Source organism: Drosophila eugracilis, unplaced genomic scaffold, assembly GCF_018153835.1.
Source record: "Drosophila eugracilis isolate 14026-0451.02 unplaced genomic scaffold, ASM1815383v1 contig_2154, whole genome shotgun sequence".
Lineage (NCBI taxonomy): Eukaryota > Metazoa > Arthropoda > Insecta > Diptera > Drosophilidae > Drosophila > Drosophila eugracilis.
In genome coordinates this window covers 2,119,197-2,378,849 of record NW_024573038.1, presented here as the reverse complement: position 1 = coordinate 2,378,849, position 259,653 = coordinate 2,119,197, and the positions used below count along the sequence as shown (strand labels likewise).

The 259,653-nt window shown below is 39.5% G+C and overlaps 28 protein-coding genes across 37 annotated transcripts; 12 read left to right on the top strand and 16 right to left on the bottom strand.

Moving 5' to 3' along the window:
* Positions 1-6,680: 6,680 nt before the first annotated feature.
* Positions 6,681-8,575, top strand: LOC108108583 (UPF0489 protein C5orf22 homolog). Its single transcript, XM_017216678.2, has 2 exons — positions 6,681-7,363; positions 7,465-8,575. Exons 1-2 carry the CDS (start codon positions 6,826-6,828, stop codon positions 8,364-8,366), a joined length of 1,440 nt encoding a protein of 479 aa, XP_017072167.1. The 5' UTR covers positions 6,681-6,825; the 3' UTR covers positions 8,367-8,575.
* Positions 8,576-8,723: 148 nt separating this feature from the next.
* LOC108108587 (protein canopy 4) lies at positions 8,724-9,909 on the bottom strand. The gene has a single exon (XM_017216682.1). The coding sequence runs from the start codon at positions 9,847-9,849 to the stop codon at positions 9,184-9,186; it is 666 nt and encodes a 221-aa protein (XP_017072171.1). The 5' UTR covers positions 9,850-9,909; the 3' UTR covers positions 8,724-9,183.
* A 229-nt stretch (positions 9,910-10,138) lies between these two features.
* LOC108108584 (ATP-dependent (S)-NAD(P)H-hydrate dehydratase) lies at positions 10,139-11,423 on the bottom strand. Its single transcript, XM_017216679.2, has 2 exons — positions 11,052-11,423; positions 10,139-10,994 (listed from the first exon to the last, which is right to left on the bottom strand). Exons 1-2 carry the CDS (start codon positions 11,376-11,378, stop codon positions 10,419-10,421), a joined length of 903 nt encoding a protein of 300 aa, XP_017072168.2. The 5' UTR covers positions 11,379-11,423; the 3' UTR covers positions 10,139-10,418.
* A 189-nt stretch (positions 11,424-11,612) lies between these two features.
* On the top strand, positions 11,613-12,746 carry LOC108108585. The gene is made up of 2 exons (XM_017216680.1): positions 11,613-11,869; positions 11,926-12,746. Exons 1-2 carry the CDS (start codon positions 11,822-11,824, stop codon positions 12,682-12,684), a joined length of 807 nt encoding a protein of 268 aa, XP_017072169.1. The 5' UTR covers positions 11,613-11,821; the 3' UTR covers positions 12,685-12,746.
* LOC108108586 (protein Gemin2) lies at positions 12,744-14,136 on the bottom strand. The gene is made up of 2 exons (XM_017216681.1): positions 13,764-14,136; positions 12,744-13,711 (listed from the first exon to the last, which is right to left on the bottom strand). The coding sequence occupies exons 1-2, from the start codon at positions 13,974-13,976 to the stop codon at positions 13,190-13,192; spliced, it is 735 nt and encodes a 244-aa protein (XP_017072170.1). The 5' UTR covers positions 13,977-14,136; the 3' UTR covers positions 12,744-13,189.
* A 6,100-nt stretch (positions 14,137-20,236) lies between these two features.
* LOC108108609 lies at positions 20,237-50,376 on the bottom strand. Its single transcript, XM_017216707.2, has 5 exons — positions 49,307-50,376; positions 46,819-47,188; positions 27,869-27,974; positions 25,474-25,770; positions 20,237-23,550 (listed from the first exon to the last, which is right to left on the bottom strand). The coding sequence occupies exons 3-5, from the start codon at positions 27,872-27,874 to the stop codon at positions 22,429-22,431; spliced, it is 1,425 nt and encodes a 474-aa protein (XP_017072196.1). The 5' UTR covers positions 27,875-27,974; positions 46,819-47,188; positions 49,307-50,376; the 3' UTR covers positions 20,237-22,428.
* LOC108108400 (accessory gland protein Acp76A) lies at positions 38,123-39,216 on the bottom strand. Its single transcript, XM_017216453.1, has 2 exons — positions 38,346-39,216; positions 38,123-38,241 (listed from the first exon to the last, which is right to left on the bottom strand). Exons 1-2 carry the CDS (start codon positions 39,214-39,216, stop codon positions 38,123-38,125), a joined length of 990 nt encoding a protein of 329 aa, XP_017071942.1.
* A 3,062-nt stretch (positions 50,377-53,438) lies between the features above and the next one.
* LOC108108510 (acanthoscurrin-2-like) lies at positions 53,439-55,478 on the bottom strand. The gene has a single exon (XM_017216578.2). The coding sequence runs from the start codon at positions 55,476-55,478 to the stop codon at positions 55,170-55,172; it is 309 nt and encodes a 102-aa protein (XP_017072067.1). The 3' UTR covers positions 53,439-55,169.
* Positions 55,479-55,505: 27 nt separating this feature from the next.
* On the bottom strand, positions 55,506-149,119 carry LOC108108508 (frizzled-2). Its single transcript, XM_017216576.2, has 7 exons — positions 148,556-149,119; positions 145,783-146,063; positions 123,456-123,500; positions 112,166-112,191; positions 97,996-98,043; positions 72,302-72,374; positions 55,506-57,783 (listed from the first exon to the last, which is right to left on the bottom strand). The coding sequence occupies exon 7, from the start codon at positions 57,594-57,596 to the stop codon at positions 55,506-55,508; it is 2,091 nt and encodes a 696-aa protein (XP_017072065.1). The 5' UTR covers positions 57,597-57,783; positions 72,302-72,374; positions 97,996-98,043; positions 112,166-112,191; positions 123,456-123,500; positions 145,783-146,063; positions 148,556-149,119.
* Positions 149,120-149,724: 605 nt separating this feature from the next.
* LOC108108509 lies at positions 149,725-150,582 on the top strand. The gene is made up of 3 exons (XM_017216577.1): positions 149,725-149,981; positions 150,043-150,372; positions 150,427-150,582. Exons 1-3 carry the CDS (start codon positions 149,907-149,909, stop codon positions 150,580-150,582), a joined length of 561 nt encoding a protein of 186 aa, XP_017072066.1. The 5' UTR covers positions 149,725-149,906.
* A 20,053-nt stretch (positions 150,583-170,635) lies between these two features.
* On the bottom strand, positions 170,636-171,472 carry LOC108108555 (39S ribosomal protein L21, mitochondrial). The gene is made up of 2 exons (XM_017216636.2): positions 171,295-171,472; positions 170,636-171,217 (listed from the first exon to the last, which is right to left on the bottom strand). The coding sequence occupies exons 1-2, from the start codon at positions 171,362-171,364 to the stop codon at positions 170,685-170,687; spliced, it is 603 nt and encodes a 200-aa protein (XP_017072125.1). The 5' UTR covers positions 171,365-171,472; the 3' UTR covers positions 170,636-170,684.
* A 248-nt stretch (positions 171,473-171,720) lies between these two features.
* On the top strand, positions 171,721-173,498 carry LOC108108554 (ruvB-like helicase 2). The gene is made up of 2 exons (XM_017216635.2): positions 171,721-171,835; positions 171,893-173,498. Exon 2 carries the CDS (start codon positions 171,902-171,904, stop codon positions 173,345-173,347), a length of 1,446 nt encoding a protein of 481 aa, XP_017072124.1. The 5' UTR covers positions 171,721-171,835; positions 171,893-171,901; the 3' UTR covers positions 173,348-173,498.
* Positions 173,499-173,759: 261 nt separating this feature from the next.
* Positions 173,760-177,285, bottom strand: LOC108108552 (lysophospholipid acyltransferase 5). Of its 2 annotated transcripts, none has more exons than XM_017216634.2 (4): positions 177,205-177,285; positions 176,678-176,793; positions 174,987-176,017; positions 173,760-174,701 (listed from the first exon to the last, which is right to left on the bottom strand). In XM_017216634.2, the coding sequence occupies exons 2-4, from the start codon at positions 176,784-176,786 to the stop codon at positions 174,348-174,350; spliced, it is 1,494 nt and encodes a 497-aa protein (XP_017072123.1). In that variant the 5' UTR covers positions 176,787-176,793; positions 177,205-177,285; the 3' UTR covers positions 173,760-174,347. The 2 variants fall into 2 exon arrangements, with proteins under 2 accessions (XP_017072123.1, XP_017072122.1); XM_017216633.2 differs by lacking the exon at positions 177,205-177,285 and adding an exon at positions 177,093-177,201.
* A 301-nt stretch (positions 177,286-177,586) lies between these two features.
* LOC108108557 (BET1 homolog) lies at positions 177,587-178,341 on the top strand. Its single transcript, XM_017216638.1, has 2 exons — positions 177,587-177,782; positions 177,870-178,341. Exon 2 carries the CDS (start codon positions 177,907-177,909, stop codon positions 178,258-178,260), a length of 354 nt encoding a protein of 117 aa, XP_017072127.1. The 5' UTR covers positions 177,587-177,782; positions 177,870-177,906; the 3' UTR covers positions 178,261-178,341.
* A 403-nt stretch (positions 178,342-178,744) lies between these two features.
* On the bottom strand, positions 178,745-180,534 carry LOC108108556 (protein max). Its single transcript, XM_017216637.2, has 5 exons — positions 180,339-180,534; positions 180,198-180,263; positions 179,640-179,747; positions 179,308-179,431; positions 178,745-179,242 (listed from the first exon to the last, which is right to left on the bottom strand). Exons 1-5 carry the CDS (start codon positions 180,381-180,383, stop codon positions 179,097-179,099), a joined length of 489 nt encoding a protein of 162 aa, XP_017072126.1. The 5' UTR covers positions 180,384-180,534; the 3' UTR covers positions 178,745-179,096.
* Positions 180,535-180,768: 234 nt separating this feature from the next.
* On the top strand, positions 180,769-181,302 carry LOC108108618 (SOSS complex subunit C homolog). Its single transcript, XM_017216716.2, has 2 exons — positions 180,769-180,988; positions 181,045-181,302. The coding sequence occupies exons 1-2, from the start codon at positions 180,863-180,865 to the stop codon at positions 181,300-181,302; spliced, it is 384 nt and encodes a 127-aa protein (XP_017072205.1). The 5' UTR covers positions 180,769-180,862.
* An 11-nt stretch (positions 181,303-181,313) lies between these two features.
* Positions 181,314-183,167, top strand: LOC108108616 (rRNA N6-adenosine-methyltransferase METTL5). Its single transcript, XM_017216715.2, has 2 exons — positions 181,314-181,801; positions 182,916-183,167. The coding sequence occupies exons 1-2, from the start codon at positions 181,314-181,316 to the stop codon at positions 183,067-183,069; spliced, it is 642 nt and encodes a 213-aa protein (XP_017072204.1). The 3' UTR covers positions 183,070-183,167.
* On the top strand, positions 182,225-182,503 carry LOC108108619. The gene has a single exon (XM_017216717.1). It carries the CDS (start codon positions 182,225-182,227, stop codon positions 182,501-182,503), a length of 279 nt encoding a protein of 92 aa, XP_017072206.1.
* On the bottom strand, positions 183,089-185,332 carry LOC108108615 (putative aldehyde dehydrogenase family 7 member A1 homolog). Its single transcript, XM_017216714.1, has 2 exons — positions 185,248-185,332; positions 183,089-184,783 (listed from the first exon to the last, which is right to left on the bottom strand). The coding sequence occupies exon 2, from the start codon at positions 184,780-184,782 to the stop codon at positions 183,160-183,162; it is 1,623 nt and encodes a 540-aa protein (XP_017072203.1). The 5' UTR covers position 184,783; positions 185,248-185,332; the 3' UTR covers positions 183,089-183,159.
* Positions 185,333-185,775: 443 nt separating this feature from the next.
* On the top strand, positions 185,776-189,894 carry LOC108108464. Its single transcript, XM_017216519.1, has 7 exons — positions 185,776-185,911; positions 185,969-186,072; positions 187,153-187,234; positions 187,295-188,056; positions 188,130-188,541; positions 188,599-189,063; positions 189,170-189,894. Exons 1-7 carry the CDS (start codon positions 185,837-185,839, stop codon positions 189,892-189,894), a joined length of 2,625 nt encoding a protein of 874 aa, XP_017072008.1. The 5' UTR covers positions 185,776-185,836.
* Positions 189,895-191,145: 1,251 nt separating this feature from the next.
* On the top strand, positions 191,146-195,846 carry LOC108108470. Its single transcript, XM_017216528.2, has 5 exons — positions 191,146-192,419; positions 194,854-194,914; positions 194,964-195,038; positions 195,307-195,555; positions 195,620-195,846. The coding sequence occupies exons 1-5, from the start codon at positions 192,293-192,295 to the stop codon at positions 195,744-195,746; spliced, it is 639 nt and encodes a 212-aa protein (XP_017072017.1). The 5' UTR covers positions 191,146-192,292; the 3' UTR covers positions 195,747-195,846.
* A 2,240-nt stretch (positions 195,847-198,086) lies between these two features.
* Positions 198,087-208,449, bottom strand: LOC108108580 (glycogen-binding subunit 76A). 2 transcript variants are annotated; one of them, XM_017216672.1, is made up of 3 exons: positions 207,386-208,449; positions 200,795-201,014; positions 198,087-200,704 (listed from the first exon to the last, which is right to left on the bottom strand). In XM_017216672.1, exons 2-3 carry the CDS (start codon positions 200,960-200,962, stop codon positions 198,842-198,844), a joined length of 2,031 nt encoding a protein of 676 aa, XP_017072161.1. In that variant the 5' UTR covers positions 200,963-201,014; positions 207,386-208,449; the 3' UTR covers positions 198,087-198,841. The 2 variants fall into 2 exon arrangements, with proteins under 2 accessions (XP_017072161.1, XP_017072162.1); XM_017216673.1 differs by lacking the exon at positions 207,386-208,449 and adding an exon at positions 204,041-204,198.
* Positions 208,450-211,887: 3,438 nt separating this feature from the next.
* On the top strand, positions 211,888-216,987 carry LOC108108524 (deoxynucleoside triphosphate triphosphohydrolase SAMHD1 homolog). Its single transcript, XM_017216596.1, has 5 exons — positions 211,888-212,217; positions 215,214-215,380; positions 215,441-215,609; positions 215,666-216,363; positions 216,426-216,987. The coding sequence occupies exons 1-5, from the start codon at positions 212,068-212,070 to the stop codon at positions 216,490-216,492; spliced, it is 1,251 nt and encodes a 416-aa protein (XP_017072085.1). The 5' UTR covers positions 211,888-212,067; the 3' UTR covers positions 216,493-216,987.
* LOC108108530 lies at positions 214,108-215,139 on the top strand. The gene is made up of 3 exons (XM_017216601.2): positions 214,108-214,463; positions 214,518-214,726; positions 214,815-215,139. The coding sequence occupies exons 2-3, from the start codon at positions 214,707-214,709 to the stop codon at positions 215,002-215,004; spliced, it is 210 nt and encodes a 69-aa protein (XP_017072090.1). The 5' UTR covers positions 214,108-214,463; positions 214,518-214,706; the 3' UTR covers positions 215,005-215,139.
* LOC108108526 (heparan sulfate 2-O-sulfotransferase pipe-like) lies at positions 216,773-218,965 on the bottom strand. The gene is made up of 4 exons (XM_017216598.1): positions 218,791-218,965; positions 218,147-218,706; positions 217,885-218,039; positions 216,773-217,301 (listed from the first exon to the last, which is right to left on the bottom strand). The coding sequence occupies exons 2-4, from the start codon at positions 218,704-218,706 to the stop codon at positions 217,090-217,092; spliced, it is 927 nt and encodes a 308-aa protein (XP_017072087.1). The 5' UTR covers positions 218,791-218,965; the 3' UTR covers positions 216,773-217,089.
* LOC108108528 (heparan sulfate 2-O-sulfotransferase pipe-like) lies at positions 218,954-220,217 on the bottom strand. The gene is made up of 4 exons (XM_017216599.1): positions 220,134-220,217; positions 219,476-220,072; positions 219,265-219,419; positions 218,954-219,180 (listed from the first exon to the last, which is right to left on the bottom strand). Exons 2-4 carry the CDS (start codon positions 220,015-220,017, stop codon positions 219,005-219,007), a joined length of 873 nt encoding a protein of 290 aa, XP_017072088.1. The 5' UTR covers positions 220,018-220,072; positions 220,134-220,217; the 3' UTR covers positions 218,954-219,004.
* Positions 220,218-220,434: 217 nt separating this feature from the next.
* Positions 220,435-257,607, bottom strand: LOC108108525 (heparan sulfate 2-O-sulfotransferase pipe). 8 transcript variants are annotated; one of them, XM_041818350.1, is made up of 7 exons: positions 257,332-257,606; positions 237,457-237,623; positions 231,728-231,786; positions 227,297-227,614; positions 226,996-227,240; positions 226,782-226,936; positions 226,529-226,722 (listed from the first exon to the last, which is right to left on the bottom strand). In XM_041818350.1, the coding sequence occupies exons 1-7, from the start codon at positions 257,418-257,420 to the stop codon at positions 226,544-226,546; spliced, it is 1,212 nt and encodes a 403-aa protein (XP_041674284.1). In that variant the 5' UTR covers positions 257,421-257,606; the 3' UTR covers positions 226,529-226,543. The 8 variants fall into 8 exon arrangements, with proteins under 8 accessions (XP_041674288.1, XP_041674285.1, XP_041674287.1 ...); XM_041818351.1 differs by lacking the exons at positions 226,529-226,722; positions 226,782-226,936; positions 226,996-227,240; positions 227,297-227,614 and adding exons at positions 221,051-221,349; positions 221,408-221,562; positions 221,637-222,196; XM_041818349.1 differs by lacking the exons at positions 226,529-226,722; positions 226,782-226,936; positions 226,996-227,240; positions 227,297-227,614 and adding exons at positions 223,823-224,097; positions 224,246-224,400; positions 224,458-225,017.
* LOC108108529 (heparan sulfate 2-O-sulfotransferase pipe-like) lies at positions 222,213-222,858 on the bottom strand. The gene is made up of 2 exons (XM_017216600.1): positions 222,670-222,858; positions 222,213-222,604 (listed from the first exon to the last, which is right to left on the bottom strand). The coding sequence occupies exons 1-2, from the start codon at positions 222,794-222,796 to the stop codon at positions 222,414-222,416; spliced, it is 318 nt and encodes a 105-aa protein (XP_017072089.1). The 5' UTR covers positions 222,797-222,858; the 3' UTR covers positions 222,213-222,413.
* Positions 257,608-259,653: the final 2,046 nt, after the last annotated feature.

Here is a 259,653-nt window from a genome sequence, read left to right as displayed (position 1 = left end):
TATTGATCCTGATCAAGAATATATATACTTTATAGGGTCGCAAAAGCTTCCTTCTATCTGTTACATACTTTTCAACGAATCTAGTATACCCTTTTACTCTACGAGTAACGGGTATAAAAATAAATTAAAATTTATATTATTATACAGATATACAGTATACATTGTTATTCATGAAAACAAAACAAAATTTTTTAAAAAGATAACTTTGAAAATATGGACAACGTTCTTACGGACATACGGACCACGGGAATGATATACGGACTTGGCTAGATCAACTCAGCTAGTTATTCTCATTAAGACGCGGAAACTATTCCTTATACCCACTAAATAATTTTCAACAACTACTTCCCTACTAGTAACGTATATGATAATATGAATTACACTAAATAAACTATTTAAGATAAATAATTAAACCTAAATAAATTTAAAAAAACATTGCCTTCAAAAAGCAGTTTAGAGTGGCTTTAAATAGCCATAATAATCGCTAAAAACCCAGAACTGTTCCAGACGTACAAAAAAGAAGAAAGAATGACGAGGAGGCCAACAGATGTGAAACAATCATTTGGCTTTGGGCGCCCACGCGAGCAAAAGTTGCGATTGATATGAGGCAAACTGCGACCTGACCAACTGACTGACTATTCAGCGAATTGAAATTCGAATGACGTTGGTTGTACTCACTTTGGGATTGGGATTGGTATTGGTACCATTCAGGCCCTCTGACTCACTTTAGTTTGGCCATTTCACTCAGCTCACGGTGGCTTAAACAGCAGCCTGTGCCACGTGCTTCTTCAGAAGGGCAACAAGAAATAAGACAAAATATAGGACGAGAGGAAAAAAGGAGCAGCACCTACGCGAAAATCAAAATCCTTTTGACGTCATTCGCCGGCGGCTCAATGAATTTTCTGCATTTTATTTTTGAAATAAATTATGATTATAAAGTAAATAAAGATTCTCGGAGGCATTTGTTTATTTAAACTAAATTTTAATTTTGTGACCCTTAATATATTAAAAACAGACGACTACATTAATAGAGGAACATTAATGTAGTCGTCTGTTTTTAATGGGTAAATAATAAGGCTAACTTAAAATAACTTTAAACGCGTCTTTAAAATAAGTATAAAAATTGCTTTATCGTTGGTAATTGAAAAGATTTAAATGCTAATTATATAGTCTTTAGTATGATACTTACTATAAAATATATTCAGCTTAAATATTTTAAATCGATATTTGGTTTTTGGTATAGTTTTTGAAACTAACCTTGCACTTACCCTTTATATTTTTTGTTAGCAAGAGCCTTAGATTGTGTTAAATTTATAAAAGCAATCCCCTAGCACATTTAAGCTTTCGTTTCATATCTTTTACAAGTTCTTAAACCCCTCTCGTTTTGATTTTTTTCGATGTTGACATTACGCGATTGTATTTTTAAACTAGAGCGTTCGAGCGTAGAAATTCCTGCCAGATCCGGTGCTTCTTTTGCGCCATCATTATAGCCGCCATCGTCGTCGCTGTCATCGCCAGTTCATCCTTCTTCAATTGAAATGGCGGAGGGGCTAACGAAGGTTAATGCGACGCAGTGTTTGACCTCCAGGGTCAAGCCGAAGGCAAATTAATTGCGAGAATTGGGTGAGACAGCTAGAGAAAGCGCGGTGCCGCTGTAATTGATACAAAAACAAAAATGAAAAGCCAAATTGCAGCCAATTGATTCAATCAAATGTCGAGTTAAAGGGCCGATGCTCTCAAACTTGCCACTTCCGTTTTATTATAGGGGATGGGGATATCCCCAGAGCACAAACACTTATACCATTCCATCCAAATTTTTTTAGAATTTTTCTGGGTGAGCAATGAGCTGGCAGGCTCGTTAATTATGTTGACCCAAGTAATTTGTAAATCAAATATGGAGCTCTGCAAGAGGGCCTTCTTCCTATTACATCATTATTCACAGAAAAAAAAAAGTTTTAATAAAATGTATTAACGAAACTTTTCTTTAACACATTTTACATATTAATATAATTAAATGTATAATACTTAAAATGTTTAAGATGTAATTATTTAAATTGTATATTTCTTCATTTAAAATAAGGAAAAATCCAAATTGAATTGGACGAAAGAAGTAGAAAATTTAAAGAAAAAGCTCGTTCAAAAGGCTTAAGAGTAAAAAATTGATAGGTACATTAGAACTATTAAAACAAAAGCTTAAAAAGTGCAAAAGAAAAGTTAATATAACCAGATTTAAAGGCAAGCCCCATTGATTATGATAACTAGCTACTCCGTAGTACAGATTTTACGCGACAACGTGGAACTGGCCATTACGGGTGATGCCATTGAGGGTGTTGCGGCCCACGCAGAAACTTGGCCTCCAAAAAAAAAATGGTTATAAAAGAAGAGTGTCGCTGTATGTACAGGGGCCACCCACAAATGTCTATATACAGTTATATTTTTGATAACGCTCGACAGCGGAAATATTGCACGCCAACGCCCGAGCAGCGCAGTCGGCGCTTTTCCAGACCACCAGGCCGCCATTCATTTCCACCAGCTGCAAAAAGCAAAAAAGCGAAAAAATACAGACGGAGATACAAGCCAGCAGATACAGATACAAAGCCACACAGATACACAGTAACACACACTATGGCAGCATTTTACGCATTCCAATCAGCCATGTGGGCGTCCGATTCCCCCTGCAAAAAGTCAAACACCGAACAAAAAGATATATATATACATATATAAGAAATAAAATCTTATGAATGAAAAGCTTCTCGGAAGCGTGGGCGGACTGCTGGGCCAGCTTTTTGCGGGCTGAAAGCTCGACAGGCACCTCTTCTCACCGCGTCTCAATAGCAATCGCATTATGGCAAGCGTCCGAGCTTCGGATACACACGGAATATTGATTGGACGCAAAGCAAAGTCTCCAAATGTGAAGTAACCTTGAAATGTGGGTGGCTGGTGGCCAGAAGATGGTCTATGAGAGGGTAGTGAGGGGGAGGCAGGTCGGATTGTGTGGATTGCGGATTGTAAAGAGCTTGTGTGTGGGCTGAGCCTATAAAGTGCTGTTTAATTAATGAACTGCCCATCGAAAAATTGCTTTAAAGAACTTGAAAATTCAAATCTTTACTTTCAGATTTGACTATGTTATTACAATTTTAAAGTCAAATTTAAAATAGTAATAACAGTGTCAAATCCTTGACTTTAAGATACCTATTATAAACTTTCTTATTTTACATTGTGTTGCATACCTAAAAGGCGTTTTTAGCTTACAGTTGCTGTCAAAATATTAGCATTTGCGAAGAATTCATTTTTATTTGTAAAGAAATTTGTATTATGTGTTTCGTAATGCTAAACATGTGGCAACAATCGAAACTTTACTTGTTTTGTTTTATTGACATTGGGTCCTTAATTATATAAATAAGGTTAATGATTAATATTTTCAGTTAAGTAAAAACCCGGTTAGTTCTGAGGAATTGCCTCTTCAGTTTTCGTTTGACTCTTATTCTGGGTTTCGCATTGTTGGCGGAAGCGGTTTCCAGTTTCCTAGCTATGCTATAAAGATGCGTGTTGAGACTCGTCGTGCATTCCTTAGGTATGTCCTGTAGCTTATCACCAAGTTTGGGCACCTTAAGATCGCGCTATGATAAGTAACTATTTCATACGGATTACGTTTCATTTCAATCAATTCAAATATTAAAACATTCATTTCATATTCTACCCTTAAAAGAATTAAAAGATTTGTCTAAGTCGAGCGACATTAGAAAATTACTTTTGTCGCGTTCGACATGTCACGTACTGACACCGCGCCTGAAATTTTATGAAGCGGATTGCCTATTAATCATTTTATCCGATACTCACACGGAAATAAAACCATATATCCAGATATCTTAAAATTAATAATAATATAATATATATTTTAAATTGAATCATCAGATTTTAATATAATATTTATCTGTGTATACATTATTTTATTTACACATAACATTACATGTAAGGCATAAAGTGCTTTATTTTAATTCTAAAAAATCAATAAAGAATTGCAATTAATGATAAAACAAGAGGAAACGCTATAGTCGAGTGCCGCGACCATAAGATACCCGTTACCGTTTTACAAAATTTTAAAATATTATTTTGCTAGTGGAAATTCACAAGGCGCCACCTATTGTCAGAGGAAGTATGTTGAGTATGCTTATAGTGACGTCACTGCCCATGTGAGGCCTTATAAGTTAATTTCTTTATAAGTAGCGAAATAATGTTCCGATTTGAAAAATCTTTGGTAAATCGATAGGTATTAACAGAAATAAGTTACACAAGGTCAAACGAAGGCATTCATAATAATATTATAGACGCCACAGTTTTCCGCGGTTTGTGGGCGTCAGAGTAGGCGTGGCCGGATGCAACTTCGTGGAAAGTTGCAAAGGCATCTCCTAAATACGTGATCCTAAACAAAATTATGTAGCTCTTATAGTTTTTGAGATTTTTGCATTTTTGGTTGTTCAGGTTTTGTGGGCGTTAGAGTGGGCATGGCTTGATCGGAAAAAAACAATTCGCATTCGGAGCGTAATAGAAACCTACATGCCTAATCCGAACTTTCTATCTCTTATAGTTACCGAGATATCAGCTTTTCTAGAAAATCCGAAAACCGTCTTTTGAGCCTTGTGGGCGTATGGGTGGGTGTGGCTGGATAGCAGTACCACTATAAGATGCGCTGCCATCTAAAGATTATACTTTTTGAATTTCAACTTTCTAACTGCAATAGTTCCTGAGATTTCAGCAATTTTAGTTTTTTGCGATTTGTGGGCGTTAGAGTGGGCGTGGCAGGATGCTGTAATAAACTTGCGCTGTCCCGGGACCTCAAGAATCTTCGTGCTTAATCTCAACTTTGTATCTGCTATAGTTCCTGAGATCTCAGCGTTCATACGGACGGACGGACGGACGGACGGACGGACGGACGGACAGACGGACATGGCTCAATCGACTTCGCTATTGATCCTGATCAAGAATATATATACTTTATAGGGTCGCAAAAGCTTCCTTCTATCTGTTACATACTTTTCAACGAATCTAGTATACCCTTTTACTCTACGAGTAACGGGTATAAAGAGCACCTTTTAGCCTTTAATAAAAACTATTTCTCAAAAAATGACATAAGTTTAGGTATAACAAGAGGAAACGCTATAGTCGAGTGCCGCGACTATAAGATACCCGTTACTGTTTTACACAATTTTAAAATATTAATTTTGCTAGTGGAAATTCACAAGGCGCCACCTATTGTCAGAGGAAGTATGTTGAGTATGCTTATAGTGACGTCACTGCCCATGTGGAGCCTTATAACCTTAATTTCTTCATAAATAGCGAAATAATGTTCCGATTTGAAAAATCTTTTGTAAATCGATGGATATTAACAGAAATAAGTTACACAAGGTCAAACGAAGGCATTCATAATAATATTATAGACGCCACAGTTTTCCGCGGTTTGTGGGCGTTAGAGTGGGCGTGGCTGGGTGCAACTTCGTGGCAAGTTGCAGAGGCATCTCCTAAATACGTGTTCCAAAGCAAAATTGTGTAGCTTTTATAGTTTTCGAGATTTTTGCATTTTTGGTTTTTCGGGTTTTGTGGGCGTTAGAGTGGGCGTGGCGTGATCGGAAAAAAACAATTCGCATTGGGAGCATTATAGAAACATACATACTTGATCCGAACTTTCTATCTCTTATAGTTACCGAGATATCAGCTTTTCTAGAAAATCCGATAACCGTCTTTTGAGCCTTGTGGGCGTATGGGTGGGTGTGGCCGGATAGTAGTAGCACTATAAAATGCGCTGTCATCTAAAGATTATACTTTCTGAATTTCATCTTTCTATCTACAATAGTTCCTGAGATTTCAGCAATTTTAGTTTTTTGCGATTTGTGGGCGTTAGAGTGGGCGTGGCAGGATGCTGTAATAAACTTGCGCTGTCCCGGGACCTCAAGAATCTTCATGCTTAATCTCAGCTTTGTATCTGCTATAGTTCCTGAGATCTCAGCGTTCATACGGACGGATGGACGGACGGACAGACGGACGGACGGACGGACGGACGGACAGACGGACATGGCTCAATCGACTTCGCTATTGATCCTGATCAAGAATATATATACTTTATAGGGTCGCAAAAGCTTCCTTCTATCTGTTACATAATTTTCAACGAATCTAGTATACCCTTTTACTCTACGAGTAACGGGTATAATTACTCTACGAGTAACGGGTATAAAAACCTTCTTTCTCATTTTCTAAGACATTTCGTTTTCATTTATTTAAAACTTTTGTTAATAAATAAAATATGAATTTAATTTCGTAAATACAAAAATTATAAAATGTTTCGAGATATATGATTTTTATGATTTTAACCACTAAATTCAATACAGATAAAAAAACTTTCAAAATTTCAAGAGAAAAACCAAATTAATTTCTAATTAAGAGGTAGTGTTACAAGATAGTTACGGGTAGTTAGATATATGCAGAGGATGCTTCTCAATGGAAGGTTTCATTATTTTAAGACTGCCGTTTTTTGTAGTACAAACCATTTGTTTTGTGAGGCTTAAAATCTAAAAAGTTCTAAGTCTTTATTTTTATGACGTACAGATTTTTAGCAAAGTTTACAACCAACGTTGAAACTTATAGATGGCGTTTGTTGGAAAATATTTAATACCAACACTCTAGCCTCACCTGGTCACACTGTTGAACAGCTGTTAGTGGTCAAAGACCCCCAAAAAATTAAATACAAAAGAAATAAAGTCTGCCTACTGTGAAAGTAATCCAAAAGTGTGATTAAAACCAAAGCGGATACAACAAGTAATCCCTGAGGAAATGGAATCGGATACGCTGGACAAGGAGTGTGCAGCGGCGGCCCTAAAGAAACTATCGCAAAGTGAAAGTCCCGAAAGTGCGAAGAAATGGGTGCCGAATGTTGTTGCGGAGGGGGAGGTAGAAGAGGCGCCGCCAACAAAGAGACAAAAGACTGCAGACGAAAAGGAGGATGACAAGAAGGAAGACGAAGAGAGCGAGGACAGCGAAGAATCTGATGATGAAGCGGATGACGATGACGAAGAAATTCCGCAACTAGTTCCCGCCCTGGGAATTCCACAGAGTAACAGGAAAACCAGTCCGAGATTCTTCCAGCGCATCCCCGTATTTATCGTCGACTATCACAACGATGTTATGGAGTTCATCTACCGCTGCTTGGCTACCCGTCATCTTCCCCTGGAGAACAACACTCTCGTCCACTTCGATTCTCATCCGGATCTAGTCATACCCCGTCACATAGCCGCCAGTTCGACGTACGAAAAGGAAACCATGCTCAACGAACTCAGCATCGAAAACTGGATCATGCCCACTTTATTTGCAGGTGAGAAATCCCTGAAAGAACTAGGAATATTCATAAAAAATCTTGTTCTTTAAATATTCAATTTAGAATATCAAAATAACTTATTATAATTTTCCATTAAGGACATTTCAATCGTGTAGTCTGGCTGAAGAATTCGTGGTGCCAGCAGTTGCCCACTGGCAGGCACGACTTCAAGGTCGGTCAAAAGGATGATCGGATTGGTGTGGACTGTCCGCTGGACTACTTCATAGCAGATGGCAACTACTGTGCTACCGAGGATCTCCAGGACTCTAAGAGCGTGGAGCTGCAGGTACACGATGCAGACGACGAAAGCCTCAATCCCAATGATTTCCTGACGGAGAAGGATGGCAAGGGATTTGTTCTCGATATAGATCTCGATTTCTTTAGCACCTCCAATCCGTTCTTAGAAATCTACAAGGATGCTGATTGTTACAATCAGTTAAAGGAGATCTTCCATTTCGAAAGCGTAGAAATGGTGAAAAAGTCGGGTACTGCTACTGTAGCAGATTATATGGCTACGGCAGACAAGCGACAGACGCAGTTGGATGCTCTAAAGACTATTTTCTGGCATTTGGAGGAGGAGCGGAATTTCGAGGGACTGGAGAAACCAGATGAAAGCGTGGTTACTCCCGAGGTTTATGAGAAGATTTTAAGACTGGCTGAGCTGCTGCAGGAAAAATACCCCGACGATGAAATTGACTGGCATTTGATCTTCGATTCGGGCACTACAACCGACAACAATGGCTTGCCCCATCACATCAGCACCGCTGAGGAATTGGAGACGTACTTTGCGAACTTCAAGAGATTTATAGAACGCCTACCAGTTCCTCCCGTAGCCATTACGATGGCTCATTCCGCTCAGGATGATTATTGCCCCCAAGATCAGGTGGCATTTATTGAGGAACGCGTTTTGCGGCTGCTAAGAGAAGTCTTTGGCGATAGACTGCATGAGAAAGCCATTCTCCACTATATGGACGATCCTTGGGATGTGATGAAGCTCTAAGCTTATTAATATCTAGGGGGCTCTTGCACCCGCCATCTCGAATTGGTTTTTGACTTTACAAGTAAAACAAACCTCGTTTTGGGTGCAAAAACCCCACGATTAGAAGATCCCTGTAGTAGAACTAGAACTCAAAGATGGAAAATCCAATTACCATTATAACAATATTTTTTACTTTTAAATATACGCAACGCATAAGTATTTTAATTTGATTTACACTTTTCATCAGCATTTTTATTTAAAGGGATAATTAATTTGTTTTGAAAATATGAACGTTTAAGCGTAAAAAATTAAAACTTCTGCCAAAGATGCTTAAATGGGAGAATCCCGTATAAACTGCTTAAAGAAAACAATTCACAATAAGAATTATGCCAAAATGTATTTGAAAGTTAATACTAAGTTGTTGCTACAATTTCACAGGCAATTGTTGACAAGCTGCCAAAGGTTCCTTAGAAATGCTATAAGTCTCATTTGTAAATTGGGTTGAGTGTAAACACCTGGCGATGGTGCTGGGGTTACAATAGGCCACCTTATTGAGGGCAGTCAACTTTTAATTGTCGACCCCAATTCTTGGCCGAAATCAATAAGCCAATGGCCCCAAGCGAAACTTTCAGTAACATTTAGTGGCTCAGTCGATGTGGAAGTTTTACAGATACAATTGAGAGACATCGTGAGTTTACTTAAACTAATTAAACACTTTTTGCTTTGTTCTATAGTTAATCAAATCTGATACTATTTTCCATTTCTAAAAAAATATCTTGAACTTCTCCTTTTTTACGAAATGGAATCAAATATCTTGAATATATTTTAGGTTTTTGATTCACAGCTCTTCCTTATCGCCTTTAGATTTTTCGTTTTTGGGTTTTTTGGTTTTTGGAGGGGCAAGTTCCTCCTTCAGACACTCCCTTTCAGCCTTTTTCTTGAGGACGTGGTCTTCGCAGAGGTGTTTCTTTAGTGATTTCTTATCCTGGTGCTTGAAATACCAATCGCTGATAATTTCCTCGTACTCCTCCAGCAAATTTTCGCACTGTGTCTTCATTTGGGTGACCTCTACTGGGGGTTTATCCCACAGCTCATAGGGTATTCCCAGATCAACCTTAACACCCTTATCGACGAGACCATGAAGGGTTTGGAAAGTCTGAGACATTCCTTTGGCAAATCTCGTACTGTCAGATCGTTCCTTATGTAGATTGTACTCCAGGATTCGCTCGCAAACGTTCTCTAGAGATTCCAGTAGTCGCAGTTCACTCCTTCGGTATTCAGTGCGTTTCTTGGGCTTCACATCATCCACTGAGTATCCAATTTCTATAACATCGTGTGACTTGCCGGTCTCTCCAAGCCTTGCCTCCAATTCGGCAGCCAGGATTTTGCATGCTTCACAGCGATTTGCATATCGAACTCCCTGTTCCTCTTCAGGAGAATTCCCTCTGGCCAATTGGAGTAGGACTACGAGTCCCAGAATGACAGGATATTTTCTGAGGTGCATTGCAACTGTTTGCTAATTTCGAAAACAATAATAAACCTGACGTGGAAATGCCGCTTCAGATAAGAAGCAGTGCTCTAAAATACCCACATATAGACAGTTCTGCCAACTTAGCTACTTAACTGCCAAATCTGTGCAAAAAAATGTGTGATATTTGAAATTTTTATTGTTTACCCATTTTATTCTTTCTTCTTTTTATTTGAATATTTCTTATTGGTGTGTTTAACAGATGTCTTTTTAATCGAAAGCTAAATTTTTTTTAAGTCAAGCTACAAAAATCAATCTATTTTGCTTATTTATTAGAAAGTTTATTGTTCATAAATGCTTTCAATAATTAAAGAAACGAAACAGATGTTCTTACGTGGTGCTAAAAAAGTTTAGGTATTATAATAATATTGCCCAAGTTCTAAAGGAAATATTTGACTTTAACCGAAACCGATATGTTTTAAGGCCCTGATATTCATTCACACCAAATTAGTGACATCTTTATATCAAGGTAACGTTCACTCTTGCTGTTTTAAATGTGCAATTTTTGGCTTAGTAAAGTCTCATTTCCGGACGTCAGTTCTAAATTATTGAGGGTCGCTATTTTCAAATTCAGTCTGAAATACTATCGGTATTTCGTTAACCATGTCACTAGCTAGTAAGCTACGGCCAAACTTTTGAAATGCAGCCGAGTTCAATCTTTTTACAAAAAAACTAGAGGCACCTGCAGCAATAAGTGCAGGATTCGGTTGACCTGACTGTAAGGTCCAAAAAAAGAAGGTTGCTAGTGATCCCGAAAGCAAGTCTCCTTGACCGCCGCATCTTCGACCGGATCCTCCGCTAGGCAATAGGTGAACCTCGTTGCTTGGAGGAATATGAACCTTATCATTGGCTCCCTTTTCGAGAACTACAACTCCATCCCCTAGAAGAGACATTTTCTGGCGGGCAGCATTGACATCCTCCCCAAAAAGTCTCCGGAATTCCATTGCATTTGGCGTTAGTATGACATTACGCTGTCCACAGATCAATTCAATGTTATCGTTAAGTAGAAACAATCCATCGGCGTCTATTACAACTGGTTTCTGAGCATCCATACAAATTTTCAGTACATTTGATGCGGTTTTCAAGATACTCGGTTCCCTACCCAATCCAGGTCCAATGACCTTAAAATAGCACACATTTAGAATGTGATTAAATGCAATACATAAGTAAATACCCACAACTACGTGAAGTCGATCCAACCAGGGCGTTATTTTTTCTGCAGCGTCTGCACAATCCAGTACAGGATGAACTATTAGATCGGGACTGTAGGACTTGATAATTGAGGATGCATTCGAATGACAGAACACATGCGCCAAATCAGCTCCCACTCTTATCGCTGAGATTGCCGCGAAGTAGGGGGCACCGGTATATTCCAAGGATCCGCCGATTACGCCGATGCGTCCGTACTGTCCTTTGTACTTGGAATTAGTCAGTTTTGGCACGCATGACTTAAACAATGCCAACAGCTTTGGCAAGTGTACAGGTATCTCCGTAATTGCTGACATTCTTCAAGCTTTAGTTGGCTCTGTTGTTCTATTTATTATTATTAATATTAGAGATGAGCCATTTCCTCAATTTAGCTATCATTTAAATAGTTCATTCACACGATAAATAGCCGACTGGCTTTTTTTTCATTTACTTGTCTACTTGACTTTGATCATTGTTTTATCTTATGGAATTACCACAAATAACAATTCACTAATTTTCAATTAAAGATATATCTAAATGCTTATTAATAACTTAATATAGCTACATCACTTTCTTGACATTATCAATATGACATCCTTCCTTTATCGATAAGTAATCGACTTTAAATTTCACTTTTAACCGCTGCCCCGGCAACCGGTAGCTCCAAAACAAAGAACCATGCGCTTTAGCCCCCAATCCTCAACACCTGCTCCCCAAGCTCTGGCAGTTAAGAATACTTTCACTTGAAATCAGCCAAGAAATGTCTCACAAGAGATTCTATGTGAAGTTAGATCTGCAACTCCATGCGGTTGGTCGTGGAATCGGAAATATTACCTATAATTTCAAGGCTATTTTCACTTTCAGCTTACTTGTCCAGGCGTCTGGCTTTGTTCTCACGGGTTTTTGGAGGCCACTATCAAGACCTTGGGCTACTACTTTCGAACTGGAGCCATGGAACCGCGTTTCCCAATGCTGTGCCACGATCAATTCACAATGGAAGGATATTTCAAGAGCGTGGGTTGCCTGGAGGATATGCACGAGTTACTGAGAGCTGAACAGTTGGAGATAACCGTCTGGCAGAATGGTCGAAGGTTGGCTTACTTCGTGGGAAATCTCTCGGACGTGATGCAGCCCACTTTTCCCCGCTTGAGCTGTGCCCACAGCTCCAATGTCCAGCTGCTGATGAAGGCGACGCCCGCTTTCCCAGGAATCCTGGCGCCAAAAGTGGAGCTCTCTGCCCAATTGACCACACAGGATCGGAGAAAAGGCTGCAGTTGCAATAGTTTCAAAGAGCATGTTCCTCCGGTCAATCGCCATGTGGAAAGCCGATGTCTGAGCCATTTTGACCATCCCCGAAAGCAGCAAACAGTGTGTCATGGCAGAAAATCCAATTGTTGTCCAAATGCAGGTTACGCTGCTTGGAGAGGCACATCACCAGAACAACAGAAACAACAGGAGCGTCGTCTGTCCACTTGTTCCAGCACAACCCAAATGAGCAGTCTTAGCCAGAGTTCCTCCCTGACGCAGTACAGCCATTTGTCCAGCTGTAGTAGCGCTTTGGATGACCACCACAACAGTTGTGAGATATGTCAGGCATATAAGCGAATGTTTTCAGCTTTTTAAATAAATTATAAAATATTAAATATTGTAATGTTTCATTCAGATTACAGGAATTTAGTTGCTGAGGAAAAATAAACTTTTATACTTTTGAATTTAAAATGGATTTTAAAATTTAAATTGAGACAATTTCCTACATTATATCGATATTTAAAGTATCTTTTTCGGCAAAAATAAAATAAATTATAAAATATTAAATATTGTAATGCTTCATTCAGATTAGAGGAATATATATTATTATGCAGTAAAATAAAAATAACATAAATAAGCTTTAGTTGCTGAGGAAAATTAAACTTTTGAATTTATCATGGATTTTCAAAACTTAAATTGAGACAATTTCCTTTACATTATATCGATATTTAAAGTATCTTTTTCGACAAAAATAAAAATGTTTTCAAGTATTTAAAAGGCAATTACAAAAGGTTAAATCCAAAACAGCTTCTTGGCTTATTAAGTTAACAATAGTCACCTTTCGCTTAGTTTACATATTTCTTAACAATAATTTAATACCTTAAATATAATCCTTAAAATCACTTTGTGCAAAGACCTGAATAATGAGGGTTAGTAATAAATTGTAAGGTGCTGCTCGCTGCACTTCCTCCACCTTCAATGCATTCCTCAAATGGATGCAGGATCGGGCAATATATCGGAGGGTGCTGAACACATGGGGTTCCAGGGGAAGATGAAGGCAAACCAGGGTGGCATATAGCCAGCGGGCTAGCCAGACATCTTGAAGGAGGTCCACCGGTGAATCGGGATCCTTCAGCCATTTGCTGAGCATTTCCAGTAGATGTTCCAAGTCACTTTGGGTCAAATGGAGAAGGGTGCTTAAGAGAGGCTGTTCATTTCGGCAGAATTGTTGCCATTTCTCCTGATCCGAGGTTAAAGGCGGTTCGGCGGACTGATCGTAGTTATGGTTGGCTAACTCTCTGCGAAGTACCAAAACCTGGGAGCGGGCTGCTTGGAAGGATTTAACCTGTTCATCTCGCCACTCAGGTGTGGGCAGCAAGCACTTAAACGGCGGCAATGCGGGCTGGAAAAGCAACAGGTTAATATCGGCTATATAAAATGTACGACCCATTTACATTGTCTAACATCTCAAAGGTGTTCCCTGTGTTATCTTTAATTTTAGGTGATCTTTTGGTGACTACAGCTGGACAGCGTTTCCTCTCGTATAGCATGTGCATTAAGTACTCCTCCCCGGATTCTGGCGGCTTCTTGGGATCGAAATTGCTATCAGGTTCGCGTATCTCAAGTGCCTGGAGCTGGAAAGTCTGTTCCTCGGGTTCCTGTTCCATGTTTTTACTGTATTTATCGGAATTGTTATTAAAATTTTAGTAGTAAAGACGAAGCCGCCAAGCAGTGTGACCGCTTGTGTTGTGATCAGAAAATACCAACTATCGTAATCTGTCGAGCTGAGAATCTTAGGGTTGTCAATGTGTTAACGTTTAATAACGGTTATTTTAAATTTGAAATTTATTTAAAAGGTGGAAAATTATTGTTTTTTGTCTGCTAGATGCCTTGTTTTTCAAAGGTAAGTAAACTCGTAATTCGAATTTACATTTAAAATATTAGTTCTGAGTTATTAGTATGAATTTTAATAATTTATTGCTTTTATTTACTTAATTAGGATAAAATCAGGTCAACAAGATGTGTATTTTTTCGTTGGAGTTTTAACAAAAAACTGGAAAGGTTTAAAATGTTAGTTATATAAGTTAGTCCCTTAAAGTTCACTAGCAACTGCACAACATTAATTGATTAAACGTTTACTGTAATTTTCTGTTTCTAAATTCTTAACATTTTCACTGTCCTCTAATAAATAAATTAAAACTCTTGGAGATTAATGGTGTTTTCAATTATATTATTTCAATTATAATATAATAGAATTGTTCTGATTCATATATAAATATAAAAAATATATTTTTTTTATTTCTTTTCCTTTTTTTAAGCGTTTTAAACCTAATGGTAAGGTTTCTATCATTTATATATTAAGTTAAATTCCATTTATTACTCAATAAACAACGTTTTAATTTGAGTGGTGGTGTTTATTATTATCAGGTGGTATAGGTGTTTATTGATGAAAATTTTGGATGTCCAGTAAAAATTTACTTTAATAAAAAACATAAAAACTCGTGGAAATATGCCGAAACAAAGGACTTGGTAAGCTTCTTAGGATAAATTACCTTTTTTACGCGTTCTTTTCGTAAAACATTTTAAATTTAATCACTTCAACAAGCGGAAAATTTGTTTTCCCTCGAAGCGAAAAGGACATTCTTATATAAGCCGTATGCACGTATATTTTTAATCAACGGCATTCCAAGACAAAGCGATCTTGGCCATATAACAAAGCCCGATTGTATGCCGTACTTACCCAGGGTAGCCCGTTGTCCTTCTAAGCATCCCAGGACCTCGGCAATAATAGGACTATAAAAAACGCATTTCATAATTGTCTTACGAGAGTGGGCGGACGAGACAGGCGGGCCCGGCGATTCAGGCCCGATTTCCAGGTTAAGCTTCAGTTTCAGGCTCAGGTGTGTGAGTGTGCGGCTTTTGTGCGAGCTCCTTTGGGGCCGTAAAATAGCCCGTAAGGTGGAGCAGGTTGAGCTCAATTAGCTGTCAGTCGCAGGACGAGCTTGGACCCGGGGAAGTCTCTTCTCATTTGCTCACTTCGGCATTGAATTTGCAAATAGTTGTGACCGGCAAAGTGCCTACTGTACTGCCGGTTTAAGTGCATGAATTAAATTTAAAATTCATTAAAATAAAGCACATTAGCCAAGGGCGCAAAGCTGGAGAAATTGAAAAAATGACTGAGGGAGACATATGTTGTCGAATTGAAATTGCAGACATTACGGCTGCTGTTTGTGTGTTTTTCGGCTACAGTGAAAAAATAATATGGCTTTTATCTTCAATAATTTGATATCATTAAACAAATAATCTTTAAGTAATAAAAACAAAAAAAAACTAACTTATTTGCTATTTTCTGTGATTTTGAACCTACGGTACTTTTAATTAAATATTGTTAACTTCTTTATTAGATATTATAAATCAAAATTAAATGTTTAAACCTTTTCTGGAAATTCTATTAATCAATTAAATATGTTTTTAAATATAACAAAACAATTTAAAGTTATTGATCTTTATAGGAAAATGTAAGAGTATTTTCTCAATATTATTTCTTCTTTAAACGGTCTTATACCGGTAAGTTTTTCTTTCGCTGCATGTTTTATTAAGGAAATCATAAAAGAATTGTTAAGAAGCAACAAAAACTGAGGAAAATAATGTAAAGAGCCAGCAACATGCGTCGACATCCAGACACTGTGTCGCTGTTCTTTCCCCTCTCCCCCGTACCAACACGTTTTTGACGATTTTTCCAATTGTGCTCGAGTCAGGGGAAAACCCACTGCACGCGCTTTTCTTTCGGTTCCTTCCTTGTCCTTTTCGTTTCTGCTGCACTGGAGTTTCAAGTTTCCGGCTTGGCTCGTAAAAAAAATGTATCCGCATTTGTTTTCCTTTCCCTTTGCAGTCAGCAAAACTAATTTCCATGGTTGCAAGTCCCTTAGTTTTCCCTCCCAAGCCTTGGGCCTACGTTAGCATAAAATATGTTACCACAAAAAAAAGAAATATATATATACATATCTGAACTGTTTATCTGCTTGTTTCGAGTGTGTGTGCGACAGTTTTCCAGCTCGGGCTCTACGACTTTTCCTGTCGGCTGTTTTTCTTTTCCTCTTGAAAGTTATTTGCCCGCAACAAAATTTGTGCTGCATGCGCGCCTTTTAACCTTTTTCTTGTGTATCTTTAATCATTTTTAATTGAAATGCAAAAGGTCTGCGCAAGGCTTCGGCACAGAAGGTCTTATCTGGTTACATAACACCATTTTCCTCCTGCCCCAAATGGCTGGCTTTCCCATCCACAAAACTGCCTCCATCATCCAATTTGGCGGATCATCATTTGCAAAATTTGTAGGCAAATTACTTTCATCGTGTGCGTAATTTAAAATTTAAATCTAATTTAGATTGACCTTTTGCAAGGGCTAAGGAAGCGCCTTTGAGTTTGTTTTCAATAACTTAAAGGTGAAGAAATTGGAAAAGAAAACATGTTGGTTCAGGTCGGTTCAGGTTCATGTTGTATTTATTTAAATAAATTATATTTTTGTGCCATTTTTAAAAAGAACACTTACCAAAGTGCACTTATTTACTGGCAGTTTTGTATAATTTTACCTAAAATATTGCCTTAAAATTGTCTTATTGTCCTGAAATATTGCCAAGAATTGAATAACCCATTAATTTAATGGACAAATACAGAAGTGGACCATTGGGGAAAAGATTATAAATGTGAATTCTTTCAGGAAAATATTTGGTTATACATAATAAAGCGTTATGAGCATTGATATAAAGAAAGCAAAGGGTACGTTAAGCATAATATTTAACGAAACGTATATGCAAAGTGTACTTTTTGCTGATATTTATTTTAAAATAAGCTTTAAATATAGTAATATTTACACAAAAATTTATTTAAGAATAAATTATGATATTTCAATTACCATTTTATTTAAAAATTAAAAACATTTTCGAAATCGAAATTAATTCACATACTTGACTTGTAAAATACAAATGTAAACCCTGTGAATCGGTTGAAGCATTCAAGAATCGTAAATTGATAACCCGGATACAAACAAATTTATGCACATATAATTTCCTTCTCTGATTGCATGCATTTATTCCTGGTTGAAAGTCGAGGTCCAATCTTTCAACTTCCTACTGCCCAAAACTTCTCTGGTCCATTCGCCTCTCCGCCCCACCACTCAAAAAAGAGGCCGAATATATTGCTCTTGTGCAGCGTTTAGCAGGCCGACAAAATTTTCAATTTCTACCCAAGGTCCCCGAAACAAGGACACACCCATAGTCAGAGTCAAGGACTCGACAGATGCTGCAGCTGCAGCTGCAACTCGTATTTGCAACAAGTTGAAACACAAAAGCTGTGGAAAAAATATAATAAAACAGGTGCATTTGCGGTGGCTCTCAAGGCGGCGGCTCGTGTGTGCTTAACCCTCTCTCTCCTTCCTGCACCACCAAATTCGAATCCACCTCGTCGACCATCTACAACCCACCACCCACCTGCTAACTGTTGCCTACCACTTTTCAAATCATCCACATCCGCATGAGCATCCGATGCTCTGGCAGCCTTGAGAGCTAAAAATATACGGCCCAGGCGTATCAAAAGGTACAAATACAACGCAGACAGGCAGCAGCTATACACTGATAAAAAAGATGTTAGATAACCAGCAAGAATAGACTTTATACTTACACTATAATTATGTAAATTCCTAATACAAATATTAAATAAAATGTAATTAATCAAAAATATTTGAATGAAAAAGAAAAAAGGCTTATACCTCTATAATATTTTAAAATAATAATATTAGAGGTTCTAATTAGAGGTTCCTATACTATTTCACTTTAAATTAGAAACTCATTTTATTTTATTGACAAATTTACATTCTAAAAACTCATTACAAATTATGTTGGCTTGGCTTTGTTGTAATATTAAGGGGCTTATGTAATAAATAACTAATAATATTAATAATTAATAATAAAATTTTTAGTACTTTTAAACTTTTTCTCTCTGTGCATCCAAGCAATAGCTGTTGAAATATTTTTAATGCAGCCAAAGGCAAAGGCTGGAAATTGAAAGTCATCAAATAGGAGCGTTTCGAATGCAGTGAATCGTTTAAAATTTCATTTCAATTATTTGGCCAATTGTTACGCTTTCGTTCCCCACTGGTCACACACTGCGTATACACAATATACCAGTGATATACACACATACGTATAGAGAAAGAGAGATGTGTATGTTCTGGCCAGCAGCAATCGAAGGCCCTGAAAATTGTATTTACCACTGTATGGATTCGTCCACAGCAACTTTTTTCACTGATTTTTGGAGCTTTTATTTTTGTTTCTCTGCGGTTTGCGTGCTTAATTATGCAGCAGACCCCTTACACACCCGAATCACCCAAAAACACCCAGAACACCATATGTGTGTATATGTGGCAATGGACTCTTCCGGTCCCAGTTCCTTTAATCCGGCCGAGCTTTCGTCAAATGTTCTGGCCTAGTTCTGGCAATCTGTGCCAAATGTCCTTTGCCTTGCCGTTCAGCCAGTATTTCCATTCCATTTCGTCTGGCCGTCGAGTTTGCTTTGCCTTTTATGAAGAAATTAGTTGGCAACAGACGCACACACACGCAGAGAAGTGTGAGCGTTACATATGTATATGCCTGCCATGGCAAATCAAATTGGGTTTGCTTAATTATTTAGATTAGCAACTTGCCGAAAAAGACAACCAACGACAGCCCGATTTATCACAAAGCCCGAAGAACTTTGCGAATTTCCCGAATTCCAACTGTGATTGCTTGGCCAAATGGGAAACTGGAGATTGCTCGGAACAATTTTCAACTGGGAAAAGTTCCCAAAACAACTTATTTCCTGCCATTTGTAAAATTCTTGCCGCTCATCAATCTGCATTAAATCGATTGCGTAAATATGCAACGAAGCCATCTCACTGACAATTCAATTATTACGGGTTCGTACATTAAATTTGATTTTAATTTTTTTCCATGATTTTTAATAAATGTTAACTGAAAATTTTTTAAAATATTTTAATAAACTTTATTTTTTACTGAATGTTGCAATATTAATGGCAACTAATTGTTGTCCATTTTCCTATGACTAAGGTGTACTATTTTTTACTCTTTTTCTCGAACGAATGGCCGCTTTTTCAAAAATCAAATTTGTTTTTTTCTTTTTTAATTGAAGCTTAAAATTTAAACATAGAAATCCAATTATGCAATGACCAGCCATTCTTTATGATATTCATCAATTATTTGGTGCAATTAAAAGCTTCTTATTATTCACCTTTAATTGAGTGCAATTAAAGGCTTTGATTGCTTCAATTAAAATTTATTTAAATCAAAAATGATTTGATTTATTTGATGCCAAGGAATTAATCTTGTGGATTTTCCCTATTTAGTTATGGATTAAAACAATCGATACTTGCCAATAGTCGAAACGCAATTGCTTTTTGGGAATTTGGTAAGATTAGTAGTAATGTCATTTAAAGTATAGAATAAATAAATACATTACTTTATTATATTATATAATAACTTTAAATGGGTCGCACGGAAAGGACATTTCGGCAAGCGTTCTAAATAAATAAATTTAATAAATAATAATAATGGATGTTTAGTACAATATTTCCTGCAGAAGCCCAAAGCTTATTCTAAGTAGTTTATGAGAGATGGAAATGTGTTTTTTGTACCTTTCAACTTACAGTGATTTCAAACTTCTCCTGGTGAAAATCGAAGCTCTTCATAAATCATCATCATCTTCATTAGCTTCGTTTCTCCTGTGCCACGTCACTCTCAATTAGTTATTGGCCAATCCCGGAAGCCAGAGAAATATCGAGACATAAATGCGATAGTGAAAATGTCGAATTTTCAGTTTAATGTTCACCAGCAGCACTGAGAAAATCACAAAGGAAAAAGAAACACAGATGGAAAGGTTTATTTGAAAATTTCTTTCCTTTTATTGTTGCACGTTTCAACTTACTTCAGTTACGGTTACAGTTTTCCATTTTCCATTTTCATTTTTCATTTACTTCTCATTTCTGTTTGTGTGACATTTAATATGGATTTTTTTCATTTAACCATAGTTGGTTGCACACACCAATCGTAACGAAAAAAGAGAAGGTCGTAAAACTATGCATAAATATTGATGAATGCCATCGACAAATGTTGAAATTATGTATGCAAAAAAGAGAGAAGAAGGAGTAACTTATACTTATGCAACAGAATGTTTATACTTTAGCCAGCTTTAATATTAATATCAATTATTTAACATTACATTTAGCATATATTTTTTTACTCTATATAAAATGTTTCTTATATTTTTGTTGCACATTTTTAGGTTTGCTTTTTTTTCTCTTTGGTTAGGCCAAGCTCATAGAGGAAATAGGAAAAAAGCTCTGAGAGTTAAAGAGGTTTTCGTTCAAAAGGTTTTTTAGTTCGATTTTGTTTTGTTTTTTGTTCGTTTTAGGAAAGTAAGGCAGCAATTTATGAAGAATTTGTTAGTCGGGACTTTGTTCATCGATCTTGTTGTTGTTGTTTCAACTATTTTCACTAGAGGAAAGTAAGGCAGCAAGTTAAGAGTAGAGAGTTCGTTTTGGTATTTCAGCAAGTGCTTTGTCACATTTAAGCCGCTTAGGTATACATTTATAAACACCCATATACATGTATACATATACATATCTATTTGCTTGTATAACTATATATATAGCTACCATAAATATGTTTATTTAATATGCCTGGATTTCCATATACTATATATCATATCTTTCCGCCGTCTTCTAGCCGTCCGTCAACTCAGTACAAATGTTTCATGTTTGTAGGTTTCTTAATCGTCTGCCAATATTCCTGATCCTTAAAACTAATGCCAATTATTCAACACTAAATCGGAGGAGAAACGTGGAACAGATGGCCTAAGCTTTGCTTTGCAATAAGAAAGATATTTTTTGGATATTTTTAAATGTCTCAAAAACCAAATTAAATAGTTTTAGAGATAGAAGTAGAAGTAAGTTAAGAAACAAGAATATTATTTTTGAATATTAAACAAACTTAAAAAAAAACATATTACAAGATTGCAAAACCTATTTTCTCTCTTCACATATCCTCCTAATCTCCTCCGCCAATTATAGTTCCCCTTCAAAAACACTTTATCTACAGGTAAGTTTATTGGACTACTGCAGCGCATGTTTTTGAATTTTCGTTTTAGTTTCCCAAGCAGCTGCCAATTTCTAAATTCGTTTTTAAGAAGAGAACAAAAGTAAGCAGTATATTAATGTAATGTGTAATTTTTAAAAATTAGTTAGGCACTTCAACTGCAAACAATGAAACTGTAGTCTGAGTTTTATCCAAAAATCTTTGCTAAATAGGAGCCTAGGAAATGCGAGCAGCGATCTTTATAAAAAAATATTATTATTCATAAGTATATATTATAAATTTGATGAAACTCTGGCAAGCCTCTTGAAGCTGTTTTTACTAAATGTTTAAGCCTTTAATTTGTTATTCCATTAACTTACATATTGGTTACACTTTCGTGTATCTGTGTTGGTTTTCATTTGTGGAAAATTTGCTTTCATTGATAGTTTATCACAAAAATTTCACAGGTCAGCAGCATTTTACTAAGCTTGGATAAAATCGATAGAAATTTTTAAGTTAGTTTTAACTCAGAATTATGAGATAATGTTATTTAATTTTTATATTTGCATTAAGAAAGAATTTATTATTAACCAAATGTTTGCCAAAATCGAATTTATAACTCTAAAAATCAAGTTTAGTTTTTAATCTTTTTTTTTTTCATATTTAATGCTGCAAAGTTATGTAATCTTTGATTTTCTGCATCAATACTTCAACTTAACGTGTTTCTATGACCAAAAAATAAAGAAAATAATACCGAAATCCTTTAGAATAGTAAAATTTCTGCTGACCAGTTTTTCAATGCCTGTTCTAACGTTCTTCTTAAGGATCACTCGAAGTCGGCCTGACGCAGACCCAATTTGCTCCTGAACCCCGACATATGCTTCCCCAGACTGCGGCCCGCCGATGAGATGATGGAGGACGATGGTGAACCCTCATCCGCTCCGTAGTTGGCCTGATATGTGACTGGGAGCTCTGGCGACGGGGCCAGGAGCAAACCTCACGTCCTCACAAACTTGTAGACGATGAGGAATACCATGAAGGACAGGGCCACCAGAACGACAGCGGTGACAACCTTGGCGCAGGTATTTAGACCGGACTCATGGGGATTAAGTGGCCGTGAACTCGTATGCGTGGCCGATCTCCTTCTCTTGGTGGCCAGACCCCGAGCCAGGGCCGGAAAAGCCAGTGACTGGGTGAAGGTGAGCTTGTGTATGGACTCACTGAGACTATAGGGACCCACGGAACCTCGGGCAGCGGCCCTCAAGAGCACGTACTCCAGGTCCAGGGCATCGAACAGGGAGTAGCGAGCGGTCATCGTCGAGGACCTGCGTCTGCCATCGTGCCGGGAGTCCCGTTCCCGATCGGATTGCGGCTGCAGCCAGGGATCGGAGACGCGCTGCTGGACGCCCGCCGCGCCCACAGCGTAGGCGGAGCCGGAGGAGGAGCCACAGGTGGTGTTCGCACCCGGACCACCGGCACCGCCCAGGCTGACCGCGGCCACGGATGTCAGCGACGACGTCGTCGATGAGGAGGCCGAGCACAGCCGCAGATTGGTGGCCAGTCCATTATCGTGGAACTCGTTCGCGTCCTCGATGGAGGTCTGGTCGGGCGAGGTCTGTGCCCTTTCCAGGGCAGCGGCATGCTTCATCCGTAGGGCGAACAGTCTAGCATGGTCAGGATGCAGCAGGGCACTCGATTTCCTCCGCCCATTGCCACTTGGCACCACGCAAATGCTGTTCCGCATGCCTCGCCGCCCCAGAGACAAATTGGGGGATCCCTGGGTGGGCGTGCTGGTGGGCGACACATGGCAGGACCCTCCGCCCGTCTGTCCCAGCGGCAAATTGTGAACTCCCGGCGGAGCTATGAAGGCGTTCGGCGAGGGCGAGGCCTGCACCGAATCTATGCCAGAGTCCCCGGCGTGCAGGGTATCACAGTACAGAGAACTCCGCCGGTCCGTGGACAAACTGAGGTGGTTGGTGCTCCGCCTGGCATTCAGACTCAGATTGGTGCTCCCGATACTGCCACTTCCACTGGCCACGGCTACCGGACTGCTGACACTGGTCTCCACGATGGCCGGGAACACAAAGGACTGGCCATCTGCCTCCCCGCGCGGCGAATCCTGCAAGAGTCCAGATCACATATAAGATATGTTACATTTGCATCCGCGAGGATATCATTTTAGGGGGTATTATTAAGGGATTCGAAGGGTTTTTAAGCCGGTTCTCAGGTGCAGTGTGGGATTCGCTGCTTCTCAGTGGGAGGTGGTTTATTCTCAGTGGTGACTTGGTTAGTTAGGTGGTTCAAAAACTTATTTCGAGGGGGTGGATTGGGGGATTGCAGTATTTTATACAGGGGAAGGTGTAGTGTCGGGGGGTTTACTTACACGAGGTGATTTGGGGTTAGTTTATGAAAGGGCTGATCGACAAGTAAAGGTTAATTTTCCGTAAAATATATTGATTTCAAAATTTCTTTTCTTAATAATCTGTATTTAAAATTAAATCTTTATTAAATATCTACTCTATCTTAACAAGCGTTTGATTCACCTCAATTCTGAAAATATCAAAAGCTTTTCTACATCATGTAGTTGATAGCAATATGAATATTAATTGAATTCTTTAATGGCCACCATTTCGTTATAAATTCCAATCAGTAATTGGATAGTTAAGCCAGAACATATACCAATACAAAAAGTAAACTGAAAGTGAATGAAATTGGCAGCTCTACAGCCAATTTTAACCAAATTCCCTGGGCACTTGTCGACCAACCCCTTACCAAAAATAGTGCATGAAAAATAATACTTTTTTAGCGAAAAATTCCCAATAGAAATACATGAATAACGAGTTCTAGGTAAAAAAGACGTGTAGAATACACAAAATAACCTCAACAAGATGGGTACTGTGGTCAGATTTATACAGTTAGTAGTCAAAAACGATTATCGCTCGTTGGAGGCTTTTTTTAAATTGTTAATCGAGGCATGCAAAAAGTCTAGTTAGGAGTTACGAGTAGCATATATTAGATAAAGAGAGAGAGAGTAGAGAAAAGAAGTGGAGCAGACTAGAGAGGCTGGAAAAAGAGGAACTGGATGAAACCATACCCGCTGACCCTCGGGGCCGCTGTTACGTCGCAACTGAACGAAGCCCTCCTGGCGCAGGAGCGGCTACCACAACAGACCAGCAATCAAAACCGAACCAGAACCAGAACCGAACCAGAACCAGAACCAGAACCAGAACCAAAGCCAAAGCCAAAACCAATCCAAAACCATAACCAAAACCATAACCGAACCAAACACGCAACGCACACACAGAAGGGTATGTATGTATTTGAGGCGGGTGGTGGTGTTTGGTGGTGTTGGTGGAGTTTGGTGGTGTTGGAGGGATTTGGTGGAGTTTGATGGTGTTGGTATAGTGGGAAGAAATAGAGAGTCGGAGAAACAAATTAACGCAAAAAACGCACAACTGGCCACAGCATAAAAACAACTCGCATACGAGTGGTTCCAAAAAAGAAAAAAAAAACATAAAACTAAAAAGCCCCAATTTTCGAAACTTTTGCGGTTGCTTTTTTCCCAGAACACTCATATTTGACTACATTTTCCTTTTAACTTAAATTTGCTGGTATACACAGGGGGAAATAACACGTCCCAAGATAAGGTGATATACATTTTAATGTAAGTTATTTTATAGCTTTCAACCATAAAATGGGCGGATTGCTTAATATATTGGATCTTTAATATTTTGTATTGAATACCTTTAAATTTCAGTTCTATATATTTATATTTGTAAAATCTTTAAGAGTATTGTTGATTCTTAAACAGTGACAGAAGGAAAGCGGTTTTGCAAAATCGAAGGAAGTTATTATTTTATATCGCATATAAATATTTCGCTGCATACTTTACGGCGGCAAAAGTAATGCACGTGATTTCAGAACTATAAAAACGTACTAAAATATTTTCAGTGTTATTTCTCGAATTTAATGATTTTGGAACGTGTTCTTCCCCCTTCTGTGCATTAGAAAACCAAACAAAAATGGGGAGACAAGTGCCTACCTGGCTGGGCCACACCTGCAAAAGTGGCAGCGAGCAGGAGGGCTTGTTGCCGGACGGCCCAATTGTCGTTGGCCCCGCTCCGGATGCATTGGCTCCGCCCGCTGAGGACGAGGTGGCCGATCCCTGCGACAGGCTAGTGTAGTGCAGGTGGTTAAATCTTTGGGCATCGCTACTGCCGCCGGCACTGGACGCCTTCGTCCTCGTTGGACTCTCATAGCCGGTGGAGTCCTCCGAGGAAGTCGTCTTGGGGGAGCGCCAGAATCGCTTCAGGCGCAACTCGCGCCTTTTTTCTTGTTTCTGGAAAAAGCAAACGCAGATTGATTAATTGACTTTTTTACCCAGCCGCTTGTATAAGTGTTCATTAGTGATGTTTGTATATGTGTTTGTATGGCTGCAAAAATCAACCCACTTTTGATGCACAAAAAATGTACTCGTACACTTATGTACACTTTAGGTGAGGTAGTTTTTTTATAAATTTCATATTTGCTTTCTGTTCAATGCGATTTTTATTTCGTCACTGAGAGCTTCACCATGATAAATGATAAATGGCATGGATTTATTGTGTCGGAAATGTTATAAAAAAAAATGGTATAACCAAAAATGAATTTAAATAAATGCGTTAAATTAAAATGAATTAACAATTTATTCAGCAAATATAAAATACATCTGCACAAGCTCCTGCTGTCTAGTTTGTATTCTATTCATTTTTGTATTCTCTCTGTGATGTGTTTTTTATTTTCCCTTCTGTTAATTATTCACTCCCATGGCTTTCCTGTTCTTTCCTGTGTTTTGTTTTGAGAGGAAATAGCTTACCCATGTTATTAAACAAATAAATGGGTTCCGCATAACAATTACTTGAAAGTCATTAATTGGCTGGGTTCATGAAGTGAATTTGATGGTGTTCATCAGTGTCATTTAAAAGGCTGAAAACAGCGGGAAATCAAAAGTTTTTAACAAAAAATGTCAGTCAAGTTTTTAATTGGAAACTTTTCTGCTTTTCAGTGAATTGATTTCGGGGGAAATGATACAATAATTAAAGAAAATGGGAATGGTTAAATAATAATATTCTTTAATAGCATGAATACTAATTCTCTATTAGCTTAATAATTATTGAATGATTTTTGCTCTCCCATAAACCACGCAAAAATGTTCTATTTCTAAACAAGCTCAACTTTCGTTGGCCAACAAAAATTTGAATAATTTAATAACTCAAATATTAGCAGCTCTGGTTGTTTGTGCAGCGCGTTTACGTTTTAAAGTCCAAATAATTTAGAAACTCTGGAGGTAATTTAAAATTAATTGACCGCAACAAGTGCACGCTTGATGGAGTAATTTAATTACGCAGTTTGGGGAAGAGCAATTGCCTTTGACATTTTCGTGCGGTGCCAATAAATATTTGCTTTTGCGAGATGCAACATCTCTTTATGCCCCAACCATGTGGACCATCAGGACTCGACCTTGGGCGCTGTTTGGCGAAATTCGCGCATTATTTTTTTCAATTTAAACCGGGCCACTTGCCGCTTGTTTGAGTTCCTCATTTCGCACTTTGTATGCATGTCAGCGGACGCGTGTGTCTGTATTATAAAAGGCTTGACTGTTGTTTCCCGTTAACAAATGGCAACTGCCACTGCCGTGCAACAACGGCAACGCAGAGCCGGCTGAGACGTGACTTGGCCACCGCCATGTTGCATTTGGCGATAAGCCGCACTCGCTAGAAGCCATTGTTTGCCATTGTTTGTTTGTTTGTCGTTGTACACCATTCGGTGTTCGCTATTCGCTTTTTTGGCGTTCAGCGCTCGGTGTTGTTGACTTTCAGATTGCACCATATTGCCATGATGTGCGGTTAGAGTGGCCCTGTGTTTTTAACTCTTTTAAATCAAAAAAATACACAAACTACACACAACGACGGTCTTATAAGAGCGCATGCCAAAAAGCGAAGTCTATGTATGCAACAATTTCTATGAGATTGCGTTTACCTTGAATTTATTTGGCTGCCTATTCATCTTAACCTTAATAATGATGCCTAAGTTCTAATCTTAACATATTTGAGAGATATAAAAGCATATCTTGAGCATATCAGATTGATATAATAAAAGAACATAATTCTAACTGATTTTTCAGGAAAATCATTCATATGCCGGATAGATCTGAATAGTGGAAACCATCAAAATGAATGAAAAGCAATAAAAATGGCAGAAATACTGTACTGTAAATAAACCATTTAAATTGAAAAACTAAAATATTCTTCTAATTGTAATATATTTTAATTTTAAACTGTTTAATGGAAAATAAACTATATTTATATTAAAATAATAATTTGAAAAATATAAGAATTTCCCCTTCAGAAATATACCCAAGTCCACCCTAAAGTTTCGATATGTGTTCTTATTTTTACCTGCATATTTTTTTAATATCAAATCCGTTTTATGTGTTTGGTGTTTCATCCCCAGTCCGTTGTGGCGCAAGACGAAAATCGATGGAAAACTGCACAGGCATAAATTCTGCAAAAGAGGAAAAGAAATCGAGAATCGAGTCAGAGAAAAGGATAAATCAAGCAGTCGAGCAGCAGCAAATGCAGCCTTCTGTTCACCCCAGAGACCCCATGCGAGCGCAGCCAGATGTCCTGGCTTTCAATTCATTTTCGCCAAAGGAGACGGATCGAATTCATGCCGGAAACATGTTTCAATTGCTTTACCTCGTGGCACAAACAAACAGGGAATTTTAAAATGCTGCTTTTCAATTCGATTTGAGTTTGTTGCAAGGAAACGTCATAGCAGGAAACTGTCGCACATTAACACGCCGGCAAGGACAAAGGCGATGGCGCTGGCTATGGCGACGACGCCATTAGTGTTTGACAAGGACATTTCACACACACACACACACATCAATGCTATAGGGTAACCGCAATATGAAGAACCGACCTCCTCGCCATGCCAGCATTCATGGCGGTCAAGTTGAAGGATATACTGTTGGTGCCACGATGGATGAATGCTTTTGCGACGCCTGCGAGCATAAATCAGTCGCCCGGACATGGACACGGACTCGGATCCGGGCCCGGAGACCCTCTTTGCCCCAGCTGCACTGGACTCGCCAATAATTAGTTTGAGCAATTCAATTCGTTACTTTGAATTAAGTTTGCCTTGCGGATCGCATCACATGCTAATGGCTGTTGTTGACAATCTTAAGTGCTGGTAAATGTCCCCGGAGTGCGATAATTTAGTGTTTACGGCTTTATCCGAATGCCAGTATAATTTATAATGCCACTGATATATTTGTGGATGGTAAATTGCCGGGAACCTTGATTTATTTTTACTATTTGCTTTTTATCGCCTGTGGGATTAAGTGCAAATTTTACATGCAAAACTGCGATTAATGTTTTTAGGAATTGCATTTACAGCTGACATTTTTAGTTTTTATATTACCAATTAAAATTGAAGCCATTGAAGAAGTAATATTATGGCATTAATATCTTTAAAGGGGATAATAGGTGTGGAATACTTTTCTGTTGCATAACGATTTACCAACTTCTTAATAACTTACCCATTTATTGAGCTTTCCCCACCTTCCCTTTACCCAGATTAAACCATCAAACTCTTGTGTTTGAAAATTGTCGTAAACTTTTCTTATTTCCTCTATAATTTCGTTGATTGCCTCAAGGATGGGACAAGTTTTGTGTGCCTATCCAATGACCATTCTCGACCGCTTTTTAGTTCCCACAGCCACAACAATCTGACCGCACACAAACATATAATATATATGTAGACATATAGAACAGGGACACCTGGCCGATTCCCAGCCCCACACCTTCCGGATTGCTTGTTGCACATATCCAACGTTGGGGCAAGGACAACACGTGGGTTACCTCAACTTAACGACATTCACGTTTATTTTTTGTTCTGCCGACTTGAACTCGAACTCAGTTGGAAAAAGTTTGCCATGTGGTGGTGGTGGTGTTGGTGTCCTTCGACCTGAAGGAACTGCTCTACCCTCCCTCCTCGCACACCTTGTCAATCGATGTCAACACACGAGTCCGACGGTCTCATTGCCATTGTCAAGGCCCCGGACAGTCCGGTTCTACTATATGGCCATAGCTTTAGCCATAGCCTTGTCTGCGATTTCGAATCGCCATTGCATATCAAGTAATTCCCAGACATAAATCGTCCACGGACGGCTGGCTGGCTGGCTCACTTTCCTGCATAAATATTTCAAGGGGTCTGACGGCGTGAAATATCACTTCACGATAGACGAAAAAAGCTCTGGGAAATTACTTCATATTTGGGATTTTTGCGAAAAAGATAGAGGACGTGGAAATACTGCTTAGGGGAATATCTTGAAATTTACTATTTATATTTACTATTATATTAAGTTTTTAATTATTGAGAAGCTGAGTCTGTTAATGCCTAACTAAATAAATGCTTCAAGTTTTCTTATAACTTTTATACCTGAGTATAAAAAATTTAAAGACGGTTTAAAATAATGAAAAGTTTTTTGTGAAAGGCTTATGCTTTATTCGTAAGCACTTTGGAAAATGATTTCCTAAAGAGTTTAAGTAAGGCCATTATATATTTATTAGTTGTATTTTCATACCATTTTAGGACATCTCAACATTGTTAAGATTCTCTTTGTACACAAAATTCTTCGAAAGATTCCTCAGAATTACTACATAGCCCGCAGGTTTTTCCAGAGGCTCATGCTCATCTCAAATTTCAATAACATCTGGCCTCCGGTTAGCCTCGCGCTGGCTAGTTTTCATATTGCCGTTTTTTAAGCCGCCCTGTCCACAGATGATAATGTCCTTATCCATTTGCTGTCAAGCGTCCTTGGAGCGTGTCATGGCATAAAGTAGGAATCTTCGAGGGGCAGAGAGGAGAGAAAGGACAAGACATTGGCAGTGCGGAGCAGAGTTTACTCCTCCATCACGACAGCAATTATACAAATGGCAGTTACCCCAAGTTGTGCCCCCTTTTTCTCACACCCATAGAGGGATCAACTATTTCTCACCCACTCGCTTAACTCGCTTTTTGTGTCGAGCGTGACCAAAATTTTTAAATTGAAATAAATTTGCCTGCTTGTGTTTCGGCAGTGTCCTTGTTGTCCTTGCTGGCTCTCTCCTCTCATATCTATATAGTATCGTTATCGTGTTTGCTTAACGTGTTTTCCTTGCCTCGTTTTTGTACAATTCCACAATTTTCATTTTTATTTTCCTTACCACAACTGTTACTGTTACTTTTGCTGTTGCATAGTTGGCCCTTTTTTCTGGTATTTGAATTATAAACAAATTTGGTTTCCCGAGGCCAGTTTCATGCACGGTCTAATGTCAGGGGTCAGGGTTAGTCCTAGACACGTCTGTGTGCGAGAGTAAGGACACGGTCGCTTTATCGCCCGCTTCCTGACAAATATTGACAGCTCAGCCAAAGACAGACGTTGGCACTAGCCGGCTAAATCATATTTAATTAGCAGCAATTTGGGCAATTGTTATAAATGTCGAAGTGTGTGGCCACTGGCCAGCACAGTGGGCCAGTTTAAGAGAATATCAGGCAAACTTAAAAAGTGTTTTTGCATTTTAAAAGAAGTCTTAAATTCCTTACATATACTTCCAAACTAAACAAATTATTTAGGCTTATAATCTTATTTTCAGTCAACTGGAACTTATCAAAACACTTATGGAACTCATTTCAATATAAAAAATATATAAACTTTTCAAAAGTACTTAAATTCTAGCTTGAAATAGAATTAGAATTCTTAATGAATAATAAAAACAACAACAATAAAAACAATTTATGGTTCCCATACTCCCAAGTTTCTAAAATAAGACGAATTTTTCTTAGTTTCTGTGGTAAATGAGAACATTTAAGCATATAAAGCCATTTACCCCTAACAAATATAGAGTCACCCTAGTGTCTAGTTGGCCTAGATGAGGAAATTCCTCTATCACAAAGGCAGCTTTAACGGCAGTACTAAAAGAAAATCCAGACAAAAGCAATTTAAATTTTATTACACACCATTTAGTCAAAGTGCCAGGACTCGGTGAGTGAGTAAGTGTGTGGTGGAAATTATTTATGTAGCCCGTGCGACCAACAATGTGTTTTTTGTCCAGGGTCCGGAGTCCGGAGACCGGAGGCCGGAGTCAGGTCCTTTTTCTTCGTTTTTTCGGTTGCGGCACTAAACTTTCATGTGTAAAATATGGTTGCATACTTTGCCGGGCAAACAGAGCCGTTTACCTCTCGAAGGAAAGTTTTCTGGGTTTTTTCTACGTGGGAGTCGTTCAACTCTCATTGAAGTCGACTTCTCATTGTTTTTGGCACACGCGGGCATTTGACTTAAAGCCAGCTGGCCCCTGAACGGATTCCCAGTTAGGTATTTCAGAAAGGGGTTCAGGTCCATGTCCAATGTTTGTCAACGTGTCCGTTGACCCAGGCAAATGGCTGCAAAATGCTGGGTATGGGATTAAGAAACTTGTTTGAGGTACTTATTAGCTGCTAAGGACCGCCCTTACCCTCATTTATTAGGCTTCTTTATGGGGCCAGTTAACCCGAACCCAAATTCATTTGGCTTACGCGCAGCTTTTCACTTGGCCTTTGACAAATGATTTGGGTTAAAAGAGTACAAGTCGGTCCCTAACTCGGTCGAGATTTGCCAGAGGATCTTGACAAACGCAGATAAACTGATTAGATTAATTATCTTTCGTTACATGAAAATTAATTTCAATTAAATGTACTTGGCTGCTTATTGATTGTTAAGAGTATTCACATCGAGCTCTTTTCATTTGTGTTGGAATAATTATTTGATTGCTAATTAAAAATCATTGTCGCATCCAAAAAATGTACCTTTTTTGCAGCATTAATAATACACAATTAGGACTCATATGCCTTATTAACAAAATCAACCTAATAAATAAATAATTATCAATTTATACAATTAAATTTGCAAAAGCTTTTTTAATCAGACAAACAATTTTGCAAATGTTTTGTAAGCCAAACTGTAGGTACTGTTTTATATACATTATTAAATTTGCACAAATTAATGAATTCTGTAATTATTAATTGGATGACATTTACATTTCCTGTCAGTTATATCAAAAAAAGGCAGGCATTAAAAATATTTGTGCTTACTTAGGCCTAAATATGCAAATAAAATCATGACATGACATATCCTTAAGTGAACTTAGTTACAGTTTCATACAATATCCTTCAACTTTAAATTAAATTCTCTTCCACAAATAAACAAACTGAAAGTTAAATATTTATTTATTCTTTTCGTTTGAATAAGTTTAAGCACTCTCTGTTTATTGAATCTTTATTTGTGAAAGTGAATTAGTGGCGTGTTCATTGATTTCTTTCAGCCTTACATTTCTCAGCATCGCTTGAAAATTTCCACAATTTTCCAAACTTATTCTCAGACTGCCTTGAATTTTCCTGGACCCTTACCTGCCCGCTCCCCGCATAATGGAAGCCAATGGATGAAAAATTTTTCCACTCAATTGAGCAGCAACTCAACTGGCAGCTCGACTGAGTTTCATTTCTTCCCCATTTTCCATTCAGCTTCCTTGGCAGCTTTTCCTTTTGACTTTCTGCCTCTTGGCGCCTGCTTTATGCAAAAGCAATTAACTTAACTTTTATTTTCCACCTTCTCAGGTATTCTCTCTCCTCTCTCAGTGCGGAATTTGCATAAAATCGCGAAGCCAGCGAAACGTGAAAGGGATGTCCAATGGCTGGCCCACTCCTTCCGGCCTTGTTGTTATTTGATTTCGCTTATGGTGTGTTTGCCGTATTAACAGTTTAGCACATTTTACGGTCGAAACGTGACATTTTGCTGCCTATGAACAATCTGTTTCTAGAGCACTGTATCTGCATCTGAAAGCCGTTGCTAGCTTCTGGTGTCCGTCGGGGATTTCCCGTCCTTTGTTGTCCGCTTTTTTTTTTGTCGCATTCCACTTTCGAAAATCCACTCCATTTTTAGGATAACAGCTGTTGTTTTATACTACCTTTCCCGTTCCAGGGGCATTTCTCAGTTTCTGGGGTATTGGTCAAGGGGACAAGAATTTTCCGAATTGACTGACATCGAAATGCTCTTGTCTAAAACACTCGGACAGGCGAGGCAAGGCTGAGATGCTATCATTGTTTACATTTCTGAGCTCCTTGAAGTTGATTTTGAATCCACTTGACTTGGCCAGGATAATAATCTGGTTATTAGTCGATAAACTGTCGGGTAATTAACTGTCATGTAGTATATATTTAGCTCTTTAAATTGAAATTTTGTTTGGTCATAAATTTGAGTTGTTGTTTTAGGAGAATTAAACTCTACTTTTAAAGTTTCGCAAGTCTAGTTGACAATTTGTGGTTACTTTCAATCGAAAAATAAGTTCAATAAAATATGATTAATGTTTTAAATTCTACCTGATACCAATCAGGGTGAAAATTGTTAGGCAAATGAAAGCTCCTTTTTGGAAAGAAATTTTAATGATGAGGATAAGATATAGATAGATAAAGGATATATTTGTAGCACTGAAAGCCCTGCCATTTGGTATTTTTCGATTTATAAATGCTACTTCCTAGAATATAATATTTCCTTTAACACCTACTACTTTTCATTACTTATCTTAACCTGGAGTACTCAATGAAAATTGAAAGAAGACTGTAAAGTTAGCATAGTCAGAGCATCAAAAGTTCGCTGGGGCTTAATAATTTTCGGTTTCGAGCCAGGTACAAGTACTCGTCCTGGTTTGTATTTGTGCACGTGCACTCGTCGTTGTGGCTGTATGGGTGTCATTGTCTACGTGGCAAAACTTCCGCCGTGGTTTTGGCTGCTGCGATGGTTTTGGGCGCTTCGGTGGCTGCGGCAACCGGAAGCGCCAAACACTTTCCGGTCACGCAGTTACAAGGTTTACCCTGCACCCCTCTCTTCCTCACTCTGTGACCAGAAAAAAAAACACAAAGTCTCGAGCAGTCACTTAAGCTTAAGTGTTGTTGTGCGCCAACCATTTTGTGGCCACAACAATAACAATAGAGCCAACAATGAGGGCAACTCAATTTCTATGCGTAGCACAACGCGACTTTTGCAGGGCGAAACTTTGCCAAAGAGCAGCCACAAATTGTCGGGGAAACAAAAGTTACTAGACCGCTTCTAGTTTTGCATTTGAAATGTGCCAAATAAGTTTTTAATTGAAAAGAACTAGCAGTCGAAGTCGATGGCCGTAAAAATGGGGAGCACGCGTTAAGTAAACGCACTGTGGCACGCACACAAAATTAATTGTTGAGTTTTAAAACATTAGAAACTACTTGAGTGGTTTGCCAGGATGATAGATATTACAAATTACAATGTTTTTTTGTAATGGAATGGGCTGTTTAATAAACTGCGGCTTTTAGTACCTTAAAGTTCATGTTTATTGCCAGATCTCTTTTAGATATTAAGCTTTGCTTAGTTTGAGTATAAGTTTTGATATAACTTGGATTCTTATTCATTTGTTGCTTCTAAGGCATGATTAAGATATATTAAAATGTCTTACGAATTAAGGAAATTGTACTATTCAGATTTGGTGTTCATAGAATTTCATTTACTATTTCCAAATTTGAAAGGATCTTTTTTTAGTATTTTGAAATGTTAATTCCACGAAATATAATTACCTCTTTGAGCTTACAAATCTCTTTAATCTGTACACAGACAGAAAACATAATTTAAATACAATTAATTTAACGAAAAATATATCCCAAATTGGCTTAAGGTCAAAGGGCGTGAAAACGGAGTTATCCGGCATAACATGTGCATTTACTATAATCCTCGAGTCACGGCACGTGGGCAGCGGCTCCTGATTCCCCTGATTTACGCACACAAATCATTATCGATTATTATCGAAGTCATGTGTATAACGAGCGTATTCGATTTAATGCCCAGTCCATTAGTTAAGCAGCCAACCTGACCCTTCCTTTGTGTCCCGGTGCCCGGTGTTAATAAGCCAAAAGTCAATGTGTTAAATGAGCTGTGGGTCGATCTGCCGGCGAGGGGAAATGAGGGTCTGTGAACTAGACGACGGTTCGGAGTCGTGTGAAAATTCAATAAAAAAAATGGGCGAAAACAAAGGATAACTTTTGCAGTCCAGGTGAGAGTCAACAGTTGGGCGAGGGTGGATTGAAGAGTTGAAGTTCAGTTGGAGAATTGAGTCAAGAGATTGTTGTAATAATTTTTAAGTAGGTGAGTGGTTCTTTGGAGTCTAGTCTAGACTCCCTAAGTCTTAACATATTCGATATCTTTACATATGGAATATCATAATGAATATATATTTAATGGCCATAAGAACAGATTACCGATCGAAGTGTGTTTTACTAGCTATATCATGTAAAAAAAATTAACTTAATGCTAATGCGTAGATAAAGATTTTCTGTGACTTTCTTCGAGACACGTGAAAGTTTGCCATTTCGAATTCGCTTGTCGGTTATCGTTTTTATGCCCTTTCCTGTCATGTCTCTACGACAAACAATGGGCTAAAATGTGATTTTAGTTTATGTCATTTTGACACGCTAATACACTTCCTCCTTCGCCCTTTTTAGCCATTCGAACGAAGAGCTGGCAGTTATAGTCTAACCCATTGTTACCCAAATCCATTTGCCATATTGCCAGCTGCCTGAAGAGCTGCCTGAATAACTTGCACTCGAGTGCACTTTGCCTTCATCATGATTATTCTCATTCTCATCTTCGTCCCCATTCCCATCGACGTCGATGTTTGGCATTCAATTCAATTAAGTGAGTTTAACTTTTGTGCAAAGGAGGGTCTAAGGAAAAGCCAAGGATAAAGTTGAAGCACGAGAACAAAGCCGGCGATTCTAGTCGTTGTCTGCCTTATAATTGTTTCCATTTGTTCTCATCAAACTTTTCCGATTCGTGGGTTATTTGACTTTTCTCACGACTTTTTCTTTTGAAGGCGAACCCCCACACAATTATTTAGGTGTGAGTTTTCTTAGCCATAGTTACTTGGAACTTGTTTCTTGCGGTTTTATAAGTTTTTTAACATGAATCAATAATATCAAGTTGTACATTATTTATTTAAGGGGCAGTAAGTTGAAAATGTCAAAAAAAAAAAACGGGATTTTAAAATATTCGAAATAAACCTTATTAGTTACCATTTTTAAATTAAAGAGTACCAACAAACTTGATGTAGTTTTATGAAACTTCATATATAGTTTCAAAATTCCCCAAATAGCATTACAAACTAATCAATCTCTTTCGTAACTGCCCTCAAATAAATACTTATAATAGTTCAGTCAAACTTAAAAGTTAAATTTGATCAGTATTCCTGGTTCCTAGCTGACCTTCCTAGCTTTCAACCCAATCCAAATTGATCCACCTTTTTGCTCCCACCATCTGTGGTCCTTGGCTCTGGAAAATTTCATTTGTGCATTCTGGTGATGCCGATGTCGATGTCGCTGCACTCTGTTGCATTTTATAAGCTCTACGTGGCAGCAATCACCCCGAGGAAACACCACTTACTCCTGCCGGGGCAGCAGTCCTGCTGGCGATGTGGAACGTAGGCGCCATCGGTTTTTATTTTAACCAATAAAAGTACTTGGTGCATGCAAGTTTGTTGTGATTGTGCGGCCAGCGGAGCGTATGAGCAATGTCATGTTGTGTAAGAACTTACACGACCCGTAAATTAGGGCACTTTTTCTAGGTTAATTGCTCTCCACGGACATTCGGATTGTTAGCTACTGGATATCAGTTATTTATTAATATGCTTGGTAATGGGAAACAGTTGTGACTAAGTCTTAAAGTCTATCCTTTATCAATATTTTATATGCAATATTCCATACATTTTAACAGAATGAATGCACTCTGAAACCCACATCTTCTTTTACCATTAAATTTTTCAATATAAAGCAGAATATTTCTTCGTCTTCAAAGTGAAAATATAGAGAACGGATTTGAAATTCTCGGTCAATTAGTTGGCAATGTCTTGCAAAGCTTCGGTTGGTTAAACAAGGGTTTAAATAATTCATTGCAACATTCGATAGCTGCATTCATTCGACGTTAAAACCTGTGGCAGCTAACCCGAAATCAAAGCCGTGCTTGGCAGCTCCGGAGACCTCCTGCCAGTTTTCACATCCTTAATTCCGTGCATTTGGAATCCGGCAGAGCAGCCCTGGCTCTTAGAGAGCTGTCGTCAATGTCTTTGTGGCACAGCTGGGTTGTGGGAAATCAGCGTCGGTTTCCGTTGCCCCAGTCTTATAATTTATGCAGTTGCAGTATGCAAGGAGGGTCGCCACTCGGCTGCCATGATGCAATTGTCAGCATTTGGCTTCGTTGGCACCGCAATCGCAATTGCGAGTAATTGTGGAATGCCACGGGGCACCAAAAACACACACACACACAGCAACGAAAAAACAAAAAAAAAAAAGGAAAACGAAAAAAGGGGAACAGGAGCTGGAAACCCACGTTGATGCTGATGTTTTGTGGCCTCAATTTGCTTAAACAGGCAATTAATATGCGCGGCAACGTTGTAAACAATGCCATCGGGGAATTGTGGGATAGCCCCTCGCCAACCTGCCACACTAATGGCCGGAATAAACACAGTTTTGTGCGGTTCTTGTTTGGATTAATTCAAGTTAATTTAATTTACAATTCAGCTGACATTTCACTGGAAATTCCAGCAACTGCACTTTCAAACCGAATCCATTCGCCCAACCATGTAAATGGTGTTTTCATCCTTGATAACGAACACAAATGGCCGGTTGACATTCACCACCCTTTGGTCATTGTCGGCCCCGACTTCCGATTGCACTGTAATTAAAGTTATTAAATTACTCTTAATCGTGAGATGTTTATCAAATTGGTTTCTGCATATCAAACTAAGCTCTCTTTTGGATTTCTGAGAACTAACTTACTTAACACCCGATTTGGCTTGACTTCCAGATTATTGTATTGCTTAAAGTAAGCAGCATTCTCATTCCTGTCGTGGTGGGTAACGTTAATAAAGACGTGGTTGATGCCCAATGAGTGGAGGGCCAAATTAAAGTCGACCGTTTCTTGGACGCTAAATATGGGTAAAAACAAATGCGTTTTCTCCGCTTTTCGCAGTGGGACTTGCAAATATTTATCCAGATTGTAAAGTATTCTCTGGGTGCCCAATCGTCTGGGAATTAGGACCAGCATTCCGATATCGGTCTTTGAAAATGGTATCATGACACCGCGAACTTCGTCTTCGTTGAAAAACTCAAGGGGCGCCACGGTGTACATCATTTGGACCTTATAGACATAGGGTCTTCTATTATGCATCGGGATACTGAAGGACATAGTCGTCTGCGATTTGATTCGATGCTTGAATGTGCACGATAGAGAGTTTCCCTGCACTGCCACTAGCTGTGTGACTTCGGTTAAATTATCCTTGACAAATAGGTGACTACGAGTACCTTTATCAATGGTTTGATTTAACCACTTCTCAATCTCATCCCCTGACGTGCTGCCTTCTGAGAACGGTATGTTCTCCACTTCAACCCCAAGACCTCCACTAATGCTTCTCATGTGTTCCGATTCGTTGTAATACGGTGATAAATAAATTCGATTTGCCATCACAAAGTCTTGTTGAATCGCCTTGGTGCGGGCTCTTTCGAAAAAGGATAATATCTTGTCAGTCCGACGGCCAACTAACTGAAGAGCTTTGCCCAGTTCGGGATCCCTGTGCTTATCCTTGCCCATATAAAGAAGGGTAATTGCCTGGTGGATAGCAAATGGGGAGATCACAAAGTTCTTCGACATGTGCCTACTGCTTATGTGCTTTATCAGATTCAGTTCGAATTTAATTCCATAAAAAGGTTTTGTCAGCAGCAACAAGAAAATGCAACTTAGAAATCGTTTCACCATTTCTACGGTATGGCAGTAACTAATAGGTTCTTAGTCTTAGATTGGTTTTACAGAGGCGAAATAAATCGATTAGGTACACTTAATAAGTTGATATTCATAAAATGTGGGAATGAAGCAAAGAGTCTAGACGAATTAATACCCCTTAATACCACTTTATTATAGCATCAGATTATGAAAATTCCTTTGCAATTTACACAACCTTTGTAAATAGTTTATTTATCTTAGCTTCTGACTAGCAGATATTGCTAATTTGTTCTACCATTAATAGAAAATTCCAAATATTTTAAAGGAATTTTTTGAATAATTTCACGCTGGATCTAAGCCACATTTGAAAGAGTAATATTTTTTCATGGTTATTAAAATGTTAAGGAATTTGCATTAAAGCGGACTTTAGCGGAATGTTTAACAACCTACAGTGTCTTTTCTTGTGCAGAAAGAGCACAAGTTAAGCTTACTAGTATGGTAGCTATTATTTATAATTAATACCTTTAAACTAAAACTCAGATAATATAAACCTATTCAGTTTCGATAAATGCTAATATATACCATGCAATATTACAGATTTCCCCAGGATTTTGCTAACTTGCTTGGCATTTTCTCCAATTAAATGGGGTAACTCAGGCAAGTTTCATAATTATGTTAACACCATCTCCACGCCGACGCCTCAGCACTTCCGTTTCCATTCCATCTCGACGGGTTAACCGACTGCAATTTTAAATCCGGGCTAAGCTCGGTTCAGCTCGTGGCATAAAACGTTTGAGCGCTCATTGCATTTTAATGGCATTTTAAAGCGCTGATGTTCCAGTACAGCGAGCAGCTGAGAAAGTTGCATTGCCAGTGGCTGTGGAGTCGATTTAGATATGCAGCCATACAACGCCCACATGGAGCTTCAGACACTGAGAGAAAATGAACTTAAATTCGACATAGTAAAGTTCAAATATTATATTTACCTTTTTAAGTGAACTTGGAAAGAAACTATTTTCTACTCATCCAAGTTATCTTTCCTCCAACTTTAATAATGTTAATCAGTTCAATTATTAATCTTGTTTTCCCAAATAGAATTTCGATAAAAAGCAGAATATAAATTAAATAAGTGTTTACAATGTACTCGTAATGTTCTAAGAGCTGGGCAATCAATTTATCAAAAAGCAACATTTTATTTTCGAATTTCCGAATTTTCTCCCTGCGCCAAGTCGTTTTCCTAAGCGTTTGCCACTTTATTGTGCCATCGTCTGTTTATCTCCGTCGCTACCATTGGCTGTGGGGTTTCCTTGGGCTGCTCACCTAGCTGGAAGCTCTGTGAAGGCAGCAGGGATCCTGACAAGAAGCGGCGGAGGAGCGGAGGTGCTAAGGATCCAGGAGACCCGGTCGAGACACAGGCACTGGCACTGGCTTTGGTGCTCTGTGTGTGGCATGTCAGTGAGCACTTACACTAATTTCCAGTTATTTGCATGCAAAATTACCCGGCACCGGCAGAAGCAAAGGCAATGGGAATGGCAACGGCACCACAGGAGCAGCAACGCCAGCTACCACTAACACTAACACCAACATCAACACCAACACCAACGCAAATGCAAACAAGCCTAACCGACGACGGTAGCTGCTCCTTGCCCTTTCTGCACTGGGAGAAATTCGCCTAAGACATAAAGAGGAAAATTCAAGGAAACTTTTCTATTAGTGAAGTAAAAGCAGGGGCAACGCTGCGCATGAGTAACACAGGTTATAAGAGCTTTTGCCGTGCACAAAAACGAACACAATATTTTCAGTGTACATCTCGTCCATCAGCCAATTAAAAGGAGAAAATTATGTTAATTTCGAGGGGCCTCGACTGCACTGTCATTTATCATTTGGCCCCGATTTGCCGTTATGGCTCGGACCTCCACCTTCCCCATGCCCGGCGCTAGCTCATTAAACCTCCTAGCCAGAATGGAGCACCAAAATCCACCTCCGAGCCTCTACCACTGACTTAATGCCCGTGATTGGCATTTGCCACTACGCCTACGCCTGATGGCAATTTTTATTCATTCGCCTTGCAGCAGGAGCCAGAAAATATTGTGTGGGCGTGGGCACTTGTGCCAGCTCTCACACATGCATCACCCGCCCACTCAGAGGCACACACGGAAACACCCACACAGTGAAAGTCAGTCCTCAGCGAGGACATCAATAATTTATATAGGAATTTGATAAATTATTTCGTACGACAGTCCGCTGCTGCCGCAACTAAATAAGTTAATTTGTCATAGGCAAGCCGAACAAAAAATTGTTCAGACATGTAAATGGTCTCGATGGGGTTTTGGCTTAGCTTTCGGTTGAGCTCTGATAGGGAATACATAATAAATTTGTTATTAATGGTCTAGACATGTGTGCGCAGGATAAACTACTTTAGTGCGTTCTTCATACAAAGGGATAATAGTCAGCAAAGTGTGAAGGTTTTTATTCGGATCGAAATTGAAATATGTTCTGCAATTTTCTCATGTTCTTTTTGGAATTTTTTAATATGCCATTAAACTAAAAACTATAGTTAGATGACCTTTTAATTTCTATATATTTATATAACATTAATAAAGACTTTTAAAGCTTTTCCCACCGTTGCTTTGAGCCAGCCACCGCAGTTCCCAGGCACTTTTCAATGCCATCCGATTTTCTTGGCAAAGGTTAAACTTTCCGGACTTCTACCACTTAATCTCATGGCCCGGTTCGATTGCAAGTTAAACAACTCAATTTGCCCCGGAGAAGCTATCGAGTATGGACAGGCGATTGCACAAGCTATAGCAAACCCGTTGCCAAACAAAGGATATGGATACTAACACCAACACACCCACCCACACACACGCACTTGTTAGAGAGGGGACAATCAATGCGATTTCCTGTGCCAAGATAGAACCCAACAATAACAGCAAAAACAACGGCGACAAACTGGAAAACAACAATTTAATTAAAAATTTATAAGCGTGTCGTTGTCTTGGCAAACAAGCAGCCAAACAAAGCAACAAACTGTTGCTGCGACACCCACACGAAGGCAAACAGCACCAACACAAACGAACAGAAAAAAAGGATAGGATGAGTGAGGGGATTGCGGAAGTGGGACACTCGAGCGCCCACTGGCGGTGGAAAACGACGGCACACATGAACAAACCGGAAATGGCCTGCTGCCATTGTTCTTGCCGCCATTTTCCACCTTTCCCTCTCTGCCTGCCACCCTGCCATTTCAACTCGGCTCATTTGCTTTCGAGTTGCTGGCTTTGTTTAGACTTCTGTCGGCTAATTACTGGAACTGGAACTGGAGCTCCACTCGCAGCACCCATTGAGCTTAATTAGCACGAAAAAGTTTCTCCCAGCCGCAGCGACATAATTGAAATGTTTACCTTTTGTTTCCCACTTGTTTTTCCCCGGCTGCTGTTTGCTTTGCTTTGCTACAAAAAACTTTTCCTGCTCCCCATTCATTTCAATTAATTTGCAATTTTGTTAGATCATAATTCTACGCATATTCCATGAGAAGTAAGAAGTATAAGAAGGAGCCTTCTAACTTCCGTTCCTCCTTGGGCTTTGTTGCGGTTATCCTTTATGCTCATTATAAACGCGGGGAATTACCTTAAGCCAGTCGACGTCGGCTGTGTGTGTGTGCGAGAGCATTGTTCTGGCTGCGTAATTTATGGCCAAAGCCCTAGCCATAATAATCTCAGCTAGAAGAACGCTCCTGAGTCGGGACTATTTATAAATGGAGCTACTTCGGGCGACCTTCATAAATAACAAAGATAATATACGACTTCGAAAGGTGGCGGTGGTGCGGTGATTGATGGTAAACGCATACTTAAGACAACTACCAATTTCCTGATTAAGAGATAACAGCAGAGGCCTATTCCGAGTGGAAATTCAAAGAATTTCATTGCTTTTAAATATTGTAGTCAACAATCTTAGCCAATATTTGTAGTCTTGTTAAAGGCACATTAATAAGCAGGTCTTTCCTTCAATTAAATTTTCATTTTTTTTAATACAAATTCCTGTAAAATATTCATAGATAATAACATTTTAAGAATTTATTTTTGCTAATAAATACTTTATACCATATTAATATAATATTCTTTTCACCTAATATAATAATATTAATATTCAAATTCTTCCACACGATTTCCCCAGCACTTCTTTCACCTTAAGAATCCTTGCCCTCTTAAAGCTTACAAAATCAGTTTGGTAAAGAGCCAAAAAAAATTCTTCTCCTTTCGTTTTCCCTCTCCCCAGAGTTCATTTTGCTCAACATGCGCCACTTATTTATCTCCTCTCCCACTTTATCACTTACCCATAATTTTCTCTGTGGCGTTATGGGTAGCATATTTTTCGGCGCCCGCTGTGGGGCAGAAAATTGCGAGGTTTACATTTCAATATCAGGGGCGTCTGTAAGACTCTTAAAAGCTTTGCCAATTGTTGAATATTTTACAGTTTTTTATTAGCTTTGTGTGTTTACCGATTGTCGCAAAAGGTTATTCTGCTTTTGGCTCTGGCTCTGGTTGTTTGTGTACTATGTAGCATGTACTATATACCCGTATATAGTCGTATATCTGTACATATATCCGGCATGTTTCGCACGGGCGCATTAAATGTGCCGCCGCTTGCTCGCCTTTTTCGCTGATGTTTTTTTCTCTTGTGATTATTTCTCATTAACAGGAACGCAGAAGCTTATAATATTTTTGTGTGTGTGTTTTTTTTCTGCTTTCTGGCCCCGTTTTAATGGACACGGACCGTTGATTTTAACGTCTCGTGCCAGTTGGCGTTGTTGTTTTTGCTTGGCCAGGCTGCTTTCTTCCTTTTTTCACAAATTAGTCGCACGAACATTTTGCCGCTTTGCTGCCGCTGCTCTGGAAAATTGTTTGCAACATGCAAAGCGGCGGCCACAAAATAGGCCGACAGAAAGCCCCATAGCCAAATCCTCAGACCCTCGGCAGACCTCGATGCTTTCGAGTGAAAACAAATATGCAAGCGGGTCGCACTGGAGATGGCAGCGTGCCTAAAAATGAAGGCTCCCCAAACTATCTAAACACTGGGAAAAGGTTTGGAATATGTTAGTGATTAAATACGTAAAGTGAGGAGGAGGAGGTGAGTTTTCATACTTTTCAGTTTAGCATAGTTAGGACGCTTAGTTATCTATTAAGAAGGGACATAAGGTGAAGTTCTTTTTGAATAATTTCTGATATATAAATATTTATTTAATTATAATTTTTCCCTCAGTGCATGTGGATTATGTGGCTTTCTGTATCACGTAGCCATCTCCTGCCGAGCAGAAGGACCAGAAAGCAGGGACCAGGAATGCTCCTGTCAGCATTCTTCGGTGTCGTTCCAGCCAGACTGACAAATACACAAAGAGACATGCCACACTCGGGGCCTCTTTCCCCATATCCATCTATATCCCCCTTCCACTGCCACCTTCCCACTTTTCCAAGTCCTTCGTCCTTCGCCGTGCATGCCACTCTTATTTTTTGTTGCCTCGCTGCGGCTGCTTTCACGAAATGAATATGGATTTCCTTTTAATTACAACTCCCTGGCCCGCACAAAGCCTTTTCCACATTCTTTTCCGCGACTCTGGCTATTTATTCCTGCAGCTATTTTTGGCCAAAAGTTGCATAGCTTCGACGTGTTTCGGTATCAGATTTCCCCGTGTCTACTGCCAATCAGAGCGACAACAATGGAATCCCATCTTCTCGGGATGTTTACGTCGGCCTTATGGATTTAAATGCCACAATGCCGCATCGGATTTATGGTTGGCAGAATTTGAATGTCTATTCAAATGAAAGCTGTTGAATGCTAATATTTATTTCTGGCCTCTTATCGAGGCGCCTTTTTGTATGGAAATGGGGCTTTAGTATTTATGTAAATATCGTTTTATGGAAAGGCGATTACATTGTTGCAGCGACAGGTTTTTACTTTGTTACATAAATTGTTGGTATTGAAAGAAGATTACAGAAGTTAAATACACAGGTTTCACTTTGACTTATTCAGTAAACTATTTGGGATTTATAGGATCTTTTATTACTCAAAAAATTCAATCAAAATCCAATGTGATTTATTTCTCAAAGCTTAAAGGATTTTACTCATAAGTAACGCCAAGTTTAACAAAGGTAAGACATAGAAATCCTTTACAAACTAACTACTTAAAAAGTTGTTACTGAAAACATTCAAAGGTTACTAAACTTTATTATAATTTGCTTACGACAACCATAACACTCAAACCAAATGTCAAATAGCAAAAGCTCAAAGTTAAGCGCCCATTGAAATCACTTCAAAGCGCTTAAGCGGCAAAATTCCAGCTAAATTCACCTGCCCACTCCAGCTAACTCCATTAAGCTCATCAAAGAACATTCCTGGCTAATCCTCCATTTAGTTAATGGTTGTTTACCGGTGATACAGATTATTATTTCATTATCCGGGGGCGCACAGCTCGGTTATATTAAGAGAGTTCCATGTTCGAGCAGATTTTGTACGGTCGAAACGGAATCCTTAGCAAGCACATAATTTCATATAGAATATGGTGCCTGAAAGGTATATACATATGCAATATTCGCACACACATGTTACCTGTACGTGTGGGCTTGTAAAAAACAAAAGCAATGGCCGTTGGCTTCGACATGTTCATCTTTTGCTCGGATGAGCTGCCTCCGCCTCTCCGGGCTGTTTAAATATGTATTGCTCTGCATATTTTATAAACTCCACGTGCTTTTTCAGACAACACTTACTCACTGACACCCTCCTTCTCCTCCGCTCACGAAGCCCCGCCCACGGGCACAAACTCGCAATTCGCGTTTGCTAACTCGATAATATTGATTGGTTAAGAGGAGTCGAGGTTGAACAGCAGGATGACTGCTAACTCGTCCGAAACAGGAAAAGTCGAGTACTATTTAAAAATCTAACATTTGTGAGGAAACTTTTTGTATTCGTAGGTTGTTTAATATTACCTATTTACTAATATTAGCTTTATTTTGCTTTTATAGTTAAAAGTTGTTGTTGTTGAGCTGCAATTTATGCCTTGTGCTTATCTCCACGTACTAAAAACTGATTTACAAAATGGATATCTTTAAATATTCAAAGTTGACAAATAAGTTAAAATGTCTTTATAATAATGGTATGGTTTCGTCCAAGAACAATGTAAGTGTTTGAAAAATACACTTTGAAAATCATTTATCTACCCCAGCCTTTCCACCATGTTTGTTACGGGAGATTCCGATTATTAAGACAATTATTAGATTTAGATTTTATCAGTTTAAAGAAACTAACTCAATGGGAAAACGATTTTTAAATTATTAAGTTTGAATGTCTATATTTAATTATAAATTTACACCATATTCCCAGAATATCTTCTTCTAAATTTAAATCGATTTTATATACAGTGTCTTAGGAGAAACGAAAGAAGAAAATCAAATAGAGGCCTTCATAGCAATAACGTCTCAGAGGCTATAATATTCGGCTACGAAATCGAATACAACGTTACAGAGGTCAGTCATCACTTACCATTTCGCAGGCTCCACCGTTGCCAGCTTCAGCTCCGTGGTCCTTGCCATCGCGATAATCCTTTGTTGGCTGCTTCGGGGGCGTTTTAAAACGCGCGCGTTTTTTGCCGTTCCGGCAGCGCGTTTTTTTTTATTTTCACCTGCTTTGTGTGTTATTTTTTGTGTGTGGTTGTGGACTTGACAAATTGTTATGGCCGTTGTTTGCTTGTTAGTTGTCGGTTGCTTGTTTATTTTTACACTTTTCCGAGCAGAACACTTCGGGGATGCTGATAAATGGGCCTTCGGTTGATCATTTCACATGTGCATTAGATGCTCCATTTTTGTATATGACCGCGACACATTGCCGAGGATTATGTGATTTCTTCCGTTCACTGTATAAATATTTAATACTTCAATTTCCGAGCGCAGCGCAAATGAGACCAAATGAGAACGGAAAATGGGTTGCAGAGTGTTAACAGTTTTCCCCGCTTGGCCATTTAAGGCGACTTCCACAGCAGATCCATTCGCATTATCAGCTTTTGGCCTAACCCTATAACGCTTCTCCGCCCCTTTGCTCCTCTGCATCCACCTACCACGCCCCTCTGGCTGCAGAGTGTCTCAAGTGCGCCATTAGGCGTTTGTTAATGGCCTTTTACCGTTTTGCTGCTCATCTACAAGCGCCATGCAACGAGACACTCAGAAAAAGGGGGACATTTACATACTAAACTGATTAGCAGCCTTTGAATCAGTTTAAGGCTGTTTTCTTAAATGCCAATGTCTTCGAATGTCACTTTTGTCATCTCTTAACTTCGTTATTATTTGATCCGTACATTTTTAAAGTCTTTATGATTTTCTTAAAAACTATTTGCACCTTTCTTGGACAAAGTAGATCAACTTTTAAATTGTATTCCTTGAAGGCTGATACTGTTGTAGAGAAACCTAATTCTTTAAGTTAAAACTTTCGTTAGAGAGGTTTAAAATGGTTCTTACTAAAGTTACTTGAAAAACGCCTTTTAGGTTTGAAAATAGTTTTTAAAAAACTTAAATCTACCTTCGTTAACATGTCTTTCCATGCCATGTTCGATCAGGATATAAAACTATGACGATTTCCGAGTAAAGGAACTGATTCTTATTTCAAAGCAGAATATTTGGAATAATTTATCTACTCTACCACTCTACTTCCTACTGAGTAATTTATTTTTTTAAATATCTGAGATAGAAGACTTCAGAAACTATTAACCCCATTTTCAGTTTCATTAGACTTTCTACATTGCAATCTATTTCTTTCTGTGTGCAGCAACAAACGCGTTGTAAACTCATTTAATATGCTTAATGACGTCATGTGTGCGCTGTTTTTAAGTAGCCTCCCCCTTTTCGCATGTGTGTGTCTATGTGTGTTGGCCCCACCCTGCATGCGACAATTCTCAGTTGGCTCCTCTGTGTTTTTGTTATTGTCACTGCCGATGTTGCTGCTTTTTGTTTTTTTTTGCTTTTTGTTCTTTGTTGTTTTGTTTTAGGGGCACTCCTCTTTTGTTGATTTTCAGCCTTCATTGTTGCGTTGGTCATTTGAAATGCAGATGGCCTTGGACGGCTTAGCCCCTGGCTCCACTTTGAATGCTCTGCCCAAAATAGTCTCGCTAAACTCTTAACAAAACTGCGAATAGTTGTGTGAATGGCAGCACACAGCCTTGGGGGAAATCTCACTAACTTTGCCATAGAATTTCCGAGTCAAAGGAGCCCAGAGTCAAACGGTCCTCATTGTTCCTGTTTAACTTTTTGGCCCATGACCTCGAATCAATGCTGATTTGGCAGTTTTCTTCCAGCCTTCTCCTCGCATGTTCATAAAACTGCGGGAGACGGAAGTCTTTAACTGCACGAGCTTCTTTTTTGGGGAAATATAATATTTATATTTTGGACATTCTTTTTTATGCAACTTGAGTTTTATATTCTTCTGAATTTTGGCCATGATTAAACTACTGTTTCTTAGTGTTTTAAAATCTTACAGAGTTCTCCGGATGAGTTCAAATATTATTTATGTAACGAAGTTGCAATTTAAAAGCACTTTCAAAAGTAAAAAAGGTTTTACTAAGGTCTAAAGAAAATGAGGGCCAAAGTTTCCGGACATTTATAAGAAAGCATTTTTAAATCTTTCAAACTAAAATCATAAAAATTTTGTAAATTTCCAGAATGAGCATTATGGTTTCTTAAATTAAGCTGTTAAAATTTTCTGATATATTTTTCAACTTTTTGCATTAAGGAAAAAGAAAGTTGTAAAGAAGTTAAGGGAAATTCTTAAGCAAATTATTGAAAAGAGTTCAAAGAATCTGCTTTAACAACCCTTTTAATTTGACTATTTTATTATGTTAACTTGCTAGTTGACCAAAACCTTGCCAACCTATGACCCTAACAAAACGGCTGACTCTGCATGGATGATGAGTTAATGTCCTTAGCTAATTAAATGCCACAGACGCTCCTTTGGGAAGTGCATGGCACCGAAGTTGTTTACTGACCTAAGACCTTTAAACACTTTATATTCTGCTGGTCATGTAGCCGTCTTGGCCTGCCATTTAAAGTCAGCTGGCTGACACAATCTAATGTTGGCTTTGCATGTTTCCAGGCTAACTAAATGGTGGTAACAAGTCTCGGCCTGGCAGCTGACTTAGCCTGGCTAGGTTCGACTGTTTTCCCCGAATTTAGTTCACTCCCTTTTTTCGCTGTTTTAAAAGTGGTTTCTTGTGGGTTTTGTTTAATTTTGATCGTCGTCGTGTTATTCAAATATGCAGACACTCACACACACACACTAGAACTGAAATGGCAAAGAAATTTCCACTCCTCGAACTTGGGGAGCAACTCCCCACCAAACTTGTTTCTGTTATTTCTCCTTTTTTATTTCTTTTCTTTTTTTTTGGTTGGTAAAGAGAACTTCTGGCCGAAACCGAATTGAATCGATGTCTCAACTGTCGGGAGCGAACAATTCTGGGGGAGACGTCCGTTCGGGAACAGCTTGAGCAACAAACTGTTGGCCAAAAGGATTTTTTGGTTTCTGGAGTCGGCCAAAGCTCGTGGAGCTCGTGTTTGGGGCACGCTGTTGCTATTGGCAGTGAAAGCTTTCCCCGTGTTTCCTCCCCTCCAGCCTTCCGGATCCTTTCAAACGTTTTCCATGTGCGGCAGGACACGTGCGGAGCTTTTTAGCACGTGAGCCGTGTGTGTTTTTTATGCCTGGACAATGGCTGTGTGGCATTTTCGAAAAACCTTTCTCAACAAGTGGAAAGCTTTCAATTTGCCATTAATTAGCGCCCGTATACTAATTGAATTTTCATGGCCACGACAACGGACTGCGGACAACGGACAGCGGGCACTAATTTCACTTTTTGGCAACTTTCGAAAAGTTCTCAACTGCGCTCGCTTTCAACCTGTTGACCAGCTTATGGGAGGCATGCCTAGTGGGTGGCTCATGCAACGTCCTTCCACAGTTTTCGCAGGGACCTTGCCTTGCTCTTGAAAACGGCAACTAGCAAGCAGCAGGCGGCTGAAATATTTATGCACCTAAGGTCATCACAGCTATTTGGCTGCACTCCGCTCAGCTGGCACTAAAAATAAGTCGGTAAGTAGATATAAGTATAATTCGTGTAAGCACTCCCTCTCTATCGCACATATATATATTTTGCAAGTTTTCGTCTGGCAAGGCAGCCGAAATTTTCAAAACTCGTGCCCTAATACTTTGGCAAGGCCCTTGGCGCTACGGCCTTTTGCGGAGTGTCCGACAACAATGGGAAGTCTATAATTGAAAAATAATTGCAATAATTGGATAGTGGTCATATTTTTTGGCAATGGTGATGAATGGCTTAAAAACTCCGGAGAAATTATACTAAGTAGTAGTTGAGTTAAGAAGCAATTCCATAAAACTTCTTTTTATATCTTTTTAAAAACTATTAGGTAACTTCAACATTGAAAATAATAATAAATCTTTAAAATTTAGCTGTTTATAACTTTAATCAAACTCATTTGTTTCCTTATTTATCAGTTTGCTTAATACATCCTGTTAACTTTAAACTATAACGATGAATAACTTTGTTATTGTTGGAAGCGCAAATATTTGAGCTTTACAGCTTTTCTAACATCCTTAAGGAGCTTTAAAACCCAGTGTTTTAAAAAGGCGAATGTTAACGAGTACTATAAGCCTTTGGGTACTATTTAAGCTTTACATCGTTAAGTTTTTTAAAAATACCAAAACACTAAAACTAAGCCTCTTTTGTGGAATATAGAACATGGATATATGCATATATGTAAGTACTCATACACATGAGTTGAAATAATCTTGAAAAGAAAATAATAAGTTACATAAACTCAATTTATATATAAATGGATGGAATTAATGATGAATAAAATTTTAAACAATGAAAATGAGCTGAGAGCAGAAGCAAAGACTGTCAATTGAATGTATTTAACAAGCTAAGCCAAAATTAATGAAAAACGTAATGTAGATTAGAGAGCACTGTTGCTGGAATAATATAAATACAAATTAATATATTAAGTTATATTATTGGTAGAAGAAGACAATGCGTCTTAGAAGGAGCTCAAGCAGTCGAACTAAGTTGAAAATCAATCGAGATTTAAGTTAGTCGCCAGAGGTTGAAAACATCTTATATGGAGCTCAAGCAGTCGAACTAAGTTGAAGAGGGATCGAGATTGAAGGTAGTCGCCAGAGGTTGAACTTGAAAGCAGTTCATTGAGAGACGGGCAACGGTTGCAGCTAAAATCGCATTTAAGCAGTTCCCGAAACCAGGGATGCACAACAAAAACCAAGGAAAGCAGTGCTCTAAAGAAACGATGTGGATGGTATTATGTGGAATTCAAATATTATACATGTATTTACTTAGTTACTTCATGTAGACTAAACGTTAATTGCGACATCTAGCGGATAAAGTTAACGAACAGTTCCCTGGTTTCACCACGTGGGGCGATACTGTTTTCAAATCGCTACACTTAGTTATAGGCACATTCCACTGACAAATTTACATAAGTTTTAAGATTCCTTGCAACAAGATTTTTATAAATTCAAATGTTCTGGTCCTTCCTTGCTTAGTTTTTCTTAAATGAAATTTTATTACAATTAAAATACAGAACAGACTTACACATTATCTGGTAATCAGTACTTTACAGTTCTAAAATCATTTTATTTCCCATATAACATAAATTTAAATCGCCAATAGAAAGCCTTTCTAAATGTTTTCACTTTAAAGTGAACAAAGCTCAGCTCGGCATCGGAGGCCTTTGCCGATTGGGAATCCATTGACCTGTCCTTGATTGACCATTAGGACAATCAATTGATCCTGCGCCCATTCCCATAAAAACAAAGTGGACATCTTACGTTGTTAAATTTTATTTTAAATGGTTTTTCTCTTTCAATTACAAATGTATTTAATATTATTGTTGCTGCTGCTGCTTTTCGTATATTTTGTTGTTGTTGTTAACGCGTTTGATTCTTGACTTGTGTTGCTGTTGTTATTGTATGTATATTTTTATGGGTGCATAAAAATGGTTTCACAATCAACAACATTACTTCGATTTCGTTTTCGTTTTGATTTATGTTTTTAAAATGCATTTTGTTTGTAAATAAAATAATGTCTGCATCTGCATGAACTTCATGTTAAAGTATTCTCTTGCCAGCTTCTCAGCTTCATATAAATATGTAGTGTATATATAATTTGGTTTTTATTTTTTGGTTTTATTTTATTATTAAATTACATTTCACAAAATACAATTCACAACTACACTTGACGTCAAGTTTCTGGTTTCCGTGTAACTTCAACTAATCCCTCAATCACCCATCAATCGTCTAACCCTCAATCGTCCATTCTTTCAATCCTGACCTCTATCATCGATCTATAATCCACTCCGTTATGAAATATTTTCGTTTTTAAAATTAAAAAATCGTATACATTCGCAAATTGCAATCAATTTCGGTTCGTCAATTTAGTAAATAAGTTTTCAAGTTTTCAATCACAAAAAATCAACGGAAAATGTTTAGAGTCGAGAATTATGTATTTTTACATACGAGTATTACCATTTGAAGTGCCATTTGGTTTTCCCATTTACGTATATTCGTTACACTCTTTAGCCTTTAATATTTGTTTTGTTTTTGTTTTTGCTTTTGTTTTTTATAGATAAAAGCGTTAGCTATTTACGCCTTGAACTAAAGTTGGAGAAATGCAAAAGTCCTTTGTGGGGGATCCAACTTTCTCTTAGAGAACTAAACTAAACGCTACTAGCTAGCAATATTTCTTTAAGCTTATTAACAACATCAAATAGTACGCGTAAGTGTTTGTATTGGATTTTGTTTCTTTGCGTTCAATATGTATAATATGTTTATTAAACATTGTACGTCGTGTAGAGAAATTTGCTAATTAATGATTACTCTTTTTTTGGTTTTGTTTTCTGCTTCGGCTTGCTTAACTTGGAGAGCTTCGTTTTAATGATACGTATAAGTGTTCGAGGGATTCTCTTGTAAATGCTTTAAATCAATAAAAATCAAGATAAAAGAATAAACAAAAAGCAACTTAAGTGGGAAACGTACTTACTTGGCATGCATAAGGAAATCATGTTATGTAGAAACAATAAGAAATCAACTCAAAAGTGAAATATTTTGTATATGGTTTTTATTACAGCTTTTGCATGTTTCTCGTTTTGTGTATAGAAATAGTTATAGTTGCTAAAAACATTACACACATAGTTGTTGCTATATCATATAATTTATAATGTAAAGTTCATCCCCTCGTTCTTGTTTTGTTTCGTATGTGAAATGGTTTGAAATGCTAACAGTTAAATTGTTGCTTTTACCATGTAATATAAATATTAAATTTAAATACAATAGTTTTTAATGCTTGATAGATATTTCGTTTTGCTTTACTTTGCCGTTTTCCTTTTCTTTTTTGTTTTTGTTTTTGTTTTTGTTTACAACTAGGGTTACATTTAATTTAATACTCTTATATAAACGTTTTAGCTTTATACAATTTTTGTTTTTGCTTGTTTTATAAATGCAAAAAAATGACCTGCGTCGGCTGCAAAAGTTGGCAATTTTTCTTTACTCATTTATTTTTTTATTTTTATTTAAGGTGAAGGGGGATTAGGGGTTTTGGTAGTATCTTTCCTTTTTTTGGGTTTTGTAAAAATTAAATTCAATTTTTGAGCTTAAATGCAGAGTTGCTTTTGATGCTGAAATGCAAGTTACTATATTTAGATCTTAGTTTCAGGGAACAAAAAGACGTTTACAAACTAGGCGCGATTTGAAAATATGTACAAAACTTAGTGTTGGATAATGCCTTAGGTTATGTTAAATAATTTACAAATGGTATCTGGCAACACTGACTGCCTGTTCTTTGATAATGCGACAACCCTAAAATCGCAACTAACTTTCTATGGGCATTCGAAGTGTTTCATTTCTCTTTTTTTGTATTTCATTTTTCTTTATGCGTTCGTAATGTTTAATGTTTACGTTTACGTTTAGGTTAAGGTTAATAGTGTAGTTAGTTTGATTAAAAGTTAGTTGTAATTTCGAAATATGGCTCGTGGCTCTGACTTGGCAGTGTGGGCAGATTCCGCTCGCTGTTCAGCCCCCGGTTGCTCTACGTGGCGGTTACTTAAATGGTTTGCGTTTCTCAGTCTATTTCGTTGAGGAAAGTGTTCGTGGAGGGGAGTAACAACAGAAAAGATGGCGTTATGAATATTTAGATAGGAAAGTAGTTAATGACAGGTGGAACCAACGCGCTTCAACTGGATTCGATCGTATATTTTGTATTTATTCTGGGTATTACCCCTATCGCCACGCCTTAGCTCATCTGTGCTCATCTGCTTTCGAAGACAAAGGTTTCTTTGGACTAGAATCTTGTATGCAGATTGGTTGTTTTTACCACACCTATAATGATTACTTTTGACCTTGTTTCAGTTTCCAATTTATAAGAAATTTTATCGGAATAGGAAATCGAAGGAAGTCTTATATTAAACAAAGAAGTTCAAAGAGGATTGCCAAAGAACGGAAAGGAAACGGTATGAAAATTGGTAACTTCGTGATTTCCTTTTCCTCAAAATTTAATCAAAATTGGAAACAGAAACACGGCCTCCTGTTGCGCTTTCCACTCAACAAACAAACTACGGCTACTCGAATTAATATGGCATTTCTTCAAAACCTTTGCTAAGGGGGGGGGGCGGGCCCAGACAGCGGGAGCGAGCGAGATGGGGATGGAGTGTGCAAGTGAGAGCCTAAGAGTGCGAGTGAGACAGAGGCCGGGCGTGCGAGTCGACCAACTTGAGCGGCTACAGCTGGCTAAAACTGCTGGTCGAGACCCAGTGAGCGGTGTCCGGGCGTACCATTAACTATATGGGACCATAGTCGCTGAGCGCCTGGCCCGGATGCTGAGCACCCGGACCGCCAGGCAGCGTGACCACCACGGACACGGCCCGGGAGTCGATCACGGAGCCCGGAGCGGTGTTCTGACCGCCAACTCCGTTGTTCCCATTGCCGTAAACATTGCCAGGATTACCGCCGCCAACTCCGCCGCCGGAGGCTCCATGCATCAGGGTGCCGGGGAGAGGGCCCATGCCGACCGTGCTGCTGCTCATCGCGGTGCCGTGGCCCAGGGTGCCACCGCCTATGGTGCTACCTCCGCCCCCGCCGCCGCCCATGGTCGATGCTCCCCCCGACTCTCCATGTCATACGTGGCTGGCCGCCGGCTGCTTGAGAACATGGTGGTGCAGGTGGTGGTGGCTGGTGGAGGCCACCGAGGCTCCGCCCGCCTGGGTGTATGGCGTGGCCAGCAGGGAGCCCGCCGCCGAGCCCACAGGCATGCCCATTCCAGATCCGGCATATGGATGCGGAATCGGTGGCCGTTGCTTGATCAGCGCCTGGTTAGCGCCTGTGCGGTCCGGCGCACCAAAGAGTCTCCGCCAGAAGCGACGCCAGCTCTCCAGGGTTTTTCCGGACCAGATCCAAACGCCCGAGGTAATGCCCACGGCCAGGGCCATGAAGTACTTGAGCATCAGCACCGAGTAGAGCGGCTTCTTGCCGGGACCCTTCACCTGGGCACATGGGCAAGCCAGGGCCTTGATCCAATCCTCGAAGTAGGCTGCTTCGTACAGATAGCATCCGATAACTATGGTGGCCGGGACTGTGTAAAGCACTGAGAAGATGCCAATCCTGATCATTAGTTTCTCCAGCTTGTCCGCCTTCACTCCAGCTCCTACTCCGCCCTGCTGCTTGATCACCGACCGGATCCGGAAGAGGGAAACAAAACCGGCCATCAGGAAGGTGGTTCCGATGACCAGGTAAACGAAGAGCGGGGCCAGGACGAAGGTCTTCAAGTGATCCGGGTTCAGGTTGCCCACATAGCAGATGCCCAGAATGGGATCTCCGTCCACTGCCGAGAGCAGGAGGACGGCCACGGACTGGACAGTGGGTATCAACCAGGCGGCGAGGTGAAAGTACTGAGAATGCTTGGTGATGGCCTCGTTGCCCCACTTCAGACCAGCAGCCAGGAACCAGGTGAAGCTGAGGATCACCCACCAGATGGACGAGGCCATGCCGAAGAAGTAGGTGAGGAGGAAGACCAGGGTGCAAGAGTGCGGACCGGTGGAGCTCTCCCTTAAGAGCAGGCCATCGCAGGCGATCTCCTCGTTCTGCAGGAAGTTGCGGGACAAGTAACCGACGGCCACCATGAAGTAGCAGGCGGAGAGGAAGACGATGGGCCGCTCCGGGTACTTAAACCTTTCGGTGTCGATGATGAATGTCGTTAGGGTCATGAGAGTGCTGCAGAAGCACAGTCCCGACCATAGGGCGATCCAGAGGCCGGCGAAGTCCTTTTCGTCGTTGCTGAAGAAGGGGCCCTTGCACGGAATGCCGCAGTTTGGTACGCCGGCGATCCTTTGGACAGTGAGGTTCATGTACCAGTGGTGCGGATGATGCATCATGGGCATTTGCGACTGCTGCTGCAGCAGCTGCTCCTTCCCCAGGAAGATGAGTGGGGAGCGGCACGAGCAGCTGCACTCTTTTCCGCTTGCCTTTTCTCCTTGGGGATTTTGACAGTTTTTTGAATTGCGTCCGCGGCACTTCGCCTGGGTGGTTGATCCGCCACTGCCACCGCTACCACTGCCGCCCGAGCCACTGCCTCCCTGCTTCCGCTTGCCTCCGGATCCGGATCCACTGCCAGATCCGCTCGATCCGCCAGAGCTGCCGCCACTGCCTGCCTCGGTGTAGGAAGGTTGTTCCATGCAAAGGTTATCGGGGTCACCATGCAGCGGAAGGTGCTCGCAGGCCATCCTCTCCGGCCACTCGAAGCTGTACTGCTGCATTATGGGAGCACATCCTGAACGGGCTCTCTCGCAGACACTGCGGCAGACGGGCAGCGGCTTATGGTAGTCCTCCAGACAAATGGGCGTGTACATGCTGCACAGGAAGAACTTGAGATCCGGTGAGCACTTGATCTCCACCAGTGGCCAAAACTGATGCACTTCCAGGCCCGCCTCGTCCTGGGTTTCGTGATTCATTTCGTTAGGGAAAGATGTCATGTTGTAGCCAATACCCCGGCACATGGGTATGGTGATCTCTTCGCATCGTAGATTTGGGTCTTTGGGTATGGCTGGGACTCCGTAACCCGGCGCTGGACTCGCGTCGATGCCGTGTCCACCCATATTCATGCCCATTCCACCCATGCCATGATCTACGCTGTGCTGTGGTCCATCCGCTCGGCAGGATGTCAGGGAGAGGATGAGTCCCAGGATCAGGACCTTCAGTCGATTGTGTCTCATTTTGTGCGTCTTAGCTTAGTTCGGTTGTGTGACTTGGAACCACTCGGGGTCTTTCTTAGCTGACCTTCTCTGCGCTTGCACCTCACTCCACGGGGAGGCGCCTCGAGAGCCGGAAAAGCGGATAGCGTTTCCTTCCAGACACAGCTCAGCGTCAAATCCTCAACGCTCGACAAACGGCGTGGTCTAACTGTAATGAAATTGAGAAACACATCAAGTTAGTTTAAGATTGAAAGTAGTTTAGAAATAAGCTAACTGATAATCTAAAAAAGATTTATACTTTCAACAAGGCATGCTTATCATATCACTTTAATTTGTGACTCTAATGATAAGGAATTCAGATCCTGTCAATGATTGTCTTTCCCCAGCATATGCTGAGCTATTTTTAGCTTTTAACGATCCGACTGCCTAAATTCAACTGATTTTCCACTCTCTAAACTTCCCAACGGACGTCACATGGAGGAAAAGAGATGGCCATAGTGGTCATAATGGATCGCTGATGAGGCGGCGACAAGTTGCAACTGCTCTTTCCTGTTTCTGATTCGCTCCCTGGAGAACTTTCGCGCTTCATTTGTTTCAATTGAGCGCGGCGACACTTGGACGACATGTCCATGTCACATGTCAAGCACTCGAGCACTTCACATCCACCACCACCCCGGTTTTCCGATCTCCCACACTGCCCCCCATCCCCGTCGAGTGTCAACCCTTCCGCCAATATTTGCTGACGCTTCAGGGCTGTCCCTTCTGTACCGATGATTGTGATTCTGATTCCGATTCGGGAACTGCTGCTGACCAAGAGGCGCATCAATCAAAATCAGTGAGTTTTATTAAATTTGACGGCGTCTGCTGGCTGCAGTGCAGATAGAAAAAATGTGATATAAACGTTTGGAAAAACCAATTAAGAGAGAGAAGAGCTTAGACTTGTGTAGCTGGAATGAAACTAGCTTTCCTTGGAAGGGCAACTATCCCTATACAAGTTTCTGTTTCTTAGTAAGCTTAGCTTCCTCAAATAAATCTCTAAATCGCTATAAAAGAAAATCCCATATTCGCTCAGTGTGTGCTTGATGAAAGTGTTTGCTTTGGTTTCCCATCCGAAGAAGGGTGTGAAACGCTGATGGATTGGATGTGATGAGGCAGAAATTAATTCAAGACAATTGCTCACTTGAGGAGCAGTCAAAATGGAGGCTGCAAAGCCACCCATCAAGTCAAGTTTCCACTCAACGGCGACGGGATAATAAATATTATATGGGTGACACCTCTTCTTTATGTTTTTTGGTTGGAGGGAATGGGAATGGGAATGGGGATAACTATGGCTTGGCAGCTGGCGATATCGATATCGATATCCAGCCAGTGGTTTGTGGTCAAGTCAAGCAGTAGCAGCTGCTCCAAAAGCCAAGAAACCCGGAGATACCAAAAATTGACAGCTGGACAGACTGAAGTGAAGGGCAATTTACTCGCCAGCAGCTTCTGTGCGCTCAAAGTCACGAAATTTATCTACGAGATACAGTTTTAGTTTAGTTTTTAGCAAGTGTCAAGTGACATACATATTTGCGGCTTTTGTGGCCAGCTTCAGTTTCAGTTTGGGATCCCAGCTGCGTGTGGTCCAGAGGAAAGTAGCAGCTTTAAAGCTTTTCAGCCAGCCCTTGGCTCTCAGCTCATAGCTCTTAGCTGTTAGCTCTTGGAAAAACTGTCAACAACAGCTGCAAATAAAACATGGTCCTCGGCCTCCTCAACTTCCCCAAACACTTTTCACTCCCCAATTCCTTTGTTAAGCGCTGAAAGTCCTTTCATTGTTTTTCTGAATGAATGACATTTTAATTAATAACATTTGTGTGCGTTAGTCGGCGTCCATCATTCCCATTTTCCCGTCCGATACAACCCCGAAAATAAGTTGCAGAGTGCGGCTCTCACTGAAACATTTTTCGTGTTAAAATGTTTGCCGAGCACTTCAAAATAATTAAGTAAATACGCCACGGAAAATGTTTCTAGGACAGCGAGTGGGCGGGGCAAAAGCCCAAGTGTTGTGATTACAACTCGAGGGTAGCGCCAAAAATAAACGTTGAAATCCAATATCGAAATGTGGGCACCGGGCAATCGGATCGTGAGAAACAATGCCAGGCGTGAGTCGGCTATCGATTACAGTGGATACATTCTATAATGTATATCTGCGAATATGTAGATGGAGGCGTCTATCGGTTGCGGTGATGCTTACGCAATGTTCTCCTACTCAAATGACTAAGTCAGCTAATGGAAAATGAACAAAACCCAGATGAGTTTGTCGTACATCAAGGCTAAAGAGTGGTTAAAGGTTACCTAACGCTTTTGAAATGCGTTATTTGTTAGGGAAAATCGTTTTCATATAAGTTAATCCATTGGATAGTTCTTAAAGTTCAAACTCTTTCTTAAAACTACATCTGTGTTACAACCAAACAAGCTTCGAACAGCCATTCGAATTACCTCTGTAAGTCCCTTTAATTTCCAAGCCTCACCCCACGAATTAACATTTTCCCAATGCCAGTTGACACCAAGCTTTTCTCGCAACCGAGAGTGAAAATTAGCCGTAAGCCGAAACAATGCGACAATCACCGAACGGAAAGAGGGAAAAGTCTAATTGGTTTGTCCGACGCAGGAAAATCATATTGAAATGCAGCGAACGTGACTAAAATGGCAGACCCGACTCTGAAGCCGAATGGAAATGGGAAGGAGTAAAGAGGAGAAAAGAAAATGCGTACATGTGTTTCGATATGGAAAAGCCACGTTCACAACGGCTTCCACATTTGGCCAGTGGTGAGTGTGGTGGCCCGAAAGCAGCGCAACTTGCTCTGGTTATTAAAGCCTCAAGTGGTCAACAATGGGATGGGGATGGGGGATGGACGATGGAGTGTACAAGGTACAAGGGAGATCTTGGACTCCTTCTGGGTCCGACCCTGTATTCTGATTGCCGGCAAAACAACTACCACTAATAGGTGGATGTGTTCATGGGAAATGGCCTGGAAATAATAGCAAACGTGCTTCTCTCGAGTGGAGCATGAACGGGGAAAAAGTATAAGTAAGCAGAATGCATAAATATTATTTTTAATAGAGAAAAATGTCTCAAGTGGCGGTGACGAATGGATCACATCTCCGAGATTCTCTCAGTCTCAGCTTATACGGTTCTCAGATTCTCCGCTTCTCCGCTTCTCAGCCTCTCCGAGTGGTAGCCAAATGTTTGTATTTGGCCGATCGACTGGGCCATGTTTGCTTAATGATTTGTCGTTTCTCCCTCAGCGTATTTAGTGCAGACTCATATTGTTTATTTAATTGTTAACAAGCGTGCGGCTCAGACGCTACAAGCTCGTTAAGAGTAACAAATTATTACTCGCCCCGAATGCCTGGCTTTTTGCCAATCATTCCGTTTGAAGAATTTATACAAAATCACGCTGCCAGCCAGTCTCAACGATGTTTGTCCAAGCTCTCTAGTTCCCCGCCAACTGGCTAACAGATCTGGCTCTGACTTTCCTGGCCATGTTTGCCAAAGACTTCAGAATGCAGAGAAGTTGGGGGAAAAACTCTGTGAGCGGAGAGATCCACCGATCCGATCGGTGAATGGCTGCGCTTCACTGCACTAAAGAGGTCGTCGGGGCGGAAGCTGTTACCAAAGTTGGTAGCCCGGCAGGCAAGGCAGCAACATGAGCAAAACAGCTAAAGAAAAATCAACTAAGACCACGACGACAACGACAACGCCAACGACCACGACAACCTGACTGTTTTAATTAAACAAACAAGCCAAAGACGAAGACGACACCAACGAGCAAATAAGTAGCAAGTGTTGCCGGCTACTCGCAGTACAGTCGACACCCAAGGCAAACAAACCGCGCAAGGTGTGGGTTTCCAAGAAGGTGGGAATCTCAAGTCGTCTCGGGTCTCGAAGGAATGATCTCATTTGCAATATTCCAAGAATCTAAGAAGCTGCGTTGTATAACCATTCATGGCTGATTAGAGATGAATGTCTGGCACGTAAAAGAACTTTTATTTCGGATTAATAACATCTTTGGTAGGGAATCACAAACACAAAGCTATAAACTTTTTAACAGCCAACAAAGCTCACAAGTACAGTTTACACAGAGGAACAAAAGCCGCGGTGGAGGAAGTAAGTCCTGCATTGAACTCAAGATAATGATGATGAGCAATTAACCAAACAATGACCGAAAGCCAGCATCGTTGCCAGGAAAAAGAGAATGCTAATCGATAGCTTATCGCCCCGATGGAGGCCAACCAATCAATCAAAGGCAAAAAACCAGCACCAAAGAAGAGGTCTCTTCATACAAAACGGCTCAAAATCGCTGCTTGGAAAAATGTGAAAAAAAGCGAGAGAGGGAGGAAGGGTGCATAAGAAGCGGAATGTGGAAAAGCCAAAAAAGGAAAAATTGCCAACCACAAAGCACTTAAACTTTCTGAGGGGAGGCATTTCCTCTTTTTCGGGGAAGCCCCTCTGCGATCTGCCCTCCGCAGGTGCACTGGCACAAAGAAGCGTTGAAGCAGCAGCAACAAACTCGAAGGGCTCCCAGGTGCAACAGTCAACCATCCTACACCCACCCACCATAACCACCCATCACCCATGCTGTGGCCTTGGCCAAAGCAAACCGCGAAAATCAATTGAAAAACTCACCGTGAAAAGCGGTGGGGGAAAACAGAAACAGGAGCAGGAGCAACTGTTTGCCTTGTTGGCGGCGGCATCAAAAAGCGCGTAGCGGCGCAAAATGAAAACAGTTTGTCGACACGGTAGGGTCAGAGAGAGAGAGAGAGAGAGAGAGAGAGAGTGGGAGACAGGTAGCCGGCGGCAGAAAGGGACGGCGAATGGGAAAAGTTTTTATTTCCAACCGAAAGGGGGTTTTCCATTTCCACAACCACACTCAAAGTCAATGCAGACAAGTTCCATGACCTTACAAACGCAGCGAGTTCAAATGGGGAAAACGGCAAAAAGGACTGCGGGAGAAAATGGGGGGAAAACAGGGGAGGGGAGGGCGCTTTAGGGGGTCTCCTGTGAGCTTTTCCCTGAGGAGCTTTGTCAACGTAATAAACACAAAACTGGCTCAAGATTTTTGCGCGTCCGCCCATTAAAATCATTGACATTTAAACGTGTTTTTTTTCCACTGCTTCTTCTTTTTCTAGCCAGCCTGCTTTTGCTGTCACACTTTTGCAACATTTTTTTAAAAGGGGTTTTGGAGCACTCTTCCCAACGGTTTCGCCCTTTGATGTTCGTCCGCTTTTGTTGCTTTGTGAAAGTTTTAGCAGAATGCAAATTGTTTGTGCATGTGGCCCATCATTAAATGCTTTTTTGCATAGCCCATAGTTGTTTTTAGTCCCTGCTTAACCACTGTGAGTCCTCTGACTTTACAATTAAGTTTTAATTAAGTGGACGCCAGCCTGGCTCTGCTGATTAAGCATCTATCTCAGTTTCCACTGGTCTCTCCCCCATTTTGTCCCTGGAGGGACTCCTTTATTGCACTTTGGTAAATGCATAAATAACAGATCCTCGGAGATCGGCCAAATCCGGCGGGCACTTCACGCAAAACGATTTGCAAATGTCAAACGGTTTCTGTCGCTGGTTATTTTTGGTAACCACCCTGCACCCTTAAGGAATTTTAGAGGGAAAGGGAAGGTTTCCCCTGGGGGGTTGATTTTGTCGTTTAGGGTTTTCTATTATTGAATATTTCTTGCCCCTGTTTTTGTTTTTTTCCCTGACGTTGTCCTTGTTTTGTGCATAAACTCTTGCTGCGGACTAAATGACACCGCAGAATGCGAGTGGAACAGCAAAAAGGACAAAGCCAGAGGGGTGGCAATGCACAGAGAAAAATGTTTTTGATTTTCAAAGATTTATTATGTTTTTCTGGGAATATTAATGAATACATTCCCTTTTTTTATTTGAATGATATTTTATCCCTTTAGATCCCTTTAAGAATCTCAAACCAAACACAAAATCCATCTTAAAATATAAACTTTCTTCCAAACTTTCTTTTCTCTGTGCAAAATAACAGAGTTCAGGGCGAAACAAAAACATGGAAATAAAATTAAATTTCCGATTTCCACCTCCTCTCCTTCGCCTGGCAAATTTTGCTAATAACAAGACAAAAGTGCAGCTGCATTGGCAGAGGGGGAGGGTGCTTTCGGGGGGTGTGAACTGTCGGCTGGCTGACTAAATACAAAAGAGTGTCAAGTGTCTTCCCTGGCAAAAAGGCAGAAAAAAAAAAGGAAAACGAAATGCATGTGTGGGTGGTTGTCCTGTTGGCAGATTTTATTTTCCATTTCAAATTTTGCAGCATGAGCAAGCGTTTTTATTTTGACAGTTGTTGCCACTCCCCCTTAGCATACATTTTTGGGGCGGTGGGAGGGGAAGAAGAAAAACAATTAAAAACGAATTGCCTTGCACTCCCGTTTCCATTTCCTCGGCGACAATGGAAACACAACACTCCACCGCCGCCCATCAAAAGGGAATTTTGTGGGGTACAAATTAAATATCCCAAGGAGTACGAAAAAAATATATGTACAACTTTTGTTGCTTCAGGATGTGGCACATTTATAAAATAACCATTTTTCCTGGGTGGAAAGAAGAGCGAAGCGGTTTTATGATGCAACTTTAACGCATCATAAAACAGCGGTGTAAGAGGAACTATAAAAATGTTCATGGCTTTTCCACCAAACGAGGTGTTACCAAGATATATTGAGTGCCGAGCCGAGTAATGATAATGAGTTTTGGGGAAAATGCGGAATAAGGAAATCATTGTCCAGTTTTATGGCACTCCAAGGGTCTTTCATCCATACATTTAATATTTATTTCGGCGTATAAATTGTATAAAATAAAATTGAATTGTCCATTTCCAATTAGCCTTTTTTTACGCTATTCAAATTCATTTTATTACTATTTGCTTTGGCACATAAAAACCAGTTAGCTTTTCCCTGGCTTCAAGTTTCTTCTTTTCCATTTTCAATTTTCCATTTAACGGTCTTCCATTGCCAAAGACATTTGTTTTATTGCCATTTGCTGGCTTTTTAAACTTTCCAAACAGAAAATACTGTTATTGCCATTTATCAGCGATTTACATTTATGGTCATATTTGATAATCGACCGTTTTATGGCTAATACCGATGACGGCATTTTTACACCCCGATTTGGCAATAAAACTAATTGAATCATAAATGCAGTTTGGCTACTAAAAAATGAAATATGCTGATATTCGTTGATGGAAAACTAATTGAAACAGCCCAGGAAGACGGGGCTAGAATAGGTGGTTTTAACGACCGCCGCCGCCGCCTTGTCTGTGGCTAGCATTCCAGTGGCTGCCTCTTTTTTATATGGCAATTAAAGGGAACCGCAGTAAAAAATAACCAACTGCCGGCGACATTGACACACAAAAACAAGACAGAACCAAAAAAAAAACAAGCGAGAAAAACTATTACGGTAAGAGTTTTCCCGGCTGTTGTGACACATGCAATAAAAACGATTTTTATGGTCATTTGAAAGCGTCAAGAGGGCAAAGGGAAGGTCCCCGAAAGTACATATACATTCTGGCATGAATGATGCATGTTATGTCTGAAGTTTTAGGTTGACAATTTAGCATGTCTCTGGTTGTATTCCTCATCCGGCGGACCAACTTCCTCCGCCCCCTACATTTCGGCGTACAAACATTTTTAGTGCCCTTTGTCGTCAACTAACAACCTCGTGTCATCTCCCTTGCTCACGTCCTGCCTGCTCACTCGCTCACCCGCACACACATGCACACACACATGAGTATTAATTAATGTCAGTGTGGAAATTAAGTGAAATATATCTGCAACATGCTCCCGGAAAATGCGAGGATGTTCCGTAGTAGCGTTGCTTGTTGTGTGACAAAATGCCGCTGACATGGATAATTAATGGTGAGCTACGAGGTGGGGAGTGGAGGCTACATAGGTGAGGAGCAGGGCCGCATCTCCCCCCCTCTCTCTGTGTGTGTGTGTTTGTGTGTGTGACCTCCACCTGCGAAAGGTGCTTAATTGCTGAGCTGGGGTCAGAGCTGGATGCCACAGCAACACTTTTAATTAAGCACTAAACTTACTTTTCTGCTAATAAGAGTTACCCCAGCAGGCAGGAAAATGTGAGCTGATATGAGATCTGATATGCTGACCTTAAAATTCCGTTTCTTAACTTTTCTAACTTTTACCGTTAGTAAGCTAAGCGATACTATATCGCCAAACAAACATAGAATCTGCTTGGAAAAACATAGATTGACCATAATTTATGATTTGTTTGGTTTGACCGAATTTTTGCAATTAATTCGCAGACATTTATTTTATTTATTTACGAGTCGCCAACGCGTTTTGGCCACATTCTTGATTGCCGGCAATTAATTTATGCAATTTAATGCAATGCAAACAGCGCTCGGCTCATAAATTGCCATTTTTAGAGTGCCTCGCCAGGGCGAAAGGATTTTTATTTATTTGTTTTAGCCAGCAAGTAGTTTTTGACTTTGAAAATGCTGTTTGCTGTTTGCTTTTTGCTCTATGTGGTGTGTGTATAGTGTGCGAGTGTATAGTGTGTGTGTGTGTGGGCAATTTGACGTCTCGATGTCTGGTTTCTATTTCAATGCTATAAATTTGTCGCCGCTCTCACTCTGTTTTCATGGTTCCCTGCGCTGCTCTTTCGATATTACGCATACGCCTCGGGGGCCCCGCTATCCTGGTGTTCCTGGTGGGTGGCTCTTCCTCTGCCCGGCATTGATTTTCATGTTTGTTTGTCGCTGCTCCCGCTCTCTTTCACCCTCTCCCTAGACTTCTTTTTGGCTTGCTTTGTATTATATGTATATGTTTTTCCCCATTTTTTTCGTATTTTCCTCTCGTATTTAATGGCATTTCTAGCTTGGTTTATTTTGCTGGCATGCGTGCGCGACCCGACGCCAAGCGATAAACACGCGGCAGCCACCGTCGCCGGTTTGCCCGTCTCCCGCTTTTCCCATTTTTCCATTTTTCCATTTCACCATTTTCCGATTTTCCCGCTATTCCCTTCTCCATTTCGCTATGTGTCTCTGGCATGCGTTTAAGTTTTCAGTTAATGGCTTTTAATGGCATTGCTGCTGCTGCGCTTGTTTTGCTTGGCTTTCTTGTAAGAATGTTAAATAAATAACAAAATCAATTAGTTGCGTAAATTTCGATTGGAAACAGACCAGAAATGAGCTCAATAAATAGATGAAAGATTCCCCTGGAATGCCATCGAAAAGTATTCAATTCCCCTTTGGCTAAACCCAAAAATGTTTCTCTTTCATTCCAATGGAGAAATTTGTGTGTAAAACATATCGATATGGTTAATAAAAATGGCATAATAAATAATATTAAACACGTCGATTTATCTTGCACACATTTGTCGGGACAAGGAATATCATTTAGGAATGTGATTAATTTACCACCTTAAGCATAGGCCGCAGACATTCTATAAATACCGACCACAAATATTGGTTTCCTCCTCCTACTCCTCCTCCTAAGAAAAACACACATATTTCCAAATATTTTCCAACTAATTTAGCACCCTCTTCAAGTCATAAAGTTGCAGTCCAATTCAGATTCGAATGGAAATGCATAAACGAATGCGAGACCACAAATTACCAAATTCAATCTACGTATCCATGGGATATATACTCGGATATATATATATATATATATATTGCTGATGTAAATTTGAAATGCGAGGCACATGTCCCAGGCAGCCGTCTTTCCCCCTTGGCTCTTGGTCTTCGGATTTGTGCCTTCGGCTAGGGGAATTTCAATGAGCCATCTCGCATCTCTGCTCTGGGTCTTGTTTATAATTTATGGCGCTGTGGCTAATGGCCAAATTGCCCATAACAATAATTTGCATGCAAGCGCTTCCAACTTTGACTAATTTCTTTTGGCCAGTCCCACGGAAGTCTTATCGATACACGCCGTCTGCTTCTCGGCCCCGTCATATATCACTCAATATCAAAATCAATATCAATATCGGTCGAAGCAAGAATATATATATATAGAGAGAGAGAGAGCGAGCGGAAAAATCGAAAAACAATTTACAACAATTGCTTAATTGAAACGCCAGGGCCACTGTAGAATTTAAATTTATGAAAGCATCAGACCCCAAATCGAACCAAAATCATAAATAAATCGCGGGCTTATCAGCGTTTTTTGTTTGTGGCACTTTGCTGGCATTTCAAAGGGAAAACGCCGCCGCTTCACTAAAAAACTGGGAAAGTGGACAGCACATGACTCTTGATACCGATCCGAATTTCGATTCCCCTCCCCCCAACTGACAGATGAACTTTGTACTCTCCCCATATCAACTGCTGAGTCTTGACAGCTTTCAGATTTTGTTCACTCAAAAATTTAGAAATATTTCTAGAGTCAGTTAGGTCAAGTTTCCTCCGATAAGCGGGTTTTAGTATTCCACATTGATTTTTCCTGTCGAGTGCCATATAAAGAACAGGCAAGGTAGGGAAAATAAATCTCAATCTCAATCTTTTCTGCTTGCATAATTTGTATTTCTGATTGACAGACAAACTATATGGTACCAAACTAATGTAAAAACAGATTCTTGCACTGAGGAAAAGATATTATATCAAAGATAATCAAAAAGGTTTTATTCCTTTTCGATCTTTCACTGTCCAACCACTCTTTCTCCTTCAAAATCATATAAAGTTCTTACTGCTATGGCTCGATTTCTAGATTTCTATCATTTTCTTCCTGTGCAGCCTCTAGGTAGAAACTTAGTTTCCCCCATTAGCATTTTCATGCCACATATGGCCTGCAAATGTAGGAACAACAGCCAGTCAACTCAACTCAACCAAACTCCAGTGCGATTCCGACTCAAAGGCAGACAATAGGCCTGCGGGACATGCGACAGGGACGATGTGTGTTTTCGAACTTCCCCCGATGTTTTATACGACTTTTTCGTAGGCGTAACATGTGTGGCATAAACAAAGATACAAAACGGACGGAAAGTATCAACCGATATTCGTGCATATATATAGGAACGTATATAGCAGTATGCAAAAGGCTGAGGAAGGCGTGAAACTGTTGATAGTCTATTGCAGTTTTTCCTTCGTTCTGTTTGTGTTATTCTTTTTTATGGCCAGGCAATAAAAATATTTACGATGCCAAAGCGCCAAATATGTAGGGAAATTGTTCGAACTGTCGGTGGGGTGGGGTGGGCTAGAACCAGAGGGTTAATAAAATGTTGCACTTGTAACAAGAAATTGAAGTTGCAAAGTGGTTACAGTTGGCCCGGGCAATTTGTTGCCATTTTATTTTAAACGCAGATGGAAAGCGATTTTGCGAGAGATAAAACAGGAAAACTGATTTGCAATTTAGAAATAAAAAAGTTTTGTGTAACTTTAAAGGGAAGCTTTGTAAAGTTTTCTAATTTTCTGATTTAAAATTAAGTTTCTTTGAGACAAATTAAAGCCAAATCTCTGGCTAGCTTTGATTTCCCTCCGGTCGCAGGCCAAGGAAATGAAATGAGCTGAGCAGCACAAAAAATGTAAATGAGCAGAGTGGAAAAAGAAAAGTTTCGGGGGGGAAACTCGGTGGCGAGGAAGTGGGAACCAATGAACTCTTGGCATGCTGCAGATGCAACTGCATTCTGAATTCTCCATTCTCCATTCTGCAGTCGCTTTCAAAATAGCCCGGCCCACACGAAATTCCCCCGTTTTTTTCCGCCCAACTCCCACCGTAAAGTGCAGGCGGCTGGGTGCAATCAACGCACTTGTTCCTGTTTTTCTTTATTTCTCGGGGAAATGCTGCTGCTTCTGCTGCTGCTGCTGTTGATTCCCTGTTATTGTTGTAAACTATTTATGCATTTCGAAGTTTATTTGAAACACGAACAGCAACACAGGAATTCCCTGCACGGCATTTCAAATGCTGTTCGAGATTCCTATTCCTATTCCTCTTCCAATTCCAATAGCAATTCCTATCCCCATCGCCGGACTTCGACTTCGAGTTCTGTGGATCTTCGTTCAGCTTCTGCTGTTTGTTGATTTTATGAACTGTTTTTCTTGCTTCACTTACTCTCAGTCGGGTGCCCTCCGGCCACATATGGTCACCTTAATTTTCCACAAGCAGAAGGTAGAGAGAGGAGGTGGGGCTTTGTGCACCGAATAATTTATGCCTTTTTCCCTGGGCTCTTGGTTTATTTTTTCAAGCGCATTTCAACAGCCAAAGCAATCAGCGCGTGTTTTTCGGGCAGGAAACAGCACGAAGGGATGTCGGATGAGATGATGTGCCACTCCAGGCCGCTCCACCCTCATCCACTCAACGGGTGGTTCCACTGTGCGTGATCCGCCTTAGGTGGATATCCACTGTTGTTTACACTGACGCCATTGCCGACGTGCCACAAAAGTTCACATCAATCGAATCGAATCGAATCGAATCAGGGGCAATTGGACTAACAGACCGACCGACCGAAAGGTGCAAACTGATTTGGGCAAATGATTCGGTTTAACCCGAGATCTAGTTGCCTTCAACAAATTCAGTTTGCCTTGTTGTATTTACATTTATCTAGCCTATTCTGGAGTTTTTACAAGGACAACAAATTAGAAATTTTACATAAAACTTATGAACTTATTTTAGGATGCCTTGTTAATCTTGTTAAGCTGAGAAATATATTTTTCTTACTTACTATACTCCATCCATACTTTCTTCCCATACTTCTATAGTTGAAATCATCAATAAAAGTTGGCTAACTATATTAAATGAATGTTCAACTATTCATCTTTAATGCAGATTCTAAAAATAGTTTTTCAAAAATTTCTGTAGGCGAATTCTAGCTAATGATAGCTCACTTTTTGCTACTTATTTTCATATCAACCAATTTACCTATCTATCTTTCTTAACTAGTTAAATATATTTAATTGTTTGTTAGAGAGACATGCCAGTTAGCCCCCTAATCCCTTGATTTCTATTACAAATTACCCCTCTATCACCCAACACTTCTACAACTCATAATCATTCCCATAATTTTCCAAGCAATAAATATCATAACAATTTGTGTATCCAATCTCTAACCCAATCGAAGCCCATCTCCAATGAGATCCCTCTCCGCTGCCTTGGCATTTCTAATGAACTCTGCCCATAGGCCATGTCAGAATGTACACACATTTTAGCCACGACGAGCGAGCTGGCATCGAGAATATGAAAATATCTTTAGAACATTGATTGACTGCTCGACATGATCGACGTGATCAGGGCGAGGGAGTGGTCGAGGGAGTGTGGGGAAATCACTAGAAAATAGGGGGATTATGTACGTATATATAGCCGTCTACAATTATAATTCAATTAACCGAATAATCCCATCTTGCCCCAGCGCAGTCGAGCGCCACATGCTGCGCTGGGAGAGGAGCCGTTGCATGTTCGGCATATTAAATTAGTTATTTGTAATCTTAAACAAGCGCGTTGTAAACAAAAAAACAAAAAAATAAAAAGACTGTAGAGAACGGATTGAGAATGATGATGTGTCATTGCAGTATGTTTGCCCATCTGGCTGGATCGATGTTTGTATTTATGGAAATATTCTCATGTTTTAATTACGAGAACATTTCGAAATGTCTCGCATAACAAATGAGCCTCGAACAAACGAAAATAAAACAACAAAGTCTGGAGAGAGACAGAAAAAAACGCATAGCATATCAACACAAAAAGCTTCGACAGTTGGCCAGACAAGTTGAGACGGCGAAAGAGACGGCTGCAGAGCAGGCGAAAGAGACGACACCGTCAGATGCTAACTAGACTGAAAGGCTTGCCAGGATATTTTGCATTAAAGGCAAGCCAAAGGAAATATGAGAGAATGATGGATAGGCAAAGCAGCAGAAGATGAAGAAGATGATGATGGGTGACGAGGACGTAGAGATGGAGTCGGGCTGAAGAACTTGGCAACTCAACTGCCGGCAAAAGCAGAAAGAAGTCAACAGCTCGTTAACGTTAAAGTGGCAAAAGATATGCCCGAAGATTCAGTTCTCTCTTTCCCGGTCTCTCGGCCATATTCCCATATTCTTCGCTCAAAAGGGTAAGCCAACAATGGGGCAACAAGTCGCGTCTGAAGATGCATCGCCCACGGCAGCCGAAACCAGAAAACCAGGCTCAAACCAAAAGTGTAGTCGTACAGAGAGGAAAATGACTTTAAAAACTTGTGGTTATCTTCATCTCATTTAAGAATCGTTTTTAAAATTCATTTCATTTTCTTACACTATTTTTCTCTCTCTGCACCAGGAGTTGGCTCGTTTTGAAGAGCAAAATTGGCGTTGAAAAGTAACTGCCGACAACCGCAGACGGAGAGGATGTTTATGATGTTGGATGCTGACTACCAGGAGGTTCCTGCTCCTTGGCTTCTAGGCTCCTTTGGTCAATTGCACTGGCCGGGTCACAAAAAGAGGGCCCTGGCATTTTTCTCTCCATTGTGCGGCAAACTAAGCGCAATGAAGTAGCCAAGGGGCAAAGTGTTTGGCGCGGGTAAAGGTCAAGTTTTCTGGCCTCTTATTTATATTTACGTCTAGCTGATGTCTTGTTGTATGCAAAATGGTAGAGAAAACTAAATTATAGTCCTAGGCCAGTCTATAAACTCTAAGTCTGGCTAATAAAATAAAGGGAAATGTCGATTGAGAAGAAGAATCTTTCGAATCTATCCCTTAGTTTGTTATTTACTAACTTTAAAATCACTTTCTAATTTGAACTCAACTTACCATTTTTTCCATTCCGTTGGGTTAGCTGCTTTCTGGTTGATTCGCTGCTGCTGCCTCATACAATTCCGCCCAGCTGTAATGAGATGCAAAAAGAGTTGCGATAAGTTATCTGATAACCGATGGTTTAAGGTGCAGCTATAAAAACTTAAACTAAGCGACTTCCATAAAACGAGATCCCCGAGCGTAGATTTCGAGCATCCAGCAATCTTGTTAATCGTAAAGGCGGTCGTAAAAAGCGTTTATAAATCTTGTATAATTAGAAAATATTAAAGGCCAAATAACTTAATTATGCAATAAGCATAAAAGTGGATTTATGCTGGAAAAAAGGTTTTTGGCGACATAATTTACGGGCTGTCCGAGGGAAACAGAAAAAAGAGTTGCCACAATTTGCGGCCTGAGTTATGTTCTGGGTGCCGCGGCAAATATGTTAATATTTGGACAATAAATTTGTGGGCGGCTAAAGAACAATTGCAGTTGTCTCTGCGGCAGCACTTCAAAAGCCGAGGGAAACCACGAAAGGAAAACAGAGGAAAAGTAGCAGCTCCCAGAAAGCAAACAGGAAAAGCCGGCGGAGAAAAGGGGGCAAAAGCGTGGGTGGGGTGGCAGATGAAAATGGCCGGGGAGTTTTATCCCTGGGCCTAGCCGAAAGTGGACTACTTTAATCACGCCACGGGATTAAGGGGCCAGACATTCGCCGGATGATGAAGAAGTTGCGTGTGTGCCAATGGAAGAGCCAGCCACTCGCTTACAATTTAATTAACTTTTTTCACTCCTCCTCCCGGACTTTTCTTTTCCCGCTTTTCCCCGCTCTTTTTGTCTTTTTGTCTTCTTATTTTTTATTAAAGAACGCGCCTTGTTGTTGTTTGCTTTAACGGCACTCTTTGTACATATATTTATTTGTGTATATATATATAATGCAAGTTTAATCAGCCAGCGACAAATAAAAGGCCGCAGAAGAGGTTGCCCCTGTATCTCTGTATCTATATCTGTATCTATAGCTGTTCTTGTATCTGTATCTGAAGCTGAATATGGAACTGGAACTGGAACCGTAGGTGTGGGAGTGCCGCCAAAGATTTGCCTAACCAAACCGAGCCAAGAAAACCCAGAAGATAAGTCGCGGAGGAGCAACAATGCCGAGCATTTGTGAGTCTACTATTTGCCGCCTTTGATTTACACCCGTGGCCCCACCTCCACCCACACCCACCTCACAATTTGCCAGGTGTAATCTCTGCTGTAACCAATTGCAGATAAAGTTAAGCAAACGACAACAAAATGACAATTTTTTAATTATGAACGTCTGCCTCCGGCTTCTGCCTTCTTTGTTCTCCTTGGCCAATTGAGATAGGCCCGGAGATCATGGCGAAATACGGCTAGAAGATGATAAGTTTCATCTGCCATTGGGATCTTTGGTTGCCTAAGGTATAACCAACTTTCGAAATGGGTTATTTCGTAATTGAAAGTTGAGCTCTGATGAAGTAAATTATCTACTATTTCGTTGACGAGTTGATGTACTAACTTTTTGGTAATCTAAAATACATTTTCCCTGTCAAATCTTTGTTCTTGGGAAATAGTTTTTGATTCCTCTAAAAGTTTCCTTGTTTTCAGTTACTTTAGACACCACAAAGAACTCATGACCATAACTCACTTGTTTCTAACATTTATGACACTTTCCGAAAACTAAACTTGATGCGCAGTTTGTTATTTTTAGAACTCTTTGGTAAGCCATCTTGTCATTATAAATCTTTGGCCTAAGAAATCTGAGAAATAATACTTTATTCAATTTCAAAGCCCGAACAAATCAAATTCCTAGAAAAGCTCAATTTGAATGTGAATTCAAAGTTATAAATCTGCGACACACAAATAAATTTCCATAAAAATCTCTGAGATTCGAGCAACAACAAAAACACAACAACCTGCTGAGACAAAATGGAGAATCTCTCAGAGACTCGAGATTCGTTTGATTCGCTTTTCTGTTTCTGACTAATTAACTGGGAAAGATTCTGAGCGGAGGAATTGGAATTTGTAGGCCAATTAATTAGGCGCATAATTTATGGCAAAATATATACCTTCTTTCTCTCTCTTTCTCTTTGTCGAATGTCAACTTGATGATCAATAAAAACCAAAGGGGCAGTCACTGGGAGGGGCGGAGCGTATCAGTTTCGAAAATGTTTAATTTATGACATCGCAAAAAAGCAGAAAACAAATTTATGAGCGAGCATTTAAATGCCCAACACGATGCCGGGCCATCACAATGAATATGTATTGTATGGAGTATCGTTTTTTGAAAATTGAAATTCCAATGAATCTCAAGGAGCAGCACCCCTTCTCAGTTCTCGAATCTCTCCTCTTGGAGGAAAACAAATATCGCCATCGTCATCGCCGTCGCCGTCGCAGGAAACAACAGTCAGTCGCAGGCGCAGACCTTAAACAAACAGAAATTAATTATGTTTCGATGCGAGAGCCCAAAAAGATACTCAAAGTACAGAGAAAGAAAATGTGAGTAATAAGGAGTCCTTTTAAAGCAAATTTACTAAATGTTTTTCTCAAGTATAGGAACCAGAACTGTTTGAGTAAAACTTTGAATTCAAACATTTGTTAACTTCATAGTTTCCAGTGTACTTCAAGAGAGGTGAAGCCAAAGGAAGATACACAGATACAAGAGAACCTGATGCTGCCTGCTGAAAATAAAATGATTTCGTTCAGAGTTTTCTGTTTATAAGAAAAATATGTTTTTGTTTGTTTTAACGCGAGCCGAGCGCTTCCTTTGGGACTGGGAGAGAGAAACATGTGCGTAGATGCAACCCAGAGATGCGTATCTTTTGGATACATGCAACAGCAGCAACTTCTATTTTCGGTGCTATTTCAATTAATTTGCTGCCTCTAAACAAAGTTGCCACGGCCACAGATAGAGAGAGAGAGAGAGCGGAAAGAAGGGGAAAATTTATGAGTAATATTGCATGCTCGATTACAGTCTCAGATTTTTCCCTGCCTTTTAATTAGGCTGACATTTATTTCGTGCCGTACGGACGGACGGATGGACTTCTTGGTCGTCGTCTGTCTGCGGTTTTTTAGGGTTAACAGCGCGTAGATTGATATCTTCAAGTTCATTAGAGTTGCAAGTCGCTTTAATTGGAAATATGCACAGCGGGCTGAGGCAACTGCTCCGCTCGTCGTGCAACACTTGGGTGAGAATTAATGATGCCTGCCCAGCTCGCCCTTCCTTCCTTCCATTTCCATTTCCATCCATCCTCGGATCTCGATCTGAATTCTGTTTAAACTTGGGCATTTCTTACTCTCAACTCAACTTGGGGCCGCTTCTGCTGCTTCTGCCTCTGCTCCTTTCTTTCTTTCTTCTCTTTTTTTGTGGTTTGTAGTCCCCTTCTGCCTTGCAGCCTCCTCGAACTGGCTCTGTTTATCTTTGGGCTTTTGTTAACTGATTTCAAGGGAAGCTCCGGCCACAGCCGCCCTCCTACAGGGTCGATTTAATTAACTGCTTTCTATATAAGGCATATTAAATAAGTTTCATTTGGCTTGTTTTCGTTTGATTCTTTGCCGGGGAAAGGGTTATCAAAAGGATGTGATGCTGCTCCTGGGTAACTTTCTAAGAAGACCAGAAAATCTTATTCAATCTAAAGAGTCCGCTTGGTTTGTGTTAATTAACTTGTGACTCATTTCGATTGGAATGCATTTTAGCAAGATTTGTGATATAAAATATATAAAAAATATACAAAAATATAGAAAACTTAAAACATACATTTCTAACCATCTTGGTAGAGCCCTTGTTAACCTTTTTTATGACCTCTGAAGATAATTTCCATTTCAAATTTCCACTTGTTGAGGCTTCTGCCCTGCCAACACCTACACCCGCCCGCATGCCTTGTTAATTTTCATTTTAAACGAAAATTTTCATTTCAGAACTGTGTTTCTCGGTTGTTCGTGTTGTTGGTGGACTATTTGTTCCTTGGGATTGGGGCGAGAGACGACTGTCGACTGTTTCGAATAACAAACAAAATTAACACCTAGTCGCTACATTTCCAGCTAAAACCCACACACATGGCAGCTGGGAAATGTCCCCCCGCTAGCCCACATCCCCCTCCCCGACATAAGTCAGGGCTCTAACAAGGTGTCGTCTTGCTAAATGAATTAGACTCAAAGCGAAACTGATGCCCCTCGAAGGAAAAAATGCCATCAATTTTTGTTTCTGTTTCTGTTTCTGTTTCTAATTCTCCCACACGAGTGAGTGTGTGGATTTATAACCGACACTTTTAGTTTTGTTCGAATAAAATGCAAATTGCTTTAACCAGGCGCTAGCTCAATATTTGCATTGTCAATTAGCATATGAAATAACTCCCCCGAACGACATGAAATTGGTGACTTGGGAAACATGTTTTTTATCGTTTATCGTTTTCATGTGGGCTCTCTCTGTGTTTGCCCAAACCCGAAATAAATTCTAGCTAAAATTGCCCAATGTACGGTGTCGATTTTGTTTGTACATATTTTCGGTTGTCTGTGCTAAAGTAAAGTTGGAAATTGTAGGTAGGAAGGTATCTATGAGCTCGGGCTCATGTGTATCTGTGCGTACGAGTGTCTGTGCAGTCCGCCTTGTGTTCTTCTATTACCGTAATTTTCTACTTGATTTCTGACGCTCATAAATCATCATCAGTTCTCCCTCAGATAGCGTTGTCGTCGTCGCTGTAGTTTGCCTTTGTCATTTCTCATTGTTATTGTTGCTTAGGTAGTCGTCGATTTTAGATTTTAGAGTGTGTTGCTTTTGCTTTTGCTGTTGATTTATATGGAATTTATCAACCCAACAACAGCAACTCTGCCAAGCACATTTAGCGACACAGTTAGCAGCCAGAAATTCAAACACCCATAGAAAAACTGAAAACCGAAACTCAAGCAACAAGTTTCAAGTTTTTGTTTGATGTATCTGCCAGATAGGAAAGGTGAAAAATTGATAGCTTGCTCGCCTGTCTAACCAAACTATGCATAATAAATGTTTTTCGTAAACAATCGGCGGATAAAAAACGCAAACAAAAAGAAAACGAAAACGAGAAACAATAAATTTATTGAAAAATTATAAAAGATAAATTGATCAGGAGTCTGAAGCGATTTTTTGTGCCTTTTTGGGTTGCCTTAAAAGTTGGCACACGGAAAGCTTAAAGATATGCAAAGATAAACAAATAAATAAATAAATAAGTAAACTGCCATTAAAAGCCAATTTCGGCTTGATTGTTGGCCAAAGACAAATAGTTTGTTGGCATGCTAAAATAATAATACTAAAAAAAAGTGCAAGATCTTAAGACACCGAAAGCTGATCTTCTTTTGTCTTTCCAGTTTTCTGTGAGTTTTTTGGGGATTTTTGGTGATTTTCGGGCGATTTTTCATTTAAAAACAAATAATCGTTTTTCGGTTAGAGAGGCGTTTGTGTTGGCTAATTGCCGGGCCAATTCCAACGAGCCATGAGCAGTTTTCTGTGCCGAGTGTGTGACCCATGGGTTCAGCTCATAAATAATCAAAACCTAATAGCCGGCAAACAAAATATTCAAAACAAACACCACCAAAAAACCAAACTAAAGAAAAAACCCAAAACGGGGCCCAAAGAAAGCGCCGAAGAAGCCAACCGAATAAAAGAGAAAGAAAAAATTATGATCCATGGCAATCATGTCAAATTGATTTCGGTTTTCCTCCGCTAACCACAATGGGCAGGGGCCAAAACCCCGGGAAAAGAGAGAGCCTCAAGCCTAATGATATGACTGAATGGGGAAAATTGAAGGAGCTGCAAAATAAATCAAACAAAACGAGGCGAAACCAAAATAACAGGGCACTTAAGAAAATATTTCTGACTTGCAGATTGATTTTAGATTTGTTTTTCAAAAGTAAAAGTCTGAAATAACTATTTTCTCTTTAAATTTGTATTTTCTTTAGTAATTTAAATATATTTCTAAACCAGTTAGAGCCCAACTTTTCTCTCTGTGCAACGAAACAAGGAAGAAGGCAACACATTCTGGCCCGCAGTTTGATGAATTGCAGCACGGGTCTCGAGCTGACTTGGCCAGTTTGATGGACGACTCGAGACCTGCTTCTGGCCCGTTTCGAACCATGTCAAGTCCCGTCTTCAACCCTGCCTCGAAAATTAATCAATATGCTGGCTGGTGTTATTTAAACAAGCCGTGTGTACCGAGAGAAAATTAGGGCCACAAACAGTGCAACCCGAGAGGGAAATGCTTTTATAATTACGAGGGTCGTTGCTCAGGTTGTCCGTAAATTATCGGTTTGCCCTTCAGGGGGCGTGGACAGGGCCTCAACATGATTAGGCTCTGTGGCAGAGAGGATACCAGAGCAATGAGACAATTGTGGGTTTTATAATTATAACAAGATCGGTAAATGATCATGGAAGTCGATGATGCCCCCGGACAAATTGCCATCGGAGGTGGAACAGGCAAAAGGTGGAACTGAAAAGCCACATGTGGCAGATGATGATTGCGGTCTCGATAAATTGGGAATGATATGACAATATTGTGGGACTATTGTTGACTTCTATACTGTAATTATCTCCATCCATTTGATGGCCTTTCAGTGACATATGCTTGGAGTGTAATTATTTAGATTTGATACATCTTATTAGCTGCTTTATTAGCCTGAAATCATCTTACGAGCTAAGCACTTGTTGCTCTGCCTGCCACCACCATAAATCCCAGAACATTCCTAAGCAGTTTCCATGTCAATTGCCACTCTCTTAGCCATAAACCTTTCGAAGCATCCGACATTAGTATGCACATTAGCGCCTAAGCTGACAGCTCCATCGTGGATGATCAGCAAAAAGCGGTTACCAGGATGCGAAACTGACAAGCCCGTCCCGAGTGACAAGTCAACTGACGTCTCCCTGCTGAATTGAGTATGTGAGTGACTGACTGACTAACTGACTCACTGGCCGAGTGTCAATTCGCTTGTCAATAAATTTTCGCAGCAGCCAGTTGCTAAAAAAACGCGAGATAATCCCCTCCCTATCACAATTAAGCCGAAGGAGATACCCCGAAAAAAATCATAAAAAATTCCATCAAGCACCAAGAAAATGAAAAGACTTTGACAAGTGGAAAGAGTCAACCAGAAATTTATAGCCAAGCCCAATGGAGGAGACAAAAAGCGACGAGCAACAAAAACCAAACAAAACATAATTTATGGCCGACGGATCGGCGGGACCAGCGGGCACAGGTAGCCCAGGACCGTTTGTAAAATGATCACCTGTTTGAGAGACAGAGAACAGCGGAGGAGAGAGGATGCAGAGAACCAGGCAGCCAGACAGGCCAGAAAGCTGCGGGAGGTCACTGGGCACAGTGGTCAAGGATTTACAGAAAGAAGGAGTTGCTTAGATTCTGGGAAACTAAAGGCTAAGCGGAAATAAGTCTTAGAAGTCAAAAATTAAAAGTATTTTCCATTCCCATATACAAATGACTTGGACTTTTTTCAAGAAATAGTTGAAAATCTATCAAAAGATGGATTTATACTCCGATATCGTGGCTAAATATTATTATATTGTATACGAATTAATGAGGATTGTTAACTCAAACTAATTCTTTAAATCTTTCTTAATTTTTCCAAACAATTAAACAGGATGCTAGCACCACTGTGCCCAGTCAACAGGCAACACTCGCCAGTTGCAACCAGCAGAGATGAGCAAACAGCAAGGCCTGGCATTTGAGTGTCGCCCCAGCAGGCGGCCGAAAGTCGTTTGCTGTGTGACAAAGCGCAATTTTTCGAATTGCGAAAGTGCGGGCCAGTTTCGGAGGAGAAACCGTCGGAGGATCGGGAATTGGGCACAGGGAGCACCACATGATGTCCCTGTGTCTCTATCTCTGTCCCTGTCTCTGTATGTAAATTGATATTTTTAGCCGGGTCTACCAAGACTGTGGCAACACCTTTGCCTTTCGGCAAGAGAGGGTCTAACCTTGGGAGCGTCTGGGCTGTTAACTGAGAAATTAATGAAATCATTTCTTGTCCCAACGATCCGAGTCCTCAGCCTTTTTAGCTTCATGCGAAAACCAATGGCCGAGCTATAAAAATGAAATAAAATATTTAACGACACATTGGAAACCTGCAGACGAAGGTGTCGCGTTACGCATAATTTATGACCGCAGATGAACATAATTTTCCACACAGACCAGCACACAAAAAATGTCTTAAAAAAAGAGAGAAAAAGAAAGAGGAAAACTATCTAGGGGATCTCTGGGATCTCGAACACGAAACGATCGACATGCAATGGCTTATCTTGATCACAGATTAAGCCGAGGACCAGAGACAACCTCCAACTTTTTCCAGGTAGACCCCGCCAGCACCTGCAATCTGCGCTCTCCCTCTATCTATCACTCTCTCTTTTTTTTTTTTTTACTGATTTTCCAGCTCTATCGATTACTTGGTAGTATTTCTGGTAGTCGCTGCTTCGGCAGCCGAAACTTTGACAACAAATAATGAAATAATGTAGACACACACACACGCTAGCATTCCACTCCCCAAACCCCCCTTTCCCCACTGCGAGAGAGATAAGATTCCGTGGTTCGTGGTTCTCCATTCATTTGACGGCAATATTGATTCGAATGAAATAAACGAAAATTGTCGAAAAAAATGAACGGGGAAAAGAACGTAACAGCCGCAATTTTTGTTGTTGAGTAAACAAAAAGCCAGTCGAACAGAAATCGGGCAGAGATAAGGCGCCTGCCCGCCTGGCTGATCGAATAAAACGGTAAAAGTAACCAAGTGTAACTGTTGTTGGGGTTAAATATTCATTCAATGGGCTTTTGACCCTACGGATTTGTATTATTTTCAAAGGGATCAGCACCAAAGTTCCCACAAAGATTTAGGGAAGCTCTAAGTCTGCCCAATTTGAGAAATGCCTTTGTTATAGGATCTTGATAGTTGGATTAGAAATGAATAAGAGGGGAAATTGTTTAATACTTTAAATCTTTAGTTTGTTGTAAAAACCGAATAAAGTTTTAATACATTCAGCTGAGTATTGGTACTATTTATAGAGTTTATTGGGTTTAATCGATTAACTTAACTTAACAACTAAAAACACTTTAAAACTTCTTTAGCAGTATCTTTATTTTAATTTTCAAAGGCATTAACCCAAAAGTTCCCATCCAGATCGGATAAGCTTATTTTCCACTCAATCAAGCTTTGGGAAAAATTAATTTTCTCAAAGTGATTCCCATTTGCTCGCATTGCGCATTTCCCCCAGACATTTGCCCCCTTTTTGGGATCGTTTCTCCCCTGAGACACCGACTGACTGGCATATCCCATTAAACGGATCTCCCGCAACTGATCTTTGACTCGCAGTGTAATGGAAATCCTCGAGTTTTTCCCCCATTCGCTGATGATATTTACCTGGGGAGCTGGTCCAAGTTGTGCTGTTAATCCCAAAAAACTCTTTGGTGGTAATTAAAAACCGCCGTGCGTCTGTCAAAGTTAATCCAATTTCACGTCTGCTTACAGCAAACACTCACACAGCGCACGGACACCTGGAGATGCAGGCACACACGGATATAAAGTATCTGGCGGCTACACAGATATATATATATATAAATTCTTATAGAAACTTTTTGCCGCTGCAAGTAATTTGTACTTTATTTTCGGACAGATTTTTTAATTAAAATCTCATGTAGCGCCAAATGTTGTCGCTATCTCTCAGGTTTTTTCGGTGTAGGATGGTTGTTTTTTTTATAGATATATTTGTCACGCTGAGCCCCGAAAATCTAATTTCAGTTGACGCTTGTCGATCACCGATCACAGATCGGAATAGCAACAATAACAACAGCAACGTCGACGAATCTTGTTTCTTTATAACAATTTTCAACACACATTCTCACATGGCACGGCCACAATTTGTATTTTCATAACTCGTTTTCTGTATTTTCTGTCGCTTTTTCGAGGACGCCACTCGGTGGCAAATTAACGAAACTTCTCTTTATTCACGCTTGCCATTGGCCATTGTCATTGCTCTCGATTTACGCACAAAAGAAAGCTATTTGTCGATATATTTATGTATTTTCTTCATTGATTAATTGCCGTTTCAAAGGTGCAATTGGTGTCCGCGAGTCTTATTTTTGTATTGTTTTCAATTTTCGAGCGATAATCACCCGACCGCTGAACCGAACACTCCGATCGTCGAAAGAGAACTGAGGCTACGAGTCCGCTGGTCGCTGAGTATCGTGAGAGTAATGTGGGGGAGGGCGACTCGAAACAGAGAGAGAGAGCGAGAGAGGACAATTGAGGGTGAGCGAGTTTGGAAGAGGCAGAGAACTCTTTCGTATAGCATGCGATAAATGCAGCTAAATAAATGTTTTGTTTACCGTTTGCTTTCCTTTTGTTTGCCTTGCCCTGCATTTCGTTGCTTTTTGCATAAGTTAAATAAATAAAGGAAGGAACTCTAATTTTAATTGCCGTTTTTGGGTTTATTTTAGCATTTCTAAGGTGATTTTTATGGTTTAATTGATGTTGTAAATCGCCTTTTATGGGGGCCTTTTCCTGTTGCTTATATTATAGGATTATCCGAAGAGTTTCCTTATTTATTTTTACGTTTTAAATACTTTTCAATGCATATTTACTGCTGTACGACTCGGTTTTATGGTCTGTTTTTAAATATATTACTTAATAACATATGTATATAACTTACTGAGTACATTTCCACCACGTTAGCTTCACCTACTGTTTGCCTATTTTTAACCCACTTGCGATTTCTCAACCCCCGTTAAAAAATGTCAACTCTCTCTTTTTGGGTGACAAATCTCTGACTAGATTGACAGCTACGTTTCCTCTCGCTCGTCCTTTTCCGCCTCCCTTCATCTCACTCTCGTTTGCCTCCTTTCCTTTTTCTGATTGCTCTTCCTCTTTTCGTTGCACATGTGCTGCGTTTCGCATGCCAACCCAACAGCCCGCTCCACCCCCCATCAGCCCCTTCTCCACCCATTTTTTCAGACGCATCTGTTGTTGTCTGGCATATTTTCAGGTTTTCCACTCACTCTCTCTTTCTCCTTCGTCTCTCCCTGCTTTTCCAGTGCACCCTGCTGAAATTTCAGCAAGTTCTTTGACTTTCTTCAGTGCCGGTGGTGGGAATACAGGGTGCCTCAAATGCTCTATTTCCCCTCCCCCGCCCAGTACAAATATTTAGGAACGTCAACAGCCAGGCTTTAATTGCAATTCCTTCCTGTTTATATGCTCACCTCGCTAATGAGCGCACGTTCCAATCGCACGCTCTCTCTTCTGAAGACTCTCTTCCGGCATTCCGCTCTGTCTGACTCTCCCGTTTTGAAAACCTCTCCCGACCGGTTTTCTGGTTTTTATCTGCTAAGGGTCTTGTTAAAAGTAATTCGTAACACGTTGTTACCAGATAACGCCGTCAGCCCACGAGCTCTGTATCTCTCTCTCGCGCTCTCTATTCCCCTCTCCCTCGCTCAGCGACTCTTCTGAAAACCCCTTTCGATCATTCTTCCGACCCTGTTCTTGCTGTTGTTGTTGTTCTTGCCTTGTTAGCGTCATCGGTTGGCTTGCTAAAAGAGCGATAAAAAGGTAGAACGAAAAAAAAATAACTTCCAGATCCCGGGCAGGTTTACGGGAGAATGGGAGAGAGAGGGGGCAAGGAAAGAAAGAGCGGGACGCATGATCGCCTGCAATCCAGGCTCACGTTTTGACTTTTGGCTTTGACTTTGCTCTTATTGTTGTGTTGCCTTTGCTGCGGTTCAATACACCCTGTTCTTTTAGCTGCAGGGTGCCCCTGGAAGAGGAAGATTTCTCCATCCTCGCTCTCCTTCCTCTTCCCACCGCCGACCCCTTTCCTTGTGGCGAGCCGGTTCTTCGCTCTTCAGACCACATGTGGTGCACTGTGGCTGCAAGTATGAGTGATTTTGCCTAGTTAGTTAGGAGGAGCTCCCAGGTATGCCAAAGCAGCAAAAAATAAACAAGCTGTGAGCTGAAAGTTCTGCTAAACGAATGAATAATACCCTAGGATATGGCTGTCTCATAATCAACAAACTGGTCATGATGTCTTTTAAGTGTATTATACTCGTATATCAGTCTGCCAAGTTTAATATTGTTATCTCTAAAAGTATTCGGGTTATTTTTAGTACTGTCAAACCTGAAATAAGCCACTTATCAAGATAAGCTCCATTGACCGATGATATAGACAATAAGTAAAACTTGTGTTTTGATAATCTGCCTAGTTAAGTTCTATTGTCTCTAACGAATTAAAGCTGGAATTATCTTAAGTATTTAATCTAAATCATCTATATCATAATCTAAAAACATGCTCATTTCTTCAGAGTTCCACCTTTGAAGTAATTTCCTTGGCAAAGTCATAACACTCACTGCAAGGGTATGAAAACTAAAAATCTGGACAGGAGGTGCAGAAAAATCTCATGTTTATATGCATTTCGAGGGAAATGGGAAGAAGGGGAATGGGGCTGGGGGCAGCATAGCCCGATGCATCCAACATCGGGCAGCCAGCAACAAGCGAATCGTGCGCTTGGGCCGCTAATGAACTTACAATGCATGGCTTGTTCAGATCCGAAAAGCAGAGGGAAAGGCAGGATACCCGAGAGGGGAATTATAAATGGCGGGAGGGAGGAACTCGGGAGGCACCCACTCACCGATGCCGAAAGCCCCGATTAGAGTTATTTGCAAACTGTGAAACATGAACTCGACTCAGACCCTAACTCCACGAACTGCAGCTTTGAGTCCGAACCCGATGATTGACCCACGAAGGAGTTTCGCCTGTTCGTGTCTCAATCAGTTTGTCCATTGGGCAGGGCTCAAATGGTTACACTGTTCGAAATAGGTGTGGTGTTTTATTGATTGATCTTAAGTTTAAGATAACAAAGGTTTTATAACAAAATAGTTAACTTTATCCATTAAAATCAAGTTAAAATTATAGTGATGGACCTTTTAAAGATAAATAGTAAGCATCAAGAATATTATTTTTGATCAGTGTATTTGGCCCATCTCCCTACCCCTGTCATGATCATGATCAGTAAAACTAACAAGAGGTGTTGCCTCTGTCGTTGTTTCCTTTTGCGGGCGATGTATCTGTATCTGGGAAGGCATCAGTTCGTCATCGTGATTTTCCTGGGTGGTACCAGATACCCCTTCGCCCCGATCCTCTACCAATTTTCCCTTTGGCTAAGGTTCCCCACCCCGCGCCTTTTCCTTGTAGCATGCCTTTTGTTTGTACTTTGTCGATCGATCGTCTGCGCTTTTGTTTGTTTCTCAGGGGGAATTTCGCCTTAACTTTAGCCTTAACTAGACAACCAGTGGCGTTGTCGTTGTCGCTGATGTGGTTGTTGTTGTTGAAGTTCATGTTGTTTTTGTAGACTGGACTGCACCCGGCGCTCTGTCAATGGGCATTAAAGACATCCCATAACAGCTCACTTCTCAGGAATCGAATCGCTCAAGCCCCAAGCACTCACATAGCCTCGACATCCCAGTTGGGATTTTCGGTTTTGGTTTGACTTGGGTTGGGTCGAGTCAAGAGTGGCCCTTCCGCAGTCCACAAGCTGACAAATCAATTTAGTACCAAGGACTTAAAGACTTAAGACACCGAGTTACAAATGAGTTGGATCAATTTAAAGCTCATAAATCTTGGTGATCAATTGAAAGATCATTAATCTCACTGAGTTGTAAGATGAATTAAGGGAGAAGTGGTATGGCCATGTGAAATTAAAGATGTTTTGGGGTTGCTTCAAAAGGGTTCATGAAAAAAGAAATAGAAGAGAATAATTATGAGGATCTAAAGGCAGGAAAATGAGTAAGAAGGTTTATTTTGATACCTTCAATTATTTTTGATATATTGTAGCAGAAACTCTCATTTCCGTTACTTTTCTTATCTCTGAACAGAGGCAGTCTCAAGGTTCACATCTCTCCTAGAATCTGAATGCAATTTATTTTCTTAGAATTCCCAATAGATATTAAAATCGCTTAATCGCTTAATTCCAGTAAACAATTCAATTAACATCATTCAATTAACAGTATTAGTAGCTCTATCTGCAAGTACTACAGATTATAGCGAATCTCAATGTCATCGTTCGGAAATGAGCTCAATCCTCTGGGCTTCGAATTCCGATCGTGCCAACGCCAGCGATGATAATAATAATAACAACGCAGACGGACGGACAATTAATGCGCCACTACAAATCTCATTTCCCATAAATAAGCACGATTTATGACTTGCGGATGGAGGGGCATCGGAATAAATATTATTACATATTATTATCATTATCGCAAATGAACGAAAAAAACGAAGAAAACAATTGTCAATCAGACGAAATTATCAGTGTTGAGGAGGAAAGGTGGCAGCGCGTTTGGCACGCAGGGCAAACACACAGGCGAACATAAGGCCGAGCCAACTGCAGTCGGATCATAATAAACCATTAAAGAAAATTAAGATATAGCAATTCAGGCCATAAAAAATCCACACGGGAATGTGAAAGGGAGAATGGCCGAGCCAGACAGAAACGAACAAATAATTCACACCATTCTAAAGCAAATTATGGCATAGTTGGGATAGTGTTCCATTGCTCCGATAACCACACGTCACACCGAAGATAACCCGCATAGATATCACCCTGGAGTTCCCCGACTTCGAACCACCCGAAAAAAACGAGTACAATATTGAAATTTATGACCCGGCTAAATTGACAGGACGGCTGCAAAGGGTGGCTCTACTATATCAATATATATATCTGTATATATAGAAACCTGGGTTCCATAATCAGAAAACTAAGTATATATGACTCCAGCTACCGCATAATTGAGCTTGTAAATTACCAGAATGGCTCACATATGAAAATACTCACTTAGCTTTGGCTCTACAAATTACTTGGCCCAGATGTTGCCAACTCTGAAAATCGCTTCCAATTCATTAAGCCAAAGCGGGTAAAACCTTAGCCCACATAAAGAGAAATTCCTCGTTGCGCTGAGGCAAATGAAAAAACTTTGCTAAAATAAAAATTCAAACTAGCAGGGAGGGCGGAGCGAAAGATTAAAGGGGTCCCCGGATCAACTGAGCGGAACAATTGCAGTGCGGCAAACAATGTGCAACATGCCAAAGCATCGACCAAGGAAGGCAGAAGCCGGCGACTAGGAATAGGAGTTGCTACACAGTGAGAAAGGATTCTGAATTTACCCAAAAATTAGGTTGATCTCGACAAGTTAACGTACAGCTAGTCTTGAAGTTATAACCAAATTGATCACATCAATAGGAAGTAAATCAAATATAATCTAGTCATATCTAAATCAAAGAAAGTTTCCTCTCAGTGTAAAGAGAGAGCCAAGGAAGACAAATCGAGCGACAACTGCATTTTGGGTTGGTTCATTGCTTTGGTAGTTGCTCCACTAAACAAAAGTTGAAAGCCAAAAACTTTGGCCAAAAGCAAAACTAGTGACAAATCAGGGCGGGCGGGGGAGTGTAGAGAGGGACTGGTGGGCGAGGTCAGGTCGTGGGGGCAACTGCAGTTGCTGAAATCAGATAGCAACAATAAGGAGACCAAAGACCAAGCCAACGAAGTTGGAGTTTGGATGTGCCTTTGAAGCCAAAGGAGCAGATATATAGGGACAGTTTATCGACACATATCGGGTTATATGACTGTCAAAATCTACACAGAAAACCCCGGGAAAACAACAAACTTTGACTTTTGCTTGTGCTTCTTGCTCGCTTTTCCAACATTAACTCAACTTGTTTGCCTCTCCGTAGTTGGCACTCGCAATTTTCTCTTGGCTGCAAAAATATGCGCAAAATTTTTGTCATTTCGATTCTAGTAGTATTTTCTTTTTATGGCAAACTTTTACTACAAAGTTTCCAATTTTCCTGTGCGTTCGTGTATGTGGTTAAGTTCAGCTAGAATACTTTCGGAAAAATAGGGGAACACGATTTGATTGCTTTTTCATTGTTTTCGAATGGATTTTTGAATGTTGTTGGGCACAAATGCGAGTGTGGCGAAATCGATTAAAATCATATTTATGAGGTGCCCAGGGAGGAGAGTTACGAAAGTGCGTGGTGTTGGTGGAAGTTTTCCGGTGCGGAAAAGTTTCTTTTACGGTTCTTTGACAGTTTCCAGCTAGGTTGATATTATGTAAACTTGGTGAGAGTTTTCTCGACGGAGTTAATCAATGAAAATGGTGAGGTAAATATTTATGTATATTAATATTGATATTTATAATAATAATATTCATATTTCATATTTTTTTCATTTTCACATTTTCATTTATTACACACTTTTATCTATAAAATTTACGAAATGCTTATCCGGTTAAGTAACTTTTTAACATTTCCTTTCCATTCGGATTTCTCGCTAGACTCCATTTTCGGCCAGCTGCCAATTGAGAGTTACTTAACACCTCAATGCCCCTAACTGTCAAATGGGCAAGCGGAATATGCACATTTGACCCAAAAGACACACAGTCAGCCAAGCCATAAAATTTCAGTTAGGCATTAAAAGGAAACCCAAACAGCGGTTCCGGGGAATTTGGAAATCGGTTGGGAAACGCAGTTAGAGTCAGACATTAACTGGCCAAGGTCATGAAGAACGGAAACCCGAAATCCATGCCAAAGGGTTAACTAGTCAAGTGACCTTTGCGTTGCTGTAAAATGAACTTTAGAAAACTAAAAACCCAAATACATTTCGCCTTGGCTGCACTTGAGCTCAATTTGAAAAGTGATTGGGTTACAAGCTGCGAGTTCTGATTCTGATTTTCGGTTTCTGGCACAGCCTAGCCTTCAATTTATTAACCCCAATATCAATTGTGGCGCATAAATCTCGATAAAAGTAAATACGAGTGCTGCATATTTCACACAAAAATTCAAAAAAAAAGAAAAGCGAAAAACGAAAAACGGAGCGTAGTGAAACGAAACGAATTCATTTGAAGCCAAGGATGTAAAAAGGATTGCGCTCAGGCAGTGATTTTCAATTTAAAAAATTGCACGCAAAAGCGCCACAAATCAAAGGAATTGACTTTGCCAGCAGAGGCGGAAAACAGGGGGACCTCTCTTCCCCTCACAATAAATTTCAATCTAAAAACTTAACTAAAGGCACCGAGAGCAGAGCTTCTGTTCTGAACTGACTGAAAAAAGGGAAGTGTAAGGATACTTTTGGTCACCGGTTAGGGACATACTCTATTCTATATGATATAGGATAAGAGAAGATTAAACTTTCTATATCCTATTAAAAGATTACAAAGGATTCACAATATTTAAATATAAAAACTATTTAACTTTTTTTGTTCTTTCAGAACCTAATAAAAATGTGAACCTTGTTATACAAAGGCCTTAAGTTAACCAATATTTGACTATCTTAAGTAATATTAATATCTTAAGTTAACCAAATTTAAAAAAATATGATATACCCCTCAAGAAAGGGTACAAAAACGGAACTGCTCTGTAAAGTAGTGAGCTGAAAAATGCAAAGCGAGTGAAGCTGCCACGCCCCCTAAACCAATACACGCCACAATAAATCTCAATTGAAAATGCTTTTTACAGCGACCAGTAACAGAGAGAAGGGGTGAGGAGGTGGGATACAGAGGGGAAAAGAGAGGAGGGGGCTTGATTCACTCTTGAAGCTTCGAAAGAAATCAATGGAACGAACGATTGAGTGGCGCCCCCTGTCGCTTTTCGCTCCCTGCGCTTTGAGCCATCGAAGGGAATTTATAATTAATAAATGCCCCCAAGTGAGGCAGTGAGAACAAGTGCTGATTAGTGCAATGACAAAGCAATCAAAACACTTTAGCAAACGTGGCAATTAAAATTCACAAAAGCCCACAGAGACCCCCCGCCCTACTGCTGGCGCCCTCTGTTGACCGCAAACGGCAACGACTGTTTGATTGCTGCCAAAGGGAAATCAAAGAGGAATCGGTGGGAGTATATCGGCTGTATATATAGTATAGTATGTGTATGTGCAAGCAATCACACCAAATAAATCATTCAATGCATTTGCCATTTTGGAGTCGAAAGGAGAGAGAGAGAGATAGAGGCAGTTATATACAAAGAGAAAGAGATGGAAAGAGGTGCCAGAAAGAGACGCAGCGAGTTCCGGAGAAGTTGCGAATTATTCATGGTGCTCTGCGGTTAAAGGGAAGTGGACCCCGGCCTGGCCTCCAGGACTCAGGACTCGGCTTATCTGTCATCAACCGCACAGTTTAGTGGCAAAGGAAATTACTTTGGATCTCCGACTCCGGCAAAATGGCCGACGGAAGTTGGTCGAGCTGAATGGATTTGGCCATGGTTAGCCCCGGTGGGCTGATGGATGAGCGGATGGATAGATAGATGCCAGGATGAATCCATTGCTTAATGTGGCCCATCAAATGGGAGGATACTGGATTCTCTTTCAGAGAATAAATATCCATATAATAGTCATTAAAACTATTTCGATTTGCCTTTTATTGCTTAATTGTAAGAAAATGTAAGAATATTTTCATATAAATGGCCGAAAAGCTTTTCTAAGTAATAAAAATAATAATATTTTTTGTAGTTTCAGGTTTCAATATTCAACAAATGGAATTTTTAGGTGGGAAAACATAGATCTTTCTTATAAAATATGCTTTTTAAACCCTATGAAAGGTGTCAGAAGTATTGATAACTTCCTTTCCGTACTGCCCTTAATTATTCCTCTGAGACAACTTCAATGTCATACCAATACACTCTGTTAGGTCTTTGAATCCTTGGAATTTAAATCCCTGAAAACTCAATTCAAATGAATGTTCGCCAATGTAATTAGTTGAGATTTGTTTTGGTTTATTGTTCGGCCTGCCAGTGCTAATAATGAGGCTTGAAATTGCCCAAAAAGAGGAATAATGGATGGGGAATTGAGCTGGCTGAGACGCTATGACGAATCAACTGGCCGGCGAGCAATGCGAAATTCCCATGGAATCTAAAGCGTGTTAAATCTCAGGGTCCCTCAATAGCCTTCGCTCTCGAATTCAATGCGTCTCTGTCTGGCAGCTGTGAAAATCCAATTTCCAGCACGCCTAAGCGGATGTAGTCCTGGCATTTTCTCAAAAGGACACAAAAAAAACCAAAGGACACACATGCACCGCCAGAACGGGACGAGACGAGACCGAGACCGAGAAGGGACGAGGCAGTGACAGACGCGGCACTGGCATTTAAGTGACATTAGCAGTTGACATGTCTCGTCTGCGACTGCGGTTGGTCCCAATAGTCAGACCAGGAAAATGTGCACTGAGAGAAAAGGCCACTCTTAAGATATCCGCACAAGTAGAAAGGATTTCCACTTTCACTTCAAATTGCTATTTATTTTTCCCAGTGCCCTAAGCAGGACACTGAAAGGAGGCTCGACTCCTAAGGTTCAGCGCTTTGGAAATTACTTTCTGTTTAGACAATATTATGGATCGTTTAATGCCATCCACCGTTGACAAATTGTTTACCCATTTTCCCAAATCAATCGAAAGGGTAACCTCGCCTCAAAAACTAAAACTGTCGCGGAGGTTCAATCAACCCACCCGACCCCTCGCTTTTGACTGTCAATCATCATAGCAAAACAAAAGTAGAGAGCAAACTTTTCTATTTGGAAAATTGGCCAGAAACGTTGAAATAATTCCAAACGGAAAATGCACTGCAGCACGCCATGTCAAGAATGAAAAGTAAACGAGTTGCCGAAGGGAAAATAGTTAAACTACCGTTTCGGTGGCCAGCAGTTTTTGATCAAGTTTTCCTTTCCATTTATGCATTTTTCACTGCAAATCATGCATAACCCAACTGTGCTGGAATATGTGTGGGAAAAACAGAGAGAGAGAGAGAGCGCGCGGCCCGACCGCACTGTCAGCCATCAAAACTTGTCAATTTTCCATATAGTTAAGCAATTTTCTGCAGTCATGATATGCACTGCGGTAGGGAAATTGTGGGAGTAGCACTGGAGCTTAGATGGAAAGTTCCAAAGAACCTTTCAAGTAGCCAGACATCGAGCTGATTTGGCATGTGATTTATGGGAAATTGATTAAATGTTCTGCGCTGCTGAAGGTTCGGTGCGGGAAATGGGAGAAAAGAGGTTGACTTGGCTGGGTTTGAAGGCAAATCTTTAAGATGGTATCAAAAGAGTGTGAATTTAGGTTAATCGAGACCAGAAGTCGTGACAGCTTTTAAAAGGTATTTAATATTGTATAATTTGAAGAGATTTACATGAGATTTACATAGACTTACACTGGAATGCCAACGTTTTTCAAGATTTTCTTGAATATTTCCTTGGTCCTATGACTTCTTTCTTTCATAATATGAAGTCATTATTTGGACATACTTTAAGTACTTCCATCCCATAATAGCTATTGTAAAACCGCACCACTGATTTATGATATCCAAATTCATATTTTGACAGCGTAAAAGAGGAAAGCAAATGCCGACAATTGACGCCCTTAATCTTAATCTAAGCGTCAGCTCGGAGAGGGTAACCTGGATCCGTTCACTCTCGACTGTGATATAAACCCCTCGATAGGGACAACCCAAACCCAGGCCCATGGTGACAACGACCATTACGACGACAATCCACTGTGCAACCGTGCAAACATAAAGCGGCAGCAAACTCAAACAAATCGCTGGAAATCGAAAGAAATGCGCCATAAAACACAGGATGTGTGGAAGGGGAAGGGGAATGGGAACTGGTACCAAAATCGAAATCGAAACAGAAACTGAAACAGAAATAAAGAAAAGCGTTGACAGTTTTAGGCAAGCTGTCGATCAAAAAAGCAAACCAAAGACAGACCGAGTTCCAATTCCAGACTGCAGTTCTCGAGTTCCTCGGCAATTCACACCTTGCCCGGAAAATGAAGTCGGACGGGGCGGGAAAATGTGGGGAATATGGTTACGGGTACGAACGGTTGTAAAATGCGCACAATCAGTGCTTCAAATCTAGAAAAATCAACAAAGGAATCGAACTCAACTGAAGTGACGGCGGGTTGGGGTTGGGGTTGGGTTTTAGGTGAGTGGCAGCCCAGTTTATCAATAGAGAGGGAGTACTACCTTAGACCTCATCATATAACATGTAATAATAAATAGAAAAAATATATATAAAATATGATAGAGCCAACTGTTGGTTGTGATAAGAAGGAGAGATGTTTATGGCTGTGGTAAGGGTGCATTGTTTGCCAAGGATAAACTTATGGCTAAGGGTGTCTTGAGATAAGCTTAGGATATGTGAGAAATGTCTAATTATTTCCATATTCGTTTTTCTGGAACCTGCCTATTCTAATAAGGTTAATTATCACCATAAACTAGTAACTATTAATATTGATTTACTTTAATAGCTGGCCATTATTTCAAATTGACCCACAAACAGAGTGACTAAAAATCTCCATCTAAGGCTATCAATACTGCAGATCAGATTTTGCGAATTTGTGAAAAGCATTTCCCAGCCAATGTGTGCCAATTTTATTTATATACAATTTGCAATCCAAAGAAACCCCTTAGGTGGCAGCAATAAAATCGAGCTCAGATATTTATGACGAACAATCAACACCCGCAAACAGCAACAACCACACACACACACAGTTAGGGCTTGTATCGGAAACTAAAAGGCTTTATGAAGCTATAGATACACGCTTATCTATCTATCTTTACACACTGGCATTGCGATGAGAAATGCATTGATATGTAATTCAATAGCAAAACTAATAAACTGCAACTGCAATTGCAACTGGGAGTGCGAGTGCGAATGCGAGTGCAACTTTTATTGAGGCAGCCGACCACCCCAGGTGGGTTTCGATGCCAAACGATTCCTGCGCTATTTACCTTCGATACAATCTTGGCCAGGTGAGTGCCACCGACACGGGCATAAATCAAAGCACAACTCGAGAGTTATCAAGATATGGCATAGCCAGCACAACAAACTTGCAGTTGAAACAACAGTTATCTACACTGCGAGAAATGTAGCTAAGCTTTATTCTTTACGAAGAACAAAACAGAATATTTATGGTTTCATTATTATTCATTTACTCTGATATTAAACATAAGTATACTAACTTACTTAGCCAACCTCGTAGTACATAAATTAAAGATTACATTTTTCCGAAAGTGCACTTAACTGCTGCAGTTTACAGTTTAGAACTTCAGTGGCATGAGTAATCGATGCCGGTGATGAGCAGAGCGGACTAAAATGTTAGAAATGAATTTTAAATATTTTATCGATGGCGTTCGTGACTCACTTGAGTCCCAGTACCAGTCCCAGTCCCAGTCTGGGCTTCTGACTCCCGGCGGACGCTCGCATTTTGATCAAATGTGGCCCAAGCCAGGTCGGAGGCAACCACAGAAATCCCCCACAGAAATGCCTCAGAAGGGCCGGAGTGGCCTGACTATATATGTGAGTCACGTAGCCGGGCGGAGCATGTAAATGACTTGGGTGACAAACAGACTATAGACTGCTGATATTTGGGGGCGGCAGTGGGATAGACCTTGTCACATTGTCTCCAAAGCCCAGGAAAAATTAGAGAGCATGAGTTTGTCGCTTTGCTTTTCGGTTTTCCTTTTTTTTCTCTCTTTTTTTTGGGTCTTTTAACTTGTTTTGCTCATTCGTGACACGCGCCAAAACACAAATTTCTGTTCGATTTATGCAATTGAGGAAACAAGTTCGACGACTGGGGAAGATTGCTTTCGGCTTGTGGCTTCTCTGGATTTGGATTGGTGGAGAATGGGGTTTCAGTCAGTCAGTGGTTGGGGCCAAAGTGGATACCACGAACGGGACACGAAGTCCAATAAACGTTTTGCGGTAAATGCGAAATTAATAATTAAGCAGGCTCAACTGCAAGGAGTTAGTCGCACAGTTGAGGAATATTTATGGCCAATGTCAATTGGTTTCTCTACGAAGTGTGATTACTTTTCGGGGAATGAATTTCTTCGAGGAAATTGTAGAGAGCCTGAGGAAATTAACTTAAATACCTCTTTTTCTACAGCAAAAATTTCAGTTAAGAGCAGTGATTGGTATTGTTGTTTGCCATAATCACATTTCGTAATAAATAGCACACTCAAAAAGATAAAGTTTTTAATTAAATCCTTAATAAATCAATTTAATTCGCTTTTTCAGCCAAGCATCACAAATCGTTATAGAAGTATGGAACACATTTAAGGCGAAATTAAATCACATTAAAAAGTATGCACCCAGCAATCCTCTAACCATAAATCAATTAGGCTATTAATTGGCGGCAAGATATAAGTTTCAAACAAATAATGAAACAACAATCGAGACAAACAAACATTCCCTGGAATAAATCAGTCTAATAAACTTGTTCAACAAGCCGAAACCCCGGCCAGATCTCTCCGAGATTACTCCTTTCGAAGCTCGAGAGAAACACTCCCCGGCAGTTGGATCCCACACACATTGAGGAATTTATGTGCCATGACTGTCTCATAATTCCTGTATGCATTTTGTATCGTATTTTTATATACCCTTAGTATATATATATATGTGTGTACTTTATCGGCGGCGAACGCTTACCATATGTGGGCAATGTCACAGATTGCTCATGTTCGTGTTCCAATGCAGCGGGTAACTTGAGAACTTATTCGGGAACGACTCTGCTGTCCGGGCATTTATTTCATTAGCACGCAGATCAAGGGAAAGGATAAGGGGAGTCGGGAGGGGGAGGGGGAGGGCTGGAGAGAAAGGAGCGGACCAGAACCCAGAAATTCATTAAAGGGAAAAATTCGAATAAGAAAAACCAAGACGATGCCCGGCGAACGATAAACCCGCGACATGCGACATGCGACTCCAAAAAACACACACAGCTCGACCGCTGGGTGACAGAGCGTTTGTAATTTATTTAACTGCATTTTTGTGGGATGTGGATTCGATTTCCGAGGACCAGAATTTGTATACGCACAACGGATTAATGCGCCCGTGTGATGCCAGAAGATACAGATACAAAGATACAGATACAATGATGCTGGTTCGACCATGTTCGAAGTCTGCGGCAGGTAGAGATGCCACGATAAGATTCTCTGGGATCCTTTGGGTTCTGGCTTGTGTGTAAGTGAGTGTGTGTGTGTGGTGCAGTCGAGGCAAATATAAATATTTATGTGGAAAACAGCAGGCGTTTTGTCAAAATATTTGTGTAAGACCTCGGAGCAATCCACATTCTGAGCTAAACAGATTTCTGATTCCGGCTTGCCAGACCGATTTGTACCCCGAAATATTGTTTACACACCCGATTCTGTTTGTCTTTATTGATGCCAGCAGTCAGATTGTATTAAGTCATTCGCTCGGCAAAGAGTTCATAGGATCTTGTGGTCTCTTCCTAGGGCCAGGTGTAACGCCCCTCGCTTCCTCTCCTTTCTATGAAAAATTGCTGGCTTCTGTGGGTTAGATAGCATATAGCCGGAGACAAAGGGTAGAGAGAGCGGGGTGGCTAAGGACACATAATCCTTTGGCCTGTCATAGCTAAGAGTTGCGTATCCTTCGCCTTCCTGCATTGCAGCATCTGTCTTTTTTGCCACACTCTTTTGGGCCATAAATCGTCTCAACTGGGTTAATTCAATCTGAAAGGGATTTCATTGTGCCTTCTAATCTGAGCTTAATTACGAGATATATGGGGATCGAGGTTTTTGCTACAATTATTTTATACATTTTTATTGTTTGCATAAAAAAGAATTTCTTTGTGAAATAATACATACTTTTTAAACAAGACAGAGATTCAATTTAATAATTAATTTCGTCTGTTTAAATATGAAAGCGTTTTTAGAGTTTAAATATGGGAAATATTTTGTCGTAAAATTTACATTCTTAGGGTATATTTTTCTAAAATATGTTGAATTTTGTAACTTAAGCATTTTTGATGATATTATTTACAAAATACAGTTTTTAGTAAACTTAATAATTAACAGCATAGCTTAGTCTAGGTTCTTTAGCAATATATTTGACTTTTTCTTTTACTGTAGTAGCTAATTTTCTAGTCGTATTTACCTTCCCAAATTATCTTTTTCTCCACAATCCCCCTTCTAGCTACTCCCAATTTTGCCTCCAGCAGTTGGCTTCTGCCACGCGGTCGACTTGCCGCATTATCCTATTTTATTTACTGCTAATGCTGCGCTTTCGACGTCTAAATCGCATTTGCTGTGATTTTTTCCCCACTTTTTCCTACATATACACTCTCATATACATTTTTTCGGGTTGGCCAACAACGACAGCAGGAGCAGCATAAAACACATCATTAATTTAAGGCGATGCTACGAGACAAACACATATATTAGGCGAAAGGACTAACGGCCGAGCTCCATCATCAAACGGGCCAAAAGTCAAAGGACTTAAGTAGCATTGGCAACAACGGCTAAAGCGCTGGCAAAGAACAAAAATTAATTTAGCTTAATTCGTCCACGAAACTTTGGTTGAGGCCAGCAGCCAAGTTGGATGCTCAGATGCTCGAGTGGATGTGTGTGCGAGTTGGACTCCTTGGGGGCTTTCTGCCTCTGAATCCTTTAATCCCATTGCCTGCCAGTTTAATTATGTAGTTTATTAGGCGGAAATGAAAAAGCGAAAGCCAAAAGCGGAAACGGAAACCAAGCGACGACCGAAAGAACTCTGCCCTCTTATACAATTTATATATGCACAAGGAGTCGACTAAACCACTTCGCCCAACTCACTTCGCCCGACCTCTGAATCATTTAACTCTACTTTGCATATATAGAGTGGGGCTTAAAAAAGGTTAAACTCTTTTTTGCTTACCTTATTCGGCGGCTGCACTCAATAAATTAGACAAAAGTCAAGCGGGTACTGAAAAAGAAAACAAAGAAGGTTCAAATTAGCTTAGAAATGTAGGAAAGTTAAGAAGGTTGCATGAGGCAGTGAGTACTCTGAGATTTTAAGATATTTCGTTTTTGTTTAAAAGTATCTATAAAGAAAAAAAAATTCGTTTTAATATATTTTCCGAACTTTTTGTATTTATAATTTTCCAAGATCTGGAAAAGCCCTGACCCCACCTAACATAGCAGCCACTCCTCAAAGGGTAACTTAAATTGAAAAAGAAAAGGCCAAAGGTTTCTTTTCTTTCATTTTCATTGTTTCAAGGCTGAGTGCCTTGCACTTGTTATGGAAAACAGAACGAGAGCATTTTGTTTTTCGGGCCAAAGGTTTCCAAATTCATGCCTGGCAGGCAAGCGGCCAATTTTCCAACTGTAGTCTAGAGGAATTTTCGTAAATTGCCCCACAATCAGCATAAATTTTGTCAGCTAGCCCAAATTAGCCTCATGCAGACTCCCACAGAAAAGTAAGCAACCCAACGTCTAACCATCCACCCCGAAGACTTGCCTCCTCACTCGTATTGAAAGGCACAAATTTGTGCTAATGAGTTTTGAAAAAGGGATTTGTAGGTGGCCTGAGTCGACCTGCTTAATGCTTGGCCAGCTTTCGGGCCCACTCCACTCCACAGTCGGAGCAATCTCGACTAACCTCGCCTAACCTTACCTCATCTGATACAGAATCCCAGTTAGTCACGTGTGTCGACTCGGCCCGTAATTGAGTTAAACTTTTCTAGGCCAGGCCAAAAGGCTTCGACGTCTTTCTTTTTTTGCCATGCCGTGCCGGTAGGAAAATGGAATGAGCCACGATTGCATCAGTCGATGGGTCGAAACTCTTTTGGCCCGGCTGTGGAAAGTTTTTAAAGCTCAAACACACACTCGAGCAATTGAAAGTGTTTGCTGGCTATGTGTGTGCATATCGAACCATATCGAACGTGCCACAGAATTCATCTAGCGAACCAACAAATGCTGGCTAACACAAACCAAAAGCCCGTACAAATATGGTCAGAACGAACGTTTATGCGGTGAAGGAGATCGGGATGTTTTCCAATGGGTATGCTTTGTGGTTATAACAAAATAGATTCTTTAGATTGATAAGCTATTTCATTAAGGTAAGGTCATGAATCTAATATTTTAGTACGGCTTTCATGAATTAAATTAGTAAATAAAGTCTAATAAAGTATCCCACAAGAACACACTAATTGAGAGTATTATTAATAGTTGATTGGAACGAAAACTAACAATTAGAATAGCTCACTTTCCACGATTTAATCCCATAAACCTCGCCTGCTATCCTACAGAAATGAGTATTTTTTTGATTTTTAGATGTGTAATCCAAATATGGCAAGTGCCATGGCTATGGCTGCGATCTGAATCTGGAGTGGCAAAAGCACTAGACACCCGCACACAATGGAAAGTGCATTTACATTCAGGAGGAGGATGGGCGTTTGGATTGGGATTGGGCCAGCAGGCAGTCTGCTAGGCAGGCGCACTCCAAATGTTATTGAAATATTTATAAGTTAGACACCAGGCCGAGCACATGGAGGGACCTCAACACTTACAGCAATCAAATGCACACAATAAAACATTTTCAATAACTCTTTCGACGCTGCGACTGAGGCCATTAAGGATTGGAAAAGCCGCCCTGAAAACCACCAGAAACCCACAAATGCTCTCCACAGCACACAATGGGATCCCCAAATGCAGGCGTAGTTTCTGTGCCAGTCCACTTCTCATTGTGTCCCACTGTGCCAAAAGCCCACCCAAACGAGTGTGGTTCTCAGTGCACTAGGCAATGTCAGCAGGTACATAGAAAATAAAAACTATAAACCAATGGTAACAGAGGTAAGCCTTTGATATGAAACCTAACTAAGTTAACATAAAATGAAGTTTTAAATAGAAATATTACTACTAAAACTCTTTCATTTACTTGACAATCCGCCTAATAAAATTATGTAGTACTGAAAAAATTATAAAAAATCTAAATAGTATTACTAATTACTTAGTACTTTCTCCCAGTGCGCCAGAAATCGGAGGCAAAGCAGAGTTCGCTTTTCAAGTGGCTATCAATCGTTGCCCTTGCCGGTTTCTGTTTCTATTTAATGCCACAAAAAATGTTCGGGCTCCGCTCTCTCAACTGATGATGGAATTATTTGCAGTTAAAGTACACGAAACAAAAAGTACAGACTAGCGGCCACTTCACTACAAAATTGTGGGCTCTATATTTTTAGTTAGCTGCGGAGCTCAACTAGTCCCATATGAATATAGACGAGCGTTTGATTGCTTTGAAAACACGCGGCTGGATCTCTCGCTTTTCCGCATTTCTATCTGTGGCTGGATCTCTCTTTCCTTTTTCCCTTTCGTAAATTACTAACGAGTTTCTCCGGTGGGCGGATGGTGGGATGGGTAGATGGTGCTTTTTTGGAGGGGGGAAATAAAATGCAAGTCACGTACGAGGAGAGTGGGTGGCTGTGGGGAGGCGAAACGCGACATCAGCAAGGACATTGTCAAACACAAAGCTTGCCGCTTGTCCTGTTCAGCATATCCTAGGTCCTTCGCCTCACTTCGCCCTGTCTTCGGCGTCACTCAACGCCGCTGTTTGTTTGTCAACAACCCGAACCCATCACACCCCCAAACCCCCTTTTGAACAAAAAAGGAAACCCCCTCGGAACCCCTGAAAAACGCAAATTGCGCAAATCCTTTTAAAGGCAACGGCAAAGCGAATGCCGCTACGCGTTTTCCCTCCATCCCCCTGGAAAGTCCTTCTGCCGACGCCCATGATGGCCATGTTTAAATACGCAAACAGCCGACAGAAGCTACGTGCTTGGAAAATAATTTAAAAGCTCAAAAGGTGAGCAAAAGCAATGCACATAGGCACGTCCTAACAACAACAACAACAGCAACAAACCAGAAACAAAGACTGCAAAAAATTGTATTTATTATGGCGGAGATTGATGAATAATGGGATACCCTCTTCGACAATCAAGGGAGGATATTAATGGTTTATATTGCGGAGAAAAGTTGGTCAAAAATAAGTTTAAGTTCAGTTCATTAGGTGTAGGATGAGGTATAAATTAAATCAGAAACCATTGACAAGATGTTTAAATTAGTATTCTTCACATACTGTATAATATTATTAAGCCCGAAACTAACTACAACTAACTAGTATTCCCTTTAGATTTATAAGGAGTTTAAAATAAAAAAATTTGTGAAGGTGTAAAATGTGACCCCAAGATTAATGTATTTCTAAAACTCATTCTCTTTAATGTTCCTTTTTGGTTATTTAAAATCCCTAACTTAAAATCTTGTATCAATGATTGGTTTGTAAATCACTTTTAAGGCCACGTTAAACCGCTTTCAAGCCATTACAGGGTAGCCACAAAATGGCGTAAAAAAGCCACCGAACCCACCTCCATTTGAGGCCCAGCTTCTCGCTTTCCCTTCAGTTGCCACTTTTTTCATAGCTTTTTTCACAGGCAACTCGTGTGTTTGTTTTAAAAATTTATGAAAATTTGTTTTTCCCCAAAGCAGGAGCCAAAGGAAGCCGGCGAAACATCAAAAGGCACGAGAAGACAACAAGAAACTGCAGTCGTGAGGAAAGCGGAAAAACGGGATGAGAAAACCGAGAAAGGGAAAGGGGATTCGGAGGAGCAATCATCTGGGCAATTTGCATTTTCAATTTGCAGCAACAAACAAGACAGAGAGAGAGAGATAAGCGCGGGACCACAAAACGCCGCCTAAAACGCGACCTAACGAAGCAATAATCAATTATCAATAAATTTCACCGACGCCTCGCCACGCCCACCCACCGAGAATGAATACGGAAGGGAAAGCTCCAGGCGCTGATTAAGGATGTTTTTTGGCTTTTATCTCAGAGTCGAAGACATCTCGACGGTCTTTATGACCTGTCGAGTGGGGAATATTCGCCAAATATTTGCTTCTTCAGCCAGCTCGATTGGCTTCTGGTCTCTGGTTTTCGGAGCAGGGTCTGGCTTCTGGCCTTCTTTCGTTACTGTTCTCGTTTCGTCCTCAAATTGTCCTCGCAGTCACGCCCTTTCCGTGCTTTAATGACATTTTAAGCACACAAACACGCACGTATGCAAAAAATATAGAGAAAGAAACGGTTGGGGGAAGAAATTCTACGTAGCATCCACGTAAACAATGTTTATACGTGGTGAAAATGTATCTTAAATGGTTTTAAAGGAGGTTTAAAAACGAACTTGTATATGCTATAAGTATTCAAAAAGGATTTTCAACAAGCTGTTTATTAATTTTTCATATTAATAGGCAAAACTGAATACATCTGATTGGTACAGATTTAGTTACTTTTAAATTTATCTGAATAACTTTCCTTTTAAAATTAATTTTAAAATGTGTTCGTGCCTTAAAAGTTATAATAATTCATAATTATTATTATATTTATCAATATTCAAAGTTAAGGGATTATCTGACGTATACTATGGCAGACAGTAGCCTCTTGCCAAACAGGGAACTCCCAAATTTCACATTCACTCTCTCTCTTCGCAATTTATGAGCCCGCATAAACGGAAATTGCAAGCCCAGATGACAGTTAACGACATCGAGACACCTTAACACCTTGTCGCCCAGCGACTGCGTAACAAGAACAAGAACGAGAGCAGATGAGCAGCCTTGAGCGAAACAGGATGCCTTCATCTCCTGTTATTGGTATCCTGGCATCCCGGCCCTTTGCTGTTTTATCCTTGACTGCATTTTGGCGGCACTTGCTTTCTGTTTTTCCGCTCCTCACCCTCCCCCCACTGACACCGGCCCGCCTCTTTGCAAATTACTTTGCAAAAATGAAGAGACAGGCACCTGCAACATTTTCTACTCGGAGAAAAGGCCAGGCTTAGGTGAATATTCTTGTGTTTTTAATTTAAACTCAAATGTGGACGTGGTTAAAATTTAGAAAGAGATTTGAATTTCCTAATGAATAAATGTTTTAAAAAGAGCCCGAGTAGAAACCTTAACACATAATTTTCTTTCAGTGCACAAATGCAAGAACATTTAGGGGAGGAGTAAAATAGATATAGAGGGTCCTGATGCCAGGACCAAGGACTCGCTGCATATCTATCCACAGCTTCGCAGCCTGTCGTCGAGTGGAGTGTTTGCCATTGCCCGCTGGCATTAGAGAAATGGCGACGTTTGCCCGGTCGCAGGTCCTAAGTCCCTACTGCAGCTCCTTGATATCCTGCGTGGCAAATCCAGGATCCAGGATCCAAGAGGGGGCGGTCTCATTTCTCAGCTGTCTGCTCGCTGTCTGTTTGCTGCCAGGCAAAAAGTCCGCACTCCACAGGCAAAACAGCAACGTAATCACCTTTTGCAATTAATTTAAGTGGATTTAGTGTGCGCCGGGTTTTTGCGTATTTGCCTCGCTTTTCCTCGACTTTTTACACGGAAAAAGAAAGTGTTTGGGAGTCTCTCTTATTTTGTTCTGATTTTCCTTAACCGCTTATCAGGTTCTTTAGAAGTTTCTTACATTAAGATTTGATTTTACTGAATAACTCCCAAATATTTCAAAGGTTTCTTTAGATAATAGTTTAGTCCCCAAAAGTGATATTATTTTTTCAGTGTACATTTTCCTAGCTGTGCCTGTGTGGCCATATTATCGCCATGTTGAAAAATGGCTGACTAAAGGTGTTGATGAGCTGTTGTTGTTGCTCAGCTTTTGGCAAATGACTTTGACTCGAAATGGGGAATCCCCTGGATTCTCCTTTTTGCAGCTTCATCCGTTGCCTGGGTTCCTTAGATTAGGCCCTGAACCCTGGGGTAAACGTTCATAGAAACGGCTGTGTGTGTGGGTTTCGGCAAGCTAAAGTTTGGCAGGTTGCAAGCGTAACGTTTCTAGTAGATTACACTCAAGGAATTTTAATGCACAACAAAAACTATTTCATGGCGGTTTTATGGAAAGATGCGGTGGGAATTTTCGGCTATGGCGAAAGATTAATGTAAGTTGCAATTTATATTTAAAGTATTTCAGGGTAAACCAAAAAAAAGGAAGAGATGAGACGGGCACTTATGAAATTTACATGGCTGGCTTCAGAGATATGAGCTTTAAATGCAGGCCTAGGAAGATTAATATAGCTTAACCTTTGGAAAAATCTTGCATTATAAGAAAAACCTTGATCAGTTAGCCCATTCAAAACACAAAGCCAATCCTATTTAACAAAAAAGCCAATCAATCGTTTATCCCATGAACTCTAATCAATAGAGAAATCTTCAACTCTTTGAATAGAGAGATTACGAACTGCAACTGTGGAATTTATTTCCAAGTTTATCAGCTTTGTTTGTTTACAAAACTCTTGCCCCGCCAGCTTGGCTTGCATTTCCTGGAAAGGGCCAAGGAAAAACTCAACTCAACTCAACGCAAGGCGATGCAACTGAAGTCATCTCAACTATTTGGATCGTGTGCTGTTGCATTTGATTTATTTACTTGGCCCCTCGGTTTTTTGTTCGCACTGCCTTTATGTACAGTAAAAATTCACATAGTTTATATTGACTGGAAAATAAATACAAATAAATCCAGACAAATGGTGCGACGGTTGCTCAGTTGCTCGGTTGCTCGGTTGCTCGGTTGCTCATACGACGCGTTGTCTCCTCGACTCTTCGACTGCAGTTAATTTGTTGAGCTCACGTCGGCGTCGAGATATTTTGTTTACATTAAATGTTTACACTGCATTTTCACAAAACGAGCATCTTTCGTGGAAATTCTCAACTGTAGCATGAAGTTTTCGTGGAAGAGGGGATATGCTGGGGATTCTGACGTTGTAGGTGGATGATGTATCGGAACTATTTGGGCTGGCGTTAATCATTATTTAAATTTTTGATTTGTTCGTGATGTTTTAATGAGCTGTGAGTGTAGAAGGGGAACTCTTTCTTTCCATTCTCCCCTTCCCTGTCTGTCGATTTGTTTACTTAACTTGGCCCAGCTCATTACGCATGCAGTCACAGATTGCAGCCGAGGCCGGGGCTCTAAATGAAATTAACATAAATTTTTATGAGTGAGACCATGACGGTTTAACTTTGCCTTATGCTAAACTTCAATAAACAAAAGAAATGGGCAAGTGGACTCTAAGTTAATGAGTTGCTACTCCACTCCCAGCATTTATTGATCTATCCCCTCGGTCTTCCTTGGTCTAAACTGTTGCCACTTGAGCCAGAGCGATTCATCAATTCGTTCGTTTGCTCAGCCAATTCAATGATGCAGACAGTTGAAAAAATAAATTTCCTTTCCCGCCCCTATCCCTTTCTTTTTGTGCAAATCATCATCATCATCCTCGTGAGGGTTCTTTTGTGCCGTCATGAAGTCGTTTGTATCTATCAGTATGTTTTGGTATCGAAGTTGCATCCCAGCGAAGTCCATGACATGTGAGTTTGTATCTCCAACTTTGCCAACCCACTACCCAGGATTCTTTTTGTGCGATTTGTGGGAGTTGCATTTTTATTGGAGAGTGTCCTAATGGCTAGACTAGTTTTTCCATGTGGCAGCAGCTGCTAAGTTGAGAAATTGAGATGAGAGATTTATGGGCTTCGGCTACTGCAGAGTTGTCTGAAATGATTTCGTTTTGGGCAAGAAGGGAAGTCCATTCCGTTTGATTCATCTCCTTTCCTTTATCTTCTCTCTGGGAAGAATGCAAATGGGATGTGATTTGGCAGGGTTTGCTGTTGCATCTTTTGGTATGATCTTTAATTCATACAGAATATCTTCTGTTTTCTTTGATATTTTAAGAATATATTCTTAAAAAACTCCTTTGACTTTATACTCTACAATAATTTAACCGAAAAACAAACGAAAATAAGTACAAATCGTTCTGGGACACCTTCAATACCCTGTCATATAGCTAACTTAAAAATCGCTTAGCACCGTTCTGCGCGCTGCTCAAAAAGATAATGTGCAGAAACGATTCTCAATAATTCAATGTCAGACAGTCCCGGCTATTAGGACTCCTATCTGCGCTTGCAATGCAACTTGGGGGCTATTTCCTCGGCACTGTCATCGCAGCCAAATCCCCTATCGCCCATTGCACAAACGTTGTCTAATTTGCTCATTTCAATTTCATTAAGTTGGCAGCTCTGTTTGCATATTAGCAGGCCAAACAGACTGACTGCCACCGGTAGGGCGAGCCAAACAGTTAAACAGCTCTCCACTGGGCCATAGCATCTGCAGACTGCCAGGATGGTACTGCTGCTGATGCTGATGACTTTGTGGATCCGATGTTGGCCAATAACAACAACCAACGCAAAAGAGGAAAAGCGAAGGGGCAAGGAAGGTAAGCTCCTGGCAATATCAGATATGAGACCGAGTGCCAAGGAATGGGCAAAACACACGAAAGGCTGACTGCATAGTTAACTAAGCAAAGGGACGAGGATGTGGATGTGGATGTCGATGTGTGCCTTGGCTGTTAGTCGCTGCCTACAAGTAGGGAATCTGCTAGCCAAGGGCCTCCCGTCCCCTCCGCGTCCACACATATTTACCAAAAGTGAGGTCCGAGCCCAAACGCAAACACAAACACGGGCCCAAACCAAACGATACCAGCCACAACTTGGAGCAACAGAAGCAGAATCGGGAGAATTGGAAGAAGCAGAAGACCGAGGAGCACCAACAGGCAGCAGCCTAAACGCTGTTGATACATTGGCAAAGTTGGCAACCAAATATTGTTGCAGGCAGATACAAAACAAGTCGCAGGATGGCACAGTGGTTCGAGATGGTTGAAAACGAAAAATGATGCTTGTCTTAAAAATGATGGATAAAGAACTATATAAATATGTGTCATTATTAAATCAAATATTTTGAACTGATATCTTGGGAATATTTTTTAAATTTATTTTAAACTAGTTAGGAAAAAGCTAAGAATATTATCATTTTGTACGGTATTTGCACCACTGTTCTGTGGTTAGGAGACCATCTGAGGGAAACCGAGAGAAGGCAGATGGCGGGGCATTGGGTAATTGGCCAAGGTGCCCAGGTCCAGCTCTCGGCAGGGACCCAATCCCAGTTAACCAATCCCCCAGCTCCCCCTGCTGGCAACAATCCACTGCAGTTGCCACCTGGAGCTGAATCATGGGACTGGAGAGACCTGGTCCGTCTCTCTATCGCTGCCTTTGCATCTCGAGACGAGTTTGCCAAGCAATAATTTTATTTTTAGTCGTCGCATCCTCTGGTCCGCGTTCTTTTGGCCCGGTCCCTGCAATATCCAGCCCGCAATATCCCCCTGTACTTATAACGACTTGCCGCTTGTGTTATTATCTCTGGGCATAAATTTAATGGCCAATATTCACAGCTCCACCCACTGTTGAAAATGTTTTCCTTTTGCCTGGGAGAGCGGAGAAAAAATGAAATTATTTGCGGGCAATGGACGTTGGTTAGGAAGGAATCCAAGCCAGCTGGGGTTAGGGCCTATAAATTATGATTTAGTTATGGCTTTTGGGTGTATGGGAAGTAACCCAGGCAAATTGATTTGAAGAGGCTACCCGAAGGTTGTGAAACGGACATTTGTCACAGTTGGTGATGGATGGAACGGCATCGCTTGGCGCCTTCTTGTATCTGCGAGATACAAATCACGGAGATACTTTTTCTGCCACACTTCGGTCTTGCGAAATCAGCAAATCAGCGGAATGGGTTTGCCAATACCACATGCCGTATTTGGAGCGGGAATTGCCCGGGGCAAGAAACAAGTTTCCATCGCCAGCCTGGCTGCTATTTTTTGTTTGAGCCATTTGACTCGCTCTGGTGTCAACCTAAGCAGTTTTTCTGTTCGCTCGCTCATTTGTTTATGCTCGTTCATATTCAGATTCCGAAGCTATTGACAGTTGAAATTGCTTACAAGTGGCACACGCAAAGTTTTTGTGGCTCTTCGCCCGCGGATTTCTTCTGCCTATTGTGTCTATGAAGTTGTTAAAATCCGCGACAAGTGCCACTTGAACTTGACGTTTTGGAGAAAGACTGAGGGAGTCGGACTGCGACTGAGAAACTGGGATTTCGGCGGACAGAGATGGGTAGAGTGTGGCAGTCTCAAGAGACAACGATACATTGTTGAAGTTGATGGCTTGAAGATTTATGCCACTCGAGAGCGCCAGCAAAAACTTAAAAAAGTTACAACTTTATGGGGAAGCACCTAAACATAGCAAAACTTCGCACTGCAATTTGGTAAATGTTTTAAGATAACTAAAATACATACTAAATAAGCTATAAAATAGTTTAAAGAACTTAAAAACACTATGACACACCTTCAGCAAGATTAACAAGAGACAATAAGACCGCTTGCGTAATTTAAACACAGTAAAAACTTTTTATAACAAACTAATAAACTAGTAAATTGGCATTTGAAATTAAAATAGATGTCAAAAAAATATCAAGAACACTTGTCTTATACCTTGAATTCCATGAACTACAATAAAGTTGTATATTAAAAGCTCAGTTAAAAAGACTTCTCATAGTCAATCTCTACTGTGTTCTTATGATTATGGCAACTTTTTGCGTGGTGCTCGCCTTGAGCTCGAAAAAATTGCCAACTGGCTATAAAAATTTTCCATACCCAGCACCGAGAACAAGCCAAAAGAGAGAAGCCATTGAAAATGAGTGGGAAAAGCGCAAGGAGGAGGAAATTTTGTGAGAGGCCAGAAGGACACCAACACGTGGCCATAAACTGGCGACAGGCAAAAACAATTTAGCTTATAGATTGAGAGGAAAATGTGCGGGGGATCGTTGTCATATTTTATGCCCAAATAGTTAAACGAATGCACAAACACACATAAAAACCAGCTGGAAAATTGCTTGTAAAACATTTTTGTGTGTGACATTGAGAAGGTGGTGGGCCGTAGGGGTTGCCAGAGGGGCGGCACGCATCTACAGCAAATCTCCGGGGCTCCTCCACACATTCCCATAAATCACAAAAAAGTATTTCCCATTTTTCCTCTTATATATATATATATATTCTCTACATTAATGCGCCTACACACATCTGTGCCTGGTGGTGGGCTGAAGGGGGTGAGGTGTTTTTGGGGATATTTGGTATGTGGCTGACGGCCTATTTGCGCCTCGTCGCCAGCGGGAAAATCCGGCAGCAGAAGCCAAAGGAAAAGCCAGAGCTAAAGCGACTCTTTGCCTGGCTCCTGCCAGTCGGTTGGTTACTTCGTTTTCCAGCTATTTATGATTTGAGCGCGACAATTTTATCCGCTTAGCCAAATACCCTGGGAGGTGAAGGGTATAATGTTTAATAGGGGGATATTAACAAAATAATATAATGCATTTAAGTAAGTAATTAAAAACAATATACACCTGATTTATATACTTTAAACTATATTAAACTCCATATATTTGTATCTCAAGTATAGATTTTGATGCATTTTTCCAATAAAAATGGACAAGATCTTCCTTTGAAGTTTATTTTGTTTTGATATTTTCTGCTCTTGTTTTCAAAATAAGTTAAGTTATTAGGTTTTAGATTTGTAATTATTAACTTTTTAATAAATATAACATATAGATAGATAAATATAAGATATAGATTTATTAAAACAATTTAAATATTGATAGATTTTTATGATTTTTAGAGATAAAGAGATATGCAGCCACATTTTATAATAATACAATAATATAAAATGGCCTTTAACCTAAGACTTAATCTGGAAATATTGTTTATTTAACATCACCTCACAAATACTAGGTACTTCCCGCTTCTTCCTAAGAACTTTTCACCACATTTGTTTTATTGTTTTTTGTTATTTGCTGATTTCATTTTATTTGCATGCTGATTTTCCCGTCCGCAGTTTGGCATGCACTGCCCGTGTTGTTTACTTAGCTGAAGCCGAATCGGGGGCCAAGAGGAAGGTTCTTTTTTTTGGAGGAAGTAGAGGGGCAGGCTGGGTGTAGAGTCAACCCGTTGCAGACTCACGAATGTTGTACAAATGTGTGACATTTTTGTGCGGTGGCATGGAAGCAATTCAAGAAGGGGGTTGGGGGGCGAAAAAAGAAAGGGGGTTTGGGTAGATGCCATGTGTGCGTATCCCCTTTTTTCGAACGACTCTGCCTGTTTGCTCTCTGCACACGCGTTTGGAATTGATTTTTATGCTGTGATTATATTTTCGAAAAGGTTGACGATGAGCCTGGGCCTATATGAGAGGGGGGCAGCCTCCATAGCCACTCCCCCTGGCTGTTTGCTCGGCAACAATGAAGTGTCGCCCCCGAGTCGAGAACACGCTTGAAAAAATATAAATTAAATTATGCGTTCATGTTGTTTTAATGGGTCTCCCCCATAAAGTCGGGGGTTTTGGTCTTTTTTTTAAAGGAGCTCTATGGGCCTGGCGGGGGTGGACAGATGCTGATAGTCAGTTGGTCGCTGCCCTCGACGCTTTTTATGCGCCTTGTTTAACGATCGGAAGTTATATTCATAAAAATATGTCAATGAATTGTGAATTATTTATGGGGGATAGCCCGGGAAAAAGTGTCAACCAGATAAATAAATTACAAGGATGAAAGGGGTTTATTTTAAATCAAATAGCCAGTGCCCTGCTTTTTTTAGCTTTTTTTAAGTGATAAAAAAGTTCTAATTGCATTAAAGAAAATATATTTACATGTATGTAAAATTTAAAGTGCAATGAAAAGAGTTTAAGCTGCAGTTTAAGTTATCATAAATTCATTTTTTATCATTTCAGTCAGTAATAAATCAGCAAGAACGAACTGAGAGTAAAATATCACATTTTGCCACCTGTTATTACTGACAATAGTGATAAATTATATATTTACAGACCGAATAGCAGGGTATCCATAATTAAGTGTCGAAAATAGCGATAAAAATTTCCACATACGTCGGATCAAACTGGAAAATCTCTTGAAAAACCATAGAGACGCCGAGCATAAATTGGATTTTCTTGCACGGCCCCAAGGCCTTGTGCTCAATTTAGTTAGAAAAATGAGTAGAAAAAACAGAGAAAAAATAGTTATAAAAATTGAAACTGAAACTTAATTGCAATTAAAGTTGAGTGCCGAAGGAAAGGCGAACGCAATGCGAGCGAAATGAACACCTTCAATTAAATTGAGTTTTGCGTTAGCCAACGACCTACTTTTTAGCATACAAAACACACCCAGACTCAAAACCGGCGGAGCGGAGAGCCAGAGGAGCGGGGACCCCGGGACAACACCCGGAGAGCCGGTTCCGGGCCGGACGTCACTCTGCACTCGGCCAACAAAGTGTTGGCCAAAGGCTTGAATTTCAAACGACAATTAGAAAATTTGCAAATTACATGGACATAGATAAGCTCTGGGAAAATAAAAAGAAAAACAAAGGTGAAGAGCGGGAATTTTAATGAAAGGAAAATGCAAAAAGCGAGAGGAGGAGCCAACAGCAAACTAAAAAGTGGCCCAGTCAGGTGGGTTTTTGGACAGGCACCCTCGGCTCGTCTTGGCGGGTGTTAAGTTGGTAATTTTATGCCCGAGTTAACTTTTAATTTGTGTAAATGATTTTGTGGATTTTATGCGCATCATTAAAATGAGTAGAAAATGCAGCCAACAGGGGGGGTATAAGACGGCGGAGAGCGGGATTTGGCTGAGACATCTCCGGATATATATTTTGATGTAAATGTGCGGCCGTAGCGATGCGATAAATGCCCAAGATAGTTGAATGCTTTTCGGGGGATTGACAGATAGACAGTTTAATGCCCCTTGATTTGTGGGTCAGCCTGGCCAGGGAATCACATTGACGGCGAGAAAGAGCGATGGTCTCAGTCAAATTAGGCAAATATCTCAATAAAGCTCAACAAATGCTCGGCATTTGGTAGGAAAGTCGGGGGAAAAACACATTAAAAACGCTTGATAGGATGGGGTCTTCAAAGTCATGGTTTTATTCGAATTCAAATTGATGGTAAAATAAGTCAATCAAAGGCGGCTATCCTAACGAGAAATGATTTTTATACTTTATAGAGAATATTTTATTTATGTTTTAATTTCCACAAATGCTAAGTATTAGTTGGAGTTGGACTTGGAGAGAGAGAGATTTAAGAGATTGAAGTCTTCATATTGAGTGTAAATTAGATATAGTAATGGTAATGGGTAACAGTTTTCAAGTATCATTCTCTTATTTACTTACCAGATGTAAACTTGATGAAGAAGTACCTGGAATGATATCAAAAAAGAAAGTTCATTAGCAAGGCAAACAAATCTTTTTTAATACACTAAAACAACATATGATGTAAGTTGTTTCCCGCATCTCCAGCAACAAAAAATGATTATATAATCAAATTCGTAAATGCTTTATTGATGGCCTGACATGTCTCGCATACGCTTACCCCCATACGCCCTGTTGGCCCAGCTGGAAAAGCCATTTGCCCCGCCGCCTTGGTTTTCGGCCCATTCTGAACTCATTTGAATTTAACACTTTTATATGAAACTCCCAAACGTCGCCGGCTCGTAAAAACAACAGCAACGGAGGAAAAAAAACTTTTTTGGCGCCGCACATTATTAAAATTTCTTTATGACAAGCGAGTCTGGCCAAAAGCAAGTTTGGCCAAGTGGCGTGGTAGGAGGGGGGCAAAGCTCCTCCAAAGAGCCGCTCCAAAGAGTCATCAACAGCCACAGCAAACGACGACAAAAGGCATAAAAACTGGTAACAAAATATTTGTATTTATATGGTGTACTGGTGTGTGTGTGTGTGTGTTTGTGTCTGTGTGTGGTAACAACAGAAATTTGTTTTGGTCTTTAGTTTTAGCATAAATTAACATAAGATTTATGGCCGGTCCACTTGAAAATGAGACGAAACTAGAGAGGCCGTAAAGTTGCTCTGCGCTTAACAAGTGAATGAAAAAGTTTCGGCTTTTTAGGATATAATTCTGGAGGAGAGAAAAGCTTTGCTTTCCAGCGGAATTTAATGCGCAAAATTCCCCACAACAGCACGTGTTTTTGGCAACAGGAAGTAGTGAAAAGTAGGAAAACTTCCAGATCAACTGGCACTTCTTATTTAACTTGACAACTTTGCAGCCGTCTGGCCTTCTACTTCTTCCCCCCCCTGAAATGGCACTTTTTCTTTTCTTTTCTTTTTCTTGACCATACACAAAACAAGCGCCAATCAAGGAGACATCGAAACCGTAACGAAAAACTCGTTTTTAATTAAAGGCATCTTAAAACATCGCCTTGTATTTAATTCGTTCCGTTTTTTTGTGGATACTTTACTTGCCGGTTAAACATAATAAAGAGAAAAAACACAATTCGATTTGAATGCTTAAAATCCCATAAATAATTGACAGATAAATGCTCCGATGATCGTGCCGATGATTATCACAAATGATTTGTGCTCGATTTAATTGACGATGGGGGCGAGTTGGGAAATTATTATGAAATGCAATTAACTCATGTCTGATGTCTGTTTTTGATATATCAAAATTTATGACCTATCCTAGGGGGTGGGCGGAAAGTAAATGGAGATACAAGAAGATAGTTACGCTACACAGAAAGCCATTGTATAGTACATTTATCAGAATTAAACCAGATTTTAAACACACATTTTGAAGAGTGTAAGTCAGATGTTTGGAACTCCAGAAATCTGTAGAGTCTGTCAACCGTTTTCCTTATTAGTGGTAATGCGCTCCCCACACCCCATTGCCATTGCACTAGCCTAGCCATCAAAGGGTTCCAGATTATTTCTCGCGGAAGTCACGTAGCCGCTGAACAATTTGAAAATGAGTTTTGTCGGTTTTACACTCACATATTTCCACATTTCTTGCTCTGCAGTTCGGTTGCGGTCAATGAAAAGCCGCCGCGCCAAGATTTTCAAGCGTGGCAAGAATCGAGCTGGCAGGAATTGAGGAATTGAGCAATTCGCACGTTTGCCTCGCTCGAAACAAAGTAAAACAAGCAGATTGAACAGTACGCGGAGTACAGAAAATAATTCGAGTAGCGTTTCATATTGATGGCGGGGGCCCAGACTGCTGGCTCGTTTCGTTTCCAAGAAATGCCATAAATTCATCAATTATGACGGCTGTGGACAACATTGGACATTGCCTGTAGGAGGGAGAGGAGGAAGAGTAGGAGCACTTTGGGCCTGGCCAGTTTTAAGGGGGTGGAGGATCCATGGGCTGGGCCTACAGCTCAGATTGTCAGCTGTCAAGCCCAGGCACCAGAGCGGGTTCAGTTGGCGCAGCCAGAAATGCACGAACAGCGCTTAAATTAAAAGGGATACTTTTTTAATTAAGGAAGTACAGAATCTAAGGGGGTACAGGGTTTCCTAATAAATCACACTAAAAAGAGGCCGACTGCGCAGGGCTCAAAGGGAGAACAAAGATAAATATGCATAACTCTTGTTAAGAAATAATGGTATTTATGACTCTTTTGTTCTTTAATTTCTTAACATTTATAAAGAAATACAAAAATATATTAAATAAGATAAATCCCTTTATTAAATATTCTCTATTTCGCAAGGATAAACCCCAACAGGTATAGAGAGAAACTTTCTAATAAGAAATCCAAAGCGTAATGCCCAACTTTCCACAACTTCTTAGCTTTCTCTGTGAGCCTCAAAGAACCAGTAAAACTATTCCGCTCCCACCTCAAGTGCACCCATCGAAATAAAGATGTTGCAAGATAGATTTGGCGTCATAAAACAGTTTTACTAATCCATTTACGAGAGTCTTCCTAATTCAATGGCAGCCATTACATGGGCGATCATCAGTGGAGAAACGAAAGAACGAGAAAGAGGGGGAAGACTGACATGGGGAAAATGCATTTTCCCGCTCACCCACAATTGCCAACACGTGTGCGGCACGAAAACTAAACTGGCGTCATTTAATTAACCCGCCAGTGCAGCCAAGGGGTCCCCTCTTGGTCCCTCCCCGCATGAAATTTTAACCCCTGCCGCACACGGCGACCACATGATGATTATGATGGCAATGAGGGTATCACTGTCTGATTCCCACTCCCCTCCCGGGCCCGGGGTTATGCCTGGGCTTAGACCTCGTAAAATCGTAAAATCGGGAAGTTATTTTTATGCGCTTTTAATAGACTCACGCTTAGAACATCGCCCCTGCTCACATCGTATTTCATGTTTATGAATGCGTTTTTATTATGATTTCAGCTCTTTTTGTTGCCTTTCCTTTGTATTTGCTGTTTCATTTGGTATAATTTTCATGGCTCTACTTTATGATCGTTAATTTTTACTGGGGAAAAGTTTACGACAATTACAGCGAGTGTGGGTGCAGGCAGCCAAGGGGGAGGAGCAATTAAACTGGAGAAAGCCAAACAAATCTCGAACAAGTCGTTAATATTGATTCCAAGCCAAGCAACAACTCAATTTGAGGCTGAGCATTGAAGAGCAAATTAGTATGGATATCGTCCATAATATTATATAGACATTCTGGCAACTAATATTTAATTTTTGGGGCCACTATGGGGTTAAGGGGCCAAAAAACACTCTCACCACCCTGCACAACCCAGAAGAAAACACATCGAGGACAAACTCATAAATCTTTGCTAGGGACTCCGACTTCCCCCACTTGCGAAATCCAAGGGAACATGCCATAAAACACATGAAGAAGTGTGTAAATAACAGAAGGAGCTGCAGGATGAGGAATCCGCAGAAGCAACCAACAGGAAGTAGTAGGAATCTAGTGGGGCACAGACCGTTGGACACCTTTAAGAATCTGTTTTTGCCTCGCGTTTTTCCCCTCTCCCCTTACCATCCTTCCCCAACCACAAACAATCTCACAAAATTTATGTGCGAGCATTTTTTGTTCGGAATGAAATCAAAAACAGACCTCCTCCCAGGGGGTGGGTCATTAATTTATGTAAAGCACAAATTATGATTGGGTAGTTGGAGGGCACGGCATTCAGATGGTGGCTGGTGGTCAGGGTGGTGCAGAGAAAGAAACTATGGTCGTAAAAGTTCCATATTGCTATTAGCTTTTATCGGATGCAAAAGACATTCATTGAGGTTAATGGCTAAATTGAGCCTTAGGAACAAAGCTTTCAGGTATCTTTAAAAAATGTTGAAAGTTTAATAGGACGTTTATTAGTCATGTTCAGAAGCATACAAGTTTCGGTTTATCTTTAGAAATAACACAACTTTCAGTATACATATCTATATTAAAACCATTTCAAAGTATAATGTCTGCTTACTCCTTGTAAAATATTTAATGTCAATATAGAATAGTCGGAAAATGTATTAATGCATCTTCACAAAAACGAAGATACACTTTTTTATTTATTCAATCATATCATTTTGTACTCATATACTTATCTATAATTTAACGCCCAAGCCGTCTAATCCTTTCTGACTATGAATATGATATTAACACTTTTTATACATACAAATTTGTTTAAAAATATTTCTTAAAATCCCAAACATAACACTCATTTGAAGAACACTTGGAATATATTGAAAATATCTTAAAATTTTAATACCACATTTTTTCCTGTGTAGCTATCCCATCCAATGGCATCTTTCCGTTCCAACTAGGCCTAAGCCAAGTGGAGCAGTGGCAGTAACAGCAGCTGTAACACGTTGATTATGCAAGCCTCATGATGAAATCCCGGGAATGTGGACTATGATGATGATAATGGGGCTTGGGGTCTCTGCGGTTTCTTCCTTGGGTTCGCTCCTCGCTCTGGTTAAGGGTAAGTGAAAAGTACCGCAACGAGAGGAAGCCGTTGCTGCCTAATGGCGCAAAATGTTCGCAGTTGGTGAGGAAGAACCGAAATGATTTATGACACAAGGAAGTTAATTTATTAATTTCGCCATGAGAACCCGAAATGGTGTAGGGATCCACCGGTGGGCACCGAAATGTTTACAAGCTTTCATTTTTCTGCTCCAGGGGCTGAAAACAAGGCGCCATGAAATTAGAAAAGGCCTTGGGAAAGGACATAGACCGCTGAACAAGGTCGTTGAGATTAAAAAATGAATGACTAATGTGGAAAGTGAAAGGGTGGGCTTTTAGATAAAAACCTTTATAAATCAGTCTTTGATTCAGTGATTAAATGGTTTTTAGAACCTTTAGAAAACAAAACTAAGCAACAGCTAATTTCCTGACCATTATTCTGCGTCTCTGCAGGATACCTTGACGTCATTTTGCCAAAAAGCAAACCAAAAACCAAAACCGCTTCAACCCCATCGGCCAAATTTTGAAGGGAAAACTCAATAAAATCAAAATTTAGCTCATTAGCAACGGAACGAAAGCATTGATTGCGATTCGCTTACCATTTGCCTTCACTTTGATCTAAAGGCACTCAACGGTTTCGACCATTTCCCATAAATTGAAGGCCCAGCATATATGCAAAGAAAACATTTTTTAGGCGCTGATGGAGAGCGCATAGTTGCTTTGAATTTTCCACATTTTTAGGCTCTTGATTAATTGCACAATCAACGGAAAGAATTCTTCGGGCATTTAAGGCATTTCAATCGACAAATGAATGCATAAATAAATCGCTTATTAAATCATTGAAATCGTTTCTGGCGAAGAGTTAAAGCGTTGACAAACAATTTCATTGGCGGATTGCGAAAATATATATAAATGTGAGGAAAATGTGTATAAAAAGATGACGAAGGCGAAACGTCGGCGGTCTGTAAATCAAATGATTACAAAGAACACTTTTCCCCATATCCCATATTCAAATGAAAAAGCGATTTTCCCCGCCGTCTCTCATTTCGTTTCCATTTTTAAATGTTTGAGCAGGCGGCCATTAAGCTGTCAGCGATTGTTCAGACGGAAATGAGCAAAAGGGAAGAAGATGGCCTAGGTCAGAAAAAAAGAAAGAAAAAATAGGGAAAAACGAGAGGCTGAAACGGAGACAGGAAGTTCTGTGGTGCTGAGTGCGTCGCGTGAAAAACATCTCAACGAAGTGTGTACCACGGAAAATTCGCAGTCGCAGCGAGTTAATTTTGATGGATTTTCCATGGCAGCTTTAAAGGAAGCGGCTGGGAAATCAGCGAAAGGCGTGAAACAGTTGTTGACTGACGAAATAAATCATTTGCGTTGCGGCATTCACTTAGTATGCATTATTAAGCAATTTTCCTTTTTTCCGATTCCATTTTTGCAAGTAATTTAAGCTCGGTGGTTGCAATTTGGCATCGGGAGTTGGTGAAAGCTCAGGTATTTGTATTGAAGGGAAAGACAAAAGTTGGTTTAAAGGAATCTATAAATTTATATTTACCAAATATTGAAAAAAATATTTTTTAAAATTTTATGTTTGTTGAATGCTTATAAAACTGCTTTTTACAGGAAGGCTCTGCAAACTCAAACTGAATTTCCACTCAATGAAACCTAAAATAGCTCTTCAAAAATGAACCTCATAAACTAAATAATCCATAAATTTTCCATCTTTCCCACTTAAGCTAACAAAAAGCTTGGCCAACATCTGTTTTTCTGCCTTTTCAATGGAGCAACTCCGGGAGCGAGACAAACACGATCTAATAAATTCCTTCGTAATAAAAATACATCATCAAATAAATAGTGTTGCCTGACTGCCGTGCTCCATATAACTATTTGGCAAATAAAATAAATTGCCCAGAGCTTTTCCGCTCCTTCTCACTCACATCTCCACCCTCCCGAAAATTTTCCCGGCTTATCTCTGGCCACACCAGCAACGTGAAATGGGGAAAATGGCTAAGCAAAAGGTGGGCTAAGGGCCCGAACAACCCTTAAATCACATTTTGCCTAATTTTTCGCTGTCAAAAAACCTCATTAATCTTTCCCAGCCTGGCAATGGCATGAAAATGGAGCAGGATAAAAAAACATACGAGGAAATTGCTTAATGGGGGGACTCTCTCTAGAAACACACCCACAGCTGCCTCTTAATACACTGTGAGAAAAAATGTCAAAGGAATTATTATTAAGATTTTAATTTCTAATCAATTTGGATGCAACTTTTCTGTTAAAGTGTTCAAAATTCCTTCAAAGGCTCAAAAGTTTAAAAATAAATAAAGATTTTTGTAAGAACAATTTCTTCAGAGACAGAAACTGCTTAAACAAATTTGGAATGTTATAAATAAATTTTTGTAGTGTATAGATATAGCTTTAACGCCCCTTTTGTTTTACCTTTTGGAGTTCGAGACGTTGCCCTTGAAAAATTGCTGGCTCGTATGTCAACCCCCAGAAGACGTAGAATGGGGCAAGATTGGGTGAGAGGGGCAGAAAGTTTGTCAAACTGAAAAAGTCGAACGTGTGTAATTTATTTAAATTTAAGGACGCCGTCTCAGGATTCAAGAGTTTTGGAGTGCGTAACACTCCGTTTTCCCAGCTCGACCGTAGGTACTTCAACCCCTTATTTTGGGCCCACTTTAATATTGATTTTTTGCGTAATCTTTGTGGCACGCCCACACCTTCCACCTTCACCCGGCGATAGTGTCGCTCGCCCCCATTGACGTTTCATATTTATTAATGAGGCGCATTTGTGTTTGGAATTTATAATTTGGGGGGAGGGGCAACAGCTTCTTGTACTTCTGGGGGCCCGAATGTAATTGAGTAATTAACATAAATTATAATACATAATTTGCGCTCGCCTTTTTCCGTAATTGTTGTTAGGTAAATTGGATTACAGGCACAGGCAGGCTTGCCAAAGTTTTCCCCCGCTCTCTATCAGCATAAATGAAAATTATTGCTTAGGCCCTATCGTGTAGAATATATATATATAGGCTTAGAGGAGAATTGAGAATGCGATAAGCAATTTATGTTCAAAGTTTCACCCGCTGAAAAGTTTGCCAAGCATTTTGTTTGTGTGTCGCTGAAAGCGAAATCAAACTAAATCGGAATCAGCACAGATTCCCGGAATGATTCTAACAATAAAATCGCAGGAAATGTGAGTGGTGACAAGAAGGAAAAGACATCATCAAAAGCAGATTGCCGCCATAGAAAAAGCTAATGACGAGTTTTAAGGGAAATATGATGAAAGTGGAAAACTGCTCTATGGTTTTGAAAGGACTTTAAGGGTTGTTTCAGTTCGATATATTAGATAAATAGATATATTTTTCAAAATTCTATAAAATTTACATCAGTATTTGTGAAAGAACTTAGTATCCTTAGAATTTATTTTTAAAAGATATCTGCAATTAGGATGTGGGTTATGTTAATACAAAATTCTATTAAAATAATTTGAAAAACCTAATAAGTCTCTATTCCAAATTTAAATAAATCTTTTAGTGATCCTTAAAAATTATCCAAATTTTGATTAGCTGATTTGACTTAATTTATCAGCTTAGTCCATCTTACTTCTAAAACACAATGGTCGATATAACCCGAACGAAAGGTATTATCCCGACCTCCGACCTGGCAGACATTTATCAAATAAGCCAAGCACATGACACCACAAACCAGCTTCCACTTGATTGCTGCTTTTCCGGATGCTGTGTTGGTTTTTCTTGCCTTGCTCTGCCTGGGCAGAGGCGTAGGGGTAGTCATCCGTCAGAAGTTGGCAAATGGAAGTTGGAGCAGCAACCCCGACGCCATATTGAATTTTCCTAAAGGACACCCATCCATGCCGGGGTCCTTGAATGTGCGTTTGTATCTGCGGCTGTGTTCACGGTTTCATCCCACCTTGTTGCTGCCTGTCGCACACACATCAACAGCAGTAGCAACATCAACAGCAACAGCAACAGCGACAGCAACAGCAGCAACATACACAGCAGCAACATCTACGGCAGCAACAGCAACATCATCGCTGACATCGCTAACGCTTCTGGGATTTTTGGGCCATAAGCCAGTGAGAGGGAGATGCCAAATGGCAACTCTGTGCATAATTTTGCGCCTTGTTGTCATGTTCCGAGACTCCTCTCTCCTGGATCCTTGTACTCCTGTGCGTGTGTGTGTGCTTTCGCTGGGCCTTGTAAAATGTAAATAAATACGCAGAGACACGACCAAAGGGGAAATCACTTTTGTTTGGTTAGTTAGATTATTTAAAAGGTTTATGCGACAGCAAAAAGTCAAATAGGTTAAGGAATGGGAGTATCTTTATTCCTTTTTTTAGTATTTATAGTTTTAAATAATTTTAAAATTTCTTTGCTCAATTTTAAGATTGACTAATTAATTATGTCTTCTTACTTCCTAGTTATAAAATATATAATATTTCTGGTTATCACGATATTCGCTCCGCATAAACCACTTTAAAGTGCGTACGCCGGGGGCAGTAGCTTCGTGTGGCATCTCCAGGTCTGGTTTCAACGCCCTTTTCCAAAGGCTTCTGGTTACCTCCTGCCAACCCCAAAGGGGTTTTTCCTGAGCCCCGCCCCAAATATTTACCTATTCGAAAGCCCAGTTTTCCGAGTGTTGTGCGTTGCTTACGCAGCTATCATCAGGCCGGTGAAACAACAAAGTCAAGACAAAGAACCACCCACCAGAACTCGGATTCCTGGTGCTACCAAGTTAAGCGTCAAAAGTTTTGATAGCCTGTGAGCTGCCTACTCAAGTGACTTGGCCCCTTTCCTTAGGCTTCGGTTTTCCTTTAAGTATCGCAGGCCGAGGAGACAGTCGGCATTTTTCATTTTTAGTTGGGCGAATTTTTAACACAAAACTTTTATGTAAAATGTCTTCCGAGATAAAAGTTTAAATTGTCAATTGAAAATGTTGTTTGGCAAAAGTTTTTTTGATTAATTTTCACAACGCTGCGTTGACAATGAAGCGATGGGTGGAAAAGCGACGAAGGGAAACTCGCCGAGTGCCGCATGAGGAACGAGGCACGAGGCAAACAAACAATTGAGCACATTAACGCTTAGAGATACACAGCGAAACGGGAGGAAAGGAGCGAAGAGCGAGGAAAGAAATGAAGAGACTACCGCTATTTGCATGTGAATGTGTTGAAATAGAATTTGATGACGAAGACAGCAAACAAAAGTGAAGAGCAAATAATTTAAAGGGCATAAAGAAGGCAGTTTCGGAATGAAAAGAAATAAAGTACACGAATAAAATAGTCATTAAGAGAAAATATATTTATGTAGCTTTAATGTAGTCGCCTAACTTGAAGGCATAAATCTAAATTTTTACTTTTCTTCTATGATTTATATAGTTTTTGTATATTATTACTGTAAATACTGATTACCCAAAAACCTCCCTTTCTTTCTTTTCTGTTTCACATATAAATTTCTCTACATCTACTTTCCGATTTTTCCCTGTCTCATCCTTTGTCGAGCTCATTGCCACTTGCCTCGACCTCGACTTCTCCTCCCTTTGATTTAGTGTTCGGAAAGCCATTTTGTACAATTTCCACACGATTGATTTCGCAAATTTTCGCCGCAACAGAGTCTGCAGGCAATACAAAACCCGAACCCCCAAAATGCCCTCAAAAAGCGGCGAGAATACAGGTTCTACACTTGTAATGCCTTTTGCCCTGTAGCCACAATTACCCAAAAAGCCGAACCAATTCCAATTCCAGTCCCCAAATCTACAACCACCCCTTGCTCACACACGCACACTCCTCCCCCACATACTAAGTTAGAGGGGTGGGGGTTGGAGGTTGGGTTATTTCCTAGGACTTATCGACTAGGAGATATCTCGGGTAATGCAATTAAATCGCTCCCCAACATTTTCGGTTCGTCCGTTGGTTAGGCAATTCATAAATATTTTATTTGGCCATCACACCCTTTGACCTGCTCCATAAGTCCTTACCAAAAAAAAAGTTGGACAACAGCTGAGGGTCAAAAAGAAGTGTATTCTTAGTCAAATTCAAAAAATATGACTCACAAAAAATCGTTTAAGGTGTCCTTGTATATTAAAAAAATGGTTTTTAATTGCTAAAACCAAAAATTAGAAATAATTTTTATGTTTTCTTTATGTTAGGACGATAAATTACATTTCTTTTAATGACGATCAAAAAATAATATATATTTACTTTATTTGTGTTACTTAATCCTAGATGGCTACGAATCCTAGAATCTTAACCGCAATTGTACCCCGCACAGTAAAAAACCTACGCATGGATATTGCGTATACGCCATGGTGGCTATCTAATATGGCTTTTCCTACTCTCCGTTCTTCATTATTACATAACGCCCGGGCAATGGCAGTCAAATTGCTTTTCGGCCAAGCACTCTCTGTTCGGCCATCACATTAGAGCTGCATTAAGTTTCCGGTTCGATGTGGCTCTACTTTCAGTCCCCAACCGCCGAGATAAAGGGTTAAAAAGGTGCGGTTAGCCGGAGAGCCGCGGTTCCTCGAGCTGGAAACCCCAACCATAGCAAACCATTGAAACCAACCCCCGAAAAGCGGACACCAGCTGCATTTGCTCTGCTGTCTTCGTTGTTTGCTCTTCCTGCCAGTTAAACTTCCTTCCGTTGCTTTGATGTGCCAGAAATTAATTGCCTACAATTAGGCGCTCTGGCAAATGTCACTCACTCACTCAAGAAGAGGGGGATAGCGAAACCCTTCTATTTCCTTTCCTAAGTAATACTAACAATTTTTGACACTTACCGTTGTTCCTGGTTTTACGTGGCTTAAAGGCTTCCCAGCAAATGTCTGAAAGAAGAGTGAAAAAAGAGAGACGGTTTGTTAGTCCAAAGTTCGAGATGAAGTGACTCCTGAAAGCCGACAAAACACATGCCATTACATGGTCATACTTGTGCAGACTTGTGGAATGTCTGCCCATGTCACATGCCTCCCGACCACTGACTGACCAAGGTCCAAGTCCAAAGACCTGGCCCGGACCCAAGAACCAGCTATAACAAGGGAAAAGTTCCACCAACTTTACGTCGAGTGCCTTTTGCCTAATGAAAAGAGTCTGTCATTGACTAGAGGAAATGGAAAAGTTTTTCATAGACCAGTCCCGAAAGTGGTAAGAAGGAGCCAAAAGCCTTGTCCAGTTATGGCCTGTGACAGGCAGTTACTTTGGCTTCTTTTTTTATTGAAATAAATAAAAGTAAATGATCGGGAATGGGTAGAAGGCCAACAGAAGCATAACGAAAGTAGAGCCGGCTTATATATTCAGCACCCTAAAAAATCTATAAATCATTTTAAGTTGGCATTCGAAATAAATCTTTTCTTCTATCGAAATAACTGTCTGTAAAGAACAAAAAGTAAAAAAATTTTCAAGGAATATATTCTTACATCTTGGTTATGTACGATGCTCATTAATTTTATAAAAGAAAAGCAGCATTTACAAAAATATTTTAAAGGGGTTTTTTAATAGAAATTCCTAAATTATTCCCATGACTATTTCTCATTAATCTGAAAAATTATAAAGCATTCAATATATATATATTTCTCTTAAAACTAAAATAGGTCGCAACTTGCCAGTTTCTCTTCTATGAACTTAAGTAACTTTTTAGCTTAGAGTACCCTTCAAAGTTCCCATCGTTTTGGCCATCATACACTATCTGCAGATCTTTCCGCAAACCCCTCAATTTGAAATGACCATTTCAAACGGGCAGTAACTTGCGAAAGTTGTTTCGTGCCAAACAGGAATTACATTTATTTCCTCGACATTGTTGCTGGTATCTTATTTGGCTATATTGTTAGCCGAGTCCCTCGACATTTCTAATGGCGCATAGCGCACATATATGGACTGGCCAAGAGAGATTTATTATCAACTGTCATTGTCGGAGGCCCTCACACACCCACGCCCACAGATACAACTATATCTTCTTGGCCAACAGCAATCATCTCACACTCTCTCCAGAGCCACCGCAAAACATTTGTTATAATCAAAAGTTCTTGGCTGCTGCTTTGATTTCTCTGGCCCCCAAAAAGCAAACAAAAAATCACAACTTCTACGAAATAGTTTTTCTGATACTCTACCGACCTCGAACGCAATTTGTTTGGCTTAAGGTTGACAGTTCAATAAGGCGGAATTCTCTTTAATATCCATAAATAACATAGCAAACAGAAAAAACTTGCCTACCTGAGGGCGCAGGGTTACTAATTACGCATACGCAACGCTGGCTTAGGGGTTGGAAAAGTTGTCGGAAAAGTTCCTTAACCTTCCGCGCCCTAATGCCATTTCCAATAACTCCTGCTGCAGTTCCCACCGAAGTGAAGGAAAAGTCGAAGAAGATGGCAGCAGCGGGGACATTTGCCAAAAATCCTTGCCTCGCCATATATCGTTTTAACATAATTTCTGTGGTAAAATTAACTTTATGAACTGTTGAATGGAACGGAGCCGAGAACGAGGACGAGGACGAGGACGAGAACGAGGACCAGGACGAGAACAACCCTCGGAGGCAGTCTGCGAGTAGCTAGCGTGCGTCTCACAACCTGCCACTTAAAACAAATAACAAAGTTTTGCTTAACTTTGCTCTAGCTCCTGGTCTCCATCCTCTTCCTTCTCCCCGTCCTTTTGTCCCCTCATTTTATTCAGGCAGCTCTTGGGGGAAATTATGGCCAGACACAAAGCGAAAAGCGTCGTCAACGACGTCGAGCGGCTTTTGTCTTGGGCGGTACGGCATCCAGCAGGAAAATCATCCACGTCAAGGACTCCTCTTGCCCGTCTGGCAAGGAAGCGGTATCGCAAAGCAGCAAAGCTTCTCCTGATGGCAAAATTACATATGAAAGTGGATTTCATTAAAAAGAAGTTGGCTGCAGTGAAATATGGCAAGTAAAAGACATTTATCCAGGAGGACTTGTCTGTGGCCTAGCTGTGCTGGCAAGATTTAGCTAGGCTTTCTGGCGAAAACGAAAGCCAACTTTACTCTAAAAACAATAACTTATCTTGAAGTATTTTTAAGGATGAATTGCTAACTTCCCTTCTTTGATATCAATCAACTTTGTATAGACGTAGTTCGGTTGTATATATACGTTGAGAAAAAATAGTAAAACCCTCAGTTTTTCTAGCTCTAAGATAGCCAGTTTTCCATCACCTTTCCAAACTAGCTTCATAGGAAGATTTCTATCCTTTAGTAAGTCCTTGGACAGGTGACGATGCCATGGCGACAGGCAATAAGTAAATGCAAAATAGTTCGACGCTGCTCTCAGTACTCAGCGACTCAAGCAGTTAGCCAGGGAAACAAAAGGGAATTTCCATCAAAATAAAACGGCTCCGCTAATTGGCTTTAATGGGAATGGGGGAAATAAATCCAGCAAAGACCGTGAAATATCATCAAGCGTAAAGGTGTTGGGAAAATCGTAATGAGACGTTCGAGGCAAACACAATTGGCGGCATTTCAGTTTAGGGCAATTTCGTTAAGCAATATAGCGTTATGTGCGAAAGGCTTTCAACCGCTTGAGGGAACCTCTTTCGTATGGGGGCGGTAGCGAATATAAAAACGGCGCCAACTTCATGAATTTTGAATGAATGTTGAGGGCAGAAACTAATGCCAGGAAAGGCGGGCGGAGATCCCTTTTGGCACAACCACTACCTACACCAAACCCAAAAAGAAAGGAAACTAAGCACGGGGGCATTTTCCCGCTGACACAAGACATGGAGGAGCCATCGTTTCCAACTTCCGACGACTACTTAGAGACGCCTAAACAGCTTCATTACTTTTATGGGGCTGACGGCGCGCTTCGTTGGCTCGCCATTGTCTGTTAGCCAGTTCGGATGTTTGGATGTTTGGTTGCCTGGCTCTCTGGCTGTTTGTCTGGCCAGGCGCAAATTTGTTTGTGTAAATTAAATGAAATGACTGTAAAAATGCCAAATAAGCTAATTTGCGGTTAGTTTTTTTCTTTTGGCGCTGCCCTTACTGTGTATATACAAATGGGGTTGCAGAAAGACAAGGAAATTGGGTTTTCCCAAGTTTTGAGTTATGGGATCATTAGTTAGGAGACATTTCAAGGGTTCTATACAAAAAGCTCCCGTACAGTTTTAAATGGGTCTTTGGAAAATCTCTAGGAAATGTTTTCTCAGGAAAACTGTTTATGTAATAATATCTTTCTTCAAAAAATTAGTTTAACAAAATCAGCTAGACCGCTTTCCTTTTAAGGACTCTTAAATAATCATAATCCTCTATGCATATATCAGAACATTTAATCATTAATCTAAGAATGTTATTGGGTCTTTGAACCTCTGGCTTGTTTTATTCATTGCAGGTAGTCTGTCAAAACTGTCCTTTTGCTTCTCCCAAGTTTAGAGTTATGATACCATTAGTTTGGAAACTCCTCCATTACTTGCTCCTTTAAACGATCAATCAGAGAGAACGAACTGCCTTGCCGCCATTGCTCACTTTCTTCATGCAACTTTTATAAGCCTCGGCCGAAGTGGAGTCACTCCAATTTCAGTTCAGTTCGTGCTGGGCTTTTTGTGTGCCCCGATGGTTTTGGTTCCGCTCCGTTCGGTTGTTGTTGTGGTCACCAGCAGTGTCTGGATGGTCATTTCCTGGACTAGACTCAGCTCCACTCTGGTTGCATACTAAATGCAGAAGAGTCTTCCGTATCCTCCCACTTTCCGCAGCGACTCTGGTTATTTTTCTGCCTGGCCATGAATTTTGCATTAGAGTTTAGTTAAAGTGCAGCTGGTGCGAATCCCAAAGGGGGAGGGATCGGGTGCGGATATGGTAAGCGTGGCGTTAGCTTTTTTATATGGAATAGATATGGAGAGAATGCAAAGCCACTGTCAGGGCCATTAACTATGCAGAAGGGGGAGTGATTTAAAGAATTTAAAGCCGCTTTAAGGGTTGATGGTAGAAGCTTACGCAGCTATGGGAAATTCACTCAACGAACCTGATATAAGGGGAAAACAGTAATTATTACAAACAAATTGTTTAGTCAAAACATTCATTTGCTTAATTGACTAAAATCTATCAGGAGACTTAATTACAATTTACAAAACTATAACAAAGAAAAAGTGCAGCTATTTAATCCCAAATTAGTAAAACATTTTCATGAATATATATTAATTGGCTTAACCTAAGCTAAAGTTTCCTCGCTTCTCCAACTATCAACACATAACAATTTACTTGTCAGAAAGTTATATTCAAATCATAAACTTTTGTGACAGCTGCTGAGATAAGCTAATATAGCTGCCATGCTCCGACCCCGTTAATCTTTATATGAAACTAATCCCGAACTTAGCCTCCAAATGAACCCAACTATTTTCCCCCCCCGCGAGGCACTCATTAGTTTTACCGATTGCCTGAAGGGCTTCGAGGCACCATTTCCCGGGTTTTCCTTGAACTGATAATGGGGAAATATTTCCGTCCCTTCTTTTCCCTAGAAATAAACTCCAAGTGAGCGACAACAGCTGCGACAGAGACCTGGTGGCTCCTTCAAATGAGTTATAGCAACAACAAACTTTTGCATTATTTTATGAAATTTTTGTTAAACAAATTTGTTGCCCGCTTGCCAGCCCTGGAATTTGTATTTGTGTTTGGGTGTTTTCCCTCAAATGTAAGCGGAATCGCTGGGGCACAAGTAACTCTCCCCGCCCGTGCTGAAAAGTTGTTCAGCTTGTGTCACCCGGACACACCTGAGAGTCCTGGCGAAGGATGGGCCCTGGGATGGGGACAGGATATCTGGCGCACATCCCGTCTGCCACCTCCCTTCCCGCAGCCATCTTCCTCGCCCTGTAAGTATGGTATTATAACTTTTTTCACGGCATAATTTATGCGCACTTTATGCAAATTTTTTCTATAAACCAACCAGAGCAGATGCACTGTGGGAAATTTTAGTATTTAAATATATCATTTAAGTAAATAAAAGCATGGAAAAATATTAAGGTAGCAAGGAATTTTATATGTTTGGGATAAGAAAAACATTGAAAAAGAGAATATTTTACCATTTCCATAAGAAAGCCAAGAGAAAAGCATTCAGATCTCACCTCTCTCTTATAATCTTCCCTTGAGTTCTGAACAAATCAGAAAAGGCTTTTATCAAATTTTCTCCCAGTGTAAAACCCATGCGTGTACTGGTTGAGTACGTTGTTTTTCAAATGTAAACTGTAAGCGAGTTTTGCTTTTAAAAAACAGATATTCAACATGGTGCGGAGTTAGCACGGAGGTAGATAGAAGAGCGCTTCGTAAACGCCAGTAATTATACATTTTTGCAAAAGTTCCTGCTGCCAGGTTCGACTTTTCGGCCCACCAATCCCGGCCAGGCGCTTATTTTTAATGAAAAAAGTTACCCCGAACCGGGCTGGCGGAGGGGGATTGGGGCTCTGTGGCTCGGGCAAGTTCTAATTGATTTTTAGATTGATATGCAAAGCAGCGGAGCCGAGCAGAGCTGGGCGAGCTTTCTCCCAGCCCCATCTACATTTCCCGTTGACAGAAAGTTTTTGTGCCACGACTCTCTGGCCACCACCATAGGCATATGAAATTTCAATTAAAATGCCGAAAACGAAAACGAAATGCTAATGGCCAGTTGATATGCAACTAATTTGCAATTTTATTTTATGTCCTCGGATTCTGGCCAGCCGCTTTCACTCCCTCCTCCAATAATTTATCAATTTGCTTATCGCTCTGGGAACTGTTTCATTCGCTGGCAAATTCGTTCGGATAATTTACTTATTGCATTTTAGATTGTCCTGATTGGCAAAGCATTTTTGCATATTTTATATTTTCGGATTTAGCCTGCTGTCGTGTTGGTTTGAGAGCAGCTTGCTCGGATAAATTGATTTAATAAATAGTTTAGGAATTCTATAGTTAAGTATATGCATTCTTTGAATACCTAAAAAGGTTTTTATAAACATTATAAATCTCTTCTATAGTTGATTCTATAATTATGCTTGTATTTATAATAATTTAAATAAATAAGTTTGTTACTAAAAAAACTGCTTTAAGATATCATTAACATTATACCCATTTACCTACCTACTCTTTCCCACCCATTTTGTCACCCACTTCCATTATTAGACTTCTTCCCTTCTCCTTGACCAGAGCGGCCCCAAAAAACGTAAATTCCTGCCCATATACGATGGCCCATTTCAATTCATTGAATAAGCTTTTCTTTCGGCCGGACTGAATCCCAATCCTAGCACCTGTGCTCCCTCCTCTGATCCACCTTCACCTCAGAGTCCTTAATTGAATTCGTGTAATTCGTCCTTCCGCTTTTCCGCCTTTTCCTCATCCTCGGCCGTATCCTTGTCTAGCGCTTTTCGTTTAATGAGGACTGACAGGCGACAAGCGTAATTAAATTTTATTTTACTCTTACATGCAAATTCTAAGGGAGTTCTTTTTTAGTCACGTCGCTTTGTCTTCACCCCGGGTCCTGATTTCCATTTTCCGGGGTGGTATTATCTTAGTCAATCTCCATTTTCGGGGGTAGATTTGGGTCTAATTTATGAGCTGACCAGCGGGTGGTACGAAAGTGTAGCCCGCAATTGCCCAACTTAAATTTTCACCACCTAAATTACTTCAAATTGAATTTGGCACACAAAAGCCTATTGATTTCACTCCCCCGCATCAAGTATACGCAGCGTGTGTGTCTGTGGGGATGCGAGGTCTTTGAGCTTCTGTTGCTGACTATGATGGAAAGATGCAAGTCTGTCGCTGACAATGACATATTATACTCATTTGCACATTTTATGTACATATAGATATGGCTCTCGTCCATTCTTTAGAGCATTTTTATCCAGCTCTCGTCTAAAGCAATTTGTATGCAAAATAGTCGTAAACAATTTCACATTCTGCCCGGGCTGGAGGGAAAATAAGTCAAGTGCATTGATGAGTGACTTCTAATGACAGCGCCATGTTGCTGATATGACAGTTACAGTGATAAAATTCTGGGAAATTAGGTCATTGATTCGAAACATAACGTGACTTTACAAATATACTCATTTTATTCCTTTTTTGGATAACAAACTTGACTTTGCTTTTAACTTTTAGTACGCACTAGTATACTTTCTCTAAGTGTATTTCCCCTCCTAATTATCAGACTCTCAATTGACATAGAAATCCATTTGCATTTCTCTTTCAACGGATTCATCACGAAACAACATACTTAGTTAAGTTCTTGCCACGGCAAAAAGAGGCAGGCACAAAGTGGAAGTAAAATAGAGAGAGTCGGCAAATTCTTTTAATTAGCCCATTGCCTTTTATAGGCCAAAGCGACTGCATTTGCTTAGATCTCGAGTGGGCGGCCAAAGGCTAAAAGGGGGCGGGCAAGCAGTGTGTAAAGAAAATACAATCTATTTGAGTTGCTTTAATTAGTTAAGTCGGTGGGACTACTTGAGCCGCTTGAACGGCTTTACTCTACAATGGAGGAGCCGACCTGAGAGGTCTGAAAAGAAAACTTGGTTGATATATTTCAGTAATTTTAAATCATATTAAATATTTAAGCAGACCAAGTCTAGACTAGAATTTAGAATTTTATGGAGCAGTCATTTAAAATGGATCACTGGCCAGGAACCATACTTAAGGTTGTTTCTCTACACTTACTACATTCTAAGTGTTTTAAACTAGTTTAATAGTAAAGCTTACTGCTCATTTAGAGAACTTGAAAGGTAGAAAAAGATTCAAAAAACTATTAAGAACATTTTGAATGGAAAAACTACGAAACTAACTAAACCATTTAGAGAATAGAGTAATTTTCTTAATCTTAAGTCGCTTAAATACTCTAATTATTAAAGAGTATACCAAATTCGACTTGCACTTCATCGATAAAGTGTAAACTAATTACTGTCCCAGCTGAAATTGCCGTTTAGTTAAGGCTGACGCCATCGCCAAGGCGATTGATTTGCTTTCAGCGCGCCAATAAATGGCAATTAAGATGGAAAACTGTGTCGCACTGCAGTTGGTCCACATTCTAAATATATATACTCCCCCCTCCCAGTTCCATTATCTGTAAGTTGGCTATCTGAAGTCAGCTTGTCAGCAATAAATAGTCAAGTACATAGTACTTATAATTTATTTTGCATATAAAAAGGGAAATAAAAAATTCAAATTGCATATGAGCAGCTCCAACCTCCCCCACCCCTTCGATTGTACAAAAGCCAACCCCCTCAACCCACCTCCTCCATCAATCGCACTTAGTTAGATTTATGGCAAAGTCAGTCGAGCAATTTGCGTGGGTAAACATGCACTAAAACTCAATTTAGAGGCGGATACAAGTACAATTTTATATAGCTGTCTGTACTATGTCTATGTATCTGTGTATCTGTATATATCTAAGCACAGTTCTTGCAAATTGTATGCTGACACAGCATTGAGGCAGGCGCCCAATTTAATGCGATTTAAGCAAGAGCAGCGCAAATTGAGCGGGCCACTTGACTGAATGAATGAATGATGGCCCGAGTTGCATGGGCGACTCCTCGAGCAATATAACAATATGTATTTTTTGGCGGAGAGAAGCGACCATTTGATACTCTATAGTGTGGGAAATCTTTTCGAATTTGTCATATCTTAAGTCTTAAAAGGAAGTACTTAACTTACTTCCCCTTTATACTTCAGATGGGTTTGTAATATCTGAGTAGTCTTGAGCACCCCTTTTACCCTACATTAACCACAAGTTACTGCCGCAACGGCAATGATAACGATATCAGGCCAACTCAATGTCTTGCCAATCTGGCTTGGGCCTGCCTCACATTATTAAATTACAAACACTCACGAATCTGGTGTCTCCTAGCCCTGTCTCCTTCCCTCACACTATAGCGCGCTCCTTCTCTTTTTAAGAGCGCTCCCTTTCGCCTCCACCAATTAATCCCAACTGGATTTGGCATAAAGATAAAATGACGACCAGCGCACAGTGAAGCTCTCGGCTGTCGCTTCTGGTGCTCGAGGGCAATATTCCAATCCCCAACCAACAGCCCCTGCCCCTTTTCCACTTCCGAATTTCCCTCGCTTGACAATTTTCCAGCGCGTGGCAGAGCGCTTTTCCACCCAACCCGCCACTTGATACAAGCAGATAAGTCATTTTTATGTGACACTTTGCCTTAAATATTTCACATTTTTTGTGACCATTTTTTGTTTTTTTTTTTTGGTGTTGGTTGGGCGCCATTATATAACTAAGCCCCCGTCTCCTTGTGGCTGTTTGGGCAATGACACTATTGTGTATTATAATGGATACTGCGCCTTTAATGGCTGACGATTCAGAGCCACTGATATGCCCAAGATGGCCCCCAATGACCTTCGCAGCCAGTGGGTGGGGCCCGAAGGCCCCCCAGAAGCTGAATTTTGTCAAAGGAAACCTGAAATGGAAGTGAAATAATATCTTAGTTGGCCTGTGTCAACGTTAGTTTGTGATAATCTTGAGCTTTGCTGCCGAGGCAGTAGTTTGGAAGTGGGTCATTCTGAGCAGGTGGATCGGGCAAAGTCACCTTAATCCCTGAGTTTTCGGGTTTACTGCGCTGGTGAAGTGATGTAAATGGGTTAAGGATTTGAATGGCCAATGTTGTGTGATGGCAGTAAATTCAAAGCTTGTGTTAAGCTTCTTTAGATGCACTTTAATTCACGAGATTATATTGTAGACTAAAATCATTTTATAATGAGATATGTTACGCCATTCACTATGATTGTTGGGTTATTACTTTGCGACCTAATACACTTTTAAGCTTTTGTTTTGACTATTCCTGGTCGTTTTGTGAAGAAAGCCTTCTATAAATCACCAATTTCTATAAATTTTATGAATACTTTAAACCAATTTTAAGACTCTTCAAACCATAACCTTGAATCTCATCAAATAAATTCAATTTCCCAGCATTAAACTCCCTTTATAAAGTCCCAAAGAGCCCCAATCATTTCCGTCGCCTACTTTAACAACTCTTTTTACGACTTTAATACTACCAAAGACCCCCGTTGCTTTAAACACCCAAGCAGAGAGTTTCCATTTCAAGTTAATAATACCGCGTACCGCCAACGAATCGAGAGGAAAAAGCCTCTTAAAAAATTATCGACAACATTTTGCCCACGCAAATGAGAATTTCGAACGAGGCATGACAAATTTGAGCCGCTGTCAATTGATCTGCCTTCGATTCGGTGAAATCCCCGGCGTATTCCCCCCACTTTCTGGCCATTGTAACTGGAGACCGCAGATGAGAAGGCGTTGAAATTGAAATTGTAGAACGACGAGGTCACCTCCTCGCTCCCGCTCCCGTTTCCGCTCCTGTTCCTCACCTGGCTGAAAACCAAAAACGTGAGCGGTACCCAGAGCTGGGGCTTAAAAGCAAAGTACCCACCTCATGGTAATGTAAACACGGCCCGAAAGGTGTGTGTAAATAATGCGTAAAAATAATAACCCAACAAAAACAGAAAAGCATAATTTGTGTTGACTCTTTCAATTTCTGTATTGTCCAATCAGAAATGAGTTTCTGGCCAGCTCGGGGTTCTCAAGTGTCGCCAACGTTCGGGGCTTATAATTAAGCCAAAGCTGTTGAAATGTGCCCACACCATCCTCTCGATTCAATTAAATTTTCCAGCCGGCCACAAAATAAATGACTTTATTTTCCCCCAAATTCGGTTTAGGTGCGAACGGCCCGAAACCAGTCGGCCAACCAACTACACACCCAAATTTGGCCAGAACGTGTCGGGTCGGGTCTATTAAAAAGCAAACAAGTTGCAAAAATTGCCCAAATAAAAATGCCGGCCTGCAATCAAATGTGCAAACTGTGGCAAGTCGCAAGTCGCAAGTGGCAAGTGGCAAGTGGCAAACGATCTAATGACAAATGAGATGGACTGGACTGGTCCACTATTTCGGCGCTGATGACCCACTTGCTCCGCGTTTGGTCACGCCACTTGCCCAAGGAAACACTTCCAGTTGTAAATCTGTCTCCCGCATGGTTGTATCTGAGATGGATGGATATTTAGCTGGTGGTGGGGGTATCTGAGAGATAGATTAGGTGTGGAAAGAAAAAATTGTGAAGCTAAACGGGCATTTCCTCCATGGGAGACACTTGAGAGTGCGCCTAAAAACATATTTCTATTTTATTTTCACATTTTAAGCATCAAATGAATTCTTGAAACTTGAAAGGTTAGTAACAAGAACTTCATGGAATATTTTTAAACCTTTTAAGAACATTTTAAACAAGCACATTATGTAAGACCTTTCCTCCATAATTGTTAATCCAGCTTCGAGAGCTCAATAACATTTTCCCACAGTTCGCAATTTATTTCTCAGTTTTCTCTTTCAGTTTCTGGCACTTGTGCACAACTTTTGACGTACGCTTAATTAAATATTGTTATTGTTTTTATTAAATTTGCATACTGTTGTCGTTGGCCAAACTCAAGTGTCTCAGTGACAGGCCACTTGAAAAATGAAAACATATTTCTGCTTATTTTACATATGCAAATACATTGCCGACACCCTTCGACGTTCTCTGCGGAAAACTCAAGCTGCTCTCGGCTTTCATAGTTTGCCTTTTAAATTTTAATTGCATTTGTTTGTTCGACGCTTTTCGATTTTTAACAACATAATAAATAAATAAATCCCCAAACAATGTACCCGTCAAATGCACTCGACTGGAGTGAAATTTATGGAAATCGAATACACATTTTTCGTAAATGCCATTTCCCGCAAAAATTGCACAAGCTTTTAAGCCCCCGAAGCCCCGATTAAGGGCCTGTTAATCAAACTAATTTGGCTAGCTGCCGTCGCTTCTATTGGCTGTTATGCTAATCACATTAGGAACCACAGCGGAGGAGGGCAATTCTATCGGCCGACAGACAGGCTGTCATTTTCATAATTGGCCAAAAAACCATCAGAGAACCGCACAACTATTAGCCGGCCACCAAACATCGCACACTGAACGACGCACTAAATGTCGCCCCAACACTGATGGACAGAGTGACACTTTGGCGTTCAATAAAAGGTTTTCACGAAAACAATATTCGCGATATTGAGGGATAAAGAGAAACAAACTGAGCAGTTTTGGAAAACTCTTCTTGGAGTTAGCTTAAAATAAGTAGATTTTAGGGATTATCTTGACAGAGAAGTAAGGAAAAGCGTTTTAGAAAACATAACTTATGGTCCTTTTAAAAAATATGAACAGATCCTAATGGATCCATCTTAAATTCTTAACAAATTGAAACCGAATTATATTATTTTAGATATTTTATGAGTATATTTTTATATTTTTGTACCTCTTTTACTTAACATAATCAAAAAGACATTAATTTGTTATAGTAAATATAAAAACTACTAAAAGTAAATATAAAAAATAATTCTGTTTAAAAATAAACTTAATAAGCTTTAAAACAATAAGTTAAGCGAAGTAAAAGCTCTTAAATCTTCCCAAGAAAAACTTGAATAACTTTTCCCCGAACCGCTTGTGTTAGGATATAAAAGTTAAGCTCGTCGTGTAAACCCAAGATAGTCATGGTTTTTCGGATCTCTGGTTCGTTACCAGAATTGCCCCGTTATTAAAATTTAACGCCGCAAAAGCGCAAAATTGCCACATTTATGTGCTGCAACAACGACATCCCACTAGGCCCCGCCCATCGCCGGCATGACCGCCCACAATGACTGTTGTGCGTACATTAAAAGTTTTTAAAATACACACAAATTGACTTTTGATGTTTCGCGGTTGATTTTCCGTATATTTTCGCCCCTGCCCCTGCTGCCACGTTATAAATGGTGCATAAAAAGTTTATTAAATTTTAAAGTTCCCCTCTCGAGGTGCGTGTGTGTAAGTGGAATTTCCATAAAAACAATTTTTCAATTATGCAGGCAGAAACGAGAAAGGAGACAAACGCTTTGGATTTAAAGGGGTTTTGCACTTGGCAACGGCTGTTGGGACACAGCTTTGTGAACACATATGAACTTATACTGGAAAGTGCTAGTTGGGAAAGTCAACTAAAAGTTGAATAAAGGTCTATGGAAAAGCTGATACTCTTCAAAAATATTCCCTTAAAAGAAAATCCAGAAAAGTAATAAGAGCTATATCCGAAACTAGCAGTTAACACTGCCCTCGTTATTGGTATTTTTAATCAACTAAAGTTGTAATTAGATAAAAGTCTATACATACAATACATACAAACATACAATTTTAATCTCTTATATATTTGCTTTATAAGAAATTAAAACCGACGAATTTCATATAAGCGAAAAAGAAATAATTGCCCTCTAATGATGAACTCTGTTCGTATAGTTTTCGAGTACTCCTAAGTAATACCTAGAACAGCAAAAAATCAATACAAATCCTATCTTGGTAGAAAACCTACGATATGTCTTACATTTTCAACTATTAATTGGGAAACATTTCTCCTTTAAATACCCTTAGTTGAATAGTTGAAAAACCCTTTGAAAGGGTGCAAAATAGAGATGGCGTCGTGTAATGAAGTTTTAAATGAAGTGCGACAACTAACCGAGCAGCAGCAACAGCCGCCAAACAGCCAAACAACCGGCAACCAAAGGAGTCGCCATGCAGAAGCAACAACAACAACTGCGGCGCGACATTTTGTGGCAATAACGTTGATGATGGTGCCGCCAAAAACTGTGGGGCATGGCCCAGCCAAATACACACACACATGAGGCAACATGGCAACCTCCGACTGACTATTGCAATAATTTGGCAGCAAGTGTCGCCCCTCAGAACGAATGAACAAGCTGCGAACTCAGAACTCCAACTGCATATTCCTCTCTGCGAATTTTCCTCTTTTTCAAATCTTTTTTCCTTTTTTTTTGGAATTGCCAAAAGCCTGCTACTTGTCCTGGCCCAACAGTTAATGGTGTTAGTGAGGAGGACCTTCTGTGCTGGGTTCGATGTTCAACGAGCTGTCAACGTTGCTACTTCATATTGTGTCGCCGACGCTGCTTTCTTTTTGGCCAAAAGGGAAATTGTATTACGACTGCTGACAGGCCAGCCGGCTACTCAACTGCTTTTGTATAGAGGAGTATATAGGGTTGGAAAGGATCGAGAAGAGATTTTTAACATAAAGATTTATTTATTTGAAAATCTGAGGAATTGGTATTCGGATCAGGACAAAACTAAGGACAAGAAGAATGTCCCAAAAAGTTCTTAATATTTTATTAATCAAGATAGCAGCAAGTACTTCATGTAACTGGTGCTTTGTAAATGGTATTTACCTAAGTCAGCTTCTAAAAGTAAAATGCAATCATTCTTCCTTCGTCAGAAAAGTTTTCGCTCCTCCACAGCAAAGTGCATTTTTGTGGCACCTGCTATCCACCTGTTTTTCAGACTAGAAACCCAAAAAAGAAAACAGTTTTTCTTGGCTTCTTTTTCTTTCTATACTTCCAACACTTGGCATATGTCAGCTGAGTACTTTATGCTTTTCCTTCAATAGCACTTCGCTGTGACTTCAAGCCAGCTGCTGTTGTTAATTATGAATATCAATCAGAGACGGAGACGAATAGAGGGCCATAAACCAAACGGCCAGCACCCGTTGCACATTCGTTACGAAGGGGGATTTGTCAAAAGATTTTAAATAATTCGCTTCACGCTTCTTGATTAACAGAAAACATTTTCGGAATATATTTTAATGACCGGCGTTGATGATGATGATAAAGAGCGATCAAAACAGTTTAAAGAGCTATCAAAGCCAAAGGCCTTATGCAAGGTATCGGCCACATCTGCATAAATAATAAGGGAAGCCCTCGAATGTCTATTTGTCGTCTAACACTCACCGGCGGCACCTTTTTTGATCTCCAAGCGCCAATTTGGTTTTTATTCCAACGTTTTTGTTTTTGTTTGGTGTCTGGCAGCGAAATTCCAATCAAGTTTCCAGCTATCAAAGGGAAAAATACCGACGACGACGACGACGCTGTAAAAATGTGTGTCTATTTTGTTGCCATGAAAACTTTTTGCCAAGCCAGAAAGATAAGCAAAATAGTTGGCAGCAGCGCCAGGCGGCCAGGAATAAATACTTCGGCCCAAAAGTTCCCCTTTGCCGCCTGTTCAGGTAAGAAATAATATAAATAATAATTACCCAACTGCAGTTACACTGATTTGTTACTCGCCAAAGGTTATCAAAATTTATGCGCCAAAGTTTTTCCGATTTTCTAGGTGCCACTGCTACTGCTTCTGGTTCTGAAGCTGAAACTGAAACTGAAACTGAAGTTGCCACCAGACATTTCATAACTCAAATTAATGCTTATTAATTTTTATTGCCATTATTTGTGGCCCATTATTAATTATCTATTTGGTATTTTTATTGCCTCGCGACTGAAAAGGTGCCAACGAAATGAATTCGTTTCATTATAATGCCATATTCGGCTGCGTTTTCTGACTTCTTCTGATTCAGGTTTCGTATGCAAATGGGAATTATTGAGAAATTATAGAGCATTCGTGGGGGACTTTGCATTTTAAATTTCATATTTACGTAAATGGTTTGGGCTCAAAATCTTGTATCTCGAAGTCGATCTAAAGATCTAATACAAAAAAGGCAAGTTTAACGTTAAAAGAGAATTATTAAAATCAAATAAAAATAGCTTAGTTTGATAACAGGTGGCAGAAGAAGTGAATTATTTAAGATTTAGTTCAAATAAGGAAGGCTTATCATTTTAATACGAAGAGAAAATGGTAAACTAATATTTTGGGACAACAAAGGACTTAAAACAAATATTCTTAATATATTGCTTATTATTTATTGATTTCCGAAAGTCATAGACTTTCATACAATATTACAGAAATCTGGAATTGTTCGTGCCGACAAAGAATGTCTTTCGAAGATTGCGATTAACAAAACCTATTTATTTAAATCTAGAAGTATCTTTATAGTTCCTACATAAGCCACAATAATTTATTATTCCCTGAAATCCAAATCTGAGCTATGCCTTTCCCATAGACTGACTACCTTATCCATCATTTTAGCCTGATAAGCTGGCCATTGATTCCCAATCCCCTTCTCATCCATCAACCAAAAAAAAGACTAAAATTAATTAAACTAAAAGCGAGGCAATGCTAATCACTTAATTACTTCTCCAATCGCCAGATGTTTTTGCCCATCGCCAACTCCCTAGCTCTCACCATCTCTCTCCCGGGCTTCCTACATATTTATAATTTGAAATTAAACTTGGGCGAGAAGTGCACGCGTGATCCATTGAGCCAAGGAAAACCAATCAATCAAAGACGACAGAGCGGCTCCCTAGACCCTTGGGGTCCTGGCTCTGTCCGTGGACTCTTGGCCATCCCCTACTTTAGTTTAAGCTGCCCGCTTGATTACCGTTCAAAATTGATTGATTAAATGCCGTTGTCAACCGTTCTCTGGCTATTCTCCTCCTCTGACAAAACTGTCAGCGCTTTTGTCAACCGTCTGCGGGTAAATCCCCCAGGGATTCCAGCTGGATCCAGGATGCTCCAGCCTTCAGCCTTCAGCCTCCCGCCTCCAGCTTCAACTTTCCCAAAAGACAAAAACCGAACAGAACCGAAAAATGAAACCAAAACCGAGGGAAACGAACGAAAAAACACATGCTCGCATTTTAATTTAATTACTTACAGCATCCGAGCTGCGAAAGGAGCCAACGCGAAGACACATTTACTCCTACATCCGCTTAATTGATTAATAAAGATTGTCAACCGAACAGTTTTGTCGGGAATAAATGGCATTCACACGTCAGGGCAGTCGGTTGGCCTGGGCTGACGAGGGTTCCCCGACTCCCAGATGGGTGTCAGATGTAGAACTACGCAATTACGGGGATCTTCCCTTCACTTTTTTGGGGTTGATAATGAGCGGATCGGAGTGAAATAATTATGCTCCTCAAGGGGGTCCCATAATCGAAGGGTGCTTACATTTTTTATGTCACTTTTAGGGGTCCAAATTGGGGTTGCATTTTAGGTTAATGCGGGTAGAAAAATTGGGGAAAGGAGAGATTTTACTATTCATTTGGGGAGAAAGTGAATGCGATATGATGAGTGTAATTTATTAAGAAATCTCTATTTCATTCTCAAGATCCTTTCAGGAGATTTCCACGATAATAATAAGACTATAAAAAGGACTAAGTTAACTATTTATTAAGCAATCCATTATTATTGTTTCTGAATCTAAACTTGCTTAAGTTTTTAGGAAAAACCCGTGAAGAAAACTTTACTATATATACTTACTTAAACTCATAAACATTACACTTCTCACTTCCTATATATTAACTCATAAATAAAGTGTAATAAATATAAACTTCGGCAGGTTTCGCGTTCGACCAGAGTTGCCACACTATCGCCGGTATAGAGCCATTACCCAGAGCACTCTTATTCCACATTTTCCGATCCCGAGTGGCCATTGTCATCATCGTAAATCTCAACTAACTGTCAGCCAAGCGAGTTCTATGGCACAATTCAGTGAGTGCCTCTTCATAAATCTCGACAACCCATGTCAGTATTTCCCAACGTTTTTCCTCGACTTATCACAACAGAAGTCCGCCTGTGTCCCCCTTAATTGTCTTTAATTTAGTGTACAACTGAAATTACAAAATCACCTGAAAACTAAATTTTTACTGTACACAAGAACGAATCAGATTACCTCAGTTTTCCCCAAAAAAAAAAGGAATCGAAAAGCTAAAGCTGAAGATAAGCGAGGGGCACCACAAATTGAATCTAATCGTGCGACTATCTAGGTGTAATTACAATTAACTTGGTGGGGGAAAATCGAGGGAAAAGCTAACGCACAAAAAGATAATGAAATAATTTTTTGTGCGTGGCAGGTTGTGTATGCGTTTGTGGGTGTATTGGTTAAGGGCAGGTGGAGGGTGGTGTGTGTGTGTGCTGGGTGGTAACGCTTAATGTTGGTTAGCCCTAAAAACAGTTTCCACTTTCGGGTAGGTAATCAATCATTGTCAATGCCCTGTCAATGCTGCGGTCTGCATGCCGCAGGGGTTGGACAGATGGATAGATGGATGGATGGATGCATGGATAGGTGGATCGGTGGAGAGATGGATGCCCAGGCGAAACTTACATTTCGACAAGTGCACTGAGAGAAAGTCATGGAGCAAACTTCGTTGTTTTCTTTATTTATCAATATTTTTGAATGGCTTTTTCTCAATTTAAGCTACGTAATTAAGTAAGTAGGTAAGTAGGATCTGGAGAAGTTGTTAAGATTGAGAGCCACTTGTAAAGGTGTCAAAAGTAATGATTGAATTCACAAGACCTAGGAATAAATTCAAAAACAATGTTCTACACTTTGTGAATAGTTAAATTACATCTTTATGTTCTATAAAAATAAATGTTAAAATAAATAATAATAACTATATCTTATTTTAACTAAAGTTTTTATCCTCTTTCTTCAGGTATTCCAATAACTTCTTCCTTATATAATTTAATAAAATTTGTTCAGTGTCTTGAAGTGAATTAGGGGTGTGAGATTGGCGGAGAATGTGTGAGTGGTCTCAAATATTTGCCTATTTCTTGGCAGACAAAAGGAAATGCCGCCGCCGCCGTAGAGAAAATAAATCCCTCAAAAAATAAAAACAGAACTAGGCCACCGCCACATGGAAACTAATAAAAATCAAAATGAAATCAAATTAAATAAACAGCTAAAGAACAACAAGCACAACAACAAAACAGGAAAGTAGAATGCGAATGGCAAGAATAAAGCAGGGCAATTACAGCAACAACAAACAGACGATCAACCCGAAGAAAGGACCTCGAGATGAGGCGAAAATTTAAGGCAAGCCAGGGCCTGAGATAAATTTCTCAAAGCAGACACAATGAAAATTACGGCAACACGAGGAAAAGTCAAAGGCTCGGGCTGAAAAGGAAAGCCGAAGGAAAAAAGTAGCGGAAGGAAATGCCATTATGACGTAAATGTGCTAAAATAAAACAACATGGCGGACAGGACAACCCGAGCAACAACAACGAAGCGTGTCGAAAGCTATATATACATATATACACATATATATGTGTGTGTGAGTGAGTGAGTGTGCGTATTTGTGGGGCTAATGTCAAAGTCAATCTTAGGAAAAACGCGTAGCGCATAAACATACAACAAAAGTAGAGAGTACAACGGCAAAAGGCAGTAGCAGTTAACCAAAAAAAAAAATAAAATAAAAAGAAAACCAAAGAGGAAAGCCCAAAAAGAAAGCAAGGAAAGCAACCCCCAATTTTCAACGCGGGGGGGGCTTTTCGCCGGAAAAACCCAACGTAAGCCGGAACCCCTCGAACGACAACTCGATTTTTCTTCTGGCACAAGAAAAATTGCCGAAATTAAAGCAAAAAGAAAAACAATTTTCTCTTTTTTTCCTTCCTCTCTTTTCGCCCCATTGTAAGGGTTAGAAAATCTTTGGAGACCAAAGTTCCGCAAAAGAAAAATTGTTTAAAATGCGAAATGAAGATGAAAATGTTAAACACGTTTCGGAATTGTTTTTCCTCCTTTCTTTTATTTTTTTTTTTTTTTGCCGTGTCAGTTTGTGTGATTTGTCTAGGTGCAAAGGTGAAGAGAATAGGAAATATGGCAACAGGAGGAATGAAAAAAGAAAAACTAACAAACAAAAGTTTAGGATAAAGTTGAAATGTTTTTTCGACGAAAAAGTTGGAAAGCTTCACGTGGGGCAACGAGAGCATCTCCTGCGAAAATTTTAATCATGAAGGATATTTTTTGGATTTTATAATTTCTTAAGCAGGAATTTTCCATACATTTAGTTCTTCATTTTGAATGATTGAAATAAAATTAGTGAATAGTTTTTCTTAGTAGGCTTATCTGGAAACGAGTTTTTTCATATTTCAAGGTGTTGAACTATCCCCTTTATTTTTTCCAATATGAAAAATATGAGTTTGTTTCATTAACCTATGTATAATCCCATTTAAATCTAAACCCAAATCAAAACTAAAGTCGCTTGAGTCTTAAAATAAAGGCTAAAGGCTTAAAAGTTTGCAGCGATTAATTTGTAACTTCATTTTTTCAGTTCACAGATTTAGACATCTTTGAAATGTTTTTTAATCTTATCATCAATTAACTTGAATGCGGAAATTAAATACAAGAAAAAAGTAGAGTCCTTATTCTCCCTATAAACAGGATGAACAATAAAACGCCAAGAATGGAAAAGTTCAAATAGTTTTAGAGAAATTCACTTTTTCAAAGAAGAATAAAGAAGGATAAACCCAAACTAACCTCACACATAAAATTATTTAAAAAAAACAACAAACAATAATACGAAGGGAATTACTATAAAATACAATTCTAGGAAAATACAAAGTATTCAAGGTTCTCAAAAATCCTTATAGAATCGCCCCGAACAAAGTCCCATTTCCTGGGCTCTATTCGAAATAACAACAAAGTGGTTTTACCCCTTTTGCCAAGGTTATGGCAAATAACAACAACAGAGCAGTAGAGCAAAGTCTGCAGCGTCTACGCTCTCTTTGTCTGCTTTTCCCCACTTTTGCCCCGCCATTCCTCATTTCCCCGGGGCTCTTGCCTCTCTTTTGGCTCTCTCTCTCTGCCGTTGGTCTCTCCCCCGCAGGATTTTCCTTTTTTTATATGTACATATATACGTATATTCTGCAGTCGACACTTTGGGGGTGGTTAGATAAAATGTGGAAATTGTTGAAAATGCCGCCCGCCTCTCGGGCAGCCGTTGGTGCTGCATCGTTATGTGGGAAAACCCGGGTCGACGGACTTGGATGGATGCCGCCTTTGCCGTTTTGGGGGTGGTTGATGGGTGAATGGTTGGGTGGACGCTCTTGCTGGGTGGAATGGAAGGTGCGACTGCGACAGACGAAGGACGACAAACGACAGACGACGGCGGCAACTGTTTTCACTCCATGTCCTTGCCTCCGTCTTCTGCTTCTGCTTTCTCTACTCCCGCTGCTTCTTCTGCTGGCAGGCATTTTCAAAAAATTTCCTTCTTTATTTTCCGCCTACACAGTGAACTAAATGTTCAATCTTTTTGAAATCAAATAATTCAGTTATCAGACATCTTAACACTACTTTCTAAAGTCCTAATATAAAAGAAGATATTTTTCAATCACTGCTCAATATTTTCTAAAAACTTTTGAACTTTTTTGTGAACTTTTGACATAATTATTTATATTAAACGACTTATAGCCTCGCACTAAATGATAGAATTATTATCAACTAAATTATATTTTACCATTAATATTATAAAAAGCAGTTCATGTGTATTAATCTAATATCTAGATAACCATTTGTAAAGTAGTTTTAGCCGCAAGATTTCCCTCAGTACACTTCCTAGCTATTTTCCCGATCTCCCTTTTTTTGGGGGAAAACTCGGCAAGAATAACAACAATTTTGCCACTCATAAAAAAGGCAAGAGCAGTAGATGAAGAGCGTGGCGGGGGCTGAAGGATTTTCGGTGGCAATCAAGAGGAGGCGGGGGAGGTGGAAACGAGGAAGTAGGAAATTTGAACTTGGGCTTGTGATGTATGTCCGATGTCTGTGGAGACCCAAAAACTGCCAATGCGGCCGACCACTGCGGCAGAGTTTTCCCTGGTCGAAATGAAAATGGCAGACGGAAATGTTAAGCGATGGATGGGCAGTTGCCACCGGGTGGTTTGACCTCTCAATCCCTCCCCAGTAACGCTCCTCGCCCATCAAGCATACTGGTGAAAGTTGCCCTTGAATGGTGTTTTCTGGATTATGCTCTGTTCCGCCTGCCATCCGCCCACTTCTCTGCCCCCTTCGTCTAGGCTTCTCTGGCTTTCTATACTAGAGTGTGTGTTCAGTCCATTTTCCTGCATTTCCAATTGAGTTTTGGGTCCGGTGTTTGAGAGCAAATTGAAGTCGATAAACAGAAGTCCAGGAAAAGCTATAGGCAATCAACATATGAAAATAATAATAACACCAAGCTGTGAAGCAAAGCTGTGTTGGAAATATTTGATGAAGAAAGTACCGACTTGTGGAAAAACATTATTGTTTTTAAGATTTGCAATCATCTCAAATGTTTTAGGGTGATGTACTAAATATGTTCTTTGGTCTTTCATTGCCATTTCAAATTTCATAAAATCACAACATAGCCATTTATTCAGCTCTTTCTACACTTTTTACCAAAACATTTATAATTAAATACGCATTCAAAAGCAAAATTGGTTTTTAAAACTCACCTCCAAAAATAGTTCCTTTGATGTTCTCCACTTGCTGTTAAACTTTTACAGAATTCGGCAATGCAATTGCAATATTTCGGTTTCAGTGGGCTGTAAAATTGTTATTTCACTTGGGTTTATCTATTTGTACGAGTATATAAATCGGTTTCGGATCGTATACGTTTTGCATTAGCACGGCACGGAACGGAATGGTTGCATTTTCGTATATTATAATTGCTCTCGCTACATCGGACTGCTATATAGTATATATTTTGGCTGGGGATCCGTTCGATTCGATGGACCTGAAGGAGATATTGCAAATTAATTATTGATCACGAGCAAGTGGCGTAAACAGCAGTTGAGTAGAAAACAAAGGACTTGCAGAGGGGCAATAAAAACGCAGACGTGGTGTTTGCAAAAATGAAAAAAAATAAGGAATAGAACAACACACAGCCGACAGGTGTGAGGGAAAAGGTGTAAGCCGGCCAACAACAACTAAATCAAATCGCAGGAAAATGCCTGGATTTTCACGAACCCTACCCCCACACAACCATCGCTTGGCTGGCTCTCAATGGGCTCTGGGGCAAATATTTTAAATGCGCAGATTTTTGGCATGTTTTAGTGGCAGTTCACGTTTTAAATTGTTGCCATTGCCAGGCCATGCCATGCCATGCCCCACGGAAACGGTCCAACGCTCGTTTCACTGACAATTTAATACAAAAAATGCCAAACATTTTCACAAAATAAAAGGACCGGCACAAAAAGCCAACGTGGAAAAGTTTGGCAGTCGTAAAGCGTGTGTTAACCCTTTAAAATGCCCAACAAATATCTGTGTGTGTGTAGGTACGTGTGTGTACGTGGGCAGGGAAATGATAAAAAAGTTGTTTCAAACGGAATTGTGTAGGCTCCTTTTTTATGAATGTCCTTTGCAAAGATATAAATGAGATACCAGCTGGTTTACGGGATAGTTTAAAAATCATTTGCATTAATGGGGATATTTTATTGGAAAAGTATTATTTATCTATCTACTAAGAGTAATAATTAGGAGCAGAAAAGAAGGGTAAGTGATTTAGTAAAGATACGGAAACTACGGATAGAAACGGAAAAAGTGAAGTAGTAATAGTATATAGGATACTAGCAAATAAAGAAATTAACATTAACAGTAAGATAAAAGGTGAGTTTAAAACCTTTTATTTTTATTTCAAATTAAGATTTATGCTCAGAAAATTAAGAACTTCAAGACCAAAAGTCCTCATTTATTTTAAACCCAAACTGCAATATGAATAATTTGGTTACTTGGCAAAAGTCTGTAAACATTTCTGCACTTATTGCTTTGGCATTCCCTGAGCGTTTTGCATAATTTAACACACGGGCTAGGCTGTGACCCTCTGCATCAGCCGAACCCCCTGGATATCCCACCCGCTGAGTCTGGCATCCAGGACCGCCCCCTTTTCGACCAGAAGCGATGCGTGTGTTTCGCTGCTCCCATTCAAATGCCAGACTAACTCAATTAGAGAGCGCAGACAGAAGTTGAAGTTGAGTGTTACTTTGACTGCCGGCCAACATGCGATTGCATAAAGAAATATCCATGTAAATATTCACAAGCAGCTCAAATGGTTTCTGTTTTAAATTTATGGCATTAAAGCGAAACATTTTTAAGAAACGCAACTTGAAGAGGCGTCTCTATAGACAGACAGCCGGAAAAAAAGGAGCGAACTCGCCAAAAAGTATCTAGATACTTTCTGCAGCTAACTATGAGATACTCGTGCCAAAAACAACAAAAGAAACAACAACGATGTCTGGCTTGTAAACTCGACTCGTAAATATACACGGTTCAAAATTTGGAATACTAGTTTAATTTCATAAAAGTTAAGTAACTTTCTGAAATAACAATTTTAAAAGATTCTATCGTCTTTCTTTTGATTATCATTTAAAAATGATTCTTTATTATATTTTAAATATATATTTTTAAAAACTAAATTATTGAAAAAATAGTTTCTTCTTGAATTTTAACTTTTTATCATAAAATGAATGGCACATTTAAACAATTTTAAATAATTTTCTAACATTCGTTTTTAGATCTGATTGACAAGGAAGTTCAAAATTGATGGTTTAGATTTTAAAGTAAATAAATAAATAAAGTAAGCAAATAGTATTTACAAATGTACTAGTTCTTTAGTAAAAAACTAATTTGTGTATTAAAAATGGTTGCTTAATAATTTCAACTGTTATAATTTCAATCTTTAATAAGCTTTTGAATCCCTAAATGAATATGAAATGGTTGTAACGAAAATGTAAAATAATTAAGACATTACTCAACAAACTAATTCAGAATTTTGTAAATAAATTTATTTATAAATCTAACATAGTTATTTATCAATTTATGTTGCAAAAATTACACTTTACAGCGAAAAATTATGAATGTAAAATGATTTATAAAATGTATCTATAGTGAGCTTCGCTTTTGAAATTTCGTCGACATTTTCCTTACTGTGTGCGAAAAAACACAACAGAAAACAAAAATAAAATGCAAACAACGGAAAAGCGGAAAAAAGAACTTGGCGTCGTCTGAGTTTGAGTTTTCAGCTCTCTGTGCTCTCTTTTCTTTTTTGCAGCTGTGTGCGTGCCTGGCTGTTGTTGTGTTTTCCCATTTTCCACTAGAAAATGTGAATGATTTTCCTTCACTTTCATCAACAGCTGCGCTCACACAAACGCAAGTATAGTACTCTTTTCATTTTGTTTATACTTTAGATACACATATGTATAAGATAGCTTTTTGGTTTTGTATCTTTACCGTTTGGCTGTGTTGTTTTGTCGTGTTGCGAGTTTGTTTTTTAATATTCTTTTTGTTTGTTTTTAGTTTTTGTTTGTTTATTGATTTCTTGGTTTTGTGTTCTTCGCCGGCTTGCTATTTTGCAAATGCCGCCGAAATTGCAATCAATTGCAGTTTTATATCGCCAGCTCACACAGATACCCACGCACACTCACTTGCACGCACACACACTCACACGCGTCGGCTACGGCGACTGCGACGCCGACTGCGACTGCAGCGTCGGCTGCGCTGCCCTCGTCAAATGTCCGTTAATTAAACGCGCGATTTTTTTTTTTGTTTGCTTTGTTTTTACTTATATTCTTTTCATTGGTTTCTCTCTTTTTGCTTTTTTCCGCTTCGTTATTGTTATTAACTTTTGTTATCAGCCTTCGGCGCTGCCAGCATCGACTGAGCTTTGCCTTTGGGGCTGTTTTTTTTTTGTATTTCCCGTCTGCGGTGTAATTTTCTGTGACTTCGCGATTTTCCTTTTGCCGCGCAATGTAGTTTTTCCGGTGATTTCCACTTGCTAACTGACTTTCTTCCGACTTTTCCAAACGGCCGGCCGTTTTGTTTTGCAAAATCCACAGAGAGAAAGATAGTGAGAGAGAGTGTGTAAGAAATGTGGGGGAGGAAAGAGAAAGAGAGAGAGGAACCGTTGTGCGCCTGTCCAAAAAGCTCGCGAAACAAATTGGCAAATGAAACACGTAACGTAAGAGCTAGCCCGCCATCACGTAACGTAATGTAGGCTAAGAACGTTAAATTTGAAAGTAAAGATTTGTTTTTAATATAATAGGTTAATGTTCTCGTTAACAATAAAAAGTCAGCTCTCCCGCACTCAATAAAATTAACAATACATCTTAAAAATGTAACTTTTAAATTGGTTCGATTTCTGTTTCATAATTCCAAAGTTTCCGGTTCAGTAACAGGATTGTGGGGATTGCACTTTACGGGATCATTTATGCAGAAAATGTTCTTACTAAATAATTAATTAATTAATAAATTTTTTGAAAGGTATAACCGTTATAATTTTCACAAGCATTTTGTTGAAATACCCTTTTTATTGATAATTAGCCTTAACTATGTGGCTACTTTGGACTACGATGTTTTCTGCTATATTAGCTTTTTAGAAATGATGTTATTAGTACTGAAACCGTCCATGCATAGAACATGTCTTAATATAGCATTACATTTTAAACAGTAAATGCTGTTAAGAGCTAAATAATTCAGCTCATTAAAAGTCAATCACTTCGTTAATTGCATATACAATCAAAGTAATATCCATAATTTTTAAGCGTTGATTTGTTATTTAGTCCGCAAAAAGTAGTCCGCTGAGATGAACGTCAAAAGGCTTTTAATATTGATTGAAGTGTTTTTGGGGACTGCACTGCTGGCCGAAGTCCGTGCAGAGGTTAGTCCATCCTCTTAAGCATATATAAATTAACTATATTATTCATTATCTTTATTGCTAGATGAATGCCTACATGACAAAACTGGAATGCATTAATTACCTGCCAGAATTGATAACTAACGTTAGTTGCTATCTAAACAAAACAGCTGCACAAACGAACAAAAGAACTGCCTCATTATATATAGAGTTCGCGTTGACCCAAGATGTTCGAGACGTTGAAGGCGTTTACGTATTGACCATGAAAAGAGGTTCCCACTTGACCAACTTTACTACCCTTAAGCTAGACTATTGTCATTTGTTATCGAGTGTTGAGTCGCAGTTTTTACTGCGGATGGTCACCACTCAGGTTCGCAGAGTTGGCAATTTGCCACTGGAATGCCCTTTTAAGGGGGTAAGTAAGCTGTCTTTCGACCTCCGATTATTTCTAAATTATAAATTTTTTAAGAATCAACAATATTATATAAGGGGATTTACCATCAATTCAAAACTTATTCCCAGCTACTTGCCCGAAGTGAATTTTATTTCGGACGCCCAAATAAATCTCAAGGATCGCAAGGCATGTCGAATAATTATCCATGGCCGCCTTTTCCGTCGTCATTAATTACAAAGTTTTCCCAAATGACTCAAGTTAACCTTTAAAGAAACTACTAGTTAAACCAAATAAGTTGTAAGTCCAAAATTATAAAACTGTATTCACGTTTCCGAACAAATTTAAAAATGTACCAGCTAACGTAAGGCTTTAAACCCCACATTTTTAAATAAATTAAGAAATTTTATACATATTAAAAAATGTTTCGCTACGACAATGGGTCTTGCTAATAAAATATTTAATAGGGACATATTAAGACATAACACCATAGTTTTCGCGGTTAGTGGGCGCTTGTTTGCTCTCAATTCTTAATCCCAAATTTCTATCTCAGCCTTTATACACGGCTAAATCGAATCGGTTACTGATCCTTATCAAGAATATATATACTTTAATATATGGCAACATCATTGAACATAGTTCGTTGTTACTCAACGATGAACGGGTATAAACACATATATATATATATATATAATATATATATAAAATACTAATACTATTTAATATATATAGTATATATTTAATATATATTATATACATAAACAGCCTAAAAGTCTAAACTAATCGTTTTTCGGGGCCCATCTGTTTTCTAAACAGACAGCATTGGTGTTGGAATAGGCCATGTTATTGAAGTTTTTAATTATTTGCATCTAAGATACCCCTTAATTAGTATTTGGTATTTAAATAAGTCCCACAAACCACGAAATTCGATATTGTCCATTCAGCGTGAGTCAACACATTTGACTTTACATTAAATTTTAAACTTTCCCAAATGTAACACATCACTATAGTAAACAGAATAGAACAACAATAATCACAAACACTTTCTACCAATACTCTTTAATTCATTGGAACATTTTTGATCGATAAAAGCTTGGGTTTATACATAAATTATCTTTTTAAATACAATTACTTTGTTAATCGTCCATGCCATCACGGTAATTTGAAGTCTCCCCACTTTAAAACCCAGAACCGATAGTCCAGTCAATACAAGTTCAACCGCTGAAATGAACGTCAGGAGCTTTTTTTTCCTATTTCTGGGAACAATAATGTTTGGCAGTGCTTTGGGAAAGGTTAGTAAAGAAAAAATTATATGATTTTAAACTAAAATACTCAATTTTTAGATGGATCTGTACTTGACCAAAGTTGAATGTCATAATTATGCACCAGAAACCATTAAAAATGTAAGCTGTAGCTTGACAGCCCCGAAAGGGGGCTTGCTAAACGTAGAGTTTGCATTTTCCCAGGATGTTAAATACATAGACGGAACTTACGTATTAACGTTTAGTCAAGGTTCTTACGTTGCCAACTTCACAACAATGAAGCTAAACTATTGTAAGTTATTATCTAGTAATGACTCGCAGTTTTTCCTTAAGATGGCGATGACTGAAATCCGCCGAACTGGCAATTTCCCACTGGAATGTCCTTTAAAAATGGTAAGTTAGCTGGCTAAAAAATGTGACACAAATTTTTAACCTATTTTACTTCTTACATATAGAACAAGCGGTACTATATACGCGGATTCAAATTGGATATAAAATATTTGCCTAACTATATTCCAGAACTGACCTTTGTTTCAGACATCCTTGTAAATTTTAAAGATCGCAAAGCATTTCGCTTAGTAACCCACGGCGCTGTTTCCCGTATTCGCTGATGCCCACTTTCAGAAAACTTTCCTGAAATATTTTATATTCCTGATCCTGACCTAAAGTACTTATGTAGATATCAGGCCAAGGATTCCTTTAATTGTGAATACAAAATTTATTGCACCACTTTCCATATAGTAACCCTTTTTTATTTGCGAGTATCACTGGGCTTCAATTAATTTGGCAAGGCAGTTAAATAGAATTACTACTGCTATAACCCATTTTTGATATGGATAGTTCTTAGTGTAGTTCCAGGACTTCAGTGTTTATATCCTGGTTACTAATCCTGTTTAAGAAAATATATTTATTCTTTATAACGATAAAGGAAATGCCCTATTTTTACTGAACATATAATTCGCATCCACATACGAATACATTTGCTGATCGAAAATTCACGCGTGGCCAAGAAGATTAAATACTCCGCTGAACCGAATCAAATATAATAGCTAACAATTGATCATATCAAAAGACGATCACTTCATTAAGCTATAACATTCATATGTTATAGCTTACTGCGCTTTAGAAACCCTAATAGCTTTTTAGTCCAGAAACGGGAACCTTGCGAAATGAACGTGAAATGGCTTTTAAGCTTGTTTCTCCTGTTGGGCGGGGCAGTCAGTTTGAGCTGCGTTCTTGCCAAGGTCAGTGTAATAAATTAACTATTCTAATAACAACTATATCAGTTTTAATGTTTATATGACAAGATGGACATTTACATGACCGGCATTGAATGCCTTAGCTATGAACCAAAAATAGTACGAAGTCTGAGCTGTGAGATCAACACAACAGCCTCAAAAGCTGGCTTGCTAAATGCAGAGATTTCCCTTTTCGAAGACGTGACAAACGCTGAAGGCCTTTTGATAATCACGATGAAAAGAGGTTCATATTCGACCAACTTTACAACAATGAACCTAAACGTGTGTACCTTGATGTCCAGTGTGAACTCGCAGTTTTTCCTTAAAATGGCAATGTCTGAAATTCGTCGAGTTGGTAATTTTCCACTGGAATGCCCTTTCAAAATGGTAAGTTTTCGAAAATTTTGAAAACATTTTAAATTTCTGTTTTTTTTCATAGAACAAGAGGTACTATTTAAATGGATTCACAGTCTATTCTAAATATTTGCCCATCTATCTTCCGGAAATGATCTTTGATTCGGATATCCTTTTGAATTTAAATAATCGCAAATCTGCTCGGATTACTATCACTGGCCAGATTGTGAGGCGTGACTAATTACTTTTTTAAAACTTAAAATTGTATTCATATGTACTTTATATACATATATTATGTTTTGTAATAAAAATATAATAGTTTTGGGGTGGGCCTTAATTCAAATTTGATAATGAATTTACGCTGAACTGGAGATCCAGGCCTTAGTTCCTAACACTTCCTGGAATAATTTCTAGGCGTGATAGGTTTTCATTGAAAGTAACAGTTTTTGAGGAAAAAAGGAGAGGTATACCGTTTGTCACGTTGAAAAATCTGATATTTGGAAACCCTGCGGTTATACTTAAATTTCAAATGTAAAGCAATTTGTGGAATCCAAGAACGAGATTTTAAGTCAGTTTTCAGGAATATGGAAATGGAACACCTCCTGCGCATGATCCTCTCAAACTGAAAAGTTTCGCTTCTTTTGCTCTGCAGCTCTCGCAAGTACACAAAAACAAAAGCCTGGCTAACAAACCAAAGGGGGTTAGTCCGCGAGAGGGGTTGGCCAAGAGCAAAGAGTTAGGCGGAGGGGTGAAGCGAGGGGGCGAGGGGTGTAAACGGCTATATTGCTAATGGCAGCAGCAGGACCAAGAACTACCGGCCGGTATTCTCCACCAACTGAATGCGGTCAGCCAAAGAGCCAACGAGCCCAAGTGGCCAAATGGAGAAGTAACCCAAAGGATCGAATTATGGTTCCTATATCTGTTGTTATTCCTAGTTTTTGTTGTTGTTGTGGCGTTGACAAATGTTAAGCTGCATTTTCGGTTTTAGCCGAGCAGAAGGATTAGGGGTGGGGTAAGGTAGTGGGGAAATGGGCTTAGTAAGTCCTGGTCATGAGGTTTTGTTATAAACTGCGGTGCTTGAACTATGTCTAGTTTTGATAGAAAACAAACTGATTAGAGAAGAGCAGATTAAAAGAACAGATTTGAATTGAACAGAAGAAGAGTTGAGATAAAGAAAATTATGACGGTAAAGCTTAATAAAAATGCTGTTCAGTTTTGAAAGGGAAAATAGAATGTATATTGCAAATATGAATCAATAATCCAATTCAGTTAAATAAAGACAAGATAATTCATATCTAAAAATGATAAACTACTACAAATTTTATGGTTAGCAAGGGGATAATAAAATAAATGAAAACTGACCAACTATTGAAAGGATTTCACTCTGGGGTTTGAGTTTCTTACCTCCATTTATAGTAATTTTATCGGGAACTTCTTCAAGTTTGTGTGTTCTGCTTATACACTCGTCTTAAAATCACTTAAAAAGTGAAAAACCAATACAAATTTCTTAGTTAAAAGTTGGGAAATCAAAATGAAAAGATTAAACTGGATTGTTATCAAAATATATCGAAATAACATATTGAATGTAAACAACAACAATTTTATAGTTAACCTTAATGATTAAAATGATTATTTTGGACTTATAAATTCAGCAGAAGAAGTTATGCATTCTTAACCGTGCTAATCTTCACCAACTCAAGCACTGACTCATACCCTCTAAATTATTTATCTACAAAGATCCCCCACATTTTCCCCACCCACACAATTCATCAATCGGCACCGGCACAATATTTTCATAACAATTAATTCCATTCATAGACATTTGTTGGTTTGTTTTCCGATGGGCACCTGCAGTGCATTGAAATTCGAAATTTGTTTTCGTTGCAATTAGAAATTTTATTACGGCTGGTGGGAGGTGGATTTTTGGGGAAAACTGAAAAACTGAAATGTTTAAGAGGTCCCCGAGGAGCCACAGAGCCCAAAGAATGCTCTTTTTCCGAGGGATACTTTATGGCCAAAACACAAGATGGTCGAGACCAGTTGTTTACCTGCGAACCCAAAAAACAACGTCCAGAAATTATGGCACGCGTGCTGGGGCAATTAGTTAGAGAGCTATGGAAGGGAGGGGACTATATGGGGGGTTCGACTATACTATATCTGTCTGATTCGCAACGGGGGCGGCACTCAATTTGCCATTTTTATGAGGCGCTTGGAAGCGAATTGAAAACAGCCCGCCGTCAGATATTCCATTTGTGTTCTTTTTCTGTGTCGGTGGGTAAACAATCAAAAATCTGGGGAGTGAATCAGCGGGAATTGCGTTAACCATCATGCTGGTGGAAGTGCTTCCTCAGTGAGAAAACTGTCTCGTCTCCCTCTTGGAAGTAATTTACTCGGAAAGAGTGCTCGCAATTTTCATGGAACCCGCACTCATTTGTTAATCGTAATGATTTGTGCAAATGCCGTTAAATGCCATTTGACATTTGTCAAACAGAAGTGACCTCAATGCCAGAGTGGGCGTAGTCGGACCACCCCACCCATTATCTGTATTATGAACTGGAAAAAATTACATCGTTGCCTAAAAGTTTTTACAAATATATTATTACCTTCCATCTCTTATTAAACATTTTTATACAGAAAAAATCATTTAAATATATGTTAGAATATTCCAAAATACAAACTAATTACTTAATTTGAACAGTGTATTTCTCAGAGTGCGAAAAGGAAATGGTCGATTGTCCCAGGAACCAAATTGAAACTGATGATCCAGCACTCACTCAGTCACTCAGTCACTCACTCACTCAGCCATTTCCTCATCCTCTCCAATCTCCAATCTGCAGCTGCCAAGTGAGCCATCAGTGAGCTTTCCCTCGGCCTGGCTTTAATCAAAATCTATGATGTGTTATTTAATTAAAATTATAAATATTACAAACAATAAATGCCAAACTGTGCGCACGAGTGTTTGTCTTGGTTATCTGTCAACCGGCAGTTGAATGAAGTGTTTACTTTTGGGCTTTCAATGTCGCTCTCACAAATGAACGCAATTTTTTCACATCAAGTGAAAATTAATTTGTAAATGCAATCATATGAGTTATGCTGACACGTGGGTTACAAAAACACTGCAATTGAATTCTTAAATGATAAAGTAATTAAAATTTAAGCGAGAGAGTGTGCATTTTGGTAGTTTGTTTGTATTTTAAATCTATTTATTTTCGCTTATAATAAATTGACTTTATAATTGAATAAAAAATACAAAACTATATACTCAGTTAGTTATCTTTACATCCGAATTATTAGCATTTTGTGAAAATTTGTCAGCATTTTTATAACAGCCGAGATAGAGCTCCTGGATAAACCATAATTTATGACCTTAGACCAGCCGCTTGTACAGTGCATACGAAAAGTCGTTGAACCGATTCTCTGCAGCCCTTGGCTTACCAAAAACCTTTAATTTTATTTTTGTTATTTGCTGCAATTTCCACTGATTAATTAATAACAATAAAAATGGATTGGAGAGTGGGCGGGAAATGGAAAATAAAATAAAAAGAAACGTTAATGATTAAACACAGTGGCTATCCAACAAAAGCGACACAGCAACAACAGCATCAATTTGTTTGTTGCTTTTGATTTATAGTGGGAAATGCAGAAAGGCGTAGCACACTTTCGGGGCATTCTCCAGGGGAGGTGTGGAAAAGGCTGCAGCTGGAGGAAAAGCTATAAATCAGTAAATGGTAAAAGTGGGCGACAACGCGCGCTTTGTTGCAGTCGCCATGGATGCAGTTTTGTTGCCGCCGCTGCCCCTCCGGTTGTTTTTTAACACTTTTCCCACCGATCTGCAAAAAAATTCAATGAAGCGACCAGCAGCGACAAAACGGCAAAGCGGTGGCGGCAAAAACCTGACAGCAGGCGCACGAAAAATTTGCATCGCACAAACAGCAAATACGCAAACACATAGAGCTCCAGGAAACATACGGCTCGAAAACACATGCACAGGTAGAAAATCCGTTAATAAAATGAAATTAATAATTTAATAGTTTGAAGGAGTTTTAGCACTTTAATATTCGTATAATAATAAACTAAACCTTAAACCAAGTTCTCAAAGAAATATTAAACCCAAAAATAAACCTTAATGATCCAAAAATCCCTTTTCTACGTCTAATATTTCTGTCTGTGCAGCCACCAACACTCTGTGAGAGAGACACAAAATGTTAATGCAAATAAATTGCCTGCTGACTTTATTTAAATTTCCCATAAGACACACATGCACAAGGACTAGAGGCAGAGAGAGAGACAGAGAAAGAGAGGGGGATGTGGTCGAGAAAGAGAGGGTGATAAATGGAGAGGGACCCGAGGTCCTGGAAGTGCTGAAGGAGCCTCCTAAGCAAAGTGCTAGGCCGGAGCTTCCATCCGCTCCCTAACAGACATGTGTTGCCTGTGGCAGCTTTTTGTAATTTTAATTTTGATTTTAATTTGTGTTGAAATATTTACATAATCACTGACTGACAACACACTGCAAGAGGCGGAACAGAACCCAGTCTTATAGAGGTTGTGATGGGGGTGGTGTTGGGGTTCGGATGGAACATCTGCTTGGGCGCAGAAGATTTTTGTATCAAACTTTAATGAAAATTTATAAGGTCTGCATGAATGATTAAGTAACCATGCGGTGGCCTGGCAGTGTGTGCGTTTGTCTTATCACTCGGCTCAGCATCTTCTTCATAACTCGAAGGCTGAGAGTTTAAAAGAAGCAATAAAGAATTTTATTGCCTTAGCCACTGGCGTTGATTTTAAATAAGCTGGAAAACTGTTGCCTATCATTGGGCGCTGGACTTAAATAGGTGAATAATGGGAGGCACAGATTTATGAAACTTAAATGAAACAAAACTAAGACGAAACCATAACAAAAAATTATAAATAAAATATTTTGTAAATTCAAAAAAAAAAGGTAATATTCTACTGCGATAACCTCAAAACCTCTAATCTGATCCTTGAAACATTTTCTCAGTTTGCCCTTCAATTTAAGCCCTCGCTTAGATGATTTTAAGTTCTAATTAGTCTTGAAAACAGGAGTATATACACAATTTGCGAAAGCTCTCAAAGGCTGATGTCTGTTTTAATTGCACCTGGCAGGCCCGAAAAAATGTGCATAAAAAATGTATAGAAACCAGCATATACTTTTAATTAGAAGCCAAACTGAGGCCTACGCTATCCTTAGCCCGTTTTTTGCAATTAACTTTGGCAGAGCCAGCTTGAAGTGCAGCTCGACTATCCGCAAGATGCAATCGCTTTCACTTTGGCAAAAGATCAAAGGCACCCGACAAACATATGCCCAACAATGGCTGCCTCATAGATACTTCCTCAGCCCCAAACTCAACCCCTAACTCCGCCTCAAAGCCTTACTCTCGTACATATAGAACGCTTAAAACGAGTCGCGGCCTCACAACAATAACAAATGCAACTCCCGGTGAAAGCTAAACGCAACAAAAAATTGTTTGTGGGGAAAATGGGAGGGCAGCGAATAAGTGAATGAAAAAATATTTATGAATGGAATGTAACTACCGCTGGCAGATAAAAGCACCGGCACAGGCAGTGATGTAACAGGTACACTTTACGTGGAACTGAATAGGGTACAATAAGCTTATAGACATTGGAACAGACTTATAATAAAATACCTTATACTAATCTTTTATTTCAATTTAATAATTATTTAACTTCCTCTCTTCTATTTACCACAAATTGAGATGAAAATGTAGGAGGCCTTTGGTTTTTACTTAGATTATTACAGTTTTTTAAAGTAAGAAAAAGTAAGCTTTAGGCTCAGTTATAATTCAAAGTACATTTTTGTCTTAGGTATATGTATGGTAGTCTAAAATATATCTATGAAATAGTTTTTTAGTTATAAAATTTTATTAATTTACGTAGTATGCCTAAAACTGTAAGTTACATTAAAAATGCGTTGAAAAATAAAGCTACAAACGTTTAAAGTGACTAAAGAACATTATCTATTATCATTTGCCCATGTAAAGTACTAAAGCGGAGTGCCGTTGATGTGTACTCAGATGCAACTATCTCGATGCCAAGCAGCACTGGGCACAGGGCTACAGGCCATAAATACAGGTAGTCGCTTGCTGAATAGCCTCGTAAACGATGCCAAGTGAGGGTTCCAACTGAATGTGGAGTTGGAGTCCTAAGTGAATTGCCATACACTGCGCACTCACGACATCATGACAATGGGCCTCCCCTCATAGCAATTGCATTGTGCATAGTTTTGCCAAAGTCCTAGTCCTCGGTTTCAGGCTCCTGGCTTCTAGTTCCCAGCTCCTAAATCCTAACTCCCGAATTTCCCTTAGTTGGAAAACCCTTTTGATTTATGACATGTGCGTTTTAAATTTGATTTTTTTGTGCCCACATATGAGTGTCCTTCGATGGTAATTGGCACAATCAAAATTGTTGCATACATTTATGCGGTTTGATTATGTGGTGAAAGCTGCAAGGTTTAAGAGGCACTTTAAAGTGCCTTAATAGTTGGGAATGCATTGGGTTGGAGCATTTATTATTTATTTATCATTAATTTACCCAACTTATTAAAATAATTATCTTATTTCTAGTAAATACTTCTAATGCTTTTGCTTTTAAACATTAAAAGAAGTTTATAAAAAACTTTATACAAATGTAAAAGTAAAAAGTTACTAAAAGTATCTACCACATTGACAGGTAGAAACTTCGGGAAAAACACGTTACACAAATCGCATGTTAATTCCTGTGGAATTGCGAAAAACACACGCAACACACAAGGATGCAAAGACAGGAGTCACGTGAAGATGCAACTGCAGAAGAACCGAGGACTCGACTCGACTCGACTAGGCCCAACACAGAAAGTGCAGAGGGTTGATGGCATCGGGATGGAATGCCGGCCCAAGCGAGAGCCACAAATTGCGGCAGAATGCATTTTTCAAAAGACAAAACGAGAGTGAGAGAGATAAAGAGAGAGAGAGAAAGGAGGATGCAATCTCAAGTGGTTATCTCCGAGGCCCTCTGGACCTGTGGGACATGGGGACCAAAGTCAACATCAAAGTTCACGCCGACAAAGCGTCGAGAGTAAATGTTTAATGAGCGAGGCGAACGGGGAGCGTAGTTTGCTAAAAAGGAGTAAAGGATCACGACTCCTTCAAGCCCGGGCGCAAGCCAATTAAAACAAAAGCCAAAAAACAAATGCACTTCAAGCGGGGCGAAAGCTGGGAGGAGAGCGCGTTTGACAGTGTCAAAGGAATGGAGGAGCGAGAGCCTACCACGTGAAGTGTTTGGCAACATTGTTGGACCTTCCAGGACCTACCCCAAACCCCCCTGTTCCCTCATTCTCCTCATTTCCCCCCACCACGCACTCCAAGCAACAGTTCTTCTTTGAAGTCAAAAGGATTTTTTCCCAGGCTGCAGCGAAAATCAGAGGCACAGTAAATTAGCTACACTTCACTCGACTGTTTAGCCCTAGGGAAAGCAAAGGGGTTAAAGAATTTCCACCGGAGAGTGGGGAAAATTCCATTGACAGCTGCTGCAGCCTGAAGTTTGGATGACGGGCTAATCAAGGTGGCAAATTAATCTGGGAAATCAGAGAATGAAGTACAACCATTCGGGGAAAGTGGTAACGGTTATTATTTTCGATAGACTGAACCACCAATTTTTGAAAATTTCCGATACTGATTAAGTTTGCACTGCACCTGCATCAAAATACTTTCTAAATAAATAAATAATAAAGGCATTAAAAGTGCGTAAAACGGAACGTAACTAAGAAACTTATCTTTAATCAATATAAACCTTTCAACACAAAAAAATCACATAAAGCACTATAAGATCCCAACCGTGATCCAAAGACCATATTTTCCTCGCAATTTTTCTGACTTTTAATTATGCTTAGCTGACAGAGCAAACTACAATGGCAGCGTGAGGAAGAGGAGCTGGGAAAGGAGCAGGAGCTGCAGGACAAAGAGGAGGATTAGGTTGAGGAGGAGCTTTAGGCCCACTGGCGCCCGGCGATATGTGACAGCCATTTAATTTGATTTATGGCAAGTGAATAGCCTTGATTAGGACGCGTTGGCTACAATGAGAACCGACGCCTGAGGGGCAGGACAGGCATGTGGGGCAGGATGTGTGCGGTGGGTGTGCATGTGTGGATGAATTTAACTCAATTTCACATAAATCAAAAATGTAGCCATCCCTAAACCCGCTCCCGACTCCAAATCCCGATTCCCCTTCGTCCTTCGAGCTGCTCCTGTCCCGCATTCATTCATTCATTTCCCCCGTGCGCACCTTGGCGCTAATCGCATTTCAATTGTTGAAACGAATTGCGAATTGAATGAAGTGTTGAAATTTCAACAGCAAGGCGAACCTCATAAGTACACTGGAGATAAATATTTGAAATTATTAAAATATATTTTCATTTCCTTTATAAATAAATATCTGTTAGGCTAAGGTTTATACAAAATAAAAAGACCATTACAATGCCTCTTATAAAATGTATCGTTTTTCGGAAATCAAAATCTGAGCTATGTTTTTTAAAAAATATATGCTTAATTCAGGAATAGATTGGTCTTAAGTTAATCTGACTCCTATTGATAAATCAAAAAATAGCACTAGGTTTCTTAATTGTTAATTTATAAAAGTGTTAATCAGATTGTGAATCCACTTATTGTTTTAATAGTTATAGTATAATTTTAGCTTAATAGTTATAGTATAATTTTAGCTTAAATCATTAAGCTTTTTCATATCTCATACTTATTAAATGTTTGGCTTTATACTAAAATCTTGTCTTTAACATTAAAAGTTAGATAACTACGTTTATTGAGTTAATTATAATAATAATAAAGTTAAGGTAAACAGATTCTCAGGCTTGCTTAAGGAAAACTTCCTAAAGTAATATATGAGAAATAAAGTAATTTTGAAGCGGAATTGTACTTACAATCAAATTAATTGTAAACCAATTTGGGTTAGATTTCTTTAAGTGTACAGATATAGATTTCCCCTATGAGCGAACAAGTTCATAAAAGTAAATCCAAAGCAGGCAACAATAAGCGAATTTAGGTGTCAAACAGCAGGTGGCAATGGCAGCCAACGGAAGTGCCTGACGTCCTTCGATTGCGGACTGGGGCTTGGATTTGGGTTTGGGGTTCGGTTTCTGGGTTCTGGGTTCCAGGTTCCGGGATCCGGATTCCGGAGTGGGGTCTATGGGGACTGCGTGGTATCGTCAGAGACAGATGATATCTTAAACACACACACACTCAGACAATCACACATGACTACCCAGCCAAATGTTATCAGAAAACCAGCAACAAGCAAAAAAAGCCAAACTGTTGTACAATTTTTGACATGGGTTACACCGAACAAAGGGCCACAAAAATGGGGCGGGGGCTTAGATACGTATATAGGAAGATATATATATATAAATAGAGCAAACCTTCTTTCGATATCATTTGGGCAGTGGCTGGGTATGGGCAAACCGCAAGAACATCAACTGATGGCAGATAAATTAAATTTTGCGGTTCTAAATGGGCAATCAATGAGGCGTTCCACAGGAGCTTTCCCTGGCGAAACTCCATTTCCACTCCGAAAACTATGTGGAAATAAAATTTAAAAATTGAGCAAACACGAGCCAATAACTTGACCTCCGAAAAGGCAGACAGGAGAAACGGTGAAATGCGAAAGTAAAAGAAAGCAATCCGAAAAGTTGTTAGTGAAACTTTCAGCTTCGACGTCAAATATTGACTCAAGTCGGGGAGTCCTCCCACCCCTTTCTCCGGCTTCCCCCTCGACAATTCAAGTGGGTGTTGTTGTGTACAGTTGACACCTGGAATCCCCCTTCTACGCCCCTGTTTATTGGTATTTATTCGGCAGCCGGAATGCCTAATCAAACAGTCGACGGAGGGGACTTGAAGGGCTGCTTGAGCACACAATATACTCGCACAACTAATATTGAACGCGATTCGGAATCTGCAAAGGGAAATCCTTAAAGCCAGAAGCACTCTTTATTTGAAAAGAAAGGGGAACGGACGGCGAGGATGAAGGGTTAAGATTCGAGATTCTGTGGGGATTCGATTTGAAAAAGTCAAAGCTGCAGTTTGGAAAGTCAATGTTTTGATGGATAAATATGTTTCAGTCATTTATTACTTTGACATTAACGTGGTTTTCTTTAACTTTTAACTTTCTTTAACTTTTAACTTTCTTTAACTTTTAACTTAAAAACGCCTTACAAAACCAAATAAATATACAAGGAAGTATTTCTTCCACTAATAATTTAAGGTAATCCCAGGTATACTATTTACTAACAAAATAAGCAATAATAATTTTATAATTTAAGTCCTTCTACGGTATCTTCATAATCATATTTTATGACTTTTTCACAACATTTTCCCCAGAAGAATATGTCCGTTGAATATTCTCGCTTAACCTTAATATGTATTATTAAAATAGTTGTTTACCCAAAGATTCCAATCTGAATTTTAATTTAAAAGGTAATTGAATTTTTACTCAGTCAATTATTGTTATATGAAAAAGGATCACACCTTTTCACACATTTTTCCCATCTAAGAAGTATCCCCTCTCCAGTCTAGACTCAACAGTTGACCAGCAGTTAATACGAGTGGGTCAATGGCTTAACAGTTGAACGCCAAATAACAACGGGACCAAGGGCCTAGGCCAACTTGAATGAACGGGGCAAAAGCCAATTCCATACAAATTCTATATCAAAAGCATACCGTTTTTTTTTTTTTGCATCTGAATCGGGCAGCGCTCGAGGGAAATATTTATTAATTAACCATTATCGTTGACTGGGCTCTGACTCTGACTCTGCCGCTGACTCTGCTGCTGACTCTGGCTCTGGCTGACTGCTGATTTCGATTCTGCTGCTGATGCGTCGATGATAAATGGATGTCTGAAGTGCAATTTGCATGCGAGCAGAACAAAAAGCGAGGGAGAGATGTCAGAAAGAACAGGGGAGGGGGAGAGGAAATCAGCGGCGGCCATTGATGCCATTGAGATGCGGACACAAAACAGGCGGACAGAGGGACTGCCGGACGTGATGGCAACCTGTCCACTGATGAGCATCATTATGCCAAAGGACATGCTGCTTGTCCTGCGGATCAGGCTCCCAAGAGTTGACAATTATGACAGACGCAGACATTGGCCATTCGGGTGAGGCTACTGCTGGAATTAACGCCATTTTAATTGAATTTTAATATTTCACACACGGCTCAACAGCCGGAAGTGGAAGTCCGCAGCGCAGTTGGCCGAGCAGAGAGAAGGGCTTTGAAATTCGCCCAAAAACCGCAAGTAAAACGTGAAGAGTAGGCGGAATGGTTTATGGCCATCGACCATAAAGGATGGCCTGCGGACCTGGCGCTGACTGACCAATGAAATAGCCATTATGGAAATCTGTTGCCAAGTTTGGTCACATAATGGATAATGATGTATTAAATTCAGGAGAACTTAATGGTGAAAAGAGAAGTACTTTACTTTGTGACTTACAAAACACAAAATGTTTACGAAGTCTACTTTGCCTAATATTTTGTATTATATATCTTAGTTCTACATTGTCTTGCTGTTATCAGGATTACAATTAATTAGCAATAGAACACTGGGATTATTTTTTAAAACTGCTAAAATTGAATATTGCTTTTACAAATAGTTCATAATTCTTAATAGATTTTAACCCATTTCTTTTTAAAGCAATATTATAAAGCGGTATTTATACTTGAAAAACTATGTTTTAACTATGAACTTATCATATTTCTTCCCTCTTACACCATAAGTGCTTAGAAGTTGGATAATTACTTTAAAGACCATTTAGTTGCCCAAAATGTACACTCATATATATAATTTATATTAGAAGTTTAACAAATCTAAAATCAGCTTAGAAAAACGAAAGTTCGTTTTATCCATTATTAAGAAGTACCAACTTGCATACCGGTACATGTAAAGAGTTCCATTTGAGGTTGTACTGTTTGCAAGTTGAACCTCAGAATCAGCGTATATAGCCAGCAGGATGTGGACGAAAACCTGATCAAATATTTTGTCACGACCAATAATTTCCTGAAGGGACGCCGCTGTGCCGGGATGTGCCAGTGTCCAAATATTAAATGCCATTGTGACAAACGCCGCCAACTGGCTATGAAACAGCCAACTATTGATGATGATGAGGACGCGGTGCCCCAGACCACCGGGGACCACTCGAAAAGTCGCCGTTTGCAATCAGTGGAGGGGTTGTGACAAACGCAGTTGGCAATTTCTTCGTGTAACATGCAAATTTCAACGATTTTCAATCACAACTTCGCACTCACTGCAGCTCCCTGTGACATTTGGGCAGTGCTGGCCGCTTAGATTTATTTCAATTTGCGGAAACTGAGTTGAAATTTATTCTTGGTCCGGCCATATACACTTTATATTTAAAGTATATTTCGTCCTTTTAATTACTTTTTGATACTATGATTCTGTTCTAGTGATATTTATTGGAAAATTTAAAACAATATGTAATCTCATCATATTATAACATTACTTTGATAATATCATAATGTCATCATATAGTTCATACCCTTCTTTTGCTGTAATCCCCCAATAATCGCTTTTAGAGGGTAAAAACTCGCAAAAAAACATATTTGAAAAAAAAAAATTTTTATTATATAAAGTTGAAACTTTAAAGATAAAGAATGAAAGATACACCCTAAAATCGAGTCTTTAGATTGAGTAGAGTATGTGAATATAGTAAACTTGAACACCTAGAAGGATTTAGCGTAACCTTTCTAGATTCGCTTAGTTTATTTTATATAGCATCTTAGCTTGAAGTCAGGCAACACTGGTCTCTGCTTTGCTTTGGATGGACACACAGTGCGTATGAGCAATGGAAAAGTAATTAAATTTATCAGGCAGAAGCGAGTCCTGGGTCCTGTGTCCTCCATTCTCTGTCGATTTCCCGGCTAGTTAGACTAACAAAAATAAAAAAGAAATATTGGGAAAACTGTCATTATTAACGCATTGAGCGCGGCGCTGACAGCTGTTGCACTCGTAAAAAGGCTGGAAAGGATGAAAAAGGGGCGGGTAGGTGCCATGTTGACACTTTGCCGAGACCAAATGACATTTATTGAAATTTCATCATTAAGAGCCGAGGTGGAGAAGCCATTCCCCAAACTGTTTGTGAACTTTGCTGCCCATCGAACTTATTTAAATTCGAATTGCGACACGTGCTGGGGGGAGTACGAGTGCGAGTAGATTGTCATATCACCATCAGGTGAAGAAGCAGCGCACACAAAGCAAAAAACCTGACAACCCTTGCCGTTGGAAATCACTTTTTTTGGCATCGCAAACAACAATTCAGTGAACTGAAAAATATCCCCAAGGAGCGGAGCCAACATTTTCCACATTTTTGCATAATTTTCAAGAAAAACTTTTCAAGTTATGCGCTAGGTGACAGAAATCGTCATCATCCCCTTATCGAAGATGATATGTGAGTTTATAATTCGAATGTAATATGCCTTAGGCAAATTGATGGAGACGAGGGTTGGGTCCGGGATCGATATAATGCGAAAATAATATTTCTATTCTGAAACCTAAATTTTAAGAAAAGGAATTGATGAATACGCAAAGCGTGAAAGAAATAAATGGGATGTTCAATCCAGAAATCCGATTTAAAACATGAAGTGTTTGCATTTGATGGGTTCACTGAATGCTTTCAATTCGGATTTAAAAATAAGTATTTAAAAATCATTTTAATAACATATTTTTTGAATAAAGTTCAATAAGCGGAAATATATTATTGGGATCCTAATCATTGTCAATTCATTATCACTAGCTTAACATTTGCAATTTAATTTAATCAAAATGCGCTATCAATTTAGGTAATAAAAATCGAAAATATTAACTTATTTTAAGCTAAATTTTTAGAAATTGAGTGTGCAGAGATGTTTTTATTATTTTGACAGATATTTCTCACCCTTTTTGACCTACCAAATAGGTAACCGCTGCTAACCTTCTTTGATTTTTAGAAGCCATCCGCACATCAAATAAAAGTAAAAAGAAAAACAAATATCAGAAAAAGAAATGATTGCAAAACGCCAATAAAAGAGGAATTACAATCAATTGCCGGCGCTCCTGACTTCGCCACTTAACCGCCAAATCGCACCCCGGAATCCCGCCCGTTAATCCCCAGGATCAGATCAAAAAGCAACCCCTGCTAACATTCCCTTGGAAGGCTATGGCCATATCCTCGAATCTGACCAGCCTGGGGGCTCGTCGGCCTGGCGTCTAATCAAAAATGCAATGTTTGGCTTGGTTAAGCGGAAATCGGTAGATTGCGTTCGCACAGTTTTCGCTTGTTGATATTAACACATTCCCCTCACTACCACTCCCACTTTCTCCCACTCCCATCAACACCCTCAGATTGATGGGCGTGGCTAGGGGTTGGGGCGGAGGTGGGTTAATGAAACGTCACAGATGATGACGACGTTGGCATAAGATTTCAATGATATGTCAAAACTGAGTGATGCTGATGATGGATGGGTGGTCATAATACAGTATCCTTCGTCCTTAATGCACGCGGAGAAAATGGTTTATTTCTGATAAAGATTTTCTTCCTAAAAAGAACGTATAACAAATTTGAATACATTTTTGTTAATACATTTTTAATACAAATTCAATTATTATAATCTTGTTTGTATATAATATTATTTGAACTGATTATAAATATAATTGATGGCCAATTCTGCTTCGATTTTTTATTACAGCAACCACATTTTTTCAATTTATTCAAAAAATTTTAATTTTTAAAATATTAAACCACAGAGTTCTTTACTCTTTTGAATATATTTTCATAAAATAAACTTGAAAAAGCGTAAATTATTTATATGCGATAATATTTTTGTTAAATTCTCAAATATTTTTTCCAGTGTATGCGTCCAGATGCCCCTTTCTTTCGGCTTCTCCCTTTTGCGGATCATACATCACACGCTTCTACGCATAAATTTACGAAATTTGGACCAACTTGAGCCGCATTTACATGGGATTTCCACGGCGTGAGGAAGGGTGTGAGTTTTGGCAGAAAGTGGTGGCTTAGATGGACTTCGGCGGTGGGTGGTGGTTGGGTGATTTTGAGGACAAGGTTGGAGGGCATGGGGCGCCATAAGAAGACAAACAAACCCAGCTTCCGCTTGGTGGCAATTTCCGTTTTGTCACTTAACGCACATCAAATGCAATTTTCCTAGGCAAATAACATAATCAACCCGAAAAGTAGAAGGAGTCCAGCACCCGAAATTTCCCTAGCAAGCAGTGCTGGCAGTCAGGTGAAATTTTATCACACCAAAAGGCTTTCAATTTGTGTTAATATTTTCCGCTTACTCTTTTTAGTTTGCGCCTCCCATATTGAAATTTGATTTGTCGCCGGGAAAGTGCAGCGGAATATACATTTTTGTGATGGATATTTGAGCAAAACTTGCCCGAAGTGTCGACAATTGAATTTGTGCTGCTTGTGCAATTTGCGAAATTTGATGTGGCACCATTAGACGCATCAACGTCGGCTCCGTTTTCCTTTTGGGGGAGGGATTGGATGCGAAACCATAATTTTTAATGGCATTTTTATATGGAGCGAAAGTGATTTTATTTACAAGGTGTTGCTAGGAGCGATGAGGTAAAGACATCACTTTGCGTTTATGGCCAGGAAGGTTAAATATATCAGTATGAGGGCTACAAAATGAGTTATTAAATTAAATACTATTAAGTTAAGTTTCGTTTGTTATCTATAATAAAACTTAACCATTTAAAATCACTGTCAAAAATCTATCTTCTTATCTATCTATCTAATGCATATCAGTTTTAACAGATTTGAAATTCTTTTTATTATAAATCAATTCTCTGATAAAAGTATTTCCAAATTACAATTACAAATTCAGCATTTTATTTTTCATATTTTCAAGATATAATATATTCCTTAATAAATATGAAAAATTAAATAAAAAAGTGAGAAGATAAAGATCAATTCGAACTCCTTCCTACTTATATTCCAATTCATGTTTTCTAGAATTTATGTAGGTACTTTTTTGTTTATAAAATTACAAGGAAATGGTTTTCATTATATGGTCTACATACGAAAAAAATAATATAATTTTCTGTAAGTATTGGGTAACTTAAGAATATTTAGAATTCCTCTTTGATTTCTCAGTTATATATATAGTTTTTCTTGTTTTTCTCTCTCATCGCTCTGTATTTCTTTACTTTTATATCTTTATTCCTGAAAAACAACAATTTAAAACGTAGTTTGGCTGCCATAAATTGAATTCACAGGCCCAATCAAAGTAGAGCCTTTCTTTAACCTCACGTGTTCTTTCAATTTGTATTTCCCCCCGAGCCAAACTGAAACCGGAAAGGCCAAACTGGAAAATGGGGCCAGGGAAAAGCAAAAGCGAAGCCTCGCCAGGCGCAAAGGCTAAAAAGTAAACGCCTTTGGTTAGTGGAAAGTGAAAGAGCAGCGTAAACAAATACGACAGCCGCCGACTCGGGAGCAACTTACATCTGCTGATAAAGAAAGCAGCAGGCATCCTATGGCTCGCATGCAGTTTATAAATCATGGAGCGGGTGGTTCTGGGTGGTTGGATGTAGCACTGCAGCCGACGTCTTTTAATGAAAGATGGCAACAACAACATGGGCGATAAAAGGTTGTCATTAAAATTGCAGCGGTTGCTTCTGGTTGCTTCATTAGAGATGGCGCCTCTTCTTTGTTGTGCTGCGGAAAGCCGGTAGTTGGGTGGCTCACATTTCAAACTAGGTTGCCGTTTTGGGTAAATACTGTCGAGCTGAAGTGATGAACTCGCCAGAGTCATTGAATCAAGATGAAAGTGGAAATTGTAATGGAAAAAGCAACAAAAAAATTGCAGAAGGGCAATATCTGCCAAAGATCAAAAGAAAAAATTAAAAATGTTACATGTACAGTTTTGAAATTTCTGAAAAGGTTGCCAGACTTATTTGGAAATACTAACTTTGCAGTAGCTGCCAGACAGGTAAAAAAAAATCTGTGTGGTGCCGGAGAGCTTGAAAATATTTATTTGGTTTCTAAGTTGACTAAAAATTTACTAAAAGTTGGATTTTTATTTTTATTATTAAAAATATTATTAATATTAAAATAATAATAATAAAAATGTAAGGTAAATCATTTATATCTCTCGAAGCTCGTTTTTCTAAAATGTTCCTTTCTTGCTCGGTAATTTTAAACATTATCTCTAAATTTTAATAAAAATTACTACATTACGGCCGTTAATATGTAGTTACTTTTCGTAAATTTAGCCAATAATTTTCAGTCTCAATCTGTTTACTGCAGAATTGGCTGCTTTTATAAATATATTTTTGGGAATAAAAACTAAAATCCTCTGTAAATCCACAACGCTTAAAAGCCTAAGCTTTTTGTTTTCTTAATTACCATCCAACGAACTGATTTATTTTTCTTGATTAACAGCAATTTAAACTAAAACAAGCGCTTCGAAGACTCCGCCTGGTCTTTTCCGCCCACCGGACGAGCCAGTTCGATTGAGTTGATCCTAATCATGGTGTGCGGGGATCGCTGGAAGTTAATCCTCATGTACTGCTTCCTGCGCTTCTTTCGAAAATGGGTCTTCGTGTGGCTGAGCGTTTTCTCCACCACGGTAGCCTTTACGGAAATAAGTCCGGGCTCAAGAATGGGCCTTCCCACAAGGGTGAAGTCCCGGGCACCGGCCAGAAGAACCTTATCCAGACTGATTTGATCGCCTATCGTTGGGGGCCAGTACCCCTCCACCAAGATAATGTCTCCAGGTGTTACTTTAAATTGCTTTCCGCACAGATGGACCACCGCAAAAAGGCGACCCTGCTCGGATTTTTGCACTTGCTGGTTGATTCGCTCGCAAATATTCTGACACTCCTTCTGCTGATCCTTGGTTATGGCGGATATATCCACCGATTCCGCCGCCGGTTTATTTTGCTGCTGAAAAGCCGGTGAAATGCTCAGCGAGCGCATGGCACCTACAAGAAATGGAAGTTTCATTGAGACCGTGTTATGTCACATTGTTTTCATTGCTATTCCTTTAACATCCACTTACCCGCCAAGGATGAACTGCGGTTGGGTACCTGTCGCAAAACCTGGCGAAAGCTTTGCGCTAAGAATGACATTGTTTTGTTCTGTTTTTAACTCAAAAATAATAAAAAATTAAATCGGGCAGTTCCAAACAACATAAAGTGAAATACCCTAACGCATCGCCAATCAGCTGTGTTAGCATGCGCGAGCTATCAACTCTGTTATGAGCAATTCAGAGTTCTCTGTAAATCTAGCTATTTTTGCTGAATGGTGTGCAAAACAATAATTTATTAGAAATCCAAAGTTTAATATAATTTTTATTTATGTGGTCTAAAACAGCTTGTAACCTTTTTATTCACAAAAAAAATTCTTGAAGAACTACTACAAGAACTATCCTAGTATATCTATCTGATTTTAGCTAAATATTCAAAATTCTGCCATCATTGACAGCATGTGCTAGTCGTGCCAGTGTTGTCAAACGCCCAAACTATCCTCCAAAAGCAGGCCCGGCGTTTTGCTATCCGAATTTTGTGCCTAGCAACTTATTTAAACCCCATAAACAACTAGTGAGTCGTTGAAAAGATCGGAATACAGTAGAAGTTTAAACCAGTAATATATTTCAGAACTACAAAATGGCCGAGACCGAGAAAATCGAAGTTCGCGATGTTACCCGCATCGAGCGCATTGGCGCCCATTCTCACATTCGCGGTTTGGGATTGGACGATGTCTTGGAGGCGCGTGTTGTTTCCCAGGGAATGGTGGGTCAAAAAGATGCCCGTCGAGCCGCCGGAGTGGTTGTGCAGATGGTCCGTGAGGGCAAGATCGCCGGAAGATGCATCCTTCTTGCTGGAGAGCCCAGTACCGGCAAAACGGCAATCGCCGTGGGAATGGCCCAAGCTCTGGGAACCGAAACTCCATTCACCAGTATGTCTGGATCGGAGATATACTCTCTCGAAATGAGTAAGACCGAGGCTCTCTCACAGGCACTGCGCAAAAGCATTGGCGTTCGCATCAAGGAGGAGACCGAGATCATCGAAGGCGAAGTGGTGGAGATCCAAATTGAACGTCCCGCCACAGGTACTGGTCAGAAAGTGGGTAAGGTAACTCTGAAGACCACCGAGATGGAGACCAATTATGATCTGGGCAACAAGATCATCGAGTGCTTCATGAAAGAGAAGATCCAGGCTGGCGATGTGATCACTATCGATAAGGCCTCCGGAAAGGTTAACAAATTGGGCCGCAGCTTCACCAGAGCCAGGGACTACGATGCCACTGGCGCCCAAACCAGATTCGTCCAGTGCCCCGAGGGGGAGCTTCAGAAACGCAAAGAAGTGGTGCACACCGTCACTCTGCATGAGATCGATGTGATCAATAGTCGCACCCACGGTTTCTTGGCTCTGTTCTCTGGTGATACTGGTGAAATCAAGCAGGAGGTGCGCGACCAAATCAACAACAAGGTTCTCGAGTGGCGTGAGGAGGGCAAGGCCGAGATAAACCCAGGAGTTCTTTTCATAGACGAGGTCCATATGCTAGACATTGAGTGCTTCTCTTTCCTAAATCGCGCCCTGGAATCGGACATGGCCCCGGTAGTGGTGATGGCCACAAACCGCGGGATCACTCGCATCAGGGGCACCAACTACCGCAGTCCCCATGGCATTCCGATTGATCTTCTCGATCGTATGATTATAATTCGCACTGTGCCGTATTCTGAGAAGGAGGTCAAGGAAATTCTAAAAATCCGTTGTGAAGAGGAGGACTGCATCATGCACCCGGATGCCCTGATCATTCTTACACGCATCGCCACGGACACGAGCCTACGCTATGCTATTCAACTCATAACCACAGCCAATTTGGTTTGTCGTCGCCGCAAGGCCACCGAAGTGAACACCGAGGATGTGAAGAAGGTTTACTCGCTGTTCCTGGACGAGAATCGATCGAGCAAGATCCTAAAGGAGTACCAGGACGACTACATGTTCAGTGAAATCACCGAGGAGGTAGAAAAGGATCCGACTACGGGTGGTGGAGCAAAGCGTCGTGTCGAGGGTGGTGGAGGTGATGCCCAGCCCATGGAGCACTAGAGCCCAGATTTCCATTATCCCATCAACCTCCCAGTACATTCTCATGACTATTTTATGATCAATAAATAAGTTTCCTTGTATCTACGATTAATTCAAATGCCTTTGAATGCGGTGTTTAACATGATTGTAATAAATAAACCATTAATATTAACGTTGGTTTAACTTTTTGAGTTTTAGAGATTTTAATAATGTATAAATGCAGTTTTTGTAACCGTTTGTAAGATTTTGCCGTTCGGTTATGCATTATCATTTAAAACTGATTTGGGGTTCATTAGTTATCAATAAGTTACCGCGATCATGAGAATCATTATCCGTAGAACTTTTTATTCATTTAGAGAAATGAACTAATGCATGATGTTTAAGAACCGTTTCCCATTACAATTCCATCTCCCATTAAATGCTTGCCGTATACTTAAAAATAATTTCATTGCATTTATTTCGCTTTTCCATTACTGAAATTTGCACTTATCGTGAGCATATCAAAATATATCTTTGCATTCATCTTTGCATTGGTATAAAACTGTCTTTATGGCTTAGTTAAGTCTCCTCAGATACTGCTCTCCTTTCAAATACAAGAAATCTGTTACAGAAGTTGTTTGATTTTCATTGACCCTGGTCTCGTTATAGTCTTATGTTTGATCTTCTAGTTGAACTAAACGGTTTTAACACTTATACAATTTACAATTCCATAATACATATATTTATAAGACTGACAGTGTGATTTTGGGCAAGATAAGACAGTATCTTATCGCCGAAAAGCACACTGCATACTTGGGGATGACTCCTCCTTGACTAGGCAAACGATATATATGTATAAAATTGCTTTCGAATAGCTAGTTAACAAATCTCTAATTACAGTGGCATATTATTTGGTAAAACTCCTTATTTGGTTAGTAAAAACAATTCGATTCTGTGATTAATACCAATTCCAAACAATTGTCAAGGCAAACTAAAATTTTGAGAACTTCCTGCCAGTTATTTTCTTCTACATTTCGCTTTTCTAATCAGACTTCTTGTCTACGGATTTCTTTTCCTCACTATGTTGTTCCGTGTTTTTGACTTCCAAATTTTCCTTCTCGCCGATTTCTTTTCGGGAAGTGCTCCAGAAAAAGTGGTTATATGTGTGGTAAAAGGCTGCCCATACGAACAGTAAAGTGAATCCGTAATAGTTAACCGCGCCGTACACCACAATCCATCGCTCGTATTTCAGAAACACAAATGCGGTGAGACACCATCCCATGTAAACTATGTTGTACGACTTAAGGGTGATGAAGTACAGCAACTTGTAGATGTCTGAGTTGTTAAGGATATGGCCCCACTTGGGCAGCACCACTTTTGTATAAAACCGGGTTATCTAAAACAGAATAGCAAAAGAACATATTAGTTCCTGATTTGCAAGTTCTTATCAAAGTTTTCTCCTTGCTTTTAATTTACTTTCCTATTCAGATAAGCTTTGCTTAACTTTTTTATTGCCCCATTATAACCCACTTGCACAAAAAACGAATCACTTCGTAAAAGCTTTATGGAGCCATTTGTGTACTTAATTGTTTAAAAAGGTTATTAAAATTTGTTGGAATTGCTAATAACTTTGCCTAATTCAACTCTAAATTTCAAATATTTACCCAATATGAAAGCTCACCTGTTTCTCAGTGCTGACGACCATATATTCCATTAGGAAGGTCATATAGTAGCCGCTGTGATATCCGTGCCAGATGGCCAAGAAACCCAAAGCCGCGCCATAGCTGATCGTGCGATTGTTAAGGAACTTAAGACGCTTGTAGACGTACTGTCCCACCCACTGATTCGTGTTTACATTAAAACTTTGAACATAGTGCTCCATCGTGTTTCCTGTCTCCAGCAGCTTTAGCTTCACGTTGCTGCAACCGGACCAATCTGGTTCTCCATTCTTGTCCTCTCCCTTGTAGGTCAATCCTATGCAGATGAGTGCTCCCTCTGTGAGCAGCCAACAAGATATGTACTTGTACAGACTGAACTTGGCCCAGAAGCCCAAGTAATATATCCTCTTGATGAACGGAACTTCTGCAAACTCCGGGGTGAGAAAGTATGAATCGGGGAGATATCTCAATCCAACTTGACAAACAATTAGGTAAAATGCACCAGCTCCAAAACGACGAACGCCGGCCTCCAAACTTCCCTCGTGCTGACGGAATTGACCATTTATAAAGGCCTGATAGCGGCGATAAGGAAACTGTGGTCCAACCAAAAAGCCACTAGGAAAATATGCAAAGGCCAAGAGTTCCAGAAGCGAAGGTGGTTCCTTCAAAGCAGTTTCCTTCTGGTCTTTAGACAACTCAGATTCTTCTTTCAGTCCGTCGGTGATATCAAATCCATAGCCAATCATTCGGAGTACCAAAATGCAATGAGGCATTGTCCATAGAATATCATATTCATTGCTGGAGGTGAAGAAGTAACCCAGCAAAAGATAACTCATGTGGAATACAAAATTGAGGGTCAGGAATAATTGTGCTTTCTTTCGCAGGATGAGTACCAGGAAATAGGTGGTCAGTATTGCCGCCAGGGAGTGATATGTGTTGTGGCCGTAGTTAAAGTAGCATAGCCCGGCGCCACATCCGGCAAAGAAAATGTGGTGCAAGGTTTTATCAGAAATCTGTGCAATGAATTTCAGATAAAATGCGGCCAAGGGATAACCTGAAAGGAGAAACGCATTTAATAATTGGCTTGTTTGAGTTAATAAAACTAAAATTTTTTATAAGTGTACATTTTTATTTATTTTTGATTTATGTACAATTAAAGGCACAATTTTGCCGTCTCTGACGTTTTTGTTTTAATTAGTACTAAGCTAAACAAATTGTAGTGAATAATGTTGTTTGATTAAATGTCAATATCATATTTTTGTTAAACTAACTTTTAAGTAGAACTTTAAAAATCCTTAAAACTTTATTTTTATAATGTTATGCGCTTTTAAAACTTTTCGATTATTAATACAATTATGGCACATTAATGCACATTATTAATTTGTATACCTGTTATCTTTATGATCAGAATAACCTAGAACTTTTGATTCTATAAGTAAAACTAGAGATTTTCTCTTAGAGCCAAATGTTAATGATCGCATTCCAATTTTATCAAAAGATGTCGAGGGTTTATATAAATTGAATTATATACTCATGCATAAACCACTTGTGCATACATATAACCTATATCTACACGAAAAGTTAAATGAAATGTGGGAGTATTTTAAATCGTATACTAATTTGATTTTTTAATGTAAGAACGGTATTAAATTGCTCTAACATTAATAGTTTAAGAGTATAAAAACTAATAGCCACTAGTTACTAGTTAGCTTACCAGCCAAGATCGTAAGGAGCAGTCGGAGGGCCTCCACGGGAACCCCCACTCCCGACGCGATACCATCCATTATACCATTGTGGGGCAAGACCTCCGTATATTCCGTCATGCTAAATCTGGAAAAAAGAGTTGCAGCGCTTATCAGTAACTTTACTCGCGTGTTCGCTGGTTCATTGTGCCCGAGTTCTTATCACCCCGAATACGTTGTTATTGTTATTGTCGCATATTACGCAAACTGATTGTTTTTTGATCATCCAACTGAGGTTGGGGGGAGGGAAGGGGGAAGATTAAGCGAAGAGAAAGAGCAGTAACAATAGCAACAACAACAAACAGGTGCACTTGGTCAGGGTCAATGAAAATTCAAACGCAAAGGCCAAATTATCTCGGTGAACCACTGAATTCGATGATGACGCACTTGCCAGCGCACGGATTTAAATATTTTATGCTTATTGATTTCACGGTCAGGTCATAAAAGCGAATGGGAACAACAAGCTAAAGCGGCAAGCTAAAAAGTTGGCCAAAATTACCTAAAGTTACTAAACACTAGATCAGTGTGACTGTTGTCGGGAACGCACAGAACACCCCTAAAAGTAATAGTCACGCGGGTTAACCCATTGTTGAGTTATTATAAGGAATAAGAAAAACTAATATGTATTTACAAATAACATTTACTAACAAGTTATTTCTTTATGATATATTTGTAATGAGAATACAAAAAATGCGAAAAGCAATTCATTCATTAATTTATTAGGTAGTAAGCTTTTTAGAAAATCTATATTACAGTTCCAAAAATTATATTTCGAAAGTAGAAAATTGTACATAAACAAAAAAAGATACGATATAGTCCGAGAATAAATTGTAGTAATAGGTTAAAGGAATATCGTAAAAAACAAATTAAAAATAATATTTTTTCTTTATTACGTTTTGGTCATACTGCTTGGCGACCGACAATTGCATTAGATTTAAAATCATTTCATTTACTTAAGTGAAGCATTAGTCAGCCAAATTCGGGAATTAAGAGAAGTCAGGAGAAGTCATTCAGTGCACAGTCAGCCACAGAGGTTGACCCCAGAAACGGACATCGCAACAGCTGTTCTGCCGCTGGGTGAGATTTCATGTTTACGTTTACGTGTCACTTGAAAGGGACTAAGATTTCTGGAATTTCAACTAATAACATTCTCTTGATCTGCAGCAATCCGTATGCCAAACTGGCACATACAGGGAGCAGTATGCGCCGCAATAACTACCCATATCAGCCTCTGAACCAACAGCCATCGGGACCCCATCCAACAAGCCACGATTCCTTGGAGGCGGAAAACGAACAGGCGGCGGAGGAGCTAAAACAGAAGATCGGAGCCCTAAAGTCACTCACCATCGATATTGGCAATGAGGTGCGGTATCAGGACAAACTATTGCGTGGAATCGACGACGATATGGATCGAACGAGTGGTTTTCTGGGCAACACCATGACTCGGGTGATGCGTCTGGCTAAGCAGGGTGGTGGTGCCCGCCAAATGTGCTACATGTTTCTCTTCGTCCTGTTCGTTTTCTTCATCCTCTGGGTGACCCTTAAATTCAAGTAGTTGTTGCTAATTTTTATAAAATATATACCTTCAGATTTGTATTGTTTAGTGTAGAAAAATTGCATTTTGCTTAAAAAGTCATCGTAGTGTTTAATTTGGAGTAATATTTCTTTTACCGAATCCCCAGAAGCAAAAATGAATAGTTATTTCTAAGGATTTAAGTTAAAACTGTGATAATTTTCTGTCAAAGTTAACTGAGTCAAGCTTATGAACTACCACTGTTTTTCATTTTAAGGCGGAATTGAGATTCACGTTAAATGATAATAATTTTCTGGAAAACCGAGCAATCACTACTAAAAATCTTGAAGTTGCCTTTTGCAATAATAATGTTTCCAATAACTTTTATACTGATAGTTTAAACCCCAGAAAACGATTTTTTTAACGGTCAAAGCTTTCAAAATGATTGAATTGATAAAGGAAACTAAACATGTAAAAATAATAAAACCATTAGATGGGGGAAAAAAATCAACAATTTTGTCTTAACTAAAGTATTAATTTACAATTTATTATTTCGCGCAGAAGTGATTATATGCTCAAAGTACAAAAGACGCTCGCATACTAATTAAGGTCGATAGGGTGGGTTACTTTATGAACTTACAGCTAATGATGATTATGATTATCGGACTTGTTACAGTTTTCATTTTCACGCAATTTGATCGAATCTAACATTTTGAAAACAATTCCTTCACAACTTTAGGGGGTGGGAGAGAGAGGGGTCTATTGCTTTTGGGGAACACAACTCTAAGGTAAACCTAAATCGACGAAACTATTCAATATTTCGGTGAAAGCGAAAACCGGAACACGTCAGTTTGCAGTATTTTTGACGTGCAAGGCGGCTATGTATGGAAGGTCTTCATCTTTTTATTGCGTCTGCTGAAGTCGGGCTGGTCGAGGTCATCATCGTCGGCCTCTTCGCTGCCCAATTCTTCTTCACTAAGAAATTCTAATATGTGATCGCCATTTGGAGTTTCCAGGGCTCGAACTGAATATTTGTAAGTTAACTTTAATGAATTTGTAAATTTCTATTTAAATCAAGTTTGAGCTTACTCTGCTGATCTAAGATGATGTTTTGCTTCCTAATCTCCTCGATGTCCTTCTGATTATCACTTATCTTCCGCCTCATCGTTTGTATGCATTCTGTGGTCTTTTTCAGGATTTGAGCTCTACTTGCCTGTAAATAAAAAGTTAAAATAAATGTAAACGATCTAGTCGAATATATAGGGATTTTCCTAATTAAAATATATAGCAAAATTGTAGGTATTTAATGATCGTGAAAAATGTTAAATAAATTGATAATATTTTTCGAACTGAGTATCCAAGGTAATATTAAAGCAGATTATTCTTGTTATTCCTTGCTTGCAGTAGGTGCATTCCGTTACCTTCTCGCCCTTAAGCGTGGGCACTGCCTCTCGCAGATTAGTAAAGCTCTCTTTGATGTGATCCCGCCGCCTTCGTTCCAAGGCGTTGTGATGAGCTCGCTTTTCGGCCTTCAATGAAACATACAAATTTACATATGAAAGAAACAGTAATACATGTGTAGAAAACCTTATCTCACATACAGGTGGGTTCAGACTAATAGTAATTGTAATGGGGTTTTATTTTATTTCGAAAAAATGTATTGAGTACCTTTATACTAAGTGATATTGAAACTATTTGAAAACATGTAAGAATATATTTAGTTTATCACTAAGAGATATTAGTACAATTTTCAAATTTTGAATAAAACATTAATACTAAAGAAAATGATTTTTCATAGAAATATAAGCAATATTTTCAAATCGCGTGGCTTTCATCCATAAACAGTTTTTCTATTTTTGTGACCTCAGTTGTATGTAATCACGATTTCATAACAACAACAACATGTGCGTTCTGTTTATCAACAAAAAGGCAATGTGCGCAGTCTCTTCTTCTTTAATGAGAACCGCATTAATAGTCACCTGGGTGAAATTAGCGGTGCTCGTGTGGCGAGAGGAGCCCAAACCGTTATCCGAGTCCCCATCATCCTACAAAAATTATTAAATCGTCATTAAAATCCGCCTAATCCCACACGTATAGGCTTCTTTGCTCTGCTTGCTTACGTCACTCTCGATGTCAATGTCTCGGTCGTCGTCGCTCATACTCATGTTGATTTATTTACTTTCTGGACTTTCGCGCGATTTGTGAATTCTTTTGGTGGGGATAACAAAAAGACTAATAATGTGTGTTTGTGATTATTGTAATTAAATATGTTATTTTGTTGTTGTCTGCTAACGTTCTGCGACTGTCAGTGTGACCATATCAAGGCATCGAAAAAATACTGAAAAATTGCACAGCAATAAAAGCCGCCCACTTATATTTATATTCTAATATTATATATATTTTTTATTTATTAATATATTAAATTTTAGTCTTTCGACAGGCATTCCAAACGAAAGTTAATCCTCTATTGGAGATAGATCCTTTTGGCATGCGGGAATACCTCAATTACTTTTGATTTCGTAAAACAGTCACCCTAAAAAAATCGTGCGACCGTACGATATCGCGTGGAAAAGCCAGGAGTAGCACGTCTTCCGACCATTTCCATTTAGTTCCGAGTTTTTAACAAGTAGACCTAGACTATTTGATGGCTTTTCCAACTACAAGTGCTCAACAAGCCGAGACTAACCGCAAGATACTCGAGGAGATACAGACGAAGAAGCAGTTGCTCGCGGGCGGGATCATAAACTTAGGTTTAAGCCCTACGAATCAGGTAAGATAGTGCGGAATATGGCGAATTCATTATGTTCACCTGGACTTTTCTTTCAGATGCCCGCTCCCCAATTACTGGGACAACCAACGACAGTGAATCCCGACTTCCAGGCCGGCATTGCCTCCAATGCCACATCCACCGCCCGCTCTGCATTTAATCCAACGAGCTCTACGACTCTGGGCTTCTTTGTACCTCAGGATTCGTATTTTGGAAATAGTTTTATACCCGTGCTGCCTCGTCTGGAGCCGCTGCCGTCGCCCGCAACCACACCCACCACACCGAACGCCCCGCCCAGCCATACAGTCACTAAATAGTAGAATTCGCAATGGCCCGGATGAAGCTAAGGAAGCTGGAGGAGTACCTGCAGGGCGTTGATGGCTTTGAGCAACCCAAGATCTTGTTGGAACAATACCCAACTCCGCCGCACATAGCTGCCTGTATGGCCCATCATATGCAGTCGCAGCACGAGGACATTGAGGGAAAGTTAGTGGGAGATTTGGGTTGTGGCTGCGGAATGCTTAGCATAGCTTCAACTCTCCTGGGCGCTCAACTCACGGTGGGCTTCGAACTAGACGGTGATGCAGTGGATACATTCAGGAGCAATGTGTTGGAGATGGAGCTGCCAAATGTCGACTGCGTCCGGGCGGATGTTCTGCAGCTGGCGGAGAGCAAGTGGGAGAAGTCCTTTGACACGGTGGTGATGAACCCACCTTTTGGAACAAAACACAATGCAGGCATGGACATGCGATTCCTGGAGGTGGCTCTGCGGTTGGCCAACAAAGCTGTTTATTCCCTGCACAAGACGTCAACAAGGTGAGCGCATTGTAAGACTTAATTAACTTAATTTGGTTTCGCAAAGGAAGAAGGTAATTGATAGTGGAGATTTCAAATGAGTCGTTTAAACTCAATAGGTGCTTATATTGAATAAATAGGAAGATTGTTTTTTAACAATAACTATAGCTTCTAGGGAATATTTTCTTAAGATAGGTTTCAGTTCGAAAAAATACTATTATTATTGAAGACCTTCTTTGCTCTACGGGTAACATGCATAAACAGGTGCATGATCTTTTGTTTCTGTTAAACAACAGAAACAATTGGCTACGATTTTTGGTTTCTGTTCTTCCTTACCGCTGTTTGTGCTTTTGTTTTTTGATTGGTTGATGAACAGACAGCTATAAAACTCAGTAGCACCTACGACAGCAAAGATTATTATATCAAGTAGAATCAATAAGTAAGATGGCACTCTCTCGTTGCGCGCTGATCCTGGCTGCTTTGCTAGTGGGTCTGTTGACGTATTTGCCTGCCCAAGCGCAGATCTTGGGTGGCGGCCACTGTCGTCAAACCGTCATTCGGGTCCAAGTGGGCGGTACTGTGTGTGAGCGCCTCTGTTACCGACGCGATTACCGCGGCCCACCACTCCTCTGTCGTCGCGTCTCCAGTTCCGGTGTTGTTCCAGTCTGCGGGAATGGTTGTTGCCGCAGCGGCCCCAACTGTCTGCAGCTGCTTTACACCTAAAGCCTAATGTAAACGACGTGGTGCATCTTCATTCTTAAATATATTATAATTTATAGTAAAATGACAAATAATTTTGGTTGTAGTTATAAAAATCTAAGAAAACTTCTGTCAAGAAATTTCACAAATAAAAATTTTATTTCAATTTCTTGCAATCCTTAATAATTGTTGGCAATAGAGTTTATTTATTTATTTTTAGCTCAGTTATTGTTGCTTTGTGTTAGTATTAGAAAATTTCGCTGTACCTCACTTTTGAAACGAAAAGGATGTTAGAAAGGACTTTCTCATCTATATTATTTTAAAGATGAAGGCATAATCAAAAAGATAGAAAAGGATAATGAATAGAATAACTATAATAATAATAAAGTATACTATCCTGTTTTTTGAATTCCTTAATTAAAATTTTTTTCCCCAGGGCCTACATTCAGAAGAAGGCCCAGGAGTGGGGCGCCCGCGCTACAGTGATTGCCGAACTCCGATACAACATTGACGCCAGCTACAAATTTCACAAACACAAGTCCAAGGATATCGAGGTCGACTTCTGGCGTTTTGACATCAGCAAGGAATAGGAAGAAATAACTCAGATGCTTTTAGTTTGGAACATTATATGTGTATTTTAAATTTTAGCAAATAGGAAGACATTAAAATTGATCTGTTTTTTACTCTACATTAAAGACAACACCCTGGGCGCACGCCAATTCCCCGGAGTGGTTGACAGTAATGGTGGCCCGTTTACAATACTGCTTCCAGGCATCGGATCCGGATTCACGACCTCCACCTGTGGCCTTTTCTCCTCCGAAAGCACCTCCGATCTCAGCGCCGTTGGTGGTTGTGTTGATGTTCACGATGCCACAGTCTGAACCCTTGGCTCCAATCCACTTGAAGGCCTCTCCGATGTTCTCTGTGAAAATGGCGGAGGATAAGCCCTGCTCCACCTCGTTATTCCATTCGATTGCTTGGTCGACGGTTTTGGCCTTGAGAATGTAAACAATAGGGGCAAAGGTTTCACGATGGACGACACTGGCATCGTGGGGCAAACCTGTAATTACAGTGGGTTCTACGTAAAAACCTTCACGCTGGATAACATTGCCTCCGAATGCCACTGTTCCTCCCAAGGACTTGGCCTCCTCAATAGCCACTTTGTAATTTTCCACGTTTTGTTGCGTGTGCACGGGACCCACCAGCGTTTGAGCGTCAAGCTGGTGTCCAATCTTGGGAATTAGCTGCTTGTATTTGCCAACCAGTGCCTTTACAAATTGATCATGCAGCTTTTCATGCACAATAATCCTCCTGGTGGTAGTACATCTTTGACCACTGGTGCCAATGCAGCCGAAGAGTGCAGCGTCAAGTGCCATTTTAATGTTTGCAGATTCGTCAATGATCAAGGCATTATTACCGCCCAATTCAAGGATGACTTTGCCGAATCTTCGCTGGACTTCTACGCCCACATCTCGTCCAGTTTGGCAGCTGCCGGTGAAGGAAACGAGGTTTACTCTTTTATCAGCAACCAAAGTCTGACCCACATCAGTTCCTCCTTGACAGAGGGTCACCACAGGCGGAAGGTTATTCCTGCGCAGCACGTCAGCCACAATTTTGGTAGTGGCCACTGAGACCAAGGGCGTACTGGGAGCACCTTTCCACAGTACACTATTACCAGTGGTCAGAGCAATCGCTGCGTTCCAGCCGAACACAGCATTGGGAAAATTGTAAGCCGAAATAACGCCCACCACTCCCAGGGGACGCCAGGCTTCCAGAATCGAGTGATCGGCACGTTCGGAGTTGATCAACTGACCCGAGTAAATCCTGGATAGACCAACCGCATAGTCGCAGATATCTATGAACTCTTGAACCTCTCCCTGGCCTTCGCTGTAGATTTTACCCACCTCCAGCGAGACGAGCTTTCCCAGAGGTTCCTTGTACTTTCTCAGTTCATCTCCGATTTGGCGCACTATTTCCCCTCGAACGGGAGCTGGAACCTGTCGCCACTGTTTGTAGGCTTCCACTGCCAGTCCGATGGTCTGTTCTAGTTCCTGGACATTTCCCTGACGCACTGTGGCAATTGGTTGACCAGTTCCGGGATCGTAGCTGGTGACGGATGGACCCCGACCTTGCCATTGACCAGAATAAACACCTGGATTGTCGCGCTCTAGGCCCAATTCCTTAAGGAAGCTGTATTCCGGTTGGTCGATCAAAAATGATGAGGACGAAGAGTAGCTAGCGGATTGGGTGACTAATCGGCGTGGCAATACCAGCTTCGAAAGATTTCTCAAATGTGTCCACATTCTGGATTAAAGAGAAGGTATAAATGGTTTATTACAAAAATATTTGTTATCAGAGCCGTTATCAGTCGTCCAGACTTTCGTTTTTACATTTCTAACGATTTGTAAAGATAAACTTAGTTAGCATAAAATCAATAAATTATCCTTAAATTTGTTCAAATGTTATTGTTTTAAGTGAATCCTCTTTGAATTTCAATTTTTTATATAATGACAATACTAAATAATACATTTAGAAACCATTTATATTTTTGTGAGTGCAAGTTTAGTTATATTTCTAAATACAAAATTGTATTTCTGGAGGAGGAGAACGAGAGGAGATTTATGGATTACTGATTACGACCTGATACCACTCTTATCGAGCGATAACAGCTCCGACAGTTTTCTGGTTGCTGGCTGGAAATTTTTCTTAGATCCCCAGCAGAGCGGATCCACTGATAGCATCTTAATTAAGGCGGCCTGGGTACTCACTTTGTAGGTGTCTGGATTAAAAGAACGACTGACTGACCGAGTCGCAAGTCAATTATCAACTGAGGGCAGATCTGAATGCTGAACCAGCGGGACGAGTCGGCTTTTGTGGCCAGCTTATCGCAGGCGTAAACTGACTTAAATGCAAAGAGAGAGTGTGGGGAGCTCCGTTGGCGTCTTATCAATAATATTAAAAAAAATTGAGAGGTTGAGTGCAGTGAGCAAAAAAAAAAGCATACTTTCAGGTGTTTAGTTCAAAATAAAGTAATTGTTTTATATTTCGAATAAAACGCGTTATTTTTCTTCAAAGAGAATAAGTTTGAATTAATTTGTTTACATAGAATTAACTTTGATTTGGCTTGAAAAAGATTTTCAACTATTTTCTTAGCTTTATACACTTAAAATTTCAAATATCACATTAAATATTAGTTTAAGCTCGTTTTTAGCCTGATAAAGTTATCGCTATTTGTTTTCGATTTATTAATCTTTCTGTTCCCCTGGCAACTAACTAAACTGTTTGATTGTTAGCTCACATTAGGCAGTTTGTTTGTTATTTGTACAACTTTATAAATTTTATAAAAATACCTATAGTATGGAGGTGCTTGAAGAGGGGAATTTGATGGATAGAGTGCCGATTTTATTGCAGCGCGATCTTGAGTTTTACCAGGTAGAAACTGTAAGGATGCCTTAGTAGTTCATTACATAACGTATCTCCAATCAACAGACTCATCAACGGGTGCTTCAGGAACCAATCTGCTCTGGAGTTGTCGGTGGAAAACTAGATTTTCCTCGTTACGCTTCGTTCGCAGCCATTAAATTAATAAGATGGTAGGTTTTTTTTCGTTTCTAGTATTAACTACTAATTTAGTTTTAAAAAATTCATATTTATTCATATTTGGGAAGATTTTATTTGTCCAAGGCTTATAATCCACATTTATTTATACTGCTTGATAAAAAGAAAATTGTTCTTTTGGTACCTGAAATAGCATATATTTATATTATATTTTAATTCGGTTGCAACCTGAAACGAAGCTTAAGTAGTTCAGAAGTCAAAGACGACTGCTGAATACTATCATTGGAATTCAGAGCATTAACCATGCCGATCAATTGGCCTAATCTCACCACGTCGGTGTAAACATGCGAGGTAGAGCAATTTACCTGGTCGAAGTTTAAGATTCCAAACTAAACGGTTCGGTTTCGTAAAATGTAGTAAAGCCGACGGACTCGTGGCAGGATTCTCGAAAATTGTTACCGGCACAGAACTGACTCTTGTCTAGAACTCCACATGCTTTAGGCATTCGATCAACTCTTCTTAAGCTTGGCTCCGCAACCCAAAGCTTACATGCAGTTCCATTTAAATAATCCAATTCGTCGGCGAAGGTCTGCATCCTACGATCTTGGAGAATGCAGATGGGCATTATATATTCTTTGTACACTACAGTTGTGATCAGTTTAACTAGGCCGTTGTTATTGGCTTGGGACTGCGGGTTAAAGTCCTTTTTTTGATGAACGCAGCCACAAAATGGTCTTCCGCCACCTGTGAACCAAACAATCCGTCCAGAATAATGCAAGATGGACGTCCAGGGACCCACTGCTTCTGGGTTAAAAAAAAACTCGGATAACCTCTAAGAACAAATGCAGATAAATGCAGCAACTTAAATATAGAGTAATCAAGAGTTTTACAAGAGTTACTTTTAGAGTAAAGAAAAGCAGAAAACATAAAAATTTAAACATATATAATTATGTGTTTCAATTAATAAAAACTTGAATAATACAATGCTAAAACTAATTTTTAATTTAGTAGAAATGAGTTTCTTACTTTTACCTAAATTATTTTTGAAATATATACGGCTTAAATTTCAAATATACAAAATTAGTTACCGACGAGAATGCTTTTATTTGCTTTAGGTGGGAAGATGAGTACTTTGCCTCCTACCGAAAGCCATCTGGACTTTTGCACACGGAAAAGGAAATGAATGAGGGAGATTTCGTAAGTTCTATTAACCTAAACATTTAAACATTGTTAATAGAAATGCTTTGGTCACTGCAGACAAGTGTCACCGTAAAGACCTCTGATCCAGATAAGTTTGTGCAGCTGGTGACCAAGTCTGCTGACTTACTTCTGGAGCACATTCATCGTCTTTCGCAGGAGTCCCTGGATCACGCCGATTTGTCTGTCCTCACTGCCACTATTGGAGCTGCCTCGCTGGTCAAGAACTCCTTGAGTGTTTACATGCAAGCAGCCACCACTACCATATGTCCCCCCAAGGGCGATGAAAAGGGAGGAGCTCTTAAGCTCAGTTTCAAGCAATATTCCCAGATGTCAGAGGCCTTGGCCGAAAGACTCCTGGATCTCCACTGCCGTTTGCTTTTACTTTATATTATGCAAGATGCCGATTGTCTGCATTGGGAGGATACTCAACCCTTTTTCGAGTCGGAAAGGGGCTCCTACACCGTTCAGATGTGGTGGCACTACATGAGGGGCTCCAAAACCGATCTGTGGAATTCGGTGCCTCCGAAAATGGCTCAAAAGATATTCGCTGGAATGCTAAACGAAACGTTGAGTGTTCTGACTGTGCGGTATACCCAGATTGTGACCAGTGTGGCTAGATCCACGCTCCATCTGGTGGATATCTGCAACATGTTGCTCTGCATCGCTGAGCTACTGCCCCATATTTGTGAGAGTGGTGAGGCGTATGTGGGGTTGCAGCTGAGTAACCAGAGTGTCATCATTAGGGATATTCATGCTAAATGCAGGGAGCTCTTCTACTGCCTCCTCTTAAGGGGTTCTCCATTAGGCGTGCTTTCTAAGGTAAGCAGTAGGGCTTTTGAAAGTCATTTTTCTTCTTAATGTTATATCCACATTACATTGTATGTATATATAGGTCTTCCGTAAAGGATTGGATAACATGGAAATGTTTAGCTCTCGCCATGGCTTGCCCAGTGCTTGGATTATTTTCGCTCTTCCCAGATATTTTCCCAAGGAGCAGTCCTGTCAATGGGTCACTGAGTTCTCGGATCTTTCCACCAACACTGCGATTTCCCTGGATTTGAGGGTCTTACTTGCCTTTCCGGAGGCTGATTGGTCGTATTTGTTGAAGATTCTATTGATGAGAGATGCCTATCTCACTGGAATTATAATGCGCCACCTGATGCAGTATTTACCATCTTCGGAAAACTTTAAAAACGTGGCCAAAATATCTTTCACTAGCGCTCAAGGCGCTCCTCAAAAGTGTGAGGCTTTTTTGTGCCGGGGAGAGTGCTTCAATGTAACAGATTCTATAGCAGGGGATATAGGTAAGATTAGTCTTATTAAAAATATTTTCTTAATATTCCTAAATCTCTTTGAAACAGATCCTGTAGGTCAATCCAACTACCAGATTGTCCTCTCACTCACCTACTTAGTGGTAGCTGTTGGCAAGGCGGTAGATATTAAATCCTGCTTGATTAAAACCCTGGAGGAGCATGCCATCGCGGGTTGGAGTGATTGCCTCGACAAGCGACAGGTGTGGAACCAGAAGCGAACCCCCTGGTTGGAAGCCATCATGCACTTTGTTTACCCTGTTCTGGATTGCGTGGTGGATATGTTAGTCAATGCCGTGGAAAACGGAGCCAGTATGTACCAGGCGATGTCTTTAGCTCTAACCTGCGTCTCTGAGATTTGGGACTGCCTTCCCGAGGGGCTGTACAAAATAGCCTCCTTGCTACAGGACATCATACCAGTTTCCACTAGGCCTTTGGGGGATTCAGTGCTCTTGCAGGTGGTTTTTGCAGCACTCTATACAGAACTAATAAAAACAGCCGAGATGTATGAGCAGGGTAAGTAGATGTTATGCTTGAATTAAGTTTTTTACATATTTTATTATTTAATTAATTAAATATGTTTTAATATATGTTTTGATAATTTATTAATATTTACTTATAGCTAAAAACGAGGACAAGGCCGCCATATGTTACTCCATTTCGGAGGCAATCTGCTCAATCGACGAGGACGACAAGCACACGGACCAGATCGAGTTGTTCCTTAAGCAGGCCAAAGAAAGTATCAATTTGGATACGGACTTTGGTCAGACTGCAGGGAGTAACAACCGAGGGGCCGGAGGAATGAGTGCAGTGAGTACGATTAAAATGGATGACTTAGCCTTGACGAATGCAGAATCAGATCGCTTGAGCCACAGTCCACCAAATAATTATGCCATGGAGCTGGATGTGGGGATAGCAGATTATATAGCCGAAGTCCTGGTCAGCGATGTCTTGACCACCAATATAGGAAAACAAGCCTTGAAGGTGGTGTATAACTACTTAAAGTTCAACAAGGACTGGTTACTCGAGCAGTTGGGTACGGGTGATAATGATCCGAGTCCTTTTCAAGGCATTCAGGGTCAGAACATCAAGGAGGCCAAGACCTCGGTGCTAAGGTCCATGTTCTTCATTGGAAACACCCCCTTCGACCAGCTGCTTACTGGCTCTTTGAAAATCGACTATGTCAGTTGGCTGCAGATGCCGTTGTCCTTGAATCCGGAAAGAACCTGGCTGCATTTAACCAGACGCTGCGACTTCCAAGAGGATGCCAAGCTGGCGCTGCCCGAGGTGGCCATGGTGGCCGGGATTACCAAGATAATGAAGCGGCGCAAGGAGTTTCCCAAGTGAGCTACGCGGGAAGCATCATTAGCATGAAATGCACTCACAAAAAATAATAGTTATGTTGACTTTAATCTTAAAATAAATAATAAAAATGTATAAAAATGTATACACAATTTGAGATCTATGTCAAACATCAAAGTTTCAAGAAATCAACATCATAGAAGTAGACAAAACTTCCAGAGCTGCAGGACACCATGTCAAGGACGACCTTTATGAAAATTTCACTGAACAGTTGAGGGAAGTTTAAGGAAATTAAATTTTCCGAGTGTGAGGCAGCTGTGAATTATGTCGTAGATGGTGGCGACAGTGGAGAGTTTCCTCGGGGGGCAGCTCCCCACTTTGGATGTCATTAACGCCGCATAATGCAAACAAGTCTGACGATAGGCACCTCAGCAAATGCACAGCACAATAAGCGGAGGAGCTAAAAAAATATTTACTCGTGCTCCCCCTGAGTTTTGCCCCCCCCGTTTAATATATGAGGTTGGAGGCGGTGTGGCAGCCGAAAATGTTTTTGTCCACATCCTGCGTACTCGCCCGGCACTTGGCAATTGCTCAGCTTTGCTCTTGGTCGTCTTTTGAGCTGCTTTCCGCCTCCTGCCACCTCTACCTCCACCTCCTCGTCCCTCATTCAGCCAGTTATGAAAATTACTGAAACGTGGCCAAGGGCGGGTGAGGTATGAGGGGTGTGGCAGCATCAGCAGGACGAGAGCACGCACACACAGCACCACACCAGCACACCAGTAGTAGCAACAACATGAGGGGCATCACACACAGGACAACGTGACAAATAAAATCAAGCTAGCATTGGTAAGAACACCCGCAGGACTATAAAGACTGGCCCAATGCGCTACACTCCGAAAATGTTTTGAAATACCATTTTGAATTCGAAAATAAATCAGACTTAATATAGATAAACGGTCTTTGATAATTAGTTATTAATTTAGGCACTTAAATTGAAACTAATATTTGCAAAAGAGGTTTCTTCTATTATTTTTTATTAACAGTTTTATTGATTTGAGAAAGCCTTTAAGAAGTTTATACAAGCTATATCTACACTTATTATTGTTTCCTAGCAATGATTGGTCCAAAAATTTGAAGCATTTATAAAAAGATGTTTTCAAGGTTATCTAAAAATAATTTTAATGTTGATTATATTTTATTAATATTCAAAACCAATTCTCAATAAATTGGCCGTCTTTTAGAAAGTTTAGGTTGTGTACATAATCACAATATTAATTGCCAAAAACAACTTATCAATTACGAATATCGTTAAAAGCAACAAAGAACTAATTGCGGTTACCATAAATTTCAGCATGAAACGTATTTTTTGTGGAAATCATTTAAAAAGAAATAAACACGACTGTGGCCCTTTAGCAACAAATCAACTTAGCAGTTTCGAATGCAGCGCCGCCCCATTGGCTGGCGTTTGGCTACAAAGTCAGTGGCAGTAGGAAAAGCAGCCTCAGCGGCGACTCTGGATCCTGACTCCGAAAATAGAAACGACTCCTTGCTGGTCCTTTCATTCAGTTTCATTCAGCTGGCGCTGCTGGAAGCGTGCGGACGTTCGTTGTTTAGAGCGCGGTTATAAAGTCAAGTGGCAAAGTGGCACTTTACAAAAAATACACAAAAAATTCAACAAAAATAAAAGGCAAAATTGAAACCAAAAAAAAATTTATAAGAGGGCACACAACGTGCGGGGGTAAAGTGCAAATGGTAACGGTAATTTGCAGACATTAGTTGTTACACAAACGTACACACACACACCCACAAACAGTCCGGTGATTAAATGCCGTGGAAGGAGAGGTGCGAAAAGTGTCACATTACGCATACGCAGCGTATGCCGGAGTTAAATGCTGAAATTTAAAAGCAAAACGAGCTGTTCGAGCTGGAATTGAAAATGTTTGTCGTAAAGTTATTTGGCCACTTAGTATGCCAAGCACGTAGTGGATTTTTGTGATGTGGATACGGCTCTTTGATTGTTTTATTAGCGAATCCTTTGGACAGCATTGAGCTGGTAGTTTGGATTTTCAGATATTCTAAAGAATTTGAGGACTTTTAAAATATATAGTTAAGCTATAAATATGTAATACATAAGGAAAATCAAATTAAAAACAAAATCACTAGGAGCAGTACCAGCCTCAACTTTTAAAAATCAAATTAAATGAGTATAAATATTAATTAAATAATAAATAAAAATATAGGAAATGTTTTATACAAGTGCAAAAAATAAATAACTCAAATATAACACAAAATAAGACATAAATTATTGACTGATCTAATAACGAACTTTTGAGCTGAAAAACAACGCAAGGCTAAAGTGCACAAATATAATATTTATAACTGTAATAAATTGTTAAACATATAATTCATAAAGAAAAGAGGAAAATATTTATACAAGTTAGATATGAGTCAAATGCAACTGCAGTCGCAACGCGTTCGCCGCGGACGTCACCATCACCGCCATCAGTCCGCAGAGCCTTGCGAGTGTTTACGTCCTGTGATAAGAGTTTTTGGTCTGCTGACTTCATTCGGTAAGCTCAAGTGGCCGGAAATCCACGCCAGTGGAATGTAATTCCTCGGTGGCCAGGTGACCCCCGTCTCGAGATAATGCCAATCACGATATGGGGTTATGATGCATGTGCATGCATATATGTACGGGTGTGTCTGCGAGTGCTCAGCTTTTCTTTTGCTGGCCCTTTTCGGAATGTTTACCCTTGACAAATCGTAGGAAATGCTTGTGCATTGAAACCGTAGCCTCGGGATATGTTGAGTGCTGTGGCTTATTTTATTTCTTGGCACTGAATGGGAATTCTAAGGCTAAGATGCTGAATAGGGACATGCTCTTATTGGCTCCCTTTGTTGTTTCTTTCTATGCAAATTATTCCTCGAGACGTTTTTTCTTGTACACAAAAGTTGTAGACTTGATTGGGTAGACGCAGGGAAATAAATTCTAATAAAAGAGAGACATTTTTTATATCAATTATTGTCATTTCAATAGCAAAATATTTTGAATTTTTATAAAGTATATTTATGTTTAATTGCTTCTTAGCAAAGGTAAAAACTTGATTTGCAAATCACATTTCAGTTCAGTGCAAATATTATTACCTAAAAACAAATATTTACATATTTTTATTTATCAATTTCAAGCAATTAAATTAAAAATGATTTGTTAAGGCCAGCTTTGTGTTCTGCTTTTTCTGGCCAAATTTCGGCAATAAATTCACGCTAACAAGCAGCATATTTGTGGCATTTTGTCTGTCAATTTATGAAGAAAAATTGAATTTACTCAACAACATTTATAAAAAGTAATAATTTAATTTAAATATTTTCCTTTATAGTCTAAATTTTTTCACTCTATATTTTTTCATCATTTATCTGCATCCCAAACTGAAACTGAAATACAATCAAATTTTTTATCGAATTTTTCCGGCCATCTGGTGCAGTTATCAAACTTGGCTTAAACGCTTATCACGGTCAATCATAACGATTTTCCGGCACCATCTGACTTTTCTCGAATGCGCTTAAAATAGTGCTCCCCCTGGTTTTTCCAGAGTTTGATAAATTGCCGGGATGCAGCATAACAAAAACTTTGGGTCAAGTTCAAACTAATTTCTTTGCAAATTGTTTTGGGGTTTATTATGGATGCAGTGGCACGCAGAAAAACAAAGTAGAAAATCTTGATGTAGTTCATAAACCCCGCATAATATCTAGGGGGATGGAGAAGGGGATTGCCCAAGGAAATTCTCTGTCAGAGCCATTAACAAGGCATTGGCCTCTATGCAGCTTGCAGCTCAAAACTCGCATCCTGTGCCAAGAGCACAATTTCCCCTGACTCTGCTTTCCCCCTTATCAGCAACTTTTCCATACGGTCGACAATGAGCATTGTTGTTAGCCTTTTGGCGCCAGCCATTCGCCAAGTTTTCCTTCTTCCCCGGTATCTATTTTCCCCCCATCGCTTTCAATTATCCAGATAATTTTGCATGTTTTTTCGATTTCCGCTTTTTCGATTTTTTCCTTTGACAGCATTTAATGTAATTGGTTTGGTTTTGGTTCTGCAGTTTCATTTAAATATGGGGCATATATCTAACTGGCTTAATCCGATTGGTTTTTCGCGGCTCGGCATAATAAAAACAACTTAATTAGATTGGGTTTTTATGGGGTTAATGGGCGTGGCGGCTTCTGTGGGCCATATCTTACACATTGGCAGTGGATTTCCTCGAGAGACAAAACAGGGGACCGAACCCATAATGTGGCAAGAATATGAATATTTTTGAGGGCTGTTTGACAAAAAAAAGTGCGAGGGTGGTAGAAGAAGTTGTCTATTTAAGAACTTTACTTTTATCTATAAATATGATTGTTAATTTCCTGTAATTACTAATTAAAATCTTGTTTTTCTAAAGAATGCTAAGTAAGCAACGAAGATTGTTCAAAAATATGTTTAAGCCAATAGTAAAGTTGATATCCATATATCCATATTATGATAAAATAGATTCAGCTTTATGATTTATACTACGATAACAATGTCAGGGGGTTTAATGAACTATATACTACTGTGTATTAAGCAAATTTAATTTCTTAATTAATTTCTTATTAAATTGTTACATGAAGATATTTGTTTTTAAGTGAATTTTTTATTATTAATATGATTTATTGGGGTAAGTGCTAAAAAGGCTGAATAGGCTGAACCATACTAAAAATTATGTTCTCAAAATAGTTATCTCCCAGCAAAAGTTTCCTACAAACTTCTTAAACCCACCACGTTTCCTTTCATTGGTTTTGTATTACACTTTATGGCCCAAGCGTGGTAAACAAAAAAGCCCCAGCTCAATAAATATGCTTATAAATATATTTGCGTAGACAAAATCACATTATTTTATAGGCTCATTCAAGGATAACACTCCCTGTCCCAGCCCGCCAGCAAGGACCCTCTGGACCCAAACTTTCTTAAGCCATTTTTCATTTCAGTTATCTGCGGCGTTGGCGTTGATGTCTACATGCACGGCTATCAGGCCGGTCTCTATATAGTGTAAGCCAGATATCCAATATCCCCAAGAAATACATTAATTTCTGGTTAGTTTTTCAGCCGTGCTGGTCATGTTCATTGAAATCAAGTGGCTGGTTACTATATTCCTCCAACTTCAGTGCTCAGAGTGGGTATTATTTTAGATTGCTTGGACTATTAAATATTCTATTAAATATCTCATTTAATATGCAAAATGTTTTATGAAAGATCAAATTTGTTTACCCTTATTCGGCAAAATAAAAGCTTTATATCTGGAAATATTTTCATTACCGCGTTTCTTATAAGAACTTATACGACCAGAATATGAATGACAAACTAGCTAGTTAATTTTTCTCAGTGAAATTATTTGCCTAAAATGTGACCATACTCATATTTATGATTTAAATTTGTTTCAGGGATAATTACCAGCGGAGGTCCTGCAACTGCTTGGCCTGCTGGCGTCTTTCGGCGATTTGTGGTGGATGGCGGCCCACTCCCGTTTATGCGGTCATCGGCATCTGCCTGATACTATATCCCCATAATCTGTGGCTCAGCTATGTTGCCGGGATGTTCCTGATACTTCTCGGGGTCCTCAGACTCTGTACGTTGCTGAGGCTCAGTCCCTCGAAGGAGGAGGGCCTCCTGCCGCAGTGCGACTTTGAAAAGTGATGGCAGACAACGCATATCTTTGGTATTTGTTTTTAATGTCTGTTTGTTTTGTGTTGATAGGGTCTCCAGCTTTGTGGATAACATGGAGGATGACTTCGCAGAGGTTAGTGCCTCTCAGGCGGCCTTGGATGATGAAGCGGAGGAGGAGGGCGACGACCACCCGGTCATAGATGATGATGTTTGCTAATAGCTTAAGTTAGCTTTTCTGCCTAATGTAATGTGAGATTTTAAATTATTTAACATTTATCCAATAATATACGGTTTGTAAAGAGGTTTCGATTGAAAAGTTTGGTGAATTTTAATTTTCTTTGCTGATGATGATCTTTACAAGAAGTATTTTATGAGTTTGTACAGTAATAAATTAAACTTCTTCAATGTTATAAATTATATATGAATAATCTAGATTAGCATCAACAGTCGAGTCAATTACCTACATAAACTTTGCCACCAGAGGGTTTTCTCTTGAAGTTAGAATAAATCAGGTTCAGATCAGGCGGCTTTGTCATATGGCTCATAATGGTTGTGAAATTTAAAACAGTTGTTTGTCACTTCAATGCAAGTAATATAGATTGGTCATTATTTTGTACTCATATATTAGGAACAGTCTGAACATTCTGCTACGACAAATATGAGTCAGATTTCGAGAATAAATCGTTAAGCCATCGGTAAAGATTATCGGATCACGGTTCAAACATTTTCTGTTACGAATGTTACAAAAATCAGTTTTAAATTTGCTAGCAACAGACATGTTTTCTATGAAAAGCAATTGGCCATCAGTTGGCCGAACCTTAAACTTGGCATGCATTTCAAGTGAGTAATCGTCACTGCCCATTTAGAGCTCTATAAACTTAACATCAATATCGTATTTGCAAATCAAACATCCGAAAAATTTAAATTTACTCTATTCTTTTGTATGGATTCATAGCAGGTGGCCATTCCAGATACTGTTCTTTATGTTTTATCCGTAAGATAATGCTATGTATCTGATGGAAAATTCCATGGGGTTATAATAAAAGCAAACGTTTTATAAAGTTTATTTTCATAGAAATCAATTAATGAGCTAGAATGTCCTTATAAATAGAATAATCAAATCGAAGACAAAGCTGAAACTTTGTTTCCTGTGACTATTTTAAAAAGTTAAATACTGAAATGTCACCTACCTGTGAAGACTTTTACCATTTTGCATAAATTAATATGTGCTCTGCATTTGTTTCGCCCCCTGAACTGCCACCTGTTCCTCAGTTTATTTCGATGACACAAAAGAAAACACTTTCAAGACATGCAACAATTTTCCGTTGGCATTAGTATTTTATTGTGGGTTCTTTATTATTCTTTTGTTAGTGTGAAGTGGAACTCATGCTGACAAAAGTCCCGCCCACACAAACCTTAACAAGTTTCTGGTTTTTGGGCAGATCTCATAACATTTTTCCGCATTTCTCGCGGAATACTCACGCTTCAGTCTAAGTCATTTGGTTTGGGGGGACTTTTGTAATGCTACTGAGGATTCTGCTATGTTAACATATGTAAATAGTTGTAACTTTTAAAGTTCGTTTTTATTTGTTGTTTTGCTTATTTTTGTTTCATACATGTTTGCTATGCAATAAACATATTTAATAGGTATTTTATTTTAATCATACACTTTGTTTAACTATTATTCTCTCTTTTTCGAGTTTTCGGTCGGAAAACCTGAGGTAGCTGCGTTTTCAATTAATTTTTATAAGTAGTTATTCGCATGGGTGTCCCTGATATAGGCTAATTAAGGTTCAGTTGTGGCTAAGAAGAGTGCTTTCTGATGGTTTTTATTATTTGGAAAACATAAGGATAAGTAAAGTAAAAGAATCAACGAAAGAGGAATAACTAAATTTTATGTTTATTTTATTTTGTATATAGATATTTATATAATATTACGATATATATTACGCATCAACATATACATAAAAAATATTGAAATCGTTTAAATTAAAAGTAAAGAATATTTAAAAAATCAATCATTAGAAGAATATCAACATTCAAGAGAAACAAAAGTTAAGGTTTGTCTGTCGTGTCAGATGGTTGAAAAAGTATTTCCGATCGGGGTACAAAGATCATAGGATTGGAGTATTCCCTTTGGGACTGTAGACAGTCAAAAGGTAGCAAAAGTAAACCCGAATTGACTAGATAATGGATGTTGGTTAGTTATAGTTGACTTTTGGCATGGTCTCTGTGCTCGAATGGATCCACAAACAAGGCTATAAAATGATCTGGCAACTGTCGAATGAGAGCTATCGTATAGTTGCTCTTACTAAGCGAAGAGTTTATAAATGGATGGTGCTAAGCTCGTATACTTCTCAGAACTGCTGCTGAACTAAGATTAATGGCAATTAATCTTATCACAAAAATGATATCTTTAAGAGTACATCAACTGGCAGAAATCCAGTCTTTATAACCCGATCCACCTGACTGCGACCTGGAAGGGCTTTCCCTCGACAAACAAACCTCGGAACAAACCAAATGAAAATTGGGAAGAAACTGAAAACAGAAGAAGACATTGAAGAAACTGATCTGATTTTTAGTTTGTTATCACTTGCTCTTCTTATAACATACGACTAACAACTATCTTTGGGATTCATTCGAACTTTGCTGGCTTTTGTTCTTGCTCGCACTACTCTGCTTTGTTTTTACTTTATTTTTGTGGCGCTCATTTAGCTCTTACAGCTCCTCTTCCTCCTTCTCTAATCCCTTCAATCTTTTCCGTTCTATAAAAATATAAACAATGTTTGCCTTCGCGCTGAAGGTTAGGGTGGTTCGATTTCTCGGTGTACATAAACTACAATATCCTGGAATGGGATAAGTAATTGTTGTCAGTTTATAAGGTAACTACGGTTAAGTTTCCTTTTGCCATCTTTTTTGCTAGTCTGAGATTTTCATGAAGTGATTTAGGCTATAAAATTTCAGAAAAATGTTCAGATATGAAGACAGCTTTTAAGTCTGCCATTTAATAAACAAAAGTTGTTTAAGAACTGCCAAAGAATTACTTATACCCTTCCAGAATCTCTAGTGCATAATCGAAACACCCTAATGAAGAGGTAGCCTATTAAAGGTAGATATTCTGATCTGTGATCTCTGACTGGCCGGTCAACTGGGACTTGAGGGACTCGAATTCTTTCGGGGACGTAGACACAACGTCAAGGTCCGGGATAAGTCCCTGACCTTGGTGTCATGCCAATGGGTAGAGGGTGGATGGATGCGGGATGGTTTCTATACGGAGTGCCAGTGCCTTTAGTGCGGGCCCATCGCCACCGGTTAGTAGAAGGAGCTGCACCAGGCATCGCCCGCCGTGGGGCTTAGCATTCCGACCAGATTGGCACCGTGGCCGGAGGTTACGGCGCCAGTCGCCACGGTCGGAGGCGATGCCGTCGAGCTGCCGGTGGTATGTGTCGAGCTGGGCAGACACTGGAAGCAGTAGTTGGCCCCGTAATTGTTGTCCCAGAACTGCTGGCCCTTGCACTGGAATCTCACGGCGAATTCTAGTCTCTGGCCCACGTGCAGCGAGTTTCCGAACAGCACAAAGGTAAAGATGTCAGAGAAGCCATCGCAGGAGTTCTCCACGTAGTTGGCCTGCAAGTCGGCATAGCTCCTCCACCCGTCCAGCGAGTACCTTATATGCACCGACTTGTGGAAATCGAGGTTGCGCACGCGCACCGATCCAGATATCGTCTGGTTGATATTATCCGACACGGCAGCGTTTTCCAGCGACACCTGCTTCTCCCTGACCGCATCGAGGAACTTGGGCAGTCCACCTGGCTGCTGGAACAGCGGCATCAGTAGCTTATCGGATTTGGGACCCAGCTGTAGAGGTGGTTCCGACTCCAATATCTCTAGATCCTCGAACGCCGATTTGGGTATGTTAGGTATCTCGTCTAGGAAGGTCTTAACATCGGCCAAATCGAGGCCAAGAACATCGGCAAACCTCACGATCTTCTTGCGTCCTGGAGTTCCGGGTGGTGTCTTTCCCGTCTTAAGGGAGGAGCAGCGCCTGATACGCTGGGGTCTGCAATCATCTTCGTCATCTGTAGTATCAATGCCGTGACTGTGGTGACCTCCACTCTTTTCCACAGCCTCAGTGGCATCCTGTTTGGCCTGTTCGATTTGGGCCAGATCCACATTTACGGTGAGATTACTGGCTGATTTGTCTGTTTCATCCACACCACTGTCCGGTGAGAGCTCCACGTCTTTGGTTTCCTGAAGGGTCCTGTCTGGGGAGGAGGTTTCCTCTGTGGGTGATCTTTCATAGGGGGTTTCTGTGGGGGATTTGTACGAGGTTTCCTCTTGGACTCTGTCATTGGAGGTTTCCTCTTGGACTCTGTCGATTGGAGTTTCCTCTTGAACTCTCTCGTAAGGTATTTCTTCCTGAACCCTCTCCTGGGAGTTTTCTTTTTGAACTTTATCATAAGGGGTTTCCTCTGGGGCTTTGTCATTAGAGATTACCTCTTCTTGTGGAGCGGCGACCAACTCTTGAACTCTGTTTGTAGTACCAGCTACCTCCAGGACTTCCTTCAGTTCTAGTTCCTCCACTTCCTCAAGATGCCCATTGCTGAGCTTCTCCTCTTCGGGCTTCGCCTGCTCTACTTCCCTCAAACTGATGCTATGCTTCTGAAGCTCACTGAGGATCTGGGCCTGCAAGAAGGTCTCGTCCTCCTGGACCACGTCCTGCCCAGCTGGCTGTTCCTCCTGCACTCCGTTGACCAGTCCATGCCTTCCATTTATTTGTAGGGTATTCACATACTCCTTGAGTTCCGAGGCTGGCAGCTTTTGGTCCTGGGCAGCTGCAGCTGTGGATGTGGAAGCGGAAGCATCAAAGTAGGGGCCATCGGTGCTGCTGCTGTGACTGCTGGCCATTGAGGCGCAGGCATAGCCCGACTCCGCCGTAGAGTTGTGCGGCGTATTCGAGGCGGTTTCGATCAGGCGCAGGTACTCGCACTCGTCCACAGGACTACCCGGCGACTCCAGCTCGCAGTCGAAGTCGAAGAAGGAGTCGGACTCATGGCGAAGTGGCTGCAGATCCGTCACCGTCTGTTCCGAGTCGTGGGAATTAACCCACGTGTTCGTACTGGTTCCATTGATGATCGGCTCGTCCTCGGCGTTGCCCTCGCCCTCCTCGGTTGTCTGTGGGGAAAAGATATTCAATTAGGGTTAGAAGTGCAGGTATACGTGTATCTTCAATTTTGTATAATAAACAATAATGTTAATAATCACCTGTGATCCCAAGGTGCGCAGCTTGGAGGACAGACTCCGTGCGAATGCCTCGGCTCTTCCGCGACATGAGGACATCCCTATGGTTGGTATGATGGAGATAATGCTGCAGGGCGGCCTGCTGTCCGGAGTGCTCGTGTGTGTCAGAGGTATATCGCCGGGATCGTTCATTTACGTCACGTCGGCACACAATCGTGTCTGGTGCAACCGATCTGCGGAATATCTGCAAATATAGTAGAATCGGGATATGTGACGTGAGTGATATATGGAAGCGGGATGAGCAACTTTTAAGTAAACAAATAAATTCACGCGAAATGTTGTTTTCCATCACTTTCCCTTTCCGCTTTCCCCATGTTTTTCGGTGGCATTATAAAACAGCTGGGAAAATTCATATGCAGTATATCTGCTTTTATTATCCTCAGAGAATTTTTCATTTTTCATTTCTCTTTCGCTGTTTGGGTTTTTTTTATTTGATTTAGTTGGTTGTCATTAAAATTTAAATAGACTATTGAAAGAATTTGTTCTGGCCCCCCAAAAGGTGAATAATTCTGCAAATTTACGATCCTGCTGTTTTTATATCTTTTAACTTTATAGGGTTATTCATATTCTTATTAAATTTAAAATACTCTTATTAAATAATATTTGGCTTTAGCAGATAGTATACAAACTAAAAGTAATACAAAATTTAACTATATTTATATTCTTCTAAAAGTTTCAATGGATTTTAACGTTAGTGTATAAAAGCTTTTTAAAGAGAACTTCTTGTCTGGTTTCATTTCTTCATTTTTAATGCTAAGACAAGATAATAATAATTCATAAAATCATAAATCTATTGAAAGATTATGTAATTCGTTTTCCCAAAATAAATGTTAAGAATTTGTAATATTTTTGAGAGCATTCAGTCAGGTGATGAAATCCCGTGATAGATGGTCCCACGATCCACCAACCACGAACCATGTCAATGAGGTCCCCCAATTAACCGGGTGACCGTAACAAATTGTTAACACCTCTCTGTGTTGCTCTTGGCAGATGGCAATGTTATTGTTTTCATTTTGCGACGGCTGCACGTGCATTACCTTTGATCAGGTGCAAAGCCAAGCCACGCCCATTAATCGATCTAGATAATGAGAGCGAGAGGGCGTTCGAACCAGGAGAGGAAGTGCCGCCCAATTAAGACATCAGAGTTTTTATTTTCGAAATTAGATGCGCCAATCGAGACGAGACAAAGTCAATTGGCCTTGAACTTTCCGTGGCATTTGCTTTTTTGACTACTTGGATTTTCCGTCTCTCTTTTGTTTTATGTCCGAGTATTTTACTTTTTATCTTTGGCAGCATGCATAGGAAATTTAATTAAGCAGTAAAATGAGTAGAAGAAGTATAAAGATTGAATTGAACTTTTTCCCTCGCCAAATGGCGTCGACAAAGTTTTAAATAAACAAACGATCGTCTGACAATCGATCGATTAAGGAGGTCGAAATGCCGATCTCTTTAAGATTTCCTTAAATTTAAATGCATATCCATATAGTATATAGAGATATATGAGGTGATGGCACTTATGGCAGATATTTCGTGATTCATAGACATCCCTTGAGTATCCGAACCTTTATTTATTTTTTTGGCCTATAGATAAAGTGAATATTATTTTGGCTTCTGGCCAAGTGGCTAAATGCGTTTTGGGCGCTAATGACGTTGGGTCTAGAATGGCATTACAAAACCAAATGTATACGTTTAAAAATCAAAAGTGCTTTGAATTATTGTTTAATTACGTTTGGCTTTATTATTTGCCAAATTAAGGAACCATTCAAAACAAATTAAACACCTGAAAACCTATGATAAACTTCAGGAATCATTAAAACTAAAAACAAAATATATACGTTCTAGAGTCACTTTTACTCTCAGTTGTTCAGAAAATTCTCATTTCGAATATAAATATATTCTAAGACATCTGCTATATAAATAATAATTGCTAATGCAGCGTCTCAAGCTCACATTTTATAAATAAAATATATGTACGGAAAAAGAAAATGAAAAGAAAATAAATAACATGAAAAGGAAATCTATAAATAAATCTAAGACAACATATGTCTTTGACTTCTATTTTACGGCCAAAGTAACATTTCCGTTTTTTTTTCTTCGTATATTTGCCATTTTATTTGCGATTCCTTCCAATTATTTTCTTGGCGAATTTACGTTTTGTTTTGACTGAAACTGCGTAACTGCAAAAGTATCTTTCGCTTCTAGTCTGCGACTTAAGTAGATACACGCACTGAGCCGAAAGACACTCGTAAAGCCGCTTAATTGAATTAAATTGGTGGAAATGTACGGAATTGATATTAAAGTGGACACCCAACGACTCACGCAATAAAAAAGTTATTTGAATTATGCTTTATTGGTTCATAGTGGATGTTTGGGGAATGAAGTCAAGGTGCTGTTGAGGTGCCAATTTTGAACAGGCATTATAGTATTAAAGTACTACTGAATACGAGCAAGATAAATGTCAGTTTTTAGTAATCAAAAAGTCTATTTTTTGAATAATTTATACGAGGTTTTTCAACCCCCTCTTGAACTTAACTTTCAGTTAAAACATATAATATTTTGGCCAGTTTTACCAAAGTACTCGTATATGTAAACTTATTTAAATTTAAAAAAGCCCATATAAAAAGTGACTTAGGCTTCATGTTTCACTTTAAAGATTTTAGAAAACATCTTCAGTTGTTTGAAAATCGACGTTTTAAGGGAAACCTGATGAAGAAAGTCTTTATTTTTAAACTGATTCCCAGTGTTTACAAGCCCTTAATTGCTGCTGACAGACATTCTTATCAGCTGCATCTCCCAGATGCATTTGTCATGTCAATTAGTTAGTCACTGGTCCAGAGATAGATGCGCCATTAGCTGTTCACACCGTTTAAAGTTTAAATAGTTCGATGAGATGTTTCTAGGCCTACCGACAACCGACTACCCACTGCCGCTATATTTTGTTATTGCCGGTCGCCGGCTTATCACCTGAACCACACATGATATTTGCCAGTGGCCGATGGATGGGTGAGTGGGTGGCTTGGAGGCTTTAGTATTTGGGGGGTGTTTGGGTGGTGCTGCGAACGGAACACTTAATCATGCTGCGGCGGCGTCTCGATTATGAGGCGTGATAACGAATTTGCAATTTTATTTATAGAAATCAGAATTGACCCGCGAACCGCGAACCACGAACGCCTCTCTCACGGTTGCACTCTCCGTGGGTTTTTCACTTACACTAGACGACGATGATGTAATCGAACGCTTCGCCACAAAGCTCTTGTTGGATTTCTTAATTGGTATTATATTTAAAAGTCCTTAATTTAAGTCGAACTAGTAACAGAACCAAGACCGCCGAAAACCACTCGAACTGCACCACGTCTGCAGCGTCACGGTGTCGGGCATGCACTGACTACCCACCGATCTTTTTGTTGTGTTTTTGGCATTCAGCAAATCCACCCTGATTGATAAGGCAAAATCGGATCGGAACGGATCGGATCGGATGGGATGCGATGCCGTGCGATGGGATCGAATCGAAATCGAAGCGCAGCGGAGCGAAATCGCAAATCGCAGCCAAACACTGCCCTCAAGCTGATTGCACTCACCCCGCATCCGCATCCGCCTCCTCGGGAATCCGAATCCGTATCTGAATCTGAATCCGCATCTGTATCTGTATCTGTATCTGTAAATGTATCTGTAGCGGTTCCCCTATATCTGCAATCGCAGTGCATCCTAAAAGGTAACTGCAGCGCCGATTCTCGATTCTGGCAGACAGCCGCCGCTATAGTCAGATGCTCGTGATCGGTGACGTCGCAGCCTCGGATGTCTGTCTCAATCTTAATCTTAGCTAACTGCTCTTTGAAGTGCCCTTTTTCGGCGGAGGTATTACGAAATTTAAGGCAACTTGTAATCAAATTCATTTTTAAGGCACTTTAAGATAAATAAATGTATTTTTGGTAGAACTTAACAAGAAAGGAAAACAGTTTGAATATGGAATAAGTTTTAACACGTCAGTGTTTTCAGATTAATATTCCATTACACATATAGAAAACCTCAGTTGCCATACTTATGGATATAAATGATCAATGATCAATATCTAATAATATAGTATATGATTTCTAAACAATGTTAATCCAAAGAGCTTAGAATCATAAGCATAAATTATTTTTTCCGCATCGAGCAAACCCTCCTACGGATTTCAGTTACTGCAATAAATTGGTAAATAGTGTGACATATTGCTGTGGCCGTATCAACCGTGTTACCCGCAGATAAACTATCAGCGTTTAATATTTGTTGTCCTTCCAGCCTCGTGGCTTTGGAAAACATTCCGGGACTGCCCGCTGTGATTGTGAGATTATATATTCTTATATATAGTATATGTATGCCCGAATTGGCCATTCGATATGAGCCTAATCAGCGTACGGTTTTTGCATTTGCCGGTTGGGCATGAGATTAGGTAACTAATTTGATACTATTTAAGTTCGGCGCAGGAGTAGTTTGTAATCCTGATTTAGCAATACTTGAGTTAGATTGATGGATGACAGGGGGCCTAAAGGTGATAAGAGTGCCGAGCGGATCATTGAACTGTTCTACAAGGCAAATATGCTCAGAGAACTTAGTCTTAACAGGCAATTAATTAGAAATATAAAGCTTGAAGATAAGATAAGATGGTTCTGTACATAATTCTAACTGGTTAGATAAAGATTCTAAATGTTATCAAGATGCCTTTAAGTGTACAACCGATTTGGTTATTGAAATAAATATGGAATCTAAGAGATTAAAAAAATAGTAATAAAGTTCGTGATTAGGTAGAAAATTATATAAATCCATCTAAAGAAATAATATCTATGACGTGAAATTTGTAATAATTTTATGAAATTACTGAATTTGTATTTTCTTTTAAGCTAATTATTACGTTTAAAGTGAAATTATAAAGTTATTTGTTTGTTTTTAATATTATAACATTTGTTAAGAATATTTTTTCTTATTTATCTTTAAATTATGTTTATTAAGTAAAATAAATAGCATACTCAATTTTGATTTCATCTGAGAGATTCGTTTGAATAAGCTAGCTAGTTTGAATTGGCCAGCTAATAGAGGGAAAGGAATATCATTAGAGAACATTTTCACGCTGTCATTCACTGTCGCATATATCATTAGCATGAGTTCTATTCGGACCGGCAAGTGCCGCCCGCGCATTGGAAAGAGCTCAATAGATACGTGTTCCACCCATCAACAAACCGCAACAGCTGACTGGCTTCTTTATTTATAAATAAACCAAAATTAATAATATATAATATTAATGGTGAATTAGCTGAAATTTAGACCTGGGCATGTGGCTCATTCCCGGGAATTTGGATAACGACAGGGGCGGGAGCACCCAAAATAAAATCGATTTGCATCAGAACTTCACCGCAATAAATTTGAAATACACAAGTGGCTTACACGAGCCTCGTTTGAAGCGCTAATTTGCGTTCGGTAATTTTCCCTATCTATCAGATACATTGCGTGCGTGTGTGTGAGTGCGTGTTCTCGGATGTGGGTGGTTTCCACATTCATTTTTTCTTTTCGCTTTTCGGCAGCGCGTGGATTTTTTTATTTATATTTGTATGACATTGCTACCCAACGAAATGTCAAAAGCAAACAAAGCCAAGCACCGTGAAAGGCAAAAAGAACTGGAAAAACGCTTGCGCCGTCCTGAAAACTAACTTACAGATACAAAGATACTTCGGGGGGAAGAATACTTTCGCTTTCAACTGGCTTTCGCGTTCCCTTTTTTATGGCTATTGTTGCGGACCAGAGCACTGCGAATATTCTGGCTTGTTTTGATTACTGGGATAACGAGATTTGGATTGTTTTGTTTTGATTCCGGCAGCCAAGAAAATGTGCTCATAGGTTGTTACGAGTCCGAGATATTGATTTGGGGAAAGGACTAGTCCGGCAGTGTATTTGTTATATAAGAGCTACATAGAATGCTACTGAATCAAAATCAGAAATATTGGCTTTATTTCATCATCAATTCATGTTGTATTATGTTTAGTTTATGTAACAAATATTTTTTAAGTTCCTGGAGACAAAACAATTTTCTAGTTTTTACTTAGTTACCCCTTTTTATTTATCAATAGTTGCTGTTTTGTTTGATTGATGCAAAATAAATAAAGTAATTAAATAAAATATAAAGTCTTTCATACAAAATCACTGCCAGAACCGGTTAATCGGTATGCTCCACTTTACGCGTAAGACTACTTGCATGTTCTTAATTGATAGCTATAGTCCGGTCTGGGATATGTCTTGAACCCCCTGAACTTGTACTCAATTGAACTTGTTCTGACTTTTGAGTTTCTTTCGTGTTACACTGACAAATATGGAAAACTCCATGTCCAGTTCAGCAAACAAGGCTTTGACTTTAAGAGGCAAAGCCAATGTCAAATGTATCCGATGGATGTACGCACACGCTAATTGCAGCATCATCAATGGAAGGTACATATTTATGATACTTAAAATCAGCACGCAAGGATTATGAAACACGCTCTTAATTACTGTATACATTATGATGATTTTTAATAAATATGATTTACCAACCTGATGTTTTAATATTATTCCAAGGCGTTCCCTTTTCAGCCTTTGCCAGTGTTTTCCTCGCGCCCGTCGGCGTAGCAATAAAAAGAATTGCTTGTCAAAAGCTGTGGCATAAATATCGCCTACATATACCGATTCTAGGTATATATAGTTACTATATATGCTGGGGCCTTTTGGTTATTGCGTGCCCTGCTGTCGTTTATGTTTCGATGCCAAAGGAAGTGACCCAATGTTGGGGAAAGGTTACCGAAGGATATTCGCCAGTCGAGAACTTTCACTTTTACTTGCCGCACACACACACAGGTACACAAGCCGCCAGGGGGCGCTAGTTAGATAACACTTTCTTTTTCTCGGATTTTTCAGATATGTTTTCAATTATCTTGCTATTCAATTTGATTTTTCTATATTGAGGATGTAAATTTGTTGTAAAACCTTAATTATTTCGTTTATATTTAGCGCACTCTCGTTTTGATTTGGGTTAAGGCTTTGATAAGGATCCGTCGGGGTGTTTCGGCTTTCACGAAGGCACGCGAAAACTTTTTGACTACAATAAAATTTTCACTTTTTCCCAGCGCAGCGTTTCGTTTTTGGCTTTATGTAGTCGTCTATGTAGTTACGTGGATTTTAGCTAATATTGTTATTATTTTTATTTATATTTTTGCCAGCGCTGAGTGGCAGCCGTGGCAGCAGCGCCCGTTGGAGTGGCAACGTTGGCGACTTGGTCGCAATAAGAGTGTCATTCAAGGGCATTGCAAGGTCGCAGCAGTTGCGTCTTTCGCCCACTGGCAACTGAGATGCGAGAGCGCCAAACGACGGCCTCTTTTCGGTTTCAGTTCTCCGATACACAGATACAAAGATTTTCGAGAATTATTTCGTTTATTTATTTATTTTTTATTTGCCATATCAGAGTGGAGAGGAGGGAGAGGGGATTTTGTCACGAAGCGCTTTTAATTATTATTATTAATTTGCCTGTCGGTGTATCTGTCGGATACGGTTTTTAGACTAGGCCTGAGTCTTCTACCTCCTAATTCGCCCGTTTGGCCGTCCTGTCGTGTGGCAACTGAGGCAAGTCTCGCCAAAAGTTGCAACCTTTGCGGTCTCACTTTCGCTCTCGTTCTCACCGCTCTTCTCTGGCCAATTCTCTCGGGAATTCTCCCGCTCGGCGGGCGGCTTTTGGGTGGTGCTGCTAGATATAGCTGGGTTCTAAATGCCAACGATAAGAGAGCGGCAACAATCGAGAGAACTCACTTATTAATTGATGAACAGTGGTGCCTTGATTTGGATTTTGGTACTCGAAATTAAAAAAATTTATAAACATAGATCTTTATTTACACATTTTAATAGCTATTAAATTTTTTTATATATTATATGATTTTACTTTTGTTTATCAACATAATAACATATTTTAATAGCTATTAAATATAATTAATAGCTTTGAGCTTTGTTTAAAATTGTAAATGTAAATTTGTTTGTAAGTTTTTGGCTTTTTATATTAATAAATCTGTCTGATCCAGGAAACTTATGTTATACTTTTTAATAAAAAACGAATTTTAAAAATATTTAAGATGTTAGATATAGATAGCTTGCGATTGCTTTAATAATTTTCAGGGAGCTACTTAAAGTCTTTTCTATTTAAAGTCAAATTAGGTGATAAGTTACATTTGGTTGTCTACTGCTAAAGTGCTTAAATTCGCTCTCTTTTTTAATTTTTATCAAAAACCACTGTGCAGCATTTGTTTGCTGTTTGAGTTACGCTCTCAGTTTGAATTTCTCTCGGTGCGGAGATGTCTCTCAGCTGAGGCTCTCTTCATCGCTCCACTCGGCAAATTGGGAGCCGGCATTTCGAACATTTTTGTTTTTTGTTTATATTTGCATACCCAAATTGTTTGCCCGATTTCTGTGTTCGTTTCATTATTTTATGAATTTTTTTTCGCTTTTGTAGTAGCCTGGTTTTCTACGTGCTGTTATTTATCTCACTTACTCACTTAAGATAAACTGAGGCACAGATACGAATTTATCTTGGGGTAAAATTATTGGGTAAAATGTACTCTCTGTTATTTTTAAAGTGCGTTGACTGCTGGGAGAACTGTGCGGGTAGATGCAGGAATTGCAATTGCACTTAAATGGAAATGGCACTTCTGTTGGCTGCAGATACATATGCAAAGAAACATTCTCTTTGGATAGCCTCTCTTGACAATTCTTGTCCTGACCATTTCTCTTCTTTGTTCTACTTTCATCTCTAGGTCAGCGGCAAACTTTCGCTTTCACTTCAATGCGACGGCGCTCTCAGCAAAAACAATTTCCACGCTTTGTGAGCCACGTGCCACGAACCCTCCACCCTCCCCGGAACATGCCTGGGAGAAAGAACGAGAACCACCTAGTATTTTGTTTAAATTGGCTTTGTTTATCACATGACGTTAAATTAACTGTAATTTAATTTTCAGTTTCGGGTGTCTAATTAGTCAGTTAGTCAATGAAAAAATGAATGAATGCATGAAGTCATTTTAATTCAAGTCATATTAAAGCCTTTCTAGAATTGTTTGTAACAAAATTTCCGCAACTAGCTATGATTTTATTAACACTTTAAATTAGTTCTTTTGTGTTTGCCGTTTGAAATTTTAAAGATATATTTGTACTTATTTTGAAAAGATTATAAATTATTGTTGGGCATTAATTTAATTGCATTTATTCTATTATAATATGACACCTTAATTATTATTTAAGGAAGGCGCAACAAAGTTTTGCTTCGTTTTCATTATTTGGCACTTAGATTCTATGGATATTGGATATTTTAATATCTAGCTTAGTGCTGAAATGAGGTAGAATTATTAGAATCTACGCACATTGTAGTTCAGACGTTGTTTCTCGATAGAGTGTTAAGGAAATAATTTTAACGATAAATAAATACTTCGTTCACGGCAGATATTAAATCGGATGTTAAAATAGTAGTTTATAGCCATTGTGAATATAATATTTAAAATTAATAATTATGCTGTAGTTGAAGATCTGTCAGATACCTGTTATTTTTGGAGCCACTTGTTTTAAGAATAATACGCTAAGCATACTTCAACTTTTGTCTCTCTCCATCCAAATCCTCTTAAAAATCGCTTCATAATTTAAAATTATTTATTTTCCTGTTGAAAATGCGAATTTTAAGATTTTTATTTTATCATAGCTTGTTAGTTAGAGATCTGCTGTGTTTCAGAAAAATATATACATATTTAAATTTTAAAAGGAACATTGAAGCCAAAAATAGATAGTCTTATAGTAAATTTAGCCGAAAAGTATTCTATGAGCTATTGGTGGAAAATAGACTTACATTCTATATGCGCAATATTTGAAGCGAATTCGCTTACTAGATCTAAATAGCGGAGTCGCGCACCTTTTGAGGACAGTTCCACTGCTGTCCGTATAGGTGTCGCGCTATTTTCTCAGTAGTTCACATATTTGGTTTAAGAGAAAATGTCATTATCTATTGCCTATAAAATTTCAAATATTTTATATGATAAGGAATAGTTCGAATAAATTATGTAGTTTTGTCTCAATGTACAAATTTTTCAGAGAGTAGCAGATAATAATATATTATATATTGTGCCAAAAAGTATGCTTTTCAATATTTATTGCCACCATTTTGTGAGGGACAAGTGAAAGGCCGAGATGAATTTTTTTTTTAAGCTGAATTCACCACAAATTTTAGAGTTAATGAATTAATTAAATAAATACCTATACACATATTTATATTCATTATTTACATTAAAAAAAAGGCAAATTCGGAAGGCAAAATTTGCTTACCTTTGCAGCTAAACAAATTAATTTTTGTTAAGTTCATAAACGAAAAAATTGCCAAGGGACCCATCTTTTTTAGGTATGTATTACCTACTAGGTAATATACGTAGTACGAACATATGTTTAAAGTTTAAAAAGCTTCGATACTCCCGTAGAACTTCTTTCTAACCTTAACAACGAAAAAGTTCGCAATCGTCTCTGCTGAGAGTTTTGTCGACAGATGAGCTGTACTATAGCATCTCTGCGTAGCCGTAATCTTTTAGGACTTCTACGATGTTTAAACTATTATTGATAAACAGTTATACGATCTACGAGTTTATTAAATTCTTAAATATGTTTAGGCTGAAAACTAAAAAAAGCTGTAACTGTAACTTAAAATAAAATAATGTTCAAAAAAGAACTCGGCTTGTTTTATTTTCAATTAAAAAAACCAGGAATAAAATAATGTTACGATTCTACTACGTCAATATACGAATTTGACAGTTGACATCGGCGAATATAACTCCAAATTAATTAAATTAAAAATTGTGTATTTTCTCTTTTTTAGTTAAACAAAATTTATTTAACCTTCAAGCCTGTTTGAAAATTTGTTACATTCCCATTTTTAGTTCAATAAACAATATTTAAAATTCAATTGTTTGAAAATGGCGCCAATGTTGCGTAGCTTATGTCGCAGCCCTGGTCGATAGCCGATTGACCCAATCAGCTGTTCTGGTTCGTCCCCAAAAAATTACAGTTGTGTTTGTGTAGCTAACAGACCAGAAATTTTGGAAAAATTATAACAAAAATTTAGTGAATTTACGGATATCGGCGGCGAGACAGCTTTCAAAACGTCGTGCTGTTCCCTCAGTCGGTTATTCTTCAGACGCGGATTTTCGATAAACAGGAATCCAATTAGAATGCCAACCGCAGGCGCAATTATTTGCTCCCCCGCTCAGCGACGCCCCTCCCCATCCCTCGATCCTGAAAACACAAAGCTTCCCTTACTCCACCAGCAACAACAACAACCACAACATGTACAACAACAACAAGCAGAAGCACATCAAACGGTAAGTTTTCCCGCTTTATTCGTTCCCATGGAAACGCTCAGCTGTGCATTTAGAACAGCTGTTTGCACTTGCAAAAGGATGCACTTATCGCATTTGACCTATATCGGTTAGGTTTCAAAACCAAACGAGCGTGTTATTCTTTGCTGTTTGTTAATTTCGCTCGATTTTTTGTACATCGTTATTAAAATTTCCTTATATCGGCAACAATGTGTTCCCAAAAATAACTAAATAAGATATGTATTATTTTGAACGGTATATTTTCTGAAAATCATATAAACGTAATATTACTCGGATACTTTCTTGTACGAAGCCTTTTTTTTTTTGTTATATAATACATCTAAACTAAAAATACTAACAAATACTAATACTGAAAAGTATATTACTTTGCTTTTATCAAAAAAAGCAATTAAAAACACATACCATACATGAATTATAATTCCTTCCTTATCTTTACGAAAATATGTTTACGTAAATTCGTGTGCATACTTAGAAGTAAATACATAGTTTTTTTGTATGTATATTAAAGATTTCTAAACATATCTAAAAAGTGTTCTTATATGCAACTACAAAAGAATCAAAGAAAAAAAAGAAAGTAACGAAAATATTTGAATGTTAAAAGTGGTAAAACGATCAAAAATTAAAAATTTGCTAAGCCGTAAGCTTAAATTTTGTTTCAATAAGAAGTATTCTAACCAATTTATATGAATGAACAACAGTTACAAATTTTTCTTTGTGACGCGACATCAATTTATGAAGTTCAAGAAGTTTAACTTATTAATAGAATGTGCCATAGAGCTGATGGAAAACTAGTATTTGAGAAGGAAAATCAATCCTCTCTTCTTATTCCAATGAGAACTTTTAATTAAGCTCAGTTCTACTTTGGCCGTTGTTGTTGGAGCATTCTACAAGAACGTGCTTAGTGCTTTGTCTCTGCAACCGGTTTCCATAAATTGATTGATTTAATACTTGGACCAATAAAAACTATTTTATTAATTAACATCGGTAAAGTTTTTAAAGTAATAAGGATATGTCACTTTAATTATCGACGAAAAGAATATATCATCAAGGTGTAATAGGACCTTTTTATTTTAACAGATATCGATTTTGAAGAATTCCCTTAACGGGAGTGTCTTAAATGTACAAAATATTTATAAAGCTGTGGTGTAAAAATGTATTGAACATTTTTTGGATTTATTACACCAATATTATTACAAATTCATTATATATTATATTATGAATGTAACCTCTTGCAAATCACATTCAATTACTGTTCCCGAAATCAAGTTATTTGAATGATCGCACTCGTAATTATCGACTGAATAACGCATAATCTGGCATGTTAGCTTATGCCTTATTTCCTGATTTTATTTTTGGTACTCCAATTTATTATATAATAAACAAAAAAACCATCTCTTATATAATCGAAAAGTGTAACCCCTTTTTATAAAGACTGAACGTATGCTTTGAGCAAATAAGAGTTTATGATTTTAAAAAAATGGTTCATAATAATTTTGCAAAATGAACAACTAGTATTTCGAACATTGGAACATACGCTATAAATAACATGCAGCACATTGTGATCCACACTTCTAATTTTACAATCGATTATTTTTTGATGATTTTATTAGTTTTATGTTTTTTTCTTAACGATGAGTATGTGCATAGCTCTCACAAATTTCAATTCAAATATATTTTAAAACAGTTGAAAGTTAAATCTAAATTAAAACGTTGCCCTTAGATTAGATTAAATACTTTATTAAGTACTTAATAGATAATACTCTTAGATTAGATTAAGTGATTAAAAAATTATTGTATTAAGTGCTTAATCTAATCTTAGAGGGTTTAGTCATGTCAAATCTATATAAAATAGAAAGAAAATATAGATGTTAATTTGTAAAACTCTAGGTTTTTATTATTACAAAGTAGATTTAGGTCTACAAATCTTAAGTCTTCCGCGGAAGCCATGGCATCTACTAAAAATACATCAATTTTCACCTTCTAGTTTTACGAGGATTTGAAATATTAAAATGAAATTCATTCATAATGAATTATTTGTGAAAACAGTTTACTTTGCTTTTAAAGTCTCGCATTCTTAACTGAAAAGTCTGAATTAAATGCCAATTCTACTTCCATATGTCGGCAGGGTGCAGGGTGGAAGGTCTTGGACACTATTTTACGTGAAAATGCCTTTTTTCGCGAATTCGATTAGGTCAAAATACTATCAGAGGGTTCATGGAAAAGTGACAGTAAGAACATTGTGCTAATAAAAAAACCAACTGCGTCTTAACAAAATATTACAGATTAGCAAGGTTATGACTTTGATTACAGCAGCCACAGTTGTTATGTTTAATGAAGGTACCACATACTCTTTATCAAAGAACTGGAAGCTAAATTTTACAACCGTAATTTACTTGTCTATCATAAATTTGTAAATTTTTTGGAAGTCTGTGAGCAAAAGTGTTTTCATAACTTTATATTTAGCTGCCCAAATGCTGACTCTCCCGTGTTGGTAAGACTGTCGTTAGTTTCACTTTTAATAAATGATAATTAATGATGATAAATTTGATTAAGTTTTAAAAATTCATATTTATCCTTAGTGCTTCGCTCATTCTAAACTTTCGACGGATGATCGATGGTCAGTTCGAAATAAAGGAGTATACTATGGCCGCCATGGGCCTAGTTCCAGACATCATATGCCTTAGCCTCTTTATAGTCTTCATGTGTGGGGAACATGGAGATGACACCAATGGTAGTAGTAGTAGCGGAAGCAGCGGTGGCAGCAGCTAAAACCATTTTCCATTCTAAAATTTTTTGTTACGTATCAGGTTCATTTACGCGAGCTTTAACACACATTAAATGTTAAACATTTATTTATGATTAGAAGTAACGAACGAATAAAAAATGTGAACGTATTCAAAGAAATATTTAAAATAATTATACAGTATTTTATTAACTTATTAATTAATGTCTGTATATCTAATTATAAACCCTTACAGATGCTTATTGAGGATGAGGTCTACGGTGTCATTGAAGTCCCCAGTCATATTAGAGAGATAGTGGAGCACCCTATTTTTCAGCGCCTAAAACATGTTCATCAGTTGGGACTCCTGCCGTGGTGCCTCGATAAGGAGGCGAATCACAAGAGATACGATCATTGCCTGGGGTAAAGGAAATAAAGTACTTTATAAATTAAAAGCTTAACAAAAGTATTTTTGTATTACAGAGCCTACAGAAGTGCACAGGATCACCTAAGGGCCATAGAAAGGAATTCCCACTACGAGCCAAAACTACCGGACTGGTGTCGCCAGGCGGTGGAGATAGCCGCTCTCCTTCACGATGTCGGACATGGACCAATGTCACATGCTTGGGAGCTTGTGAACCCTCAATTTGATGTAAGTTATCTCTAATCTGTTATACAGTGACATATAATATGGAGTTCATCCCATAGCACGAAGAAAACGCGATGGCCTGTGTGGATATAATTTTTAATGATGCCCTAAATCAGGAGCTGGTTTCCTTGAGGGACGATGGCAGTGGGCGAGGAGTTCAATTGATTAAGGCTTTGATAATAGGTTGCAGTGATTCCCTATCGTTTCCCATGATGGGACATAACTACATATTTGATATTGTTCATAACCGTCGCTGCGGATTAGATGTGGACAAGTGGGATTATCTGCGCCGTGATAACAAGCGCTTGAAAATACTTTCCTCAGCGGAAATGAATTTTGATGATGTTTTTCTTCAGGCTCGTATATCACCTGACGGCCAACGCATAGAGTATCGTTATCAAGACTATCATCGCATATATCGCTTGTTCGAGGCACGATTCAGGCTGCATGTTGCTGCCTACCAATGCCCCATCACATGTGCCCTAGATGCAATATTTGTCAATGCAGTACAACGCCTGGCTCCTGAGCTATTGAACATTCGGTCGGAAGACCCTGATTGGTTACAACTACACGATGATCATATTTTACAGTTAATGGAAATGGATCCTGCATCGCGATATATAAAGGAGCCCCAACGAATTGTAGAAGTATCCGGCGATGATTGTTCCGGATCGAATATCATACGAGTGCATAGAAATATACCTGGACCATGGGACGCGATGCAGTCAGGGGCTTTTGCTTTCTTTGGCAATGAAAGGTAATAAATTATTATTATTAACTATTATTTAATTAAGGGTTAACTATTTGTTCTTTTTATAGAAAGAAACGTACATTTAATCCTTGGCTGAGCTCGACAATAATTGACAGGTGCTATAAGTTGGAATAAAAATCTCAACCTGAAGGATCCCATTTCACAGAACAGATTATGTTTAAAGCGCCAACCAAACGTTTTTTTTTTGTTTTCCTTGCTTTTCGCTTTCTATATTTTTAATAAACTATATTTCATGACGTTAAATTAAAACACTCTGGAGGTTGCGGTACGTCGCACACATCGCATATTGTTATCCATTATTATGTTATGTTTTATCAATTATTTGAAGTTTTTTATTTTAGTCTTATGTGTTCCATTTAAAAGTTGAAAAAGTAAAGACAGTGCAAAAACGAAGTGTTCTTAAAGTATTCATTTATTAGTTTATACATTGTATTATCATAATCAGCTTAAAACTAAAATACTAAAACAAAAATTTCAACAGTTCACTTGAAGACATCACAATTCAAATTCAGGTCTTTCTAACATTAAGTACTTACTAATCAATATAAATATAAGAAGGATTTGTCATATTTTTGATAACCATTTTGAAATATACACAAGAGAAAACAATTATTTAGCTACAACATAATGGGGAACTTAGCTGACTACATTTTTGAGTCCGATTTTGTTTGTCATATTTGTTTCTACATTTGTTCGTATTTTTAAAAGTGTTTAATTGCCAATCAGGCCGGGCAAGTGTGCTGAGTCTGTGATAATCCGCTGTGGTAAATGGGCAGCCAGATATTGCTTGTGGAGTCTCTGGCGGCAGAACTGATAGAACTCGATCTCATTCGTAAAATTCCGACGCACTATATCCTTTACATGTTCGCTGACTGGTGGCTTGAAGTTGTTTTTGTTGATCTTTGTCAAGTATTCGGCGCTGGCTATAAAATGAGAAATACGAACACATAGATGTGGTCAGTGATTGTTTATTGTTATGTCAGAGGTTTTTGCTCATCAGTGTCAAGTTTAGAGAAGGTCGGAATTTTAAGTAACAAAGTATTACACTCAAGTGGGTACTTATCCCATTATTCTACTGCACTCACAAAAAATGATAAGAAAATCGATTATAAGATTAAAAAATCGATCTAATATACAAAATAATTTCAAAAAACAACGACGATTTATTGATATATTTTAAACATTTTGAGTATATGAAATTTTGTAAGATTCGACTTGTCTCTTTTAAATATTTATAATATGTTTTCTAATTAAAACAATTTTTAGATATTAACTATATATTATATTTCGGCAGACATTTAAAGACATGGTAAATAATGGTCCTCTTTTTTTTCAGTATAGCTGACAGTATGTGGTGCAGCGATCTAAATTGAATTTACCTTGACATTGTGAGGCATTCTTAATAACATTAAATTAAATTGCGTAATAGTGTTCTCCTTTGTTACCAGTGTAGTTTACAGTGATCTAAATTGATTTTCCTTTTCTTTGTAAGCTTTATCAACTTACTTGCATATATATCTCGAACACCCTCAAAGAATCGAGGAACATATTTCTCCAGGACAGACAGCGTGGTGTTAAGATCTTCCAATACACCAACAACAGCGTATTGCTGCTCTACGGCAAATTTGGCTCGTTCCAGGGCGCCCACAGTGTTAAATGGTCTGCAAAATAAACCACAATGTGTTTTTTTTTTAATTTTAGTATGTCACTTGTAGGCTTGTGACGTTATGGACTAGTATTTCATTCACTAGTTAAGGACTAAACTTACGTGCACTCGTAGTCGTGGCCACAGAAAAACAAACTCTGCCTGCGATGGTCGCCAATTCCCTCCACCGTAACTCCTTGGGTATAGGTACACTCCTGATCCCCGTTGAGCACACAGGTTTCAAAGTCTTTCTTAAGCCAAGCGGGATGGGGCAGTGGTAGATCCGGAAAAGCAGCTTTGCGCTCCACAAAGTACCAAGGAGCCCTCACGTAGTAAAACCAACTGATCACTCTCTCCACAGGATCACGGACCACATTTAGGTATATTGGTTTGGGGAGGTTGAATTTGGTGAAGTTGGTAAAGCACACATGCTTGATAAAGACCGAGGGTTCGGGAAGCTCACTGATCACCTCGGCCATTTCCTGCTGCTGATCCTCGGCCAAACGAATGGTTTCCACTTTTTGGACTGCATCGCGATGGAACTGAAAGTTATTACGTTCGGAAAGCCTACGAAGGAGTTCCATGAACGTCTGACTTCCCACCTTAGGTACTCGATTGAAAAAGACCAGTTCCATTTGGGCCTTGCGTGTGTTATTTAAATCCCGCACGTTGAGGGAGGCCATCTGGTTAGGAGGTTAAAAGAAATATATCAGAAATCAAATTGGTATAGAAAATCCTAAAAGTCAAAAAGTTGTGGTCCAATTTACCTTTATATCCTTGGTGCTTGATTTGCATTTGGGTTAAAGAGGGTTTTTAGGCTTAAGGAAATTTTTAAAGTAATAATTTAAAATCACGAATCTTATACCTTACAATATGTCTTGCCCAAGAATAATATAAAGATACTTTCCCTCATAACATATTCAAAATAAATTTCAATAAAAATGGTTACTTTTATTATTGTCATTATCATTTATATGATCCTTATTTAAGATTATCCTCGAGCTGCAGAGCCAAGTATTGTTTATACAAACGCTGCTTGCAAAAGTAATAGAACTCATATTCGTTGGTAAAGTTCCGCCTCACCATCTTCCTAACGTCGGGATCTATTTGGGGTTTTCGATTATTGCGATTTCGATTACGGATACTTTTGCTGTGCACTGAAAGAAAAAAGTTCATGACACTCAAAGCTCTGCCAACGATACTTGAACACTTTTTGAGTTTAGCCCCTGGGGTCTACCTACATTTGTAAAGGAAACGAGCATGATTGAAGAATCTGGGAATGTATTTCTCCAACACAGTCAGCGTTATGTTTCTCTCCTCCCAAGTTCCCACCACAGAATATTCCTTCTCCACTCTTCTTTTAGCTAGCTGAATAGCATAATGGGAATTGAAGGGTCTAGAGGACAGGGTAATACTTTAAAGTTAAGTCATCAAAAGCCTGGAGCTACTCACAAGCAATCGGGGTCGTTGCCACAGAAGTACAGGGATTGCCTTTTGAAGTCCTGAATGTAATCTTGTAATGAATACTGGATAAAGAGGCATTCGGGATCTCTATTCCTGACGCACTCATTGAAACTCTGTTGGTACCACTCTTCGGGTCTTTCATTACGTCCTGGATACACCCTTCTAGAAATGGCTCTCTTAATCCAAGAGCGTCTTTGGTAGTAATCTGTTACCATTCGATCTATAGGGTCCTTTACTAGGGAAATGTAGATGGGTTTCTTATACTCAAAGCTAGCAAAGTCCAGCCAATTGGAGTGGGCCATATAGATCGATCCACTCTCTAGTTCACTGGCCCATTCCGCTTCGGTAATTTGTTCTTTTTCAGTACGGGTTCTATTCATCGTTCTAACAGGTCCATTCAGCACCACATTTATATCATTCATGGCAGCGAGGTGCCTAAAGAGTGGCATCAATTTCTCGCTGTCGACTCGTGTTGGCCGATTGAAGACTACAAGATCAGATCCAGCGTATCGGGTGTTGTTCAGATTCATTGTGGTAACCCGTCCTAGCTGTTAAGTTCAGGGGTGTTTGTGGACTTCATTATAGCTTTTCCAAAACAAAACACAGATGAGTTCGATGAAAAACAAAGTGTATATGGTGTAACTACCTACGACTGATCCCTATCCCAGGAGCTAACCAAAGTAAGAGTGTTCAAGTATCTACGAAACCAATGCATATTGAAGCAGACCGGAAACATGCAAACCTACTTTCAAAAATATTCCTAACTCCCTTGAAGAATCGAGGAATATAGGCTTCAAGTACAGTTAGGGTTATGTTAGTCTCTTCCCAAGTTCCCACAACGGCATAATCCCTTTCCACATGTACTTTCGCCATTTGAATGGCGTGCTGAGAGTCGAAGGGTCTGAAAAATGTTCTCCATTTGAGGGAAGTCTGTATTTAAAGAAGCTCTTCTGCAAGTTTACTTACAAACAATCTCGAGTGTGTCCACAGAAGAAGAGGGACTGCCTTTTGTAATTACCCACTGCCTCTTTAATAGTCCCAGGCACATATTGACACTCGGGATCACCACTGCGGACACAGTCGTTATAGCTCTTTTTGAACCATTTCTCTGATTGTATTGTCGCGTTGGGATTTCGTCGATGATGTATGACATTGCGATAACCACTGCGAACGTAGTAATACCAACTGATCATGCGCTCGACGGGATCGCGAACCAAGTTTATGTAAATAGGTCTTGGTAACTGATATCGGTGAAAGTCCAACCAATTGCAATGTTCTATGTATATAGTGCCCGGCTCCAGCTCGGTCACCCAAATGGCCTGGATCATTCGTTCGCCAGGAGATCGTGTGCGGGATATAACATTCAGTGGTCCTTTGGTGACCACTGTCATGTTATTATAGGGAGCCATGGTTTGGGTAAGTTCCATCAGAGCCTCACTTCCAACTTTCGCTCCTCGATTAAAGAAGATGACTTCCAATTGGGAATGTCGGGTGTTGTTCAACTTTTCAGTACTCAACGAAGCAAGCTGCGATTCGTATAAATGGATTGTTCTAAGGTTTTCTAAAGGATTTCCCAAATGTTTTCTACTTGTTAGTTACAATTACTATTGGGTGCTTTATTAGCAAGATACAACTAAACTATATTAGGAACTAAAGAAAGATCAGTCTAAGAAGCTAGGATTACTTAAGTTCTTTCAATTCCTTTTGCTTGAGAGCTATATACTGCGTATACAGACGCTGCTTGCAGAAGTAGTAAAAGTCGTATTCATGGGTGAAATTACGCCTGACCATGGCCCTGACATCGGCATCCACCTGGGGCTTTCTATTATTGCGATTGCGATTCTGTAAGGTCTTCTGATACACTAAAAAGGAGATTCTTTAAGAACTAACTCAGACATATCTTCGACACCGGATTCTTACTGTGAAAGATCATTTTAGCTCTAGCGAAATACCGGGGAATATAGTGCTCCAAAACGGTTAGGGTTATGTTGGTCTCCTCCCAAGTTCCCACCACGGCGTACTCAGTTTCTACTCTACGTTTGGCTATCTGAACAGCTAGGGGAGAATTGAAGGGTCTGAAATGGGGTTGTGATTAAGAGGACTTCTCTGAAAAATAAAGTGAGGCCTTGACGCCGTTTACAGCACTCACAAACAATCCTGATCGTGTCCGCAGAAAAATATAGATTGCCTTTTGAAGTTTCCCTCCGCATCGCGAACTGCCAATGGAACATACTGGCATTCCGGGTCTCCATTTCTTACGCAGTCGTTATAGCTTTTCTTAAACCAAGCAGTGGGTCTTAGAGGAGCAAGGGGATTGTTCCGGTAGAATATAGCGTTTCTGTAGGAGTTCCTGACGTAGTAATACCAACTGATCACTCGCTCCACAGGGTCGCGTACCAGGTTGATGAAGATTGGCTTCGGTAGATTGTATTCATTGAAGTCGATCCAAGGGGTATGCTCAATGTATACGGATCCATCATCCAAGTTATAGATGTAGCCAGCAGTCGCCGCCTGTGCCAGTGGTTTCAGCTGCCTTTTTGTTTTCTTACTGACTCCGTACTTATCCACCCGGATGTTGTTGATATCCTGCAGGTGCTCCATAAACTCCATCAGCGACTCGCTGCCCACTTTGGCGCATCTTGTAAAAAAGAGACGATCGATCTCGGCCTTGGCTGTATTGTTCAGTCGGCGAGGTGTTAGGTCACCTAACTATTGGGGAATGGGGTATGGGATAAGGGTTTTAGAAGCTTCATGGAAGGGATTCATGCCACAAAACAATCGATGGGACACAGATAAATGGGTTCAACGTGTAAAGGCAGTGTGGGTCTAGTCTATGATTTCACTAACTACGATTTATTGAAATGTAAAGGTTTGTTCTCAAAAATATCATCTACTACATTCTAGGGGGCGGAAGATACTCCTTTAATTAGTTTAAAAGACCGTGCTTCTCCAACTCTTTCAGATTGAGAGCCAAATACTGTTTGTACAAGCGTTGCTTGCAGAAGTAGTAAAACTCGTACTCGTTAGTAAAGTTCTTGCGAATCATCTCCTTGACTTCCGGCTCTATAAATGGCTTCCGTTTGTTCTTATTCCGATTGGTGATCTTGTTATTGTGCACTGTTCAGGAATAGGGTATATAAATGAGTTTTCTATTCTAGGATTTAGCTGTTTCTAGAACCTACTTTCATACATGAGCTTGGCACCACGAAAGAATCTTGGAATATACTGCTCAAGGACGGTCAGGGTTATATTCGTGTCTTCCCAGCTGCCTACAACAGCGTAATCCCTTTCCACATGCTCCTTGGCCATTTGCACGGCAGTCGGTGAGTTAAAGGGACTGAAATATCACCATTGATTTAGCAGGGGAACTTCTTACTATCCCTAACTACTTACATGCAATCATCGTGATGACCGCAATAAAACAAGGATTGCCTTTTGAAATTGGCAACCGGATCCTTGACCGTATGGGGTATATATTGACACTCGGGATCTCCACTTTTCACGCAATCGTTGAAGTTCTTCTTATACCAAGAAGCTGGTTTTATTTTTTGATCGGGCCTCTTTCGGTATTCGATGGCATTCTTGTAGGAGCTTCGGGCGTAGAAAAACCAACTAATCACCCGCTCGACGGGATCTCGGACCAGATTGATGTAAATTGGTTTTGGTAGATCGAATTCATCGAAATCCAGCCAGTTGATGTGCTCTATATACATGGTACCTTCCTCCAGATCGGCTACGAATTCGGCTGATTCTCGCATCTGCTTTTTGTTCATTTGACGAAAGGATCTGGTTTGGAGACCATGTCTTTCTAGTGTCAGATCATCGTTATACTTTTCCAGAGCTATGAAAAGCTCTAGCATAGCTTCACTCCCGACCTTTGCGGCGCGATTAAAGAACAGAACTTCGATTTCTGCGTTTTTTGTGTTGTTGAGGCGATTTGCGCTCAGGTGATGGAGCTAAGGATCATAAGGGTTTCGATAAGTCGAAGGTAATCCTATTGATGCTCTGTTTGTCCTGGTTAGTAAGCAGCGATCTTATCATTATTCGTCCCGATCCTTAAGCTATAAGAAGTATTTTCCTTTTATCAGGGTGATTGGTTATAAAGCGATAGTCATAAATTAGGAGAAGAGCCTAAATTGCAAGACATGTTTGCAGTCGTTTTCCTTATACTCAAGTATCTTGATAATAAATCCTAGTAACCTCAGGTGGTGGGACAGAGATTTTTGTAGAAATCTTTTCATTTCCCATTCTTATTTCGATTTATCATGATAAAGCCCAAAGCACACTAAGAAAAAATTGTGGATAAAAATGTTCGACATAAATGAAAAGTCTTAGTTTCTCCTTTAATTTTTATTAATTTAATATAAAAATAATTATAATATCCTAGTTATTAATTGCCATTTCCTTGGCCTCACTTAACCTGGCCAACGACTTGTCCACCCTCTTGAGATCGTTTAGTTTGAGTGCCAAGTACTGTTTGTGCAAACGCTGGCGACAGAATTGATAGAATTCGATTTCACGTGTGAAATTCCGACGAACCATATCTATAATCTCCTGCGAGATATGTGGCTTCATTGGATTAACATTTTGCTTATCGGCATTCAGACCGGCTGAAAAATATAGGTTTCTCAAGTTCTGAAGACGGTAATGAAAAGGTATGTTCAAAATCAAGAAGGGATTGCTCTTAAAGCTTTACTATTTTACCTATTACTTCGTGATTTTGAAGATTTTCTTTTCATAATTCACAGAAAGACTTACAGTAATACATTTTAGAGGCATCTGCAAAATAACGAGGCACATAGGCCTCTAAAACAGCGAGGGTTTCATTCGTGTGCTCCCAAGTACCCACAACAGAGTATTCCCTTTCCACATTCATTTTGGCCAATTGAAGGGGCAGACGAGCATTAAAGGGTCTACAGAAAGGTTAGGGGATCACTGAGAGAAAAGACGAGCATGCAAACCTAACTCACGTGCACTTGAACTCATTGTGACCGCAGAAGAACAAAGTCTGTCGCCGATGATCGCCCACATGCTCCAGCAGTGAATTCTCAATGTAGGTGCACACCTTTTCACCACTCGTAACGCACTGATCGTATTCGGTGTTAACCCATTTGGGGTTTGGCATTTCGCGATTGTTACGCCTCCTTCCAGGCACAAAGACCCATGGAGCTCGGATGTAGTAATACCAGCTAATAACCCTCTCAACAGGATCACGAACCATGTTGATATAAATGGGTCTGGGCTGCTCATGCTTGGTGAAGTTAAGGAAATTCACATGACTTGCGAATACTGTACCGTCCTCAAAGTTGACAATGTTGTCGATCATGTCGCTCTCCTCAGCGGGTTCCAGAAGGGCCAGGACTCCTCCATTTTGAGGATCCTTCTCCACCTCATAGTCATGGACTTTGCCCAGCTGTCTCATAAGTTCAATAAGCTGCATACTTCCTGTCTTGGGAACTCGATTGAAAAACAATACATCGATCTCGGCCTTGGGGGTGTTGTTTAGCTTATCAGGACTTAGCTGCAGGATCTGCAAAGGTCGTTCGTGGGTCACCGTTGAATAAATTTCTGGTATGGGTGTCACAGTGGAGAGTGAAGTCAAGCAACCAAGCTCTTCAAATGATTAGTAGCGAAAGAAAGGAGACTCGATTTGAAACTTAGGTGTAAAGATCATTTGGTAAGCCCTGTAGTTTTATTAATTTGGTAAAATTCATGGAATCTAAGTCTAAAATGGCTAAAATTCATCCTTATGCACTGCTATATACTGTTTGTAGAGTCGCTGCTTGATAAACATATATAGCTCAATCTCGAAGGAAAAACTGCTCCTTAGATATTCCTTTACATCTTCATCCAGATCAGTGTTATGCGAGACTGAGTTTATCTGGAATTTCTCGGTTTTTTCTAGATTAAAGAGTTCAACGTTAGCTGAGTTATTTCGTTTTTCTTGATCTGTAAACCTACTGTAGTAGACATTCCTGGCATTGGTAAAATATCGTGGTATATAGGCTTCTAAAACAGCCAAGGTCACGTTTGTATCCTCCCAACTGCCCACAACTGCGTATTCCCGTTCAATATTCATTTTAGCAATTTGCGTGGTGGTTTCCGAGTTGAAATGCCTGAGTTGGAGAAACCGTAGTAACTTTGTATTGCCTTTATGTGGGAAACTCTTCGTTCCGCAGTCAAGTTTTAAGGGGATAGAAATCATGGCTTTTTAAAATTATGGACATTCAGACCCTCAAGTAAGTTCGTGATAACGAACAGGCAACAGAGAATATTTCGTTAGTTTAGTTTAGAACATTGTTATTATTACCACTACTAACTATCCCGTTTAAACTTGATATTGGAGCAAAGCCTGGAGTAAAACGTACGTGCAAATTTCGGAATTGCCACAGAGGTGAAGCGAAAACCGCCTCCAATCGCCGTTGAATGGATTGTGGGCATCAAAAACGCAGTATGGTGGTATTCGATTCCTAACACAATCGTTGAAAGAGGTGTCGAAATACTGCTTGGTCTGCATCCGCTTATTCGGATTCCGTATCAAACTCTGGGCAAAGATCAGGGGATGGCGTTGATAGTAGTAGGCACTGATCACCTTCTGTATGGGATCGCGAACCATGTTGATGTAAATAGGACGAGGACTGTCGTGCTTTGTGAAGTTGACCCAATTGGCATGCTCCACATAAGCAGCGTGTTCCCCAAGATCAAAAAGCTGTTCCACCAGATCCTTTTCATCCTCCTCGCTATCTGTAATCGGTTTCCAAGGGCGCACTATGTTCCTATATGTGACATATCCAAGATTTTCACCAAGCTGCTTCATAAGTCGCGTCATCGATTGACTTCCTGTCTTTTCCAGACGATTGTAGAACACAAAATCCCGCTCCGCCTTCGGGGTATTATTCAGTTGGGCGGGGTCCAAGTTTTCCAGCTTGAAAGTGAGGAGAGATATAAGTCCGATTTCTTCCAATAAAACCTTAAACCCATGTCGACACAGAAGATAAACTACGGGATTGTGGGTGGTAAGTAGTTAATAGGAAAACGAAATAAGCACACTTTTCTTTACAAATGCAAATGCCTATTTATTGCAAAATATTGTCGATATAAACGCTGCTTGCAGAAGTAATAAAAGTCATATTCCTGGGTAAAATTTTGTCGCATTATTTGCTTGATGCGTTCGCTAGTCTTCGGTTTCCAGTGGTTGGTATTCTGCTTCTTGTAGGCAAGGCCCTTATTAGGTTCTATGGGAAGATACAGGTTTTTTAGCACCTCGGAAAAGGCAACACCAAGGGAACATTACCGTAATACAGCTTTGTGCTGCCCTTGAAAAATCGAGGTATATAGTGTTCGAGTACTGCCAAAGTCACATTCACATCTTCCCAGGAACCAACCACCGAGAAATCGCGCTCTACATTCTGTTTGGCCCTTGCTATGGCTCCAGGGGTATTGAAGGGTCTTGAGTGGAAAAACCTTATGGTTTAGACAGAGAGCTACGTAAAGATAGAACTACCTACTCGCAAATGGGTGAGTGACCGCAGAAGAACAAGCTCTGACGCTTGTGATCGGAGGGATCGTCCTTAAACATAAGTCCGTAATCATAGCGACATTCTGGGTCGCGCGTTAGGACACAATCTTCGAAATTCTTGGCGTAGTGGGAGCGGTTCTGAAACTTTCCGGTGACCTGAAACATTTTGACAGAGTTCCAGGGTGTACGTTTATAGTAGAACCAACTGATCACTCTTTCTACGGGATCGCGAACCTGATAAATCAAAGTTTATGTGAGTAAGCCTTCTAGAAGCAGATTGTAGGTCCTACCAAATTAATGTAAATGGGCTGGGGCAAATGAAAAGGTCGGATGTTCATGTAGTTCATGTGCTCTACATAGACAAAAGCCGGTTCCTCCTGTAGGTCCAGGATGCGTATGGCTTCTTCTTTTTGACGTTCCACGTTCCAGTAGATTCCAGTGGGCTTACCAAACGGTGCGCGTTCATTCTGAAAGCCATGTATTTCCCCCAATTGTATCATAAACTCGATCAGGGTTTCACTACCCGTCTTGGGAACTCGATTGTAGAAGATTATATCGCGAAAGTGGTACTTGGTGTTATTGAGGAACTTTGGATTTAATCGCCACAGCTGGAAAAGGTCAGGACACAGTTGTAGAAAAAGTCAGCAACAGACAGATCCACAGATTTTATAGCAGTAGACATGAAGATACACAAAAAGCTCTTTGGGTCGTTCAAGATACACAGAAAGCACCGAACACTGTGTTCACATGGAGGTGTTTCGGAAAATAGTCACACGCAAAGCAATCGAAGACGGTTTTTATATAAGTGAAGTATATATCATCAGGGGCAAGTGCAGTTTTTCACAATAATGATAATAGATATAGAGTAAACACAGTATTGTTCAGTTTTTCTTCAATTTGTACGTGTATTATACATAGTCCTGAGTTTGATTCTAATCATACATTTCATACTGGCTTATCACTTATTCAATTTGTTTCTCAGTTCCTTACTTAGTGTCCTTACTAATACTCGTCATTATAATCGTTTTGCTGTTCTGGCACTAAGAGGTAGTCATCTTCTCCAAATCGCTTTCCATGACTCAAGGCGGCATACTGGAGGTATAAACGCTGTTTGCAAAACTCGTAAAACTCGATCTCGTTGGTAAGGTTTTTCCTCAAAATGAGTCGAGTTTCATCGCTGACGATTCGAGTGACATTGTTGCGATTTACTCGTGACAAGCGGTCTTTCCCCACTGAAAAGATTATGCGGATTCAGAAACATCCTCAACTTAGATTTTTATACTTTCTTACAATAGTAGGCCACTTTGGCATTGCGGAAAAATCGTGGAATATAGGCCTCCAGTACAGAAAGTGTAATATTCGTGTCCTCCCAAGTTCCCACCACGGCGTATTCCGTCTCCACAGTTCTCTTGGCCTTTTGCATGGCAGCCTCCGAGTTAAAGGGCCTATCGAAGGTTCTCGGTTATCAGCGTCAGAATTAAAGTCCCTGTCTACTTCCTACTTACATGCACAGCTTCTGATTCATGCCGCAGAAGAACAAGGTCTGTCGGCGGTGATCTCCCACTGGATTCTTAACCTGCATTTGGGCGAAAGTACAGTGGGGATCGTGGTTCCGCACACAAGTGTCCAGATCGAGGTTCATAAACTCATCCGAGGGCATGGGCAATGCCTTTTCTCCCAACTTTGCCTGCATGTCCCGATAGTACCACGGAGCCCGGATATAGTAATGCCAGCTGATGATTCGGTCGATCGGATCTCGAATCAAGTTAATATAAATTGGCTTTGGCAAATGGAAACGAGTGAAGTTTATGTAGGCTATGTGCTGGCTGTAGATATGTGGCTTTGGTCGGGTCAGGAGGTCAGCTATAAGATCATTTTGCCGCTGCTTATTCATCACGATCGTTTCATGGACACTGCCCTTATTCCGAGCATGGGTGAAGCCGTTGATCTTGCCCAATCGAGCCATCAGTTCCATTAACGATTGACTGCCCACTTTCGGGACTCGATTGAAAAAGACAAAGTCCACCTCGGCGAATTTGGTGTTGTTCAGGAGATCGGCTTTGAAATTGAAACCTTCTTCATCACTGGTTCCCACACCATTGGCCAAGTCATCGTCTTCCTCATCATCATCCTCCCCATCTTCATCGTCTTGGAAGTGGACTTCATCCTCCTTGTGCTTGTTGTCAGGAATTGCCAGTTGTTTGTCATGGGCAGCCTTGTGTTGATGGCCATCGATCTTGCCCTGATGGTGCACATGATGGTGGTGCGAGTGGTGATCATGATGATGTCCATGCCCCGTTGGACTCCGCAGCTCCTCCTCGCTGCTCCGGCGATCGTGAACATTATGTCCAACCGCCTGCATGGATAATAGGCTATATGTATAGCTAGATCTGTGCGAAACCTACCGAAGCTAGACCAATCGAAAATTCACCAAGCTAGGGTTAGAATCATTCCGGAAAAGATCGAAGCGGTACGAAAGTTAGCATAGTTTTATTACTCTTCAACGAACCCTTAGTAACTAGTCTCCCACTAATCCCTTAGCTTAGGATCTGCATCCAGCTGAAGGGCTATGTACTGCTTGTACAGACGATGCCTGATGAACTGATACAACTCGATTTCCCGGGTGAGATTCTGGCTGAGGAGGACTCTCGCCTTATCACTGAGAGTGGGTCTGAAGGCATTTCGGTTCACGTTTCCCAATTTTTTCCTTAAAGCGTAATACTCGTCTTTAGCCCCAGCGAAGAATCGCGGTATATATCCTTCTAAAACCGATAGCGTGACATTCGTATCCTCCCAGGTTCCAACTACGGCATAGTGCTCCTCCACATTCTTCTTGGCCCGCTGCATGGCCTCGTGGGAGTTGAAGGGCCTGCAGAGGATGGGGTTTCACTCGGTATTCGATCTAACTAAGGGAGATCTTGGACTGGGTTAGAAACTCAAGGTGTAGTTGATCGAAAAGTCAAGGAAATTTTAATTTGAAATATGCTTGAATATTCTTGTTCTTTTAGGTTTCATTAGAACTCTTTAAAAATATTTTTCCTTGATGATCATTAAGTGCATTGTACTGAAGTTTGAGCTTAAGAATTTTTAAAAGTTTTTTGAAGAATTTGTTAAAAAAGGACAAGCCCTTTATCAATTGTAGAAACTCTTAACCCTCTTTTCGAACAACCTCTCCTACGGTTTTTCCCTCCCACCTCTACAGCTACTCACATGCACACCGCTGTGACTTGACCGCAGAGATACAGTGACTGTCGCCTGTGATCGGCCAGATTTCCCATTTCCATTTGCTCGAACACACACTCGGGATCACGTTCCTCGATGCACTGATTAAAGTTTTTTTTTAGCCAGTCGATTTCGGGCAAGGCGATAGCGTCCCCAAACACCTCCCTTCTTTCGGCAAAATGCCAGGGAGCACGGACATAATAGAACCAACTGACCAGCCGCTCAATGGGATCTCGAACCAAGTTGATGTATATGGGCCATGGTTCGTCCAATTGATCAAAATCTAAATAGGCCACGTGTTTGGTATAGGTGTTGGCCCTGGTGCAGTTAAGTACCTCAGTACGTAGAAAGTTCTTGGCGTAGGCGTCATGCATTATGACCACCTCGTACAATCCCTCGACATCGCGTCGGGCTTCAAAATCATTGCGCTTGCCCAGGATCTTGAGCAACTCCATCATCTTTTCGCTGCCGGTTTTTGTGATCCGATTGAAGAATATCGTGTCCAGTTGGGCTCGAGGAGTGTTGTTCAGCTGTGCGGCAGTCAGGTGTTTGAGCTGCCGGATTGCAAAAGTTGGGAGTGCTAGTTGGAGTAGTTTTCAGGTTGCTGGTTTCTTGGTGTTGGGAGCACAGACACAGAGATACACGCACATAAACGAGTCAAAACACAAGTAGGACAACAAATAAAGTTAAAAAAAGTAGGCTTAAGCGGCTTGCATTTAAAATTGTATTTTTTTTTTTTATCAAAGCAACAAACAAGGCACCTGGGGGCATCCCATCTTTTTAGAAATTTCGCAAAGAGCTGCTCACAACACAGCGTGGTATGTGGGCATAAATATTAATCCTCCCCATAACGGACACTTACCTTTACTATTTAATCTTTATAAATCGATTTTCTATCGCTTCTATGTCGCAACTAACTAACGAACCACAAAAAAAAAAAAAAAAAAAAAAAGACTGCGCTGACAAAATTCCAAGACAGAGTCGAAGTGTAATTTTCTTAGTTTGGTTAGTGTTAGGAGAGATCTTGATAGGATAGTGTAGTGCTAACTAGGATCAGAGTTGGTATAGGATCAGAATAGGTATAGATATAGGTATAGCTGATAGTCTACCAGATAGCTACTTGGCTAAACTGTTTAATTCTAGTGTGGGTGTGTGGGGTGTTGTTTGTGTTGTATGTGGGTGAGGTCTTAATAGAAGAAGGCTACGGGATAATGACATCCTCGATTGGCACAATGAGTGCGACAGAGACAGAGACATAGAGAGATGAGATTATCCGGGCAGGCAAGATGCTGAATGCTAAATGCTAAATGCTAAATGCTGTAGGCTAAATGCAATATCAAACACCAAGGAGCTGAAGCTACCGCTCCACATGTCGGTCGCTTTTGATGGGCTTTCGCCGATGGTTGCTTTTTCCGCTTAATGAACCACCAATAATGTATGCAGCAATGTTTACGGCGATATGGTAAAATGCAAAATATATAAAATGAAACTGCTCTTACCTGGCCCGTGCTTTTCAGGTATTGGTAGGTGCCATGAAGAGTGTTGATGTCGTCGTGCTCTGAAAGAGTACCGAAAAAGGTTATATAGGAGATGCTTTGAAAGGATTTAAAATTAAATTATTCATCAGTAATAGAAAATTAATCAATTACTTCATTTTACTTTACTTGGCTCATTTATCAAATACGATATCTCACGATTATCCCATTATCATCTAAGATTACTAATATCAGTTATCATCTCGACCCCAATTAAACTGAAATATTCGATGACCTTAAAACTGACGCCAAAAAAGGAAGCAACCCGAATACTTTTACTTTTCATTTGGGCCCGAAAGTGTTTATGCAACGTTTGAATGGGATGCCGAGGCCCAAAGTCGAAGTTGAAGCCATTTACAGCTACGATAAATAAATAAAGACGAGTGCAATAAATATGCAAGCTCATGATGATTCCTTTCACTTTTCCGACATACTTAGGATGCGATAGGGATCATCCCCGGCGGATTTGAAAGGTTTCCCCCATTTCTTCCCAGTACCCAGCCTAAGAAGTAAACGCATGCAAATGGATATTTCTGCGTGTCGTGTGGTCAATTAAAATGCTGATGCCAGACATTTGTCCAATCTCCGCAGTCGTAGGCAGCAGTCCAGACAATTTGAGTCAAGCTGGTAAATGACTGCAATTGATCACTTGGACCGAGAGATGCGGAAAACATCTTGATTTTCAAGTGTAGTGTGGGTCGCCGCACCACTTTTGTGTTGTTTTGGTTAGACTTGGGTTTATATGGCCGAGTATTTCATAATTCGCCGCGAATTGAACAAGGAAGTTTGCGTATATCCAGTCCGATTGCCTTTAAACCAGATCCGTTGTATTTGGTCAATTGGGCAGTTTCGCAGTTTTGCAGTTTCACTGGAAAATGTGAATGAATGAAAGTGTTGTACCAACTGGTTTCAGCCGGGTTTCTGCACAAAACCGCCGACAACAAAGTCACTGAACCACGAGTGAAATACATTTTGCGGTCGAAACCTTAAAATAGAAGCCTGCCTGCTTGCTCTCCTTTTATTTGTCACTTTTTTAACTTGATTCTGTTGCGAGTTTCTGTGTGTTTTCGTTTCGTGCGGTTTGCAATTGGGTCACATACCATTCAGCTCTCTTGTCCATCTGCTCTGATTGGGCTTGACTTCACCACACTTGGCTGTTCTAATCCGACCTTCAATCTTGGCCTAGCTCCGGTTATTGGCCGTTTGAACTGCCAACTGCAACGAAGGTGAACCACGTAGCATATGTCGCAGTTTATTGAATATGAGAAGTCTATTATGTGAATTCATGTTGGTTTTGGGATTGGTCAGAGTTTATGTGGTGCGAACCAGTAGCCAGTAATGGCATTTCAATTTTCTGTAAAATGCTTTGAAATTCTAAAAAGCAAATGTTTACTTTCGAATCACCTGACAAAATAGGGAAGTGGTCCAAAAAGTTTTATCATGATCGCAATAGCCAAGCAAATAAATTATCAAATGACCAACTTAGTATAAAATCTTGATTTTGCCTTTTCTAGATTTTACGTGCCAACTTCCTTAGATATACCTTTCATTCTCGGTTAGACCCCACCCGAAAGCTCGTTCATTAGGTTAATTTTATGTTTCACTTCTCAATCTCTCTATCACACCCTATCTTAAGATCTGACTCTAAAATTATCTGCGCCCCTTCGAACCGCCCCTGCTAACACAAATTGCTTGCTTGCTTGCATTTTCCAGCGGAATTGGACCTCAGCTCCGAAACACTTAGTTTGGCTACCCAGCGAACTTGGGCTACAGAGAGAGAAACATAGAGGTAGCCGATAAGTTTCTTTCAAATTTTAATTGAAAAAGCTGCACACTTAAAATCCTTATGTTTGTGGAACTAATTTGTTCCAGAAAATAAAATATTTTTTTATGAACTCCTATCTTATGAAAAGTCATATGGTCATAAAAACTAACTGGAAATTCCAAACTTAAACTCTCCATTTAGTGTCCAGTTGCGTAATACTTTCTCTCTCTGTAGTCGGAGGTATCCCATTGCCGTTGATGCTATTTTTATGGGTGTTTGGGTCCGTGGCTTAGTTCGTGTCTTGTGGCTGTCTAATTGAAAATAAAGCTGCCCGGTTCGGTAGTGAGCGCAAAGAACTGGTTTGCTATGCATTTTAGCCAGGGGCAAAGTTGGCATTGCTACATTTTTTTGTTAAGATTGTTGTTACTGTGCCAGTTAAAGGCGTTTCTTACTACAGAGACAGCCTGTGACAGGTAGAGTGCTGAAAGGTTCTAAAGAGGGTTGATCTATTACGTAGAGGGCTTTAGTTGATAAAAAACAGGGTTTCGACAGATTTATTGGGTAAAGGTAATGTAAGAATTACAGAAATTTTCAGTGATTAATGCTTAGAAATAAATATAATATAATATATTGATTGGTTCTGTCACTCAAAATGATGTTCTTCTAGTTTTAGTTTTCTTTACCATAGAGAAACCATATCATCATTATTACTCTAGTACTTTAAAGTTAATTTAAAGAAATACATTAAGAGGTGCAGCTAACTAACTAAAATGGTTAGAAAATGGGTCAGTTGCTTCCATAAATCATTCTCCGCTTAACCCACTCTTTAAAATCATAAGACTTTCCTAAAACCCGCAAGAATCTTTAGATTTTCCCCTGCTCATCTCCATTTGCTCATTAGACCGCGAAATTAACAAACCGCCAGACAACTTGGCTTGCATCGTTCGGCACCGTTAATTAACTTAAGTCAAGTTCAATGTTGCCAGCCAAATACATATAAAAAAAAAAATAAATACAAAAAGGCAGTCGGACAAAAAACCGACAGCAGACGGCCAACGGCAACAAACGGTGTCATCATCATCATGATGGCTTAAACGAGCATGTTGAGTACGTCGTCATATTCGTATCTTTATCTCGTACTCGACCCCAAGTCGTGTGAGTCAATTAAATGAAATATTTATGAATGGATGAGCAACTGGCTGAAGGTGTAAGCCTTTTTTCCTGCATTTCGCACAGTTTACATCGTTTTGTCTTTGGCCCAAAGAAAAACTCCATCGCCGTCCCATGGTGTTGTTTAGTTTTTCTTTTTTATTTCCCCAAATAATTTCTTTCATTTTTCCTAGGCTATTTGGTGTATTTTTCACCATTAGCCGGGCTTTTCTGGAGAGGGGAGCGAGCAAGCCGGGGACAATTTGTAACTGTCGGCAATTGACGCGTGCGCAGACGCAAATGCAAGAGCGGCAACAATGAAGATGCCACCAGCTGTGCGGCAAACATAACCCACAAGTGCACTCTGGATGGTCCGTCGCATCTGGCCCGACTTTATCCTCTTCCACATCATCATCATCATCACTCACGGTACAGTGGAAAATCGACTTTGGCTGCGGAATTTCGCTTTTTATTCCCTCAAAGAGGGTAATGTGGATTTCATTTAACAATTAAGTGGCTAATTTCATTTTGGTGTTAAAGTTTTACGGTGTAAATATTATTAATTAACATTAAATGGAAAATAAATTGGGAAAGAGCAACATTGTTCCAGTTCTCTCTTAAATATTGCGTTATAAAAAATCGACTATATTTTAATTTAGTTTAGCATTCTGAATGGTGATAAATGGATTTACTAACTTTAATATCCTAATATATTTTAATAAATTTTGTAAATTGAACGGGAGTACTATACATAAGAGATTTATATATATCTTAAAAATTGGCTTTAGGTTACTTTTTACCGATCTAGCAGAGTGTTTGATTATCGCTAAGCAGAGAAAGCCTTTCTTCATTACCACAGTGCCAGTGGTGTCAGCTGACTGATGTTGTTGTTTGGCAATCACTGCAGTTAGGCGTGAAGTCTTCTGTTTTCTTTCTTCAGCCCCTTCAACTCACAGTTTCCCCGCGAAAATCAGCCAAGTGGAGATCACTTGGCACAGCTGCCGCCGCGATGTTGGGGCAACTTTTGCCTAATTTGCAAGTGGAATTGCACGGCCCGAGCAGCCCGCCAAACTTCCGGCATGGAAATTAGGGTTTTGCATTTCCAGAGAGTTTTGATTCGATTTTATATTTTTCCGCGGTTGCCTAATAATAGCGTTATTAGTTGGCTGCCACAGGCCTAATTTGGGGTTTCGGGCTGACGATTATTGAGTGGCAGAATCTCAAGTGACACTCCACAAAAGCGTATTTTCATCAGGCCAGCTATAATGCTCTTTTTAGGGTATTTTTATTGTCTATCCACTCGAATGCGGTTTGTTTTCGGAATTTGGAGTATGTTTGGCAAACATAATTGTGGAGCTAAAAGGTGTCAAGTGATGGCTTTTGTGGTCCGCGGTAAAGTGATCTCAATGGGAGTATTTGAAATGGTTTATGAATTGCAACCTATGGAATATTTCCCATAATGCAAACAGATTACTCTAAGATATAATTAATCTAATCTGTATTTGCATTACTATTTGATTTAAATGCCCTCGTAAGAGCTTTAGTAGAATAACCACAAACAGATTTCACTGATTCTGTATTCCATAGCAATTAATCCCCTATTTCCTTTTGCTGCTTTTACCATTATCTCTGTTTACTAATTGAATTAATAATATTACAATCAATATGCTGCATTATTTATATCGGCCACAAAAACAAAAACGAGCTTAATGCTATGTCAAAAGGTTAAATTCCCAGTCACGCAGATAATGCCCCTAACCTTCTCCCAAGCGGTCCTGTCCTGTCGCTCCTAAATAATTTATTAATGCACTAAAATATTGACAAAAAAGGACTCTCTTATGTACAAATACAAATATATGCTCTATATGCAAACACATGCATATTGTAATTAAAATGTGCACCGCACATATTCGTAGCAGCGGCAATCTATGGATGCATCGACCGTATATTATGTTTATTTTAATTTGCCAGTTTATTAGTGCTCCTCCAAAAGTACACACAACTAATGTAAATTAATATTTATATATAGAAGTATATATATTTTTCATTGTGCTACATTTGCGAAATAGACCATAATTAATTCACGAGCTCTAATTCAGTCTAAAACGATCAACTAATTTATGGCAAGCGCCAACGGAAAGTATTAACAAAGGTCTCAGCCTCCCCGAAACGCTCTTGTAATACGTTTTAGCGCGGCTTGAGGTTTGGGTCAATGTGGTAATTAAAAATCAATTGGGCGTATCTGGGTTTTAAAGGCGGTATTGAATAGATTGAATGGGTGGATTAGGCCGTTCGGTTAAGCTACACTTTCCTAAGAGGTAAAGTATAAGAAAGTGTTGTGTTATGCAAATCTCTATAAAGTTTTCATTTAATTTTTAACAAATTAATAAAGAAATTTACTTCTTTAAAAATAATGAGAAACTACTAATGTTGGGTTAATTATTTTCCAATAACTTGAAGCTTATTTACTTATAAGTCTAAATCAGTTAATATCTTTAAAGTACTAGAACTTAAATCCCCCTTCGAACCCCATTTTCTTCCCACTGTTTTTTGCACTTTGCCAAACTTCCTGTCCAAATCTGATGCCTTATTCCGATAGGCAACGCAACGCGAATGCAATCGAGCGCAAATTCTGGCCCACAATCTGGCCTTGTGTCCATTGTTCCGCGGTGGAAGTGAGATGAGATGAGATGCGTTAGATATGCAACCGAGATAATGGGGTGTCTCGGAGGAGGAGGAGGTGGGTATCTGAATCTGAATCTGAGGGATAGTGACTTACTGCCCGCATCGTGTCCGCTGATGTGGTTGCCCGTTAGTCCCAGGGCCGAGAACTCAGACGGCTGCAGCTTCACCTCCATCTCCTTGAGGCGACTGTTCAATTTGTTCGTGTGCATGAACAGGAAGAAGGTGCACGAAATAGCCAGCAGGGCGATCAGCTCCACGGAACTGCAAGAGAACAAGCAAATAAATTGTTAGTCAAAGGTTAGCCAAAAGCCCGATGAATAGTGGATGGGGAACTGTTCCCCATTTATAATGGCCATTAAGCTTTTATAATTTACGCCAAATTGGTTTTTAGCAGCTATTATTTCATTTACACTTCGAATTGCTGTCACAAACAGCCAGCGGACCAGTTCCCCCCATTTCAGGATGTCCACGATCTACAGGAATCCCCAGGACCCTTGAAGGGAAAAGAAAGGTGGCATAGGGGCAGAGGTCCAGGCACTGGGACTACAAAGTGTACGCTGTGACAACATTTAATTAAGTTCTGAAAAGCCGGAACAGAGTGAAACGAAACAACAAAGCAAAAATCGGCGAAGGGACACAGAAGTGCACTGGTAGTGAGAGAGAAATTGCAAAAATTATAAAAGAAATTAACAAACAATGCGGGATGAGTTGTGGGGTGTTGCTTCAAGGGATACCTGACAGGTGTGCGGTACAGCTCAGTGATTGAGGTATTTCGATTGGTTGGAAGTCAACCCACATAACGCTTTATTTATAAGCACCACTTTACTATCTAAGGTTTTTGTGCTTAAATAGTTTAAATAAATTGAATAATTTATTTAAGTATTTCTTTCTTTGCATGCCTTTAAGAAATTATAATAAAAAACCTAAACATGCAAAGGGATTAAAATTATTAATCAAAAATTGGAGTAGAAAAACCATTTGCTTCTTAATTATTTGTTCTTTTCTATTTTCTATTTGCTAGAAAGACGGTTCAGTTATAAGATTTAAGTTGAGAAGATTAAATCATATTATACAAATATTATATAAATATATCTAAAAGAATCTAAAAAGATTTTTTGTACTTTGAAAAATATCAAAATGAAATATTTTCTACTTTCTTCTCAGGAACACCTTGCTAAGTACCACATATCCTAGTTTAAGTAAATGTTTTTTATTTTATATATTTGTATTTTATTTACGCTCCCTGACCAGCTCAAACGGCTTTCTTTCTTTTTCTGCATATATTTTCATATCAAATTGAATTCGCAGCGTTCAGATTTGGCATTACTTTTGCTTGAGTCGGTAAGCCAGAGCGGACAACAATGACCCAGTTGGGAGGGCTTAACCGAGTTGCAACAGACCGGACAACCTTTTGTGGGCCCTGGTCACTCCTGTGGCACACACAAAACTATATACTATATGTATTTAAGTATATATATCTATTTTTATTTTGTTTTGATATTTTTTACTTCTGGCCAAGCAACGTTGATAGCAAAACAAAGCACAAAGAAATAGAAAGAAAACAACGACCTCCTAAAGAGAGTTGGAAAATAAAACCGACTAAAATTGCAATGCAAACTGTTTTCTTTGGCAACTTTTTAATGCAGCTGTCCGCCGCTCCAACTGGACAACGCCAGAAAGAAACCAAATTAAAAGCAAAAACGTACTGTATGTATTTTTTATTGTTGGCTTTTGTTGGCATAAATCTACGGCCAGATAGCAGGAAAACTGGCCAGACAACGGCACAAAACTTAAAAAACGGTATCAAAATAATAATGACAATAAATGCGGCCATAGAAGGGAAACAAATGCGAAGAAAGAAACTGGGAAAATGAAGTTAAATAGCCGAAATCTTAGATACTCTTTGATAAATATCTTAAAGGATTTTTAAAGTTTCATACACTTGTAAGGATCTTAAAAGATGTTGATCTAATAGAGAATTTACTTATCAATTTGTAATTCAGAAATCCCTTAAAAGTATTTCAAACTGTTTACTCCATCTTATAACCCTTGCCTTTTGAGAGTCTCTAAGTTTGTGGCAAGTTTTTTAAACCCAATGAAAAACATAATGACTCCTTTAGCTCCATGGCCGGAGTTTAGTTCGAGGGGTCTTGTTTAGTTTGTCATCAGGTGCACAGAGTAATTTATTTCAAACGACTGCACTGGAGCTGCTCAGCTGGGCAGAATATCAAAGAGGGAAAACTGGGGGCCCGGAAAAATCCCAGGTTAGACTTTAGTGAAATGTATCTGTCGGATAGACAGATGCAATTGATAGCTGAAACCGTGTCCGGGGGCTGACCAGAAAGGAAAGAATCCTTCAGACAGTCACCTGCTGTGTGGAATCAGCTCAAGTTGCTAACTATATATATGTTTCTCTTTTTTTTTCGAGGGGAGGCTTCATTTCATTAGTCCACAGTGGCCGCCAAAAGTTTTGCGGCTTATGTGCAGCCGAATGTTCCGGCTGGGCATTTATGGCCCTGTTTTTTCTCAACTTATTGTTAAAGTTGACACTAAAGTGCCACGCAAATCCCACTTAAGCGCTCTAGCCACCAAAAACTTATACTTTTTCCTCTGCATATCCCAACTTTGTTACACATGTACAGATGCGGTCAAGTAGAAAGTGCTAATGAGTCTTTAAAATTGGATATACATGAAATAAAAGAAGTTATCTGTTTATGAATATACTTTGGATGTAAAAGTATAAAATTAATAAAAGACCTTACAAGTTTACATCCTAATATAATCAGTAAGCTCTTCTATAATTTTGTTGGCTATTGTAAATGATTTTTTTTGGTCAGGCCAAACAAAAAGTCGGAAATTTATTGACATTTTGTTTGGTAGTCCCATTGGATCGCCCGGCGTGTAAATGCCGAAAGTTATGTGATTATTAAAATAATTTTACGTGACTGCGTCGATTTCTTTGGGCAATCCTGGGAAGGGGAGTTGGGGATTTGGGTGGCAAAGGGGGTGGACTCCAATGGTTGCTCCAACTGCAGTTCGTTTGCTGCCACGTAGCACATGTGCAGGCCATTAGGGACCAAGAACCAGGGACCTCGGCCACACTTGGTTCGTTAGCGCTTTTTTTTGGGACTTTCAACATACTATACTATATGTATGCGATGCGAGTTCTATTTCCCTTGCTCCTAGGGGGCAGAGGATTGGTGTGGAGGTGGACCCGAACGTGGACGTGGAGGTGGAGTTGGGCGTGGCAGGCGGGCTGATGTGGCTCCAAGAGTAATAGCTTCCAGCTCGATTTCCACAGTGGCACAGTTGGCTACAACTTCATCAAGATGATTGAAATATGTGCGTGCATGTTGGTAATGAGTGTAATGGGACGAAGAGTTATAGATCCCTTTTTTTAGTTAAACCTTCTTTTTATAGACTGAACATAAGTTAAATTAGATCTTTATATTCAATATATTACTAATAGTAATGGATTTAGTAATGTACATTTCGGCTTCTATCATTTTTTCCTAATATCAATCATGGCAAAAGTCTATTGACACGCATTACGAACCGCCTAACTGTATCTCTACCTCGGATTTAAGGTCTTTAGAAATGCCTTGGGGTAAGTTCTGCATATAACTACCGTGGCCGTGACTATAGGTACATATAGTTTCAGAGATTATTCCTACGGTTCATGCATATCCAGCAATTTTACTGCGAATTCAATTCCCCTCTCGGAACAGAGAAATTGCAGAATCACCAAGAAGTTGCCTTAGAACGCAGAGTTCATTGGCCAAGATGCTTTCCGCTTATCCGCTAGCATTTGTTGGCCAACAGACCGCACCTTTCACTTCGGAGAAAGATGGTGGATGGACGGGAAGATCGGTGCCGAAGGGGATGGATGGAAGTGGAAAAAGTCAGCTGCCGTTGCATGCAAATTGCTCGCCATTTCCGCCCATTGTCATTCGACTGCCCATACACGTAAGCCTAGGCACCAACTACTAACATCTAACTACCAATAGCAAACATAATTTAATTAAACGATGGCAAATTTTCCAGCTAATCAAACTGTAAAACGGCAAGCGACCAACAAAATTGCAGCCAGTTTCCAAGGCATTAGAAATGAAGATTGCAAAATGCGCGGTTCAAAGAAATATTACAGTGGAGCTTGGGTAAGTCAAATGCTTTGTAAGTCTAAGACATTTATAGGAAATTACATACAAAACATAAAAGGTTTAATTTTCAATACTAGCAAAGGGGATATAACCATCGGCAAAGTATTCATCCAAATGTAATTCTGAGAGCTTTAAATCCTTAATATTTTCTTAATATGTACGTTCTTACAAAATTTTTATTAATTAAACATATCTAATGGTAGCTTGACTTGAATTACGGACTTTGCACTGTTAACAACCACTCGAAATATGCTTCAGTGATATACAATGAGGCAACTCCAGCTCCAGCTCCAGCGGCAGCTCCATCTTGGTTGACTTGCAGAGCAGGCGCAACAAATTGTTCGAGACATGAAGATTTCTTTCGCAATGGGTCCGATTTTTGATGGGGGATCTGCGAAGATGAAATAACCGAATCGCGCTTGGAAGCCGCACACTCCAATCAATACACGCAATAGGCAAGTTTTCGAAAGGTGTTTGAACCCAGATTTGCCCCCAAGCCAGCGGCATTGCGATTAGAAGTGGCCAAACAAGTCGAAAGAACGCGGGGTTAGGAAATATGAAATCATTGGATCGAAGACCATGTCCAGATGTTCTGGCCCTGACTTTGTAGAACTATTCTTTGTTCTTCGCTGAACGTTAGCAGTTTGAAGAAAATACATGCCTGGCACCATGACATAACCCAAACGCTAGGCGGCAGATTTTTTTATAACTAGTTTGCCCCCGGGTCAGACAATGATTTGCCTGATTTAATATGCAAAGAAATTGAATTTCTGCCGCGTTTTTTGTCGGCGTAACAAAAGTTCAACAAACTTTCAGCCACCACACTTTTTGGGAACCTTTCGCTTGACTTTTGGCTGGCATTCGCAATCCATGAGCACTTCATTAGGCAATTTTCGTGGGTCCGGCTCAAAAGCCCATTAAAATTGTCAACTAAGGTCAGTTAATGAGGCCTTCCGCTTTTGTTGTGTAAGACCGTAGGAAAAGTGTGTGAGAGGCGCATAGGGAGGTGCAATGAGGTCGCTGGGGTCAGGGCTTTATCTTTTGAGGTGGCGGTTCCGTTAGGCTTTATCCCAAAAGAGGGACACTTGAGGTCAATGGTAACAAATTTGAAGATGATTTCTTGGGATTTCATCTGGCATAGGAAATGGATGTTGTTTCGGGATATTGCAAAAGACAACCACCTTGTTAGAGTTATGACAACTTGCGTGTTTCGAGCTGAAAGAGGTAATAAACTTAATGTTAGGTAAGACAAAAAGACTTCTTTCTAACTCAAATATATAAATTTCAGGTAATTTTTTGTAGTTTTTAGATTGTAGGCTTTCAACTTCATAAGCTTTCTACCAAAAATAGAAAAGAAACAAATGTTAGAACTTTAAAATCTGACAGGCCTTAACCCATATAGAAAGATCCATCTCGTCACATTTAATAACATTTCCCTAGGGCCTGGTCCAAAAGCCGAATTCCCCTGGCCCACTCGCAATTAAACTATTAAGTCTAATCTGATAGCAGGCTCCGTGACATGGACCAGCATATAGATAGCCATCAGCCGAAGCAGCCAGAGAACGGTCCAAAATCTCGGCTCAGAGGGAAACTAGGCCAATTGTAATTAAAACGTTCTACGTGCCCCAACCGATGATTTTTGGTTTTACTTCGGCAGCCTAAGGAGGCCGAGGCAAAACTGACCCACAATTACCAGATACTTTTCGAAGCAAGTCTAAGACGAAAAGTGCGTACCGGAAACAATGTTTCCAAAATGTAACCGATGAAAATCGAGACGTCAAGTTTATTTTCGGCTGATTGGGCCAATTGAGCAATTGAATTTAGTGACGCCACGAAAAGTGAAGTAAAGCAGGGTTCGAAAATAAACAAAAGCCTCGCCATGAGTAATAATAATAAAATAATATTTTGATTAGAAAGTTGTATAATCTCAAAAGAGAGGAGCGCGAACGATTCGAGTCATGTGAATTTTTTATGCAATTGTTTTTCTTTTCAGTTTTCAGTTTTCGGTTTTCAGTTTTTTGGTTTTTGGTCTTCTTTTTGCACGTACCCATCCCGGTTAAGAGTGGAAACGAGACGGAGACTCCGGGGGCGGTTGATATTGTATTGTATAAGTAGCTTCAGCTGTAGTCATGGATATATATACCATAGATATGGCCAACATTTTCAGCAGCATGAAAAGCCAGCAAAGCTTGGCATATGATTTAATTGAAGCCGCAAAACAAAAGCAGCAACAGCTCAGTCCGCAGATTGGAACTGTGTTTATTTTAATTTCACAAATGTTATGCCATTTTTGAACTACATTTTACCATTATTCTTCATTTTTTTCTTGCTTTTTGGTTTTTTTTTTTTTTTTGCATTTGTTTTGCATTTGCCGCTGCTCTTTTATTTCGTTATTTTTCTGCGGTTTGTTTACTCTAATAACAAGACTCTGTCAGCATTTAAAAACTCATCAGAAAAACAGTTTTCCTCGTTTTTCACTGCGTTTTATGTGGTAAAGTAATTGTGATAAATTTTAAGTAAACAAGCGAACGGCACAAAAAAAGTTGGGTCAACAAAATTGCTTTTAGACAATGTTTAAAAAGGGTGAGAGGGTCTAACAAATTTGCCTGGACTTTAATGGATTTTCGGTAGTGGTGAAAGCGTTTTAGCCACTTTTTGGACTCATGCCCTAAAAAGTAAATCATTGCATGTGTTTTTACTGCACTTAAATCAAAAAGGTATTAAATTATTCTCATTAACTCAAAATAATTAAATTCCTTAAATAGATCTTCTTTAATTGGTTTGATTAATAAGCAATGGAAAATCTTAATAATATGCATTTAGAATTTGATTTACTAGGCACCTTCTGCGTTCTCCGTCGATAACTCTCAGCTATTATTCAAACTATTTTCGGAATATTCATGTTAGGCGGTCATTAGCTTTCAAGTTTAATGAGTGCAGCCGCAAAATCCACATACAATTAAGCCGAAGGCGGCGACTTGCCCGAAATTATTGTAATCTTCTGCGGCACGCTCAAGTGAAATATAATACATCGAAATAAAAGTTAATGACTTTGCCAGCCGAAGCGTTGAACAGCCGCAAAATAATAATGAAAACTGGAGATGCTGGTGGAAATGCTGAGAAATGTTTCGAAGGCATTTCACGCTTGTATCGAATATCGTAAATCGTACGGTATACGGTATAAAGTGGCGCTTAACACGCACTTAAAAAATTGAGTTGAATGTGCGGAATTGGACTCTATGCCCCCGACTCCTTGCCCCGCCTATTCCCTAGACATACATACTTGCACCTTTCTCTTCTTTCTCTATCATGATTTACTTCCATCCATCAGCTGGCTTGTTGCAAATAATTCACGTTTCAAATAGAACGTGATCCCATAAAAGAAAGCAGAGCAAAAAGTAAAAATCAAATCCCAACCGGACACAACATTCTGTGCTGGGAAAAGGTCTTCTTTTCGATCAAATGGCTAACTGCGGTTACTCGCCAAAAGATGCAAAAAAACTCAAGTAAAAAGTAAAAATACAACTCAACTTTCAATTGCGAATTGTGCGGCGTTTTCAAGGAACGTGCAACTGCAACGCTCCGCTGCAAATCTGCCATTCCTCCCGTCCTCTGCAACGAACGACAAATTGTTTTTGCCTAACCCGATACAAATAGATACAGATAGATACAGTACAGCCTCGGTAAATCAATCAAAACCATTAGGTAGCCTTTCTTAAGTGAGCAAAACAGCTTCCTAAAACATCCATATTACTGTCTACTTCTGAGTCAAAAAGTTTTATATATAAACAAATTATTTTTGACAATAATTCAAATACATAAACATTATTATTATATAATTTATTTAATCTTGCCAAACTATAATTTAAAAAAGAAAGCTTTATTTCTTTTGAAAAGAAATTAGCTTGCAGAAAAGATAGTTTGAGTTAGGTAAGTTCGACTGTAGTTAGACAGCTAGATAGATGGATATATCTGGGCAAATCGAGCTGCGGCTAAAAGTCAGAGTCACAGTCATGGTCGTTGAATAAAAGTGTCAATCTTGGGCAACAACATCATCATTAACGCCTTCATCATTATCAGAAGCAAGACAATTTGCTCTTTTGTTTTCAAAAAAAGGCAAAAACGTGATGGCAAAAATTGAATGGAAAGTAACTCACAAAAGTGACAGCTGTTTGAAGATTTTACGCCGGAGTAATATTTGCCCAACGTTTTCATAGCAAAGTTTTTAGTTTCTTGAAATTACAAAGGGACTTCATTGTTAGGGTATGCTTTGAAATGTCTTGTTAGATTCTAGTGTTGTTTTAAAGTTTAGGAGCCTTAAATTACTAAAGGTAATATGACTTTCGGGAGATGCTTTAACGATTAGGAAGTTATGAAATCTTCATGATCATGAAAATAAAAATAAAATACGGCATACTTAATATTTTATGTTGTCTAACTCTTTCCCTATTGATTGTACTTTTTATTGATGCCATAAATTATCCATAAACGATTGAAGACTTTAACCACACATCTTTAGAGGTCAATAAGTTGATTGTCAAAATAAAAAATATTACCGCAAATCAGAGTTATTTCCTACGGTTTTAAGATCCGATACACTGCTTATCTGTCTATAAAGCATCCAATTAAAATGTCATTCAACCCATTTGGCCCAGAAAGTTCCATTTCGCTTGTTATGCTCCCATTTAAATTTCCTTTGCCAGTCCCGCAGCATGTGCATGTCAAAAGTAAAGTGAACCGGCGAGGTGAGGCTTCATTTGGCTTAGATTAACGCGGCTTGTAATTAAGTTGTAAAACCTACGTGCGGGCTTTTCAAGTATCTGCCCCCCTGAGCTTGCCCCTAAATTTTACCTAGTACACACATAAAAGTCCTAAGTACACAACACATCCTAAGCGGGGAGGAGGAGTGGAAAACTTGTGGCAGAAATGGAACTGGAAATTCATTAAGCGCTGCTTTAGTTTCCCCTATTGCACTTGGAAGATATGCAAAGTAATAATGAAGTATAAAAATGAATGATATATTATATTTTAAATCAAAGATTAAGTACTTGGTAATAATATATTGTTTTTCTGAATGGTGCATACAAATATTATCCCAAGTGTAGATATGTTTCATTGTGAGTCCCTCCCTTCGAGTTACTTTTCAAGTTATTCATTCAATTTGTAGGTGTTGCTGGTCATGCAACGAGCTACCTGCAACATATGTGGCTGGCAACATGTTGACGGCATCCATTAACACACTCCAGTTGTCATTTGTTTTACTACCAGGCTAGAATTGGGATTTGTCCACGGAGACGGAGAGCGAAGAGATGTGTGTTGACAATTAACGAATTTCATATCATGGCCATAAATCTGCCCGGTTTGCTGGAGTGTAGAACAGCCCTCGATGAGGGGGCTGGAGCTGAGGGTACTAGCAGTAGTAGAGCAGTGTGCCAAATTGCTTTTGTGGGTCAAATTGTAAACAATTAACTGTTATGGCAACTGATTTCGCCGCGAAGGTTTGTTTTTAATGCGATAATGATAATGGAGCAATGAGAGCGGCGGATTTCGGAGGCGGCTAGGCTTGAAGAGTCGTCTTAATGATGATAAACATTTCTGTTGCCTTTTCTGGTAAATGCTTTTAAGTGGATTAATAATTATTTAGAGCTAAATAAATTGGCAATTTAAAAACAAATTTTTGTTTCCTAGAATTGCGTTGCCAAACATATTTGCATCGAAAGTATTGATGGCAGAATAATGAACTAAATTATTTGTTAATTAAGTTATAATCAATAAATATATAGCATATATTTCATAGTATTTATCAGTTCATGAAATAATTCATCATATACACAATTATGTATTTACAAAAAGATGATTTTCGCAAAAGCTTTTATTCTTTTTTTCTTCCATCTACCAACCAACCGAATATATAGGCCACAAAACGAAAACCAGCAAAAGGCGGCAAAGTGAGACGGGAAACGCTTTAAGCCCTCCCTTTCCCTTTCTTGCCTCTACTTATTTGACTTGCAGCGAATGTTAATAACATTTTGTATCAACAACACCAGCAACAACCAAAATTTACGCACTCGACAACAGAAGCGAACCACTCGACGGCATTTGTTGCTGTTGTCGCCATCGTTGTCGTTTCCTTTAACGAGCTCGTCCTTGTTGCAACCGGCGCACGTGACACGCCCACCGTCCTTCTGTCCCTACACCTGCCACGCCTCTTTGGCAGAGGCAGCCCAATTTCAGGACTCAGGAACTGCTCCTGCTCCTTGGCCTCCATTTTCATTTCCATCTCCGTCTTCGGCTTCGTGGGTGCTTACTTTTACTACTTGACGCTGTCATTTGCGGCATTGCAATTAATTTTTGCCTGCTCCCCGTGTACGTGTGTGTGGGGAAGGGGGGCGGTGTGGGAAAAGGGGTAGGGAATTGGGTTTTACACGGAAAAGATATCAAAAATTGTCAATAGTTTTTGCAGGAAATTATACGACTGGCAAAGGTACATACGGACGAGTACATACTATTTACATGTTTTAAACTTAATACTTTGAAAATTTAACAAACATGATTTAGAATTTAAAAGGTATTTTTAGATTTAATTATTAAAAAATTAAATAATTCTGATGACTGATTTTCTAGGCTCCACCTAGAAGAAACCTAAATCAATTTTTCAATCAAGAGGCTTTTCCCTATTGTAAAAATGTTTACAACCCAAATTAATATAGATTAAAAGTCAAAATAAATACTTATTCCTGTGAAAATCTTGCCCGAAAATTGCTTTCGGTGCACTGAATAAGAATATGTGGGCGGCACTGGGGCAAACAAGTTGGCACACTAATTTCTGATCTCTGGCTGCTGCGAACAACAACTGCAACGGACCGGAGGGGCAATAGGGATAAGGTGGCGCCTTGCTAGTTGTCAAACGCTTCTCATTTAACGCCTGCATGGACTCTAAAGTGAAATTGGGGTGGGGCAAGATATTGTGTCTTGCTCTGGAAATTCGAGCTGGCTTTTCCGAGCTGCCCTGGCTATGATAAGCATTTGCATTGCTGTCATTATTTCACCTGAGACGACTTGCGGCAGGAAAAATTGATATTGACAAAGAGAGTTTAAAGATAATTTCCCTGAGCCTTGGCATAAGCCTTGAGCTCAAGTTGGGAGATATAGAAAATTGAGTGGTAATTTGAGAATTAGCAAAATGTTCACTGTTGCGAAAGTCTTATTTACGGCGATTAAAAATAATGTGGATCAGGTTTCCCCTGTTTAAAGTCTTAAATTTAAACTAAAAATGTTTTATTTTGTTTTATATTGGGCTCTTTAAGAAATAAAACTATTAACTATTACTTATTAACAACTCCACCGATTGATATTGGCCTTGTTTTTAACGCTTTCCTATATCAAATTAAATCTTTTATTGCTGGACAACAAGTTTTGCTATTTGCCCGCCCAAAGGTAGTTAAATCGGTGCCCACTTTAGTTTTCTCTGCTGATTGCCATGACCTAAGGAGGGAATCCTTTCTCCACGGCAGCTGCCCAATCCCCATTGGCAACCTTCGCCAATTTGCGTTAACCGAAACCTCCTTTTTAGACGCGGCCACCTGAAGGGGTGGGAGGGCTCTTAAGTATTAAGTATTTGTATCACTCCTTGACTTTCACATGGCGAACCCGATCCGATTTTCTGCTCATTTGTGATGTAAAAAGAGCGGCCCGCCCGACAGCAACTTGCCATTCAAATTGGTGTCAACCAGTCAACTGGACGCCAAAGAAAGTGGCGCCACAGACGAGGCACTGAGAAAAATAGGAGCTATCCTTGTGGTCTTCAAATGGTTAAGAGATGTTGGTGGATCTTATTGGGATTTATGTTTATCTCTATCACCTTTAAGATCAAAAAAGATCGATATTTTAAATCATTCAAGAAAATCCTATGAAATGGAAATATTTATTTGAGAAATTTAAAATATTCGAAATAAAACGGAATTGATTATCATTTAAGGTGATATTTCTTTCCTGTTTGGCTGCCGTTGTCTGTGCTCGCCACCGCCCAGGCAGAGATCTCCGCTTTTTCCATCTACAGACTCTGTGTGAATCCAAGTCACAGTCCCAGTCACAGGCGATGTCAAAAGTAGGTCGCCAGCGAGCCAGCGTCTCCGGCAACTTGTTTAACCGGCGACCGAAGGAAAAACTCGCTTTGCACATGAAAATCCCAGAGAGAAAAAGAGTAAGGAACGAAAAAAATGGATATGCATCCTGTGGGACATCTTCGACTAAACGAGACTAAGCTTAGCATTAAAATTAAATTTTATTTGCAATTTTATTTGCTCCTCGGTTCCGTTCTCTTGTTTTTGAAAGAGGAAGAGGAAGCGAGTGTGGAAATTAATTAAGCAATTCAATTTCCCTTGCAGGTATTTGTCTCTCAAATGTTTGCCATTGCATTTATGTTAATTGGAAGTCATTGGAATAGAGAAAGGATGTTGGCCATTTCTAGCGGTTGATTTATCTACCAAATGAGTCTAAGAAACTTGGCTCCTAGGATGTTTAGTTTAAGTGCTATAATCAGCCAAACGGGAAATTCAATTAATCCATCTCGACATTTATTTATTGGCCTGAATTTCAAAGTGTCTTAATATATTCTGCTTAGATTGAGACTTCACTGACTACTAACTACTACAAATTAATAAATATAACATTAAAATATTAAGATCTATTAGTCTTAATGTCCAAATTGTGTTACAATCTTTGTATGCATTACCCCTTTGGAAGATTGAAATTGATTGGTTTGGAAAAAGAAATCCCCTTGAGCGTTAATTTAAGCCACAGTGGCCTAGCTAATTAAAAAGAGGGATTACATAGAGCTCTGCCATTATCAAAAGCATCAAAATGCAGTCGGGTAAACAAACAAAACATTGTTGGCTTTTGTTTAGTGAAAGGCAGGTGAATACCTGCTGCTGGTGCGCCTGCCACATGACGAAGGCTCCACCTAATATACAAACATTGGCTGAAGACTCGAAAACAGTTGCCGTGGAAAGTACACGCACAGCTTGTGACCCCATCAGGGCATCTTTCGGCAGTTACTCTTCTTCAACCAAATCCAAATACTCATGTGTTTGCCCCGAGAAATGAAAAATGTTTGGCCAAAAACCACCCCAGTACCCTCCTACCCTTCAGGTGGTAACAAAACGAAATGATAGCAAGATTTATGATTTACGAACATGATGTTCGGTACATGTCGGATAAGCGATCCGAAACGAAGGCATCATTAAAATCAATTTTGATTTGCCAGCCAACCTCCTTTCACCGGGTTCCGAGTAACAGCTGCCACATGCGAGGCAGAAGGGGCAAAATTGGATTACAACTCTTATTGGGGGTGTTCAATGGCAGGTTACAACATCCGACATTCATTAGGGATCCATTTAACTTTCTTTTACAGGGCAATTCCAATTCGTTAACTCTTTCGGCGGCCCCCAATTTAAGGCAATCAAATCGATGCTTTAATGATCCATAAACTTTGTTCAGGCTGTAAACCATCTACAAATTTTTTAGCCATTCTAAATGAGGATTGTTTTCATTACTACTAGTTGTCTTTCAAAAATTGATCGATGGGTGCCCATTTCTTAAGGAATGTTTAACATTGAAGTAATTTTTAATGGTGTAATATGTAATGAAAAGAATAATAACCTAACAAGGAATATTATTGAAAACAAGCTGAGTAGATATTTCTGAGATTAAACATTTTGTTAATCCCCATGAAGCTTCGTTGGCCAATAAAAGTATATCTTACCAATATCCTTAATCTGACACCTTCAAAATCAAATAAAATTACTCATAAGTTTTTCCAGTTACCCAAGCTTTGTAAACTTAAACTATCTGCTAGTAGTTATAACTCTAATCTTTCGTTCATTTAAATCTGGAATGACCACTTCAGGAAAATGCAGTCAAGATTTTCAGTTTCAGTTTTTTTTCTTTACATACTTGTCATGGCTAGGCCAATCCCCCTGGCAATTAAAAGACCGCAGAGAGTGCAATTAAAAAAATATTTAATTATAGTAAGGCTCGGGATCCTCCTCGAGCTGTGGACCGATTTTCCGTTTGCGGTTTAGTTTTGGCCTAAAAGCCAGCGAGAGGCACATGACTCGGGCGATGTGGTCATTACGTCATGATGCAGCTTTTGGCTGCTGGAGTGGCACAGTCAAAAGCCAGGGGATATATCCACTTATACTCGTACATATATACTCGTAGTAGTAGAGACGTAAAGGCGGAAAATGGGGAAAAACTTGTAAGTCGGGGCAGACAAAAACCGCATATTTGTCGTGAGCATTTTGTTACAATTTCAATTTTGGCCTGGTCCATTGTTGGGGGTCGGTTTCTAGACTCTACTCTTTATATGCTCACGGAATCTTGTAAATTTTTTTGGTGGCTAGGCGTTGCCTTCGCCTTTTTGTTTCGACTACTCGGCTTTGGTTGCATTTGAAAGTGCATTTGTTTCGGTCTTGGCCAATATTTGCCAACTATCAAACTGGTTTCTTGCGGTTTTTTCTAGTTTTCTTAAGAGTTGATGAAATGGCCTTTTATGGCCGGCCTGCTCGACTTCTCAAGTGCAAGGGAGTGGAACAGAAAGGTAGATCTATATTATCAATATTTACAATAAAATATGTATTTATATATACAAGATATCAGTATACATCTGGAAAGTTAATTGGAAATAGTTGAAAACTTAAAATATTTATCAAGAGAGTCAGCATGACTCACTGCAATAGAAGTTTAAAGTTTTAAAGTCCAAAAGAGTGAAACTGAAACGGATGAGTTTCCATTTCCAATTAGCACCCAAAGTTCTCTCTACGCTTCGATGCCAGAAAAGTGAAAAGAATCATAAATGCTGCTGCTAATTGCAGTTCAATGCTTTCACTTGATGGCGGGGCTTCCTCTAGAGTGGCCAAGAGCGCCACCCACCTGGGGATCCATCTCTTGGGATCCCAGACATGTCCCACCGTAAAATATTCTGCTCGGCTAAGTAGCTGGCGGCCATAAATCTCCAGCAGTTCGCCGGCTGTAAAAAGTGATTTACATACTCGAGGAAGCCCCAAGTTCGGGTTTGAAGCTGTGGCTGTGAGCGCTAACTTACTTTCGCTATGTGAGAGTGAAGAAGCAGCAAAGAAATTAAATTCAATTTTGCCCCGTCTTGGCATTTGGCAAACTTAAAAAACAAGACAGCAAAACGCTCGCAAACAAGTCAACACAAATTGTACTTTTTTCACATTTCAGCCGGGTTTCTTATTTATAGCATTTTGCATGCATATTTGATCAAAAACAATCAAATTTTATGAGAAAGTACGAGCGACCAAACACATCTTGATATGTTTCGGGAAAAACACAAATTGAAAGGAGGTTTCTGTCCATATTTTTTAAACTTTTTATGCGTTGCATAAAGATAATTTTTATGAAAGTCTCTGTTTTTCGGGCAAGGAAGTGCTTAAATAAATTAAGGGGTCTGTGTTAGGTGAAGTGGTATTAATGAGTCGTGTTCATTGTTTGTATATCGCAGGTGAAAGGGTAATTAGCTGATGATCAAAAAGTATACAAGGTGGGATGCAAAAACCTATTGAAAGACATGGGTCAAGCGGAGATTAAATATGTTTCAGTTCGTAGTACAGTCCCTCAACTTGCTCGCATAACCTCTACCTTGATTATTTGAATGAGTATTATGAGTACTCAGCCCGCTGTTCAATGACTTTGAACTACAAAGTTCCAGCAGCCAGCTAACTCAACCCCACCTTTTGGCAGCAATTTACACTTGGCAAATCTCAAACTTGAAGACAAAAAAATTCATCATTGTCATCATCATCAGTTGGCTGTTACGCATTGCTGGCCACGCCCCCCGTGCCCCAGAGCCCATATTTGTATATCAAGTGAAAGCTATACACATAATTTCCACTTGTCTGTCTGCGTCTCTATGTTTTTTTCCTGCACTTGCTTTATTTTTAGCCAAAAAGTATTGCACATTTTTCACATGATTGTGTTAATCAGTCTTTGCCTTTCTTATACAGTCCACATACTATGCTAAAAATAATGCGAATTTTTTGTGTTTTCTATATTCGTAAGCCAGGTCGACCCGACATTTGACCGTTTTATATAATGCAGAAAAACTCTTTCATCTCATTTTCCGTGGGAGGGGGCGTTTGTTTTTGGTGTCCACACAGGCATGGCCAAAGTTTCTGTTTTTATGGCCAACTAATAACAGCCATATAGTTGTAGACTATTATGGACTGCCTGTGGGCGTTTGTTGCTGCTCTGAAATTGGCCCAGTAAAATTGCCGGTCATCTCTTCTGAAAGGTGCTAAACGGCTGCGGTCATAAATTGCTATAATGTATACAAAACATGTGAATATTTTGTGGGCTTTCACTTGCCAAAAGTTGCGTGCGAAATTATCAGTGGAAAAGGGAGTGAGCTGTGGGCAGAGGCCCTAGAGTTTCACCCGATCATGCGGGTTAGGTGTGAACTTTTCGGGAAAATTGTGTAAAGTGCGGGCGCAAAGGTAGCTGGAATTGGCTCTAATTTTGTTTTTTATTGTTAGAGAATAAACTATAAATATTTTGGGATAACTAATATCCTTAATAAATATCTTTAATATTTTGTTTAAATAGCAATTGTTTCACAAAGTACTTTTATTCACAGATTTTGTGTCGTGTTAAGTTATAAAAGCTCTGCTCTTTTCTTTTAATTTTTTTAAAGATATGTATTTTAAAGGTACTATAAACTATGCAACAAGTAGGAAATATTTAAATTTCTTTCAAAGTATGTTTGGGATATCTTACTTTCAGCTTAATTGCAGTTTAAAAATAAACAATTTCCAACTTTTTGTTAAATATTAGTGTTAATTATTTTTAATTTGCCACCCGCTGCAGAGAGCCAGCAGTAATTAACTTTCCCGTGGCCACCGGCAGCGTGTAAAATTCCCAATATACATCATTTCCATCGCAAGAAGACAGACAAAATAAAACAAAACGCATACAAAACTCAAAGCGAAATGAAGGAAAACAAATCACATCACTGAATGTAATTACACGAATGTGAGTGACTGCATGTCGTGGAGCCCGAAGAAAGAAAGAAACTGGTAAGAAAGAGAGACTCGGAGAAGAAAGACCGCATAAAAGCCAAAGAGCCAGCTACAGTTTCTTGGCAGCACAGCGGCTGCCTCTTGCTTCCCAACTTGACCCGCTTTTGAGGCGTTCTAAATAATTTCTGTCACGCTTCGGCTTGCAGTGAAAATAAAAGTAAGTTTCGTATTAGGTAAGCCCTAATCTAAACCGATAACACACAGTAATTTATGCTAATTCAGACGAAAGTTTTACGTAACTGCTTTTGATTCTACCCATTCGGCCGTTGTTAATTGTCATTGAATTCGTGAGTCCATTTTGACGGGCTTTAATCAGGCGAGTGCAACGAACTCATTTTCTCCGTATGCTGTTTATCGCGTGTCTGGTTAATGAAGCTGCCAAACATCTGTCGGAGAGTTATTTAAGCAAAACCAATTAATTTAATTAATTAATATCAATTTGGGAGTGCACAAAAGACTCTGGCGCGAATAACGACAGCAAGTACACGCATTAATACGCAAATTCGCGAATTTCGCGGCGTATTTATTTTCCTCTCCAGAACCATTCTCTTCTCTGGCGATAAATCATATTCATATTTAAATATTTGCATAATTTTGCTGTGCAAATGGTGAGATTGTCTTTTCGCTAAATCGGCTGGGCAATCGGAAATGGATAAAAAACAAATGTTTACCTGATTGATTGGCAGATTGGCAGACTGACTGACTGACTGACCAACTGATTGACTGAGAGTTTGCAGCTGCGCGAAATTGTCAAAATGGGCGTGAAATTATGCTACTGCGAGCGGCAATCGCACAAAGTTCGTATCTACATTTAAATCATGTGTTTAATTAATGCCAGTAATTCATACATTAAATGTAATAATTCGTTCTGTAAATAAAGGAAAGTGGGTAGGGAAGCCATAATACAATAGGGCTTAATAGGGCAAAAGAATTTTAATTGAGTTTGTTATTGCGAACGGAATTTAATGTTAAATCACTCATAGTTTAAACTACTTATATCTAAACAGCTTTAACACTTTTTGTTACCATTTACTTTAAACAAATTTCTAAGTATTTACTATAAGACCTCACACCTATATGCAAATATCTGTTAGCCATGTCTCTAGCCCGTTTCGCCTTAATGAAAAGCAAATTCTCACACCCTTTTGGAAAATCAACAAAAGCTGAAAAATCGTTTCCCAAAAGCCAATTAGTCCAAAACATGTGTAGTGGGTCTATCATTAGTTTACATCTCGACGCACTCGTTGCAACAATTTTGGCCATACAAATGTGAAAAAAGAGCGAACGTTGCACAATAGCGGACGCAGTGGCTCAGATCTCTGGCCTAAACACCTTTTAATGGCCAAAATTGTTATGGGCGGCCGCAGAAACCGCCGTCTGCCGTCTGCCGTCCGTCGACCATCAGCCATCGACTAATGAGCGGGCAGTCAAGTCAGCGGGCTCTTAACTTTTATCTGAACTAAACCAAGTTGAGCTGAACTGAGCCGCATTGGGTTCTGTAAAAGGCCAGAACAAACACTGAAAAATGTAGGCCCAGACAATGCAGTGCGATGTGGTAGGTGGTAAGACACAGCTCTTTTGGCTACTTGAAATAGTTGAAGTTGAGCTCGGCTTTTGTGGTTTTCCTTCTTTTCATCTCTGTAAACTGGCCCCAAAGGTGCTACACCAAATGAATTATGAGAAGAATTGCAAATAAAAACAGCCATAAAAAAATTATAACCAAGATTGTTGCTTTTAAACTGGAGCAAGAGTGGAAAAAAGTCAGCTGCTGCGGAAATGCACATGGAGAAGTTTTGGAAAATATTAACTAAATTTATTTAGGAGGTTAAGTTTTTAAGTTATTTTAAGTCTTTTGATCTAGAAACCACTTTTAAAAAATATAATATATATGGTCTGATAGGAACTATATATTCTACTTAGAATTACCGCTTGAGATAATTGAAAATAAAAACATTAATAAATTATAATTCATTTAAAAGACTTTTGAAGATCTAAGTTCTAAATTTAAATTCTTTTTAAGTAGTTATATTTTTAATAATATTTTCTTGATGTGTAAAGACAACTGCAATATTTTACTTGTAAGCAGTAGTTAAATTCCTGAATAAATGTTCGAACAACCTCATTAACGAGCCACTAATTTTGAAACCAATTAAAGTCAGTAACTGAATCAAAATCAAATATTGTTTTTAAAGACTGCTACGTTAATATTACTTAGATTTTTTAACTCTAACACATTAAGACCATATAAAACCGAAAGCAAAAAAGAACTGCCAGGCATATAAAATGTTTTTTCTTGCACAGAAATAGCTGCAATTAATTTACTTGCTGGCAGTACTTAAAGTCCGTCAGAAAATGTTTGAACTGTTTTTGCGGGCAATTGAAGTTTTTATTTAATTATATTTTTCAAATGCGAAGACCCTGAAATGTCTTTCACTTTTTAGCCAGCTGCGAAAAACGGAAAGTCAGACGCTTTTTATGGAGAATCGAGAGCAAAGTCTTTTTTAATCTTCAGCCGTTGAGGCGAACGCAATCTTCGATCTAGCAACTCGATTCTCAGGCAGTGGCCATTCAATAGCAATTATGACCGGTTTTCAATTAAACAGAAACTGGAACTCAATTGCATTTCCTCTTTGAAACGAACTTCATTCTCGGCCGAAAGAAATCTTTTCTCCTCGGTTTCTGTGTTTTTTCCTGGTCAGAGATCACACTTACCGCTTGGGATACGGTATGCGCCGGTACTTGAAGGCATTTTCCACATCGCGCAGTTTCATTTTGTACGATCGCTCGGCGTTCAGAGACATCCAATGGGAGTTACACAAAAAACACAATCGTTTGAGATCTTTTTCGGAGACCTTTCTTGGCCGAAAGAATTTTCCGGTCAGCACTTGAATTCACTGCGGTTCACGAGAAGGTAGATGTTGAGACGTCCGTAGAGCTCGGCGATCGCGGCTTGACTGAATGTTCCTGGGGGCTCTTGGCCGCCTTTTTGGCCAACTTTAAGACGAGGCTGGCAGCGGCTTACCGCTGTTTGCTTTTACCATTTTCTTTCGCTCTCTTCGACTCTGTTTGCCCGCTCTCTTCGGATCTCTTTGTACGCTAGTGCGGCGGTCGACTGAGTTCGTGGACGTGACTGTAGCCCATTTGTCTGTGGTAACATTTTTATTATTCACCGACATCTGACATTAATCTACTTCGGCATATTTATTTAGGTCGTCCAAATATCAGAGTGTCTTTATTCTCCACTGCAAGGAATCTAATTTCGGGCACTTGTTTCAATATCCTCTATTGAAACAGCTGCCCGAATCAACCTTAATAGTCGTTTTTAACCGAAAAGAACATATTGCTTTCGATCCAAACCACGTTGGCAAAAAGAAGAACTTTGAGATTGGTTCAGCTGGTTTTTGAATTTATTTCTTAGGGGAAGAGAATTAGAATTAGGAACAGGTTTACCTTTGAACTTCTCCCCCCCTAAATGGGTAGTCGAAAAGTTGACCTTCCCGCTTTTGTAATTTCCATCGATTAGATTTTGCCAGTCGCGCATAAATAAAAGATTCTTCTCGATTTCTGGCTTCTCACATCGTTCGTTGGCCAACTCTGGACCTAACTATAATTTTGGCCGGACTCAAATCTGAAATTTCTATAAGTTTTGTGCTCCGCCGATCTCCGCACTTGCTGTCCACAAAGCTCATTGACCCTTAGTCAACTGTAGATACTACTGGTACAGTGGCAACGCGAAGTTAATGGTCACTTATTTATTTGAGATATTTATAATTAGAAAAAGATTAGCTTTCAAGCTACATTATTATTTGACTTAATAAAGAACTAAGTAATATAAAATATATTTTATATATTTCGAATTCCAAAGAGTGCACTATATAACATAAATAATTAAGGATTATTTGCAATATATATTAATCATAGTAAGATAATTATTAATATTTATATACATTTGCAGTTGCAATAAGAAAAAAACCTCATTTAGCACTTATTCATTTATTATAACACTTTGTAGAGTTTTGTATATTTTTTTAGGTATTTTCATAGGTACACAAACTTTCTTCACCCACTGTAGCCAGCTTGCCCACTGACTGGCGTCAGACGGGTGCCGGATTTAAGCGTTTACCCACAACTATCTGCCTAGGTCCACATTTTTTAAGAACGACAAAAAACCGACTGTTTAAACTTACTAACCTTTTTTTATTTCAGCAACAAGCTGAAAATCCGTGTAAATTTCTCGATAACAATGGCAAAAAAATGGAAAAGTGCCAACCTCAACATAAGCAGACAAAATGTGATAATAAAACTACAAAAAGTATGTGTTGGCGGCACATGCCTTTATTTCGTATGCTAATAATTTAAGGTATTTCTGTAATTATCACCAAGAAAGCCAGAAGATGCAAGCTGAAAGCTGAAAAGTTGCAAATGTGGCGCCGATTGCATCTGATGATTGGCCAAATCGATTGAGATAAATGAGCCATCTGAATGATCGGACTCTTTCTCCGATTTCGAAACATGAAAGCTGACGACTTGTTCGTCTGTCAGTTTTCGGGTTAAGTTTATCAGCTGTCCAATTGTGGTTGCTCACCCCAAGTTGGTCATATCTTTGGGCCGATGTTATTGTTTTTGTGCTGCCAACCGCTCGTTTGTTGTTGTCACGATTGTGCTGAGCTGGCCACTCGATTGTAAACAACTGCAATTGGCCCTAGGTGCAAATATCAATAGCCGGGTGTGTGTGTTTGTGGCAGGTGTGTGTATATATTAAATGTGCGCGGTGTTTGAGCGTGTATTTTATACAGCGAGGGGGTCTAGGGTAGTTGGTTATTAATATATATTTTAAATAAATCAAACAAATATATTTATAAGTCATAATGATTAATTTGTTATCCATTTAGCTGAATAAACAAATTGAATTGTTAATATATTTAATGTTAATTTTTCTCTTGTGTATTTCCCTTAATTCGGTTGGTTAAAATACAAAGACTGGCATGTAATATTAGAACTAAAACTGCCTCCGTTTCAATAGTGATAATTTAA

Bases quoted from the DNA above. Each gene is read 5' to 3' on its own strand.
- LOC108108583 (XM_017216678.2), top strand. From the start codon at position 6,826: ATGGAATCGGATACGCTGGACAAGGAGTGTGCAGCGGCGGCCCTAAAG. The intron at 7,364-7,464 runs GTGAGAAATCCC...TTTTCCATTAAG, and splicing joins CATGCCCACTTTATTTGCAG to GACATTTCAATCGTGTAGTC.
- LOC108108587 (XM_017216682.1), bottom strand. From the start codon at position 9,849: ATGCACCTCAGAAAATATCCTGTCATTCTGGGACTCGTAGTCCTACTC.
- LOC108108584 (XM_017216679.2), bottom strand. From the start codon at position 11,378: ATGTCAGCAATTACGGAGATACCTGTACACTTGCCAAAGCTGTTGGCA. The intron at 10,995-11,051 runs GTGGGTATTTAC...TGCTATTTTAAG, and splicing joins TGGATCGACTTCACGTAGTT to GTCATTGGACCTGGATTGGG.
- LOC108108585 (XM_017216680.1), top strand. From the start codon at position 11,822: ATGTCTCACAAGAGATTCTATGTGAAGTTAGATCTGCAACTCCATGCG. The intron at 11,870-11,925 runs GTTGGTCGTGGA...TTTCACTTTCAG, and splicing joins TAGATCTGCAACTCCATGCG to CTTACTTGTCCAGGCGTCTG.
- LOC108108586 (XM_017216681.1), bottom strand. From the start codon at position 13,976: ATGGAACAGGAACCCGAGGAACAGACTTTCCAGCTCCAGGCACTTGAG. The intron at 13,712-13,763 runs GTAAATGGGTCG...TTGCTTTTCCAG, and splicing joins CCTTTGAGATGTTAGACAAT to CCCGCATTGCCGCCGTTTAA.
- LOC108108609 (XM_017216707.2), bottom strand. The intron at 23,551-25,473 runs GTAGGCACTTGT...GGACTCTTGCAG, and splicing joins TGCAGGTGTGGCCCAGCCAG to GATTCGCCGCGCGGGGAGGC.
- LOC108108400 (XM_017216453.1), bottom strand. From the start codon at position 39,216: ATGTCGAAGAACTTTGTGATCTCCCCATTTGCTATCCACCAGGCAATT. The intron at 38,242-38,345 runs GTAAGTTAGTTC...CTTTAATTACAG, and splicing joins CAAGCCAAATCGGGTGTTAA to TGCAATCGGAAGTCGGGGCC.
- LOC108108510 (XM_017216578.2), bottom strand. From the start codon at position 55,478: ATGGGCGGCGGCGGGGGCGGAGGTAGCACCATAGGCGGTGGCACCCTG.
- LOC108108508 (XM_017216576.2), bottom strand. From the start codon at position 57,596: ATGAGACACAATCGACTGAAGGTCCTGATCCTGGGACTCATCCTCTCC.
- LOC108108509 (XM_017216577.1), top strand. From the start codon at position 149,907: ATGAACGTCAAAAGGCTTTTAATATTGATTGAAGTGTTTTTGGGGACT. The intron at 149,982-150,042 runs GTTAGTCCATCC...CTTTATTGCTAG, and splicing joins TGGCCGAAGTCCGTGCAGAG to ATGAATGCCTACATGACAAA. The intron at 150,373-150,426 runs GTAAGTAAGCTG...AAATTTTTTAAG, and splicing joins TGGAATGCCCTTTTAAGGGG to AATCAACAATATTATATAAG.
- LOC108108555 (XM_017216636.2), bottom strand. From the start codon at position 171,364: ATGTCATTCTTAGCGCAAAGCTTTCGCCAGGTTTTGCGACAGGTACCC. The intron at 171,218-171,294 runs GTAAGTGGATGT...CATTTCTTGTAG, and splicing joins CCGCAGTTCATCCTTGGCGG to GTGCCATGCGCTCGCTGAGC.
- LOC108108554 (XM_017216635.2), top strand. From the start codon at position 171,902: ATGGCCGAGACCGAGAAAATCGAAGTTCGCGATGTTACCCGCATCGAG.
- LOC108108552 (XM_017216634.2), bottom strand. From the start codon at position 176,786: ATGACGGAATATACGGAGGTCTTGCCCCACAATGGTATAATGGATGGT. The intron at 176,018-176,677 runs GTAAGCTAACTA...TTCTCCTTTCAG, and splicing joins GCTCCTTACGATCTTGGCTG to GTTATCCCTTGGCCGCATTT. The intron at 174,702-174,986 runs GTGAGCTTTCAT...ATTCTGTTTTAG, and splicing joins TCGTCAGCACTGAGAAACAG to ATAACCCGGTTTTATACAAA.
- LOC108108557 (XM_017216638.1), top strand. From the start codon at position 177,907: ATGCGCCGCAATAACTACCCATATCAGCCTCTGAACCAACAGCCATCG.
- LOC108108556 (XM_017216637.2), bottom strand. From the start codon at position 180,383: ATGAGTATGAGCGACGACGACCGAGACATTGACATCGAGAGTGAC. The intron at 180,264-180,338 runs GTAAGCAAGCAG...TAATTTTTGTAG, and splicing joins ACATTGACATCGAGAGTGAC to GATGATGGGGACTCGGATAA. The intron at 179,243-179,307 runs GTAAGCTCAAAC...ACAAATATTCAG, and splicing joins CATCATCTTAGATCAGCAGA to TTCGAGCCCTGGAAACTCCA.
- LOC108108618 (XM_017216716.2), top strand. From the start codon at position 180,863: ATGGCTTTTCCAACTACAAGTGCTCAACAAGCCGAGACTAACCGCAAG. The intron at 180,989-181,044 runs GTAAGATAGTGC...CTTTTCTTTCAG, and splicing joins GTTTAAGCCCTACGAATCAG to ATGCCCGCTCCCCAATTACT.
- LOC108108616 (XM_017216715.2), top strand. From the start codon at position 181,314: ATGGCCCGGATGAAGCTAAGGAAGCTGGAGGAGTACCTGCAGGGCGTT. The intron at 181,802-182,915 runs GTGAGCGCATTG...TTTTTTCCCCAG, and splicing joins CTGCACAAGACGTCAACAAG to GGCCTACATTCAGAAGAAGG.
- LOC108108619 (XM_017216717.1), top strand. From the start codon at position 182,225: ATGGCACTCTCTCGTTGCGCGCTGATCCTGGCTGCTTTGCTAGTGGGT.
- LOC108108615 (XM_017216714.1), bottom strand. From the start codon at position 184,782: ATGTGGACACATTTGAGAAATCTTTCGAAGCTGGTATTGCCACGCCGA.
- LOC108108464 (XM_017216519.1), top strand. From the start codon at position 185,837: ATGGAGGTGCTTGAAGAGGGGAATTTGATGGATAGAGTGCCGATTTTA. The intron at 188,057-188,129 runs GTAAGCAGTAGG...ATGTATATATAG, and splicing joins CATTAGGCGTGCTTTCTAAG to GTCTTCCGTAAAGGATTGGA. The intron at 189,064-189,169 runs GTAAGTAGATGT...ATTTACTTATAG, and splicing joins AGCCGAGATGTATGAGCAGG to CTAAAAACGAGGACAAGGCC.
- LOC108108470 (XM_017216528.2), top strand. From the start codon at position 192,293: ATGAGTCAAATGCAACTGCAGTCGCAACGCGTTCGCCGCGGACGTCAC. The intron at 195,039-195,306 runs GTGGGTATTATT...AATTTGTTTCAG, and splicing joins CTCCAACTTCAGTGCTCAGA to GGATAATTACCAGCGGAGGT. The intron at 195,556-195,619 runs GTGATGGCAGAC...TTGTGTTGATAG, and splicing joins CCGCAGTGCGACTTTGAAAA to GGTCTCCAGCTTTGTGGATA.
- LOC108108580 (XM_017216672.1), bottom strand. From the start codon at position 200,962: ATGAACGATCCCGGCGATATACCTCTGACACACACGAGCACTCCGGAC. The intron at 200,705-200,794 runs GTGATTATTAAC...TTTTCCCCACAG, and splicing joins TGCGCACCTTGGGATCACAG to ACAACCGAGGAGGGCGAGGG.
- LOC108108524 (XM_017216596.1), top strand. From the start codon at position 212,068: ATGCCAACCGCAGGCGCAATTATTTGCTCCCCCGCTCAGCGACGCCCC. The intron at 212,218-215,213 runs GTAAGTTTTCCC...AAACCCTTACAG, and splicing joins AAGCAGAAGCACATCAAACG to ATGCTTATTGAGGATGAGGT. The intron at 216,364-216,425 runs GTAATAAATTAT...TTCTTTTTATAG, and splicing joins GCTTTCTTTGGCAATGAAAG to AAAGAAACGTACATTTAATC.
- LOC108108530 (XM_017216601.2), top strand. From the start codon at position 214,707: ATGCTGACTCTCCCGTGTTG. The intron at 214,727-214,814 runs GTAAGACTGTCG...ATTTATCCTTAG, and splicing joins ATGCTGACTCTCCCGTGTTG to TGCTTCGCTCATTCTAAACT.
- LOC108108526 (XM_017216598.1), bottom strand. From the start codon at position 218,706: ATGGCCTCCCTCAACGTGCGGGATTTAAATAACACACGCAAGGCCCAA. The intron at 218,040-218,146 runs GTAAGTTTAGTC...TTTATTTTGCAG, and splicing joins GGCCACGACTACGAGTGCAC to ACCATTTAACACTGTGGGCG. The intron at 217,302-217,884 runs GTAAGTTGATAA...CTCATTTTATAG, and splicing joins TGTTCGAGATATATATGCAA to CCAGCGCCGAATACTTGACA.
- LOC108108528 (XM_017216599.1), bottom strand. From the start codon at position 220,017: ATGAATCTGAACAACACCCGATACGCTGGATCTGATCTTGTAGTCTTC. The intron at 219,420-219,475 runs GTGAGTAGCTCC...CCTGTCCTCTAG, and splicing joins GGCAACGACCCCGATTGCTT to ACCCTTCAATTCCCATTATG. The intron at 219,181-219,264 runs GTAGGTAGACCC...TTTTTCTTTCAG, and splicing joins TGCTCGTTTCCTTTACAAAT to TGCACAGCAAAAGTATCCGT.
- LOC108108529 (XM_017216600.1), bottom strand. From the start codon at position 222,796: ATGGCCAAGGAGCATGTGGAAAGGGATTACGCTGTTGTAGGCAGCTGG. The intron at 222,605-222,669 runs GTAGGTTCTAGA...ATTCCTGAACAG, and splicing joins TGCCAAGCTCATGTATGAAA to TGCACAATAACAAGATCACC.
- LOC108108525 (XM_041818348.1), bottom strand. From the start codon at position 257,420: ATGTCTCTGAACGCCGAGCGATCGTACAAAATGAAACTGCGCGATGTG. The intron at 237,624-257,331 runs GTAAGTGTGATC...GTTCTCTTGCAG, and splicing joins CGCATACCGTATCCCAAGCG to TTCCGTGGAGCTGATCGCCC. The intron at 231,787-237,456 runs GTAAGTCACTAT...GTACTCTTTCAG, and splicing joins CAGCGGACACGATGCGGGCA to AGCACGACGACATCAACACT.